Source organism: Bombyx mori, chromosome 9, assembly GCF_030269925.1.
Source record: "Bombyx mori chromosome 9, ASM3026992v2".
Classification (NCBI taxonomy): Eukaryota; Metazoa; Arthropoda; class Insecta; order Lepidoptera; family Bombycidae; genus Bombyx; species Bombyx mori.
In genome coordinates, this window is record NC_085115.1 from 4,273,405 (window position 1) to 4,561,762 (window position 288,358).

The 288,358-nt window shown below is 37.1% G+C and overlaps 2 protein-coding genes and 2 long non-coding RNA genes across 26 annotated transcripts; 2 read left to right on the forward strand and 2 right to left on the reverse strand.

Moving 5' to 3' along the window:
• Window positions 1-62,487: 62,487 nt before the first annotated feature.
• On the reverse strand, window positions 62,488-206,134 carry LOC101747205 (uncharacterized). 23 transcript variants are annotated; one of them, XM_021347658.3, is made up of 13 exons: window positions 205,613-206,122; window positions 93,528-93,779; window positions 89,577-89,737; window positions 78,562-78,620; window positions 77,852-77,994; window positions 70,656-70,814; window positions 69,649-69,705; window positions 68,231-68,297; window positions 66,905-67,428; window positions 66,583-66,775; window positions 66,109-66,230; window positions 65,420-65,789; window positions 62,488-65,329 (listed from the first exon to the last, which is right to left on the reverse strand). In XM_021347658.3, the coding sequence occupies exons 1-13, from the start codon at window positions 206,060-206,062 to the stop codon at window positions 64,869-64,871; spliced, it is 3,018 nt and encodes a 1,005-aa protein (XP_021203333.1). In that variant the 5' UTR covers window positions 206,063-206,122; the 3' UTR covers window positions 62,488-64,868. The 23 variants fall into 23 exon arrangements, with proteins under 23 accessions (XP_021203333.1, XP_021203330.1, XP_062526007.1 ...); XM_021347655.3 differs by having other exon boundaries at window positions 66,109-66,281; XM_062670023.1 differs by lacking the exon at window positions 70,656-70,814 and having other exon boundaries at window positions 205,613-206,134.
• On the forward strand, window positions 100,407-102,551 carry LOC134199428 (uncharacterized). The gene is made up of 2 exons (XR_009973919.1): window positions 100,407-100,810; window positions 101,537-102,551. It is a non-coding gene; the product is annotated as an uncharacterized LOC134199428 (long non-coding RNA).
• Window positions 188,400-190,427, forward strand: LOC134199320 (uncharacterized). Its single transcript, XR_009973763.1, has 2 exons — window positions 188,400-188,662; window positions 189,029-190,427. It is a non-coding gene; the product is annotated as an uncharacterized LOC134199320 (long non-coding RNA).
• A 30,566-nt stretch (window positions 206,135-236,700) lies between the features above and the next one.
• LOC101735416 (serine protease gd) lies at window positions 236,701-244,877 on the reverse strand. Its single transcript, XM_004925599.5, has 7 exons — window positions 244,508-244,877; window positions 243,007-243,192; window positions 242,038-242,272; window positions 241,328-241,440; window positions 239,627-239,788; window positions 238,279-238,441; window positions 236,701-237,107 (listed from the first exon to the last, which is right to left on the reverse strand). The coding sequence occupies exons 1-7, from the start codon at window positions 244,736-244,738 to the stop codon at window positions 236,878-236,880; spliced, it is 1,320 nt and encodes a 439-aa protein (XP_004925656.1). The 5' UTR covers window positions 244,739-244,877; the 3' UTR covers window positions 236,701-236,877.
• Between the last annotated feature and the right edge of the window lie 43,481 nt (window positions 244,878-288,358).

Here is a 288,358-nt window from a genome sequence, read left to right on the forward strand (position 1 = left end):
CGGTTAGTTGCCCTCAATTAATAAAAATAGTATTATTATTCGCCAATAGATGTCGGGAAGAGTTGATTATTGAAAACACGAATAAAACAACATTTTCTGAAAATAAATCGTAGCTAGATCGATTTATCGCCCCCGAAGTCCCCTGTATACTAAATTTTATGAAAATCGTTGGAGCCGTTTCCGAGATTCAGATTATATATATACAAAAATTGCTCGTTTAAAGGTATATAAGATAAGATTAAGATTGAGAATCCAATGGCAACAAGCTAGAGTTTTCTGTATGCTTGAAGGTCACCCATTTGCTATGAGAGCACATTGGAGACAAGTAAGCCTAGGTTTTCGAATATGAAATCTTAATAGCTCTGACTGCTGAAAGTGAATTCAGATGTAATTATCGTTTTATTTATATAGTGGTTTTTAATATCTCCTCTTCCTTCCTCACTGCTAGGGTCGTGCCCACAAATCGTCCAAGGTCGTTTCCAATGTAACTAAAGACTGAAATATGTCTGGGTATTGTGGGTCTCACTGATAGAAAATTAATCGTCGCTCACCTTAAACAAAAGAGGTCTAAATTTAAATCCGCCAATACTGCAATATTATATTCAATAAATAAAATATTGTCAATAAATTGAAACAAAGTAAACGAAAATTTCACGTCAAATATTGTTTACAGCTTAAGATTTACTGTATTGTAATAAATGTAATTTTTTGAAAGGACACACGCCGCCCTGTCGCCCCGGCCTGCTTATCAGTCTGTTTATACAAAACTCGAAACCCCACAATGTGTCTGTTTACGTAGTAAATAATAATACAGGCGTTGTTACCATCGGATAAAGGCTTGGCTTCACATACATTTCCAACGAAATATGTGGATAAAGTAAACAGAATAACATAAAATTCGGAATTGCTTCGACGACACGTTTTGTCGAATGCAAATACCGCTGAAACACTAAATTTTTCAATTTGGTTGTATAAGTGATTTTACTGTTTGTCCAACATTGTGCGGACAGTATCGAGTAGAATCGATTTTACGATCATACACGTCGTCGGTTACAAAAAAAATAAACCGATTCTTAATTATTTTGTGGTTAAGGTTAAAACATAATAATATGTTTTGAACGCATCCTTATAAAATGACAGATACACCTAAATAAGCGTTGACTTGCTGTCCGTTGATTTATTGATTAATGAAACGCACCATTTAATTCTATTAATACATGTATTATATCACATTCTTTTAGGATCGTGAATTGAGTATGTTTATTGAAAACACGATGCGCGCAATTTCAAGACTTAAAGATTTAAATCAGACTCATATAAATTATTGTACGTATCAAAAATCTTAGGATTTGTAAATTGTCTTACGTCTTAGCTTAAAAGATTTACACGCGTTTAATTTGGTATTCATCTTTTTTTTAAAACGGCATCAAATTTTATGAGTCCTCCGATCAATATATTACGATGTTTTTATTTTTTATTTTTTGGAACGAAGTTCCTTATCGCGCGCTGTGAAAGGGGGCTAGACGGAAAAAATTGTTACGAAAAGTTGTCACGACACTTTTTAGATCCGTCATTCTGACCAATCAACGTGTAGGCGCTTATCGCGTGACATTGCTCGTATCCGATTGGTCCGCGTAATGAGTACAGTTTCTCGAGATAGCGTTTCAACAATAGTAATTTAGTTCATAGTATTGTTTTTTTCTTCTTCATAATGCCGTAATTTATTATTATAACTTAAAAAAAAAAATACAATTTCTTCACTCACCCTTCAAACCGAAACACATTACTGCTTCACGGCAGAAATAGGCTGGGTGGTGGTACTTACTCGTGCGGACTCACAAGAGGTCCTACCACCAGTAAAAATGTCAATGATATTGTCGAATATATATCGTAGAGATGCTAAACATAGTGATTACATACTAAATCTTTGCCTTGCCAACACTCGACGTTGCTCCTGAATTTGTATTTATGTCAATGAAGTCGAATTTCGTCCCCTCCGCGTATATCAACACGTCAATATATCACATGCGGACTGCCATTTGTCAGGCCGCTCGTATTTGTGGAGGCCGGGCGATATCGTCGTTGCTGTACGCCGATGTACTGCAGAACTTGTATATTTTGTATATTGTAAAATTGGGCGATGACAGAGCAATTTATCGGGAGCTCGTTAATATGCATGTCGATTTTGCTTGTTAACATTTAAAGTAGGTACTAAATTGGATTTTTATATGTACACGAAAAATAAGGCCGAATCCCGATGGCTTAACTTCAAATTAAGTTTTTATTTTTTATTGCTTAGTTAGGTGGACGAGCTCACAGCCCACCTGGTGTTCAATGGTTACCGGAGCTCATAGATATATACAACGTAAATGCCGCCACCCCCCTTGAGATATGAGTTCTAAGGTCTCAAGTATAGTTACAACGGCTGCCCCACCCTTCAAGCCGAGACGCATTACTGCTTCACGGCAGAAATAGGTGGGGTGGTGGTACTTACCCGTGCGGACTCACAAGAGGTCCTACCACCACCAGTACGTTTAATCGATGAGCTTATGCTGTGAATTATGCAACCAAGACAAGTAATTGATTTGACTATAGCTCCTGTGAAGACAGCTTCAATACCCAAATTCCATTAATGTCATTAAAACTGCAGTTTCAATAGATTGACCATGCGAGTACTGAAGATGCAAATTTGGACGATCTACATGGTCTGACGCTAGCAGAATATCATAGCTGATCCAACTATCACGAACACGTACCGTTAATCCGATAACTCGAATTAGTCCGATAAGCTATAGATCGAGCCAGCAATTTAGGCCATTCAAGACGTGTCGATCGAGTAGGAGAACTGACTTCAGTTTGGCCGAAGGCTATAGCCAAATTAGACCAACATCCCTAATTCTATTTGCAGTCAATAAAGCAACTATCTAAGTTTGATCCGGTCGAGCAACAATACATGAATATACTCGTCGTTTGTTCAGCAATTTAACTTATTTTGAGTCATTAAAGTGGCAATAAATATTATATTAAACTGATATACTTCAATGACCCAGATCGGTTCTCAAGATAGTTAGTTTGCGGATTAAGGAATTACTGCTGGTCGTTAGTCACTTGTTTTTGGGTTCCATATTTATGAGATCGAGAATATGTAAACATGGTGCGGTCCGTACAAACCCTTAATAAATTTCAGAAGCCTGTAGAACCTCCTTCAGATGCGAAGACAATACAGTTCGGTGGTATAATAGGAGGGAAAGGATGGTTGATGACCTTTAGTTTAGTAGGTCAGGTCAATATTAGTTTGAAATTACTGAAAATGTTAAAAATTCATTGGTTATCAGTAAATTCATTAATTTAAAGCCAATTTTTAAAATGAACTTTTATTTAATGTTATCAATATCCGAACCAAATCGGTACGGACATTTTACACTCATATTTAGGGATTCTCCTGGGAATATACGATATTTACAGCAATAGCTTTTTCACTAACGCTTTTTCCCCCAGAATCAGTTTTGAATATTAGTGCCAGAGCACATTGCAAATTTAGAGTATATGTATATAATGTATTATTTTATTCACATAAAAATAAAGTTTACTAAGATAAAACTATAGTACAAATTGAGTTGCTCTATAAAGAGAAATTTAAAGCTATTGCTTCACCAGTTTTTATGTTTTTTTATATTTCACAATTCAAAATGTTTTTTTATTTATTTCTTATGTTCCTTCTTCTAATGCTTCAATATTCAAATTAACATTGATGTCACCTGTTTAACATATTAACATCTTTATGTCATAAATCATATGGAGGTTACATGTATTAACAAACTGCCCATTTGTGTCGCGAAGCAATTACGCTAGTTGGTTTGAAAGGCATAAAGGTTGTTATTTATAAGTTTCGGTTACGATTTAACATCAGGTTAACTTTTAGTCATTCTGTTACTATTGATTAAAACATATTATCCTATCCTATACCTATTATCCTCAAAAAAACAATAACACAAACCTCAGTCAATGATATTGGTGTCGAACACGAATCAATTATCTCAATCGATTATTAAGTGCCGAATTCTTGTCCGTATTTCGATAGTTGTTGCTTGGACCGCAGAAATCTCTGGATTCCATTCGCGTTCCGGCTTCAAACGGCTCTTTAATTGTCTTGGACTATATATTAATACGGTATTCGATTTGATCCATTTAGAGCTTAAATTAACAATGTTCCTATCATTAATTAAATATTTAACATTAAATTGAAGTTTTGAGAAAACAAGAACAATCATTGACAAGAAAATAAAATGCTTCTAGAACACATAGTTTGTTTCGTTTATATAAAGTCACTGAATGTGAAGTACTCTTCCCTTCTACATGTGTTATTTCCCAAAAAAAATCTCAACATCAACATGTTTGTTGATGCCGTTACCATCAGATTGTTTATTAGGAGACGGTAGCGGTGTCTGCCTTCAATTACTCTCAGCAAATTTTTGTTCAGACCAAACAACTGTAGGGGAGAGACTACAATAAACCATAACATTCATAAAAGGGAAAGTGTCGCAAAGTACACAGAGCTACATAGAAACGGTGCCAATAAAATTGCATTGCCGACGCCCCACGCAATAAGCCCAGGCGGAATAGCGCAGAAACATTGGGGGAAACAGTATTAATACTTATGGTTAATTGTACTGGGACCACGAGTACATAAAATGTTGCTTCAAGAATATGGGAAACTTTAAATTTAATAAAGCCTCGACGTTGTGATTTTGTCGCTAAAACAAGAAACATCTATATATTGGTGATCAATAACCGCGTTATACATATGATTAACTCTAGTAAAAAAAGCAGTCGTGAGTAGTGAATGCAATAGTGATTTTGTCTTACAAATTTCACCATGATGTTTAATTAAAAAATAATAAACTAAAGAAGTTTTAATATCTTCGAGCGTAGTTTTAGGGTCACTGCGTCGTAGGGTGACTCCTCTATCACTTCCCTAGCGGATACGCGTTCAGACTTCGCAATTATTCTCGGAGGTGAGAAGCAAGCAGTTCATTAGAATCAGTACGAGTGCAGACTAATATTGTACAATTGATCCCTATCTGTGACGTTATTAGCCGACTACAGCCAGTCACAGATTATTGGGATGACATGAGTCGGCGAAATATAGGGTGTTATGATTATTAAAATCTAATCTTGATTGGAATCTTATTGTGATCGCGAAAGGGATGGGATTGGCTAAATACATTAATTATAATAATTAACATTACGGTATAGTTAATAACAGATTTTAAAAATTAAGCAACTTTTCTGCGTGTTATTATTTGGTACTTATTAAAGTGATGTTAATGAATACTAACCCGAATATAGATCTGATCATTGACCTCTAACTTAAAATCGTAATTGTTAGTATATTTAATGTCTATTTTTTTGTGAAAGGGAAAAAAATGAAAATTTACATTTACTAGAGGTCCCGCAGTAGTCGAAATTCGACTATAATTAATTGGAATTGTAAGTTTGTACACTGTTATGATTGTATTTGATACTTCTATAATCACAAATTTCACCAAGGCTACACTATAAAAAAATATTAATAAAGACAAACAATATTTAATCTATTCTCAATTTGACAACAAACGTCCAGAACAAAAGTTTGACAATAAATAGTATGCATGCGTGTGTGCGTCAAATACATGGTGTGTAGTGTGTGTAATGTTTTCTTTATTGATTTCATGTATCTTTTATGCATTATTTTAAAAAAATATTAGCATTGTGCACTTCTTCTCTACATTCTCTATAAGTGTAGAAAATTTCATACTCCTCCGTCCGCACAATTTTCGTAAAAAGGGATACAAAGTTTTTGCTTCACGTATTAATATGTAGATGTCATATTTCAAACATCCACCAAATGCTACATGGAACGAGCTAAATATTATAAAAAAATTGCTTGTGTTCATAACAATCTCTTTGTAATTGGAACATAGGATTGTAAAAGAAAAAGAGTTAAAAATGCCAATTCGCGTGCTAATAAAACTATTTCCACTGTTTAGAAATGCTAAAAGACAGAAATAACAATTTTTATTATACTCAGTAAAGTTATTGAAATTCCGGACCATTAAAAAGTCCATTATTCAAATAGCAAATCTTTATTCCTAATAAATTATTCCAACCTCGTTCTGTGGACACAAAAATAATCTACTGAAAAGTCGTAATTTTAAATGGCCATCATTAAAAACAATGTAGCTGGCCTTTACTACTATGACAATCATACAAACTGCATTTTAAACTGTGGGACTACATTCTAGGAATACCTCCTACTTAGTTTCAAATGTTACAGAGAATTTTATTAGCTAACTAAGCAGTCGATTCCAAATTTAGGCAAATATATACCTGTATTTCTCAAATAAGTCGTACTTTTTTATTAATTTTTATTGCTTATGTTAGTGGTTAACCTGATGTTAAGTGGTTACCGGAGCCCATAGACATCTACAATGTAAATACCGCCACCCACCTTGGGACATGAGCTGTACTATCTCATTTTTAACAGTATTACAGGTCTTTTATTAAAACGGTCAAATATTAATTTTGGCAATTATTAAAGGTTCATGGTCATTCGTGGGCGGCACTATGCGTGCGAAGCTTCTTTAAAATAATTGCAAGTAATAACAGTCAAAGAAAGAATCGATCGATGTGAAAAATGAACTTGCAAATATTGCCGTACTCTTAATACAACTATTGGTATATTATTCGGCTTTTATATGTACTTTATCACCCTTTTTTTTTTTGATTGCCTTTGTAGTCAGACTTCTACATATTGAGTGATCTATCTATGACATAAGACTTCTTTGGTACAGTTTCATCTTTAGCAGTTTCACTTCTAATACGTAATATACCTTTTCTTTACATGAGTAATCGTTAATATTAATTCATCAATCTAGAGAAATGCAAAGTAACAAATTAAAGATACACTATAAACACTGTTTCGCTCAAAATAAATTTTGAAACAATAGCGGTCCATCTAGTTTTGTCTCCATAATACTATTCTCAAAAATGGCAATCCTAAATGTAGGGATGCACCATTCAATTTGGGAATGCCAATACAGCTGCAAAATAGCTGCTCTTTATAAGCGATAAAAGAAATACAATTCTGAATATCTCCGAAATCCAGATTCCGTACAAGAAATTCCGTCGCGCATTTGCTTTTATTAACGCAAAGAAAATATATACACGACACTACTGCGAGTACTCTTGACAATGTGTTAAATGAGCTGCATGCGTGAGACTCATTTATACTGTTTATATTAGAGGAGGGTACGTGAGACGCAAGCTATATCATGTACCGAATTTTTCTCAGCCGTTTCTATGGTTTTAATGGTCTTCATTTCTATCAGATGTTGATCATGCTTGTTTTTTTTTAGCGTAACCTGTCCAATAGCCGTCCTTTTTTTAGCTAGCTCTTTCATAAAATTAAACATATAAAGGACACGTACTGTCAAACTAGTTATCAAAAATACGACGTCATGGATTAAACCTATTTCTGTTAAATGGAGATTTAAAAAAACATCATGTGGGTTGCGATCTTATCCACGTTACATTGCGAAATCGTGATTGCTGCTAATTTGATAGTCAGTCCTAGCAGTCCAGCTAGTCCTTAGAAATGGGCAATAATAAGTAGGCGAAACTAGGCAGGGAGTTGCGTAAGAAAACAGTAGTAATATGAAGCTATAGGCTGGTGTCCTATTTTCTAACTAATGGTCAAATATAAGAAGTGAATTCGTTTGATTTCTTCTAGGAAAGCAAGTTGAACAAAGAGGATTGCTTGTATATTTTTAACCCTCTGAGGTCTAGAGTCCACACGTATTCGACATATATTTAGTTTAGTTTTACATTAGTCTTAAGACCGTAAAGGGTTTTTTTTTTTTATTTTTTTTTATGACCTATTGATGCTAAATCGTTGCTTTGAACTTTGTTGGTTGGTTGGAAAAGTACTCACTTTAAGTCTTGTTTAAAGAAGAACATGTCTTTTCTTCTGATTGAAGTATTTTTTAGATTCTTCTACTAAATGTTATACAAAGTTCCACCAAAAAATCTATTAACGTATGTACCAAAAGAACTAATTTAAAACATGATATTTATTTATTATAAAAAAAATAACACAATATTCCTAACCTAAAAGTACATGTTATTATCCGCAACATGCTTCGTCAGAACATGATATTTACTACGTGTGTATAACACGATCGATATACGTCACTGTTATTCCTATGCTACAAGCAAATAAGTACGTAAAGCTATAAAATAAACAAAACAAAATAACTTTTTTCATTTGGCAAAAATTGCAATTTCAAGCTACAAAACATAACGACGTGAAACTTTTCCACATCCCCGAAAACAAAGTAAAGATCACCCACGTCCCGTCATAGACATAAAATAGCCTCGTGAACAATATCCATTAGAGGGAATTTTATCATTGAAACTAATAAATTAAGGGACCCCCTCTTGTATTAGTAGTGCACGAAACGGGAACAAAAAGCTGTGTTTAAACAAACTACATTACTCTATAATGACCAATTCGGTCGACAATTTCATATGATAATTTGATCAGGTGATAATAAAAGACCCTCTGTAACTCCCCCGGTTGGCTATTAGACAAACTAATGTGAGGCTCAGCCAAAACAACTCCAATATCGCACCATAAAAAGGTCTATTGAAATTTGAGTACATATGCGACCGCCCCTTCGATTATTCTTAAATTTACATTGATATTGTTTAATAATTAGTAAGATGACGGAATACTTTGTTAGGTTTTTGTATGCGATTGGTCTGTTAGATCTTAAAAATGTAGTTTTTTCTCTCTCATATCGTCATTTACACACTTCATCCATGTCTTGTTCGGTCGACTTCTTAACCCTCTACCTTGCACTACCATTTCCATATATATTAGTATTTATAGTATTTTCTTAACGTTAAATTGTAAATATTTTGTACATCGCATTTCTCGAGTCGTAGACGTAATCCAACTTACATTTTATGAATGACTCAACATTTGTATATTGTATTATTTAATGTCTACGAAATATTACCTTAGCTATTCATGCCACAAAAATCATAAATGCATTCGAGACATTGGACATTTTAAAACCAAAACGTTAAACTCTATATTAAGACTTTTCAAAACTATCTTTCTGTAATATGTATTTTTTCTTTTCTTCTTTATTTGTTCTTTGCGCATTATTTTTTATTTTCCTTCTATACATTTATTTCTTCAAATCAGTCGTTGCGCGCGATTCCAAAAATTTTGCGAAAATATTGCGACCTTTCTAAAAACAGTGTTTGGGATGAAACTACAAATCGTATGTGCCAACCCTATTTGAGATCACAATGTGTCTTCATTTAATATACAACAAATACTGTACTTTCACTCCTATTCATATCTTCTTATTCAAGATAGGTTTTGTTGTTAACGACCTCGGCGGTTGGGGTATTTTTTTTTAAATGTGTCAAATGATCGCTGTTGTGGAATATCTGTTACCGGCATTTTTAGCACAGATAAAACTATAGACACAAATTAAAAATAAGAATTGTCCCAAAACTCAACTGATATTTCAATCAAACATTTTTTTTAATTGAAACATTCAAAAAACACAATTAAAACTCCACGAGTTATCTGTGTATTTCTTTCACGATAGAAGTGGTAAATATTGGGTAGTAAAAAATACTAAACAGTGTAAATCTTTCGCGTAGTTTGGTTCCTAGGCTCTACTGGTGTCTGTAATAATGGATTACGAGTCTAGACGCGAGACAAAGCCGCTTCGAGCCCTTCAAGATGCCGAGAGCTTAGTGTCTAAGATAGAGCGGGTATTAAAAAACATAAAAAAGTACTTATTAATTGATTTACGTGTAACAAACAAATAACAAAGAATACGTTAGGTTAAGTAATAACTGGAAATTATAGATACGGCTATGTACGGTTTTTTACTGGCGGTAGGACCTCTTGTGAGTCCGTGCGGGTAGGTATCACCACCCTGCTTATTTCCGCCGTGAAGCAGTAATGCGTTTCGGTTTGAAGGGTGGGGTAGCCGTTGTGACAATACTGAGACCTTAGAACTATATCTCAAGGTGTGTGGCGCATTTACGTTGTAGATGTCTATGGGCTCCAGTAACCACTTAACACCTCTGTAAGCTCGTCCACCCCTCTAAGCATTAAAAAAAATTAAAAAAATGTAATTGCCGCCACACTTGAGATATGTGGGGAAAATTGCAATTGCAATGTGTATCCATTGTTTCGCCCATCAAATAGAAAGGCATGAGTCTTTCACAATCATAAACAGGATCGTGACAATTTTTTTGCGGTTAATGATTTACAATAATACTACTACTATTCATATAGTGAGTGATCACTGTCGACATTCAAATCCAGCAATAGTAAAACAATCTAGCTTCAAACTTGGAGGGTGATGGGCGAGATGTGCTCCGCACTAAACGCTTCACTCTCTCCCCCCTTTGCCTTTTCATGAGTTCTGTCTCATGCGAGACTCGGACGTGGGTTGTTGAGCGACAGGAGGTTTTAGTCGGTTCGATTCGGACATACCCCACCCACCATCCCCAGTTTAGGGTGAAAGTCCGGCGATTTCCTCCTGACAAAAAAAACTTACATACGAATGCATTTTATATCGAAACCATTCAATTTAAATCAGTTTGAGTACCGTTACGAGTAAGATATCACTTGTTTACTTTATCTTTTTACATCATAATATATCAGTTGGTATATTATCAAGAAATAGTTTCTCTAGTTATCTGATTTTTAAATTATAACACTATCACAGAAATACGGCTATCCGTGTTTCTGTTTCTGTTCAGATAAAAACTATACGGTCTATACCGTATAGATTTATTGTTGTTTGATTTGAGTTTTGATAACATCGTTTGCATAATTGGTATTCGTGAGCATATATGCTATCACAAAAAACAATATAAAAAGTAAAACTTGGAAGTAATTGGCTCATTTTCATTTCAAGATGCTTTACTGGTGGTAGGGGTGTCTTGAGAGCCGCCACGGGTAGCTACTCTTCCAATTTCTGCCGTGAAGCAGTAGTGCATTTCGGTTTGAAGGATGTGGCACCTGTTGTACTATATAACAAAGAATTAGAACTCATGTTTCAAGGTTGGTGGAGGCATTTACATAGTTGATGTGTATGTTCTCCGGTAGCCACTTGACCCCAGATCAGCCGTGAAGCCGTCCAACCTTTTTTTTTTGTTGCGTATGTGGGTGGACGAGCTCACAATCCGATATAAGTTCTAAGGTCTCAAGTATATTTACAACGGCTGTCCCACCCTTCAAACCGCAACGCATTACTGCTTCATGGCAGAAATAGGCGGGGTGGTCGTACCTACCCGTGCGCTGAGAGCGCAAGAGTTCCTGCCACCAGTAAATAAATATAATCATTGAATCCCAACTCATCCAATAAAAATACCAATCCAAACCCATCATATAAAAATAAAAATAAAAGCTCCCGCTATTCTTATCTAATAAAGGCTAGACCAAAAGCTACACTGCGTGCGGCGCGCGGCCGACTCTAAGATTGATGGTAGGTTCACATGACACCGTCGCCCTGCAACGAAAGCTTGCCCTTTTGATGACTTCACTAACCGTTATTTATGGGCAGGATTTACTATAATTCCCCTGAATTCTCGAAAATTTTAAATCCATTTAAAAGATCATTTGAGATTTCAATGAGGTCGATTATTTGTCGTTCCCAAAACTGCATTAATTCCCTCAATTAAATGTTTTTTTTTATTGCCCTCGTAGGCAGTCGAGCATACGGCCCACCTGATGGTGAGTGGTTACTGTCGCTCATGGACTTCAGCAATGCCAGGGACAGAGCCAAGCCGCTGCCTACCGCTTAATACACTCCACAAGCCTCGTTTGAAGAAGAACATGTCATAGCGCTCGAGAAACACTGTGGAGGGAAGCTCATTCCAAAGCCGGATGTTACGTGGCAAAAAAGACCTCTGGAAACGCATTGTGGATGACCGCAGTGGCTCCAAGTAGTAGGTATGGAGTAAATGTTTTATTGAATTAATTTATTCATTTTTAATGTTAAATTTTGTAATAAAACTACCGTAGTGCAACCTTAATTTGTATTGGCGATGAAATGAGCCGACGAAATACTTGTTGATCCCAGATTAAATTAATTAATTTTCACGAAAACGGACTTGAAGGGGTCATCGTCCCGTGTGTTCCGTAATTATAATATAAGAAGATCATACTAATTATTAACCGTAAAAGGCTAATGTAAAAATGGGTTGACAAGGCTTTTTTTTATTGCTTAGAAGGGTGGACGAGCTTACAGCCCACCTGGTGTTAAGTGGTTACCGGAGCCCATGGACATCTACAACGTAAATGCGCCACCCACCTTGAGATATAAGTTCTAAGGTCTCAAGTGTAGTTATAACGGCTGCCCCACCCTTCAAACCGAAACGCATTACTGCTTCACGGCAGAAATAGACAGGGTGGTGGTACCTACCCACGCGGACTCACAAGAGGTCCTACCACCAATAGGCTCAACTGTTTTTAAGCGATTCTGAATTTCGTAGCAAGCTGAGTATGTACATTTAACCTTTGTAACCGGTGATAGAGTGTATTGTAAGCCTGCACGTGTAGATACCACCGCCCCGTCTATTTCTGCCGCGAAGTCGTTCGTTCCGGTATGTAGGTAGGGATATCCGTTATTAACAATACCATTGTGAGTTTAACGTCATAACTCAGGGCAGGTGGCGACAATCACATCGGGCTCTGGAAGCTTAACACCACCTGGCGAATGAACTCATTCACCCATTTATGCCATAAAAAAAAAGATGTGTGGTGTCATGGGACACCGCGTAGGAACGAAGTTCCTTATTATAAAAATATTAATTTTAAATTCTATTCGAAGTATAAAGAAAATAATTATTCGGGTATACATTTTTTATAATGATTTTTTTATTGATAAAAAAAACTACTTTACATAGTTATCAACTTTATTTTATTCACAATGATTTATAAAAAAAATATAATAATAATATACAAAGAAACAGCTATTTATATGAATAATAATAATAACCGTCATCACGTAGACTATACATTAGACACTGTATAGCCATCATACTAAGACTATACATGAATAATAAAAATCTTACGTTACGGACGTTTTTTCCCGGTTAGGGTACCCCTCCGCATCGTCCCATAAGGAACTTCGTTTCAAAAAGGTTTAAATTGCTAAATAAAATATTTCTACTCGTAAATATTTTCGTGCAAGTAAAATTTAGATACACAAATTCTTATTTAAACTAACAAAACTTACAAATATCAATTCCGACGGCACAGCAAATAAACTGCACAAGACTGTATGAGCTTAAACTATCTTGCACGTGCAATAGCAAAATTTTAAATTACAAAGAAAATAAGCAACAGAGTTGCATACAAAAGTTGTTGGCTTGTTATTAAGTTGAGTTTATGAAGCTGTGCCGTAAATTCCAGTTTAACTCGCATCGGATGAAGAATAATTGTCTTGCTTAAAATATAATGCGATTTTATTTTGTTGTCCATGTAACAAGATACACGATTTTGTTTTTTACTTAATATCGAAAAATAATTAATGAAAAAAAAAAAGTTTTTTTTTTTTTTATTGCTTGGATGGATGGACGAGCTCACAGCCCACCTGGTGTTAAGTGGTTACTGGAGCCCATAGACATCTACAACGTAATAATTATAGATTTGTACACCATATTGGTACTGTTTCACTCGGATTCCTTTCTATTCCCTGCAAATAATGAAATTCAAAGAGAGCGCTATAGAGTTAGCAGTGGTTTGGCGGTATATCGGATGGTTCTCATATTAAGGATCTTTTCTTTTAATATGTGGACGATATCACGGCCTCGCGTAGTGTTAAGTGGTTAACGAAGCTCATAGACATCAACAAACGTAAATGCCGCCATCTGCTTGGACTCAAGAGCATAAGTCCCAGTTATTACGGTACAACCGCTGCCTCGCCTTTCAAATAGAAACGCATTACTGTTTCACGGCAGAAAAAGGCAGGGCGGTGGTACTTACCTGTGCAGGCTCATCAGACATCCTACCCTACCCGTAATTATACAAATTATAATTATTCGCGGGTTTGATTTTATTTACACACCAGCTGACCTAGCAGACTTCGTAGTGCCTCAATCGATAAATAAAAGACCTACACTTTTGTATAAAATAAACTTAAAACAAACAAAAGGAATCCGTCAGACGGGGGACACATCAAAGGAAAAACAAAATTGTTATTTTTATTTAATTCCCAGCGTTTTCATATTTATCTAACCTTTTAAACCTTCTCTAGACTTCCACAAATAATTCTCGTTCCCCACTCCGTTCTCTCTCCCAACCGTTCTCGACTTTTAGCGAGACTAACGAACAGCAATTCATTTATAATATATAGGTTGTTATGCCTTCACGGTAGAGGTCAGTCATAAACATTTGTTAAGTACGCATTAAATTAGAATATATTTTTTTTTGTTTATGTTATTATAATTTAAAACAAATAAGAAATCTTGCTTGAACCATTTTACCATAGAAATACATTTTCTTTCCGTTTAAAACTGTAATGTAATAATACTTGTTACTAAAAGAATATTTGAGAACAAAGTTAATTTTTTTTATCAAAAATCTGACGTCTGAAAATTCAAAACTATATTACTGTTTCCACGTTCAAATCCGTTGCGAACGATCGCCGATGGCGAGGGGTTACTGTGACGGCCAGTGACAGGCGGGAGCTCGGTGTCGTAGGGCTACCACACAACGAAAGTGAAGTACAATAAAATTATTATTTATTGTATTCTCATAAATACAATTCTCATAAATACTACAATAATAATAAGCATTTATTCCAAACATAAATTAGGTACAAAAATTTAAAAATAAATAAAAGAAAAATAACGAGGCTTGGAAAGTGTTAACAATGCCTAATAGTAACGAAACAATCGGTACTGCGGCGCTGATCTTTCGCCGGCACCTGCGGAGTGACGTGCACACCAGCATCAGACCGACTAATCGTGATGCATTTGAGTTTAACAAATTATTATTATTTTATTAAGCTATTGCCTAGCTTCTATCGCGGGCCTTGAGCGCGGCGACTGAATCAAGAAATTCCGTAACGAAAATAACCTGAAACCGCCACTACACCTACTATGTAGCTCGCGTTCAACACATTCACACGTTGCGCTGGTGTAGTGTTTGTGAATAAGCGCGCGGCGTGACGTCGCACTGCATGAACATCATGAAAATTCTGCCCATCTCTCTCTCACGCGGTCTAGCTTATGAGTGTGAAGGGGACAGATAATGTTTTGCTTTTGTTAATGTTTATAAATATAGCGTGGTCTTATTTTTATTATTGTTTTAATATTAAATTATTATTGTCTAATTGTAATTGCATAAGTTGATAAAAAATGCTTTGCAATAGCTTCACCGCGGAAGTCCCCGAGTGCCACACGTCTTTTTTTTTAAATTAGAATATGTAATACTTTAATAAGAAAAGTAAATTTAAACAAACACGAGTACACAACAATGTAAAATATATAAAAAAACAAGAATTAAAAGAAAATATGTTACGAAAAGGACAACAAAATGAAATAGTATATATTAAATTAATAAAATAAAAAAAATGCTCAATGAAAAAGAGAAATTTCGAACGTTACTTTGAAACGATGGTTTTGGATTTACTTTTCACTCTACGTTTAGTGTAATTATAAATTTGTAAATTGGAATTTTAATACCTAATAAGTTACTTTGAAGTGTCTTACTAAAGATAAGCCCTGACTCACTGCTCTTTGAAATTTCATTCGATTTTCAGAAAATATTATAACCCAAAAGGCATTACAAGATAGATTCCACCACCGCCTTTGAAAACCAAGGTCAATTGCTTTGGAACCTCTATCTTTCTACGCTCCCAATCAGTAAGCCAGAGTCAGGAGGAAATCGCCAGACTTATCGCCAGGGATACACGGCTAGGTCAGAACCAGAGTTGTTTGGGAAGCACAGTCGTCCCGGTTGCTTTTTAGCAAGACGCATGAAAGGCAGCTTACACGTCGTCCTCTTGTGTCTTCCTTTTGGGTTCCATTTATATCTTGGTACATACTGGTGTAGATTATCTGGTAGTCCGCACGGGTAGGTACCACCGTTTCTGCCGTGAAGCAAGCAGTAATGCGTTTCGGTTTGAAGGGTGGGGCAGCCGCTGTAACTAATCTGAGACTTTAGAACTCATATCTCAAGAATTTACGTTGTATATGTCTATGGGCTCCAGTAACCACTTAGCACCAGGTAGGCTGTGAGCTCGTCCATCCATCTAAGCAATAAATGAAAAATGAAAAAAAATCACAATAAACGCTACCAACTTTCAAATTTTCAAAATAATTATCATGTCTATGTCACAACAATAAAAATTAATAACAAAAGAAATCTGAAAATAAACGCTACCACAAATTAATTGTAGTTTGGTTTCGAGTTGAAAACAAGGCGAATGGCAGCCCTGTGCACGCGATAAGTCCACGATGACACGGCACGCGCTCTTTCGTGGCCAGAAACATGTCGGTTACAGAAATAGTAAACTGAAATTTGAATTTTATAAAAAAATCCCTATAGGGTAAACCACACTATCTTTCACACCCTCTTTTTGATGATGCAAATTGGTCTTAAAGATCTAGAAAAGAAGAATTTGCGGCTGAGGCTATTATTATTTTACAAAGTTCTAACATTTATTTTTGGAGAAAATCTCAAGAGAATATTTTCATTACTTTTCACTGTGTTATTTAGTTTTTGGAGATATAATGAAGAACAAATAACAATTGAGGCAGAAGAAGACGAAATGGTCACCGACTTCAAATCAAGTAAAGTAAAAATAATAGAAGGTATTAAATAAAGAACTTCAAATTTAAAAGAGCGTGTAACCTAGTGAATAATTATAAAGCATTTTCACTACATTTACAGTGCTAGTAATTATGATTCAGTGCCAAAGATTATATCACAACGCTGGTGTCAATCATTGTATAGCTTACCTTAATTGTTGTATTTTAACAGGCACGATATGAACAATGCACGCTCTTCGAAGAGCTTCAAATTAAAATTACTTTATTTATAAGTTTGATATTTTAATTTTTATGACATGTTCTAATGTGTTCGTTAATGGAATCGTGGCTGTTTTTAAATGAACCTGTTTGTTGTTACTAGAGTTTGTGGAAAGCACAGAGGCCAATATGACCGTCACCCATTTTTATAAAATTTTCTATTCTGAAAATAGCATTTTCATGCAATCGAAATTACAATGCGTAGAATTCTGTATTCAGCTTAGAATTCAGTCTTAAACATAAACAGCTGAGTTAGCTATAATACCTAAAGGAACTTTGAAATTTTTAATATGGTAGGCAGCGGCTTGGCTCTGCCCCTGGCATTGCTGACGTCCATGAGCGACGGTGACCACTTACCATCAGGTGGGCCGTAGGCTCGTCTGCCTACAAAGGCAATAAAAAAAAAAAAAAAAAAAAAAAAAAAATAATAACAGCTGACTCGATCACTTTTACATTCAGAGCCGGGATGCATAAAAAAACTTTGTTTTAAATTACCGTCGTAATTCAAAATCGGAATGCGACCACAGACTACAGTCGCGTCTAGACCACGCTCCGTGTCGGACGTGCGTACGTGAACAGAATCTCTTTGTAGCTCGTTTGCCCCACAGAATCGACATTATATCAAAGAAGAGCGCTGGAGATTGGGCACGTTCGTTGGTACACACAGCACGAGTCTTATATCATGGATCGTTTCACTTTTCATAAAAAAAATATCATCGAAGGCAAACGAGTCTACATAATCGTCATCTTTACACATGATTGTAATGTGGATGCCAACAATTCTAGGGGCCTAGTCACATCGCTAGAACTAGTCAATGAACTATTTTAATACTCTTTTGAAGCAGAATGTTGTGGCTCTTCAAAAATACCGAAGAAAGAAATTTTGTCCACAGCTTGATGTCACGTACATAATAATTTCTGAAAGAATATCGATCCAAGAACCAAAGATTCACTAGAAGCTAGGATTTTTCATAAGACACTAAATCGTGTTAGCCTTAACCTTTTTTATTAATATTTTGGATCTAGTCATTTTTAAGATCGTATTTTTTATTTATTTATTTATTTGGGAAACAAACAGTACAATACGAACATATAATATTTTTAAAAAATAGCTAAAACAGTAACCAAATATGTTTCCATAATCAACATCACATATGCAGAAAATGAACAGAGAAGAGAAATTTAGAAATTTAAGTTACAAAAAAACAAAAGCAACACAATACCCACATATTATTTTGTACATCAACTTACACTATAAGACTAGATTAATCATCGGACTAAATCACCTTATAAACATTTTAAAATACCTTTTCTATATGCTACTAGTGACAAGCAAAAGATGTCAGCATTGGAGAACTTAGCATCATACAACCTACATGCTCTAAAATCAGTGAAGTCCAAAAAATGGTATAAAAGGGATTAAAAAAAATATATATTTTATATAAGTATTATACAACATATCACGCAAATTCACGATTTGTTTATCAAAAATAATCACCAAAAAAAAAAAACACGTGAAATAAGAACGGGTATAGTGAACGCATTTCACGTCACTAAAAAAAAGAAAACGAAATCGAAGCAAATCAAGCGGGTAGTTCATTCGGATCGGTCCCTAAAAATGAAAAGATCGAAACCCTCGTCGTCTGCAATAAACTAGGATCGCACGTTGTATAGCGACGGGCACCGTAGCATGAAATGTCGGGTGCGAAACACCCTCCTCGAACTGAGGTGAAGTGATCCCGTTGAAGGGAAAATTTTGAAGTTTTTAATTTCAATGTTTTCACGGTTGCATTTGGAAACGAATTCCTGACTTAATTGGCAGACTTACAGCTTCCCATGGTGAACCAAACCAATCGTGTATTGCGAAAACGGATACATTATTTTTAAATGAAAGCAAAATGCAAAATAAAGAGCAAACTGCTTTAAAGCTATTATAAAATCTTGGATTATTATCATGATATGATTACGTATTTTAAATACTTTTTTTATTTTGGAAAATGAGAAATAATAGGTATCATTTATTATTTAATTCCTGGTATATAATCCTTCGTCGTCTGTGACCACGAAAACCCTAATTTTTTTATTGCCCTTGCAGGTGGAAGTAGCATATGGCTCAAGCCGCTACCGATCGCGAATTCTCCGTAATAATAAAATGAAAAAATAAACGCGATATTAAACCCAAATAATTTAAATATTATATGTACTGTCTATTACTCGCGAAATCCTAAATACAATATAATAATTATTCATAAGAAAAAAGGTTTTGATATTTGCGTGTGTAATAAAAAACCACATAATTATAGTATAGTTTGCTATTGAAAATATGAAAATATATGTACAAATTACTTATCTCTATATATAAAAATGAATTGCTGTTCGTTAGTCTCGCTAAAACTCGAGAATGGCTGGACTGATTTGGCTAATTTTGGTCTTGAATTATTTGTCAAAGTCCAGAGAAGGTTTAAAAGGTAGATAAATATGAAAATGCTCGGAATTAAATAAAAATAACAATTTTGTTTTTCCTTTGATGTGTCCCCCGTCGGACGGATTCCTTTTGTTTGTTTTAAGTTTATTCTAGACAAAAGCTTAGGTCATTTATTTATCGATTAAGGCACTACGAAGTCTGCCGGGTCAGTTAGTTTAAGATAAAAAGGTCCATTGCTTTGTTTTTAATTCGGATTTTAAAAAAAAAAAATATTATATGAGACTATAAACAAACGATCTTCCGACCTAGCTGGTGTGTTCAGTAGTTTCCGAAACCTTTATTCTATAGTTAGAATATGAATTTAATGTATCAACTTTTAAACTAATGTTCCTCCCTCCAAGGCAGAATGCACTGGCTACTTCGTGGCAAATATAGACTGGTTGCTGTTTGGCAAGATCACAATACGACTTACAATCATATTATAATTATCGACGTTTACAACAGAATAGAAAACAGAACAGAATAAAAAATACGGAGTGTTTACATTATTGTTTACAAGAATAAAATCATTATTTGCATACATTTCTACGCTAAACACACATACAATCGTGAACTATTTTTTTATATGTTTTTTGCTCTGACACGAACCACACACGAAGTAGGAAGAAGAGTATTTTGATCTCGAATAAAAATAATCCCCTCTTATTTGCTTTAGTTTAGCTTAAAAACAAATATTGCGTTTCGTTCTATTTTAAAACGAACGTATACGGGTATAAATCTACGTAACGAATCTAATGGATTATTTAAAGATTAGTATGTCAAATGTATCTTAGATTAAGTTTTATTTGGCTTAAGGTGAGGCGATTGAGGAATGGACTGTATCCGGTAAAGTAGAAAGTTTTGTTTTTTGAGTCATGAGAGTTTGTTGGGCATCATTTAATTTTCATTTAATTTTCATCAATAGTATTAGAACTTGGATCGTATTTTATGATTATAAATAGAAGTATTTCAGCTTAAAATATTGTTTACACAAGATGTCGGATACGAGCTGGAGTTTTTGTATAGCTTTAGTCTGGAGTCAAGTTCAATATCCGGAACTGGTTTGTAATTCACGTTTCCATCAAAAATTTAGGAACATGCTGAATACGTATTTATTTATAAAATACGTAGGTATTCGAACACGGAATTACTGGTACGGATGTCTGAGTAGGATAATAGAGAATTTGTATGACAGAGCTTAGACAGAGCTCACTCAAGAAATTAAATTCTACAATTTTATCGGAAACATAGTTCGTTAATTTTTTTAAGACAATACTAATAATTTTAAAATATAGTTATATATATATGTATATAAACAAACCACAAATCTATACTCAAGCGCAAAATACATTCCGACGCATATCGGAGCGAGGTAACAGAGAAAATTGACCTTAATTCGAAAAAGTATTATCTTTTTTACAAGCCTTGCTAACCATGTACAATCATTTTATAAAAGTCTCAAAGAGTTTATTTCTAAATAAACACCGTCAACTAAAATTGAGACATGAATAAATTGAGTTAAACTTCAAAATGACATCCATTTTAACAATATACCTGTGAGCTGCACGGAATTAGATATGTATGGTGTAAACTAGTGGAAAATTGAACCACGAAAGATATGCTTTATTCATGGCAGTTGCACGGAACTATCGTTCTATACAATTGTATTTTGTACGTTTTGTGCAGTGGAATCGGAATTTTGATGTGGAATTTACTTGACACTGTGAATATTGCATGAATACGTTTTCGTTTCTTATTTTAGATGACAGCAAAACGGGTCGTGTTTTTTATATTTGAGACTAGAAGCGTTCAAGCAACCAAATGTGAACAGAAATACTGAGTCAAGCGATCCGATTTTTTAAATTAAAGACGTAATCTGGACTTTTTTTTAATATTTTCACTTGCTTATATCTCACTAGTTTAACAATATTTGGTTTGTGTATGTGCATTACTATAATTCTCATGTTGTATTTGTTATTTTAGCTGTTCTACACACACTCATCACTTTCAAAGAAAAAAAAAAAAAAAAAAAAAGATTTCTTAAAGAAATAAGCAGTGCCTTTGTACATAGTTTTCCTATTACTCTGTACTATGTCTTCTTTTTTGTGTGTACATAAATAAATAGTTTTAAGTGATTATCGAAGATCATATCGTAAAAATCACCCGCTTTAACAGGTAAATGTAAAATTGGGAAACTCTGGGTCTACGGAAGTAGTTTGGTTATCCCTGTATTTTATATCCAATGGTCCATCTGCCTCAAGAGGATATTTGAGTTCTTCGCTCATATTGCTGGAAAAAGCGGTGCAAATCTTGAAAAATTGGTAGTAACTGACAAGATTGCATTTCGTGATCGCAATCCTATGCGCTGTTCCGATCCAATCTGCACCATTCTGGATACCTCAGTCTACTATGCCATACACACCGCAGAGAACAGAAACATCATCCAGAGAAGGATAATGGGAGGAGATGGTTACGACCCTCAAACATGAGGAATGCGAGTCACGAAGGAGGTCTATGGACACTGCTCTGGAGAATAATTGGAGATTATTTCATCATCGCCATTTAATTTATTCACAGTCCATTTCTAAAGATTATTAATGTCACGTACCATCCGATAAAGAACTCGATTCAAAATTGTTTCCAAAACCCTAAAACATATTATTATCTTTTCTCAAACGAGACCTAAAGCTGTAGTGATCCGGATGTACCTCCGAAATTACTGAAATCTGACTGGAGGCCTATTTACTTTCGATAGCTTTATGAAGTCTATCCGCTTTCTGTTTAATAAATTGTAAATATTGACGTAATTGTGCTGATATAAAAAAGGAAAACACTTATAAATCGCTTAGCTAACATATCTACGTAAATGAAAAAACATTTAAACTAATACAGCGCAAAAAATACAGAGGCTACATAAAATGTTACCTCAAAAAATGTCAAAGCGCCGCTACTTCGGGCCATACATCACAAGGATTTATTTTCCACCTTAGCTCCTTTCTCGATTTCCACATAACACCTTAATTTAATATTAAATTTTGCTCTTTCCCTCGTTCTCGTACACAAGCAGATGTCTTCACACATTTTGTTATTCATATTTTACTTCCAAACGCAACATTTGGTGCGAAATGTTGGGGAGAGGTATCTTTCAAATATTCAACGGCAAAGGCATATTAATCAAATACGTTCTCTCTCATTTATATTTAAACAGTTAGCACTAATCGTGATTTCAGCGGGGCTCAACCGGAGAGTTGCTAACACTGACCCTAGCAAGAGCAGTGCTTCGCAAGAGCAGTGCTTCGCAGGTCCTCCCTCTTGCTAGGGTCAGTGTTAGCAACTCTCCGGTTGAGCCCCGCGAGCTCACCTACTAACATTAGGGTGAAGCTGAAATAGCCTCTCAAGGCTATCAGCATAGGTAGGGGAAAAAAAAAGTGATTTCAAAATTTAAATTGATGTCCACTGTCTTCAATCCAAGTTTCTCATGTCTGATGAGAAGTCTCAGGTCTGAGGGCCGTGACCCACGTGATCTGCCACGAGTTACTTTATCGAATGCCGGAGGCACTTATAATTTTTTCCTAAATGCGTAAGTAGTACGTTACGTCATGTAATGAAAGTCAAACTTGCAAAATTTATAAATCTGTATTATCCATTTTTAAAGCTCAATCGCCTGCACGGAATGTCACAACAACCAGGGTGTGGATTTCTGTCGCGTACGGTTAGATGGGTGGGACAACCGTTATACAGTCAAATTGTGACATCGCTCCTAATCTGTCAAGGTGGGTACCGGCATTCTCGTTATGACCCCAATGGACTGGCCAGCTATTCAAAAACAAATCAACAATGGCAATATAATTTTTGGATATTTTCTTTGTAAAAAAACAATTACAATAATTATGTACCTAAATAATAGAATTATAATTGAAAACAAACTTCAACGTAACAATGTAAATCATCAAAAGAATCATGTCATTGATTACATCGGGACTGTAGGAGGGCCACGCCACTCGTTATAATGTTCTGGTTGAATAATTTTAGGCTGTTATCACACGGACGATTATCGATTCGATAACTTGCGACTGATTCGGAGTTGTTAGTCAGTTAGCAATTCTTCTAGATAATGTTGGTGAGCAGTATAAGAAGCCTATAAATATTTCAAAGTTTTGCTGTCCGTACTATAATAACACATTCGCTTATTAAGAAATAAAGGATAAACCGCGTTTTCGCGAGTCGTAAACATGGATCATGAAATATTTTATTTATTGAAAAAAGGGCGGTATTTTTTTTTATTACTTAGATGGGTGGACGAGCTCACAGCCCACCTGGTGTTAAGCGGTTACTGGAGCCCATAGACATCTACAACGTAAATGCGCCACCCACCTTGAGATATAAGTTCTAAGGTCTCAGTATAGTTACAACGGCTGCACGACTCTTCAAACCGAAACGCATTACTGCTTCACGTCAGAAATAAGCAAGGCGGTGGTACCTACCCGTGCGGACTCACAAGAGGTCCTACCACCAGTAAAAAGCGGTAGTTAGTGCAGTATTCAAATGTCGAGGAATAAAACCTTGGCTGTTAGAGACTACGAAAGCTGTAAAGTATTGGATATTTCAAATAAAATAAAAAAATTGTAAACGCGATTAAGCCTTGAAAGTTGGTACAGTTGAAATTGGTATTTCAAGGAAGGTTTCTTTCAGAGTACCATCAAAATACTACGAGTATAAGTAGCGTGTGGTTTCAACAAAAACCATTTAATGGTTAATTTCATATATATAAAGCAATAGCCAGTAGAGCTTGGAGCAAGCTTCGCTGTTAAGTTTAACTGTTAAATAAATAATGATCTATAGAATTTTAGCTAGGAGTTAAACTAAATGATCTATAATCCATTATGATATTTTTTTGAAAAAAAATCTAAGCCTACATAAAAATTACATTGACAGAATTGGTTGATAGAATAAAAATACGTCTCTGTTAAAATTGCATGCGCATTTATCGCTCGTGTGGGACTTTCCTAACTGACACTACAACAGTACACTCCCAATCTAAACAATCAAAGCGTTACGACGCGAAAAATCAATAAAAACACGTATTTTTCCCGGATCGGGGCCATGAGCCTTTGGGAACCATTTCTATAAGGGGTCATCGTGCAAGCTATAACTTCGACCGAACAAACTTTGTGCCGAACTCTCGAGATTTGAATAATTATAAGGCAAGGCCCCCGAGTTCAACTTTAACTGTGTTGGTGTTGTTTTAAGATTGCTCATAAATTTTAGAGCGTTTCGGTTTTCATTTTGGTAAATGGTACATGTGATCTATGACGGACATTTAGAACCTTAGAACCAAGTACTTTAGGCTATTAATGTAGTAGTTATGACATAAAATTTAATAATTCCAATAATTAAGTCTTATTTGGTCAAGATGTAACCCAGTAACTATTACTGTATAGATCTGTATTGCTTATCGATGTATTAAGTATGTAGATAATGGAATCCCTGAAAATGGAGAATGGACTTTGAAATAGTTATAATTAAAATATTTAGAAGTGTTTGTGGACGTATAGACAATTGGTACTCGTATCGAAAGTTTTACGATTTAAATAAGGTACCTAACTGTCCAGACTATCTCCAAGCAATCCCATTCATAAGTTTGAAGTCTTCTATCTATCTTCTAAGTTCGTCTATCTATATTTCAGCCCACCGACGTTCACTGCTGGACATAAGCCTCCACCAAGCCTGGCCACAACCCCTCATTACCTACTAAATTATAAAATTTATGCATTTAAGAATATGTTTACCTAAAAAAATTTGATAAATGTAATTTATCGTCATTCATCAAAGTTTTTATTCAATAGCAAGTGGTTGCATTAAATTTTTTTAATGGTAGTTTTACGAATTCACTATTCATTCTTATAATACAAGTAAATTTAAAATGTAATTTCTTCTCTGAAAACCAACAGGGGTCTCTTATAATTAGCTGCATTTAACAGAGACTAGAATCAAAGTTATTTTAGAATTCTCTGTACTAATTAACAGTAATGGCAAAAGAAATCCATTTATTTCCCGGTGTCAAAGGATTTAAAGGCATTGAGGCATGAAATTCTATATTGAAAAGGCAGTGCATTTTAATCAAAATGGCATTAGTATAATCGCATAGGAATGTGCGTGGCTCTTTAACATACGAACGTTTAGATGAAGCAATCCTTATTATTATTATTTTTAAATCTGTTTTTTGGGATAGACAAAGTATATCTCAGCTTGTATTAAATGGTTATTAAGAACCCACGATACAACACCAATGCTACTTACCCTAAGATAGATCAGCGGGTGGGTACCACCACCCTGCCTATTTCTGCCGTGAAGCAGTAATGCGTTTCGGTTTGAAGGGTGGGGCAGCCGTTGTGGATGTCTATGGGCTCCAGTAACCACTTAACACCAGGTGGGCTGTGAGCTCGTCCACCCATGTAAGCAATAAAAAAAAAACATTTTAATTGTATTGTATATCAATTCGCTTTTCTGTCTGTCTATTTGGTGTAATTTTTTCTATTTAATTTAACCCTACTTACTACCTACAACTACTACAGTCGGTTACGTTTCTATGAGTACGTACGTACGCTCTGACTCTAGAAGGAATTTCTCTTCATGGTGCGTCCTTGGCGCTTTGAAATGGTCTTTTTTAAAAGTGGCTGAATAGGAACTTGAACTTTAGCTTGCCCCAACAGCTACCTTATGCCCCTAATATTGCGTATGCAGGGCGTATTTTAAAGGAAAAAATATGAGTCGATATCTACGAAAAATAAAATTTCGGTTGAATTAGCATTTAAAACACTACTCTTTGTGAAGTTATTATCAAAAAAAAAGATTGAAGAAAATTAAAACTAACACCAGCTTTGCTTTAACATAAAATCAGTGACGTAACGTTATGTTTCCGTTCGCTGTATTTAGAAGCAGTGAGTATCAGATGTGGGGTGGAACGATGACCATTCTCACTAACACAAGCTCGCGAGGGGTGGTAATCCAAAATCTAAATTTAAGAAGCGCACATTAAATAGAATTCGCGACCAAAATACTTTTCTTTGTCTTATTAGCTGACAAAATTAAATTTAATTAATTCCACATTCTGAAGGTAGTTGGAAATAGCTCATAAATTTCGCTGGCTTCCGAGTGGATTTAACTACTATTCGTTTGATGCATTATATTCTCGTTTACAAATGACTTTTCACAAGTAAGTTTGAATTTAAATCAAAGTGATTAAATATCTTTCATTGTATCTTCATTAATTTTTTTTTGTTACACATTTATATAAATAATTCTGATATGACAATGGAAACTAGCAAACGGTAAACCGGAAAAAAACATTCAATGTCTGACGGCGTGCGATTGTCCAATTCGGAATATCAAAAAGGGTTTTATTTAATCAATGTTACAAATTAAATTTTGGGGCAGCGTAGTCCGATTGGTTGCGATATCGGAATAATTTGCATAGTTATTATAAACACGGGTGAACTGTGCATAAACCCTTGCCGTTGACAGTCCTGTCGCATGAGTGTACACAGGATTAGAAAAAAAACATGTAAAGGACGTCGAAATATATGGAATAAAATAACATTTGAATCTAACTTGAACATTTAAAAGACTAACACAAATTAATTCCATGCTGGAGTCATGGTCCAGACGGTTGGCCGATCCTTCGGCTGGTCGTAGGACCGTCGAGGCGATTCACCCGGTTCCTGTGAATTGGGTGAATCGTGACAGAGGACGCCTCACTTTCCGGCTCACGCAGGTGCTCACTGGGCATGGTTGCTTCGGTGAGTTCCTGCACCGGATCGGAGCCGAGCCGACGGCAGAGTGCCACCATTGTGATTGCGACTTGGACACGGCGGATATAATAATGTTTAATCATTTATTTGGTGCTATAGATCAGAATATTATGATAGGCCTGGTATAATATTAAGTAGAGCGTCACCGAGGGGACATATTTAAAAAGGGAATAACGTCAATTTTCAGTTGTAAAAACAAACATGGAAATTTCGCGTATACTCAATAACGGCTGTTCCTATTATTAAACCCGAAGACATCGCACATGCCTGCTTCATGACACGACAACCCGCGTGGGGCCACTATACGCACAACCATCATGACATCAATATATTGGAATACCAATTTTGTATATATGAATTGATCTTTAACTTTCTTACTGGTGGTAGGACCTCTTGTGAGTCCGCGCGGGTAGGTACCACCGCCCTGCCTATTTCTGCCGTGAAGCAGTAATGCGTTTCGGTTTGAAGGGTGGGGCAGCCGTTGTAACTATGATCTTAGAACTTATATCTCAAGGTGGGTGGCGCATTTACGTTATAGATGTCCATGGGCACCAGTAACCAATTAACATCAGGTGGGCTGTGAGCTCGTCCACCCATCTAAGCAATAAATAAAATAAATCGCAATAAAAATCGGGTGACTGTGATTAATTTTCTAATTTATTAAAGCGTAATTTTAATTTTCTAATTTATTAACTTAAGAAAGCGTAATTCACATAAGCATCGCTTTTATCTGTTTCAGCTTTGCAATAAAAAAAAGTATCAGTTTAATTGCCAGACCATTCGAAATTCAAAATGTAAATATAAATCCATGTCAAATAAAATGTAGAACAGTCAAGCACAGATTATTTGGAATCTTGAAACAGAATTAGGTAAAGTCACTGTCAAACAATCTTTAGAAAACTTAACACGACCTCACACACATAGGCAACTAAGTAAAGTGCCACAGACTGGTCGATGAGGATTAAAGCCGAAAGGTTCGAACTGAATAAACAATGTGACGACCAAACCCTGAACACACCGTGTTAATGTAAAAACAGACTTTGCGATCATTTATTTATACGTTGGCAGACGTGTTTTGTACAGCACGACTGAAGGCTTTCTGATTACGAGAACTAGATTTGTTATTAGCTCTTAATCTGATTACAGTCTGTTTGATTTTTTTGTCGCTCGAGATATCGGTTCCAACGAAAAGCGATAAATAAACTAGAGTAGTTCTTTCGTAATTCCATTAAGACTGTATTTGTTAGTCTTTACGCCAAAACGATATGGTATTACGATTTATGTGAACGCTAATTTTTCGACTTTCTATTTCGACATTTTGTTCATTATGTCATTATTATTATTATGTATTGTAATGTGAGCTTTTTGCAGTGTCACTTAAAAGAAACACTGTTTGCAATTTATAAATTCCACATACTTCCGATATAAGCTTGTACATGTCTATATTTACAAGGTTAGTAGGTTAGCAAGGATACTATTGGCTCGCAAAGGCTCTCTCGAATTCGACTTAATTTATCCTTGACGTTAACACTTATTTCAATACGATGACCTTGTCAATTACTTTCGGCAATGATCTAGTTTCGTTAGTTTTTACTTAGCGTTCAAACTGCACTATCAAATTGGTTTGCAGCCGCACTATTTACTTTGTCGTTCCTGCATAAAGCGGTATCTACCAAAACATATCTGAATGACCGATTTTTGTTGTTTTTGTTCTTGTTGCACATGAATTTCATGTAATTTACTAAATTAATTTCGCTTTGAATATTCGTCATTCATCAAGATTACGGTAAACACAAGCATTGTGCGTATTTACGAATAAAAATTCGTCGTCCGCGCACGCAAGACAGCCCGTCAAAAGACACGTCAGTCGGTTCAAATAAATCCGCATCTTATCACCGATTAGATCGTCCATGCACGAACAAGTATACGTAGACACATTGTCGTGTAAATTGGAGATTTACGCATGCCGTAAATCAGTCAGGATCGAGGTAAGCCAACCAATACGTTAGGGTCCGACCGTTGTCGAGATCAACTACTTTTGCGTAAAAATAACTACTATATTATATCGTACGTGACTTATTGTTCCTGAGAGACCTTGGAGTCTGGGTGGTCGATTTGGAATTGTTTTTGATACCGAGTATTGAGTAGGTAAGTTATTTTGTTGGAGATGAAATAGATATTTAATAGCAGGCTAAAAATTTATTAAATTAAATATTTGTATACAACTGTCGTTTAGATGAGCTTTTTATGACAAACTTAAAAATGTACATAATGAAATTTCTGTAATGTGAACTTCAAATAGCGTTTATCCAACTTTATCGGAGTAGGAACAAGTATCATAAGCTCAAACTTGAAGCCGCGCTAGATTTGAAGAATCGTTACCATATTTATTATTATTAAGATCCACCTCGCTGACTTTGTTCGTAAATATTTACAATGCTGCATGACTCCGACGGAATACATTTTGGTAACAGCTTTCGCTACTTTTTCCTTTGCATATTCTGAATGTTAGTGGTTGATGTTGTAAGTTCGCACGGGTAGGTACCACGACCCTGCCTATTTCTGCCGTGAAGCAGTAAATGCTTTTTGGTGTGAAGGGCGGGGCAGCCGTTGTAACTATACTGAGACCTTGGAACTTATATCTAAGTCCCACATACCACGTGAGCCCCCTAGGCTTGGAGACCTCGTAAGAAGTTCGAACCCTGCCCGAAAAAAAAACATACTTTAACTCTGCATTTGCAGAACAGTTCTAAAAATACATTTGTTTTTAATTATACGGGTGTAAGACAAATCTATTTTCATCACCTAATAACAGTTGGTGTTTTGTTCTTTCTTCTTCTTCTCAATAGTTTGCAGTCTTGGCAGAGTGGTCGTGGTCATCATTTCGGGTGGTGGTGTACTTCACCAAATGCTGCCATTGCTCCTTTATTCCTTCCAGTGCGTTAGATAAAAAAAGGATTCTTTTGTAGAAAACACTAAAACACTTAAATTACCCAAAAAATATATTGTCATAAACAATTTTACATGTAAATCATTTTTTCGAAAGCCTACTGAGGACTAAATTAATTTATCGATGTCATTGCAAAATACATTCTGATAATATTTATTCACTACTTTTTTATTGGTATCCATAAATTCAGTATCATAACTGTCCTGTGGAGAGCAAGAATTATTGAAGGCTACAAATTGCAGTCGCTTAGATTGATGGCAGTAGATATTACTTGCCGTCAACTATCGATTACGGAAATATTTCCAGCATACACGTCTACGTCAGTTTAAACTGAAGCCGTAATATGACTGAGGTAGTCAATGTACTTAAAAAAATAGTAGTTTCAGAAAAACTAACAGAATACGCTTTTATAGAAAATCCAACAAAAAAATTGAAAATAAATTTTAATAAATTTGAATTAAAAATGGTGTAAGATAAAATGAATTTATTGTAAAAAAAGCGTGGAGTGCTTTTCAGGACATTATCAAAATAACCATATCTGTTCTATCTATCAATCTACTCATATCTGTTCATAAAATATTTATAGCTACTGATACTATGCAATCCACGCTTTTTTTACAATAAATTCATTTTATCTTACACTATTTTTAATTCAAATTTATTAAAATTTATTTTCAGTTTTTTTGTTGGATTTTCTATAAAAGCGTATTTCGTTAGTTTTTTTTAAACTATTATTTATTTCTCATTTTTTTTATTTGAATTTCAATTTTTCCAACTTTTTTTTTAATATTGAATTGTCATCGGTCCTTAATAAGTATACCAAATTTCGAGTTAATCCGACGTTTTGAAGGGGGTCAAAATCATGTTCAAAGATTCCGTTACATACTAACATACATATGGCTGAAGCTAATAAAAGCGTATCAAAAAGGATGTTTTTCATTGCGGCTACCAGGAACAATAAGTAATAACGAGAACATAAAATTTTATCGCATTTTAATCGGAAATACACGTATGTTTTTATTGCTGCTGTAAATATATACTGATGGCAAGAGATCATTGTTTCAGTTCCGTAGCAGACCTAACGAATGGTTTGCGACAGATACATATACTCGCGGTACCTATTATTATTTTATACACTAATACGTGATCAACATAAATTTTTTTTATTGCCAACGGGCAGACTAGCGTACTGCCCACCTGATCGTGAGTGGTTACCGTCGCCCATGGACGTCAGCAATACCAGGGACAAAGCCAAGCCGCTGCATTTTTTTTTTTTTTTTTTGGTCAGGAGGAAATCGCCGGACTTCCGCCCTTTTCTGGGGATACTGGGCGGGGTATGTCAGAGTCGAACTGACTAAAACCTCCTGTCGCTCAACAACCAACGTCCAAACCTCGCATGAGACAGAACTCATGACAAGGCAAAGGGGGGAAAGTGAAGCGTTTAGTGCGGAGCACATCTCTCCCATCACCCTCCCCCTCGGGACGCCGGACTGGCGGTCGTCGGCGCCACGACCACCAGCCCTCTCGGTCGGCAGACTGTCCGAAGCCCGCCTAGATGGCGCCGGTTAGAGTGGGTTACCCTACGGAATACCCCGCTGGGCCAGAACCAGCGTGGGTCGAGGATAGCCGGCCTTCCATCACCCGGATGCTCTTGCGTAAAACGCGTGCAGAGCAGCTTGCACGTCGTCTTTGTAGGCCCCCCTCGCCGGGCCCCAGACCGACATGTGAGGGGGACCCGAAACACTTAGAGGGCCAGGGCTTGGGCGAGATCCGCCTCCCTGGCCCCCGCTCGACGGCGGCGGGATTGTGCGTCTCTCACGCGCCCCGCCGCCTCCTTCTGCGAGATGGTGCACTCGCAGAAGTCGAGCATCTCCTTCCACGACTCGTCGTCGCCGAGCATCGATGCCACAACACTCGGCAACGACAAGTCGGTTCCTATTTTTGCGACGAGGACACGGCGCCACCCCTCCCATGCGGGGCAGGCGACGAGCGTATGCTCTGCCGTGTCCAAGTCGCAACCACAATGGTGGCACTCTGCCGTCGGCTCGGCTGTGATCCGGTGCAGGAACTCACCGAAACAACCATGCCCAGTGAGCACCTGCGTGAGCCGGAAAGTGAGGCGTCCCCTGTCACGATTCACCCAATCCACAAGGACCGGGCGAATCGCCTCGACGGTCCTACGACCAGCCGAAGGATCAGCCAGCCGTCTGGACCATGACTCCAGCACGGACCGCCGAGATTGGGCCCTCCGTGCTCTGACCACACTGGGGCTGGGACGCGCCACGCCCCGGGCACGAAGTTCAGCCCGCTACCTATAGTCAGCGGCGAGCGCCTCCGCTTCCAGAACCCAAGGCGGCGTCCCAGCCAGTACACACGCCGCCTCAAAGGAGATGGTGCGATAACCACGGATGACCCTGACCGCGATGGTGCGTTGCGGCCGTTGCAGCAGCTTCGCCATCCCCACGGCCAGGGACTGGCCCCACACGGGCGCCCCGTATAGGGCCATTGATCGCACCACCCCCGTATAGAGACGGCGCGTCACCTGGTCAGGCCCCCGACGTTGGGCAGAAGCCGGCTTAGCGCGCCGGCCACCCCCAACAAACGAGGGACCAGGCTCTGAAAGTGAGCACGGAAGGTCCAACGACTATCCAGAATGAGGCCGAGGTACTTCAACTGCACCCCGACCCCGATACGGACGCCTCCAACCACGATATGGGCATCGACAGGTGGCACTCTCCGGGGCCTGTGGAAGCACATGGCCTCGGATTTACTGAGCGCCACGTCGAGGCCCAATCTCTTAATTTTGCCGACGACATGCGCCACCCCAGCCGTAGCAAGACGGGCAGACTCAGCAAAACTCCCCCCCCGGGCCACGACCAACGTGTCGTCCGCGTAACATATTACGCTCAGGCCCGGGAGGAGGGCACCTCTCAGCACCCAGTCATACCCGATATTCCACAAAAGGGGGCCGAGCACCGACCCCTGTGGAACACCGCGCACGACCGGGAACCGGTGCAGGATCCCACCGTGTCCGGTACACGTGACCGATCTGTCCTCTAAGTAGGAACCCACCAGCCGGCGAAGGTAGGGGGGCACTCTATGTCGTTCCAGCGCCCCCCCTATCACGGACCAGGGCAGGGTGTTAAACGCATTGGCGATATCGAGCGACACCGCCAAAGCCACCCCACCCCTGGAGACGGCCGCCTCCGAGAGGGCCCGCACGCGAAGGATCGCGTCTACCGTTGAGCGGCCCTCTCGGAAGCCATACTGCTCCGCCGACAGATCGGGTCCCACCCCGACCAGATGCTGGATGATGCGGGCTGCCAGAATGCGTTCCAGCAGCTTGCCCACCTCATCCAGCAACACGATGGGACGGTACCCGGCGGCAGTATCCGCCGGGCGCCCCTCCTTTCTCAACAGCACGAGTCTGCCCGTCCTCCACGATGAAGGAAACCGTCCCGACTCGAGGCAGGAGTTGTAAAGTCTCAAGAGTCGGTCCCCTAGGGCACCAAGAGCCAAGGCCCAAACCCGGCCATGGACACCATCCGGGCCGGGTGCAGTGTCCTTCGCGCACATTTTGCGAACGGCCACACGGAGCTCCGCCCCCGTTATATGGGGCACCTCAGCAGGGGCTTCGCCGTCGTAGTCCGGCGGCGCGTCCATAGCGGGAGCGACAAATCCCTCCCGCTCCTGCGGGAACAGCGCCGAGACGATGTCCCGCAGCTGCTGAGGCTGGAGACGCTCCGTGATCGGGGGGGCCCATGGGCGCATTTTATTGCGCACCATATGATAGGGCCGCCCCCACGGATCCTCATCCAGCGTCTCCAAGAGACCCTCCATGTGTTGGTTCTTGGCTCTTCTGATGGCCAGCTGCAATGCCTTCTGCGCGACGCGGAATGCGCCGTGCAGCCGGGCCTCTGCTGCCGCGAACGCAATCGGATCGTTGCGCCGCGGCAGGCGGCGGCGGCGATGCCTGGCGCACTCGCGCCTCGCCCGAACGCACTCCACGCGGAGTTGCGCAATTTCGGGCGACCACCAGTACGCCTGGCGATTAGGAAGTCGAGGGCCGATCCGGGGCATCGACGCATCACAGATGCGACGCATCGTGTCCCGGAACCACCCTGCCTCTCCCTCGACCTCGACCGGGTGTGGACGCATGGGCGCCCACGCCGCCACCGTAGAGGCTTCCATCAGGAGCTCCTTATTCAGGCGCTTCAGTGCCCACTTGGGGAATGACCGGGACGCACCACGGGGGTGGTCCCCGTGGACGTCCGCGACTGTGGAGCAGGCGGAGAGATCAAACCGAATATATCGGTGATCTGACAGTGTCTCCGCCCCCTCCAAAACTCTCCAGTCGCGGATACGGCGTGCGATGGCCGGGCTTGCGAACGTAACGTCCACAATAGACTCGCCCTGCCACCGCACGCACGTCGCAACCGAACCTCTATTCAACAAACAGAGGCCGGCCGCGTTCGCCCACCTCTCCAGTAGCCTACCACGAGCGTCCGAGCGGGGGGAGCCCCATGCGACAGACTTCGCATTGAGATCCCCCGCGAGAATCACTGGACGGGGAGCGAGGCGGCGAGCAATCGCCCCGATCCTGCCCAGGAAATGCCCGAACTCGACAGTAGGCCTGTTCGGAGAGAAGTACGCCCCGATCACGACGGTCCCTTCCAACTGCACCGCGACGAACCCTTGGCCCCTGGTCACCATCGCCAGGGGGGGGGAAGCCGCTGCCTAATTTAAATCTCTAGATCTCATAAGCGAATACATTTTTCCGTATCAACATTATTGAAATAGAATTTCAAAGTAATCTCTTAAGAAGTATAACTTTTAGTTTACCGTGGCTCGGCGTATTCAAGGTAAGTAGTAGACCAATGGCGTCCAATTATAATTACTTCGTAATGAGTGGCACAATAATTATTTATTATTCTGTGTGTGCGTTCGCGTTGTTCGTGCAGTGCGTGATGCGTGTTCATATTTTAAAATTTACGACATACTGATTTATCGTTTGTCCAACATTCACCTGCAATTCTTGTTATAAATTTATGTGAAGTTTCGTCAATTTTCTTAATTTTTACATAAATTAATTTCTTAATTAAAAATTTGGTCATATAAAAAAAAAAACATGTGGGCAGAATAATTAGCAAAGTGTTTTACAAAATCTTTCTGTTCTGCAAATTCTTCTTTTTCGTCTAAATCGCCGACAATATGTGCATTTAAAGTCAATAAAAGTTTTACTCTCTTATTATACGCAAAATTCACATATACCACAACAGGCTCATAATTTTTATTAATTTTGACACGAATTTGAAATGTTATTTAAAATTTGGTCATATCAAAAAAAAAACATCAAGGCGTTAGTTAGTTAGTTAGCGAAGTGTTATTACAAAATCATCCTGTTCTGCAAATTCTTCTTTTTCTTCTAGATCGCCGACAATATATATATTTGAAGTCAATAAAAGTTTTATTCCCTTAATAAACACAAAATTCACATACATTATACCACACAGGCGTGTCACCCTTTTCGTAATTCGATGTCGGTAGTGTTATTACTAAACTAATTCAAAGATATAACTGATTTTTTTGTCTTATTTTCTCATTTTTATGTGACAGTACTATAACAGAGATAATGATTACGTCAAAAGCTCTTTAGTCAGCTTTAATGTGATGTGAAAACGTAACAAGTGCTTATTTTGTCAAAATTCAAGAAAGTTCTGATATTATTTTCATTTCTATTCCTTGTACATTTCAAGTATAAAACGTAGACAAAGAGCCATATTCGCTACGTTTATGTTCTTTGTTTCTTATATTATCATGCACGGTGAATGTGCTTAGTGCACTAGAAGCTTGTGAAGTGTACGTGAATTTTCTCAATTAGGTACGTTTCTATGCTTGCTTTCATAATTAAACTTTTGATAATTATACTACTGCATTTGATGCTATGCTAGGCCAAAATAGACATAATAGATATAACAGTATTTAAATGGTTTCTTTTTTATTTATTTATTTATTTAGACATACCAACAGCAATACACACAAAACATTCAAGCTTAAAATTAACAAGTATATAATTAAGTACTGGTATGTAAGCCAGTTACAGGCATGTACAGCAATCTCTTATAACAAACTATGACATGTTACAGCAATTTTACAAACAGCGGAAAAATAGGCTAAATTTATATGTTAACAGTACGACAAAAAAAGTATACTTGAAAGTAACATGAAAACAAGAGTTAATTATTTTTCAATGAAAATGCTTTTACTGTCGTTACCGTTATGGTAAAGCAAATTCTTCTTAGAATTTGTTCAATAGAATCTTTCGTCAGTGATTCATTTAAAACTCAATAATACATAAAAAATATGTTCAATTAATTAAAACTATCCCCCATGTCCTTGCAGGTAAGCCGCTTGGTATAGTTAAGTCAAATGTTATACCAAGTACCAAGGTTAATGAAGAAATGCGAGCTTTGAACGCTTTTCCTATAAAGGAGTAATATGGTAATACATACTGGGTGAGAGAGAAATTGAAGTGAACAATGTAGAAAGTCTTGAAACTTACTGGATAAAATAAATTTAATATTTACCAAAGTGCTGTTCGATTTTTAATATACTTCAAGAGAAAGTCTGAAGTCGTCGTGGCCTAAAGGATAAGACGTCCAGTGCATTCGTATCTAGCGATGCAACGGTTTTCGAATCCCGCAGGCGGGTACCAATATTTCTAATGAAATACGTACTTAACAAATGTTCACGCTTGACTTCCATGGTGAAGGAATAACATTCTGTAATAAAAGTCAAACTCGAAACAAAAGTGTGTGTGTCCGCTCCGACGCACGACTGGAGTAAATTAGCAAAGCCGTGAACGCGTCGCGCCCCCGCCCTCAGACTCCCGTTGCGCCCCCAGCCCGTGCCACTCCGTCGCCGCGTCCGGTGGCACAAAATAAAACCCAGACCCCTCCCCCGGTTATCCTTCAGGAGAAGGCAGCTTGGGATCGAGTTTGCCTGGCCCTTAAGGCCAAAAATATAAATTTCACGAATGCCCGTAACCTCGCGAACGGCATTCAAATTAAGGTTCAAACACCCGACGACCATAGGGCCCTCTCTTCTTACCTCCGTAAGGAGCGTATAAGTTTCCATACGTATACGCTCCAGGAGGAGCGCGAACTCCGCGTTGTAATACGCGGAATCCCTAAAGAGTTAGATGTAGAGCTCGTAAAAGCCGACCTGTTAGAACAAGGCCTACCAGTGAATTCTGTGCACCGTATGCACACCGGTCGCGGTAGGGAGCCATATAATATGGTTCTAGTCGCTCTCCAGCCTACCCCCGAGGGTAAGAAAATCTTTAACACACAGACCGTCTGTAGGCTCTCTGGTATCGCTGTCGAAGCCCCCCATAAAAAAGGCACTCCTAGCCAGTGCCATAACTGTCAATTGTACGGGCACTCTTCCCGTAACTGTCACGCGCGCCCCCGATGTGTTAAGTGTTTGGGCGATCACGCCACGGCCCTCTGCGCTCGCGACCAAAAAACCGCGACGGAACCGCCTAGCTGCGTCCTGTGTCGAACACAGGGTCACCCCGCGAATTACCGTGGTTGCCCCCGAGCCCCTAAAATAAATCGCCGCGTCGCCCGCCAAAACCGCCTCCGAGCTTCCGGCCCAGACATCAAAGCCTCGGCACCCTCTGCGTCGCAGGCTAAGCCAGCGTTCGTTCCGGCGGCGGTGCCCAGTGTCTCGGCCTGGGCAAAACCGCTGCCGTACACGAACACGGCTACAACTCCCTCCTCCGCGATTCGTCCCGCCCCCGCGACTCGTCCCTCTCCCGCGACTTGCCCTCCGACCGCGTCCGACAATCTCGCTTTAGCGATCGACTTCTTTCAGTCGATCAACTTTGAGCGCGTTAACGCTTTGGGCGACGCCATTCGCGCTGCCTCCACTGCACAACACTTTATCGCCGTTGTGCAGGAATACGCCGACGTATACGCGTCATTAAATACGTACGTCCTCCCCTCACTCCGCCGGTAATCAATGGCGTATATAAGTAGAATAAAGCCCCTATCCGTAACGATAGGATTTTTTAACGCTTACGGTCTCGCAAATCAACGTGATCAGGTTTCTGACTTTTTGCGTGACCACCAAATTGATATCTTTTTAGTGCAGGAGACCCTACTTAAGCCCGCGCGCCGTGACCCTAAAATCGCGAACTATAACATGGTCAGGAACGACAGGCTCTCTGCCCGTGGTGGTGGTACCGTCATTTACTATAGAAGAGCCCTGCATTGCGTCCCGCTCGATCCTCCCGCGCTCGCTAATATCGAAGCATCAGTGTGCCGAATCTCACTGACGGGACACGCGCCGATCGTTATCGCGTCCGTTTATCTTCCACCGGATAAGATCGTTCTAAGCAGTGATATCGAGGCGCTGCTCGGTATGGGGAGCTCTGTCATTCTGGCGGGCGACCTAAATTGTAAACACATCAGGTGGAACTCACACACCACAACCCCGAATGGCAGGCGGCTTGACGCGTTAGTCGATGATCTCGCCTTCGATATCGTCGCTCCGCTAACCCCGACTCACTACCCGCTAAATATCGCGCATCGCCCGGATATACTCGACATAGCGTTATTAAAAAACGTAACTCTGCGCTTACACTCGATCGAAGTAGTTTCAGAGTTAGATTCAGACCACCGTCCCGTCGTTATGAAGCTCGGTCGCGCTCCCGATTCCGTTCCCGTCACGAGGACTGTGGTGGATTGGCACACGCTGGGCATCAGCCTGGCTGAATCTGATCCACCATCGCTTCCGTTTAGTCCGGACTCTATCCCGTCTCCTCAGGATACCGCTGAAGCCATAGACATCGTAACGTCACACATCACCTCGACATTAGATAGGTCATCGAAGCAAGTTGTAGCGGAGGACTTCCTTCACCGCTTCAAATTGCCCGACGATATTAGGGAACTCCTTAGAGCTAAGAACGCCTCGATCCGTGCGTACGATAGGTATCCTACCGCGGAAAATCGTATTCGAATGCGTGCCCTACAACGCGACGTAAAGTCTCGCATCACCGAAGTCCGAGATGCCAGATGGTCTGATTTCTTAGAAGGACTCGCGCCCTCTCAAAGGTCTTACTACCGCTTAGCTCGTACTCTCAAATCGGATACGGTAGTAACTATGCCCCCCCTCGTAGGCCCCTCAGGCCGACTCGCGGCGTTCGATGATGACGAAAAAGCAGAGCTGCTGGCCGATACATTGCAAACCCAGTGCACGCCCAGCACTCAATCCGTGGACCCTGTTCATGTAGAATTAGTAGACAGTGAGGTAGAACGCAGAGCCTCCTTGCCACCCTCTGATGCGTTACCACCCGTCACCCCGATGGAAGTTAAAGACTTGATCAAAGACCTACGTCCTCGCAAGGCTCCCGGTTCCGACGGTATATCCAACCGCGTTATTAAACTTCTACCCGTCCAACTCATCGTGATGTTGGCATCTATTTTCAATGCCGCTATGGCGAACTGTATCTTTCCCGCGGTGTGGAAAGAAGCGGACGTTATCGGCATACATAAACCCGGTAAACCAAAAAATCATCCGACGAGCTACCGCCCGATTAGCCTCCTCATGTCTCTAGGCAAACTGTATGAGCGTCTGCTCTACAAACGCCTCAGAGACTTCGTCTCATCCAAGGGCATTCTTATCGATGAACAATTCGGATTCCGTACAAATCACTCATGCGTTCAACAGGTGCACCGCCTCACGGAGCACATTCTTGTGGGGCTTAATCGACCAAAACCGTTATACACGGGAGCTCTCTTCTTCGACGTCGCAAAAGCGTTCGACAAAGTCTGGCACAATGGTTTGATTTTCAAACTATTCAACATGGGCGTGCCGGATAGTCTCGTGCTCATCATACGGGACTTCTTGTCGAACCGCTCTTTTCGATATCGAGTCGAGGGAACCCGCTCCTCCCCACGACCTCTCACAGCTGGAGTCCCGCAAGGCTCTGTCCTCTCACCCCTCCTATTTAGCTTATTCGTCAACGATATTCCCCGGTCGCCGCCGACCCATTTAGCTTTATTCGCCGACGACACGACTGTTTACTATTCTAGTAGAAATAAGTCCCTAATCGCGAAGAAGCTTCAGAGCGCAGCCCTAGCCCTAGGACAGTGGTTCCGAAAATTGCGCATAGACATCAACCCAGCGAAAAGTACTGCGGTGCTATTTCAGAGGGGAAGCTCCACACGGATTTCCTCCCGGATTAGGAGGAGGAATCTCACACCCCCGATTACTCTCTTTAGACAACCCATACCCTGGGCCAGGAAGGTCAAGTACCTGGGCGTTACCCTGGATGCATCGATGACATTCCGCCCGCATATAAAATCAGTCCGTGACCGTGCCGCGTTTATTCTCGGTAGACTCTACCCCATGATCTGTAAGCGGAGTAAAATGTCCCTTCGGAACAAGGTGACACTTTACAAAACTTGCATAAGGCCCGTCATGACTTACGCGAGTGTGGTGTTCGCTCACGCGGCCCGCACACACATAGACACCCTCCAATCTCTACAATCCCGCTTTTGCAGGTTAGCCGTCGGAGCTCCGTGGTTCGTGAGGAACGTTGACCTACACGACGACCTGGGCCTCGAATCAATTCGGAAATACATGAAGTCAGCGTCGGAACGATACTTCGATAAGGCTATGCGTCATGATAATCGCCTTATCGTTGCCGCCGCTGACTACTCCCCGAATCCTGATCATGCAGGAGCCAGTCACCGTCGACGCCCTAGACACGTCCTTACGGATCCATCAGATCCAATAACCTTTGCATTAGATGCGTTCAGCTCTAATACTAGGGGCAGGCTTAGGGACCCCGGTAACCGTACTCGTCGAACTCGACAAAGAGGTCGACGTGCAACCTAACCCATGCATCAGCCCGCTGAGTTTCTCGCCGGATCTTCTCAGCGGGTCGCGATTCCGATCCGGTAGTAGATTCATTCGCGAAACAATTGCTCTTGAGTTGTTAGGTCTTCTAGTGAGAATGATCCGGGAGTTGCGGAACACGTGGATGCGGTAATTAAGTAAGTCTATATAATTCACTTTTACAATTAATATATAAGTTGTCCATTCACTGATAGAAGGAATTGTTTATATTTAATAAGCTTTATTAATAAATGATTTGTAGCGGGTTATATTCGGGTATCAACCCACTAACAGTTGATACGTTCAGGAATCGAACCCGAACGGCGTCCGGCCACAAGCAAAACGATGTCGGTAAATTAAACGAAACAATACGAGAAATAGTTCTATATTACGACAACACGATACACTACAGATTATTAACAAATTAACGAGACACAAAACAAACGACTAACAAATATATGAAAATACAATAATGAGAGAAACGCGCGATCAGTACGAGGCTTTGTGGCGGACTGCCGGCGCAGCAGCCCGGCGTCACCTGCGATAACGCGGCCGCGCGTTGGCTCCTGATTGGCGCGCGCACGCATCACCATGGCCAATCAGGCGCATAACGCATTTCGTGTGACATGCTATACTCTCTAGTACGATTTTGGTCCCCATAATTTTCATACCCCGGGCCTATATATGTAAATCGATTCTTAAGGAGTAAACTCCAATTATAATTTGCGTAATTAATGGTGGTAGGACCTCTTGTGAGTCTGCACGGGTAGGTACCCTGCCTATTTCTGCCGTGAAGCAGTAATGCGTTTCGATTACTGTGGGGGGAGGGGGCAGCCGTTGTAACTATACTGAGACCTTAGAACTTATATCTCAAGATGGGTGGCGCATTTACGTTGTAGATGTCTATTGGCTCCAGTAAGCACTTAACAACTAGGTGGGCTGTGAGCTCGTCCACTCATCTAAGCAATAAAGAATTTCTCAATTGTACGAGTAAAGGTAGGTATACTTTTTATTATTGACGAACGTTTCAGATCCACATTTGCTCCGCTTTTAGTGGACATTTTAGTTTTTTTTTTTTTTGAGGATACAGTCCTTGTGACTTCATATCAAAATTTCAGTTCTTTTCATCCACATCAAAACAATCAAAGCTCCTCCTACATTTTAAAATTTCACGATCGATGCATAACGATTAATATTTTATCATATCATCATTTTAATCATCGCAAACTACTTAAGTGCGGCAAAAATCTGATATTTTTAATTTATTTAGATATTTTATGAATCATATGTTGGCTAAATACAGCGACTGTGTGTATCGAACAATCGAGGTGTCAGTGCAGGGTTCGCCTGACGGCCATCTTTTTTGTCAGTCCTTTTTTGACGTAAAGACACTTTAGAATTTTAAAGGTTCAGATAAAATGATTGCAACTGTGTCGTGTTTGATTTTTAAATAAAATTAATGGTCCGACTTTCTCGTATCTCACGGACGCTAAACTGGAAATGATATTGATAAATGATACTTGTAACAGGTTTGAAGAAGAAGTTACTTATAAAATATAATTTGCAGTTGTCGTGTTTTTTCTTAATTTAGCAGCTACATTTAAATTGAGACTTGACCAGTGTGTAAAATTTAATATGCATAAGTATTATAGAGTTGATGATTCGTTGATCAACCTCCCATAGACAGTCCACTGAGTTTCTCATTAGATCTTCTTAGTGGGTCGCGATTGCGATCTGCTGATAGATTCTGCTAAGTACTGCTCTTCCTAGAACCAGTGTTAGCATACTCTCTCAGGTTGAATCCTGTGAGCTCGTCTATCAGTCGTAGCTGGAATAGCCCCTTAGGCTGCCAGCAAATAGGTAGGGAAGCAAATACTAAACAGACATTTGCCGAATAAGCACCAATACGAGAAGGCACCAAGTTAATACTGAATTCAGGATTCAAATGCACGGTACTTAAATGCTAATATCGGTGACATTTAGATTTTCCGAACATATTCTCTCGAAGATTTTGCCGAGCTGTATCGACCGTGATCAATTGACTAACCACTAGTTTGCAATCCAAAGTCGAGACCATCCATACAAATCATTGCCGTTATAATTGTGAACTATATTTCCAATTCAATAGGAGGTGAGTTGAGATATGAATTGCGGAAGATGGACGCTACGCCAAGTCTCAACTGGATCAATTAGCCAACGGAGCTATTTTATGTAAAGGGAAATAAAAGTTAGCGTTAAGCTATAACTGTTCATGATGACATAAACTATGAAGTATTCCTAACGATGGAAATAATAAACGCGATAAAAAAAACCGTTAAAACAGCTTTAACTGTGTTAACGTGGAGTGCGTATTTTCATTTTCAGGTGAATTAATTATAAACACTAATATTAAATGGGTTTTAGCGTGATTTTTACATTTAATGATTTAAATATACTTCGGTGCTGTTGCAAACCTATTTAATTATAATGTTTGTACTGTAGATTATAATGTCTATTTATAATGTACACATTTATAATGTCTAATGTAAATAGCCAGGAAAGCTTAAAATAATTCAGTTGATCCTTTGTGGTAGTTAGTGATCATAGTCACCTATGTTTCTGGTAATTCCAGGAAAATGCCTACTAACATTTTTTTGAAAATTAAATTAGCAACCTCGTTTCCTATTTGAACAAAATCTGCGGTGGTTTCTAAATTGGAACAGAATTCTGCATGCTACAATTTTATGCTAATGTCTTTTCTACCTGTCAGTGTATACTGCTTGAAGCGTTTTGTTTAAAATTCCTTGCATATTCCGCGAAGCCAATTTAAAGAATGAATTATGTGCTCCGAAAGAGGAAAATTGGTAGTTGCGCTGAATTTTTTAACGAGTCTCTCTGCATCCGTTGTTCTATGCGAAATTTCCTTTTAATTTTTATATAGGAATGCTCATATACAAATTTACCAAAATTTGCTATTTTTTTATTTGTTTATTTTGGTCAACCAGAAAGTATAACTTGTGTCGCACTATTGTGCAAATACCTGCAGTGGAAATAGACTGCGTATCGGAATAGTCACACTCCATAATGTGTGTAAAAATTTAAATTCCAATAGGTACCCTGTTGATTACCTGTGATCACTTTCATAAAGATTTACTCGCTAGCGTTGAGCCACATAATAGGTTTTTTTTTTATTTATTGCTTAGATGGTTGGACGAGCTCACAGCCCACCTGATGTTAAGTGGTTACTGGAGCCCATAGACATCTACAACGTAGACGCGCCACCCACCTTGAGATACAAGTTCTAAAGTCTCAGTATAGTTACAACGGCTACCCCACCCTTGAAACCGAAACGCATTACTGCTTCACGGCAGAAATAAGTAGGGCGGTGGTACCTATCCGCGCGGACTCACAAGTGGTCCTACCACCAGTAATTACGCAAATTATAATTTTGCGGGTTTGATTTTTATTACACGATGTTATTCCTTCACCGTGGAAGTCAATCGTGAATATTTGTTGAGTACATATTTCATTAGAAAAATTGGTACCCGCCTGCGGGATTCGAACACCGGTGCATCGCTTCAACACGAATGCACTGGACGTCTTATCCTTTAGGCCACGACGACTTCGAGAAATACTGAGAAATACTAAAAAGGAGAAATACTTCTCATTGTGATACTTTGTTGGCAATTAAATATGAATGTAAAGTGTTTATATTAATAGATGAGTGCTTTAATATTAGTAGTTACCCGTGACTAATGGACAAAGTATGGATCCCACCATCCACCCAAAGAAATGAGATTGAAGCCTCAATCGTATTAGAACCTCTGACTGCTTCATTGTAGAATTAGATAGCGTTACCTACCGATACTGGCTCAAAATTCTCCCTACCACCGCTACGCCTGATGTATTTATTTATTAATTAACCAATTGATCCAGTAGATTCTGCCTCAGTATTTTGAAATGTATCGACGCCAGTATCCTGTGGTCTTGAATCAAGAATAAAAGTAACAAAATCTTACCTTTCGTTTTAAGAGTAGAACACATTCAGAGGCTTGAAATCACCCACACGTTTTTAAGTGCCTTTTAAAATTTGTCATAGAATTTTAAGCTTTAGTCTTAGTGTGTTAAGACCTGTTTTCCTTTGCTTGCACAGAATTGTAAGGTACAATATGCTTGTCAAGCAACTTCTTAAATTTGCATAAAAATTACGACCATCAGGAATGAGCTTGGACAAACTAACAAGGGTCAATGAATAAATGAATTCGCCCACACTTTATAAACGACCAAACATTGGGATTCTTACAGGTTTGCGTCCGGTTTGCGAAATTTATAGTTCAACCATATAATTTATTTTTAAAGGACGAATACTAAATGGAATGTTTAAATGCACGCGCGGTACGGTTAAAGAGATCGGATTCGAGAATAATCAGTATTACACATAATGCATATACCTACATACTTTTTTGTTTTACTATTCCATATCTTATGTGATGTACTATTTAGCAACTCTAGAGGTTAAGAGCTTACCGACAGCCTAGACATAGGGCTGGACATAGGAACAGCCAAGATTCGTAGTTACTAGTCCAGCGCCACTCTCTATAATCAATATCCTTAGTTAATATATGGGACCACTTAATATCTGGTGGACGATAAATTCAACTGCCGATCGACAGCAATAAAAATAGACACTCCTAATTATATTCGTAAACTATAGCAGCTATTTACAACTATATAAAGGAATTACATGACTCAAAGTGACTTCATCTATGCCACGACTTTATTTCTAAAGTTGAAGTTAAGTTGGGAAAATCAACAGCGGATTTTTGTCCAACAGCTGTTGTTCCAATTAACGAAGTTGGAGACGTGGTACAACAAAGAAGCTTTACAGGACAAACCGCGCTCTGTAACAAACTGTTTTGTTTGTGCTTCCACTTAATCAGGATAAACTTAATTGATAAGTTCTCTTCAAAGCGAATCGTGGAGTTTTCAAAGCGAATTTCGATTGTTAGTCTTCATTTATTTCGATTTGATCAAATATAATAAATAGCCAAAGATAATGTGATACATATTCAATTGAATAGCACTACGTTGAACTTATGTAGTTGTAGAGTTTCGAATTAAACAAATAAAATGACAACCCAAAATCGGAGTAAATGATTGAATTTTGTCAAATCTCATTTGTTTTTAAGATTTAAAAACAATATGTCTTTCTTTGTATTTCTGATAATACAAAAAAGATATGTGGTGTCGTGGGACACCGGATAGGAACGAAGTTCTTTATTATAAAAATATTAATTTGAAGTTCTATTCGAGGTATAAAGAAAATAATTTTCGGGTATACATTTTTATTATGATTTTTTTATTGATAAAAATAAAAATAATTGCAAGAGTCAACCAATCCTCAGTGCAATAGAGCAGCCTCGCCCTGGGGGAACCGCCTGCATGATCACGGTTTCCCTTACGCCAGGTAAGTATGATTTAGCAAGAGAAATTCGAGAACGTCTGTAGGCAGGTAGTGATTTTCACAATGAAATATGCATTCAAGATTTTTATTAGTGTTCGATAGCTCAATAAAATAAAGGTTTTGTTCTTGAGGTTTTATTGTTAAGTGGACTGTATATAAAGTTTTAATGCAAAATATAAGCCGCGAGTCGCGCGTGCGATTCTATATCGTTCCAGTAGTGTTCTGTGTTGCTGTGTGTGTTCGGTCCTCGCCGCTCGAGTCGTCGATGCCGTGGTGGTGGTTGGACCCCCCCGCAGACCTCGTAGTCCCCGCTTGTACGTGAAGTACTGGCGCGGACATCCTCCCCGGCGTTGAAGAGTCGTCTTCTTCAATATGGATCTCCGAGGAGTCCACAGGAAGCGGGCATATGTTGTTGTATGCCCGGCGTAGTATGCCTTTCGTGGTTGCAATGTCAGCAACCCTCGCGATGCCGTCGTTGCCATGTACGAGACGAACTATTCGTCCCAAAAGCCACATCATTGGCGGCAATGTCTTGTCCTTGATAATGACCATTGCACCGATCCGCAGTTGACCTGAAGATTTTTTCCATTTGTATCTCTGTTGTAAGAGAGAAACATATTCATTAGAGTATCGCCTCCAAAAATGTTGCTTTAAGCTTTCAACTCGTTGGAAACGTTGAAGACGAGTGATGTTGACTTCCGTGATGTCGGGATATGGTACCGAAGTGAGTGGCCGACCAATAAGGAAATGGGCGGGCGTAAGGAAGGTTAAGTCAGATGGATCTGATGACATCGGTGTAAGAGGTCTAGAATTTAAAATAGACTCAATCTGTGCCAGACAAGTTGTCATCTCTTCATAAGTTAAGTGTGATTGACCCAATATTCTTACCAAATGAAATTTAACAGACTTAACGGCAGCCTCCCACAGTCCACCGAAATGAGGTGAGTAAGCGGGAATAAATTTAAACCTTATACCTAGACTGTTGATGTCATCAACACAATTATGAATTAAATAGTTGGAGGCTCCAACGAACGAAGTTCCATTATCACAGTAAATATTCTGCGGTTTCCCTCGACGGGCAATGAAGCGATCGAGTGCGCTAAGGAAGCCTCCTTGGTAAGATCCGAGACGATCTCCAAATGCAACGCTTTCACTGCAAAGCAAATAAAAACACAAATATATGATTTTATCAGTTTACCACCACGCCCCTTTCGATTGAGAATCATCACCGGCCCGGCGTAATCAATTCCAGTATTCAGAAACGGAAATTCTAACTGCAGCCTATCGCTCGGTAAGTCGCTCATAACGGGCTGTGTAGTTTTAGCCTTCTGCCTAACACAGCGAATGCATAGGCCTACTACACGCTTCGCTAAATTTCTCCCACCAAGCGGCCAGTATTTCTGTCTTATTTGTGAAAGTAGAAGTAAAGGGCTAGCGTGAAGGGAATCTTTGTGTTGTTTAACAAAAATAAGTTTTGTAAGAATGTGTTTACTGCACAAGAGTATTGGGTGTTTAACATCGTAACTGTAGAAAGAATTATTGAGTCGACCTCCAACACGAATAATGTCGTCGGAGTCGAGAAAAGGAGAAAGAGATAATAGTCTATTTTTCGAGGGCAAAATTTGGTTTGATTTGAGAATATGATATTCCTCCGGAAACGTATCCTGCTGTGCAAGACGAATTAAGGTATTGTGAGCTGAAGATATTTCCGTAAATAGTAAATTATTATCTGTATTCCGTGAGTTTTTATTTTTTAAATTATAAATAAATCTTTTGATGTATGCTGTAATTCTTAATAATTTCGAAAAGTCTGATATTTTATTCATTAACATGACAATTGAATTTTCTGTAGTGTTAACAACAAAAGACATCTCCGGAAGGTTTTTTAGTGTTTGTGCGTTAGGATTGACTGGAAATTGTGTATGTGTTGAATGTAAAAAAGATGGACCAATCCACCACAGACTGGATGCGCTGAGTACATCAGCCCTCGCCCCCCGAGAAACTAGGTCTGCTGGGTTATCTTTAGACGGTACGTAGCTCCAGCTGTGACCATTCGTACTTTCATGTATTTCATTAATTCTATTTCGAACGAACGATTTTAAGCGATTAGAAGGTGCGGTTAGCCATCCTAGCACAATAGTAGAATCTGTCCAGAAGAAAGAAGGATCAAACTGAATAGTGAGTGACTTGATAATTTTTATATATAGTCTAGTACCTAATAAGGCCGCGCATAATTCAAGACGAGGTATTGTACTTGACTTAATGGGTGCAATCTTATTCTTAGAAGCTAAAAGGCGAACGCGAATATTGCCATTACTTGTAATAGTTTTAATATAAAAACTCGCTCCGTAAGCGCGTTCTGATGCGTCTGAGAACGTATGAATTTCGATGGTAACAGTGTCATCGTTAAAGGACCATCGAGGAATATTTATATTATTAAGTGATGGAAGTGATTGCATTAAACTCAAATATGATGTTTTTAAGTTGATTGGAACTTCTTCATCCCAGTCTGACTTGGTTTTCCATAACTGTTGTATTATTAATTTGACTTCAACAATGCATGGTCCGACGAGCCCCAAAGGATCGAAAACCTGACTAATTTCTGACAAGATTGTGCGTTTAGTGACTTTAAAGGTCTGATGTGAATTTAACAAAAAGAAGAAGTTATCTGATTCAGAGTTCCAGTGAAGACCAAGAGTTTTGCTCGGTGCAGAGTTATTTAAATTTAACGTCTTATCTTTATCTGCCTTAATATCAGAAATAGTTTGCAATATTTTTGTACTATTAGATCGCCATTTACGTAAGTTAAATTTTGCTGAGTCTAGTGTATTGATAATATTACGACAAAGTTTTGTTACCATTTCAATTGAGTTACCCCCTCCCAAATAGTCATCCATATAAAAGTCATGTGCTATTGCCCGTTTAGTCTCTGGATCTGTGCATTGCTCAGCAAGAGCAATTAAACATCGAGTAGCTAAGAAGGGAGCGGATGCCGTTCCGTATGTTACAGTGTTCGTATGCAACGGTTCTGACGGATCAAATCTAAATAATATTTGCTGTAAACTACGTTGAGAAGGTTCTACTTGTATGGCCCGATACATTTTCTCCACGTCGCTGGTAACCACATATTTATGTTGCCTGAATCGCAGCAGGATGGAAAGAAGATCGTCCTGTACTGTAGGGCCAATGTGCTGTATGTCATTAAACGACTTACCGGAGGACGTCGCTGCTGATGCATCAAACACTACTCGTAGTTTAGTGGTTGTGCTGGATTCCCGTATCACTCCATGATGAGGTAAGTAATTATTTATGTTTTTATTAAATGCGTGCAGATTCTCAGATGTAGATTTCTGTATTATGTTTGAAGTGTTGTATGCTTCGGATTGTTGTATGGATGTGTTTAATGTTGTGTTATGTGATTGTATGTTTGATGTAATGCTAGAAGGATTTTTATTTGATGTGTTGTCCGATGCATGAACGTTTTTTGTTATGTACGATGAATGAGTGTCCGATGTTATGTTAGAAGAGTGATTGTTTGATGTTGATTTATGTGTATGAGGTGTAATTTGTATCATATGCCCAAGATTTATATACTCACGCATAAAATTATGATAATCATTCTTCAGTTTCTCATCGCGCTGTAATTTCCTCTCTACAGAAAGAAATCTTAATTTTGCTTTTGTGTATGAATATCCCAGAACGTCAGGTGACTGTTTAAGAGGAATAGTAACTATAAACTCACCTTTTTTATTTCGTCTTGTTGTCTCTCTAAAGATTGCCTCGCATTCTCGTTCTTCCTTAGACAAAGAATGACTAGAAGAGACTGAGTCTAACTCCCAGAACCGACTAAGCTGAGATTCAAGAGATTGAGTGAAGTGGCAATGCGTGTGAGTATTTTTATAAGAGGAATGTTGAAGAACACTGCCAGACACAATCCAGTTCCAGTAGTTTGGATTCACGTAAAGTGGGTTGATGTTTACCTAGGCTTATTGTGTTTGATCCTAAAATGTTCCAAAAGATGCTAGCCCCGACTAGTATATCAATAGCCGAAGGAACGTTAAAAGAGGGGTCGGCTAGTTCGATTCCGGTAGGTATGGGTATGTGTTCTTTGTATATAAATGTTGAAGGCAATGATGTAGTGATATTTGGCAATATATAGCAATCGACGCTCGCCTTATAGCTGCCATTACAAGCTTGTAGTGACAATGTACACATTTTAGTACTAGATGAAAGTTTACTGTTGATTCCGATGACAGTTGAGTTTGTGTTATGACGCGGCAGACCTAGTTTCTCGCAGAGGTCGGAGGTCACGAAGTTAGAAGTACTGCCGTTGTCCAGCAGAGCCCGGGCGTTGTGACAACGTCCATTCTTGTCCTTTACTTTAACCATCGCTGTGGAAAGTAATACATTGGTTTGATGATTGGGTGCAATAGATGAATGGATGTTTGATGACGAATTTGTGTGTACAGACAATACTATGTTTTCTGTGTTTATGTTCGAAGTTGTATTTTTGTCGACTTCTCGGTGAAGGAGAGTGTTGTGACGTGAGTTACAATACTTACAGTGAGTAAGTCTACAATTTTTGTCTTGATGACCTGTGCGTAAACAATTTTTACAAAGATTATGGTAGGTGGAAACTTTATTAATACGTGAGTTAACGTCTAAAGCTCTAAATGCATCGCAACTGAATAGATAATGATTTTGTTTACACAGTGGACAGATAGGGTGTTTTATTTGATTTGTATTGTTTGTAACTATAGCGAATGATTTTGATTTATGAACTTGTGTGTCAGTTTGAGGATTTTTGTGTAGTTGTTTGTTGCTACTAAGTGTTTCTAATAATTCTGCTCTGTTATTTAAAAATGTGATAAATTGTTTTAAAGTTGGTTGCTCACTTAATGAACTTTTAAACTCTTCCCACTGCCTGTTTGAAATAAAATCTAGTTTTTTACTCATCATGAATATAATCAAGACATCCCATTGGTCTGTGGGCTGATCCAAGATGTTTAGTGATCTTAAATTTTTATTTATAATATCTATTAAAAATCTTAATGATTTTGATGAATCTTTTTGCACTTGTTCAACGTTGAATAAAGCCTGAATATGATTATTAATAAGAATTTTTTTATTGTTGTATCTTTCCGTTAATAATTCCCATGCAATTTTGTAATTATTAGCTGTAAATTCTAGGCTTTGAATCACTGATGACGCATTTCCCTTCAGGGACGTTCGCAAATAATGGAATTTACTAATTTCATTAATACGTGTGTTGTCGTGTATAAGAGAAATATACATATCTCGGAACTCGAGCCAGTGATGCAAATCTCCATCGAAAGAGGGTAGGTTGATGTCCGGAAGACGAAAAAAATCTTTCTTTTCATTTGAGATCGTCCCGGCTCCACCGTAATTGGTTTGCCCACTACTGGGTGTTGGTTCCAGCATACTATGCGCAAGCGCAGTGACGGTAAAGTAAACAGTCTCAAACTGCTCCCGTTCTGCGTACTCTTTCTCTTCATCTTCTGAAATAGTTTCGATTTCAGTCTGTAATTTATTAAAATCTATGTAAGCTTCATCGATAGCCTTAAGTCTATTTTGTAGTTCTATTCGGTGCGGATTGCTTAATGATGAATATGACTTCGCGATGTTTATATAATTTGAAAAATGCGTTAACTTCGCTTTCTGACTGCTACGTAGTTTTAACAGCTTTTTAATTCTTTCGTCGGACATTATGTTTTCAAGCAAGCCAATAAGATAATAAGCAATAAGCTAAAGGAAATAAATTTAAAAAATAAAAGTAAGCAGGTAGAAATCAAAAAAATAAGTTAAGCAAAAAAGCAATTAATTTAATAACATCAACGTAGCAATAGGTATAAGGAAATAGATATTCAGGAATGCGGTCCGGTCGGGTGATCGATCTAGAACAATGGGACGCTGCAGGTCATATGAAGGTCAAGCGAAAAAAAAATTACACACAAGTTAGCAGAAAAAAATTACGTGTATGGTACAAAATAAGTCTATATAAATTTCTAGGGAATAAGAGGACATATAAAGATGGGATATGGAACGGACTCACTCGGTTTTAATCTCGATCCTCGAAGACGACACTTTTTTACGTTGTAATGTCGGGCGGGTCGGGTAGAAAGTCCGAATGATTGAATCTTGTTGGTAAAATTCTTCACGGCGACTTATAAGACGGCTCTTCTTCCACTTGGGACCATTATGTTCGATAGCTCAATAAAATAAAGGTTTTGTTCTTGAGGTTTTATTGTTAAGTGGACTGTATATAAAGTTTTAATGCAAAATATAAGCCGCGAGTCGCGCGTGCGATTCTATATCGTTCCAGTAGTGTTCTGTGTCGCTGTGTGTGTTCGGTCCTCGCCGCTCGAGTCGTCGATGCCGTGGTGGTGGTTGGACCCCCCCGCAGACCTCGTAGTCCCCGCTTGTACGTGAAGTACTGGCGCGGACAATTAGTGACTTTTAGCATGAAGAAATAATCACATCGTGTAATAAAAACTGAGCTCGCAAATTTTTTATTCACATTAACACTGGTAGTGGGACGTTTTGTGAGACAATAACCTACAAAATAAAGACTTCGATTTGATGTCTCAGGATGAGCGACTGTTACCACTTAACACCAGATGGAACTTTCACCCGTCTACGTAGTAACAAATAAATAAATAACGAAGACGAACGAAATATATTTTTATTTATTACTGGTGGTAGGACCTCTTGTGAGTCCGCACGGGTAGGTACCACTGCCCCGCCTATTTCTGCCGTGAAACAGTAATGCGTTTCGGTTTGAAGGGTGGGGCAGCCGTTGTATCTATACTGAGATCTTAGAACTTATATCTCAAGGTGGGTGGCGCATTTACGTTGTAGATGTCCATGGGCTCCAGTAACCACTTAACACCAGGTGGGCTGTGAGCTCGTCCATCCATCTAAGCAATATTTTTTTTTATCTAAAAACATTATAAATTAAAATTGTAGCTTGTTGAAAGGGAAATTTAAAAAGAATGTACCGATTATTAATTGGCGCTTGTATCGTCACAGAACAGTCCTAAACTCTGATGAATATTCGAAACATTTTTAATCAGGCTCAGACGGCCAGCAGCCACCACACCAGTCGTTTCATTGTTAATCGAATCGCTCGCTAAACTTGTTTCAGGATGACATCGAGTTCAAATATCCGTGGCGTTGTCACTATACGATCGGTTCTCTGGCCGACGAACACTCGGCGATGTTGAGTGTTAATCGATTCTAGTGTGTCACGTAAGCGATGAGCTACCTGTCTTTTGGTTTTCGTAATTAACTACCCTCACAGTTACAAAGCATTGAAAAATTTTTCTGTAGTTCTGATACAACTTAATGTGCAACAGAAGATAAATGAAAATGGTCTGTATAAGGGCTTCGTGAAAAGAAATATCAATATGCAATTTCGAAAAGGGCACATCTCTGAAAATGTAAAATGTTCAGGAAATTAAAAATAAAACTGATTATTTTCTAAAGCAGTGTAAAATTTAAAATATTAACTTTTGATATATATTTATGTGTTAATTAGCAATTGAAAATTACTGGAATTATTATAAAATTGGTGTAGGTAAACCTCAAAACTACATGTATAAAATATGAAAAAACGTATTTGACAAAATATGCGACATGTGCCCTTTTATTTTTTTTTATTTTATTGCCTTTGTAGGCAGACGGGCATACGGCCCACCTGATGGTGAGTGGTTACCGTCGCCCATGGACTTCAGCAATGCCAGGGGCAGAGCCAAGCCGCTGCCTACCGAAATTCGAAATTGCATATTCAAATATAGTCGTGATTTTTTATATATCTCCATTAAAACTATTTCTACGGTTTCATCTTGCTTTTAATGTCTTATGTTTATTATTTCCAATATCTTGAATACCACAGTTCTCTTGGTCGCTAATAATAGTAAAAGTTGTAAAAACAGTTTAATTATTTATATCGTCTCAAAGTTTTGATTTCCGAATTAAAAAATATCCTACAATTGGCTATCTAATAAAAAAGGTTCCTACAAATGCCAATGCAAAATTTGCGGTTACATAAAAAAAAACGAATCATATGAAGTAATTAGCTATGGAACAAATCTTATTAAGTGAAGTCTATAAAAACTAAAGTTGAAAGTTATCTCGGTTTGAGATCAAACTTTAGCTATTTTTCATAAGCGAAACTTACTATAACTTTGCAGAGACCCACTAGAAACTCTCACGTACGAGGCATTTGTAAAAGCCTTTTCGGATCGCACGATTTTTGTATGCTGATGTTTTGTTTTGCTTAAATCGTGTTTGTTTGTTTTATTAAATTGCGGGTAAAACTTATTATGTATGAAGACGAATTTTATTATCATCATCATCAATTAATTAGTATTCAAATTCATGGTTCTGACATCTATAGGTATATATTAATACGTGAAGCCAAAATTTGTATCCCTTTTTACGAAAATTGCGCGGACGCAGGGTTATGAAATTTTCCACACTTATAGAGAATATAGAGAAGAAGTGCACAATACAATTTTTTTTTAAAAATAATGCATAAAATATACATTAAATCAATGAGGAATACATTACACACACTACACACCATGTATTTGACGCACACACGCATGCATACTATTTATTGTCAAACTTTTGTTCTTGACATCTCTGGTCAAACTGAGAATAGATTAAATATTGTTTGTCTTTATTAATATTTTTCTATAGTGTAGCCTTGGCGAAATTTGTGATTATAGAAGTATAAAATACAATCATAGCAGTGTACCAACTTATTATACAATTCTAATTAGGTAATTATAGTCGAATGTGTTATCTCTTGTTATCTTTTTAACGATTTTTCGGAACGTTACAGTTAGTATATTTGGTATAATGTATAGTTCAATCATAAGTATAATGTATAGTTCAATCATATAGTTCATTATAATGGTACAGTTCAATCAATATTAAAAATCACATTTAAATTCCTTAATTTTTTGTAGATGAGATCTTGATCTTTGATTCATTTAGATTTTTCAGATCACTGGAATTTTGTTGTTTCTAGTTAATTACGGTGATATTTACATATTATTATATTATGTTCTAAAGCTTTGACTATAATAATAGTTAATATTGTGTTGAAAGATGATTTTTAGCATATTTAACGCAATGAATTGTAGGTAACAAGTTGCTTCTACTGAAGCAAACGTACCGGACGTTAGCAATGAATAGTCACTTCTTTTTTTACATGCCCGTTGAATACCGCCGAGTGGCGAAAAAATACAAACAATAAAAGACTAGGAGAGGATGCGAGAGACGAGTTTTCGTGACGCCCTTACCATAAAATTAAATGGAAAAGGGCTTTTTGCTAACGCTCGCCAGAGTGCGACTTTGGTCACTGTTCCTGTAAAATGTGTGGCTGCAACTTATTTCGTAAAAGGATTTTTATTATGTTTCATTGGTCATTGAGCGATTCTTTTTTTTATTGCTAGATGGGTGGACGAGCTCACAGCCCACCTGGTGTTAAGTGGTTACTGGAGTCCATAGGCATCTACGACGTAAATGCGCCGCCCACCTTGAGATATTCTAAGGTCTCAAGTAAAGTTACAACGGCTACCCCGCCCTTTAAACCGAAACTCATTACTGCTTCACGGCAGAAATAGGCAGGACGGTGGTACCTACCCGCGCGGACTCACAACTCACGAGAGCTCCTACCACCAGTAATGTAAATTCCAAAGTAAAAAGTAATTAAAAGTTTAGTTCACGAATTACATTTAACGGCGTTTTGATATTAATAACAATACTTTGGTTTCTTTATAGTGAAAAAATTTATAGTATTCTCGGTCATCATCATCTCCTGTCCTTCTCCTATTCACGTGGGGTCGGCGCAAGAGGTTTTCTCCTTCCATACTCCTCTAACATTTCTTCGCTCACTCCCCTCTTACCCATATCGTCTTTCACGCAATACATTCATTTTTTCTTAGGTGTACCTCTTCCTCTATAGTATTCTTATATAGTTAAAGTATTATCGGTCATGCAAAATAAACGGGCAATCGATAATTATCAGAAATTGTCAGTTACAACGCGACTTATCGGAGTAAACATCGATCAGGGTGAACGACAAGCTAACCCGAGATTACAGCTGCGCGACCACCTGCAAAGGATGTGGGCGATATACATGCACCAATGATATAAAATATCTCGACATCGACGTCCTAATTTACGAGCTAAAATGCCGCTTTATATGTCCAAAGTAAGATAATACTGTGACAATGAGAACGACATTTCACTTAATAACGAGTTACTCGTTTGTAAATCGATGCCTCCAATGAACACTACGTTTTTCACGCAAATCGCTTCACTATTTTAAAAGTATTACAATTAATCATTATTGATGGGGTTCGAAGCAAGAGTAAATCAGCTAGTTACACAAAAAAACCATAAACATATCTGCAATAATAAAGATTTATCAACTTTTTTCGTTTAAGCGCTCCTCCTGTAAATCTACGAATTTAGAGTTAGCATAGTGTTCATTGGAGGCATCGAAATGGTATCTTTCAGATATATTTTTTAAATTAGTATTAAAATATTTTGAAATCCGTATGTATGTTTTCTTAAAAGCTTATTTTGGTAATTATCAAAGTGGATTAAATGCTTGTATTCCACCGTCTTATTGGATGTAAAAGTTTGTGTACAAATTATGGCACTTTGAATACATTAACATTCCGTTTAGACCACCTGCGGGAGCGGAGCGAGCAATATGCAATTACCGAGCCATTGCCAATGACTTTCCGAACAACACACGGACAGGAAGATTAGTCAACAATTGAACCAACCGACATTTAGACTTGTTCGTTCTGTAGACAATCACAATTCCTTAACCTTCGATTCGGGCACAATACCTAGAGCTTTATGTGTATTGTCGAGGGAATGCCCATAATCTTCACACTGATCGTGACACACAGTTCTTTCAACTTTTTTTTGCAACACTAACACTGCTTTCTGTCAATGATCAGATTATTTAGCTGTACCAAGCTTAGACTGCGCCATACCGTTATAAGACGGTCACAGAACCTTTTTCATCATTCAGCATGATTACCGCGGGCAGGTGAGGTTGACTTGCAGTGAATAGATGGTGTGTCATTTCCAAACTTCCCATTAATGTAAAATTTCCTAATACTCGGATTCTAAGGATGTAAGAACAGGGTAAACAATACAACATTAATGCTGTCCATCATCTGAAGACTCCAGTGACGGCCTAACGTGAGTGATAAGAGCGGTTCAAAATTGTAATTAAATAAAGATAATTAAAGAAAACAGTAAGAAAGAGAGAGAGAGAGAGAGAGAGAGAAACGAAAAGAAAAATGATTAGGAAACACATGTATACTTCTTCATTACACGTAAGCTTTGATTTTAATGTTAGACGAACGGTTTGGTTGTATGTAGCATCCTGGTTCTGTGGATGTTCTTTTACATTCAACGACTAAAGTAATCGTAACTTCCATGAACATTTATGTTTTAAGTATTAAACTATATTTGGAGAATTTTTTTTACGTAGCAGGTTTCATGTTATTTTATTATGTTTTTATTTTGAAAAATCCTTTTTTTTTAAAGATAATTATGATTATTTACACGGCTTCCCACTAACATTTTTAATAATAATTCAAATCTTATTATCACTTTACACTAATTTAACAATACCGTAAATTTATAGTCTGTGAAATGCAAGAATAAAAATAGTACTTTGGCCACTTAAATACATATTCAACTTGAGTAGGTTAAGTGATCTCAATACAAACCCCATTAACTTATTTGCCCTAGAAGCAATCTGTTGATAGTGTTCCCTAAATGAAAGTTTTTCATCGAAGTAGATACCCAATTCTCAACCACATAGAAAAGACCAAAGAACTAAATATGGTTCTCAACATTTTTCCTTTCACTATTTATTGAATCAGAGTATTGAGATCTATACTAATATTATAAAGAGGAAAGATTTGTTTGTTTGTTTGTTTCGAATAGGCTCCGAAACTACTGGACCGATTTGAAAAATTCTTTTTCCATTAGAAGCCGACATTGTCCCTGATGAACATAGGCTACTTTTTTATTTTATTTTTTATTTTATTTTTTGTTTTCATGTGTGTTTTAATGTTTCCGAAGCGAAGCGAGGGCGGGTCGCTAGTATTGTATAAATACAGAGAAAAACTGGGAGTTTTCTTTGCGTCTAATATGAGAAACTTAATTTCGTCCACTGAGTTTCTCGCCGGGGTTGCGATTCTGATCCGGTGGTAGATCGTTGGAGCATTGTTCTTGCTAAGGCTGCTGTTAGCAAATCCTCTCAGGTTGAGCTCGTGAGATCAACTAGCCGTCCGGCTGTAGCTGGAATAATCCCTTAGGCTACCACTGAACACGAAGGAGAAAAAAAAAACAATTTCTTGCGTGGACGACTAACCCATAAGAAGAGGTGCGGTAATGTCTTGATTACAATGTCATCTAACATAACTTATTATTGATATGGGATTTTTAATATCTGTTATTCTAACCAGATGATCCTAATAATCGAAGTGATCGAAATAATGCTTTACTTATCACTCCAAACTAACAATATCCGTACTGATTGTGCGACTTACCTTTTTAGTTCCACATTTAGGTGTTGTTGGATAGATCGTGGTTGGTTGTGGTGTAAAATTGTCAGTCCTGTTTCTATTGAATTATGGCTGAATCATTGGCTCAAATAGTATATAGTGCTTGCGCAATCCGATAACCGCTAAACATAATCATAAATCAAACATCTCAACTGGTAAAAATGGCAGAACTCGTGACTCAGTAAAAACAAATACAAACCAGAATCGCTAGAATAATTTTCGTTTACAAATTGATGATTATAGGTATTATTGCAATTAGTTTTAATTCCAGGGTCTTAATGCATGTTTCATATGACTTTCTAGACGTTGCTACTATCCTGTACAAGTTATGATCGTAATATTACGTAATTACTGACTCGATGGTACAGTGGTTAGTGCACATCGGGCAAACGTTCGTGTGATGAACAGATTTGTTTGCTATTTGCCTGGGCGGTTATTATCTATAAATAAAAGTATGTCAACAGAGGCAATCCTAATTTGGGGCGGAAAACTGTGCGTGATTTATTCCCAGTTATTTATTCAATATGTAGTAAAATCCGTCTCTGGCATATGCGAAAATGCCGCCGACTAATTAATTAAACTTAATTACTTTATTTTCTTATTTAAACTCTTTTTTGTCATACCTTACGACCTGAATTCTCAGTCCGATTTAACTAATATCTGTAATCGTGACTTCGTGCGGCGAATTCGAGCAATCAACGTAAAATAACAACTATTTTAATTGCATTACCTACATTTCGCCGCTGGACATTGATCAAGTGTACAAACGAAAACCTGTAATTTTGTGCAGTAAACGTCCGACTGTATTATCTTAAATTACACTTGCCATTTTTGTTAAGTAGACATGCTGGTGAACTTTACTGGTGGTAGGAACTCTTGTGAGTTTGCACGGGTCGGTACTACCACCCTGCCTCTGCCGTGCAGCAGTACTGAGTTTCTGTTCGAAGGCCGGGGCAGCCGTTGTAACTATACTGAGACCTTAGAACTTATATCTCAAGGTGGGTGGCGCAATTACGCTGTAGACGTCTATGGGCTTCAGTAACCACTTAACACCAGATGGACTGTGACCTCGTCCACACATCTAAGCAATAAAAAAATGAAAATAAAAATTCTTTGTTGGTTTCTTAATTTGCAATTCATTCATGTAGTTTCACTGTCAATTTATTTTCGCTACTGCATAGATGAGCTAATTAATGGCAGTTCTGGTATCAAGCGATCATTGGAGCTCGTTGACATGAATACACCACTGAGGCATGAGGTCTAAGTCACAATTGTAAAATATAACAATTGTTCAACCGATGGTAGGATCTCTTGTGAGTCCGCACGGGTAGGTACCACCACCCTGGCTATTTTTGCCGCGAAGCAGTAATGCGTTTCGGTTTGAAAGGTGGGGCAGCGGTTGTAACTATACTGAGACCTTAGAACTTATATCTCAAGGTGGTTGGAGCATTTACGTTGTTGATGTCTATGGGCTCCAGGTGGGCTGTGGGCTCGTCCACACATCTAAGCTATAAAAAAAAAAAAAAAAAACTGGAACCGAAACTCAATACTGCATCGTGGTAGAAATCGGGCGTGTGTTAGTTGATCTGTACTCACAAAACCCTTTACCATCATTAATTACGCAAATTAGAGTTTGTGTTTTTCTCTAAGAGTAGAATGTACTTTATTTCAAGCCGGAAATTGAAATAAAAAACATTTTTTATAGACGCCTATGTTTTTCCCCATTTAACTTTTCTCATACCTCGTCCTCGTACCTACCGATATTCAGACATTTATGACACTCGTAAAGAAGATTGTCAGTCGTAAATTAAGTCCTTTAAAATCTACTTCAAAAATTCCCAACGCTATCTCGGCCTGAGCACTTGTTTATTAGCAATTCCTTTTTCGGAAAATGTTTCTTCAGCACAAAATAAAAATACAAGAGCTGTAGAGATAATTCATTAAAATTGCTATTGTTGTACTGGATACATAGTTTTTTAATATTTTTTTATTGCCCTTGTAGGCAGACGAGCATACGGCCCACCTGATGGTGAGTGGTTACCGTCGCCCATAGACTTCAGCAGTGCTAGGGGCAGAACGAAGCCGCTGTCTACCGCTTAATACTCTCCACAAGCCTCGTTTGAAGAAGGACATGTCATAGCGCTCTGGAAACACCGTGGAGGGGAGCTCATTCCATAGCCGAATGGTACGTGGCAAAAAAGACCTCTGGAAACGCACTGTGGATGACCGCAGTGGCTCCAGGTAGTATGGATGAACTCTACTCCGGTGGCGGGCGGTGCGATGGTAAAAACGAGATACCGGTATCATCTCGAACAAATCCTCAGAGCACTCAACATAGTTGGGTGAATAGTCTAATTGATAATTGGAGACTAAACATTGTTAGCTACCTACCTTGAAACGCGAAGCAGAATTTGTAATTACAGCTCCACCAAGCTTCAGATCGGGAGATATGACTATCAGGTTAGAAATAAGCAAGACGATTTCCATCAGTCGTATGCAATAAAAATAGAAAAAAAATTGAGTCCAAAAATTCACATTACAAATTCTATGGACTTCTAGTACTATGTATGTACTCGTTATGTAAAATATATAATATTCCGAGAGTTCATCTCAAATCGGTTATAATATAAAAAAATGTTTTTCTGTTATTATTATGCCTACAGTACGTACGTTAGTATTGTTACTGCCTGCCTATTTCTGCCGTGAAGCAGTAATGTGTTTCGATTTGAAGGATGGGGCAGCCGTTGTACTGTACTGAGACCTTAGAACTCATGTCTCAAGATGGGTGGCAGCGTTTACGTTGTAGATGTCTATGGGCTCCGGTAACCACATAACACCAAGTGAGCCGTAAGCTCGTCTACCTATCGAAGCAATAAAAAAATAAAAAATAAACTTAATGTGTATCGATGTACAAGCACTGCGATGTCTATAGGATATGATAACCACCATCCGTGAACACACTAAACTTCGTTTACCCGTCTTTAATCTAACGATATAATTGTGTTGCAATACCCACGTTACCATAAAGGGTCTCATAAATTAATTGAAAAAATAAAGACAGCGTCAAACGCTTGCTCATCAACTGAAAAGAACATTAATCTTAACAATCTTAGAATAAGCAGCCGATCTTTTATTACAATAAAATAAAAACCTCGTTTATTAATTTTCGGATTTATTTATTTAGGATCCATAGTTCATAAACAGATTTGTAAACTTACGATTAAGGTTTGTTTAAAAAAATATATATAATATATAAATATGGCTACGAAATGATATTATTTATTTTAAATGCAAAATATTCCGCTACAAATAATTCGCGAGAATCAATAAAAGCATCCCGGATCACATAATAATATCATTATTATTAAAAAAAAAGAATGATTAAAAAATAGGTAAACTGTATGGACAAGTCGAACTAACTGAGCTTTCGTTTTAAATAAGTTATAAATTTCTTGTAAATTTTAAATAAGAAATCGAATAAAATTCCAAATGAAAATGTAATATTATGTTCTATCTACAATATACAAGTAACAAACATTTATCTATATACATTTAATAGTTCGGACTAGTTTACGATCGTAGTTGAAAAGGGAAGATTAACATAATGTATACAGGATCTACACGAGAGCAACCACGGGCAATGCTAAATATTCAACTAGTTACTTTTGCACTTGTGCTGGTCCGATCTTGTTAATACGCCATAAACCCAACCGTTCTCAAATAGAATATTAATAGAATTAATAGAAACACAAACAGTTTTTCGCAAAAAAAACAAAAATTACAATTCTTTTAAGAAAAAAAAAAACTTAAAAGTGCCCTAGAAGACGGCACACGAATGGTGATATGAAATTTAAATACTGTAATAAATAAATGTGATCAAGTAAATATCGTTTTTAATTTAATTGGGAAAATATATTTCAATATTAATTTAATTACAAAATTAAAATCGACTAGTAAGATCTTGGAAACAATATATTTAAAAAATTTGTAGATATAAAAATTCACTGTTAAACAAATGTATGTACATTATGAAGAGAAAAAAAAACAGTAGAAAAACGATTTATCACAAGACGCATCGCATTTTCCATGCCACAAAAGAACCACGCAAAAAAAAAAAAAAAACTAATATTAGTTACAGCCCAGTCACTATGTTTGACAGGCCACTTGGAATTTTACGAGTGAACCCACTCACAAGTGCAGAAGTCGTAAAACTGAGTCAAACAAACAATGACTCGGAAGATCTTGGCGAAATTCTGAATTTCACACTCGAACTAACCTAAGCCTAACCTGTATAGGCTACAAAACCACAAAGCTTTCTTTAAAACAACAAAAGAATCTCAAATGTACCAATCATTAGTCTAACTACTAAGTTATTTACAATTATTGCTATCGAATGCGCTTTGAACGCGTCAGTTGTTTAAACCGAATTATTGCCTTCGCTACGAAATCATAAATGCATTTACTTCTACTCTTTTATACTCTGTTCAAAGTTTCCTAAACATTCTAAATCATTATCTTACATTTTTACAACATCTGTCGATCTCTCCGATTCATTCCTGTGAAAACCTGAACAGTGTACACGGTACATAGTTTATAAATGAAAACTAAAGCTAAATGAATTTTAGATGTTTTTGCAGTTTTGATATGCCTATTAATATTAACAAGGAATGAAAAAATAATATAAAAAATCACCTATAAATTTATAAAAGCAACTTATTTTTAATAATATATTTACACTAATTTTTGCACTAACTAATTAGTGATTGTCGTAATTTGTTAACAGTTTAAAAAATCTACACTCATTACATTATTTGATTTTTACTACTGTTGATGATCAAGATAATAATTAACTATTACAATGTATTTTTTTTAATTTAACAGCCTTCAAATGATTATTACTTCAACTTAGGTCAGTCTTTAAGTAATACAAAAAGGTCTTCTTAGAGGCTACTTAAGCATAAACGTTACGGAGAAGATATAAGTGGACATAAATCCAAATTAATGATTTTAAACACCATTAAATTGGATGGTCAAGTTTTATTTAAATTTTGTAAACATATTTCAGTCTTGTGCAAAGTTAGATCATTAATAAAACACGGAAAAAAACGCTTGTTAACTGAAGCCAAAGGTATTGAATGTTACTCGTCGCTTTTTTTTATTGCTTAGATGGGTGGACGAGCTCACAGCCCAACTGGTGTTAAGTGGTCACTGGAGCTCATAGACATCTACAACGTAAATGCGCCACCCACCTTGAGATACACGTTCTAAGGTCTCACTATAGTTACAACGGCTGCCCCACCCTTCAAACCGAAACGCATTGCTGTTTCACGGTAAAAATAGGCGGGGTGGTGGAACCTAGCCGTGCGGACTCACAAGAGGTCCTACCACCAGTAAATCTGAATCTTCTGGAGCTTCTGAATCATTATTCACATTCGAGTATAGTGGAGGGTTTTTTGTCAGCGGGGATATAGGGTGGCGCGACCTGCGCACGCACCCGCGCCAGTGCCTATAAAAGCGCGGATGCGGCAGGCCGCGCTCATGGACGATGAGGATGAGCCGAACTCAACGAAGAACTACTCACTCCCGAATCGCTGCTCTTCTCTGAAGCGCAGGGCTCACCGCCGGCCACAAACTTAACGACATTCAGCCGGTGGTCAGATTCGCAGGTGTCGTCTCTAGCCCCGCCAGGCAACCCACCCGTGCGTACAGCCGTTCGCTCAGCTCCTGTACCGGGATAACGTTCTATTCTGTCGCATTCGGCGTCATCAGGCTGTCGCCGTCTGATTGAGCGTTTGGCTTGCGGTGCGGGCTCGGGGGGCCGTTGATTGGGTTCGTCTGTGCGGTGTACTAGTGGTGATGTTCTGACGCGGACGCCGCCCACGCCTACTCCTCCTTCGTAGCAACCGGAATCACGAGGGAACTGTCGTCGACCAAACGGCGAGTCTCCTCCTTCGGAACTGGAACCGCCACCGTCAATTTCACCGTCAGCTTCTCCACCTGTGCACGTGCGAATACACATCATTATGTTTTGGTATATGATGTTGCTGATGATGATTATTAGAAAAAAATAAAAGAATACCAACTCACTTTCCAGCTGATGCAACAATTGGACTGCAGCAAGAATACGTGTCCGATGCTCTGGTGTCATTATACCTAAGTAATCTAGATCAGATGGTTCGATTTCTTTGAACAGCTCAATGTCTTCATAACCGTTACGAGAAAACGCCAGTGTATATTCCGGTAGGTCTATTCTTCGTAACAATTCTTCAACAGTCCGCGGTCGCGTCTCCCAGAGTCTTTCGCGACTTTTACACCATTTTGACGATCTAGAGCGAACGGTGTCTCTTTCAGATAAAACCTCCACGTTTGCGAATTTAAAGTTTCCAACTTTGTTGTTTAAAACACCGCGCCAGATTCCCGATGCGTTCATGTTAATTACTTCAATGATGTCTCCTTTCTGAGAACAAAATATGAGTTTATTCGTAGTAACTAGGTCAATGGTATCTATAATGATCTATACTAATATATACATCTACAGTGGTTTTTACGGATGTTCCGTTATACCTACTGAACCATGCTTCCGATTGACTTGAAACTTGGTATCCATGTAGAAAATACATGTACTTAATGGATAGGCTAATATTTATTTGAGTGTTGGACTCCCTAATAATAATGACAATAAATAATAATGTTAATTTTAAATGCCCAGCGAAGCGGACGAGTACGGCTAGTTCTAGTTAAACATGACCTTAACGTCCAATATTAAAACATCTTACCTTGTATCTGAGAGCATCTTTCTCATAAATATTGGGTAGGTAATCGACGAGCGCTCGAGCACGGCACAGCATTTGCGGCACTAGTAAACTCCGCCCGGCCGGACTTAATTCTATGTTTTCTTCTGCCGAGAGAGATGAATGATTACTACCGGCGCGAACCAGTGCCTGTGTGCCTGTACATAAATATTTAAGGGCTAAACAATTTTTTTTTTATACAATTTTGTTTTTTATGAAATCTAAAGTTGGAATACCTGTTTGTGCATCTTTCGTCTGCCCTCAGATGGGTACGTTGTGTTTGTTAATTTTTTAACTTGTTATACTATTATTAATTGGACCAAAAATTCTGTTACAGCTATCATTTAGTACAGGGGTTTAAGCAACGTTGGGGTGTTATGGTTTAAATAAAGGAAAGACAAACTTATTTACAAAAACGCATATATTAACACAAACGGATAACTCAATAAATCCACTCACTACTGCCAGATCCGCTGGGAAGACTTTCAAAAGAACTATTAGAACAAGGAAATGCTTGATCTGCACTTGTTCTCCTATCATTTCCTTCGGGACCTCTTTCCTGACGTAACCGAGAGATTTTTCTCTGAACATCTTGTCTAAGTCCCCTAACTTTCCCCGCCAAGTTAGAAACTCCTTCGCAATCTTCAGCAGACTGTAAATACAATAATATAATATATCCGGATGAAGGTTAAATAAATCGAATGCAATTTGTATCAGCTACTTTATTGCATAAATAAATTAACAAATTTAAATCAAGCATGTTCACTTTGTTATTAGTTACCTTATGTACGGTAGCTATATGTTGAGAGTCCGTTTCGCTTTCTTGGTCTTCATAATCTGATGAAGCCGGGGATAATGGGTCTGTTCCTATCCGATAGCCAGACATTTGGCGGTAGCCCCGCCTGGAATCCCGTTCGGACCTGTTTGATTCTAACGAGATGCCAGATAGCCTCGATCCTATAGATTGGATGTCAGACGCCGCGTAATCCCCGCTTTCTCGATCTCTCGCTGTTCGCAAGGGGATCACGGTTGTGGGGTAGGGGCCGCTTTGCGGAATTATTAATCCCCTCCGAGGGGTTCTCGCTAAACTTATATCTCCGGCACTTCTCAGAGATATCACGCCTTCACCTCTTGCGTCATTGCGAAGATTGAGAGTGAAGCATACTCGTCCGTTTTGAAAAGTTGCTGCTGGAGCACCTCCGCCCATTAGGAAATCTTCAGGGTCGCTTTCGTAGGGCGGTTCGTCATACCAATGTCCTCTGCCTGATAGACCTCTAGCTTCGTCGTCGTACATGTACGTGTCGTCTGTAAACGAGTCCAAATTAATCCTCTGCGGATTTCGCTTCCAGTATTCAAACCAAAAAAGCTCGTGCTAACAAAATTGCGAACAAATTTTACCGTAAAAAATGCCTTCGAAATATTGCGAATCCAAATCACTGCATAAAGCTGTGTACGTATATCGGAAGCCGTGCGTTTTTGCAAAAATATTCTTTAAAACATGCATTCAGCATTTCGTCGCTAAATAACGGGTTGATGAATGGCCGTGAATTGTAATGATTTTTCAATTGATCACTGGATTTTTCATATGCACATATATAGTTCTTAATTTAATGACGATGAATGTAAAATGCACATCGAAAGCTCACAATATAAAGACGATAACAAAACCGTACGCTATTCAACATTTGACAAAAAGCGTTGAATCAAAATTATACGTCAAAAACTGTACAAAGCCACATGCGACAAAATTTGATTACTTAATCTGCTAATTATGAATATTTTTAGTTTCGAGTAATATTAATTAAAATTGACAGCAAATAATATCATTGAGGAGGTTTCTTCTAACATTTCTTGCTGTGGTAAAATGGTATGATGGTTGAAATCGTTGAAAACGTTTTTGAAACCCATTTTAATTTATATTACAAAAAACAAATGTGTCTAGTTTCGTTTTCAACCAGGATTGCTTTCTTAACCCTTTCACAAAAAAATTTAATGTCGGGTAGCTCATTACTCAAATGAAAGCGCGTTGTACTGCAGAATGTTCAAAAAGTCACATACGAATGTGTCAAGAAACACAAGTGTGCCGGGACGATTCCTAAACACATACCTCCAAAAGGACCCCGGACGCCGTCTCTTCCCATATTCATAAGACCGTGTCGTATGTCTCTCAGAATCTGAAACAAAGGACACATGAAACGAAAATTCGAGCTACTACTACACGGCGAAACGATAAATTCGAGGAAAACCCGCTGGCACCCCAAAAGATTATTTTAATTTTGCAAGAAAACCGTTTGCAAGGGAGTGAAGAAACAAGATAGGAGAATTTAAATCATAAAAATAATAAGCTATTCCGTTGAAATTGCTTCATTGTGCGTATAACTTTTCATAAATATTTTTAGTCCAATTTTAGTGTGAGAGTGTACCTACAAAAGTTGCTGCCGAAAACACTGACGTCTTAAAAGTAAGGCATAAAAACTTTATGGTTTTTATAAGGAAATAAGAACCAGGTTTTATTCGCCATAATCTTGCCGCATGCGAACAAATATTACATAAGATAGACCAGCATACATCCATCGAAGCTGTAAATGGTAAACGTCAAAAAACGAATGTATTTTTGAGCAGTATTTTTTGCGGATACAAAAACTATAGAGTATACCATATTATTATATTAGTATGGTATGACGAAAGATCATAAAAAGCCTACTTACGTGTAAGTAGAAAAGTATTGAACGTTAAGCTAATTTATGCACACTTTGTTACCCAAACGGTGTACTTAATACGGGAAAGGGATTTACGTGTCGTTCTATTATACTAAATGGGATTTGAGCCTTAGTACGAAGAAAGGCGTTCAGAAATTAAAAGAAGCACTTTAAATTTACTAGCCACTGTATTAGGTGATTAGATACATTGAACTGGGGGATTTCAATGCTATCAATATATAGGGTCTAACAGGCGATCAAAGGCGTTAAATTGATTAATTTAATTATTATCAAGATAAGTCAGAATATTTGTTCTGAAAAAAAAAAACACAATATTCAGTACAAATATAAAACTGTAACAGAATAATATAAAGTTTTATTAAATCAACAGGGCACATTTATTACGGTGACATGTCACCGCAATTCGTGCGGTAACAGTTTATAGTAGTAATAAAGAATTCAATGTCCAATATTCGAAAGTATCAACGTCCCATAGTTTTACGAGCTAAATGTGCTGGCCAAGGGGCTTCCGAAGTTTCGTAGGGAAGCAATACAACTGCCTATAATAGGCTTAGCTCGAGATTAGGGCGCGATTAGCCTGCGCCTCGATGCGTCGAATGCGCGGCAGTCGTAAGATTACAAGTTGCTGCGACTCTCACATCAGATTATCCACGTATGTGTGAGTTACATCGTTAGGGCCTTTTCGTGTAATAAAGCCCGTTGAAGGAGATTTTGTGTATGCGGAAACATCAGTACGTGAATCGTATATGTTGTAATTAATTTTTTTGCAATATATTTGTATCGCAAAGAATACTTTTAGACTTACCTCTTCTTGTTCCCTTGCAATTTTATCTTTCTTTTTCATTGCTTCTTGTACTTTCAACTGTAACAAATTATGAACTTTATTAATATGTTAGTTAAGTTTTTTTTCTTCAAACTTTTTACGTAAACTGAAAGAATACATTTTACTTATTCCATGCTTCATGCATTTTCAAAATAGTAGATCGTGCAAACGGTGCATTTTATAGGAAGTGATTACGTGCCATTCTAAACTTATTATCTATTTTGAAATAAAAGGAAAAAATCAATGATCCACCTCCAATTCTTTGAACATGCCGATGAAAATTTAAGCCAAAAATTTAGCATGAAATTTTGAATTTTGTAATAATCTGTTACACTTTAGTTGGCAAAATATAACTATAAATAATAAATTGAATAAATAGCAAAGAGATTTGACTAACTAATTATAAATATGCTAATAGTATATTGATATAAAATATAAATATTTACCAAATCAAGGCTGTGATAAAAGAACGTAAAAAAAAAATATGGTGTCGTGGGACACCGGATAGGAACGAAGTTCCTTATTATAAAAATATTATATTTAAGTTCTATTCGAGGTATAAAGAAAATTATTAAAAATTATTCGGGTATACATTTTTTATTAAGATTTTATTGTAAAAAAAAAAATTATTTCTTGTACGTTATTACAAAGTTAAGTCGTACACATTTTGCATTACAATAAAAATCTTAAGTTACGGACGTGTTTTCCCGGCTAGGGCACCACTTTGCATCGTCCCATAAAGAACTTCGTTCCAAAAACTATTGTAAACACTCTAGTAGGGATATGACAGTACCCGTAAACACATAAATAAGATAAGACTATCAGTTGCCAGTCAAAGTATAACAGATTAGATCTCACCCACAACAACTTTGACTATAACCGTATTTAACTACACTTTTAACCGAGCCGGTTAACGATGATTCGAACCGAAGTCTGTTAGTTGTTAAAAAGTTTACGTCTTTCATTGTTGCGGGGAGTAAACGCCTCACCCTATGTATAGTTTCCTCAAACGTGTTTGGTTGGGTGGAAGTCATTTGTAAGAAGCGGAGGCGATCATAATCTCTCGGGTCAACCATGGACCTCAGGGCTGTGTCCGGCCCTGGCCCCAGGCCTAACCCACTTTGTAGCACGCTGTCCGGGGTGTCGACCTGGAGAAATTTGCGGGATTTATAGACTTTGAGAAGGCTATTATTAAACGATTTTTATTTATCACGTAGTTCTTAGACCAAGTTTATTTTATTTATTTTTTTGTTTAGATGGATGGATGAGCTCACAGCCCACCTGATGTTAAGTGGTTACTGGAACACATAGACAACTTAAATGCGCCACCCATTTTAAGATATAAGTTTTAAGGTCTCTGTATAGTTACAACGGCTGCCCCACCCTTCAAACCGAAACGCATTACTGCTTCACGGCAGAAATAGGCAGGGTGGTGGTACCTACCCGTGCGGACTCACAAGAGGTCCTACCACCAGTAATGATAATATTATATACAACGTGCATTATATTATTTAATGTATATCATTCCAAATAGTGCTAATATCATATTGGCAAATGATTAAATTCAGTATATTAATTTAAATCTGTCAGAACATCTGACTAATCTTTAATGAGAATAATTACACAAAAAGTTTTGAAAAAAATTGTTAAAGTCAAACGAAATTTTCATCATTTATCACTTAATCGACAAGTCATTTTTCTCTTGAAGATTACTCGCAAATACACCAACTAAAATAGCTGCTTTCTTGAAAACTCCAAGTTTTTCGCGAATCACTGTATTCGAATATAACGGCCGTATGATAAATTATCATGAACCCAAGATGATGCGGGACTTTTTGAACTTTGTTATATTTAGTTTCCTCCGTAAAAATGTCAGTTGGGAATGCAAATATTGTGGATCGCAACTTTATTTCATTCTAACAATCTGTGCATTCTGAGCGAATTTTTAAGCATTACGTGTTTCTAAAACAAAGAATCAAACGATTTTCGTTAATGTTTGCGAACTATAAGTTAATTCTACTATAAAACATTTCAATGCTAAAACAAATAAGATCAAACTACACTTGTTAATTGATCGCATTAAAACTTTAAAAGTGCATTTTGCTAAACACATAGATTAACTCTGTTAAAAGCCGATGTATTCTGCAACACAACAAAGGCATGCAAGTTAAAATCAATTAATCATAGCACACACAAAGGTTGCCCATTAACTTGGTGGTTGATAAGAGAATAATGCGAATGGCTCTACATTGGACGTTTTAGACTCGAAAGCGCTGTCCCGCGCTTAAGCGATTAATTGGTCTCTTATCAAATTCACACACATTTTCTTTCAATCTATAATGAAGTCTTTATAGTAAAAGAACTTGAATAACGCGTAGAAGAACGCGTAAAAGTTTCAAATTCAAATATAATATTGGCATAGAATCTTAATATTGAATTACCAGTATTCTTTGAAATGATATTTCCTAAAACATTCGAATAAGCTAAAGTATAAATAATTAAGAAAGAAAAACATCTATATTATTATAGTCAATTCATGAAATTTAAATGTTTTATTCCAGGCAATATAATAAGCAATTGGGACATCGTTAAACATTTCCATCTCGACAACTAGCACGGTACTGTAACCTAATTCACTAATCATCTGCTTTCATAAAGCATTCTAAGACAAGGTGAAATTGTTTTCGGTAATGATTGCCGAATTTTATTCTTTTGCTAATGACTGATGTGCTGATATCCCGTAAAGTAGATAGACTAAATAAAGACTGCAACGAATTGCCCCCTGCACGTAAGCATCAGACGCGCAGACAGAAAAGAAAAGTGACGCCGGGTAGTAAAACTCACCACTAAACACACAACGGTCACGACCACTCTTTCAAAAGAATAGCGACAAAGAAAAAATATTCGTAGCAGTTTTTTTTTTTGCTTAGATGGGTGGACGAGCTTACAGCGCACTTGGTGTTAAGTGGTTACTGGAGCCCATAGAAATCTACAACGTAAATGCGCCACCCACCTCGTTATGATATAAGTTCTAAGGTCTCAGTATGGTTACAACGGCTACCCCGCCCTTCAAACCGAAAAGCATTACTGCTTCACGGCAGAAATAGGCAGGGTGGTGGTACCTACCCGTGCGGACTCACAAGAGGTCCTACCACCAGTAAAGAAATGCAGATACGCCGGATATTTTAAATTTGAAACGCACAAAACTATTTTAATAAATATGTTTACGCATCAACTCCTCCTTCGCAAAATCGGGAAAGACGGAAGTAGCGCGGCGCGGGAGGGGGCGGCAAACCGGTGGACCGGCGAGCAACGCGTAGAAAACACACAACCACCATCACTTCTGAACGGGACTCAACAGCTACAAGACGCGCAATATTATTACATACTTTCACAATATTACTTTCAAATTAAACCAAAAGAATTTAATAGTATTTGTAATTTAACGGCATACTTCAAAACCCACATAAGAGAAATCACAAAGGAAATACAGTCTGAGGAATTCACAATCAACAACAAAATCTGTCATAGAAATGAACAAATTACGCGGTGGTTTAATTGACAGGAAAACAATTAGTTGACACGCGTATGTTCATCTGATGAAGCACCGGTTCGCATTTATTTGCTACGTTCATTTGTGGTTTTTAATTTAATGAACGTTGTTCAAATAATTTTATTTATTTTGTTTTATAGGGACATTGCTATTGTATTATCTTAATTATATAATTAATTGTGCTGCATTATTTGCTTTAAATAATTTCGAGTTTTAATGCCTTTTCTGTTGTAAGTATTCGTTATGTTTTTTTTTTGGAGCACAGATAATATTTTAAAAGCTTTCCAGCTATATCTCTGGGCAACTTTAATCTACTACACTGGAACTTGTAATGAAAATGCATTTATGGTAGAATTAGGATGAAATTAAGGGCAGTGAATGCAAAAGAAATATCATTAAACACATTGAAATACAAAGCTGACGCTTATTAATAATTTTCACTATACAAACGTCAACTGGGTTTTGGAAAATCTTCTACACTACATGATGCTCCAGAATTAAAAAAAATTAGTAATAGTAATACCTGATATCGTAAAACTTAAATATTTTCTCTTTGTTTTAAATATTCTTCTCTTTATGCCAAAGTAATTTAACCAAAAATCAAGATTTTTAATGAACAAATAAACCACCTGTTATCTAAATAAAGAGTTGTCCGTGAACTGGCCTTAGTTGCACACCTGATATTGAAGTATTACTAGAACTTAGAGACACCACAATATGGATTCCGTAACTTGAGTGATGAAATTAAACTTATATGAAAGTAACGACCTGAACTGGAATGCGTGATTATTTTGCTTTAGAAATAAAAACAAAATATAAAAAGTTTCATACGCAGCGTCTCCAATCTAAGATTCTTCGCAGTACTGTGGATGCTAATACACATTAAACAAGTATAACCAAACCTCGAGTACGAATATCTCAAACAAACTAACCCCAACCGGGAATCCGAAGAATCGAAAAATAATACACCAACCCTATCACCATTACTTAAGGTAAGAATTAGAGTGACAGATAAGATAATTAAGGAAGGACATTGCTATTGCTACTGAATAATGATTGGAAGCAGTCTTAAGCTTATCGGTTATCTTTGCATACCCCTTCAAAACCTAATAGAGCCAGACAATTTATCCTGTAGAATCATTTATGCTAGTTCTCTATTAAAAATATGCACAAATAAATCCAATTATCTAACTAGCATTATTAAATGCGAATTCAAAGCTACTGACAAAGAAAACTATTCTAATGTAGTTGAATAACAATGCAACAAGCATAAACATATTTATCGATACACGATGTTCCATGTTTACGATCTACAAAATACTACACCAACCACAGAGGCAAGACTATAACGTTTTATTGCGCAGTATCGCGAGTCTGCGAGGCTATAATGCACGAATAGTAGTAGCCCAATAATACGGCCCGCAAGAAGCCGTTTCGAAGGCAGCTCCGAATTACTCAAACGCAACATGTAAACTTAAAATCGGACTTTGGAATGATTTGTAAAAAAAACATTACGGTTTCTCGTAACAAACGGGCATCGATAAACCCACAAACATTGTGTTCAGTGAAATAAAAGGGAACTTGTAAAACGCAACCCGCGTTTACCGTTTAAGAGGATCAGCGTGTCCAAGAACTGATCCTCTAATCACGGCCGGGCGTGGTTGGTCAATAACCGGAAAAAAGCAACTTTTGACAGGACTAATCCTAAGTGCAAGTTGCCCGATAAGGATTATGCTCGGCGCCCTAATGGCCTTTATCCGTTGGCTCAACAAACGCTCATAACTCAGACCCGTCGCCTTGGCTCAACCGACTTAACTTTGGCAGGCGTCATTTCTCAAAAGGCATGCGGTGACGTACCCCACCTTCCCCCCAGAAGATTAATAATTATAGGTGGACGTGGAAAAATGTTGCACTTAATTTAGTAGAAATGAGTTGCGTATCTAATGCGATCACGAGGCGAGTTAACATAGCTCTTCTTGATAAGGCGGGTTCTTAATAGAACGACAGAAGCTATTTATATTAAGTTAAATGCTTTTGTTGTTTGAAACTTTAAAAATGCTTCAGTATTTTAGACTTATTGGAACGGTAAAAATGTAGTGTACGTACATAAAATATACATTATTAACTAGTCAAAGCAACAACTAAAAAAAGCAACTTTAACTTTTTATACCCTTAAAGAAAATTCTTGAATTTCATAATCATTATTAACCAATTGGACAATAATAAGAATTTAAAGATAATTCTTGATTTTTATAACAATTGTTAACCAATTAGACAATAATAAGAAATCAGTAAATGCTTATTTTAGTTCTTATACGTAATGTTCTAAACAGGATTATCATCAGCGATTTTAATATTTAGTCATTAAAACAATATGAAAAATGAGTCGAGCCTGTATGAGAATACGCATTGTGTTCACATTTGCCCCGGCCTCCGTACTACCAGACGCGTCGTACTAATTGCTTGGAGTGCATGTCAAAGGCTTACCGGCGTCGCGCCCGTTCACGGATGGGGGACAGCAAAAGGGAATATATGAAAAAAAAAACGTGAGACCGACGCCGCCGGAGGCGAGTGCATTGCGCCGAACTAAGATTCGTTTACAAACCGTCGTGGTTGCTAACGAAAAACCATTTCTTACATCGAAAATTTAGGCAACACTTTTTTTTTTAAATTACTGACATAGGTACCTTTGTTCCGTTGGGGTAAGCAAACGATTCAAAAATATTTTCTTAAGAGATAAAATTTAAGCTACTTGTAGTAGTTTTGCTTTACGAAGAAGGGTTTTAGGATCACACTAAATGTATACTTATTTTATGGCTACGTAATAGCTATATTAATTTTTTATGGAATTTTATAGAATAAAAAGAAAAATAACATATATTTCGTACTCATGAACAAGGAAGGATTATAATATTAAGCTGGACCAATTTATTGACTTGTTACCCTTTGGAAATAGCAGATAATTATTAATTGGACGATTCTTTATCTTGGAAGATCTCATATTTATACCTACGTTAATTTAATCGAATTTCAGACTACATAGTTACATACATAGACTACGTAGTTTTGCAGGATAGAAGAGAACCATTTTTGAAGACGAGAACATAATATTCGAATTCTTAATTTCAGATTTTTGTTATTTTTCCACTGCAGTATATGCTATATATTAAGAACCAGCTGTCGTATGCAATATACGATCTTAATTTTTCAAGAGTTAAGCAACTTTTGAAACGAGATAAAAATGACTATAGTTATTTTTTATTACTAAAGATTGTGTTCCTCAAAGGCCTTGATAGCTTCATCTGAGATATTTTCGGTTTCTCTAAGAACAGTTGTTACAGAGAGTCCTGCTAAGGAAGTTACTTGAGCCGACCCTCGATTAGACGATCAGCCGTAAGGCCTTTTCTCTACGACTTCCCTCACCACAAACAACTTATCAAGGTTGACTAATTTCCAATGAGATGAGCTTACAAATGAGTATTGTATTCTGTGTTAAAATAAAATAATTATCCCTTTTTAACTTTTGAAAGAATTGCATTATTCTAAATTGCGTTTGAGTATCCAAGGTTTTTTATTTTTTATTTTTACTGCCCTTGTAGGCAGACGTGCATGCGGCCCACCTTACCATGGACTTCAATAATGCCAAGGGCAAAGCCAGGCCGCTGCCTACCGCTTAGTACTCTCCACAAGTCTCGTTTGAAGAAGGATATGTCGTAGGGCTCGGGAAGCACCGTGGATGGGAGCCCATTCCATAGTCGGATGGTACATGACAAAAAAGATCTCTGGAAACGCACTATGGAGGATCGCAGTGGCTCTAGGTAGTATGAATGAAACCTACTTCGGTGGCGGGCGGTGCGATGGTAAAAACGAGATGCCGGTATCATCTCGAACAATTTCTCAGAACACTCCCCATGGAACATACGGTACAAAATACAGAGGGAACTGAAGTCCCTCCGCAGACCCAGAGGTTCTATAGCGGTCCCCTTCTATAGAGGACTTATAGCAGTACTAAACATAAATGGTCAACAAATCAGTTCGATCGAATCTAATTTTGTTCAACGGAACGGGAAACGAAATTTTTAAACATTCCGTAATTATATTTCCTATTAGCTCCATTAACTAATAAAAAATGTGCCTCCTCCACAACATCGCTGTATTATCTTGTACGGTTAAGAAATTCCGAGTCTTTAATTTTTAATTCAAATGATGCAACCGCGGCGTTGGTATTCGAATTGCGTTGTTGTTTGAAAGTTTCATTAGCGTCTTACTAAAACATGTATTGGTTAATAACTTTAACCACGATATCCGCTAGATGAAAAAACCTTATTTTACGACGTACACCATTAATTCGGTCGTAAATTAAGATTTAATTTTTAATTATAAGTAAAGTTACTATTTTCTTAAGAGTATGTAATTTTTTACCTCTACGTTTTGGATAATTTGTTGCAAGATAATGTTAGATCGCACAAATCATTGGTTCTATTGTCACTTAGTAAATAAACTAATAGACTAAATATTTTTAGAACGTATATTTTAAATTAGACATGCCGATACATCTACTTCAATCGATATTTTCACGTCAGGAAATAAATTTAGCCAATACTCGTAGTGTTCAAACGATTTCTTACTTACCCTCTGAGGAGGCAAAATCTGCCGCGGGCTATGCGTATGCTTCGGCGAACAGGATCCGTGTTTTTCTTTCCTGTGCGATTTAAGTCCACGAAGCAGTCTCGAGAACGTCGTCACCTTCTTCTTAGCTGTCCCCAGACAATTATCTAGTAGGAAAATGTTGGAATATCTCAAATATCTCAACGATCCTCTCATCTTATTAAAAAATTCAAGATATTACAATATGTACGGAACCGAGAATGTTTAATATTCTAAAACGTAATAGAGTAAGTACCTCTCGGAAAGTTAAAACATTATAAAATCTTAAAAGTGTGAAGGAAAGTAATAAATTATAACTAAACGTTCTCTCCGTTTATGTTATTTTTCGTAGGTAAAAATTGCGTGCCGCAAAATGTTTCTAATGGGTCCCTTAATAGCTTACTATAAGTGCCTTAATGAAATGAAAATATCGAGCCTAACAATATCGGTACATATTATACCTACGTTCGTTTATTCTACAGGTACTTTATAATTTTAATACAGCAATTATGTCATATTAACAAATGTCCATTTGGTATCTTTTGTAGAATAACAGAGATATAAGATGTCTTTCTGGAAAGTTCTGATAAGGTTGAAAGCACTTTTTTTTAAAGATGTGTTTAAGATTGGTGACTATTTAGCGTGAGCGTATTAACTAATGTTATATTGATGTTAAATATCACAAATATACCTACTGTGAAACTCACCGCTTGGCGGAAACTCGTAGAAGTAGGCCGAACGCGGGCTTAGACAACTGCAACAAAAATATATTAATAATAAAATGACGAACATTCATAACTGAAACTCAATAAATTCGCGAACAATTAATAAAGTATTTGATCATATCGAAAATGCAGACGGCGCAAAAAAGGAATTGTTTTCGAGTACACGGAATTCAGTAAATGAGATATTAATCGCCAGTAACATTAACAATACCGGTCCTAATGATGATTGTGGATGAGCCGCGGTTAATGAAAATGTTAATTCGTAAAGGGTTCGTTTGGTTGATCGGTAATAGCAGTTGATGATTTAAAATGTATTATTCAATGGTATAGTCAAACGGGACACCTATAACAAAACACTATAATAAGTGAGAAATAAATCAAATAATCAAATAGGATTCTTTGTAATATGAGACCAAAGAAATAAATACATATGTACATATTTAGATATTAATCACCTACACAAAAAGAAAATAGTGATGTTAGTTAAATTAATATTGTTATCAATTTACTATTTTTGGGAAATGGTTATTATTTTAAAATATTTAATAAAGTCTAATAATTAGTTTAACATTATTGCGAGATATGGGCAGAAGAGCATCCATCTTATGTTAATTGGTATAGAAATTACAATGTACATACAATGTATATGTCTAACTTTATGCTTAACTTTGAAACATTAGGTGAAATTCGATTAATAATTCTTATTCGACTACACTTTGAGGATACTACTATTGAGGTAGGGAGGTACCTCTTCGTGTAGACTCATAATACGCCATACCCTCATATAATTGTTATAAATATATGTAAATGGGTCTATTCCGTAGTCTAAGTTGGTCTGGAATAGCTTTTCAAATCGGAATATATCTAGACTTATATGTGTGTCAATCTGTGGTTCCCCTAGCTTGGAGACAGAAGACCACGTGTGAGTTTTAGAAAAAAAACCAGAGTCCCAAAAAAACTTCGTAAGAACCCGCCAAATAAAAGTACTTAAACAATAGATTAATTCATTGATTTATGTACTAGAAATTTATTTATTTAGAATTAGCCGATCGCGAAAGTTTGAACAAAGCAAAACAGTTGTAGACCACACAATATTTTTTAATAATTGTCAAACTATATTATTATACATTAGTATTCTCAAGCAAATGTCATAAACATAATATGGCTCGTTAAGTTCGGCGGCCATTGCAGATGTAATGTTACAGAACGGACGATGTCCCATGTTATCTTTATGAGAACATCCACAAGACTACTAATGACTCTCTGTAGTTATTAATACGACGATAAAAAAATATTTTAGCGATACTTGTTGTTAATGTGAATGCACTTTGGATAACCTGAACTTTAGGTTCCGAAAAAATAAATATAACTAGATGTATTAAAACGTTATCTATAGCGATATATGGTAGAGCATATTGGTCACTAACTACGATATAATTAAAAACATACTTGAAAAGTTATCTTTTATCATCATCGTCATCATCAGCCCACTGACGTCTACTGCTAGAGATAGGCCTCCTCCAAGGGTTTCCCGATACCTTTTGCAGTTCATAAGCCCACCTCGTGGGAAGTCTACCCGCGCTGCTTTTAAAAATCTTCTTTAAGATACATCTTTGTTGCACGAATTTGTAAATTATCTAAAACACCTTCCAATTAGTGTAAAGTTATCGGAGTTCCTAGATATCACAACGCGAATGCCGCCATACACCGTAAGATATAAGGTCGAAACCAGAAGTGTTTTGTGTAATGGCTGGTCCGCCCATCTAATCGGAACGAATGACCGATACGCATCAAAAGTAGTTAGAATGACGGGCAATATGCACACGGGCTATCTATACTCCCTACCACAATTAAAATTTTACACATTTGATTTTTGTTGTATGGTGTGATTCCTTCATCGTGAAAGTGAGTCGTGGGCACGTGTTTAGTATAAATAAAATTAGTTTAACAGTTTTCATCTCACGATTTTTAACTTTGAATAGATAACTTCCGCTAAATAGCGCTTGTCATCTGTGACCACGAAAACTGTAAACTTTTTTTTTATTGCTTAGATGGGTGTACGAGCTCACAGCCCACCTGGTGTTAAGTGGTTACTGGAGCCCATAGACATCTACAACGTAAATGCGCCACCCATCTCGAGATATAAGTTCTAAGGTCTCAAGTATAGTTACAATGCCTGCCCCACCCTTCAAACCGAAACGCATTACTGCTTCACGACTGAAATAGGCAGGGTGGTGGTACCTACCCGTACGACGTCGTAAATAATATAAAGACAGATAAAAAATCTCACATTAAACCGTTATTAAATTTATGAATCGCGAAAACCGAGAAAAAAACAAGTGTTAAGTATGTATTTTGTTAGTAAAATTGGTGTCTGTTTGCGAGATTTGAATACCGGCACAGTTGCATCGCTTGCTACACAAGGCGTCTTATCTTTTAGGCCAAGACGTCTTCGCAATGTAATGTTATCAAGAATCAACAGACGCGTTGAGTCTACGGTCCCAAGGGAACACGGGTCGCGTCTACCATTAACCTTAAATTGCGGGCTAGCAAAATTGGAACTAGTAAAACAACAAGCCATAAATATGTTATATTGGAAAGTCACTAATATTAGGATATTAGTTTACTGCGGATTCTGTTTCGATGGCGATTTCTGAACACCCTGTATACAATGTACAAGTTTCCTTTAACTAGAGGTCCCACAGTAGTTGAAATTCGACTATAATTAATTGGAATTTTAAGTTTGTACACATAATCACAAATTTCGCCAAGGCTACACTATAAAAAAATATTAATAAAGACAAACAATATTTAATCTATTCTCAATTTGACCACAGACGTCAAGAACAAAAGTTTGACAATAAATAGTATGCATGCGTGTGTGCGTCAAATACATGGTATGTGGTGTGTGTAATGTTTTCTTTATTGATTTAATGTATCTTTTATGCATTATTTAAAAAAAACATTAGCATTGTGCACTTCTTCTCTATATTCTCTATAAGTGTGGAAAATTTCATACTCCTCCGTCCGCGCAATTTTCGTAAAAAGGGATACAAAGTTTTTGCTTCACGTATTAATATATAGATATTTTGTGTAACAAAAACGTTTCGGCAGTTTTCGCGAGTCGTTAACATTATGAAAATTATTTTAAGGTTTAGCCTCGTGTTTTTTGTCATTAATTCCTTCCGATTAAAATAGCACTTTAGTTTTCCGTGACCACGAAACCTGTGAAGCATTCAAATAATGAAATAAAAAAATCAAACAATCGAGATTAAATCTATATATATAAAAATGAATTGCTGTTCGTTAGTCTCGCTAAAACTCGAGAGCAGCTGGACCGATTTGGCTAATTTTGGTCTTAAATTATTTGTGGAAGTCCAGAGAAGGTTTAAAAGGTAGATAAATATGAAAATGCTCGAAATTAAATAAAAATAACAACTTTGTTTTTCCTTTGATGTGTCCCCCGTCCGTCGGATTCCTTTTGTTTGTTTCAAGTTTATTTTATAAAAAAATTTAGGTCTTTTATTTATCGATTGAGGCACTACGAAGTCTGCCAGGTCAGCTAGTTGTGAATATATCTTTTAATTATAAAGATATTGCTTTTACAAGACAGTTTCATGAAAAGCAAACATCGACTATACAGCGTGTTTTTATTTAAAAAAAAATCGCATTCAACTGTGTGATTTTGAATACAATTCGAGAACGGAACATAAATCAGTGGTTTCGGCGGTATGATATCGATGCGGTGCAACGCCGCAGACGCAATGAATATTGATTATCCTTTAGATTTATATGCTCTGGTATAACGAATGGCTTTATTAAGGGCTTAACATATTATTAGATGTAAAATTTTGATTTTTGAAAATAGATTTATTCCATATATGAACTCATTTATAGATAAGTATTTTTATAAAAATGTTAGGCTTCAGCATTATTTTGATAAATAAGATTGTTTTTTTAATAGCCTGATTCATTTTTTTTTTATTGCTTATGTAGGTGAACGAGCTCACAGCCCGCCTGGTGTTAAGTGGTTACTGGAGCCCATAGACATCTACAACGTAAATGCGCCACCCACCTTGAGATATAAGTTCTAAGGTCTCAAGTATAGTTACAACAGCTGCCCTACCCTTCAAACTGAAACGCATTGCTGCTTCACGGCAGAAATAGGCAGGGTGGTGGTACCTACCCGCGCGGACTCACAAGAGGTCCTACCACCAGTGTAGTCATGTTTAGTAGTTTTAGTTATGTTTATTAGTCGAAATTCAACAATGGTTAATATCGTGATTAAGATAATATATACTAAAGTTTCTTTAAAATATTCTCATAGAATCGTTGCAATAATAATATATTATAATATTATATTAGACAAATCAAATGCTGTGAATTTGCATTACATTCACACGTTACCGTCTGAATCAACTCACTAATTGAATTCAGCGAAACGCGCTCGAGTCTCGAAATGGTGACATTAAATACGAGATACACCGGTCTTTACTCAATTAACACTACGCAGTTACCGAGATCCGGCTAACAAGGCAGCAGAGATTACAAGCGAGAAAACCTTCGAGATACGAGATACGTAGTCGAGTTACGGGATACACAGTTCGACTAGTCTGGATTAATCCGATTCCCTACATAAATGCGCGTTCTTGTGTTCCGTAATATAAATGTCTTATTTCGCTCGAGCTCGCGGAATTGGATTGCTGGCATATTTTTTTGTTGTTTTTATATGAAATTCGATTACTTAGTGCACGTTTTATTGTAGCCTAGGACAATGTAATTTAAAATTTTAAGATTAAAACATAATAGTTTCAATTTTAATTGAGCGTTTACTGGTTGCCATAGATACTCGTTTACGATCGCACCGCCCGCCACCGGAGTAGAGTTCATCCATACTACCTGGAGCCACTGCGGTCATCTACAGTGCGTTTCCAGAGGTATTTTTGCCACGTACCATCCGGCTATGGAATGAGCTTCCCTCCACGGTGTTTCCCGAGTGCTATGACATGTCCTTCTTCAAACGAGGCTTGTGGAGAGTATTAAGCGGTAGGCAGCGGCTTGGTTCTGCCCCTGGCATTGCTGAAGTCCATGGGCGACGGTAACCACTCACTATCAGTTGGGCCGTATGCTTGTCTGCCTACAAGGGCAATAAAAAAAAATACTAGTAACGCCAGGAGTACTATAAAGGCGTTTCCTACCGTGTAAGTTAGGGCGATTTATGAGACTGCAAATGCAGGTTCATCACAATCCTGCTTAATAAAGCTGTCAAGCAGAGCGTCCCAAATTGAAGAATGAGATAGGTGCTATGCAACACAATAACATAAAACATATTTTTAGTTTCGTTTAAAATTAAATCGCATTTTGTTAGTAATCAAACAACAAAACACTTCCGTTACGCTTTCAAGACAACTATATTACAAACGTTTAAGTCATCTAGCGTGCCTACGTTTGTTTGAAATAGCTTCAAAAGCGTTTGTTAGTCAATGTTTATCCCTATTAATTCAGTGGAACAATTTGTATAATTCACATGTGCTACATTTACATAACGCGTACGTTCGTTAGGAAACATCCGTCCCTTATGATGTTTAAAACATGTAACTCAATATGTGGGTGTAGGTTTATTAGTAATTTACGAGATTATCCGACCTATACGAGATATTATTTAAACTGTGAGCTTATTCGGGAATCATTATTGAATACATTGTGCGTTAAGAGAAATGAAAAAATTGCTGTTTGTTTTTTCTTTCGGATTTCCAATGTAATATATAATTGAAATAATTTTACTTAATTTTTTTTTCTTTTTCTGCTTCTGTAGGCCGACGAGCATATGGCACATCTGATGGTGAGCGGTTACTTTCGTTTATACAGGCACAGCCAAGTTTCTGACTACCGTTAAGTACTCTCCACAAGGCTCATTCGAGGAAGGATATGTCATAGCGCTGGGACACCGTGGATGGGAGCTCATTCCGCCGGATGGTACGTGGCAAAAAATATTTCTGGATACGCACTGTGGATGAACGCAGCGGTTCGCGGAACGCAGAGGTGTGGTGGTAAAAGGAGATGCAGGGAGATGAGGAGGAGATGGAGATCTAGGCTTATTCAGTGCAAGAAGTTATTTGAACTTAACTGAAACTGATGAACCAACCCGGTCGTCTTTGACCACGAAAACTGTATAGTATTTGAAAAGTCCGAAACGACAATAAAAAACGTGAAATTTAACTGTTATGAAATTAATTATTTGAGTAATACTAAAAATGTGCCCTTGGGTAGTTTTCTTATTAATGCGAAGACTCTTTCACGTGTTATTGGTTATTGGCATACAATAAATTTGACTGATATCTCAAAGTCATTATCATCATTACATCATGGAACTTACGTTGTCGTCTACATAAAGCTTAAGCTCGTTAACTTACGTCGCCTAAAAAGAAACTGTGATCACAAAACCAAATTAGTATAGTATCTATATAGTTATATTAATACGTGAAGCAAAAACTTTGTATCCCTTTTTACGAAAATTGCGCGGACGGAGGAGTATGAAATTTTCCACACTTATAAAGAATATAGAGAAGAAGTGCCCAATGTTAATATTTTTTTAAATAATGCATAAAAGATACTTTAAATCAATAAAGAAAACATTACACACACTACATACCATGTATTTGACGCACACACGCATGCATATTATTTATTGTCAAACTTTTGTTCTTGACGTCTGTGGTCAAATTGAGAATAGATTAAATATTGTTTGTCTTTAGTAACATTTTTTTATAGTGTAGCCTTGGTGAAATTTGTGATTATAGAATTATAAATTACAATCATAATAGTGTACAAACTTACAATTCCAATTAATTTTAGTCGAATTTCGACTACTGCGGGACCTCTAGTCCAAATAAATATAACAACTCGCCAAAGCCAAGGAACACAGGAAACTATTAACTAACAAAGAAAACAAGTCTACAGCAGTTATTAAACTATCTGTGTTTTCGATCGAATGCCAATTTTACTGGGCAAATCATTAGTTGGACCAGTGTTCTGTATATAATTAGCGTTGGACATCTAGCGATACGGCGCGTAGGTGTGTTTCCGAGTAAATTGTGGGTTTTCTCGCAATTTACGCGACGTTTGTATAGGTCTCGATGTCAGAGTGTTAGTTTTGTAATACGAATGTAACATTGGATTGTGTTTATTTAAATACAAAAAAAGTGAATGTAAAATTTTTGAATGTAATTTTTGTAAAGAACAACTCTTCCCTCAATATATTTACGAGCGATGCTCTAAAGTTTATCTCTGTCGTGTTCTCGCCATAGATTACTAAACTTCATAATTGATATTTAAAATTTCAAAAAAGAAATGATTGTTACCAATGATACTTCATTATTAAAGACATAGATATTAATATACTGTTATATACAAATAAATAAAACATACAATAAAATTAAGGCTTAAGTGGTGTTTCTAGTATTATTCATAAGTATTATTCACAGGTAAGTGAATCGTTTATCATAGTGTATACATCATCACGCAGGCAGCCATTCGTAAAATCCATTCCAAATACCTATGCAGACTGATAAGTGAATATTCTGAAGCAACCCCGTACGCGCAAGAAGACGAAAAAAAAAGAATTTAGTTCGAGTAAATGCCTAGAACTCATCGTCTTGAAATTACAATGCTTTCATTACACTACAATGTAACATTAAAATAATTAAAAAGTAAAATGAACTAAAGAAACAGGTTGAAATTCTACTCTTAGATAATTAAGTGTAACGATCAAACCAAAGCTTTCGTGGATTCTGCAACTGCAAATCCTTAAGATGTTTGGACATGTCATCCGTAACATTAAAACGATTAATGGTTCAAAGAATGGTAGACCGTCAACGTTCATGCAGTCGATAACCCGCAATATGGAGAGACTTTATTAAGTCATCTGCGAAATGTTCTCCTCTTATTGAATGTACACGCACCGCCACAAATAAAGAGAGGTGGAGAAGCCTCGCTAAAGCTGCAACCAACCAATAGCACCATACATAAATAACCACGAACATTACGCCAGGAGTGTACGACTGAGGAGAAAAAGAATTACACATACACCACACAAAAAGGTGTGTACTATGAAGACGATAATCGGAGAACGATATCTTGCATAATTAATAAACAAACAATCGAAGACAAATCGTACACTTGCACCTGGCCTCAAGCTAGGCAGGAGACACTAGTTTGCAGCCAGATTGACCTATCAGCATAGGTGGGAATTAAAAAAAAAACAGTACTTCGAACGGATGGTTTGTTGGTTATCAAATTTTAAGTAACGATAGAGATGTTGATTGTTGAAGATGCTGTGTATCGGTGAATGACGGGTTTAAAATAAAAACATTATTATAGCTGTACCAGCGGAACACACCTAACTAACTACGAAGATTATTGTTTATAGTTTGTTTTTCCTTTCTATAATGGTTGTCCGTGAGAAACGTATTCATATCCAGATTTATCTCATAGAGAAATCTTATGTACACACCTTATCAATCAGTGTAACAACTAGAATTTATTGTACAGCAACTAGATAGAAATAATGAGAACTACTCTTCAATACGCACTCCAGTGGCACACGGTTCTATTGGTATTAAAACTTCCAAGTAATTTCAACGCTACAATTTAAACTATCTTGAATTATCAGCAATGATTCGTAATGTTCGTTGTATAAAAAAACAACAACACAGTTTTTTGGTGGTTTGACTACGAAGTCAGCTGTTTCAGTCAATTTTTTTTTTTTTTTTTTTTTCGTGTAGAGGGCCGAACCTCTTACGAGGTCCCCGCGCAAAAGGGGCGCGCGGGGTATGTGAGACTCAACGATCTGCATGGTGTTGTGAGCAGATCGCAGGCCCAAGGATTTTAGGACCCACCCACTAAACGACTCCCCTGCACTCTTACACCCGACGTCCGATCCCCTCCGAGGTCAGAACCCGGATAAGGTAGGGGGGCTACCACGGTCAACACTACAACCAGACGGCGCGGCTCACCCCAAGGACGCCCAGCCGACGGAGCCTTCGACCCGAATCGGAGGCTCTGAAACGTCGGCCGTCTCGGTACGGCAGCCCGTCGGGCCGCCCAGACGGTGCCGCTGGTGTCCCGGAATACCCCGCTGGACCAGAACCAGCCTGCCGGGTCGGGACGCGATACACCGTCGACCGGTCGCTCTATTCACTCCACGGCAGCGCGCTAGAGTGCTGGTAGCGCGCCGCGCGGCCTCACCCCCTCAGGTCGCCCCTTGACCTTCACCGGGGGGAGGCCGCTACCTACAGAGCTGTTTCAGTCCAAATCTAACATTTATTTATTTCTTTATCATTATTACTAATACTTTTATTGCTTAGTCTAAAGTGTATAGCAGTCTCTGTCACTATGGCAGTCAAGGAAATTCTAATTTTATACATTTTAAAGGATAGTCTAATTATAAAACTGAGTGAGAAGCATAAATAAAAGGCCACTCGTAATGCTTTTTTTTTTGGTCAGGAGGAAATCGCCGGACTTCCGCCCTCCACTGGGGATAGAAGGCGGGGCATGTCGGAGTTGAACAGACTAAAAACCTCCTGTCGATCAACAACCCACGTCCGAACCTCGCATGAGTCAGAACTCATGAAAGGGCAAAGGGGGGAAAGTAAAGTGTTTAGTGCGGAGCACATCTCTCCCATCACCCTCCCCCTCGGAACACCGGACCGGCACTTTGAATGGTAGAATTGTTTGGTGATAGTCAAACGCAATATAACCTCGTCACGCCAAAAACATTTGTTTTAAGCACAAAAATGTTGCACAAATTTAATATCTGTGTGTAGTGTACCTATTTTCACCGCAAAGGCTTCTGTCGCCAATCGAATGTCTGATTTCAATTAAGATTAGACTCTAAACATGCAGCAAAGCTTATCTAACGAATACACCTTTAAGTCTAAATAATTTATGAGTTCCGAACCTTGTTCACTTTTGTCAGATGCGGTTTTTCACCACACATTAGTGCGGAATGCTGCTGATGTGAAGACTTAGAATTAAGCCCTTAGTCTTATCACTAATGTACACACGAATAGGATTAAGCGTTATAAAATATTGGGAGAAAGAATAATCTATGTTATGTGAAAGATGAAAGGCGATTGCAAGCAGCAGAGACGCGAATGTTGCGATGGATGTGTGGTGTAACGAGAATGGATAGAATACGGAATGAATATGTTAGAGGAAGTCTGAAAGTGGCACCTGTGACAGAGAAGTTGAGAAGTGCGCGTTTGGGATGGTTTGGATATGTGATGAGACGAAATGAAAATGAGGTTGGTAAGAGAGTGTTAGCTATGAATGTGGAAGGATATAGAGGAAGAGGTAGACCTAAGAAAAAATGGATGGATTGCGTGAAAGACGATATGGGTAAGAGGGGAGTGAGCGAAGGAGTGGTATATGATAGAAGAGTATGGAAGGAGAAAACATGTTGCGCCGACTCCAGGTATCTGGGATAAGGGCAGGGGAATAATGTGAATTTTGTAACATCAACAACATCGTACTGGAAATTTTTATCAATTCATCGTTCAAGGCTGCCTGTCCACCGGAGCGGAGCGAGACAGCGGAGGGGAGCAACAGAGTAAGGCGGAGCGGAGTTGGGTACTGTGTCTGTCCACCGGAGCAGAGCAAGGCTGCGAAGCGGAGCGAAAAAGTAATGCGGAGCAGAGTTTAGTACCTACGCAACTAGTCATATCACACTACGGGCGCGTCTTACTTGCGCCCGCGCCCGCACTCGTTTCCCTGCTCCTCTGCCTCGCTCCGTTATCCCGCTCCGCGATCCCGCTCCACTTACGGATTTTGTATGAATTTTTAAACTAGTTCGCAACTCCCTGTCCACTAAAGAGGAGCGGAGATTTTGTTCAATCTTATTGGTAAATATTTCTCCGTTTCTCCGCTCCACTGCTACGCTCCGCTCCGGTGGACAGGCAGCCCAATTCGCCTATTTGTTAACATACCTTTGATAATTGTGTTGCTGATTATGAATCAAGGGCTGGGACGGTTGAGCTAGCAACAATTGTTTTTGTTGCTGTTGACGTTGCAACATCTGTTTCCCGAACACGCCGTACCCGAAACCGTAGATCTCATCTTCTTCTTTATCCGTTAGGCAGCTTGATGGCTAAACAAAAAAAAAGTATCTTTCAAATTTCGTCGTCAGCTCCTAAACGATAATTTTAACTCAACCTACTGGTGGTAGGACCTCTTGTGAGTCCTTGCAGGTATCACCACCCCGCCTATTTCCGCCGTGAAGCAGTAATGCGTTTCGGTTTGAAGGGTGGTGCAGCCGTTGTAAATGTAACTATACTGAGACCTTAGAACTTATATCTCAAGGTGGGTGGCGCATTTACGCTGTAGATATCTATGGGCTCCAGTAACCACTTAACACCAGGTGGGCTGTGAGCTCATCCTACCATCTAAGCAATGAAAAAAATAAAAAAACAGTATATTATTTTATGTAATAACGAACTAAATTTTATGCGCTTTTGATTTTGTCGAATCATTACGAAACTAGGAAAGTTATAATAGTTCAGATCTGCTACTGCTATAATAAAACGCTATCGAGCTGATCTAATTAGGTGGGAGGGTGTAACGGAATTCTTGAATAGCCAATAGAGCCATTGAGTTTGGGCTCATGATAATGCCGTTCAATTCAAAGGACAATCAAAGCACACCTCCCAAAGTTAAATCGTAATAAATGTAAATTTAAAACTTCAAAACAATATAGTTACACAGTTATAAAATTTCAATAAAATTTTTGAATGTACTGTAGGTACTATGAACAAACATTACTAACAAATATATCATTTTATCTACTCGATTTTACAACTTGTGTTTGGATATGCCATTTTTATAACGTATTAGCTGACCCGGCAGACTTCGTAATGCCTCAATTGATAAATAAAAGGCCTAAACTTTCGTATAAAATAAACTTAAAACAAACAAAAGGAATCCGTCCGACGGAGGACACATCAAAGGAAAAACAAAATTGAAATTTTTATTTAATTCCAACCATTTTCATATTTATCTACCTTTTAAACCTTCTCTGGACTTCCATAAATAATTCAAGACCAAAATTAGCCAAATCGGTCCAGCCGTTCTCGAGTTTTAGCGAGCCTAATGAACAGTATTTCATTTTTATATATAATTGTTGGAGATTATTTAGGTAGTGAAATAAACTTGTACTGACAGGTAGTTTAGTATATATAAATGTTCAATGCTTATCTCGCAAAAATTACCAGTATATTTATTATATAGCTTGCAGAAAGACCCTAAAGGGGCCGACATAAAGAACAGAGTATCGAATTACCTACAGCAATAAGGTGCAACATCTACTATTTGAACTTTAAAATGTTTTAGTTTCATTAAAATTTCCGTTTATTAATTAAAGTTACTGGTGGTAGGACCTCTTGTGAGTCCGCGCGGGTAGATACCACCACCCCGCCTATTTCTGCCGTGAAGCAGTAATGCGTTTCGGTTTAAAGGGAGGGGCAGCCGTTGTAACTTACTTGAGACCTTAGAACTTATATCTCAAGGTGGGTGGCGCATTTACGTTGTGGATGTCTATGGGCTCCAGTAACCACTTAACACCAGGTGGGCTGTGAGCTCGTCCACCCATCTAGGCAATTAAAAAAAAAGTGCAAAGACACGTAATTATTAATTAATATTAAAGAAACTGACGGCAGTTAGCACAATCCTCACATGACAATCACCTTGTCCGCTGTGACCACGAAAAATACGAAATACGAAAAACGTCGTAAATTTCAAATTGCGAGTCATAAACGCGAATTACACCGTAAAAGTATTCTTTTTTGTCTCAATTACACGGAAATTCGACGAAGATAAACAATAGAATGATTTCGATAGTCATTCTATCACTGAACCGTTGATATATTTCCGGGAATTTTAATAGGAAATGGATATGGAAGTCTATCGGATGTGTTTCACTATTGCCGGAAATTACGAGACGATGGGACGTCAAAAGTATGTAGTTTACCTATTTGCTGTTTTATTTCTTGAGGGCTTGCGTAGATGTCGAAGTTACTAGAATGTGATTTATAATTTTATAGTTAAACTAGCGACCCGCCCTCGCTTCGCTTCGGAAACATTAAAACACACATGAAACCAAAAAAATAAAATAAAATAAAAATTAAAAAAAGTAGCCTATGTTCATCAGGGACAATGTCGGCTTCTAATGGAAAAAGAATTTTTCAAATCGGTCCAGTAGTTTCGGAGCCTATTCGAAACAAACAAACAAACTCTTCTTCAAAATCTTTCCTCTTTATAATATTAGTATAGACAAGTAGTTTTTAAAAGCGTAAAATCGTCATCTATGAGCTACAAAAGAAAACCTTTGTTTTTGAATTCTTTCATTTTTATGTAGGCAAGCTTGTGGTTAGTTAGTGGTCGAAGTTTGCTCATTGACATCAGTAGTGCCAGGCTCACAGTCAAGCCACTGTCTTATTGCTAAAGCTGACTGCAATATTAATATATTTATTTATTATGTTCTTTCTATTTAAAAAAAATATAGGTTTTTTTGCCGTTCATTCGATCTTAACAAAAATTAACTTATATTTTTATTATTAAAATTTTAATTCGAAATAGCTTAAAGATGATTTTTTTCGATTATCTGGCCTCATTTATCACTACATAGTATAAAACAAAGTCGCTTTCTCTATCCCTATATCCCTATGTATGCTTAAATCTTTGAAACTACGCAACGGATTTTGATGCGGTTTTTTTTAATAGATAGTGATTGAAGAGGAAGGTTTATATGTATAACAACATCCATTAAATAGGGGAGAAATCACTAATAAATTACAGTTTCCGAAGCGAAGCGAGGGCGGGTCGTTAGTTACTATTATTTTAAACAATTAAGTTAAAAGAATATCGAAATCAAAATAATTCCGGTCGAAATAATCTCGTATCTGACCTACAGTATACTTGTAGTCCTCTCAATATTCATATTTCAAGTTAATTTACCAGCGAGACCAGATTCGGTCCGGCCCGATTACCCCGGTCGTTCTTATCATATATTCATGAAGCTTAGTCAGTCTGCGAGATCGAGTTTATCAACCCTCCCTCATTTGTACGGTCAATGGAAATTAATATACTTGAATTATAAATGTGTGATCCGTATTTAAAATTTAAAATTCATTTGTATCGTATTAGCTAATTGTTTAATTTATCTTGTGCTTAATCTGGGTCATACATTTTGTCAGCGCATGAATAGTTATCTCAAACGTATAATATCGACGCTTGAAAGGCAAACGTGACTAAGCGACAATAACTGCTTTGTACATAAATAATAGGCAATAACCGTATTCGATGCGCAAAAAAAATTTATTTCTAGGTCTATTACAATAATTTCAATCCTACAGCTAGATTCGTTAAAATAGAAATTTTTTTCAGGTATTTCAACTTTAAATTAGTCTACTGTAAAGTTCACGCATTGTCGCTTAGTCACGTTTGCCTTTCAAGTGTCGATATATAATACTAACTTTAAAAAAAAAAAGTAGATTGTATAAATTATATTAATGTAATATATTATATTAATGTAATCGAAGTCAATGAAATATGCATTAACAAGGACAACCCAAAAACTGTTGGTCATATTTTGATAAGATTTAAATGCGACTATGGGATATGAGAAGCAGCCGGCTTCAAATAAAATAAAAGCTATCAAATTGGTTCACATAGAAATAGTACTGAGGTAACAAACATAAAAAAATATAGTTGAATTAATAGCTTACTTCTTGTTTTTGAAGTTAATTAATTTTTATTTATTGAAATTTCATATAAAATGGTAAAATGAAAAAAAAAATGCTTTATATTTTACAAAAGAAATCTTGGGCCAACACAAAAATCAGTTCGCAATATTCAGAAGCAATCGGCGTAAACGTTTTACGTACCGAATATTTTCCTGGCACGTAAATGGGCTGGGAATGCGACGTGGTCAGATTATTTAGGGCCAAGGAGCCTGGGCTGGCTGAAGGTGGAGTTTGGGGGGTACCAGGGCCCCCCAAGACTCTCATCCTAGGAGACATCTCATCCCATTCGTGCCTGCGAAGTTCTTCGAGATGGTCCAGGACGTCGCCGTAGTGAGTGGAGAATAGGTCTGCGTAACGAGAAGCCAAACCTTCCAAATAGCCTCGATCCCCATCCTAAAAAGAAAAAAAAAAGCATTGTGATATTGTCTGATTATTTTGTCTCTAGGAAATTTTGATGTCGCATACGTTAACTGATCGACTGTTTTATAACAATAAAACGCGCGCAATGTGAGCTTAAAGCCCGTAATGTAAAGCAAAAATAGGAAGAAGGAATTCTTAAAGAATGTACCAACAAAACACGTCGGCGCTAATTGCTCGGCAGTAATTGGCATTGACACGGAAAAAATAACAAAACAAAAAAAGTTATACTGTAATTATGCTGCGTATAGTCCTGTTCGGTTGAAGTGATCCTTTCCTTCCACGTAATTTCCGTTGGCTCTCAAAAAGGGGGAAAATAGACTAAAAAAGGAGGCAATTAAGATCAGCAAGTTAGAATTATGGCCGGATTAAATCGGGGGTATTCGTTGTCGTAATTAGCGTTGCGTGTTTGTTAAAGTCGTTTTACTGAAAATCTTTAGCTATTTTTTGTTTATCAACTTCCTACGTATTATGTGTTATTTAGTCTAGGTGTTATTTATCACTAAAAACTATTCGTTTTGTTGCTATAGTTGCATAAAGGAGAATACGTCCTAAATAATTTTTAGTGTTTATCGGAGTACATAAACGCCTGAACAGAGCGCTGTTGTCATCCTGAGATGGAAATCACAATTATACGGGGTAGACTTTTTGGCGGGAACGCGAGGAGTGAAGTAGTTGTGATTTGTTTTATTTTGTCTATTTAGTGTTTCTTCCGGTTTAAATGTGTAATAACAGTGGTTTATGAACAGTTTAATATCTGTGAAAGTCCACAAATGTGGCAAAATGAAACAAAGCCGCTGGACGTAACTTCTAGGGATCCTCCAAAAAGTCCACTGAAAAAATCTTAGTAAATCACCACCATTTTACTGAGATTACATTTCATCCAATACCATCTCATTTCATTTGATTTCATCCCAGTTGATTAAGGCCTCAAATTAATCATCTTCGTCTTTTTTAATTTCATTTCATCATTTTTAATAAAAATAAGATTAAAAATTAAAATAAGACATGACTTAAAGGTCTTAGTTACCAGGTCATAAAATCCCTTATAAAAAAACACAATTCAAATGATTTTTTTAAGAATATTTCAATTATTCTATGTACATACATATTATGGATTGGTTACTGAAATAAATGGTTTTTATTTAATTGTTGCGGGTTTAGTTTCAATTAAAATACTTAAAATCAATTTGAAGTAACCGATAGTAACACTTTTGAGACGAATTGAAGTAGCGTTTGTAAAACAAAAACTTTATTAAAAACAGAAGAGAAATCCATACGGTAGTTAGTAAGTAAAACAACTTCATAATACGTTTAACGTATAAACAAAACGAATGCAGGCGTTCAACATGAAAATCATCACAGAGATAGTTACAGAAAGATACTGCGGCCAGAAAGTAGACAAGAAAATAAACAAACTGGAAATAATCGCGGTGCAAACGAACTCTTTCATTGAGAGAACCGAAGACGCGATCCGCGCCGCGTAACGCCACGACTACTTTGATAAGCACGCGGTTTACTATCCTATGTCGAAATATTATTGGAGATAATGAAATATATGTACGTACAAGTACTGTATTTTGCTAACCATAAAAATGTCTTTGTAAATGTGTTAACATTAATAACCAAAACCGTATTGTTGAGGAAAAATAATACTTACTATATTTTCTTTACTGATTTCATTTTTAATACTACAATTGTGTAGACAACACACACGGTGTTAAATTAATATTGCACGTAAAGACTTTAATACTATTGAATATACAATTTTGAAAAGGGCACATGTGGCATATTTTGTCAAATACGTTTTTTCATATACATGTAGTTTTGAGGCTTACCTACACCCATTTTATAATAAGTCCAGTAATTTTTAATTGCTAATTAGCACTAAAATATATCTCAAAATATTTTAAATTTTACACTGCTTTAGAAAATAAACAGTCTTTTTTTCATTTCCTGAACATTTAACGTTTTCAGAGATGTGCCCTTTTCGAAATTGCATATTCTATTGTAAAAATGGGTAGGATTTCGGTATCTACCCATTAAGTCTCACACCGATTACTACGTAAGAATGCAGCCCCAATTTTTTAAATGATATTATTATTACTAAAATCATATTCACTTAGATAGACTTTTGCCCGACTGGGGTTTGGATCTCACTCATAATCCATACTATCACATAGTTCACTTCATTAAATCAAGAACGATTTTTTACAAACCTTTTTACTGTGTTATTACATTGTTTGTAAACGTTATTAAAAGGTTAATCAATTTGATAGCTTAAAAAGATTCAGCGAACGAGAATCGAAGCAACATCAGCGGAGTACCACACTTAGAATTCAACCGGCGGTCGCGCGTCGAGTCAAAGATGGTAGAGGGTTTATTTCCATTTTTAAATGAGAGCGGCTGAGAGCTTTGTCGGCTACGAGTTGTGCTCTGGGTTTTAAGTGGATTAAATCGCTCTACGCTCGTAAAACCGACAAGTGCTTCAGCCAAGAATTAAAGTAACCGTTCGACTTTTGCATGAGAAATTGCTAGTGGGGCATTGCTCTGTAGTCCGGCCGATTTGACGCCGCAATGTGCTCTATCTATTTTCTTCATTAGTTTAATCAGCTTTCAGACGAAAGTAGCTGCCGTGCGAATGCATTAAGGCGGAATCCATTGGCGTTATCTGTTGTTGCATTACAAAAGTTCTAGAATTTAGATTTGAAAACGGCGACAGTACGTTCTTGTGAAATTTGAGAAAAAACTGAACTCGAAGGAACTCTATAAGACGATAAATAGCTCGCGATTCTTCAACAGATGGCGAAGTATTGCCCTTGAATTTAAATGGTACATTAAGACTACGTTCGGTCGCTTAGAGCATTGGAACGAGTTCATTGAATGGTTTGCCAACGGCGGACGGAATGTTTACGAAAAACGACCAATTTGAAAGACAGGTAATAGAAACAAAACAATGGAATCTTGGACGTTCGTAGCTCTCATTTTAGATTGAATCTAAAATAGTGTGTACGGTATTCGAGTGTTTTGTGTGCTACTCAAATGTCATCTATTTTATGCTATAATCACATTAATAATATTATATATACGAAAGTTTTTTAAATTATAAGATACGTATATAGTATGTAGGAAAACATATGTTTGAAAAGTTTTGTAAATTATCGCTTCATGATATTAAGAATTAAATAGATATTTCACTGAACAATCTATATATTAATACGTGAAGCAAAAACTTTGTACCCCTTTTTACGAAAATTGCGCGGACGGAGGAGTATGAAATTTCCCACACTTATAGACAATACAGAGACGGAGTGCACAACGCTAATATTTTTTTAAAATAATGCATAAAAGATACATTAAATAGATAAAGAAAACATTACACACACTACGTACCATGTATTTGACGCACACACGCATGCATACAATTTATTTTCAAGCTTTTGTTCTTGACGTCTGTTGTCAAATTGAGAATAGATTAAATATTATTTGTCTTTGTTAATATTTTTTATAGTGTAGTCTTGGCGAAATTTGTGATTACAGAAGTACAAAATACAATCATAATAGTGTACAAACTTACAATTCCAATTAATTATAGTCGAATTTCGACTACTACGGGACCTCTAGTAAGAATAAATACAGTATATTATTATATACTATATGCTACGTGCTCACGTCACTCTTGTCCAAAGTAAAAGGTTCCTACTCCGGCAGACATCTTGATGTGCATTTACTCAATTCATCATCATTTACGTACATTTTCTCAGATCAATTTTTAATGCTTACTCCGTCTCTTTCTAAAAATATTACAGTCTCATTTCGAAAGTAGTTTAAATTTATCAAAACGAAGTTATCTTCTACGTGAACTGAATACAGATTAAATTTAGAATGAATTGCAAAACTTTAGCGTTTATTTTGGTCTCCAGCAAATCGGTTCAGCTTTTCCACTTAAATGTAGATAGTTTGTCAGACTACAAACAATAGACAGCTCTGATTCGAATACACGACAACATATTATTGTTTGTTTTATTTTTAATTTTCGTAATATAAATCAAGCTTATTTAATTAAGGATTGTTAGATACAAGCTTGCGGCCCATCTAGTGCAATATTATCACCACCGCATGCTGTAGGCATTGGCATTATAAGTTGTGTAATTAATAAGAGAATTTTATACGTGAGTACCTATTATGCTCGAGAGATTTCACTGTACTTAAGACAGAGTTGAATGAAGTTTGGAAAGGTATTGGGAAGACGGTGATAAATATGGTAATAAGGTACTTCCTGCACAAATCTAAATATACATATTAACGAAACATTTTATCGAAAAGGTATAGTCTGCTTGCTGTACAGTGGGTACAGCGGCAAGAACAAGCGCTAAAAGCTCCAAGATACAAATCTGGAATCGAGCCTAGGTCTCGGGATATAATAATATTCAAGAATTCTAACCACTTGACTTCGGTACCAATAATCTACCTAATAATTATACAGGAAGCAGTCTGCATTACCTACCTGCTGGTCTGATCTGGTAAAGACGCTCACCGACCTGCCAATAACCGAGGCTATAAAGACCGCCGAGGACAGGAAGACGTGGGGAAGCATTGTGCATCGAGTGGTCCACATTTCAAATTAGACACGACCTTCAGCAATGAAAAGACCGACTCAGAAGAAGTCGTGCACTCAGATTACGCTGAAGCTTATAAATTTTTTAAATAAATTTTAAATTTTGTTCTTGTATCATTTTATCACCGTTGTGATATCCGTGAGCTGGGTTAGTTTTTTTTGTTTATGAATGAAGAATTACTTGTGGCTTGGAGGCCTTTCCAGTTTCACAAGGAAAGGTGGGCGAGCACGGACTCAGCCAGGAGGGGTGGGATTTGTTTTGAACTCCCATTGCAGCTGATACTATATTAGTTTTTTTTGACTGGTGGTAAGACCTCTTGTGAGTCCGCGTGGGTAGGTACCACACCCCTGCCTGTTTCGATTTGAAGGGTGGGGCAGCCGTTGTAACTATACTGAGATCTTAGAACTTATATCTCAAGGTGGGTGGCATATTTACGTCGTAGATGTCTATGGGCTCCAGTAACCCCTTCACACCAGGTAGGCTGTGTGTTCGTCCACCCATGTAAGCCATAAAAAAATTTAGTAAAACTCACAATACATTTTCAATACATTCCGTATTTTGCTATTTCTTATTTCCCTATTTTGTGTGGCTTTTTAAACGGCTTCAGATCACGGTTCATGTGGTTAGTGCGGTTATCCGAAGTCTTTCACAGTGTTTTTACTGAAGGGGTTGACCCCTTTCATTACAAATTTTACGAATATTCAAACCTTTCACGGAAAATTTTTGGTGTTTTTGAAAATGTTGTCTGAACATAAGTCTAAAGCTTGTAATGTGAAATTACATGCACATAAAATGAATATTATTTTAAGAATGTAACAGCTACCCGAAGTGAAAAGTAGCAAAGCGTATCATACAGCATTTGTTAAGTACAAAATACATATAATGAGTTCTCTAGGAACGGGTTTAATCGGTAATTTATGCTCATCAAGCAGACAGACGCGGACAGGCTCGGAGTCACCATTAAGGGTCTGTCATAAAACTGGTCCCTAGTTGCGCGGAGGTAAGTAGAGGCTGAATTAATTCAATTAAATTTCATTAAAATTTAAGTATATTTAACTAAGCTATACACTATTGATGTTGATAGCTTTTGCTTCAAAGTTATGGTTTTAATTAACCTAATAGGTATCATCCTATTAGGCGATAACTTGATACCGAGTCTATGGACAGGGGATATCTTTAAGTCCATGGGAGTCGCATATTTGACGGGGAGTGCTCTGAGGAATCCTTCGTCATTATAATATCATGGTGAAAACACCACCGCATGATTCAGTTACGGAACAAAATTTAATATCTCTTTAATTTGACTAAATGCCGCAGAGACTAAAGTTGACTTGATTTCAAATGACGTACTCATTTTCAGCATTGACAGTATCAAATATTATGAGTATATATTATATTATTACAGTATCAAATATTATCAGTATATATTATCAGTAGTATTGACAGTATCATGTTCAGTATCAAAAAATCATCAGAAAACAGCATCATATGTACCTAATCGTGTGACTACGTTAACTTAGCCCATTTCAATAGTAAACCAAAAGACTTTCTGGCTCCATAGACATCCTTGGGCCCGCGGTCCGATCCTAATATCTGCGGACTTTCAAGGCCCACATACCTCGCGTGCCTCTAGGTGGGGAAACCTCATGAACGAGGTTCGGACACGTGTCCCAAAAAAAAGGTCATTTTGGCGTTACATTAACAATGGCATGGGTAGGCTTTTCTACTAAATCAAATCCTGACTAAAATAATATACTATAATAATAACATATTTTGACAGTCACCTACCTTCCGGTGAAATGTCATTTCAGACCAAGGCATTGTGTAAGAGACGTATGTCCCGCGACTGTGCCGCCATTATTTCTATTGTGGCAGTTCAACGAACCAAAGGTCTATCTTACACTAATTTGATTTGTACATGACGCAGTGTCATGTGACAGAAATTCATGTGGACATGACTCTAATCATTACGGTTGGATTATATTAAATCTTGTCACGTTTTCAGTTCTTACAACTTTACGTTTATCACCGGAATCTAAAAGTGACAAATTTTGTTTGCCGAGAATGAAATGGTTGTACAGGGATATTTAAAAAGTGAATTGATTAAGCCAATGAAAAGAATATCAAGGTTTTAAGGGACACACAATGAGTGTCTAATAAAAAGAAACATTCTTTCTCACCTGACGACCAGAAAATTGTCATGTGCTAGTCGAGTTCACAGTAAAGACCTACAGGGTTTTTATTCTTCGGGATGCGAATATTGCGCAAGCAAATAATGTTAATGAATTTGAGAGTGGATTGGTTGGTCACTACATCTAATATAAATATAAAATATATAAATAATGAGATGGTAAAAATAGGAAATCTATAACATTGACTCATTTATCGGTTAGTATTAGATTTAAAGAATCAACATTGATTTACTAGCCATCACTGTTCTCGTAAGAAAAATTAGATAAGTTTCGTAAGTTATATTAAAAATCTCAATCAAAACTTAATTGAGCAGAGCGTCGAAGGTAGGATTAGTAGTTTAGATCAGTAATTAAATTAAAATTAACAATTTGCAGTTACGTTAAAATAAAAAGGTGATCCAAACGATAGAATAATTTAGCGTCGCACTCTATAATTAAGATCAATGTTAACGAAATGAAGCTGTAAAACTGTATATTTGAGAGATCGACAAATTAATTGCTTAATTTAATGATAATTGTACCCTACTGGCTCTACAATTTAACGTTTTCTTTAAGTCAAGTTTATTTTTTTATGAACATTTAATCTATATATATATAAAAATGAATTGCTGTTCGTTAGTCTCGCTAAAACTCGAGAACGGCTGGACCGATTTGGCTAATTTTGGTCTTAAAGAATTTGTGAAAGTCCAAAGAAGGTTTAAAAGGTAGATAAATATGAAAATTCCTGGATTTATTTTTGTTTTTCCTTTGATGTGTCCCCCGTCGGTATTTTATTTATCGATTGAGGCACTACGAAGTCTGCCGGGTCAGCTAGTGAGCAATATAATTGTATGCAACATACGCGCGGTATATGTACTATTCATAGATTAATATCTCGTACAATATATTGACATAAATTTAATGTAATATTTGTCACTTCCAGAATAAATACGAGTTTCATAGCACCTCAAACACGTAAATTCAACAAGTCGCTTAAGATGTTTGCTCTGGAAAAATATAACATTCCTTCTTCAGCTGAAAATGTAGTCACAATATTTTCAGTGCCGAAAACTTGAATAATCTATTCATTTTCACACTGATTATTTATAAATATATTTTTGTTTGTTATAAATTCTGGTAAAAGGTGTTTGTAGTAGATAAGGAACTACGAAACATATTTGTAACTACAAGTGCAACTATAATTTATAATTTTTAATCTTATAATTTACTTTTCAAACAGAAACTTATCTGTTATATTATGTATTAGTGTTTTTATTATTTTATTATTATTATTATTATTATTATTGTTATTTTGTATTGTATCAATAAGTAAATTGATTGGATTGTACTCTTCTACCCATTTATGTAAAGCTCTCCCTCTTTAAGAACGGTTAACGGGTAGGCAACTCAATTGTTGAGTTAAGCTCGTCATTTTATAACTTTTCGCAATTATTGTATTGTATTAACTGTGTGTACAATAAAGAGTAAAGAAGAACATAATATGTTGCTTTGCGGAAGGAATAATCATGACGACGACGAATACGATAAAAACATCCTACCGTAAAAACATCTAAAACCAAAATCAAATGTGAAAACATTTATGACTAAAACAAAAGACGATAAACTTCGCAGAATGAATCTATTCTTGCCCGCATCTCTAGACAATACTATTCCAATTCAACAGATCCATTTATCTCGGGAGGAAGAATTCCTCGCCATTACATTCAGTAGCCTTTACCGCCGATACTATTAAGAGATCACGAATCTAAAATAGCATTGCACGGTAAATACGCGAACAAAACGAATAAACAGAGACAATAGCTAATGCGAGTGAATTTAACTTGCGTCAGGAACTTGGAATCTGGACGCTGTTCAATTCAGTGGTGAATCAAATTGTTGTATCGTTGTTTTTATTTTCTTTTTTTATTAACTTAAAATAAATATTGACACTCTACAAAGTCATTTTCATTAAGAAAATTTTTGCTCTCGACTTTATAATTTATTTAAAAAGTAATCTAATACTTAAAGAAGATATGAAATAGTAGCATTAATATCAGCGTTTATGAATATTCGTATAATGTGTCCGCTTCTTAATATTTTCGTTGAGGTTGAGGTTGCGAGTTACTTGTGAGTTGGGAGTTTTGCCACAGTAAATAATTTGTTGGAACACATTTTCGTATTATATAAAGATATATGTATAAAACATGATTTGCTAATTTAAAAGAAATTAGACTCTGGCCTAAATGTTAGAAATCATCGAAAGTATGATATATTTTAAATAAAATACGGCACATTGAAGAACTACCCTTGGTTGACAGGTTTTTGTTCTTTTTCTACCTATGCTGATAACCTTGAGAGGCTATATCAGCTTCGCCCTAACGAGTAGGGTAGCTCACGGGGCTCAAACCAGATTGTTGCTAATACTGGCCCTAGCAAGAGCAGTGCTTCGCAGAATCTACCACCGGATCGGAAACGCGATCCACTGAGAAGATCCGGCGAGAAACTCAATGGGATTATTTTTTATTATGCACTGCTTTACAGGTTTTTAAAATCATTGTCTGTAGGTTAATTCGCTTGTCGAGCCCTTCGTCGCAAGCGACGGGTTCGACGAGGACGGTGACCGGTGCTTGTGGTACCTAAAAGCACCGTTAATGGATCGGGAGGATCCGTAATGACGTGCTTTGGGCGACGTCGACTATTTACCATTTGGTCTACAGGATCGGGTATGTAGTTTCCAGCTGCCACGACAACAGGATTTTCATGTCGTGCCGCCTTCTCAAAGTGGCGCAATGATGCCGACTGTAGATACTTACTGACTGAATCAAGCTACAGGTCATCGTGGATATCCACGTTCCGTTGACTGACTGGTAGAGAATGTCTCAGGCATTATGTCCGCCATTGTGCTTTTGTGCATGAAGTTGAATAAATAATTAAATAAATATTATATAAAACAAATATGTATATACTAAAATAAATAGCTATTGAATGAGTTTTACTAGGAATTCAACTTACTGCGATTCCCCCCGAAGAAGTCGACACATCAGGATTTACAACATACATTTAACGTTGTGTTTAAAATGCGGCTGTTTATTCCAGCTTCAATAAAAACTTTTGGTAAATAAACAATCAATCACGGAATCCCGGTGGTTTCCATGAATACGAGACAATTTAGTGCTTGCTTGCACTAACAAAATTTATGTCTGACACTACGTCCCAATTGCATCCGACTTTTAACTGATTTTGAGGAAGAAACATTTTATCGTATCAAACAAATATCTTATCGAATCGAAAATTCATTCGCTATCTGACGACGAAGAAGTCGGGATACATCTAAAGACATTTAAGGGACTACAAGAATAATAGCAACAATATTTCTGGACGAAGTACAGAGTAGATATAGCTATCCAATAGCTAAGCCAATAGATACCCGAGGGAAATAAAAGGAAACTGCTAAACTCTAAACCTCCGATACACGCAACTATAAATGAGATGATATAGAAAATATCGTTAAACAACAAATACTAAAACAACAGCCCAGGGAATACATCAAAATCGTAAAAATTTAATACCGAACAAATGTTGGACAGACAATTTAAATGGTATTATCCATATAAAATCGCTTGAAGGAGCACTTTCAGAGAAGGAAATGTGAAGTATACGAGAAATGTATTGGACAGATATTGAGTTTTGATGTCTCTTCATGATGCGTGTCTAGAGTGTTTTCAAGATAATAAAATAGATATAATACAAGCGTATCGTGTACTATTACAAGTTATAAGTTCACAGTTTTGGATTCAAAGAATCGTGATACATTATTAAAATTCGGAGCACATTAAATTTCAAAGTAATAAATCGAGAAATATAACAATACATACATGCATACATATGATCTAGACGTTTTACGTTAAAATCTCAAGTTACTGGTTAATGGTAGGCAGCGGTTTGCTGACGTCCATGAGCGGCAGTGACCACTTACCATCAGATGGGCCGTATGCTCGTCTGCCTACAAAGGCAATAATTTTTTTTATCATATTTTTCAGTCAATAATTGCAATTTTTTTTAACTTCACTGACTAAACTTAATTCAATTGAATAATATAGTATGAGAATGATGTATTGTTTCCTGGATCATCGAAGCCCAGACATAAAGCACGGTACATTTGAATAAGACGTGGGTGCCCAGGCGCGACCTGTGATAAAATCGTACCGCAATGTAATAATAGCTTGGCGATACAGAAATGCAAGTTATGAGTCACGGAGAAATTGACAAATACCCTACTACATTAATACACAAAGATAAATGTCATTATAATAACTGTTCCGAAAACAATATTACTTCTGAGAAAAATATCACGATAACAGTAATCTAACCGCTCAAAGAATTTCATAATTGGATATTCATTACGTAAAATGACGCTTCCATTAGGTTTCTTTATCTACCGGCATGACTTTAAATGCAATTTATCTTGAACTTTATGGCTCAAGGTATAGGTTCGAGCGGAATAATGCTGTTTTTTTTATTGCTAACATGAGTGGACGAGCTCACAGCCCACCTGGTGTTGAGTGGTTACTGGAGCCCATAGACATCTACAACGTAAATGCGCCACCCACCTTGTGATATAAGTTCTTAGGTCTCAAGTATAGTTACAACGGCTGCTTCACCCTTCAAACCGAAACGCATTACTGCTTCACGGCAGAAATAGGCAGGGTGGTGGTACCTACCCGCACGGGCTCTCAAGAGGTCCTACCACTAGTAATAGTGTTTATTTGATAAAGAGTACATTTTGCAAAGACATTATTACAATGGTAGCTTTATCGAAATCATTGGCTTATACTTGTAGTCATAAACCACGAAATGCATCGACAAAGCATTTGGTTTTGCACGTGGGTGAGTTCTGACAGCCGTGTGCTGCTACAACTATACCCTTTCTCAACCAGTAAAACTATAACTGCTTCTCATACGTTTTCATTCAAAACCAAATCTGCCAAAAGCGAAATTAAATTCGAAAAACAAAGTACCTCACAAAGTCGATGAGATTGATTACGTTAATCCAGAAACATACAAATTAGAATAACTTTATTTCTCATTAGATACAAACTAAATTTCTTCAATCGCGGCCCTTAATATAATTCTAAATCAGTCCAAGCATGCAGCCACCTAAATCAAACGAAAGATAGAAATCGACGGGGCAATATTTCATGCACGTACCAAAATAAAAGGACAAATATTCTAAATTTAAAACGTCCAATCTGTCAACGGTCGAGCGAGCGTGTTGTGCGACGACGAATGGTTGCAAACGATACCTACATCTGTTTTCTATTTTCAGATTTGTCAGTGTTGAGACCACTGTCGGCACCGGAACTGGAAAGACAACTCTTTTTAAAAGACAAGAAGTTGACGACGAAAGGAAATCGCGCAATCGACACGATCAAACTTTCGTCAGGAATTCGAGATATTTGTGATTGGATTTCGAAATGTTTTCGTCGATCCGTAGCGATTGTTCGGAGCGAGCAGATTCCCGCCTCCGTCGCTTATCGCAAAGCTTTGTACTCAACGCATTAAGCTAATTTGAATGGTGAAGGGCCCGCTCAAAAAGCCGTTGTTCGAATTCTTCTCTTTGGGCAAGCGGCTGCCGGCTTGATTGTGGGAGCCGACGTTGCATGGATTGCATTCTGTTCATCGCACAAGAAGACAGGGAACATTGATGGCGGCTTTTTCATTTAGACGATTGTGCGCACTGGGAGCTCTGAATTTGCGTTGTTTTAATACGCTCATTACTTTCGCTTATTTTATTAAAGAGCTGTAAGCAGATTATTACTTACTAGCTTTTGCCCACGCTCCGTCCGCGTGGAATAGTTACTTTGGCATAACGCTAAATTTTACCTCCACTTCATTTACGTAGAAAGTGAAAATATTTTTGAATTATAGATTGTTAAGGAGCTATTTAAACCCCTATTTTGAAACATTCGTTATTGGTGCTCCACTTGTATTGGATTTATCGTGATGTTATATAGCCTATAGCCTTCCCCAAAAAATGGGCTATGTAACACTGAAAGAATTTTTCAAATCAGATCAGTAGTTCCTGAGATTAGCGCGTTCAAACAAACAAACTCTTCGGCTTTATAATATTAGTATAGATGTTAGAATTAAAATTGTTATAGAGAGAAACTGAAAACATTTATCATCTGTTTGGTCGAATGAATCTAATTAATTTATCTCAAACCTTCGGTCGGAGTCTAGGGTCTTTATTTCCGCATTATCAGCAAATTTGTGTGTTACTATTGTTATTAACATACGAGAAATTAATAGCATGGAGTCCTTTCAATTTATCCGAATGCGTAATTCGAAGTAAATTTGACAGGCAGAGAACAGTATATTATTGCAAACATTTGATCATTCTGAACAATTGAAAATTAAGAATATAGGTGATAAACAGTAAATCAATGCTTAAGTTTTAAATTGTGCGGAAGTATCTTGTCCGGCATAAAATTATCCAAGCCGACACGTCCAAATAAAGCTGTTGACAAATGAGTTGTTTTGTTAAGTAAGTTAAAAACAGTTGGGATTCAATTTGGCATCATAATTGAGTGACGATCGTTACGTACTAATTGTTGATCTAATGGTGAGTTGTTGCCATTGCTTGTGCATATCAGCAAAGTAAGAAGCACAACTTAGCCACTGTCTTCCTCAGAGTACTACTTTCAAAGCACTTTGAGGCAGAAATTGTTATAGGTGATAACCGAATCAATTCCAACTATTCATCAGGCTATTTCCACATAATATACCTACAAAAATTTTAGAGATTTGTAACGACATGCCGACTTTCAGGCCATTAGCTTACTTACTTTATACAATTCCAAAATTAAAATCAGACAGGTAATTTCAACTTAAACAGATACTTCGTATTTCATTTAAACTTTTTATTTACTCATTGTGATACGTGGTATTTGAGGTGGAAAAAGCCTGTTGTTTTTGCGGTTCGTATACCCAACAGGTTATAAATTCTGAGGGCTTCGAATGAACACATGCCTCGAGCAAAAGTTGCTGCTACATTAAGATACGTGGGTATCATTTGTTATTGCCCAAGCTTTGTGTGCTTCTTAGCCGTTAATAAACATTGATTAATGGCCATAAATGAGCCACGATTAGATTCAACAAACGGTGTGATTAAACAAATATATATATTTCTCTTTGATGTAACAATACCAATTCGTGCATTCCGATTCGTTTTGTTTTTGTTTACTAAAAAAGAAGCGTGTAAACATATGAAAATAACGAGTGAAATGATCGCTCGACCAAAAATAGTGGGCATTTATTCTTGTGCCAGTCGTCTGGTAGTTAATTGCAGCGTTTTTTCCTCGCTCGACTGCCACGGATTCCGTAATTTGTCTTCCCAGAAATGAGTCGCGTCGTCGAATGCAAGCGACATGTAGATACGACTCGAGCTTTTTTTTTTGTGGAATACCCCTCGGATTTCGGGCAGCGTAAATTACGTTTTAGTAGAATACCCGGGGGTAACGTTAGACGGGCTCCGTTCGTAATTACTGTTTTAACTGCAACGACAGAAATGTCAAACGTAACTTATTCCCGAGACTGATATTTCCGTTCGTATTCGAATATCTCGTATTCTTTATTATTCAAGTCGAACGATAAATTACGGTGCAGTAGTAAAACGTGGAACAGGTTCAGATGTTTTTTTAAATTAATTTTACTGTTGACAACCATGCCAAAAACGTGTAGTATCTTTTGAAAAGAAAAGTATCATTTCAAAAAAAAAATAAACAAAATGTCATTGATTTTAATTCACTGCGTCAATGCACAATCATGCATGCTAACCAGTCACCGTCCTCGCCGAACCCGTCGCTTTTTTTTATGATTGAAGGATTGATTACTGGTGGCCCGGAGGTCTTTCCAGTTTCACCAGGACAGGTGGGCGAGCAAAGGCTCAGACAAGAGGGATGGGATTTGTTAGCAGTTGCCCGAGCGCCTCCGAAGGAGACGTAATAACTCAAGAGCAACTGCTTTGCGAATGAATCTACTACCGGATCGGAATCGCGACCCGCTGAGAAGATCCGGTGAGAAACTCAGCGGGCTGATGCATGGGTTAGGTTGCACGTCGACCTCTTTGTCGAGTTCGACGCGGAACCCGTCGCTTGCGACGAAGGTCTCGACGAGTAAATTAACCCTCAGACACAGCCCACTGAGTTTCTCGCCGCATCTTCACAGTGGGTCGCGTTTCCGATCCGGTGGTAGATTCTGCGAAGCACTGCTCTTGCTAGGGCCAGTGTTAGAAACACTTCCGGTTTGAGCCCCGGGAGCTCACCTACTAGATTAGGTAAGAAAAAAAATCCATTCTAAATGTAGAGTATCTATCTGTATCGATTTATTCATATCGAGTAGTAGTGATATGTAAACTCGTTTTTGCATTTCAAATTTCAACCTGTAAGCAAAAGGAATCGATTACAGTTACGCTGCGGTCAATTTCAAAGACATCGCAGAATCAATACCTCGATACACAATGCGGTTGTGTTTTACGATCGCTCGAAAGATTTACACTCAGAGCTTGTGCTATTTACGCTAACCGCTTTTCATATTTATGATTACGCTCACGCACATTACAGTGGGGTATTACGTTGGCCGTGACCCCGCGGTCTCGGAATACGACGATCCGACCTAACCATTGTGACTGAGTTACGATTATTTGGCGAAGCGTTAAAGCCTCATCTGATTATAATTTTGTTTACGGTTCTAATAAAATTCGATGCCCGATTGTCTTTTTCCCTCAACGGAGCTGCGAATTTTCAGTAAGATGATATTTGCGTTTTTTTTTATTCGTTAAGAGGGCGGGTCGAAATCACGCGCTTATGACTTCTACGCGAATAGTGCCACTCACCCTGATACATATATAGATAAAAACTTCAGAGGTGTCAAGGGACACCCGGATGGAACGAAGTTCCTTTCGATTAATTAGTGAAGGAATTGTAATTTTTTTTTTAAGTTATAATAATAAATTACGGCATTATGAAGAAGAAAAAAACAATACTATGAACTAAATTACTATTGTTGAAACGCTATCTCGAGAAACTGTACTCATTACGCGGACCAATCGGATACGAGCAATGTCACGCGATAAGCGCCTACACGTTGATTGGTCAGAATGACGGATCTAAAAAGTGTCGTGACAACTTTTCGTAAGATTTTTTTCCGTCTAGCCCCCTTTCACAACGCGCGATAAGGAACTTCGTTCCAATAAATATATAATAATCTAATAGATATTTAGTATTTAGTTCATTTATGAATTAATCGAAAAACATGCAAGCTACGCAACACCTACCGCACGGGCTACCTGTGTTAGTACCATTAGTAACGCCATTTTGTTTAGCGCTATTTTGATTACATAATACCATGAAAGTTTTTCTTCCTTATTATTACTGATTCTACGTTACATAACTGACTAAAATGGTAAATTCCCAACCATTTATGCCACGATTCAGTAGGTCAATCGCCTACATGGGAAGTCGTATGTATTCAGCAATGACCAATATAACAATCCATTCAATACCTAATAAGAATAGAATTCAGTTTACTTTGGCCACAAAGCCGCGCACTAATTGTAGAATACAATTTTAAATATAGCATATCCTGTCGCAAACCCACATGGGAGCATTGCAATAAAAATATTTACGAGTAAGTACCTCGAAGTTCGCCTATGCTTTGTTTAGAAGCGGCACTTGAAAATGATAAATTGTTACATTTATTTCAAGAGGCACCTTAATGCTTAATAGTTATTTCTTATCTCAGAACGCATTACACTTAAATAAAAAGCCATTAGTATGAGGAAGTTCGTATTTATATTTAGTTTTTTAATACGTAAATTATAGTTCTGATTCAGTAGGTAATGCTTTATTGTTGTGTGTGATCTTCTAACGTTTTTTTATTAAGAGAACGTTCTATAGATTTACGTTATAAGAATGATTAGTTGGTGACACCATCGTTTTATTTCTTACTACCATGATATAGTTATGTATTTCGATTTAGAGGGTAAGGCAGCGGCTATACGATAGTACTGAGATTAAGGCCTCTAGTCTTAAACACGAGCGTCGAAATTCACTTGGTAGTTGTCCATGGGCCCTGGTATGACTCCTGACAGAGGACAGTCAAGTTGTCCAAACGTTTATCATAACACTAACCTTGAAATTAACGAATCTCTATATATAAAAATGAATTGCTGTTCGTTAGTCTCGCTAAAACTCGAGAACGGCTGGACCGATTTGGCTAATTTTGGTCTTGAATTATTTGTGGGAGTCTAGAGAAGGTTTAAAAGGTAGATAAATATGAAAATACTCGGAATTAAATAAAAATAACAATTTTGTTTTTCCTTTGATGTGTCCCCCGTCGGTATTTTATTTATCGATTGAGGCACTACGAAGTCTGCCGGATCAGCTAGTATTTAATAATTTTCAGGGTTGTAATTAGCCCGTGTGATTTGATTCTTCTGCAGGCGGATGTTGACAGTCTCCTTTCATGGTGCTTACGCAACTGTATGGGGCTCGATCCGGCCAAATGTTACTCAATTCATTTTTCCAGAAGAAAAACTTGAACTCGCTACAACTACATTATAAACCATAGTAAGTTAAAAGAAATTTATAGTATTAAGAATCTCCGAGTGAAAGTCTACAGAGAATTAAGATTTCACGTTCGCATTAAGAAAATCTCCTCGAAGGCTTTTAAGTCTCTGGACCTTATATTGCGGAACTGCAGAAACTTTTGTAGACCGGAAACAAAAATTTTACGTTACATTTTTCTAAAATTAAAAAATTTACCGCTTGTTTCACCAAGAACGCAGTCGGCCCTTGTAATAGTGTTAGCGTTTAGTCTGAGATAAATAAATGTATGTATATGCTACTTGTAATGTTTGTGCTGATCTATAAAGTATTCATACCGAATAAATTAAATAAAAAAAAGAATAATAATCTAAGTCATTTTTCCTAAATAACCCAATACATTTAGAAAAATAAACCAAGACAGTTCTATTTTAGCCTGCATTTTAGTACCCATAAAAATATGTCGCGCAGTCAATTAATTATGGTAGTTAATTAAGCATAGAAGCTAGTTAGCTAGTAATCTTAAAAATAATGGGGTTTCTGCATTCTGCTTCTTGATTTGTGCTTTTTATAAAATAACATGATCTTAAAATGTAAGTGTCGATACCGAATGAGTGGTGATAAACATGATCTCTTGAATAGCAAAATTGCAGCGGTCCAAACATGAGTGGAACATCATAGATGCATCCAGGATGATTCCCAGATACTTGACCATCCTGGCTTAGGGTATCGATTGGCTGAGGAAGCTCAACACATGTACTGGACTTGACTGTTTATTTATTCTTACAAATCGGGTTGTTGGGAAGAAATAGATCGCTACTCGCAACCAATGTGAGTCGGGTAGATTTTTTTGTAATCGTTTCGGGGATTCTATTAAATACATATCACATATATTATTGATGCATATTCTAGCAATTACTGTCACTTTATATTACCTAGTGGTTAATATATTTGATGTCCGCACCAATAAACTGTTAAATATATGGTATTTTATTTGAATAAATTAATCATAATCAAAATGGATGCTTAAATCGATATGCATATTATAAGATATCGATAAGTTAATTGTGAGGATTATTGACAAATTTCATTTAATACACACGTTTGCAGTTCCTATATATATATATATCACTTAAATTATTCTTTATTGTTAAATAAAGTAAATGTCTTTAAAGACTTTAAATTTAAACAGTGCCAAATGTGCTTAACGACCTTATCGAACCAACTTATCTGACAAACGTCTTATTCACGAATTTAAAATTGATTTTACATACCTTTTTTTTTAAACACATCATTAAAACGATTTTCGTGTTGATTTACGATTTAAATAATTTGTAGATTGCTTGTTCGTTCAGTTTTTATTCGCTTTGGCTGTCAAACGAGTAATTTGCTTAGACCGAGCCGTGGGCACTGAAGTCATTGACACTTTCTTATATAAGCTGTCAATCATAAGCACTCGTGACCATACTTTATGGTATGCGCATGGCTACTTTATTTACATATCAATACAACACATGAAGACATCGACGACATTGAGGTCGTCGTGGCCTAAAGGATAAGATGTCCGGTGCATTGGTATGTAGCGATGCAATGGTGTTCAAATCCCGTAGCGTGTACTAATTATTCTAATGAAATACGTACTTAAGGTATCTTCACGATGGACTTCCACGGTGAAGGAATAAAATCGTGTAATAAAAATCAAACTCGCAAAATTATAAGTTGCATAATTACTGGTGGTAGGAGTCTTGTGAGTCCGCATGGGTAGGTAATGCCTTTCGGTTAGAAGCCGAAGAGAGACTGAGACCTTAGAACTTATATCTCAAGGTGAGTGGCGGTGTTTACGTTGTAGATATCTGTGGGCTCCAGTAACCACTTAACAACAGGTGGGCTGTGAGCTCGTCCACACATCTAAACAATAAAAAAAACATAATCCACCTAGGATATTAGATATTCGTGGGGCACGCCTCCGCGTCGCCCCAGCGTTCCCGCTGCCGAGGAGCCCCCTCCCCCTATCACGGGGGCGGAGATCCATGCGGCCGTGTCCAGAATGAGAGCGAAGGACGCGGCCCCCGGCCCTGACGGCGTTCACGGCCGGGTCTGGAGCTTGGCCTTCGAGGCCCTAGGGGACCGGCTCGGGGGGCTTTTCGAAGCGTGCCTCGAGTCGGGACGGTTCCCGTCGAAATGGAAGACGGGCAGACTGGTCCTTCTGCGGAAGGACGGGCGCCCCGCGGACTCACCCGCGGGCTATCGCCCCATCGTGTTGCTGGACGAAGCGGGCAAGATGCTCGAGAGAATCGTCGCGGCCCGCATCGTCCGGCACCTGACCGAGACGGGTCCCGATCTTTCGGCGGAGCAATACGGCTTCAGGGAGGGCCGCTCTACGATCGACGCGATTCTGCGCGTGAGGGCCCTCTCCGACGAAGCCGTATCCCGGGGCGGGGTGGCGATGGCGTTATCCTTAGATGTAAGGAACGCCTTCAACACCCTGCCCTGGTCGGTGATCGCGGGGGCGCTGGAGTATCACGGCGTCCCCGCATACCTCCGCCGACTGATCGGCTCCTACCTCGAGGGCAGGTCGATCCAGTGCATCGGACACGGTGGGGCGATGTACCGCTTCCCCGTCGAGCGCGGTGTTCCGCAGGGGTCCGTCCTGGGCCCCCTGCTGTGGAACATCGGCTACGACTGGGTCCTGCGGGGCGTCATACGGGGTCCCCTCCCCGGACTGAGCGTCATTTGCTACGCTGACGACACTCTGGTCGTGGCTCCGGGGAGGGACTACCGGGAGTCTGCCCGTCTGGCGTGCGCAGGCGTGGCACACGTCGTCACTAGGATCCGACGGTTGGGGCTCGAGGTGGCGCTCGACAAAACCCAGGCCCTGTTATTTCACGGGCCGGGACGAGCGCCGCCTCTGGGTGCCCACCTCGTGATCGGAGGCGTCCGCGTCGGGGTCGGGGTGACTGGTCTTCGGTACCTCGGCCTCGAACTGGACGGTCGGTGGAACTTCCGCGCTCACTTTGCGAAGTTGGGCCCTCGATTGATGGCGACGGCCGGCTCTTTGAGCCGGCTGCTTCCAAACGTCGGGGGTCCCGATCAGGTGGCGCGCCGCCTCTACATGGGGGTGGTGCGGTCGATGGCACTATACGGCGCGCCCGTATGGTGCCACGCCCTGACCCGCCAGAACGTCGCCGCGCTGCGACGTCCGCAGCGCGCGATCGCGGTCAGGGCGATCCGAGGATACCGCACCGTCTCCTTCGAGGCGGCGTGCTTGCTCGCCGGGGCGCCACCCTGGGACCTGGAGGCGGAGGCGCTCGCTGCCGATTACCGGTGGCGTAGCGACCTCCGCTCTAGGGGGGAAGGGCGCCCCAGCGAAGGTGTAGTTCGAGCGCGGAGGCTCCACTCTCGGCGGTCCGTGCTGGAGGCGTGGTCTCGCCGCTTGGCGGACCCGTCGGCCGGCCTCCGAACCGTCGAGGCGGTCCGCCCGGTTCTCGCGGACTGGGTGGGCCGCGACCGCGGATGCCTCACCTTCCGGCTGACGCAGATGTTGACCGGCCATGGGTGTTTTGGCCGGTACCTATTTAAGATAGCCGGAAGGGAACCGACGGCGCAGTGCCATCACTGCGCGGACCGCGACGAGGATGACACAGCGGAACACACGCTGGCGCGTTGCTCTGGATTCGACGAGCAACGCGCCGCCCTCGTCGCGGTCATTGGAGAGGACCTCTCGCTGCCGTGCGTCGTGGCTACGATGCTCGGCAGCGACGCGTCCTGGAAGGCGATGCTCGACTTCTGCGAGGCCACCATCTCGCAGAAGGAGGCGGCGGAGCGAGAGAGGGAGAGCTCTTCCCTTTCCGCACCGATCCGTCGCCGTCGAGCCGGGGGCCGGAGGCGGGAATACGCCCGTACGTCCCGGCCCCTGTAGGTGGCGGCCTCCCCCCGATGAAGGTCAAGGGGCGACCTGAGGGGGTGAGGCCGCGCGGCGCGCTACCAGCACTCTAGCGCGCTGCCGTGGAGTGAATAGAGCGACCGGTCGACGGTGTATCGCGTCCCGACCCGGCAGGCTGGTTCTGGTCCAGCGGGGTATTCCGGGACACCAGCGGCACCGTCTGGGCGGCCCGACGGGCTGCCGTACCGAGACGGCCGACGTTTCAGAGCCTTCGATTCGCCTCGAAGGCTCCGTCGGCTGGGCGTCCTTGGGGTGAGCCGCGCCGTCTGGTTGTAGTGTTGACCGCGGTAGCCCCCCTACCTCATCCGGGTTCTGACCTCGGAGGGGATCGGACGTCGGGTGTAAGAGTGCAGAGGAGTCGTTTAGTGGGTGGGCTCTAAAATCCTTGGGCCCGCGGTCTGCTCACAACACCATGCAGATCGTTGAGTCTCACATACCCCGCGCGCCCCTTTTGCGCGGGGACCTCGTAGGAGGTTCGGCCCTCTACCCGAAAAAAAAAAAAAAAAAAAAAAAAAAAAAAAAAAAAAAAAAAAAAAAAAAAAAAAAGGATATTAGATATTATCACAGATTATATTCCGCTGCTAAATATAAGATTTTAAAACTACACTTTCAAATCGAAGCTTATGACTGCCTCATTGCAGATGATGGTACAAACCCGTTCTGGCTCATAAATATGCTAAGTCATTAGTATACTATATCAAATTATTACATAAGATCTATCTAATAATAATATATAATAACAATAATAAGAAAGAAGATGAGTTAAGTTGGAAAATAAAACTAGTTGTAGCAGGAGCTCTTGTGCGTCCGCACGGGTAGGTACCACCACCCTGCCTATTTCTGCCGTAATGCAGTAATGCGTTTTGGTTTGACGGGTGGGGCAGCCGCTGTAACTATACTTGAGACCTTAGAAATTATATCTCAAGGTGGGTCGCGCATTTACGTTGTAGACGTCTATGGGCTCCAGTAACCACTTAACACAATGTGGGCTGTGGGCTCGTCGACCCATCTAATCAATAAAAAAAACTGCTATCGAGAGTAAACATGAAGAAGCAGTAGCAATATGATGGAGTTAGTACAACATACCCGTGTCTCTTTTAGTGCTAGAGCACTTGAGGGCTTATTTTTGACCTGCCCATCTCTAGATGGATCTATCTCTAGAGATGGGCAGGTCAAGCCCACGGCACACTGAAGCTGACTGGTAATTTAAGGCCACAGAAACCACACAGTGAATGAAAATACTGTAAATATTCGATCAACCGTCTGACAATGATGTTTCATATCTCATAGATGGAATATAAAATTTTCATTTCATAAAAGGTAGATATTTCAATACTCATTTAAAACTTGACTATCATATTTGAGACTAGGAGCTGTAGAATCGAATCTTTTGTTTGTAATATTATATAGAATCTATTGAGGATATACATCCACCGGAGATACCTAAGTTTGTAAATTTGAAAACATAAGTAAGTGTCTACAACCTGTTCTTCGTTACGAATTGAAAGTTTAATGTGCTTACTTTATCAGAACAGGTTTTATGCATAATTTGCAATGACTACTTACTAAAACCGCTTTGCTTACCGTGATAACCTAGACCGATTTTTTTATAATTGGTAATAAGTAATAAATACATTATGCAATAACATTGTTTCTCTCAAACAAATTCACAATATGTTTTTAATAGGCAGCATGTTTAATGTTATGTTTTTAATAGGTTGTAAGCAGCGGCTTGGCTCTGTATCTGGCACTGCTGACGTCCATGAGCGACGGTAACCACTTACCATCAGGTGGGCCGTATGCTCGTCTGTCTAGAAAGGCAATAAAAAAAATACAAAAAATATTACTACAACTTTTTAGCTCTAGTGTGTTAAGAGTCGTCAGCTTTGAATAATTTCCTTTCTGAATTCGAAAAATGACATATTGGCTGAGTAAGTTACTGGAGCTTCGTCGGATGCCATTTGGATACGCAACCCTAAAAAATAAAATCCCTTTTATAGATCTTCCGGAAAAACTTGGACCATAACCATAACAATATCCTATTGGATTCATTTATTGACGTACCTTTGAAATGTACGTCTGCGGAACTCAGTTACTTGGCACCGTTCAAGACCGTCTCATCCACTTCGGTAACCATTATACGAACTCAGCGAAATCTCTGCCAAATCCTTTTGAATTGTTTTGCAGGAGCACATAACATAAGAATCCTGGTCGGGACCGTAAAACCATAAAGATATTGAACGAAAATAATGGACTTAGTTCCATGAGTTGACACAATCTCCATAACAGACTTTTAGTTCTCAAGGGTGCTCTAAAATTATTATTTCGATATTTATTTGGCTGTAATATTACTTTGGCATCCTTACATAATTGAAACCTCAAACGATTCTCGATGTTTCTGGAAATGACTCCTAATAATTTGTCTGAATACGTCCTGGCGCCTGAAAGCCCATCTAAATTGACTACCATAAGTTACAAATTAACAATCGACTTTAAAACTGTATAAAATAAGAGCTATATTAACAATAGCGTTCAAAAAGGTAAACGCGTAACACTGTGGCACACAACACGAAGCTCCGTATTCTATTGATCTATTTAAGAATCAGTAACAAATTGTGATTTATTTTCCATATACATAATTCAAACAGTAGAACATATTTTCTAAATTTTAACGCCTCTATGAAGTTATCGCTGGGCCTCACAGCGGGATGTTCTTTAATATCGCAAAAATGTGCGACGACTCAAACAAAAAATGACGATTCTCATTTTGTTTATTTATTTATTTTCATATCAAACTAGCGGACCCGGCAAACTTTGTTCCGCCACACGGTTTGTTTCAAACACACCAACCGGTCAACTTCAAAACTCTACTATAATTAACCAAAGAGTATATTACGTTTATCTGTCAGTTGCGTTTTGTTACACCACGTTTAATGTCACGTCCCACGGGAATGTGATAAAAAGTATCCTATGTCCTTCTCCTGGTTCTAAACTACCTCCACACCAATTTTCAGTCAAATCAGCTCAGCCGTTCTTGAGTTATAAATAGTGTAACTAACGCGACTTTCTTTTATATATATAGATATCATCACCCACGCGACTATATTATGTGGAAGTATATATATAACGAATATTTTCAATAGCAGTGTCTCGTTGAGAAAATCATTGAAAGAAAATTGACATCATATTTGATACATCACTTTCTATGGTGGTTATTTTTTTATATATACTAATTCGGTATAGGACTTACATAATTATTTAAATAGCTCGATCATTGACATTGTTGAAGAGAAAAATATATAATACTGTAGGCAATTTAAATAAACAAAACTTCACCTAAAAATAATAATTCTAAATGTGTTCAACACATTTTGGTAACGATTTAAAGTTACAAATTAACGTTAGATTCCCTAGACTGCTATATCAAAGATGAGTACTTTAGAAAACGAGAAATTAATTTTATTCTAACTTGGTCATGAATTGGTTGGCCATTGCTATATTATTTAGTGCAAATAAGACAGTACAGAGCAAGGATCGCAGCAGGGAAAAACAGGATAAATTCTCAGTGAAGTGAAAAAAAATAGATGAAAGAAGTGTACTATAACAATGAATTGAGCAAAAATTTACCAAAGTATGTCCAAATACCAAAATCACAAAAAATTTCAAACATTCAGCATGCTAGTTTATATTTTTAGTGCGAATAATTAAACGAGAACACAACAGTGCTTATCGTTGTCTAACATCCCGAGCTTAACTTAAAAAAGCTAACTAAAAATTAAACTATCAGATAAATGTAGTATTGAACAGTCAACGCTCTGTTCAGAATATCGCATTAAAAAAGTAGGACACAATAAGAATTTTAAACATTTAGCCAACTTGCAAACATTACAATAGTAATAACAGCATCAATCCTTTCTGATATTTTCATCGGAGCAACCTTACCGTCTCTCACAAAGTACGGGAATCGCTGCCAAATTGCTTTGAGTTGCTTTCCACGCGTCATTTACTGAACCGCTGTATGACTTGGCGGTTCAAGTTAAGAACGCTTAGCGAGTTTTGTTGTTATGAAAATATTGAAATATTTTATTATTACGTAAAACTTTAATTTTTCTTTGAGCAGATTTTTCTTATCCTCTTTGTGTGAAGCGTTTAAATTTGGATAATATTATAAGATTAATAGCTATGGCGTAAATTTAATAAAGCACTTGAGCAATTATGTCAAAGTTGAGGCTTTTGTTCGAATGAAATGATGACGACTTCAAACTACAATCGCACAATTACCTTCGCGCAGATTAGTCCATTTACACAATAACACAATTCTGATGTTGGCAATTCATTAGTGTCCTAACAACAAAAAGTCCGCCGAATAAGTTCATCTAAAGAATAAAAGCGACAGAACTGGCGTCACACTAATTGTTTACGCCCCTAACCCAAAAACGTTCAGGGGCAAATTACCAACAATAGCTCCGGATGTACGCTCTGGCACCGCTTCCTATCACCACTTCTGAGAAGCAGATTATCGACCTCTTTGTCATTCTTTACTTTAGAAAAAAGGACAAACGAAAAGCTGTGTCATGCACCTGCCTAATTAAATTTTAATGCTTTAACACAATTGTATAAATTGAATCGATTTGATGCGGACGTCTGTGAAAGTGTTCGATGTTGTACATACATTTAATTAAAGGGGCTTTTCCCTATCGGCTAACGTGCTAAGCGTGTTTATTAATTCACGATTCCCTTTGATGGCAAAATGGATACACTTGTAACAATGCTTTTGAATGAAATGCATTTTCCTTAAAAAAATTTAATAAATTATTCCTTTTAGTGCTCACCGAGAGTATGACGCTTTCACAAAAATAATAAGCCCTCGGATTAATTTTATGTTATTGAGTGAATTAAAAGTATTTATTGGTATTATTATTATTAATTAATTTCAGTCAAAGAAGTTTTAAAATAATTAAGTTGAAATTTGTTACAATAAAATAATTAATTTAATTATTTTTACTAATCATAACTGTCAATTTATATGTAAGTATATACACTTCCTTAAGCCTTTACGAATTTTAAAAGGACTGCTTCACATAAGACTAAAATAAAATAACTCGTTTATAATAAGAATAAGTTTCATTATAACATTGATCTATACACGATCAAATGAAACGTAATGAGACCAACAAACCCGTTAAGCAAGCGACGTTTATTTAATAATGCATAAAAGATATCATCAATTATCGGGCCCTTAAGTACGGGGATCTCTTTGATCTCAACAAAAGGGATAGTTCTGCGTGTTCTTGTGAACTGAATAAGGTTGTGTGGCGTAAGTTTAAAATTAAATTAAAATTAAAATTTACTATAATATTAGCGATAAAAATAACAGATGCCATCTTAACTTAAATGTATTTTTTTTGGTGCCGTTGCGAAAAATAATTTGAAACTTTGATACATCAAGCATAATATGCCTTCTTTATTGTCTTTGTCGGTACACGGGCATACGGCGAATAATAATGAATGGCCACTTAAATAATATCAGGGACATAGCCCCGTCGCTGCCTGATGCTTTTCCACAAATACTCCGTATTTGAATATTTTTGTTAGGATAGCAAATTAGTTGTCTGTTATAAAAAATCTAATATTCACTGTTTTAATAATTCATAAAGCAAAATTAACGTGTTTCTAATTAACGACCAATGAATCAATTTTTCGCCTATATTGCCGCAACTACTCGTAACTTGCACCACACACAAGCATGGCTTGTACGTGACTACACAGGGATCATCAATACAGCATCAAAGTAAATGACAATGAATGGACCGGTTCCCAGCACGTTTCGTGTTACGCATTATGTTAGCTAGTTACAGTGCGTGTTACTAGGTGTTCGATCGAAAACTCTGCTCGACTTGCAAATGAGTACGCCAATCTCACGGAATCATCTTGATCCTTTATTTTGCGCGGTAGCATTTTCAGGGGTAGACTGATTTTAGACCTAAACTTCATGGAAATAGAGTTAAAAGTGTCAATGATTAATTTCGATAGCACTCTCGTGATGCTTCAATGGCTAAGTATGGAAAGCTATTTTTATAAGTATTTTTTGTTTTATAGAACCAAAAGAATGCTTCAGTATAATTTACTTAATTGTAAAAGTCGAGTGTTCCATCGGCGTTTGTAAGAAATAAAATATCAATATTTTTAGTTAGCACGCCCCTAATGTCTACATAAATATTATCACTTACGTTACTTACGTTATAAGATATACACGAGGTCCCGCAGTAGTCGAAATTCGACTATAATTAATTGGAATTGTAAGTTAGTACACTATTATGATTGTATTTTATACTTCTATAATCACAAATTTCGCCAAGACTACACTATAAAAAAATATTAATAAAAACAAACAATGTTTAATCTATTCTCAATTTGACCACAGACATCAAGAACAAACGTTTGACGATAAATAGTATGCATGCGTGTGTGCGTCAAATACATGGTATGTAGTGTGTGTAATGTTTTCTTTATTGATTTAATGTATCTTTTATGCATTATTTTAAAAAAATATTAGCATTGTGCACTTCTTCTCTATGTTCTCTATAAGTTTGGAAAATTTCATACGCGCAATTTTCGTAAAAAGGGATACAAAGTTTTTGCTTCACGTATTAATATATAGATTAAGTATTTCAAGCCTTCAAAGTTAACATTACAGGTATCACTAACGGGTTGCCAGCTGCGATCTTACTCACGGACTCGCATATTCATTATGTATGCATTTTATGTTGGAAACATGAAAAGCTTGGTATTTGCCAAAAACCAAACATCGGTTTGTTGTGTTTGCGAAATGCATTTTAATTTTAATACGCGAACAACGCCAAACTCTATCAGTGTGTGCTGAGCGTTAGATAATATTTCGCGGTGAATAACATAAATTGCATATTTGCATGCAAATTGGATTCTCGCTAAATTATTTTGACGACATTAACATTTAATTTCGACAACCAATAATAGTGATAATTTTAGATTTATGTACATTACAATAAAGAAAACAAAGATTCACCGACTTTTTAGAGTAGAGTAGTGCCTTTAAAGCATATCGACGCTTGAAAGGCAAACATGACTAAGCGACAATGCGTGAACTTTACAGTAGACTAATTTAAAGTTGAAATACCTGAAAACAAATGATTTTAATAGACCTAGAAATTTTTTTTTTTTGCGCATCGTATATGGTTATTGCCTATCATTTATGTACAAAGCAGTTATTGTCGCTTAGTCACGTTTGCCTTTCAAGCGTCGATATAAGCAGTAAATAACTACTGAAAATATTTACATAATATCAGTGTAGTGTAAACAAGCTTGTTCATATAATACATAGCTCGAATCCACTGCCAATATTACAAGGGAATATTGGCAGAATTAACACGCGAGGCACCCGCGAAATCTCATAGTGCGGTAACATCGATACGCAATTTACTATCGGATGTGGCGTAATCGCGTACTTAGCGATACGCGTCGTACCGCGAATACGTAAACTTCGGATATTTTGACGGCATCACCGAATATATTCAATTTACATAATAATATCAAGGCATATGCGAAGGATATTTATGGTTTAACATTATTATACTGAACTAGAAACATTGTTGGGCCGAGTCAGTAACTGATTAAGTTTAAATGTAGAGTGACTTTTATTATTTACACAAAATAAAATACTGGTCATTAAATAATCTAATGAAATACGTACTTAACAAATATTCACGATTGACTTCCACGTTGAAAGAATAACATCGGGTAGTAAAAATTGAATCCGCAAAATTATAATTTGCGTAATTACTGGTGGTAGGACCTCTTGTGCGTCCGCACGGGTAGGTACCACTACCCCGCCTATTTCTGTCGTAAAGCAGTAATGCGTTTCGGTTTGAAGGGTGGGGCAGCCGTTGTAACTATACTGAGACCTTAGAACTCATATCTCAAGATGTGTAGCGGCATTTACGTTGTAGATGTATATGGGCTCCGGTAACCACTTAACAACAGGTCGGCCGTGATAACTGAAATACATCACCCCCCTTGAGATATAAGTTCTAAGGTCTCAAGTATAGTTACAACGGCTGCCCCGCCCTTCGAACAGAAACGCATTACTGCTTCAAGGCAGAAATAGGCAGGGCGGTGGTACCTACCCGTACGGACTCACAAGAGGTCCTACCACCAGTTATTTTCTGGCAAAACGATAAAAACTTCATATTTATTTTTAAAATTATGAAGCGTCTACATCTTGAAACATGGGAAACCGCCTCCTCATCCACGATACGCATAAATTTTATGTCCTAACGAGGACAAATTTATTGAAACGTCCAATTCAAACTGACATTCTGAAGCGACATTCTTGTGGGCGTATAACAGCTCCCACCACATAAAACAATCATTATAATTACTGTCGGTCTTAAGTTTCCACTAATCGCCGGTACATAAAATATTTTGACGTCGCGATAAGAACAAACACGCCGGTGCGAGTTTATCTTATCAGCTCTGAGTGTCGGTTCCTAATGACCTCTAAGGTCTGCCGCCATTACTTATATACTTCCGAACTCAGTGACAACTTCATTATGAAAGGAAATGCTTTAAATCCTTTTAGTGTGCGTTGAAATTAAGAGGCTTTCGTTGCAATGCGGGAATGGTGATGTTTAGAAGCGGCTTATGTGCCGTCGAGGACTGGTCTTAGAGCTTTCAAAGGACGCATACGTTAAAAGGCGATATGAGTCGAAAGGACTTTTTTAAACTAATGCGCATTCAGTCATTTTCTAAATTGTATTTCAATGATCGTGCTAATGGTAATGATTTTAAAATCACGATTTTTTGTTTGCATAGTTTATGGTCAGTACTTTAGGAGTGTTACGTCATTTCGGATCCTCCTGATCCACTAACGGTGCTTTTAGGTATCTCAAGCACCGGTCATCGTTCACGTCGAACCCGTCGCTAGCGACGAAGGGCTTTTCGAGTAAATTAACTTACAGACACAGCCCACTGAGTTTCTCGCCGGATCTTCTCAGTGGGTCGCGTTTCCGATCCGGTGGTAGATTTTGCGAAGCACGGCTCTTGCTAGGGTTCGTATTAGCAACGTCGTCAGATTTGAGCCCCGTGAGCTCACCTACAAGCTCGGCGAATCTAGAATAACCCCTTAAATTTACCAGAATAGGAAGGGAAAAAAAACAATAAAAAAAATTAGAAGTGTTTGCGAATAAATCACATCGTAATTTAATTGACAAAACAAGGAAATAAATCGGCTTACGTCCGAAACGAAGACAAAGTTTGCGCAGCCCGCGGGATATCCTTCAAGGGAGAGTGCTGTGATTTATACGGTTTTTATCTCGGCAACAGTAGACTTCTCGTCCCAGATAGGACCGCGTGAGCATAAATCATGTCGTGACGATTGTCAACCAAAATTAAACGCCACTTAGTAATTGTTTCCTAAGGTTAAAAGAGAATATTGGACTGAAATTAAATTTGATTACTAGACAGAATTTTTATTTTATTTTTAATTTATATTTAAGATGCAGTTAATGAGACAACACCTTTTTAATTTTTGCATTGACGTGACAGCTATGCTAGCGTTCAAATCAAAATGCATAATTACTCAGCCCAAGGCATAATAGATGTGAGCTAATATTTATCAGTTCTTAAGGCGTAAATTCGGGGGCTTTAACTTAACAGGTTTTAATGAACTTTCACAAATACTTAATGTTCAAACAAAAATAGCGCGGAAACATCCATCAACATTGCAAAGTAAGCAAAAAATGGTGTTCCATGGTATCTATCATAGAACAAGACAAATGACAGATGCCTGAAACACGCCAACGACATTTTCAAGATGAGTTTGCATACATATACACAAGTATCGAACCTTGACATACGACCGAGTGATGATAGCACCTGCTTGAAGATCTTCCTCACATTTTAATTAATGTTACTGTGGTAAATTTGACAGACGTCTGAATCTCGCTTACGCCATTTTCATGATAAGATACATATACATGTTCCGAACAACTACATTCGGACCCAAAGAAGTCGACGTGCTACCTAACTCATGCATCAGCTCGCTGAGTTTCTCGCCGGATCTTCTCAGCAGGTCGCGATTCCGATCCGGTAATAGATTCATTCGCGAAGCAATTGCTCTTGAGTTGTTAGGTCTCCTTCGGAGGCGCTCGGGCAGTTGTTAGCAAATCCCACCTCTCTTAGCTGAGCCTTTGCTCACCCACCTGTCCTGGTGTAACTGGAAAGGCCTCCGGGCCACCAGTGATCATACAATCATAAAAAAAACATTCGGACCGTCGCTGCGTCGGTCTACCGGGCAATAACATTCGCTCGGTGGAAGATCTTCCCCTTGTAGTATACCTACATTGCCAAACATTACGGTTGACATTTTCAAAATTATTTTCTTACGATACAAGCATATTATGCAAGTTCTCTTTCTTCCAAAACACTTCGACGCGAAAGAAATAAACAAAACCCACTCGTGTTTCAAGTATTTTTAAAATTGACATTCCCACGGGAATTTCTGAACATTTAAAGATACGGTACTACTAGCCTATGCCCTTTTATTTGACATGTAGTTGTTGAAATAAATGTTTCTATTTGAGTAGATTAGTAGAGTTCATGAGCCACAGTGCACTCTTACGGCATGCTGTATAACCACTAATTACACTTAATTTTTCGGGTTTGTTTGCTTGATCTCACTCACTGGTTAACAATTGAGACAGAAATAACATTATATTATACAATGGCAGTGCCTTAAAATTGGAACGAATTGTTATTTTTTGGCAAACATAAGTAAAAAAAATTTTTTTTAATTGCTTAAATGGATGTACGAGCTCACAGCCCACCCGGTGTTAAGTGGTTACTGGAGCCCATAGACATCTACAACGTAAATGCGCCACCCACCTTGAGATATGAGTTTGAAGGTCTCAGTACAGTTACAACGGCTGCCCCGCCCTTCAAACCGAAACGCATTACTGCTTAACGGCAGAAGTAGGCAGAGTGGTGGTATCTACCCTTGCGGACTCACAAGAGGTCCTACCATCAGTAAAGTGATGATAGCTACCACCAGTAATTACGTAAATGTATACTTTTTTATGGGATTCGTTTTTATAACGAGCTTATTTCTTTAGGGCAAAGATTTTTTAATATGCATTCCTCAATATTTAAGGGAAGCGACAACCAACTTTTTTAATCAACTTCATTATAATGTTGCCGCATCGCACTCTATCTTCGGGGCATTCGATACGAATACAGCTGCACTCGAACAAGACTAAGTGCTCCGGACGTCTTGCACGCAAGGCAACGAACGCTTAAAGATTAAAAAAGGGTGCGTGTACTTATGTACGCGCGTAAGAAGTCATACTTTATTTCCTTATTTTTTATTTAAATTTTTATCAATTTGAAAAAATATTGATTAAACAATATCCTCAAACACGCATATTGGACATCCCTTTTCTTGACATCGTATAAATTCGGTAATTCTCGGTACAGTTCGGAAAGTTCACCTGCGGCTATATTCAAACTCGCCAAGTTACGTCGGTCGTATTGTAATGAGCGATTTAGTGGGCAACTTCATTCTGTTAATTTTGTGTCACGTTGCGCGCGCATCGTTAAATTTCACTCTCATCAATTTTTCATAACGCGCCTAAAGAAGTATAACTTTAAAACCAGAAAAACATACTCTCTAAAACGATACGTTAATAGTTTCCGGTCGAAGGCTCATCGATTTAAAAGCATCATAAATAAAATGTAATTTTAATAAGTGTATCGAAATACAAACAATAACGGAGCACATTGTGATGACTGTTATAAAAAGCCAATTAGTACACAGCACGGCCTTCATAATAAAAGCCGTAATCTGAACACGTTATCACAAAAGCGCCGAAAGGCTTCACTTGGAGCTTTTAATTTATTGTATCAATTAAGGAATTCTTCACACTGACGTTACAATTACTGGAAAGTTCGAAGGTTGGTCACTCCATGTTGCTGGGCTCTTTGTGCTCGATTTGTGTCGGAAATTCAGTAATTGACAATCAAACGATCTTCAATTGGAAGTTTGTGGCAAATTTAAAGACATTTCCGATTCAAAATGTCTGTTTGATTTTGAGAAAATTTAACAAAATATATTTATAGTCAGCATAAACCAAGTTTTGGTATTTCATATGCGCTGATGATGTTTAAGAGGAAATAAACGAATAACATGAGATGAAACGCTGTAATTAAATAAAAAGGTTTCAGGTTTTTAGTATTGGTTAAATACAGTTTGCTATTCTTTGTTTTCCTTCCGTAATGTATATTATATAAAACTAGCCGTACTCGCCCGCTTCGCTGCGCATTTAAAATTAACATTATTATTTATTGTCATTATTATTAGGGAGTCCAACACTCATATAAATATTAGCCTATCCATTAAGTACGTGTATTAGTTACATGGATACCAAGTTTGAAGTCAATCGGATGCATGGTTCAGTAGTTATAACGGAACATCCGTAAAACACTGTAGGTTTATAAATTAGTTTTGAGTTACTATGGAAACTAATGATGAATTAAAAATAATAATATTAAATCTACGTTTAAACAAATAAAAACGGGCAAATTCGAAAATAATTTATTAATATAGTTTACGGTACAACTCTTCCTTCGTAAATCATTGGGAGCTAGCCAATCACTCAACCGGTGTCTTATTCTGCAATCCATTATGTTCGTTAGTCGTTTAACGATATTAATAAACTTTGGTTGCAAATAACTCAAATATAATTGAGTAATATGATAATGCAATTTATACAGGGGATTAGGGGCAGTCTGATCTTGATTCATGAACGCGGCTATCATGTTATTTTAGCTGTTGTTGTAAAATTGTAAAAGGATAGTTATACTTCTGAAGTTAATCTCTCGGCTACTTTTGCATATTAAAATTTAATCACTAAATTATAAATTGTGTACATTGTGTGAACACAATTATGTATTAATTGTGTATTTATTCTGAGCAGCGAGAATAGCAAAAAGTATAAATAAACGCAACTATAAATTATTACTTTTTAATGTTTAATGTTACATAGATAGAGGCAAATGGCGTGGATGGTCCGTAATAAACTCCAGTTGCGAGGAGGTAGTCACGACCCTCAGTATTGAGGAAACCGAAGCAAGAAGAAGAAGAAGAAGAAGAAGACGTATAATACGATAAAAATTCGAACAATCACCAAATATAAAATACTTATGCTTTCACTTCAGAAAATATTATATTTGATTTTTGTCACCAAACAAGGCTTTGAAATATAATAAAAAAAGGGTGTGTGTACGCGCATAAGAAGTTATACTTTATTTTTATTAAATTTATTTCTTTTTTTTAATTTAAATTTTAATCAATTTGAAAAAAAATCGATTAAACAACATCCTCAAACACGCATATTGGACATCTCTTTTCTTGACATCGTATAAATTCGGTAATTTTCGGTACGGTTCGGAAAGTTCACCTGCGGCTACATTCAGACTCGCCAAGTTACGTCGGTCGTATTGTAATCAGCGATTTAGGCAACTTCATTTCTGTTAATTTTGTGTCACGGTGCGCGCGCATCGTAAAATTTCACTCTCATCAATTTTCCATAACGCGCCTAAAGAAGTATAACTTCAAAAACATCAAGCACTTCTTATGAGTTCTAGCTATGATTATATCAATATTCAATCAATAAACTTATGAAGATTAATATGTAGAAATCTTTCACTGACCCAATCAAACAAATGTTAATAATTTGTTCCATGACATTCCCAACGCATCTTACAGTTTGTTTATTAGAAGTTTAAGAGGGCCTAATTCGATGTCACATTAACTTGCTCCAACTTAACAACTGTATACAATTCACTTTTTACGAGCTCTTCGTGGACTATTTATTACATTTGTCACTTGTTTAGAGAGGAGTTATAAAACCGGGTTTTATTTTATTTCATTCGGCTATTGGATACGAATATGTTTACGATATCGTTTTAGATTATTTATTAAGTTGTATTGAGTGAGTTGAATTTTTAATATTAAATGGGTATTGGCGATAAATTTACAGTTAAAAACATCTAGTTGTCAGATATTCACCATCACTCTAAACAAATTGAATGAATAAGATATTCCGCAAATAAAGCAAACCATTTTGGTAAATTTCAATTATAAACGAGCAACGAGGCATAATATAAAATTTATCCCTTTCCACGATATTTGCTGACGCCTTTATTAAACAATACTAATTTCACGGACCCAGTGATGCGCGTTTCAGAATATCGATGATTTATCGGTAAAGTTCCTTTGATGTTCTTCGCTATATTGTAATCTGTTTCTTCCTTAAGTGGATACACTAAAAGAAGAAAAAGAATTTGTCAATACAAATACACTTTGCGAGGAAAGGTCTCGTAAGTGATATCATGTTGACTCGAATATAGGAGGGCCTACGCCTGTTTGCTCTCGCCACAATCTCGGATTGGTAATAAGATGCGACACATGTATTATCCCGATTAAATCCCCTTCGGGAAAGGGGCTTAGTTATAGTGATGTCTTTACTTTAAATGTCCTTCATCGTCGAACCGGATTCTCTTTAAGAACATTGTTTATATATTCAGAGTGATTTTATGTATCCAAACAATTTTGTTTAAGTGTGTTTTATGCTATTGATACTAAACTAATCGAAACATAATTTTATAGCCATTATTGTCACAACCACAAAATGATACAAAGCTTGAAAGGTGTCGTTAATATTTTACTTATAAAGTATTGTTTTGATAACATTTGCTTGTTGAGGGATTTTTTTTAATTACAACTTTTTTTTTTTTTCTGTTACAAATATTTATCGATACCTCAAAAGCCAGTTTCATGGATATTATCGATGCCAAAAACGTAGAAGTCACCTCACTAGTCTATGATTGATCACCGCAGCTTCTCGCTCGTGGGCTTGTCAAGACGACGAATAACATTGTTAGGGTTCTTGTAAACGTCTCAATGCTGTTGAAATCCTTTTGACGTTCTTTGATACATACTCCTTATTGATACATCCCAATTATAAAGATACAAAACGAGCTGTATTTATACTGAATATTAAGTTCACTTTTAAAAACACATCTTTCACTTTTATCCTTTGTTTTTAAACATCTATACTTTTAGCATGGTGTAGTGCTTTTGCTGTGGACCAACCAAATCAAGAATACAGAAGGAATTCCCTTCAATGAGTGCAATAGAATGACCGCGGACACGGACTTCGTAAGACGCATAATATCTACTTCCTTCTATAGTAGATAAAAGTGACTCTGTCCACATTGAAACGTCTAAGAAGATGAATAAGAAACAAAAAATCATGTTTTAAGGGAAAAAACGTTATATTTCTACTCTGATCAAATCGTTTAAATAGTACATATATGTAATGTCTGCAAGCGTTATGATCCAGTAATGGACGCCAAAATAGGACGGAAGCTTAAAGAGAAATAAAAGGAATAGTCGGTGGGACCACCGACCAAGACGGCGAACTTCAAAGCAACTCATGCTTTAATCCGTACACAGTGTAATCATCGTGACAAACATGGAAATATAGATGATGGAACGGCTAAGTTTTATACGGATCATAAACCTATTATCTCACTTTAAATTCTTAAGACTTTAGTTTTTAGTTGGGTAAAAATGTAGGGGTTAGTTCGGAAATTTACTGAAACTTAGAAAAATGAAGTAAGAACGATTATATATTCAAACCGAAGGTCTTTGACCTATTCAGGATACAGAAAAACAAACACATAACCCGTAAAGTTTTACCATCGCTTAAAAATGAAAATTTATATAAAAACATAAATTTCGTGTTTTAAAACAATCGTCAACATAGATTTTTTCGGAACAGAATGTTTTATTGTTCACGATTTAATGTGAATATATATATGAGTTTATCGTTTTATCGTAAAATGTAAAACACGGCTACACATTCTGTGAGAACTGCCACTAAAATGAAGCAATAAAATAAATTACTGCTACTGAATAGTTCTACTATAAAGCGATCTTGAAATACAACCTAAATATGGATATGGTATTTGATACTACTATCTTCATTTTGAATAATGCTGTACGATGGACAAACGACACGGTCCCGAGTCGTTAATTACAGCTAAAGCTGTTAAAAAACGTAAGACATTTTAAAGAAATAGCATCAAAGGTTTTAGTAAGGTTCATTTTTTTTTTATTGCTTAGATGTGTGGACGAGCTCACAGTCTACCTGGTATTAAGTGGTTACTGGAGCCCATAGACATTTACAACGTAAATGCGCCACCCACCTTGAGATATAAGTGCTCCGCGCGGACTCACAAGAGGTCCTACCACCAGTAAAAACATTTTCAAAAACAATAGGAAATACATAGTTTGATGTTTATTTCCATTCGAAATTCTCGCAAAAATGTGTGATCAGTAGTTAATAGAAATATATAATATTCAAACCAAACCATTAACACGAGTGAAGACGTTTGCAATGATAAATATGTAAATAATAATAATAAATAACTGGGAAAAAATCACGCACGGTCATTCGGCCCCAATTTAGGATTCCCTGTGTTACCTTTACCAGAAACTGATAAACATACCTATATAAGTTTAAATATACCCTTATATAGATAATTAGCATCCAAACAAAGAACAAACAAACCTGTCCATCACACGAACACTTGCCCGATGTGGGAATCGAACCCACGACCCTCGGCACAACAGTTAGGGCCACTAAGTACAGCACTACTCAGTCAAATAATACAAAACAAGCCAATACCTATTATTTAAAAGCAACACTATAACAAGAATTGCTAAAAACATATCTAGTTATCTCACATCTGTGTGATATTATTACTAAATGTATTTCCAGGTATATTATAGTTAAGCTTGCATCAAAGGAAAGTGATATTCAGTTAACATTCCAGGAGATTGTGTTTGAATCTGTAATTAAAGTAGCTCACAATAACATACGCGATTCCTGGGTCGTCGCTCTTACCTGGAAATAGAGAAAAGATAGTATTAGAATAATTTGTCTACATTTTTATACGTTGTTGTTAACAATAGACAGTGCTCTGGACCGACAATTTTGAGGCTCGCGCATTGATGTTGTTAATAGGCAATTTCTGTTCAAAAATCTTTAGTGCACTACATTTCATCTCGAATCACTGAGGATCTCGCATCGCATCATCAACATCCGTAAGGCGTTAAGAGTTTTACCACCCATTGCATAGGAACGCATGTTTGCCTCAATCGGAGGTCACGGCGCATATAAGGGGTTAGTGATTACCAGGGCCCATAGACATAACAAATACCACCATTCGCCTTGTGAAATGAGGTCTAAGCCGCAACTTTATAGTATATCAGCTGTTTCACAGCGGTCAAATCAGAAAGTAGAAATTGGTAACATAGAGGTGTGCCTGGCCGCAGATGCCACCTGTGTGGCTTCACCACCGTGAAGACGTAATCATCTAAATAGTATATGTTCCAGTTTTAATTTTAACCTATTGCATAGCTTTTATCGCGGGCTTTGAGCGTGGCGACCGAATCAAGAAATTCCGTAACGAAAATAAAACCTAACACCCCCCACTCCGCCTGTCATGGAGCTCGCGTTCAACACATTCACACGTTGCGCTTGTGTAGTGTTTGTGAATAAGCGCGCGGCGTGACGTCGCACTCCATGCGCATCATGAAAAGTCTGCCCATCTCTCTCTCGCGCGGTCTAGCTTACGAGTGTGAAGGGGAAAGTTAATGTTTTGCTTTTGTTAATGTTTATAAATATAGCGTGGTCTTATTTTATTATGGTTTTAATATTAAATTATTATTGTCTAATTAAAATTGCATAAGTTTTTATTACTCGACGATGCGATCGCCTAGATCGTGTATAGAACTCGTGAATACGTTAACACTAAGTACGTAGTTTATTAGAAAAATAGGTACCTGTCAACGGGATTTGAGCACCTGCATAGTCGTATCACTTGATACGAGTACACCGTACACCGAGTACATCGCGAGTATAACAAACGCCTTATTTTTTAGGCCACGATGCCTTTTTTACCTCATCAATACGGCTTGCAGTATCACGGACATCAGTAATACCAAAGGAAAAACCAAGCAGTTGTGTATCGCTAAGGACTCTTTCAAACCTCTTTTAAATGAGATGTCTTAGCGCTTAGAAAATATGGACGGAATCTCCATACCCGATCCTGTGGACCGCATGCTAAACAGTCGACGTCGCCCTAAGCACGTCATTACGGATCCTCCCAATCCAGTAAAGGTGCTTTTAGGTACCTCAAGCACCAGTCACGGTCTTTGCCGAACCCTTCGCTTGCGACATAGGGCTCGACGAGTAAATTAATCCATAGACACAGCCCACTGAATTTCTCGCCGGGTCTTCTCAGTGGGTTGGGTTTTGGATCCGGCGGTAGATTCTGCGAAGCACTGCTCTTGCTAGGGCCAGCGTTAACAATACTTCCGGTTTGAGCCCCGTGAGCTCACCTGCACGTCAAGCTGAAATAGCCTCTCAAGGCTATCAGCATAGGTAGATATAAGATTCGGTAATATTTAAACAAGTTCTTTCGTTAGCTACAGAGAAATAGATATATTAGTAATATTTTATGTTCTACAATTTCATTACTAAAAGAATTCTTAAAATCGTTTCGCGCATCGACAATTTTGCTCAATTTTATTGTAACATTAATTTCTTATCGGGAGCTCTTCGGATCTCGAATTCAGCTTACTTCCAATTTATTTTAACTGCCCATTTCTTGGTATTGAATTAAATTTATTGTTGCAGTTAACCCTTTTGAAATGCGTATAGCGAGAGGTATTTAGTTACTGAATCACATAAACTCAAAACAATTAACAGTTTTAAATATGAAAATAAATGTACTTCCTGTGTACTCAAAAAATATTCGATCTGAAAAAAAAAACCTAGCCTGACTAAACGATTTTAATTACATAAATAAACGAATGAACAAGGGAAATATTAAAAAAAGTACGTATTTTACGATTCCCATTCGACTTTTTCCAACTGGAATAAAACATTCCCAGTCCGCTTTAAAAATTTTATTATTTATTTTATCCAATCCGTTTATTCCGATATAGTACACGATAGTTGTACGAACAATAGGAAAGTAAAAATAAAAGATCCGTTCATACCGAATGATAATCTTAGGCCTTTATTGCCGAGGAGGCGACAAGGCCAATAAAACATTTTCTCAGTACAACGCCATTATGGAACCTGATATTCGTGATACCGAATAAACAAGAAAACGATTCGGTTTGTTCGATTTTTGAAATTAAATATTTGGGGACAGTTGAACACAATTTTCTGAAGTCTCTTCGTAATTATTTTTCGAATTTATAATAAAAATACACGTATTATTCAAATAAGGAAATAACTGTCACTTAAGAAGCTAAAATGAATTGTGCGTATTTGAAAATGGAATTTAATCAGCAGTTGAATGTGACTTATGAAATACATTTAAACTCTTTTAACAACACAAAAAGCTTACGTACGTTTACTGGTGGTAGGACTTCTTGTGAGTCCGCACGGGTAGGTACCACCACCCTGCCTATTTCTGCCGTGAAACAGTAATAATGAGTTTCGGTTTGAAGGGTGGGGCAGCCGTCGTAACTATACTTGAGACCTTAGAACTTATATCTCAAAGTGGGTGGCGCATTTACGTTGTAGATGTCAATGGGCTCCAGTAAGAACTTAACACCAGTTGGGCTGTGAGCTCGTCCAGCCTACTAAGCAATAAAAAAAAATTTACACGTAAGATAGTTCTCAGAAATATTTAATTTTCAGATTTGCATTATTATTTTTATATCACTGAATACGTAATGAAACCGATAAGCACGGTAACCGAGTTAATTGGCAACCGGAAACCAGTACGAGTTGACGTTTTAATTCAGAAAATTCTTTATGCGGCGGCTTGAATGGGTAATAAAATCATTAGCATGCAATCCGGGCCTAACTAATTTATTTCTTTCTTTTTCACAAACACGATTCCACTTGAAAGGAGAAAAAAGCTATTTTTATTGTCTGTCAATGTAGAGGAATGTTATTTTGACATCATGATTTATGGATGCTATATTATTATACTAGCTGACCCGGCAGACTTTGTAGTGCCTCAATCGATAAATAAAAGACCTAAACTTTTGTATAAAATAAACTTGAAACAAACAAAAGGAATCCGTCCGACGAGGTATATATCAAAGGAAAAGCAAAATTGTTTATTTTTATTTAATTCCGAGCATTTTCATATTTATCTACCTTTTAAACCTTCTCTGGACTTCCACAAATAATTCAAGATCAAAATTAGCCAAATCGGTCCAGATATTATCGATTTTTAGCGAGACTAACGAACAGCAATTCATTTTTATCTATACCTATATATTAATACGTGAAGCAAAAACTTTGTATCCCTTTTTACGAAAATTGCGCGGAATTACGAAAATTTTCCACACTTTTAGAGAATGTAGGGAAGAAGTGCACAATGCTAATTTTTTTTTCAAAATAATGCATAAAATACTCATTAAATCAATAAAGAAAACATTACACACACTATCATGTATTTGACACACACACATATACTCTTTATTTATTGTCAAACTTTTGTTTTTGCTTAAAGTCTGTACTCAAATTGAGAATAGGTTAGTATTGTTTATCTTTAATATTACGAGTATTTGTCTATAGTGTGTAGTCTTGGCAAAATCTGTAACAATAGGACCATAATAATGTTGAAACTTATAATTTCAATTAATTATAGTCGAATTTCGACTACTGCGGGACCACTAGTATATACAGATTGCTGTATTGGGTGAAGGAGCTACCCTACCGCTTTGCCTAGTTGAAAGTCATCCCAAAACTTATGTCGAAATCCTGATTGGGAATTACAACCACGTTCTGAACAACGAGCCCTTCAGACTGGAATGCATTATTGATCCGTAGCGGAAATAGCCAGAATTGACACTGCCCGTGCAGACTAGTCAACTATTATTTTATCAATATTACACATCATTCAACCATTCATTATCCTGCCCTTCTCCCAGTCACCTGGGGTCGGCGCAACATGTTTGCTCCCTCCATACTCTTCTATCATATACCATTTCTTCGCTCACTCCCCTCCTACCCATATCGTCTTTCACACAATCCATCCATTTCTTCTTAGGTCTACCTCTTCCTCTAAATCCTTCCACATTCATAGTTAACACTCTGTTAACAACTTTATTTTCATTTCGTCTCATCACATGTCCATACCATCCCAAACGCGCACTCCTCAGCTTCTCTGTCACAGGTGCCACTTTCAGACTTCCTCTAACGATATTACACACAATATTATCGATATTACACATTGTACGGAAAGTATTTAACGGTAGACAGAGGTTTGGCTGTGCCATTTGCATTGCTGACGTTAACCTCCCATTATCAGAAGATACGGTCACTGGTCTAACATGGAAATAAAATGAAATATGAAAATATAGAATGTTGTCTTCTAAATTTATGCGTTCAACGATAATTATGATGACTCCGGTCAACCGCTGACTATACTTCTTTTTAAGGTTCTAATAAGCACCCTTTTTCAGGTCTGGTGCCTAGTTACGAAAATTAAATTGAATAACAAATAACCCACAGTGAGAAAACTACTGGTAGTAGCACGTCTTGTCAGTCCGCAGGGGTTGGTATCACCGCCCTGCCTATTTTTTTCTTTTTTTTCTTAAATTTGTGGACCAGCTCATGGCCCACCTGGTGCTAAGTGAGTGGTCACCCGGGCCCATATACATCTACAACGTAAATGCCGCCATCCACCTTGAGATATGAGTTCCAAGGTCTCAGTATAGTTACAACGGCTGCCCCACCCTTCTAACCGAAACGCATTACTGCTTCACGGGGCAGCCGTTGTACTGTTAAAACTCAGACCTTACAGCTGATATCTCAAGGTACGTGGCGGCATTTACATATGCTCCGGTAACCACTTAACACCAGGTCGTTCACCTATCTAAGCAATAAAAAAAGAAGAAGAAGAAAAAACCGTTTTCGTCTGTTCATCCGTGTACAGTTTAGTGTATTGCCGACATCGCGCCCCCGCGTCGGACTGATTGGATTCCGGGAGCGTCAACGTTCCTTTTCTATCGCGCGAAAATAACACGTCAGTCAAACAGAACGATAATAAATTCAATTTTCTCTCGAACCGTCGAAATGGCGGCCGGAACCGGACCGGATTAAACGCGTCCCGCTCGTCTTTTGTTCCTCGGAACGTTCCGGATTCGGTTTTTTGTCTCCCCGTTCGCTTTCCACAGTTTTTCGGGCGGTAAAAATAAGCTCACAGCTAATGAAACAACAATGAGCCTTTGTCAGGAATTAGTCTTTTAAGTTTATCTCGTTTGGATATAGATAGGAATCATATTTTTTTCGAATGATACGTTAATTAATTTTATCCTTGTTCTATATGCGTAGGTATTGGTGAATAATAAGATACTTCTAAAATTGACATTTTTTTTTTTTTTTTATGATTGAAGGATTACTGGTGGCCCGGAGGCCTTTCCAGTTTCACCAGGACAGGTGGGCGAACAAAGGCTCAGCCAGGAGGGGTGGGATTTGCTAACAGCTACTCGAGCGCCTCCGAAGGAGACCTAACAACTCAAGAGTAGCTGCTTCGCGAATGAATCTACTACCGGATCGGAATCGCGACCCGCTGAGAAGATCCGGCGAGAAACTCAGCGAGCTGATTCATGGGTTAGGTTGCACGGCGAACTCTTTGTCGAGTTCGACGAGTACGGTTACCGAGGTCCCTAAGCCTGCTCCTAGAGCTGAAGGCGTCTAGTGCAAAGGTTATTGGATCTGATGGATCCGTAAGGACGTGTCTAGGGCGTCGACGGTGACTGGCTCCTGCATGATCAGGATTCGGGGAGTAGTCAGCGGCGGCTACGATAAGGCGATTATCATGACGCATAGCCTTATCGAAGTATCGTTCCGACGCTGACTTCATGTATTTCTGTATAGATTCGAGGCCCAGGTCGTCGTGTAGGTCAACGTTCCTCACGAACCACGGAGCTCCGACGGCTAACCTGCAAAAGCGGGATTGTAGAGATTGAAGGGTGTCTATGTGTGTGCGGGCCGCGTGAGCGAACACCACACTCGCGTAAGTCATGACGGGCCTTATGCAAGTTTTGTAAAGTGTCACCTTGTTCCGAAGGGACATTTTACTCCGCTTACCTAAAATTGACATAGATTTCTAAGTACGTAAACGACTTTCATAGATAATTAGGCATTCTAATTCTACGAGGAAAATAACTAAAAGTTAAGACATTGACGTCACATGACTCTTACCCCCTTTATTACTTGGGCTTACGTATTTCTCAGCCAATTAAATTAAAACTAAGCATCGCCCCTTCGCATGCAACTCCGCCCTCATTGAACATTACTTTAATTTTAAAATAATGGTGGGCACACAACTATTGTTATCCCATATGTGAAATCCCTTTGATTGGCATTCTTATTGTTTTAATACATAAATGCATATTATATTATTTATTAATTCTTCTTCTTATATCGCGATATTTACGTTCAAGATTACAAAGAACTATTGATTATGGTGGATTTATATAACCCTTTAAATACCGATATATCCTGAGACATGCTTTATTTGGTTTGTTTTGTTTTATACAAAACCGAGGTTAGATCTAGACTTTAAATGATAAATCAAGATCAGTCGTATCTTATAAGGCATATTTAAAAATTCGAACATTGAAAACTAAACAAGCCCTTTAAATAAGTCATAAAGTTTCAGAGGTCGTATAATGTCAATGAATATTTGAATCCGAGTTAGGCAAACGTGATTACTGAAAATATCAAGCAAGTTAGTAATAAAAACACTCCCAATATAATAAGAATAATTTAAGTCAGCTCACGTTTCTCAAGTTTTATTTAAAATTCTCGCAAAATTTAAAACAGCCGTATTTATTGCTCGGCCCCATTCCTAAAGTTTGTCTATAAACAAAAATTCATGGTCAGATCACGTATTCTCCAGAAACTTGGATCCTTTGGGTACAATTCACACGTGTCGCCATGTCGTGGACTACTAATTTATAGTTCTCGTCCAAGGACAGGTGAAATAGGTACGCTTTTACCAGTTGATATACCGAACATGTTTTGCTAAAGTTCAGGTTAGGCATATACGACTTTTTGCAATGAAGGAATGCTGCAAGTTTTGGGTCAGCTATTGACTTGTTAATTAATTATAAAATCCCGTTATTTTCAGCTACGGAGCAACCTTACGTCACAACTATAATGGTAAGATACTCTTTTTTACAATGCAATTGAAATTTAAACTGTTGTGTCAAGCTAACGACATTCATATTCCGGTGTATATGAACTACGGTAGGCATTCAATTTTGTACAGGCAGTGGTTTTTGCCACGGTTCAAAAATATCAATTTCATGAAAATAAATATCCATAAGCTGAAAGTAGTTACATTTCAAAAAAAACTAAGGCGTAGCCACAGCATGTTTCCGAGCGAGTGATCACAAAAATGAATTCAGTTTTATCCAGTGTGATTTACATAAAACTTGTTTAAATGTTAATCTGTGAGCTTGGGTTGGATTATGACGTGCCCTCTGACATGCGGTGTGCTGGGGTTGCCAGGTGAATTTTATTTTATTCGGTCTCAAAAGTTTCAGCAAGACCGCGGCTAATTAAATTCTTGAAAGTCATGCAAGTTTTCAAGGAATTTAAAGGTTGAAGAAGTCGACCGTTATTTAAATATTCATTTGTATTAAATGTAGAAAAATATATCCTCCATTTGGTACCAAAAGGTTGTATGTGTTAAAAGCATTCATATCATGAATGCAATTCCTTACCATTACAGAATACAGCGGTCTTTCATTAAGCTTCCTAGTCTGCGATACGAACTTTAGTGGGCGTATTACTTTAATAATTTATATCTCCATACATGGGATACCAAGTTTCGTAATAGTTAAAGGGTGTAAGGCACTTACTCCGGTCCGTATGGGGTTACTCAGAAATTCGTAACGACTGTAAACTCTTTAAGGGCTCATTATGTAAACCTTAATAAAACCGTAACTGTGCAAGTGACGTGATGTAGATGGATGATTTTGGGTTGAATTTTGCATATTAACAAGAAACCCAAGGTTTCGCAATGTTTCGCTTCTGCGTTACTTTAGTGCCACCCCCACCATAATTTATTATTACGAGTATATTCCATTTTGCGTAACTCTCAATGGTAATTATGTTTCTATAATTTTTTTTGTCCATCATTTGTCAGGGATGCATCATAATATGACGTTTTTGTTAGTCGACAAAGTAAGACCAAAAATAGATAAAGGGAAGGTAAAGCAAATGCTAAGCTAATATCATTTTGTAGAAAAACATGAAAAATATTAAAATACCAAATTAAACCATTGATATTTAAATTCAAATAAATATTTAAATTCAATTTCGACATTTATTTTGTCTATTGTTTAAAGCTTGTTTAAAGGCAATGGAACCTATTGATGAAAATGAAATTACGCATTACAACGTTTGTTTTCTAGTGTCACCAGAATGTTTTCATTTGTGTACTATTGTATTTGCTCCATCTAAATATGTCATTTAACAAACTTAACACAGCTTTTATTGTTTGTAAAGTCAAACGATTATTTACGTAAGTCAATAAATAGTAATTCAAAATATCGATTCACACATAATTGGTGACCACGAAAAGTAATCCGAGAAACGAAAATCATGAAATATATTTTTAATAAAGGATGAAACAATAAAAATTATTTTACTTAACGCGAAAACCTCATAATGTTCCAGATAGTATGATGCTTAATACCGAATGATTCTGGCGAATTATTCATGACAGTTGAATTAAATGAAACAATACAGTATCTCCATTAATTTGCAATATACATTTTTGTTTTTTTCCTACCTAAGCTGGTAGCCTAGAGAGGCTATTCCAGCGTAACCGTAACAAGTAGGTGAGCTCACGGGGCTCAAACCTGACGACGATGCTAACACGAACCCTAACAAGAGTTGTGCTTCGCAGAATCTACCACCGGATCGGAATCGCGACCCACTGAGAAGATCCGGCGAGAAACTCAGTGGGCTGTGTCTGAGAGTTAAATTACTCGTCAAGCCCTTCGTCGCAAGCGACGGGTTCGACGAGAACGGTGACCGGTGCTTGGAGTACCTAGAAGCACCGTTAGTGGATCGGGAGGATCCGAGATGACGTGGCAATATACAGTTGGAGCATTGCCGTTGTGCAAATTCAGAAAAAGTACAGATTGCTTTGTTAACGATCAAAAAAGCAATTTAAGTCATCTTTTACTTATCGAGCACGGCCAAAAATGAGTACAAGTATAATTAATTTACAAAGTATGCAAAGCAAATCAACGGAACGTGTTTTAAATTCATCTCAGGTAGTGTTGAATTTTTTCTCGATTTTAATTTAACCGTCAGATACGACCTTAATTTATGTATCAGTGACTCATACGGATGCCGTTTCTATATGAGAAATGGGCTATAATAAATGAACGCTATTCAATCCGAAGCAAAATACGTGGCTACTGTTGTCTTCATTTTAATATATTTTGATTTTTATCAGACCATAAAAATCCATTATATTCCTCGATTTCATCTAATTTATGCTAATTGTCATTCTTGAGGCGCGTAACTCATAAAACATATATTCCATCTGTGTTCTAACAAAATCGTGATGAAATTTCAATAACGGGTTTTCAATCACTTACACCATTGATTTTTTTAATGATACCTCAATGAATTATTATGCAATGAAATTATAAAACGTAATTTATCTAAAGTCTGTATTTTGAACTTATATTGAAAAGTCGTGGCCACAAAGCTACTCAGCATAATATATCTTAATTATATTGTGAGATATTTTTATGTATGCAAACGGAAAATTACCCCGATCTTGGTTATTTTAAATTAGACACGTTTCAATGTAATTGCATTTACTTGAATTTCGGTAGACGTCACATTGTTTTATGACCGGAAATTGGATTCTGAACAATCAACTTGAAATCATTCTGTTCTTTGTTGATTTCTATTCCTCTATAATTTTCGGTAACGGTGTTGAATGTAAACTTTCTGTTATATTATATGATTATCGAAAATAAGTTTATGAGATTATTAAAATGAAGTCGTCGTGGCCTAAAGAATAAGACGTCCATTGCATTCGTATGTAGCGGTGCACCGATGCTCGAACTCCGCTGGCGGGTACCATTTTTTCTAATGAAATACGTACTTGACAAATATTCACGATTGACTTCCACGGTGAAGGAATAACATCGTGTAGTATAAAAATCAAACACGCAAAATGACAATTTGCGTAATAACTGTTGGTAGAACCTCTTGTGAGTCCGCACGGGTAGGTACCACCACCCTGCCTATTTATGCCGTGAAGCATCAATGCGTTTCGGTTGAAAGGGTGGAGCAGCCGTTGTAACTATACTGAGACCTTGGAACTCATATCTCAAGGTGTGTGGCGGCATTTACGTTGTAGATATCTATAGGCTCGTCCACAAATCTAAACAATAAAAAAAACAGTAGATTGTAGTACATTTCCAATGTAAAAAAATGAGGGTATTTATCATTATATCAAAATTTAGGTAAGTGCACTTAATTTAACTAAACATCTTTAATTACATTCCAAGAATGAATATTTCTACTACAAAGTACATAATTTCCATTTTACATTTCAAACTTATACGATGAATAATCACCTAGCGAGGAATTCAAAAGATATATTCAGAATGATAGATACGAAACACGACACGTACTCTAACTGAATAATGGATGTTTTCGGATTAATATTTTAACTTTATAAGGTTGTTTCTAGTCTATGAAATACATTTTTTCTGTTTTGTTCCATTACACTGGGATCTAGTTACAACCTTTCCGCTCCAAAAAATTGACAATTGTTATATTGCATGTCACGATGAAAGTAAATAAGCATCTGAATCTAATCAGACTAGTGGTCCCGCAGTAGTCGAAATTCGACTATTATTAATTGAAATTGTATGTTTGTATACTATTATGATTGTATTTTATACTTCTATAATCACAAATTTCGCCAAGACTACACTATAAAAAATATTAACAAAGACAAACAATATTTAAACTCAATTTGACAACAGACGTCAAGAAGAAAAGTTTGACAATAAATAGTATGCATGCGTGTGTGGTTTAAATACATGGTATGTAGTGTGGGTAATGTTTTCTTTATCGATTTAATCTATCTTTTAGGCATTATTTTTAAAAAATATTAACATTGTGCACTGCTTCTCTATATTATTTATAAGTGTGGGAAATTTCATACTCCTCTGGCGGCGCAATTTTCGTAAAAAGGGATACAAAGTTTTTGCTTTACGTATTAATATATAGATTTAGAATCAATCCCCTGTTGGTTTCTATTTGACTTGACATGACTAGAAAACGTGGATCACGGTAAACACATGTGATCGATAGCAATAACAATAATAATTTTAAATCAATAAAACAATAAATGATAATCGTAAATTATCAACGAAATTTGTAAGGAAATGTAAGACTAGAGTTTAGATAAAAGACTCATATTTCTTACATAATAATATTCTAACATTGCTTTTCTTAAAATAAAACTCTTCTGTACAAAAAATATTTCTGAAATCACTTTGACGTACAGAATTCTTGATATCGAAGAACATACTTCTTAGTCAACAAACACATTCCAAGTGTCAGAGCTACGAATAAAATACCGATGGGCCATACTCGATGGCCTTTTGACCTATTTGGTAGCCGATACACTATCGATAGATCTACACTACGCTCGAGGTATTTGAATTACATACAGAAAATGTTGCAGAGTTAAATTGAACACACGAAGTGACTTTAACTAGCCATCATTTTGTAGATATAGAAAAAATACTAACTGCTTTATTGTATTAAATAACATTATATTTTTTAAATTATTATCAAATCATCAAAATTTTAAAATACATGAATTAATTGGCTTTTAATTATAGCCCTACTAAAACGACAAACTTTTTTATATAGATATGAGATTTTGAATTATGTAATGAACTTAATCAATTCCACAATTAAAAAGCCAGCCACTGATGGTAGGACCTCTTGTGAGTCCGCACGGATAGGTATCACCACCCTGCCTATTTCTGCCGTGAAGCAGCAATGCGTTTCGGTTTGAAGGGCGGGGTAGCCGCTGTAACTATACTGAGACTTTAGAACTTATATCTCAAGTGTAGCGCATTTACGTTGTAGATGTCTATGGGCTCCAGTGACCACTTAACACCAGGTGGGCTGTGAGCTCGTCCACCCACCTAAGCAATAAAAAAATATCTAAATTTTTAATACACGAATTAATTGGCTTTTAATTATAAATTTTTTTTTTATTACAACCCTACTAAATCGACAAACTCTCTTGTTTAGAGATGAGATCATAAATTATGTAATGCACTTAATCAATTCCACAGTTAAAATGCCAATTCAATTTCTTGTTATAGCCCATTTTGCGCTTACCTCTGACCACAAACAATAAATTGAATTGGAAAGCACCATTCCTGGGCATAGTGAATCAATCAGCTCGCCATGAAATATGATAGTTTGTAATATCAATATCTGGCGATGTACCTATTGGAAACATTGATTGTTTTCTTTTGTTTCGCCGCTGTCTTCGTTGAGGCTAAACTAGCGAGACCCGTTATTTCCGGTCTCGGCATGGCATAAAATGGATTAAATCTGCTTACAATTATAACTAGGATAAATTACGTGATAGGAAAACGCTATTTATTATTGTAGGAGAAAATAGAAACGCTTGATTTGATGTTAAGACACCCGCTTTTGTGTTACGCTCTTGACTTATTGCTAGTAATTTATCTATTTCTTTTTCCAATAAATTTTTCATGTTTAATATGTAATTTAAATTTAGTTTATTTATTTTTTAATGATTGTAGTGGTTCAGCTTAAGAGTGACAATATAATGTTTTGTTTTTTCCAATGACAGTTAACTTCAAATAAATTAAATTTCCTCACTTTTGTCCATTAAAATTCCTTTTCCTACTTCAATTTCTATCCTTTTATCTAATATCAATATTGATGTATATATAATTTTAGCTAGTTTCATTTTTCATAATAATATAAAATTGTAACCATTTATGTACTTAGTTTATAATATATATATACCTGATCCCTTTTCCAAATTCCGTTCCAATTTCCAATCGAAAAACTAAATCCATTAACACACTTCCTAACCTTTTTGCATGGCTGACGCACAAACCGTGCAGGCCAAGAAATGGGAGAAAAAAAATTAATAATAATAAAACGATACAACAACGTTACTTTTATATAGTTACTAGACTGTGTTGTTGAATAAATTGTGGTATTACTGATCATTCAATTGCACTTTTCGTTTAAATTCACGGATGTGCATATTTGTGTGCAGACTGTTTTTTTTATTATTATTAAGAAGAAACGTGTCATTAATAAGTTTAGAATGCAACTGGAAATGACGATCGACTTTTATATCCCATCTCATATTGTATAGGAGATTAACTCTTAGATGAACTGACGGAGATTGATTTGTCTTCAGAGCAAGAACACAATTTTCTCTCCTCCCACGTGCTATGGTAATAATATATAGCAAAATCTTTTGATTGTGGATTGAACTTTTACTTAATTTTAACATAGATGAGTGAACGAACTAAAGGCCGTCAGTTGCTAAGTGGTTTTATTTATTTATTGCATAGATGGGTGTACGACCTCACAGCCCACCTGGTGCTAAGTGGTTACTGGAGCCTATAGACATTTACAACGCAAATGCGCCACCCACCTAGAGATATAAGTTGTCACTTGAGGTCCTACAACCAGTAATTACGCAAACTATAATTTTGCGGGTTTGATTTTTATTACACGATGTTATTCCTTCACCGTGGGAGCCGATCATGAACATTTGTTAAGTACACATTTCATTACAAAAATTTGTACCCGCCTGCGGGATTCGAACACTGGTGCATCGCTATATACGAATGCACCGGACGTCTTATCCTTTAGGCCACGACGACTTCAAATAGTTAAATATAATATCTCAATATAGTATAATATCTCAATATAGTTACAACAGCTCATACCCGTGCGGATTCCCAAGAGGTCCTACCACCAGTAAACATAACACCAGTAACACCATAACACACGGTTGAAGCCTTGATTGCATTATATAACGGGTCCGCCAAATTTGAATGTTTTTTTGAAGTAATGTTTTTTTTGTGCGATAATTGATTTCTTTTCTTTAAGTTAAGATGATAGCTGAGCCGAAGGTCGCATATTTGATTTCCATATCAGGCAAACATTTCTGTTGCGACCTAGTTTGTTTGTCTATACTAATATTATAAAGAGGAAAGATTTGTTTGTTTGTTTGTTTCGAATAGGCTCCGAAACTACTGGACCGATTTGAAAAATTCTTTTTCCATTAGAAGCCGACATTGTCCCTGATGAACATAGGCTACTTTTTTTTATTATTTTTTTATTTTTATTTTTTTGGTTTCATGTGTGTTTTAATGTTTCCGAAGCGAAGCGAGGGCGGGTCGCTAGTTCTTTATAGTATTTGGTATCTATCTATTTAAACAAACGTTTGCACATCGGTATCTAGTTCCTATATAATTCATATGTTCCTTCATAATCAATAATAATAATAAAATTTATCCATGTTTTTTTTTTTTTACTGATGCCTGTGAGATCATCGCAAGAAGTTTTACTCATTGTCTAATTTTATTGTTTAAGTCGTAAGCAACGAACCGCCCGACAATAATTAAAATGGGTGAGTTTTTGTTTTTATAACATTCCTACAGCGCTAATTTGCCAGTCGAGATAAAGTTATTTATCCACTAGGTATAATAAACGGTCGGCTTATCTCATACTACGAAAGTTTTGACGGCGGCACAAAGTTTTGATTTATTTACTTTGCGAGTCACAGTTCGTGTTCTGTTTTGTGTATTATGTAGTTAGTGGTGTTAAACATTAATTAGGCTAGCTACACTATTGAATTCAATAGTGAATGCGTTACTTGTGTTATTTCAATACCCATACAGCTGCCCATACAGCTTAAAAATTCAATGCCCATACAGCTTAACAGATCTTTTTTAATCTACCTAAGCTGTTAGCATTGAGAGGCTATGCCAGCGTAACCTAACGAGTAGGTGAGCTCTCCGGGCTCAAACCTGGGGGTGTTGCTAACACTAACCCTAGCAAGAGCAGTGCTTCGAAGAATCTACCACCGGATCGGAAACGCGACCCACTGAGAAGATCCGGCGAGAAACTCAGTGGACAGATATCAATCTAAATCAGTTACCATGACAACCGTGACGCGAAACAGTCTTCAGCATATGTTTTTTTAAACGTATAATTAGAATTCAGTATTTAATTTTAAGCTTACTTCACAATGAACCAGGGACTTGAAATTTTGAGCATAGTTCAGAATATGAAAATTGGATTTAGAATGTGTTTTTTTTTTTAATCAGACACTCAGATTAAACTAGACGATACATTGATCTAGAATTTCTTCGATTATCGCCAGCCGTAAACTTAATTAAATTAGTTTTCTAAAAGTATGTATGTAACATAATTTTAGAAAACTGTCATCTCAATTGTCATTACAGAAATAAAGTCAATGGAAGTTATGACTGGTGGTTAAGGTGGTTTTTATAAGACTAGTGGTCCTGTAGTAGTCGAAATTCGACCATAATTAATTTGATTGGTAAGTTTGAACATTATTATCGTTCTATTGTCAAAGACTTATACTTTTTTTATTCACAGATTTCGCCAAGACTACACTATGAACAATTAATATTAAAAACAAATAATCTATTCTCATTTTGACCACTTAAATTATAAAAGTTTGACAATAAACAAAGTATACATGTTGTTAACGCCTACGAAATTTTACTGAGCAATGTTAAATTTTTATTTATGTTCACCGACACAATTTTTAAACACTTCAATTAATGGCCGTGCCAAGCTAACTTGTACGCAACGTAAAAAAAAATATCAAAAACCTGTATAAAGAGAATACAAGCACAAAATCGATTGTGGAAGTTTTATTGAAGAAACCCAAGCATCCAACATCTGGCGACCGTCAAAAGAACCTTCAAAATTCTTCGGAAAAGAACATTTTTTCAATCGGATGGTCAAGTCATAGTATCGGTCAGAAACGTATTCGCCGAAACCAGCTGCCGTCCTCAACTGTATCCACGGGATCTTGGAGCTCAAGCCATTGCAGCCCTCGCCGGTCATCGATCAGCAATCAGCATCGAGCCGCAGCCCAGGCCAATGCAGCTAAGTGCCCTTCCCATACTTTCCCGTCTATATAATCACACCAACCTAAATTCCAATAACATTTTTTCCTATTTACCCAAATCGATTAGTCTGTACTTGTGCTGGTTGTCTTTATACAGTGTTTTTTTATCTTTTCAATATAATTTCAATTCATTTTAGTTTTTATCATAGTGAGTCTTACCCACATCATAAAAATATCCAAACCAAAAAAGTGTTTCTTAATTTTCGTTATTATTTTCTACATTGAGTAATTATATTTATATTATTAACAAAGGAAGACAAGCGGACGGCCACCCAACAATAAGCGGGTACTGTCGCTAGGTACAAATTTTGCTAGATAGTTCTTTAAATGACTGAATACCCACTGTGCCTAATTATTATTTTTTATCCTTTCTTGCATTGTTGTTTTTGCAATCAATTCACACAATTTAGCCGAACATTCCAGACAAACGGTGCGCCTTCGCACGTTACCGACTGGCTGCGATAAACAAGTTCAGCCCCGCTGTGTCCCAGGGTTCCGGGTGAGAGTGCAGCAGGGCCGGACTCCAGTGCAGGTCACGTCTAGTCGAGGAGCGTGAGATAACTTTAATATTTTTAATTTATTAATTAACTAAACAGATTTTATCCTATTTTTGCATTCATTTCATTATCTAGACTAGACTTTGCTTTTCTTATTGCTTCTTTACATATAATAATTATATTAAATTAATTTACAAACTTTTTACTTAATATATTAGAAACTTATAATTTTTATTTATCATGGGAGGTGAAACTAGTGCAAAAGACTCTCAAGATTTGCTGGATCTTTTTGTTAAACGTAGCTCCATAAAGGGGCAAATAACTAAATTTCGGAACTATTTAACTCAGACAAGCTCAAAAGAAACACTAACTTCTCTTGAACTTGCTGAATTGACACTTAAGCTTAGCAAATTTGAGTCACTGTCAAATCGATTTGACGACTTGCAGACTCAGATAGAGGTTTTGAATCGTAGTGATTTGACAAACGAGGTTGATGAGCGAGATGACATTGAGCAGTTATTTATTACAAACATCGTTTCCGCTCAAAGCATTATTAAACAACATAATGCAAGTAAACATGACGAAAGTAATTACAAAGATCTTAACTCTAGTCAGTCATCAGCTCAGTGTAATATCGATCATCATGATGTTTTGGGATTTAAATTGCCCCAAATACAGATTGCTAAGTTTGACGGATCATATTTCCGTTGGCTTGAGTTCCGTGACACGTTTCTGAGTTTAATTCATAACAATGAGCGAATTGCTCCAATTCATAAGTTTCATTATTTACTTTCATACTTAACGGGTGATGCAGCACGCATTATTACTAACTTCGAAGTTTCTAGTTCCAACTATAAAAGTGCTTGGCAGTTATTATGCAGTCGTTATGATAATAAGCGTCAATTGATAAATCATCATTTAAATTCATTATTAAATATTCAACAGACAATTCGTGAGTCTGATAGATCTTTAAGATTTATGGTAGATCACATCACTAAGAATTTAAGGGCATTGTCTAGCCTAGGTCAACCTACCGACAAATGGGATGTCCTCATAATTCACATAATGAGCTCAAAGCTAGACAGCCACACTCTTTTGAAATGGGAGGAGTGTCGTGGCGCGTTGGATGATGTACCGAATTTGGAACAATTTTATAAATTTTTAATTAATCGTGCTGACGTCCTTGAGTCTATAAATCGTAATTCGTATAAATCAATGCATTCTAAATTCACTACTTCTAATATTAATAATAAGCAAGATAAGCCATATACAAAATCTTTTGCTTGCACTAGCAATGAAACCACTACTCCTGCAGATCTTATATCGTGTGTAGTGTGTCAACAAGGTCATCGAATCTACGACTGCCCTACTTTCATTAGGAAGAGCGTAGAAGAGCGTATAGCCGAAGTACACAAATTAAAACTATGCACTAATTGTTTGAGGCCAGGTCACAAGGTACAAACTTGTCGTCTCGGTCCGTGTCTTAAGTGCAAAGGAAGACACAATACTCTCATACATAAACCAGTAGATACTGTACCTAACAATAGACTCACTTCCAGTGCCTTGTCCGTGCCACACAGCACTGACGATACTATTGTAAATTTTTCTAAACAAAATACAAATCAAGTTTTGTTAACTACAGCCTTAATCGAGGTGGCTAATCCACGGACGAACCAAACAGAAAGAGTTCGGGCCCTATTAGATTGTGGAAGCCAGTCTTCATTCATAACGGAGACACTTAAACAGAAGCTGTGTTTACCGTCAAACTCAAACTGCCATGTCAACCTTATGGGCATAGGCAATAATCATACCGGTAAGGTCACAGAGACCTGTGTGGCGCAATTGAGGTCATTAGTCAACCAGTTCAACGTCACATCAGGCTTTTTAGTATTACCACAAATAACAGGTCACATACCTAAATTACCTATTAATACTACACAAATACAAATACCTAAAGGCATCCAATTAGCAGATCCTAACTATCACCAACCAGCACCGATTGAAATACTCATCGGTGCCGATCTTTTCTGGGAGATTCTTGGCCGCGAGACTCACTCTCTCGGTCCTAATAATCCAAAGTTAAGAAGCTCTCAGTTTGGTTGGATTATTTCGGGTCCTATGACTACAATCACTACATCACACAAAAACAAAACAGTACAATGTAACCATTTCATAATATCAAACAGACTTAATGATGACAATACTAAAATTCACAATGACCTAACTAAATTCTGGGAACTTGAAGAAGTTCCACTAAGATCCAAATTGAGTGAAAGTGAGAAGGCATGTGAATCTCATTTTCTATCCCACACTTTCCGCTTAGAGTCCGGTAGATTCGCAGTGAGTTAACCTGTAAAGGAATCACCCGACTGTCTTGGACAGTCATACAACTTAGCCAAATTACGATTATTGAATTTAGAAAGACGCTTTCCTCATGACATTTGGCAGATTCGTGTCACGCCGGAGCAGGCCAACTGAGGTGTTCTGTAATAACGGACGCAATTTTGTAGCAGGTTCTAAATAAATCAATTTTTTTTTCAAAATAAACTCTAAATCTTTATCTGATTCTGCAAGTGAGGATGGAATAAAATTTGTATTTTTACCAACTTACGCTCCTCACTTTGGCGGAACCTTTGAGGCCGGAATAAAATCCGCAAAATTTCACATTAAGCGCGTTATGGGTAATTCACACTTAACATTCGAAGAAATATCTACTCTTTTCGCACAAGTAGAGGCTATATTGAATAGCCGTCCATTATGTCCTATGTCACCCTCTCCTGATGACCTCCTTTGCCTGACTCTCGGGAGCTTTCTCATTGGCCGGGCTCTCACTGCTCTTCCTTCGCCTGTGCTGGAAAACTCCAACTACAATAATTTGCAACGCTACGCTCGATTACAGCAAATATATCAACATTTTTGGCAGCGCTGGCAGCGTGAATATATTGCTGAGCTTCAACAACGCCACAAGTGGAAGACCAATTCTTCAAAACCAAATGTAGGAGATTTGGTACTGTTGCAAGAAGATGATGTTCCTCCCCTCTGCTGGAGACTTGGACGCATATCCAGAGTATTTTATGGTCCAAATGATGGAGTACCTCGAGTCGCTGACGTCAATACTTCTAGAGGCTGCGTGCGCCGCCCGTTGGTTCGTCTGTGTGCTTTGCCTACCGCAGAAGAACTAGAGGGTTGAAACCCGAAGAATCGACTTTCAACGGGGGGAGGATGTTAACGCCTACGAAATTTTACTGAGCAATGTTAAATTTTTATTTATGTTCACCGACACAATTTTTACACACTTCAATTAATGGCCGTGCCAAGCTAACTCGTTCGCAATGTAAAAATCAAGAAAAACACTGTATAAAGGAAATACAAGCACAAAATCGATTGTGGGAGTTTTATTCAAGAAACCCAAGCATCCAACACATGTATATAAGTATATGCTGTGTGTGTCAAATAGATGGTAGTGTATAATGTTTTTTTTATTGATTTAATGTGTTTTTATGCATAATTAAAAAAAGATTAACAATCTGCACTCTTTCTCTATATTCTCTATAAGTGTGGGAAATTTCATTCTTCTCTGTCCGCGCAATTTTCGTAAAAAGGGGTGCAGAGTTTTTGCTTCACGTATTAATATATAGATATTTCAACAGCAACCACTGCCGGTGTCGGACTGAGTGGATTAACGTTCTCTAAGGCTTATAAAATAATTCAAGTATGTCTACTAGTGTCAATAAAAGCCTCATTCGGTTAAACTGGCACAAATATCTATATATTAATACGTGAAGAAAAAACTTTGTACCCGTTTTTACGAAAATTGCGTGGACGGAGTTGTATGAAATTTCCCACACTTATAGAGAATATAGAGAATGAGAGCAGAATTCTAATATTTTAAAAAAAATATACATTAACAATACATCAAATAAATAAAAAAAACATTACACGCACTACTACGTATTTAACACACACACGCATACACTATTTTGTTTATTGTTAAACTCTGTGGTTATATTCAGAATAGATTAATATTGTTTGTCTTCAATATTATTTACCTTTAGTGTAGCCTTGGCGAAATTTATTATTATAGAGGTCTATGATAGTCTTTGACAATAGACCCTTAATAATGTTCAAACTTATAATTTAAACTATCACTATTCATTAAAAATTCCTCTAAATTATAAAAGTATGTCGCTCTGTAGTGGTCTCTTTGTAATTCACTGACAAATGTTTCAAAGGCAGTTTAACCGAACGCTAACGTCAGGGTCTGCAAGCCCGCCGTGAATTCCCACACCAACATAATTAGTTGCCACTAAGTTTTTCAACAAAGGGCCGTACGTGAGCTTTAGATGGAAAGAAACTGACCTGTTACCATGACAACGCATAAACAAAGAATTCGCTGACCACGCCATGTTATTAACAAAGAAATACCCACTCGTAATCGATGTAATGCGATAATTTATTAATTGTACTATTTTTAACAATCTATATATTAATACGTGAAGCAAAAACTTTGTATCCCTTTTTACGAGAATTGCGCGGACGAAGGAGTATGAAATTTTCCACACTTATAGAGAATATAGAGAAGAAGTGCACAATGCTAATATTTTTTTTAAATAATGCATAAAAGATACATTAAATCAATAAAGAAAACATTACACACACTACACTACATACCATGTATTTGACGCACACACGCATGCATACTATTAATTGTCAAACTTTTGTTCTTGACGTCTGTTGTCAAATTGAGATTAAATATTGTTTGTCTTTGTTAATATTTTTTATAGTGTAGTCTTGGCGAAATTTGTGATTATCGAAGTATAAAATACAATCATAATAGTGTACAAACTTACAATTCCAGTTAATTATTTTCAATACTGATTGATAATAATATAGGTCTACTGATAAAGATGATTAAAGTGATTTTAAAGACAATACGTTTTTTTTTTTTTCTATATTGTTTTGTTGTTTTAGCTAACAAAAGATTAAATATTTTGAACGGTATTGGAATCTAGACATTCTTCTTGCACAAACACACCAGACCAACAAGATTTTCAGTGAGCAATAAAGCGAAATAACTCATTCTTTTCAAATTCAATACACTGAAAAACAAAAACAAAAAGAAACGATTGTAATTTAATTATGTAATCCATTGTTTTATTAGTGAAATTGTTTTTATTATTTAATGATCCAAAACGAACTGCTTAATCGGACTGTAACAGTTTTATTTTAATTCAGTGAATGAATAAGTTTTTAATATATGTTAATTGCATAGAATACGACATCAGTGAACGTTTTAATTGAATTAATAAATTCAACTTTACGTTGCATATTAACTGGTTTTATGGCGTTAATTATAACGTTTAAAGCCGAATTTTGGTAACACATTAATTCGCCGGAATTCTTTGATAAATTAACAATTATATTGTTAATCATTTTGAATGACTTCAGTTTTAATAATTGGTTTATTTTTGAAAAAAAAACGTAGATAATTGTTATGTTTCATTTTTCTAGGAATCGTTTTGAACTAGTTACTTTGTAAGATAGTCTGGTGATTCCAGTCACTGATAATTGCAATTGTGGCTCGCGTTACATACAATGTTACTAGAGTGCATAGACGAAGCAAACATTGAACTTCCGTGCACCACGAATTGGAGATACAATTGTGACATAACTAAAAATAATTTCGTAAAATTATTTTCGTGGTCGCAGACGATTGTAAACAGAAACGTCGGATGCTATAGACAAATAATAAAACCACACTCCCGAAGACAGAAGAAAATATTAAAGCTATTTTTAGTGTTCACCAAAGGTATTAATTACCATTTCGAAGCAAAAATAAGAATAATACCGATACCTACTGTGAAAGCTGTACGTTCTAGTGAAAACTACAGTAGATGAATTCCAATGGAATGATCCATTGAAGACAACAAACTCTGACTCATCTGCTCATTTATTAATAACGCTATAATAATTGAAAATCTTTTGAAGATTTTTTGTTTTTTTTGGTAATTTAATACATAAGAAGAATATTGTACTGATATCTGAGTTGAAATAAGTTTCATTTCGTTGATCATTGCTTGTAAATGAAATTCTAAGCAAAAAACATAACAAAATAATTTCAAAACTAAAACCATTTATATTCGTAAAATGTATTATTTTATTCACATAAAAATAAAGTTTACTAGGGTAAAACTATAGCATAAATTGAGTTGCTCTATAAAGAGAAACAACATTTAAAGCTATTTCTTCACCAGTTTTTATGTTTTTTTTATATTATACAATTCAAAAGGTTTTTATATTTCATAAGTTCCTTATTCTAATGTTTCAATATTCAAATTAACATTTATGTCACCTGTATAACATATTAAACTCTTTATGTCATAAATCACATGGATGTTATATTCGCATAGATACTTCTTGCGTTCCTGGTGTATTTTTTATCCAAAAATCACTGCTCCGAGTAAGAGCAAACATAATTTTGGATCAGCATTTCCGAACAGACAATAACTTCTCATTTCGGCCCTGTACCGCATACGTGCCCTGCAAATCAAGTAGTTTCAAGAGCGGATGGGAGAGATGTATGAAAAATCGTGTAGGGAGTGACACAATAAGCGAGGAAAGGTAGGGGGGTCCACAAGGTGCTTTAATCGGAAACTCACCCTTCTTTCGCGACGCGGCGCGCACCATAATTCAATGTCAAACGAATGTTTACTCTGACAAACTTATTATATTTCTTACAGCGAGCTTCATGCCTAATACTACCTTAATGATCGTAAACTTATTATTAAAATTTATAGTAAGCCTTTTACAATAAGGTTTAAAATCGTCTATTTAAATAACATTTCTAAATTTGTTGACATAGGGACCTGCCCCTACTAACTGCTGATGAATTAGCCCGTCAATAATATCAAAGCAAAACGCCAGCTGTCAATTTTAGAGTGACGCCTTCAGAAGGGTTGGTCTCAAAAACTGGCAATTTGAGCTTTACGTGTCCAATTTTAAAGTTAAAAGCTCACAAGCAGATAGCGTCGGTGTTCTAAATTTAGTCGCACAGATTTTTGTGTGATTGATTAGGAGTGTAATGTGTCAATTGCGTGCGTATATGAATTATGAGTTTAGATTATGTCAATCTGATAATGGCGGTGTTTGGAAATAAAAATAATGATTTTATATAATCTAGAGTTAATTTAGTAAGGTGATTCGAATTAAAGTTGTGAAGTATTTGTTCATCTAGAGTGCTTGTGTTTTTAGACTACTAAGAAAAAGGTTCGTGAACTGGTCAGCCCATTTAATACAATCAAATATAACGCGATCAACAACTATAGTATATCAAGTCAATAGGATCAATTATATATTAAAAACAAATGAACAAATCAGCGCGAATCTGTGATTCATAATCCTTTCCAGTTTCTGACCGAGCTGTTTAAAGACCTCGGAATCCCATAGACACAGCCCACTGAGTTTTCCTCGGATCTTCTCGGTGGGTCACGATTCCGATCCGGCGGTAGATTCTGTGAAGCACTGCTGTTGTTAGAGCTTGTGTTAGCAAATTTTCTCAGGTTGAGCCCGTGAGCTCACCTACCCGTCGGCGTGTAGCTGAGTAATAATAACCTCTTAGGCTACCAGGGAATAGGTAGGGAGAAAAACATGGAATCTTTGCAAGTGCAACCGAAGCTGAATCTGACTTTATTTTATTTATTGGTTAGATGGGTGGAAGAGCCCACAGTAGTGTTAGGTTCTTATTGGAGCCTATACACCTCCACAACGTAAATGCCGCCACCCACCTTGGGATATGAGTTCTAAGATCTCAGTATAGTACAACGGCTGCCCCACCCATAAAATTGCGGAACGCGTTACTGCTTCACGGCAGAAATAGGCAGGGCGGTTGTACCTACCTATGCGTACTCACAAAACGTCCTACCATCAGTACATAATCCAGCCAAATAACCAACGAAACTTATAGGTGGATTACAAACAATGTATTTTCATATTTTTTTTCTTTTTTAAGTTCTCTTCAATCTTTTGAATCATATTTTATATCCGCTTTATCACGTAATAAAAAATAACGTTTAGTATTCTCTTCGGCATTCGCGAGTCGCAGACATAATTAAAACTATTTTAACGGCTTTATCTGGAGTTTTATGGTCATTATATTATTACGAATGTCTTTCGATACAGTTTTCGCGGTCACAAATGACTACAACATCAACATGTGTGTGTGTGTGTGTGAGAGTGAGTGCGTGTGTGTTTTTTTTTAAATGTTTATTAAGATTACGTTTTCAACTAAACACACAGTTCCAAATGTAGCAATATAAGATCACAGAATACAAATTATCATAATAGGAAATTTCACAGCTCTTGAGCTGACGGACTAAGCTAACAGCACGTGTTGCTTGACCGCGGATATTTGCATGTCAAAGCTGTACGCCAATTACAACCACATAACTGGCCGTATATTGCTTTTGATCAGCATTCCTTTATTATACATCAACTAGTCAGGTAAAACTGTTTTGATGTCAGAAAATGACGATTGCTTATTTACCTCATCAAAAATGAATATGACTCGTGTGGTATAGGTTTTGTAGGTCAAATGTTGGTTGGGTAAAAACTGAAATAATAAAGTGTTTTTATAATTACGTAATTAATTCTGGATTTAGATGTAAGAAGTGTAATAGTGATATTGTTTTACATTAGAACTAGTGAGATCAATAAATATTTCTGTACTGGTGGTACCTCTTGTGAGACCGCGCGGGTGGGTACCACCACCCTGCCTATTTCTGCCGTGAAGCAGTAATGCGTTTCGGTTTGAAGGGTGGGGCAGCCGTTGTAACTATACTCGAGACCTTAGAGCTTGTATCTCAAGGTGCGTGGCGCATTTACGTTGCGGATGTCTATGGGCTCCAGTAACCACTTAACACCAGGTGGGCTGTGAGCTCGTCCACCCATCTAAGCAATAAAAAAAAAATTTTTAATGTGAATTCCAATTTATTTATTTCATACATGGTTGAACGAGCTCACGGCTCACCTCGTATTAAGTAGTTACAGGAGCCCATAGACATCAACAAGGTAAATCGTGATTTCCACTTTAAGATATAAGCTCGCGTGCGTGATGCATACACAACTGCAGACCTCGTACCGTTTTACCTATTTAATAAATTTGCCAAATTTTCATACTTAGTTTAGTCTTCAAAAATTAAACTTGTAGTAGGTATGTGCCATTTTGTTTAACGTTATCTTTTAAATTTAGCTTATGCAAACGCAAGTGTACTTTCTAAATATTTATTCTTCACACGAGAATGATTTGTTTGACTGCAATTTAATGTTTTATGAAGAAATACGATTTGAAGATCGTAACATTAACAGAGAACTTGATAAAACCCAAATGATTGTATTGTGAGGTAAGTTGATATGCACTGGTTAATGTTTCTTCTTTTCGTGTATATTATAGATAGACGATGAGTTCACGTATCATTTGGTATTAATAATAATAAATTAATTAATTAATAAATAAATAAATAAACTTTTATTTCATGACATCATAGTCTCATAGTGTATTAGTATCACAAATAACTTAAGAACTATATTAGTATTTAAATAAATCTATCAACTCTATCTATAAAGCGTTTTATTAAGTGATTATCAATTTATTTAGCGATCACCGGACACGTAAACACTTTAGCGTGAAAGCCGCCTCAACCTTGTCTATACCCGCATCGAAGTTTCACTTCGTAGCGGAAATAGACAAAATCTTGATGTGGATTAATTCGTGCACATTGTATATTTTTTGATGTGAAACATCTATAGCCGCACGTAAAACCGATTTCTGGCGTGGCGACGCATGCCGTGGCGACGCATGCCGTGGCGACGCCTCGCCGTGCGCAATCGACTGTGCGATTCTCTCCCACTCGATCCGGCGTTAAGCCATCTCTCTCGCTACACTGAGCTCGGATACCTATAGTATATACTCCGTAGTGTATACAGTGTTGTTTACTACAGTACACATAGCCTGTGTTTTACTTGAAAACAAATTATTTGTTCGTAATATTTTATGTTATCATTATGACATATTTAGTTCCTATCACGATCTGTTCTTTTCTGCATATTACTTTTACAAAATAATGTCGATGTTTCACATCTGCCAGGAGTCCCTTGACGGCTCACATTTTTTTTATTATTTCATTACCTAATAAATTAAAAGAAAAACGAATAATTTTTTTTTAAACAACACTAACCTTACATTACTTTAAAAGTTATTTGGCAAACCTCCCTATCATAGTGTATAGTTCCGTTTAAGTATAAAGCTATCTATATATTAATACGTGAAGCAAAAACTTTGTATCCCTTTTTACGAAAATTGCGCGGACGGAGGAGTATGACATTTTCCACACTTATAGAGAATATAGAGAAGAAGTGCACAATGCTAATATTTTTTTAAAATAATGCAAAAAAGATACATTAAATCAATAAATAAAACATTACACTCACTACATACCAGGTATTTGATGCACACACGCATGCATACTATTTATTGTCAAACTTTTGTTCTTGACGTCTGTTGTCAAATTGAGAATAGATTAAATATTGTTTGTCTTTGTTAATATTTTTTATAGTGTAGCCTTGGCGAAATTTGTGATTATAGAAGTATAAAATACAATCATAATAGTGTACAAACTTACAATTCCAATTAATTATAGTCGAATTTCGACTACTGCGGGACCTCTAGTAGAATATAAATTCGTCACTTGCATAAGGTACCGACAGTCAATGAAATCGATAACTCTCAACCGATACGTTCGCGAGGGAGTGATAAGCGAAATTAGCGGTTATTCGAAGGCGCGGTCAACGCGCAGGGAAAACCAATTTACAGCGCGTTCAAACTATACATATCGCACATACGGCGCGATAACGTCACTTATGAAAGCTATGGAATTTTTCAAAAAATTCAACATCATATTATATCACTACATAGTATAAAACAAAGTCGCTTTCTCTGTCCCTATATCTGTCTGTCCCTATGTATGCTTAAATCTTTAAAACTAGGCAACGGATTTTGATGAGTTTTTTTTTAGATAGAGTGATTAAAGACGAAGGTCTATATGTATAATAACATCCATTAAATAGTGGAGAAATCAATAATAAATTACAGTATCGCTAGTATTATATAAACCTTATATAGTTCTGCTATACTATAGAAATAAAATGAACTACAAACTTCATCAGTAAAACTAAACATCTTTCTCGTCTCACTAATAACTATTAAAGAATGTATTTTCTCATAATCAGTTCAGTTTTAACAAAAATAAAATTTATTATAAAAAAAAAATAACATAATATTCCTAACCTAAAAGTACATGTTATTATCCGCAACATGCTTCGTCAGATTACAGAAATGGAGTTATCAGCAACATGCTTCGTCAAAAAGTACAATACCTACTTTCAGCTGCAAGCGTCGTCATAACAAAAATTGCATAAGTGACTTTATAGCACCATACATTGTGCGATATGTAAATATGGACGTCTATTAATTTAGTGAATTACTAGTGACCCGCCCTCGCTTCGCTTCGGAAACATTAAAACACACATGAAACCAAAAAATAAAAAATAAAAAATAAAATAAAAAAGTAGCCTATGTTCATCAGGGACAATGTCGGCTTCTAATGGAAAAAGAATTTTTCAAATCGGTCCAGTAGTTCCGGAGCCTATTCGAAACAAACAAACAAACAAATCTTTCCTCTTTATAATATTAGTATAGATATTTATTAAATTGTAATCGGAAGTCGTAGCGTGGTTAGGCCTCCCACAAGATGGACCGACGATCTATTGAGGTTCGCGGGGATCCGCTGGATGTAGGCAGCGCAGGACCGGTCTTTGTGGCGAGGCTTGGGGGAGGCCTATGTCCAGCAGTGGACGTCTGTGGGCTGATAAGAAGAAGAAGAAGAGCATTCGTTTAAAGAACACAAGGATCGTTCACCGAATGCTGTACGAAGATGATCTTCAACGAAATCTGACTTTTATTTATGGATGTGCGTTTTCTTTAGTCGTGGACCCAATTTTTTTTTATTGCCCTTGTAGGCAGACGAGCATACAGCCCACCTGATGATGAGTGGTTACCGTCGCCCATGGATTTCAGCAATGCCAGGGGAAGAGCCAAGCCGCTGCCTACCGCAAATTAAAATTACTTTATTAATAAATTAAAATTTATTAAATAACAATTAAAATTACTTTTGCAGTTTCGTTCGTTTGTGATTGACCTAACTGTAATCATGATGTAATTTAAAGTAAAATAAACTGTAAAAACTCTTAATAATACCATAATATTATTACTAAAAAAAAAACAACAGTTTGCTAGTAAAATACAAAAAAATTAACGCGAGCCCGATAGGGTATAAACAATCTGAATCAGACATTATGTCGTTAGAAAGAGAAATCTTTTCAGTTCAACATATTATAGCAGCGAACATAATGTGTTTTATTGTAAATAAATCAAAATTACCGCCCGAATATTTAAGTGAATTCGCGGAGTAGAACGAGCAACACAGAACCGCAGAAACAACAGCGCCCTTGTGTCTTAGCCCGCTAAAGTTGTCGGCAACCAATAAATCAAAGAGCACACTACGCATGCAGTCAACACCCAAACAGTCCCAGTGCAAATAAAATATCAAAATATTATTATAACAACGATTATTTAATTTATTAATATATTCCTTTGAATACTGTATAAACTATTATTTGTATGTATTTATGAATGTATGTATATGTGATTGTGTATACATATTTTTTTTTTAAATAAATTTCATTGCACCTACCGCTATTTACTCTGCACTACCTTTGGTCGACTGGTAGAGAATGCCTTTGGCATTAAGTCCGCCAATGTAAATTTTACATGAAGTGTAATAAATCATCATCATCATGCTTTCCTATTACCCTCTGCTGGGGTGTAGGGTTCGAATCAAATTTTTCCATTTGTATCGGTCTTGGGCAGTCTGTTCTAGCTCCTCCCACGTCATGCCCAAGACCCCTAGCTCCTGCTCCACCGAGCGACGCCAAGTTGTTCTGGGGCGGCCTCTCTTCCTTTTACCAGACACTTTCCAGGTCAGTGCTCTCTTTGATAAGTGTGTATCGGGCTTTCTCAGAGTGTGACCAATCCAATGCCACTTCCGCATAAGGATGGAGAAGGTCCATTGGTGTCTGCTTAGTGATCCTCATGAAGTGTAATAAATAAATAATTTATTATTATGTTCATATCTGTCAATCAGTGTAACACATAAGTTATTAAAAAAAAAGAACACAATATTCCTAACCTAAAAGTACATGTTATTATCCGCAACATGCTTCGTCAGATTACAGAAATAAAGTTATCAGCAACATGCTTCGTCAAAAAGTACAATACTTACTTTCAGCTGCAAGCGTCGTCATAAGTAACATAAAGGTCAACGCTAATAGCAATGCGCGCGTAGGCATCGGCTAGTCAAACAAGCCACTCTGGATCGCACCCGGCCCGAAAGTACCCATTACGCTAGCAGCATTGCCACGCTGTATGGCGATGGATAATCTCTGAATCAGGTACGACCCAGACCGAGGATCGTGGCCCTGCCCTCTGAGGCGGTGGCCAATTGCGGCAATAAACTTTTTGGCCTCCGAACTCCACACACCCGTCGTTTCCACTGCCACTGGAACAAACAGGTATGTAGTATTATAGAGCATCGTACTTAGCATGCTTCGTTTTAGCCGACGCCTCAGCAGCAAAGCCCGCACATTGTCGGGTCCCAGATAAATGACACGCCGCGTACGTACAGCTACAGGTTGCGTCCCATAACAAGCAGCGTCCCTTTTCCCAAGGAATCAGAGTCAAACCATCCGGCCTCTTACCATCCGACCTGCTGAGGCCTGGTGGTTCCAACACACACGGGATATTTGCGGAGACCAAAGCACGTCGAATAATATCATTAAGTGCATGGTGTCTCGGGAAGCGGCCAGCCGATCTAACACAACTCAGTCCATGCAGCCCGGCGGCATCATAACACATAAGTTCAGTCTAACACATAAAAATATATTATTATTGGTTTCTGTTTCATATCATGCCTGAATTGCAATCATCATCACATTTTCTACATATACCATTAATATTGTTGTCTGTCAAGTGAACAATAAACATCAATAGAAATGAGTTTGTTTTTTTTTGTTAAGTGGTTACTGGAGCCCATAGACATCCACAACGTAAATGCGCCACCCATCTTATATATGTCGTGAATAACGACTTTTAGTTGTCGTGGATAACGACTTTTAGTAATATTAAGACGGTGGTTTTGATTATTATTTTAAATGATGAAATGTTGTTTTGATAAATATCACAAAATGAAGGGTAGACTCCGTAACGCCACAGTATAAAATGGCGGTACGTGGACAGAGTCGTGGCATTCCGTGTCAGACAGTGATTCCGTCCGTCTCATCAGTGAGTCTCTGACAGTCAGTCAGTCGGTCTGTCGGTATGTGCAACGAAACTGTCGGTTTATCCTGTCATTGTGAAAGTTGTGTGTGTTGAGTTTCAATAATTATTATTGAAAAGTTTTATTGACTAAACTGAGTTCAATCGAATACGAGTGATGACGAAACTACCGCTCAGCCATCTCTGATGTGTGCTGACATATATATATAATACATATAAAAATATATAAAAATAAATATCAATCATATGACTCTGCTAACTCTCTGAGAAACAGTTCTCGAACCCTTGTCTTAAACGCTTCACGTGTAAATTATATTCAATTTAACAACAGAAATTCAGCAACTTTGGCGACTGGGTAACGCGTGCACTGCGCTTGGCATAAAGCCACGCACGTTCGCGGTCGAATTATCCAACTCTGGAGTTAAAATAAAGCGGTGACTGTACACAGGACACAGTTAAAGCAGTTAGAGCGACACTAAGTAAGCTACGTTGCAGGCTTCGCAATGAGACTAACATTGTGTCACTTATACATACGTATGCTTTTTAAGAATTGTGAATTTAATAAACCTCCTAAATAATTGAAACGGTTAATAATAACTGGTGGTAGGACCTCTTGTGAGTCCGCGCGGGTGGGTACCACCACCCTGCCTATTTCTGCCGTGAAACAGTAATGCGTTTCGGTTTGAAGGGTGGGGCAGCCGTTGTAACTATACTTGAGACCTTAGAACTTGTATCTCAAGGTGGGTGGCGCATTTACGTTGTGGATGTCTATGGGCTCCAGTAACCACTTAACACCAGGTGGGCTGTGAGGTCGTCCACCCATCTAAGCAATAAAAAAGAAAAAAAAAATTAACAAAGAAAAACTGAGAGCGGTCTTCATATCAGAAATAGAGTTTCAGTTAGGGACAGTTAATGTTTTGCTAGTGTTAATGTTTATAAATATAGCGTGGTCTTATTTTATTATTGTTTTAATATTAAATTATTATTGTCTAATTATAATTGCATAAGTTGATAAAAAATGCTATGCAATAGCGTTACCGCGGCAGTCTCCGAGTGCCACACATGTTTTTAATGTCTTAATTTCAAGCTTCCTGCAAGCAAAATGACTGAAAATTAAATCGTATTCATCAGAAAATAGTATATTATCAGAAATTTAGTTAATTGATTTAGCGACAACTAAATGTCTTTAATTCACTGTTGTTGCTTTTTGGCATATAATTTACCCAACAACAATAGCTCTTCTCGCTGCTGGAGATAAAGGTAAAAGTTGCAACTTCAACTACTTAAAGTTCCATTAAGCGAAATAAAGATCTGAAACTACAACGGACCAACGAAACGTATCAATTCAATTTATCTGGCCGAAGTTTCATGCAAAAACAATGTAACAAAAAACTCGCATAGCGGTCTGAGGCGAAGCCCTACCAGGGAGTCGACAGTGTTCGACTTGGCGAAAGTAATTAATCGTTGAGGTACTCGCTGGCTGTCGGCACGTCACACCACATCAGCTGCTTGCCACGACTCGCTCTCGTGGAAAATTGGACCCGCTACGACGATTCGACCGCGGAATAAAATCGTCCGACCGAATGGCTTAAAAGCGAATTCTTTGCGACTTTCCATCAGCGCCCGTCGGCTCTTTCAACAGTTTGTTTTCACGGAACTTCGGACTCGTCGCTTTCGATTTGATAGCCGTGCGTGCGGTGTACTTATTAATACGCTTTTATTAGCTTCAGACGTATGTATGTTAGTATGTAATGGAATCTTTGAACATGATTTTGACCCCCTTCAAAATGTCGGATTAACTCGAAATTTGGTATACTTATTAAGGACCGATGACAATACAACATTAAAAATTAATCGAAAAAAATATTGAAAAAATTAAAATTCAACTAAAAAATGAAATATAAATAAGTTTAAAAAAACTAACAAAATATGCTTTTATTGAAAATCCAACTAAAAAATAGAATATTTTTTTAATAAATTTGTATTAAAAATAGTATAAGAATAAAATTATTTTATTGTAAAAAAAGCGTGGGGGCGCTTTTCAGGATATTATCAAAATGACCCTTCTACTCATATCTAATCATAAAATATTTATAACTACTGATACCATGCATATTTTGGTAGTTAGCAATAAAGTTTAATATCAACATACAACTTTCGTTGAAACTTTGAATAAAAAAAAACAACAACAAAAAATATCCCGGCACAAGAAAACGTTCTAAAAATATTTATTATTTTATAGTTAATGATTTAAATTACAGAACATTTTATCATTCAAATGGAATTGACGTTGAATTCGATCATCGTACCGTTTCAAAATTAAAGACATTATAAATTAGCCGGCGTAAGTTTAAAAATTCTATTTTTGGACGCAAGCACGAAGAATTAAATAAGAATATGTCTTTGTCGTTTTGTTATTCATATTACATTACCGTATCTTCCTTTTCCAGACGTTTTAAGCGTTGATTATTCAGCGCTATCGCTTCGTAGCATCTGGACAAAGTTCTCAAACGATTTTAGCGTTTGTTCCTTTACGATACGGTATTTTTCCGTATGTGCTTTCGATAGAGGAAGGTTATATAGAAAGGAGACATTATTTTGTCACAATGGTCGGTACCGCCCACGCTTCAGGTAGCAGAAGCGTCTTCGGTGATGCACTGCTTTGGGTAACGAATAAATTACCCTGACGGTCTGTTCAAGACTTATACCGCGAAGTTTCACAATATCTCCGGAATAATATTCCTCCGGACATCACGAAAAGTGTCTCAAAATTTGGAATGCGTTAAACGAGTTTTATTCAACAACGATTTTCTTTGATATAAGTAAGCGCATAGTGAGCACTGACATTCGTTTGAAGCATTTTAAGATAGGTTTTTTGGAGTTTACTCCTTTAGAATCGATTTACATATATAGGCCCGGGGTATGAAAATTATGGGGACCAAAATCGTACTAGCATGTCACACGAAATGCGTTATGCGCCTGATTGGCTCCTGATTGCGTGATGCGTGCGCGCGCCAATCAGGAGCCAACGCGCGGCCGCGTTATCGCAGGTGACGCCGGGCTGCTGCGCCGGCAGTCCGCCACAAAGCCTCGTACTGATCGCGCGTTTCTCTCATTATTGTATTTTCATATATTTGTTAGTCGTTTGTTTTGTGTCTCGTTAATTTGTTAATAATCTGTAGTGTATCGTGTTGTCGTAATATAGAACTATTTCTCGTATTGTTTCGTTTAATTTTTTATATCCAGTAAACTCCAGTCGTGCGTCGGAGCGGACACACACACTTTTTTTCTCTTCGAAATCAATAACAGGAACTTGCATATTTTAAGGTGTATTCAATAAATTTTATAGCAGTTTTGAAAACAAAACACTGGTTAAAAAAATTTTAGAACTTTGCAGTTTTATTTTAGTAGAAATATTATATTAAATAAATCATAACGGGGAACTGAGAATAGAATAATAGGTGGCACCGTGAGAAGCGTCGTAACCACAATGCTCATGGCGTCTCAACAAACCGCAAAGAGTTGGTAATCTAATACACGAAGCTCAGTCACACCGGCTTTCGAGGCATCACATCTCATATTACAAAACATACAGGTTCTGCGATTAGCACGAAAAACAATTATACAAGCGAATCTAAGCCTTAAGTAGGTGGGGTTAGTGCTTTAGTGAGTGCACTTATGACGTCGGAGACGGCGGTCGATTCATAGATTGCTTTTTTGTTTCAACACGAGTGAATAAAAAATAGTAACAATCCGCCTGCGTCGTTGGTGACTGCCGTGTGGTCGTGTACTGCGAAATCAAGTGGAATATTCACAGCCGAGTCACTGAATATTATCCGCCTTTTTATCTAAGGTTGAATGATTTTTAACGTACACGTTGATTTATTGATGTGAACTTTAAGGTTGTCGGAGTTTATTGCGTGACTTGATTTTTAAAACTCATCATCATTATCCTGCCCTTCTCCCAGTCACCTGGGTACGACGCAACATATTTTCTGCTTCCATATACTTCTCTCATATACCATTTTTTCGCTCACTCCCCTCTTACCCATATCGTCTTTCACGCAATCCATCCATTTCTTCTTAGGTCTACCTCTTCCTCTACATCCTTCCACATTCATAATTAACATTCTCTTACCAACCTCATTTTCATTTCGTCTCATCACATGTCCATACCATCCCAAACGCGCACTTCTCAGCTTCTCTGTCACAGATGCCACTTTCAGACTTCCTCTAATATATTTATTCCGTATTCTATCCATTCTCGTTACTTCACACATCCATCGCAACATTCGCATCTCTGCTGCATGCAATCGCCTTTCATCCTTGGTTTTTATATAATTAATGTGTTTATTCGCTCTCACATATTCTATTTCATACTTTAACTTGTTTGAGATCAGAAGGATCTTGCATTAAGTTAGTCTTTCCTACGTTACTGTTCTACTGTTTCTTATATTATACGTCGGAGAAGTCACTGTTATTAACACCATCGTCAGACATCGTAAGGGTGACTAGGGTGATCGAGCTAAGAGAAATATTGAGTACACCAATCACGTTTGTTGTCTTAGAACAATTTAGAAATCTTCTCTTGACGTTAGCGAACGAAAACGAGTGACAGTTCTTAGGACGGAGGCAGCGGTCTTCAAGAAGGCTGGTTGGTAAGTATGATGGCGTCTACGCGCCTCCATCGGCTAGGCTCTGTCGTAGTACGAAGTTAACCGAGTTCCGACGATCGTGCTGCCATCTCTCGGGAATAGTGCTGTTTCGTTTAGCTACCAAACTAATGACCGTCTCCGACATATATAATTACTATATTATCTATTTCCTTATTGTTGTTGAAGAACTAATAACTAATAAAAAGCCTAATAAATATAAAAATAAACTACGAACTAATAAAAAGCCGGACAATTAACTGGTTTTCAATCCTTTAATTATAAAAGGAGCTAATTACAAGTAAACAAGATCTTTAATGCAAAGCGAAGAATTAGTCAAAATTATTTAACCCATGAATTGGCTTTCAACTTAGGCCTTCAATCAAGGAGAGAATTCACAAGAAAGGCCCGGGGCCCTTTAATATGCACCTCACAATAGCAAGGGTTTGAGTTTTGAAGAGGTAAGTCCTTGTGAGTGAGGTACTTTATCTCGCCGCAAACCCCTTACACAGGGACCAGGCCGCCCGAGTTTACGATTAGATGTCTTAATCTTGGAATAAAAAGGTTCGTTTGTTGTAATTTATCTCTGATTTCTTAAAGACTAGAAGAACGTTAAAAAAATTAAGATTCATTATTGAAGGAAGAACTGAAATTATTGAAATGTAACGTATATCTAATCTGATCTAAAGAAGAGAAGAGAACAGAGAAATTAATTTTACCGTCAATCGATTTGTTTTACCCTAGTCGTCGTGGCCTAAAGGATAATACGTCCGGTGCATTCGTATCGAGCGATGCACCGGTGCTCGAATCCCGCAGGCGTGTACCAATTTTTCTAATGAAATACGTACTTAACAAATGTTCACGATTGACTTCCACGGTGAAGGAATAACATTGTGCAATAAAAATCAAACCCGCAAAATTATAATTTGCGTAATTACTGGTGGTAGGACCTCTTGTGAGTCCGCACGGGTAGGTACCACCGCCCCGCCTATTTCTGCCTGAAGCAGTAATGCGTTTCGGTTTGAAGGGTGGGGCAGCCGTTGTGACTATAGTGAGACCTTAGAACTATATCTCAAGGTGTGTGGCGCATTTTACGTTGTAGATGTCGATGGGCTCCAGTAACTACTTAACACCAGGTGGGCTGTGAGCTCGTCCACACATATAAGCAATAAAAAAAACCCTCCAACTAACATACATAACATATTGAATATAGATTCTGTTACAGATTCGAATTCGAATCACCTAAATATTTGAATATCAAATTCAGTGACCTTTTTTTTCTTCATTTTTACGTGTTCTTGATGTGTTTGATTTTTAAATTTTCGTTAACTAAATACTTAACTACATTATCTTTGAAATTAAATCATTGACAATTTTATTTCACAACGATACAACATAAAACAAACTATTAATACGAAAATAAATCTATTAAAACTTAACGTAGCTCAACATGAAAACCGTGTTTTGAACACAGGGCAGTAATAAATTCTCACAACCACATTATCTGCTATCTTCACAAAACAATATTTGTTTACAAACTTTTTTGAAAAGTAGGTGGCCTCTTTAAGCGAAAGTCTTATCTCCATCGTAATAACTTCCCTGAAGCCACCAACGTTGTAGCCAGAAGCTAAATAATATTTTGCACATGTTTTATGAATTTATTCTCTCTGCTGGTCCTACACATACGCGTTATTATAAAAAACGTTAGGATTTTTTTTATTGCCGTTTAGATTTAGATGACGTTAGTTACTGCCTACTCTTGAATAGTTACCAAAGCCTATCGAGACCATCATATAAATACTGCTACCCATCTATGAGATCAACTCATCTATCTTCAATTCAGATGAGTGACATGGCAACGTAACCAAGACAATAAAGAAAGACAAATACGAAGAAAGAAAGAATGAAGGTCGTTTAAATATCTTCTGAGTTAAATTGATTACAGTTTCAGAAGCTTCGGACCGTAATTTCAACCTTTGAAGCTTGGAACGTTTTATTAACATAACAGCCGCAAAATTAAAAATCCTGTCTCAGTGTTCAAAGAGAAATTCATTTAAGTACCATGCGATTTTTTTATTTTTTTTATTCCTTAGATGGGTGGACGAGCTCTCAGCCCACCTGGTGTCAAGTGGTTACTGGAGCCCATAGACATCCACAACGTAAATACGCCACCCACATTGAGATATAAGTTCTAAGGTCTCAAGTATAGTTACAACGGCTGCCTCACCCTTCAAACCGAAAGGCATTACTGCTTCACGGCAGAAATAGGCAGGGTGGTGGTACCCACCCGCGCGGACTCACAAGAGGTCCTACCACCAGTAATTACGCAAATTATAATTTTGCGGGTTTCATATTTATTACACGATGTTATTTCTTCATCGTGGAAATAAATCGTGAACATAATATGTTGAGTACGTATTTCATTAGAAAAATTGGTACCCGCCTGCGGGATTCGAGCACCGGTGCATTGCTCAACACGAATGCACTGGACGTCTTATCCGTTAGGCCACGAAGACTTCAAAACTTCATTCTTTTCATTCACTTCATTTTCAAACTCCAATCTCAAATGATAATGAATGTTCGTTGGTTCGTTCGTCAGTTAGCATATGTGTAGTAACGGCTCGAGCGAGCTATGTATACACGTGACACTCGTTGACAGATTTGCAAATGCGTTTATTTTCAATGGCACTTGTGGCTCGCAGCCTCAATGTTTTCCATCTGTCTGGTGCTGCACTTGATTTTATGATTGCTTAAAACTTCCCTGTCTGCATAATAGCAAAATTCATAAATTTAAACATTTCACTTTATACCTAGCTTTATATTTAAAATTTTAGATATTTTTGTTGTTTGTTAATATTTTCAGAAACAAATATATTCCGTCGTAATTTTATTTGTAATTTTAGTATGTCCCAGGTAGTTGTGAAAGTAACATCACAAAGTAGCACAAAATATATTCCGAACAAAATAGGGGTGAAGTGGACATGTGTTATTGTAACGAGATGCTAATGTAATCATGCCTTTAAATTAGATAGGGTAGACTCCTTTCTTGTACTAATATAATTTGCTGTTAAAATGTGAAGCGAAAGGGCATTTTATATTAAAGTAGATTTTCTATATTTTGAATACGTTTTAATGCCAAATAAACGAACAAATTACTATAAGTGTGTTTAGGTGTTTAGGTGTTTGATAAGTAGCGACCATACTTTTTCTCTGGTATCGCTATATAAATGAAAATACTAAGCTACGATACAAGATTGTAAACTGAATTTTCTTTGATAGGCACTATAAATTAACAAAATTCTCTATGTAGTGTTGCGCCGAGATTCGTGGGTTCGTGGGTTCAATTCCCACATCGGGCAAACATTCGTGTGATGAATTGTTTTTTTTTTTTTTGCCTTGATACATGGACGATCTCACGGTCCACCTGGTGTTAAGTGATTACCGGAGCCCATAGACATCTAGAACGTAAATGCCGCCACCCACCTTGAGATGAGTTCTAAGGTATCAGTATAGTTACAACGGCTGCCCCATGCTTCAAACAGAAACGGATTAACGCTTCACGGTAAACGTAGGCAGAGTGGTGGTACCTACCCGTGCGGACTCACAAGAGATCCTACCACCAGTGTTTGCTCATTTTCTGTGTGTTTATAATCTACATACCTATGTATATATGTATATTTCTCAGTTTCGTGTACCCATAACACAGGGAAACCTAACAAAAACAAGGAAGCATGCAACTTTAAGTAAACATTCTAATTAATCTGATCTCTAATCTAAGCAATATACCGACGTTCATGGAAGTTCTTAATGCTATGTAAATTCAGCATAACTCAAACAAATATCAGACTCTTTGGCAAATATAAATTACGTTCAGAGAATTTACGATCAGTTAGCCCGACAAATATTTAATCATTGTATGCACAACATTATAAGACAGGCTGCCTGTTTTGTCTCTGAAATGTTTCAAGCAATTATCAAAAGGAAGTGTGCTAATGCTGCAACTCCAACCGGTTTACGGCGCATATCGCTTTTGTATTAGTAATAATAAGTAGCCCTATAAAATAGACTCTAACACAGAATCGATATAAACGTAGTATTGAAACCTAATAGCATTATCGGAATGGACCCAGGTAATAATTTAACCAATCTAGGGCCTGTATCGACTGGGCTTATTATCAGTAATTCTACAGATTGATTGCGTTGCGAAGCGAAAGCAGGGGTAATTGGAGACGTTATAGAAATTGATAAGTGAAGTTAGTTGCTATTATATCTATAACAGAAAATTGCTGTACTAAAATACTTTTTCCTTCGTGACAAACTAGTCGATTTACTTTAGTAAGGTTATACCTTTGTTGATTAGATTTATACGTTTTTATAATTGTTAATTGTTATGTATTTACTTTTACGAACTTGAAATTTTTTAAGCTTCAGATTAGTTCGCTTATGATTTAGGCTTCCTCATACTTATATTATGTTCAACTAATAATCATAAAAATACGATTAAGCAATATCGGTTGCCTTGAGCTACTGTTTCCCTTTCAATCTTCTAGAATACCTGCTTTTTTATACTATCTTATTTTTCATATTTTACTTTATCCTCCCTATACTACTATTACATACGATCACCTCTCTAATTCCTAACACTACCTAGTTTTTATTTCAAGAACTATTGATAGCAAATAATACAGGCCCATTTGCGTGGCTACCAACATTCTGTTTATTTAGACCTTAAAACAGACATGCGACTGATTTGAAGAGTAGATAAGCCATTAAAGACGCTATACTCTATGAGTGAGTTACATATTTGTTCGAATTCTTAACTTATACGAAAAGGCAAATCTAAATTTAAAATTCTCGTATATTTAGCACACAAAAAACGAATGTTATAAAATACACAGTTGATGACAGAAAAGTGTATATGACTGCGTCCAATTTAATATGACCCCATTTCCTGTTTTTTGCGAGCCGTTAATTATAAACGGTGCAGTCAACAGTAATATCATTTTGAACTTGCTGCACGATCACGATTTAGTGCTAAGAATGTGTACGATAATCGTGTTACTGAACCACAGGCTGAGAATTAAGGATTTATAGACTACAAAAACATCATTAAGATTTTCGAAATTAGAAGCAACTAGTACGCTTTTATCGGTTCTGTCTCGAAAAAATAAAAAAAATTCTTAAGAAATACGTACTGCGGTGAGATTTGAGGCGGTAATCACGTTATAATGTATTTAGGGTCCAGTAACCATACAAAACTTGGTGGGCCGCGAGATATTTCACGTACCAAAGGATAAAATCGACAAATCTGCAAATTTTGCGTTCCTAGTATAAGTAAGTACTGAATTCTTTCAGCATATCAAAGGTACAGAGAAAGGTAAAAATATACTTCAATTACAGTTCAATATTTACTGGTACTTACTGTTGTAAGCCCGCATGAGTTTTTCGGATAGCACTTGACACCACCCTGTATCTAAACTAAACTGACCATTGGATGTTAAATTTGTGTATATGAAATGAAGTCTAAATGAAAAGGTATTTCCTTGCGAAAGGGTCACCAGAGAGTACCCAATTTGCAATAAACAAGTCAAAGGATTTACATAACCAAATTGACGGGCATACAAACAAATATAACAAAACCATATGGAAGCCTTGCAATCCCTTGATCGTTCAAAAACGTATCTTCAAATACGCTGGTGAAAAGTACCATATCACAATTTATATTGAAATTATTTTGCTGCACCAAATTTGATTGTAGTTGTAAGCCACAATTCCAAAAGGGGTATTGATTACAGTTACGGGGTATTGGTTATGTGTTACATTACCATGAGAGTCTACATTTAATCTTCTCTTTTCAGATCAATGAATTAAGTCTAGTCTATTGCAATATTACCGGAATGAAATCTCAACCCCCTTGAGCTACAATTTCCCTGTCATTAGTCCAGAAAATCTGTATACTTGCTTTTTTAATTTATAGTTAGTTTAGTTCCCAAATACTATGAGTGTCACAGTCCTGCTAAATTTGGCTGGACGTAACCATATGTTACAATTTGAGGATTTACTTTTTATAGTGTACATTGAGAGACCTTAGCTTCCCGTTTCGATGTGGGCGCGAAAATTCAATTTACCGAACTAGTTAACATGACGTAGATAGACCGTGAGATTGTTCACTCGAAGAAAAGTTGTATCGTAATATCCAAAACAAAAGGACGTCACGTTTGTGGTGCGGCGGCGGCACCTAAACGACGAGCATTCCCGCGATCGATCCGGATTAGGCCCCTAGCAGACCGACGGCCGGACTGAATAAACAATGTGACGAACTCGATTCACCCTTTTAACGAATCCCTGTGCAGTGCGCGTAAACTCGGTAAGTGTTATTTGTTTCTTTTTCCGCCTCGTGTGTTACGTCTGTAACGTTCCCGGAATGTGGTAAAGGAGTTCTATGTAGCTTAGTGTTTTTTTTTTTTTTTTTTGTTTTTTTTTTTTCGTTTTGTACGAACGATAAGTAGAATTCGGCTGACTTTACGCACTTCTAATTCTTCAGAGGTTTAATTGTTTATTGGTTTTTCGGAAAGTTCGAAGCGAGCTTAGTGAAGTCTCTTAGGTTATTTAAAATCTTAATTATAGAGATGTTTGGTCGAAATTTCTTGCTTTTGAAATTGATGACTTCGCCGATTCTTACCTGAAACAAGACAATATAATTGAGAATAACATGAATAAGATTAAAAGAGGGGTGTACGTGCACACGCTCCAGCCGGTGATAAGTAGTTATAGGAGCCCATAGACATCACAACGCGAATATTACACCTACGTTGGTACTTGAAGTCTATGTCATGGAAGACATTCGTGAACTATGTTATGAGTAAAGTAGTTAGCTCATTAGAAAAAATAGTGGCTGTCCGCGGCATTTGAATACTGACTAGTCAATCATTAAAACCACATGGATAGAAGCTGTTATAGACACCAACAATGCCAAGCAACGCTGCTGTGATGGTAAAATAAAATGATGAAACTAAATTTAATAATTCAATACCTTAGAAATGAGAACTGTCCACAAAACACGTTATTACCACAAATAGACAGACAAGATAAGTTTAAAGCTTTGCAGAAAGAAGAGAGAAGCCTTCAATACAAGTATGGGAAACAATTTACTTCAGCAAAGAAAAAAGAAAATAATATAGGTTTCTTTCAAACGACAGTTACATAAATTTGTATTGGTATTTAAGATGTACAACTTCCTATGCGTCTAATAATTGAATTCTTTGTAAAGATAAACACAGATAGTACAATAAAGTAGCTTAGAAATAAATTAATTTAGTAAGGAACAAAATGATGTACTTTCCAATTCAATTTCCAGTCTCCAAAAATTAAACCATTCACACCAGAAGTTCTTTTCGTCTATCCGATCGTAGTGATACGAAATAAATGTGAAAATACGCCGTCCAAAACGAAAACCCCAGAGATTTTGGTCCCAGGGAAACTATTTAAATGTGTGAGATATCCTAATAGATGCATCTTAGGAGTATGAGCATAGTTATTATTATGCATTTTTTTTTATTGCTTAGATGGGTGGACGAGCTCACAGCCCACCTGGTGTTAAGTGGTTACTGGAGCCCATAGACATCTACAACGTAAATGCGCCACCCACCTTGAGATACAAGTTCTAAGGTCTCAGTATAGTTACAACGGCTGCCCCATCCTTCAAATCGAAACACATTACTGCTTCACGGCGGAAATAAGCGGGGTGGTGGTACCTACCCGGGCGGACTCCCAAGAGGTCCTACCACCAGTGATTACGCAAATTATAATTTTGAATTTGAACGAGGGTGTATTGTAAAGACAGCTATGAAACGTAATAAATAATAGTTTTATTTCCCACTATTCGCTGCTAACCTAAGGGACTATTTCAGTTACTCAAGAACCTGAGCTCACAGCCTCAATTAGAGAGGATTTGCTAACACTAGCCCTAGCAAAACCACCCACTGAGAACAACCGCAGAGTAACTAAGTGGGTTTAATAATACTGTGTAAATGTAACTGTATAAAAAAAGTAAGAAAAAAAGTATTATAGATTTAAGAAATGGCAACTGCATTGTTTTGTAATGATAATATTTGTACATAGCAGTAGTACCAACGATCCTATGAAAAATAGAAATATATTTGTGATTGTGTTGTATGGTTTTGTTACTGAACCGGCAGTGGAAGCCTTATCAGTAGTCAAACAAAACTATTTTATCATCGACTATTGTTATAAATAATGCATCGTTGGAAATAAAGGTGAAATCCCAACAGGCATTTACTTTCTTTCCTATCTCTTCACGGATTACAAGATCGACTGTACGTTTGCTTTGTGAATATACCGTAAAGTGTATCTGATGAAATATTCGTACGCGTTTTAGGATACCAAATTCAGACATTGTCAAAAATGAAATAGAATTGTTAACAAATTCTTTATTTGGAAAGACTATGTAAGTAGGTACGGCCATTCAATGCATTATATTTCCGTAAAGCAATAATGACTAGGACTATTAGAAAATATGGTACTTAATTGCTTTTAAACTTTCATGTTGATGAGTAGTGACTTATGCGCTTTGGTCTCTATGGCCCCCGATAACTATTTGATAGCAAGTGGCTCTTGAGATCATCTCCTAAAAATAAATAATGAATTATTTATATATTATTTATACATAGATGATACGATGACGCCATGCTATGTTAGTAGTGGTAATTGCTACAGTGTACACTGTACAGTATGTACAACAGAAAACTATTTGCCAACTGAATTTTACACGGAATATTAAAAAAATATGCAAAAACATTAATCATTTCAAAAGATGTTCATTTCCTAGGAAACATTAATAAGCCATAAACAGAAAGCATATTTTAAAAGTAACAAAATCTAAAAGTTTTCACACGAGTGTAGCTGCAAAAGTTTGACCATTACCAAGAAATATGCGTTCTTCTATTAGAAAATATGCCTATAGTTTCCGAGCCTCCTTCCCTCGGTGGCATGTTTATATTCGCTTCGCGTGAGTGTGATGTTACCAGTCTGAAACAACTTCGCTGTTGTATAAACAAAAACAAACCGTAAGTGAATGGTAACATGTATCAAATTCGACCTAGGAAACAGTTATTCGGTAACGCAAAGTTCCGGTAACCGTTATACCTGTCATAGAAATGAAATAGTGACTTCGGTGTATTTTTTTTATATTTTGATAAAAAGGCAATCAGTGCGCCGTCGGCTGTTGAATTAGTTAGTTAATGAATTTAATGAAGCTTCTCGATGTCATATAATAAAACTTAGTAGCATTGATTAAAATAATTGGATGGATACTGTGCGGTCTATTCTGTTCTCCATTAAACAGTTCACTTGTTTCCGAATTATTTTTTGGTGTATTCTACATATCTGAATTATCCTTGATCTTGTTTTTTGTATGGAACCCAAAAATACCTCAATCTATCAGTCTATTCAAATAACTAAGACCTACCTTTCGGAGTCTGAATACAGGAATACCTGAATCGTAATTGAGTTGAACTTTTTGGGAATGGCAGTTCTGATATACACGCAGATTTAACGACTGCCCATAAAAAACCAGAGGTTGGATTTAAAAAAAAAAACGTGGCTTTCAGATCGGTTTTTCCAATGGCAACGTTGAGCACTATTTTTTAATTTTTCCATTCACGATACCGCCATCAATTTTTTTTTAAAATCCGTTAGCTTTTATGAAAGATATCGATAGCATAAATGCCACTAACTGAATTTTATAATTGAAAATAGTTTGGCTGAAACCGTATTCCATAATGCAATTAACACTCTTATAATTTGCGTTAGTAAACAAAATATTCTAAAGGTTCCGTTTTCGTTTTTCAAAACGTATTAGATTTAATAGCAATGGCAACGTTGAGCGCTATTTTTTAAATTTTTCCATTCACGATACCGCTATCAATTTTTTTTTTTAATCCTTTTGCTTTTATGAAGGATATCAATAGCATAAACGCCACTAACTGAATTTTATAATTGAAAATAGTTTGGCTGAAACCATATTCCATAATGAAATTAGCACTCTTGTTATTTGCGTTAGTGAACAAAATATTCTAAAGGTTCCGTTTTCATTTTTTAAAACGTATTAGATTTAATAGCTATGGCAACGTTGAGCGCTATTTTTTAAATTTTTCCATTCACGATACCGCCATCAATTTTTTTTTTAAATCCCTTTGCTTTTATGAAAGATATCGATAGCATAAATGGCACTAACTGAATTTTATAATTGAAAATAGTTTGGCTGAAACCGTATTCCATAATGCAATTAACACTCTTGTTATTTGCGTTAGTGAACAAAATATTCTAAAGGTTCCGTTTTCATTTTTTAAAACGTATTAGATTTAATAGCAACCAATATATGGTGTAGGTACAGCATGATTCGATTACTAATTTTTTTTTTAAATATACGAGTATCAACTATGTTCTTGTACAGATAAAATGCATGTTTATACTACACTTACTAATATCAAAGTTTATGAAAGTTTGAAAGCCACTTAGAATCCAAGACAGTCGTCCACTCAATACATTTCACCTGAGCTGCCTTGATACGTCGGGGTCGACGCCCCTATCGAGGTTCAAAGCGATGCCGACACACGCTACTACCTGAGCGGTACCTACTTACCGCATTGACAATTACGTTAAGTACTAAAAAATTGATTTCTATATTTCTATTTTTATCTTATATCTATACTAATATTATAAAGAGGAAACATTTGTTTGTTTGTTTGTATTGAATAGGCTCCGAAACTACTGAACCGATTTTAAAAATTCTTTCACTGTTTGGAAGCTACACTATTCCCGAGTGACATAGGCTATAATTGTTTTTTTAATTTGGGATCCTTACTAAAACTCCAATGATGTAACGCAAGGTGTACAAAAATTACCTAAAATATTCTTTACATCGCGTGCCCTGCGAAAACTATTGATGATAGAATAAAAAAATGTACTATGACTTTGTAAAACACATTATTATTTACAAAAAGTGTAGCGGCAGCACATGTCTGACTATTATAGTGATGCCACAATAAGTGTTCATTTATTTAAAAAAAAGAAAACATCGTCAAATATCGTTTTTTATAATTTATAATTGCAAGCTTTTTTATAATTGTGGGCTTACTGGTGGCCCGGAGGCCTTTCCAGTTTCACAAGGACAGGTGGGCGAGCAAGGGCTCAACCAGTACAAGGAAGCTCTAACTCAATAAACTCAATGGCTTTTGTTTTGTATGTATGATCTTTTTACGATAATTAGAAAAATAATAATATAAAAAAAATAGATAAAAACAATTTTCTACTTTTAGAGATCTGAGGCAAATATAAGGGTTAATGTGTGCGTATTATAATTTTTTATTTTTAAATTTTTGTTAAAGACCCGAGCGAAGCCGAAACGGGCCGCTAGTATGTATATAAAAATGAATTGCTGTTGGTTAGCTGGAGCGATTTGGCTAATTTTTGTCTTCAATTATTTGTGGAAGTCCAGAGAAGGTTTAAAAGGTAGATTTAAGTTCTATTCGAGGTATAAAGAAAATAAAACTGGAGGTTTCGCAACAACCCACGGTCATTCGGTAACGTGCAAACTTATTGTGGTACACTTCATTCACGGTTGTTTGCATAAGAGTTAGTGCATTGGGTAAACGAACGCTCTGAGATCGTGGTCAATGAATGATAAAAAAAAAAAAATTGTACGCTATTACAAAGTTAAGTCGTACACTGTGTGCATTACTAATTTGTACGTTATTACAAAGTTAAGTCGTATACTGTGTGCATTACTAATAAAAATCTTACGTTACGGACTTTTTTCCCGGTTAGGGTACCCCTCCGCATCGTCCCATAAGGAACTTCGTTCCAAAACAATAATGTTTCTTTATAGTTCTTATCCAAGTAATTTGAATTTAAATACCTTTTTAATGCAACTTTATGCAATTCATCGAATGGAATGCCATCACGAAAAACTGTTTTTCAAATTCCCAAGGATTCGCGAACGAAAACATTTAGAAAATGATCTTACAAGTCCGTACGTTACTTAACGCGACTTACAAAACTTTGAATCGTTACTTCGAGTCGGATACCTAAAAGTTGGAAACTTGAAACGCGCAATGTACTACCGAAGCTCGTTACAAGTTCATCAAAGAGCCCGAACGGTCGGCTCGCGAACCTTCAGATAAGAAAACACATTCCTCATTGAGTATTCGAATTATCTCGACAGTGTTGACACAGTTGCGCTTCGATGCTTGGCCCAAGACGCGAGATGCTATATTAATAATCTTTGGTTAGAATTTGAGAGTATTTGATGAGTATATATCGACGCTTGAAAGGCAAACGTGACTAAGCGACATTGCGTGAACTTTACAGTAGACTAATTTAAAATTGAAATACCTGAAAAAAAATCTATTTAAACGAAGCCTAGCTATAGGGTTGAAATGATTTTAATAGAACTAGAAATATATTTTTTTGCGCAACGATTATGATTAGTGCCTATCATTTATGTACACAAAGCAGTTATTGTTGCTTAGTCACGTTTTCCTTTCAAGCGTCGATATATATATATACAATACAATAAAATAGTTAAATCTTCTATACTAATATTATAAAGCAGAAGAGTTTGTTTGTTTGAACGCGCTAATCTCAGGAACTACTGGTTCGATTTGAAAAATTATTTCAGTGTTAGATAGCCCATTTATTGAGGAAGGCTGTGGGCTAAGGCAAGAGCACCAATAAAAATATTTCAAAATCGGGGTTAAGCAGTTCCTTAGCATTTTATAATTCAAAAATATTTTCTTTCTACGTAAAGGGGGGGGGGGGGGTAAAATTTAGCGTTATGCCAAAGTAACTATTCCACGTGGACGGAGTCGCGGGCAAAAGCTAGGGCACAAATTAAGTTGTTGTGAAGTACTAAGTAGTAGTAAGATGAACTCTCACCTTGATATATTTGGTCAATTCTTAATTGTCAATACACTTGTTTTTAAAAAGTGTTTGCTTAAATTTAATTAGAACATAATATGTACGTCCGTAATTATTGTTTTGGTTTCAACGCAACAGGTTAAGGAAAACGCTTTGCATGGCTTTTTTTTGCGACAAAACAATTAAGATGCGTGCGTTGTACCCATCATGATCTCATTCAGTCTGGAATCGGACGCTTGGGTATCGTACGACCACAGATCATAGAACGACTGATAAACTCTAGATAGTTCCTCTGTCACATTGTCACCCAATCGGCTCAAAAGCAGCGGTTGCATTTAAAGGTTTCTTCACGCCCAAAAAAAAGAAACACTTCTTGATGTTCTGTGTTTCACAATTGTTTGATACGGCAACATTAATTATGTTTTAAAGTCAAGATGAAGCTCTCTCGTTTTATTGGTTTTTATGTGGCTCGAAAATACTAATTCTATCTATCTTCTTCAAGCTTCTGACAGACATGACATTTGGTAGGCAGCGGCTTGGCTCTGCCCCTGGCATTGCTGAAGTCCATGGGCGACGGTAACCACTCACCACCAGGTGGGCCGTATGCTAGTCTGCCTACAAGGGCAATAAAAAAAAACATTCCGAACGATAGCGAAAATACATCCGCTTTACCTTCAAAGGTGTAGAAGAGATACGCTGTGAAAAACGCTGACGCTTTTGAATCAATTATCAAAATGAGTCCACGGAAATCTGGCATATCGGAGCCGCTGTAGTATTTATTCAACGTTGATTTGTACCGACAATGCTGTGTAAACCGGAGGGGAATCACGATAACCTACGACCGTAAAGCTATTTGTTTGTCAACTAATTGTTAACCGTGTTCGGGAGATTATTTTTGTGAACGAATGTTTGTTCTGTTTATATTTATGTTGTTTGGTGACGAAGCCGTGGTCGGGTTGAAGATAAGATTCGAGTTTGCAATTTATTTTCGGTTCTATTTTGGCACAACGCAAGAGTAATAAATTTTAAATATATATTAATGTAGGATTGGTAAGAACGGAACGTATGAAAATAGTGTGGAACGGAGCGTTAAGATGTGAGGGAGAGAAAACGGAAAGAAAGGGAGAAGAGAATGACAGATAGAATGACAGAGAATTGGTAGATGGCGAAGACGGTTGAAAAATGAGCAAGACGTGTGTAATAAAAGTGTTAATTATTTTATTTTGGAACATTTTAACTTTTATTTTATGCGCTGCGATACGTATTCTACATTTATATGTATTACAATAATAGCAGCGGCTGAAGATGCATGAAGAACTCATAAAATAGAGCGAAAATATATAAAATCTAAAGTCCAAATAGAATTTCTTATAAATGTATTACATTTGCAATTCACTTACGCTTACTTACATTAATGTACGATTTATAAAAAAAAGCAATATATTTTACAAAACAGCGTTCATGACAATTTTAAATGTTCGTGTTGACCGTTTACTGTCTGTCTACTGCTGTGTATATCACGTTATAACTCTAGATGGGTCTACGAGCTCACAGCCCACCTGGTGTTAAGTGGTTACTGGAACCCATAGACATCTACGACGTAAATGCGCCACCCATCTTGAGATATAAGTTCTAAGGTCTCAAGTATAGTTACAACGGCTGCCCCACCCTTCAAACCGAAACGCATTACTGCTCCACGGTAGGAATGGGCAGGGCGGTGGTACCTACTCGCACGGACTCACAAGAGGTCCTTTACGCAAATTATAATTAGTGTTCATCAAAATTCAAAATTCTTCCAACGAGTTAAAAAAATATTACGAAACGGCAGCCACATTTCCTAACTCCGGCACACAAGTGACTTTCAAATTAATCGCATTAGCGAACGATTAACAAATCTCATATATAAATCTTGGTAATGGTCCGCCACGGGCATGCGATACTCGGAAACATTTTCATACATAACAATAAGTTTTAATAAGGAGGTTTCGAACGTTAGGCACGCTATTGCGAGCTTGACTTCGGAATTATTGCAGCTTTGAGCATTTTCCCGTGTTTACTTATTATATTAAATTATATTGTATATTTGGAGATTAGTTTCACGCCGAGGGCTTAATGAATAAGACACTCGATGAACTCGTAGTCTTGCGACAAAACCATGGTTTCATGATGTGATTACCAGATATTCTTGAACGCCTTCCATTATGGATGAATAACATAATTACTGTGTTAAGGCCTTTTGTGAGCACGCATGAATAGATACCCCAATTTTATATATGTATATAATTTAACATTTTTTTGTGAAAAAAAAAGTAAATAAAAAAGATAAATTATTAATAAATTAAAAAACTGCCTCTTTTTGTTTTGAAGCTCAGCCTTAAGATTTTGGCATCCGAAGTAGATTATGGTAAGTAATCAGATATTCTTGAACGCCTTCCATTATGGATGAATAACATAATTACTGTGTTAAGGCCTTTTGTGAGCACGCATGAATGGATACCTCAATTTTATATATGTATATAATTTAACAATTTTTTGTGAAAAAAAAGTAAATAAAAAAGATAAATTATTAATAAATTAAAAAACCTAACTAAAAATTGATTTTACAAAAATACACCGTAGTTAGCATAATATTCAAATGTGGACGAACAAACAACATCATAGTCGTCAGTGACTACGAAAATTTTAAAGTATTTTAGACACGACAGAAATTATATTATTTAACAACAATAAAAGCGTAAAAGCCGTAATAGTAGTTTAAATTATTTGTAAGACTCTCGAAAACCGGTTGATAACACTAAGATTAAACTAAAATTAAAAATATGAAGTAGAAAACACCCTGTACTAAAGAAATTTTCGGGATACAATACCTATTGTAAAGTGAACTATGGAAGCAGTATATCAATTCTTCAGTCACCGCAATATAAAAGCTATCGATACCGCAGGCCTCAGAAAACTAGTTTGACGGCTCTATCAATGGTGACAAGTACAAGAAAGATTCATGTAATACTACAATAATAGCGAGGTATGAACTTTAAGCATGTGTGCGTGGCCGAATGAACCAATGAAAGAGTAGATAGCAATACCTGTAGTGCCTTCGATACGACTAGATTTTTTTAAATTGGTTGTTAGCATTTCACACACAGACAAAGATCATATTTCGTCGCTCTTATTATCTATAGAAAATGAGTGGCCGTCGCAAAGACTGGAATCAGGCAAGGTATATTATAAGCTATTAATTTCATTACTTGCCTGACAGTATATTGTAAATATTTTGGTTTAATTAGTCTTAGTATTGAGAAGAAATACCAAGCTTTAGAATGTTTTTTATTGATTTTTATTAAATCTGAAAATTTATCTGAATGTAGCTTCTTAAAATACCAGAGTATTGGTTTAAAAGACCCATTAAAGTTTTTTTTATTAGCAGTTATTTTTTTGTTGTTAATATTTATATTGACGATCTGAATAAAACTTTCGATAATGTCTACAATATTAAAGATTCTGTATTATATATCGCAATGGCTACCGCCCTTCTGCAAATATGTTAATCACGAGTCTCTCGAGGAATCTTTAACATGAAATTAAAAGATAAATACCGGGAGAGGAAAAAATCATTTACTCACTGCCCGCTTAAATCTCTTTTCCCTTTTGTTTTCCCATGAAAACAATTCGTCAAGAACAGGCCCCACTTTCGGCATTCAAAAGGAAAAATGGTAGGCCAAACAAGCGAGCAACGAGTTAGGTCGTAACAAAATTCCAACAAAGGATGATTAACGATTTTTTTCCACCCTCGAGCTCATTCAAGCCGCGTCGATATTGAATCCGTTAGGCGGCGTAAAAATGAAAGTTTTCCTCTTTTCTTTTCCAAACACGTGCGACACATGGGCGTCGAGAACGATGAGCTAGTTACCCGATGAATTGTCGATGTCAATCGAACTTTAAAATATTTTTTATGATAGCCGAATTATTTTAATAATTTCCGTTGTATGTATTTTATAATGTTTCGGTTATAAAAATTATTAAGATTAAAGAATAAATGAAATTAATTACGACAATAATAATTTACACACTGCTAAAATAAATTAAAAAACGATTTAAGCGTACATTTAACACCTTAGTTACATTAAAAATGCAAACCGTAAAACTATACCAAAAGCAATTTAAACTAATTTAGAATAACCACGTCATAAAAATCGTTTATCAATAATCGTAACATCAATATCTGCTATGTTAAATCAGCATGACTACTTTTTTTCTTTTAATACCAAAATTTTATTAGTAAAATAGCCTTATTAGTCGAAATGTCCAAAAATTGCGTATTATTACGTAGACATTAGTACAACAAGAACTAAAATACTGACAATTAAAAAAAAAAACAATTTACTTTGTACACAATACGGAAGTGACATATGTCTCATTTAACACAAATTGTAACTTGGATCTGTAATGTAGCACTTATTTCTCTCTACTTAGTTCTGGACTTGTTCAAAACGAACGACTGCCATTTTCGATGGACTAAAACAACTAACCGAAAGTCGTTAAAAATTTGGGAAGGTGACGCGCAGAAACAATGTTTTAATAACGCTCGACAACAACAACTTTTATTTAGCGGAAGAATGTTCTGGAAAAATATAATTGTTTCCTTATAAGTTGTATACTCGTAGAATATCCAATACAACTTTTTTTTTAATTATTGCTTTGGTGGGTGGACGAGCTCACAGTCCACCTGGTGTTAAGTGGTTACTGGAGCCCATAGACATCTACAACGTAAATGTGCCACTCACCTTGAGATAAGTTCTAAGGTCTCAGTATAGTTACACAAATGGTTTTGTTCGTGCCCGTTTGTTTTCTTTTATCGAATAGGTAGGTACGGGTTAAATTGTAATCCTATAGGCTGCGAGTAGCTCATCTGTCGTGTCGTGGTCACATGAGTTATCGGGTTGCGAATTTTATAAAAAGAACCGAGTGGCAGTATTGAGTTTCGCGTACCAATGAAATTACGACAGGTGGTTTCCCATCACCTGCACAGCATATGCTTTGAGGATTTTAAGCTAATTACAGCTGGAATGCAACGCCCTTACAATACAATATCTCCTTGCTGTTGTAAAATGTTATTACAATGCGTTGTATGTACAAAGTCTTTTTAAAAAGTGATTCAAAATCAAAAATCGAATTTAGACAACCTACTCGGGAAGTCATTTATCCAATTGAAAAAGATAAATTTCTTAAAAAAAGAAACCGCGTAAAATGACAGAAGATTTACGATATTTAGTTTGTATTATTGTACCTACATTTGTTAACTGATATGTACTTATTTTATTATTCTTGGTTAGCAGTATGTAAAAAAATGTAATGCTTAACAGTACGAAGAGAAATGAAATTGTAAACGAGATTGAAAAAAAAAACTATTTTTTAATTACCTTTTTTTTTTATTGCGTTGATGGGTGGACGAGCTCACAGCCCACCTGGTGTTAAGTGGTTACTGGAGCCCATAGACATCTACGACGTAAATGCGCCACCCACCTTGAGATATAAGTTCTAAGGTCTCAGTAGAGTTACGACGGCTGCTCCACCCTTCAAACCGAAACGCATTACTGCTTCACGGTAGAAATGAGCAGGGTGATGGTACCTACCCGTGCGGACTCACTAGAGGTCCTACCACCAGTAAACAAGCTGTACCCTATTCAGTATACAAACTAATGTTGTAGCTGACTGTAAATAGATTCAAAACTTTAGCTAATTTACGGAATAAATTAAGGACTATTAAAAGAGTTTTCGTAAAAAAAATCATTTTATAATGACGCTCTTGAAGAGAAAATTTCGCTTTTGAACCGCTAAATGGAGCTAAATTACCCAAGTTTCGAAATAATTGAAGTTATTTATAACTTTCCTTGTTTATATTATTATAGACATTAATGTTTTTATTTGACATAAAAGTCCAAGATTTATTGTTTATCGCCATCTCGTACTGATAATGTCTAGATTGCGTATGTTTATTAACTGAAACTTAACTCTACTCGTCTTTTTATTCAGTACTAGCTGACCCGGCAGACTTCGTACTGCCTCAATCGATAAATAAAAGACCTAAGCTTTTGTATAAAATAAACTTAAAACAAAAGGAATCCGTCCGACCGGGGACACATCAAAGGAAAAACAAAATTGTTATTTTTATTTTATTCCGAGCATTTTCATATTTATCTACCTTTCAAACCTTCTCTGGACTCCCACAAGTAATTTAAGATCAAAATTAGTCAAATCGATCCTGCCGTTCTCGAGTTTTATCGAGACTAACGAACAGCAATTTATTTTTATATATATAGATGTGTGATTAAATGTTGGTCAGAATGTTGACAAAGCTGTTCATTTCCAAACAATCACACAATAATATACATCAGATTTTTAAAATCAAAAGATATTTGTGATAAGTGTCTGTCTGGGTATTGATCAAAAGGTATGCTGGGGACTTAGCGACGTACAGTTTGCTATTCCGTTCCAAGATATCGTAGGCCATGACACTCAAATTTTTTCAGATAGCCTCTAACATAATCTTCCAACTGGTTTTAAATTAACTTATTTTAAATTTCGAATACAGCCCAAAATCGTGTCGTCCAATCCAATTCAAGAAAACTCGAACATTGAAGAAGCGAAAAAAAATTAATTCAACTTATAATTTAAACAAAAATGTAGCAGATTATTGTCTTTCAATTTCAGCCATTTTATACCTATAGTGTTAGGTACTAGTAGTCATGCATATTGCGAGTCTGCTAAAGTGTACTACTATCCTGATTGTTATGCCACTCAGCAATAATGGGATTTGTTGGGTCGGGCAGCTGTCGTCTCCAATCAATTGAGAGTTCGATATGATGCCTCAAGGTATGGGGGTATTTACGTTAACGTTAAATATCAGCCACACGCTTAGCATCGGGTGAGCTTTTCTACCTATATTAACCATCAAAACAGGACTTTCAAATTCTATCAGACGCTCACACGATAAAATTTCACTGCTGGTAGGACCTCTTGTAGTAAGCAATAATGCGTTTCGGTTTGAAGGGTGGGGCAGCCGTTGTAACTATGTTGTAGATGTCTATGGGCTCCAGTAACCACTTAACACCAGGTGGGCTGTGAGCTCGTCATGCCTCGTGACCTCTCATAAAAGCAATAAAAAAAAGACCTTATTTGCTCGTATACCGAATAATAATATTTGTGTTTATCGAATTAATAATATTGTGGATTACTAATAAAACAAAATAATATTTGTGTTTATCGAATTAATAATATTGTGGATTACTAATAAAACAAAATAATATTTGTGTTTATCGAATTAATAATATTGTGAATTACTAAGGTAAAAGCACTAATGCTGGACATTGAACTAAAAGATGACACTTTAAAAAAATATATATTCTAATAAGGAAACTAAACACTTAAATAACATTGCTATTGATGTTAAAGACACCTAGTACCATCTATGATACATTCTCAAAAGCTTGCGTACAGTGTTAGAAGCAAATTTCAAAATGGCATCAGTTGACAACAAACAATGTGAGCAGGTTGACGTTTTGCGCGTAATTCTTAGCGTTTTCCTTAAGCCATCTGACTTTTAACAGGTGTGATTTTGTCTTATATTTTTATAATTATTGGCTACTGTTGGTTTCGATATTATAAATGTATGAAATTATTGATTTATTAGGACCATTTCCTTGTTATTTTGGTTTGTTTTTGTACAAATTTTAAGTGGTGTTTACTATTAGTACCAAAAATGAATCAAAACCTAAAAGATGACACGTGTGTCTTCTACTAGGGTTACATCGAACTGAATTTGTTAGCTTAATTTTCTTCAAATTCAGCCTTTATGTTGTAAAACAAAAGTTTCAATCTGAGTTTCGTTCATTTTGCACGAGTCTAACTAAACGAAGACAGTGTCAACTATTAGGGTATACCAGATGTCAACTATTAGTATCAACTAATTTCAGCTTAAGTTTCGAGCACGATGCCGCCAGTAAAGGGTCAGATGTTTCAATACTCTGAAGCCAATATTGAAGAAGCCATAAAAGAATGTATATGTTTGAGGGTTTACTGGTGGCCCTGAGGCCTTTCCAGTTTCATAAGGACAGAAGGGGCGGAATTTGCTAACAGCTACCCGAGCGCCTCCAAGGGAGACCTAACAACTCAAGAGTAGCTGCTTCGCGAATGAATCTACTACCGGATCGGGATCGCGACCCGCTGAGAAGATCCGGCGAGAAACTCAACGGGCTGATGCTTAGGTTAGGTTGCACGTCGAACTCTTTGCCGAGTTCGACGAGTACGATTACCGGGATCTCTACTCCTAGTGTTAAAGCGGAAGGCGTCTAATGCAAGGGTTATTGGATCTGATGGATCCGTAAGGAGGTGTCTAGGGCGACGACGGTGACTGGCTCCTGCGTGGTCAGGATTCGGGGAGTAGTCAGCGGCGGCAACGATAAGGCGATTACCATGACGCATTGCCTTATCGAAGTAACGTTCCGACGCGGACTTCATGTATTTTCTGATCGGTTCGAGGTCCAAGTCGTCTTGTAAGTCGACGCTCCTCACGAACCACGGGGCTCCGACTGCTAACATGCAAAAACAAGATTGTAGGGATTGGAGGGTGTCTATGTGTGTGCGGGCCGCGTGAGCAAACACCACACTCGCGTAAGTCATGACCGGCCTTATGTAAGCTTTGTAAAGTGTCACCTTGTTCCGAAGGGACATTTTACTCCGCTTACAGATCATGGGGTAGAGTCTGCCGAGAATAAAAGCGGCACGGTCGCGGACTGATTTTATATGTGGGCGGAATGTCATGGATGCATCCAGGGTGACTCCCAAGTACTTGACCTTCCTGGTCCAGGGTATGAGGCGGGGCGTTCCGACAGCTACTGCGGCAAAGAAATTTGGAGTTCCACGAGTAACTTTATTAAATAAAGTCAAGGGAAAGACACCTACTATGCGTAAAATAGGAAGAAGTTGTTATTTAACCGAATATATAGAAAAAATACTCGTAACATGGGTAAAAGCTATGGTCAAACAAGGGTTTCCAATAGGAAAAGATAATTTACAAGATAGCGTTAAGAAAATAGTTGATGATCTTAAGATTGATTATAATTGTTTATAATAAAACTAACGTTAAAGTCGTGTCTATTATTAGTGCCAACTGATGTCAATTTTTGGTGGATTTGATTTTCGATGCTGTCATCTTTTAGTGTCTATGGCAAAACTAACAAGTTTGTAATTTTTTGTAGAAACTACAACAGTATTGAAATATTTTATATGAAAAAATTTATCTCTAAATGTTGCTCTAACAGTAAAAAAAAAGATTTAATATAATATTTGATAAATACATTTCATAACTGAGAATGAAGTTTGATTTGTCCTTAAAGTGTCTAGCATTAGTGCTTTTACCTTAATAAAACAAAATAATATTTGTGTTTATCGAATTAATAATATTGTGAATTACTAATAAAACAATACGACTTGTTAATGTATAAGTTAACGTACCGATTTAAAAATGCTGCCTCTTTTTGTTTTGAAGCTCAGCCTTAAGATTTTGGCATCCGAAGTAGATTACGGTAAGTAATCCGATTATTACGTAGCGATTTTGGTAATCGAAATTCGTAGAGCGGCGTACTGGGAAACGATAAATTAGAATATCTCGAGAAATTGTCTGTTTGAATTTGATATTTCGTACAAGCTCTTCAGGTCAAAAGGAAATTAGACATGTAAAACTTTTTTGTTACAGCAAACTCCTTACGCGTTCTCCAGACATTAAAGAGATAAAAAATATATTTACGTGTCCTAAATTAAGCAAATTCTCAGTACAATCAAATTCTAAAACATGTGATCATTAAAAAAAACTTGATGAAATAAGTAATTCAAAAAATGAAAATAAATTCTGGTGTTTAATTACCTAAGTCAATATACATCGCAATGTTAATGCCGCCACCCATCTTGAGACTTGAGGTCTGAGTTACAATTTTACTGTACAAAAGAAGCCCTTCCACCAATAACTAAAAAAAAACAACTCTATTTTATACCATGCAGTGATAGAGCTTATACTAATTATTCTAAACTGGTAATTTTGAAACGTATTTCTTGTTCTGACTCTGAACTGAAACAATTCATTATTAATTCAAAACCATCAGAGATGTGTATTTCTGCGAATTCATTTAATTTTGTTCCTTTTCAAATGTCAAAAATGTCATTCAAGATTGTAAACGAGTATTAAATATGTATGTCTCAGAATTCTCGGACTAGTCATTTCCATTGCAATTCTACTTAAGTGAACGGTTTACAACAGAAAACTGACTAATAAGTCGTAGTATGTGACAGTTTAATGGTAATATTAAAAGCTCGTTAACTCCACCGGATAGAGTTGTTATATTTATTCTTCTTTTGAAAATGTTTTTTTTTTTATTCCACAATATTAAGTACACTATCTTATAGTCTTTACTATGTATTGAATTTTCAATAATATGAAACCGTGAGTATTGAAATCGAAGATTCATTAATTTTCATAAATAATAAAAAGATGTGTGGTGTCGTGGGACATCGGATAGGAACGAAGTTCCTTAATATAAAAATATTAATTTTAAGTTCTATTCGAGATATAAAGAAAATAATTATTCGGGTATACATTTTTAATAATAAAAAAAAAAAAAAATTTGTACGTTATTACAAAGTTAAGTCGTACACTGTGTGCATTACTAATAAAAATCTTACGTTACGGACGTTTTTTCCCGGTTAGGGTACCCCTCTGCATCGTCGCATAAGGAACTTCGTTCCAAAAACTCCACAAAAGGGTTCCACAGTCTTCAGTCTCACGGTGATCATGGCGCTTATATGTAATATTGCTGATATATCTGAGATTAACAAAATTACAGCAATAACCCGTCACATAAACTTAATTATTCAATTACGATCGTTCTGGATTTAGGAGTCAAATATGCCAATTAATTTATTGATGCAACAGTAATTTTAGTTTTTGTTGTTTCTGTCATTTGAATAACTTCTACTTTCGGATTAAAAAATGATCTCTAACAATTTCTCTAAAACTGCTTGCACAGAATCGAACTCCTGGTCTGATAGACGTTAAACAGCTAAACCATAAATCTTCTACTACGACTTAAATCACGTTAACATTTACAATGATCAGAACTATACAGATAAACACATATCCTCAGTTACAAAATTCTACGCCAAAATCCCTTAATAAGAGCCAACTCTTAATTATACTTTACAAAGTACTTAGTTAGGGTACATAAGAAATAGAGTTTAGTGGCCTAGCTTATCCTAGTGTACTGAGCAAGTTGGCCCCGTTTGCTAATCTCCTAAGGCCAGTAACGAGGGGGTGCAAGTGATAAACTTTTGAAAATTAGACTAAAGGAATGAAAATATTGATAATACTAGCCAAGTGGCTTAGTCTTCAATAGTGTAACCAAATTCCTCTTATGCCGTTTGCCAGTATATGGGTTTCCTTATTAAAATATTTATATCCTGGTTATGTAAATAATGGTCCGGTTTTTTTTAACTGATTTTGCGAGTCGCTGACAATTAACACTACTTTCACGGTTTAATATCGCTTCGTATTTTCCTCTTATTATTTCCAAGCTTTGGAATACTTACACAGTTACAGTTACAGTTTTAGTGGCCATGGATGACTGAGGCGTTATTCATCGACATTTGAATGTTGTGGTAGCTAACGCCTACTTTGGAATAAAAAAAAAATTTTTTATTTCAAAGACATAGATTTTATATTTATTACCTTGTGGTCTAGCAGTTTGTTGATAAAGGTCTGATCTGGAGAATTTTATCATCGAATTAGGCCATTTTATTAAATTGCCAAGAATGTTTAGCAGTCTCTGATCTCTCTTTTGTAGGGATTTTGTTTATTTACTTCAATTCTATTGGCTTAGTAACTAAAGCAGTTATTTATAAACAATCATTATTTTATTAGTCATTATTGATTAGTGAATAAAATGCATTATAGAATATTTTAATATAAACGCCTAACGGGCCGCATGCTCGTCTGCCTACAAGGGCAATAAAAAAAATATAGTTACATGTTTTTTATATTATTTCATTTTGCTTTTAACTACAGAATATATACTACACAATCGTTCTTATATCAGTAATAATTGATTTTTGGTATGCGAACAATTTAAAAATCGCTTTCTCTTGTGGATAACGTCAAGCACGAATGCGAGTTAACCCGAGTTACCTGGTGCTACGCCCACGAATGTCGCCAAGTAATGAGTTTTGTTGTACAACAGCTACCTCTGGTTTAAAGGACATAACAATATACGAGACCCCGGCACAGGGCTGAAGGCACGTTTGCTTTCCGTAAATACTTTTACAGACCATCTAGACTACCTAACTACTTTGTTACATTCCGTTTGAAGAAAGGTTGGTACTTGAAATTTTACACTATATTTTATTTTACAAGCCCTCTTAAATATTAACAGAAAGTTACACGTTCTTAAACGTTTTAAAGTTGAGCTTTTCTACTCGCAGTCGGACGTGTTGTGAGCCCTTATACGTATTTATCACCAACTTGCCTATTTCTGCTGTGAATTCTTGTTGGAAGGATGGGATAGCCAGTAACCACTTAATACCATGTGGGTCGTAAGGTCGTTCTCCCATGTAGCGTGTGGCGGTAGCTATCAAAGAAGAAATATTGCAATTTTTTTTTGCATCTCATGTACTTATATATTTTAAAAGCAGTTGCATTACGAGAGTAAAACTGACGAAAAGAACTTATTTTTACTTATTGGTACCCCATACCCGTTACTAAGGTTTTAAAATTTATGTAGAGTATTAATTATAAGCAATGGTTACAATATTGCAATTAAAAACATATTTTTCAAGTTATAATGTTACCACTTCGACGTATCCTAGTCTTTAAACGAGATATCTTCGTTTATTTCTAAGTTATGATCAGAACGAGATTTGCGCGGCGTTTGATAATTCGATTCGAATTAAAACTCACAAAAATACATAGTAATCTAATTGCACCGTAAAAATTTAGTGCATTGTTAAATTCAATTCTCAGTTGTTGTCGCTCGCAAAGAATATTAATATTACAAAATGTTGGCCTTCCCGTGCCGGTTTCGAATCGTAAAATTAATCGTAAATGCTTATTTCAGTCTGCCTACCGAAATCATTCCGCACGCGACAAAATATTTAGTCAACTTACTTAGTACCGATTACGAACATGCGAAACCCGGTAAGTCACATTTCTTGCTTTTAACATTCAAACGATATTCAAATAAAAACTTTACAGCCTTTATCGTAAATTCAGTGGACGCGCAACGGCTAAATAAACATTCGACTCTTTCATTCCCGGTACGTCTACGAACGCAATCTCTTGGAATACTTCACACGTTTTTTTTTTTGTTCAACAAATTTTTACAACGGCCTTGTTTGCAGTAACAATAAACGTTGTCGCTTTATTCTCGACATCGACTCTCGTGTTTCACTATGAAACAGAACTGACACTGGAAAAAAAAACAACAACAGAATCAGCTTCCCTGTTTAATTTAGCGGGAGTTGTCGGCAAAAACGCTTGGTCTTGTTTAGCTTTTTTTGTTGACCGAAGGCCGGAATGCATTGTTCCCGTTACACAGTCCCTGAATACCGGTTAGCTGTAAAAGAATAGACAGTATTTTCCCTCCGCCACTGACACAGTTTATCGGAGAATGCGTCATTTAAGTGAAAGAATTTCGGTGACTCACAACGCCCGTGTATTATTTGTGGGCGCACTGTGAGCCCGCACGGATAGGTACCGCCATCCTATTTCTGTCGAAAATCACTCATGCCATTTGATTTATAAGATACGATAGCCGTCATATAATATTATTGAGCTGAGCCGTTGGAAAATCCGACATAGAGTCACAGACCCAACGAGAATCGGTAAATCCTTGTGCAACTTCTAAATTCATTTCTTTTCAAAGAATTATGTCTATATAAGTTAGAGTATAACTGTCGTGCGTGCGTGCCCTGTGTTTAATTTCTTCAAAGGAGGCTTGTGGAGAGTATTAAGCGGTAGGCAGCGACTTGGCTCTGCCCCTGGCAATGCTGACGTCCATGAGTGACGGTAACCACTCACCATCAGGTGGGCCGTATGCTCGTCAGCCTACAAGGGCAATAAAAAAAAAATTTTAAAGTTTGCAGAATGTAAAAAGAAATTCGAAACAGATTATTTGAGAAAAACCATTACAAACGAAACGCATTAAAGGAAGCGGCATTTAAATTTTTGATGAGGTGCCTTCTGTCGATAAAATCTGGAGACGCCGTACGTAAAACGCTTCACGATACGAAATTCGATAAGGAAAATAATTTCAATTCGCCTAATGAAATTTGAGAACGCGATAATACTTTTTTTGTTACAAAAATCGCTCAGAGGATTTACAAATGTACGTTAAATGATACAAATCATATGCAGTCATGGGCGCGCTTGGATACCTGCTGGGAGGCATCGTGCCAGAGGCGCCTTGCTTGATGAATATAAACATAAAAAACCTGTCCATACGTGCGCGGTCTGCCCACGTCGGGCCCTATTAACTGCTGAGTTTTATCGTCCCATTCATGACGGTAACATAAGCTTCGAACAGCTTGACCTGTGGAGGTAAATCTGATAGTTCACGATGGCTTTTATCTTCAAATTAAAATGATCGAAGAGTTGTTTTGATGGTTTATTGATAATTCGAGTTCAATTTTGACTCGATTTATTTGCATACCTATTTCGAATTGGCTGTTTTAAAAACACAGCTATTTGAGTGAGTTTTAAATTTTAGAATGTAAAGCTGCTAGCATCCGCATCAATTCATAGGAATGCATTAATGTGGATAATTAAATAAGTACGAGAATAAAATAAAATAATTTACTATTTTATTTTCAGATGAAATTTAAATTAATAGCATAAGAAAAATCTCATTGAGGAGCAACCTTATTATGAGATAGCGACCATAAAGTAATTTCGGACGGACCATAATTTTCAAAGATCACGTGCACCCATCCCGATTCGGTGGTTAAAACCGATCAAAGCTTAATACGAAAATAATAGCATTCGATTGTCGCTCATTATAAATGGCCCTATAATTTACTACATTGGTTGTTTTAAATTGATGAAGGTCAGACGTATTAGGAAGGTGTAATGATGTTTTTTGAAAAGGGAGCCAAATCAATCAAATTTACAAAAACGAAATAATGTACACTAGGAATAAACTGTATAAAAATATATAGCGTTAAGCTTATAATAGGTCTCATTTAGAATTTACTGAAATGAAACTATCCCCATAAGGGATAATGTTCCACTCTGAAAACTGATTGTAGTAGATTTGTTCAACTCCATTTCGACAAAGCGGCACAACACGAGAACCTTCTCATCGTGGCCGCCGATAACTACATAGCCGATCCTGCGGACCAAATGGTAAACAGTCGACGTCACCCAAAACACGTCATCTCGGATCCTCCCGATACACTAACGGTGCTTTTAGGTACCTCAAGCACCGGTCATCGTTCTCGTCGAACCCGTCGCTTGCGACGAAGGGCTCGACGAGCAAATGAACCCACAGACAGAGCCCACTGAGTTTCTCGCCGGATCTTTTTAGTGGGTCGCGTTTCTGATGCGGTGGTAGATTCTGCGAAGCACGGCTCTTGCTAGGGTTCGTGTTAGTAACGTCATCAGGTTTGAGCTCCGTGAGCTCACCTACTAATTCGGCGAATCTAGAATAACCCCTCAAGGCTACCAGAATAGGTTGGAAAAAAAATGTTGTTCAACTAACATTGACCATAACCACCTATATCACACGTGTCATCAGAACAACCAATACAGTTTTAATTAAACACCAAGTAAACCAGCCACTTAGACAGTAGAATAATACTTATGATTACTGTAATACTTATTATAATATACTTATTATTTTATACCAAAACATAATTTACTTTAAAATTAGTCAATTAGGCAATAGGTTTATAAATCAGAGCGGGATCGAATGTATTTGATTGAATATTTTATCTCGGAATATTCAAAGACAAATATATAAGTATTCTCATAATGTCATCTCGTGATCCGTTGTGTTCTATATCTACTGTCGTATGTAAGCAATTCAAGATACTGTGTGTATTGCTATTTTCGAAATACCTACACGATAGGCGATGACATTATTGCTCAAAGAATATTAACTTAATTAAACCGTATTTATACATAATTTATTAGTGTTGTTTCAGTTTACGTAATTTTTAATATACACATATTAAATGATATGGAGTACAGTTTAACAACATCGAAGTGATCAAGACCATAAATCGCAATACCGTATTTATATTTATAACAATAACAATTCCATTTATTAATATGACACCTAGAGCGTTGATAGTATCGATTTCAATGCACTCGGCTGCTATATTTCACGGAATTTATATTGTTTGTTTTAAAGTTTACCACGAAGCGGCACGATTGTGTCATAGACGGTTTTTTTTTTTTCTAAGAAAATCATCGATACCCTTTTAATCTTATCAAATTGAATCAACTGGAAATTTGTTTTTTTACGTAAGTAGTACTATAGTAATAAAAATAGCTTTGGTACGTGAGTATTGTGGTACGAACTATTTGCCGTTTTTTAGAGAGTTGCAGCCCAAGAGCATCAGTAATACCAAGCGATGCAACAATAGCCTGTAATGGAATCAAATATTATTAATTAATTCTTTTATTAAATATTAATAAAAACAAAAAAACATTGCTTAGATCGCTGGACGAGCTCACAGCCCACCTGGTGTTAAGTGGTTACTGGAGCCCATAGACATCTAAAACGTAAATGCGCCACCCGCCTCGAGATGTAAGTGCTAAGGTCTCAAGTAAAGTTACAACGGCTGCGCCACCCTTCAAACCGAAACGCATTACTGCTTCACTACAGAAACAGGCAGGGCGGTGGTACCTATCCGTGCGGACTCACAAGAGATCCTACCACTAGTAATATATTAAATAAATAAAATTAAGGAATGCTAATCTTGTTTCTTATAACTAAAGGCAAACTGAACTGTACAAATCCTACATGGAGAGCACATTTAAAACAATAATTACAATTACAACAGCCATTCTTCGGTCGTTTGATCGCAGCATCGCCGGCCGCATCAGAAACGTTAAAATTTAAAGCCCAACACGAAAGTGTGAAGCGGTGTGCAAATGAAAAATTTCCGCAACGCTTATTTCGCTATTGTTACCAATTTGAGTGCTCCCTGAAGCGTGTTATTCGAACTTTTTTTTTTCTGGATAAGTAGAAAATATGTTTTATGTATTATAACATAAATAGTTCTCCGGTCGCATTGTCTGGTATTAAAACGCTTTTCGAAGGTAGGCAGCGGTTTGGCTCTGCCCCTGGCATTGCTGAAGTCCATGGGCGACGGTAACCACTCACCATCAGGTGGGCCGTATGATCGTCTGCCTACAAGGGCAATAAAATAAAAAATAAAAAAGATTTTTTTTATAAAGTATCAAGTTGTTTGGATAATTTTTTTATCTTATTTTTATACATTACTAACCAAGAAATATATTTAAATAATTGAACTCTTCTAATAAATTTGATACCTAAATATGTTTACCAAACGTGTTCTATGCACACGCAAGAGACGAATTGTAAAATGAATATAAAAAACTCTATGCATAATCCAGCCAGTCCGTCAATAGTAAGTACATTAAAATCTATTGACTTAAAAGTACTCAAACACACCTATAGAAAACTCGAAGAGAAAACAAAGCCAACAAGCCACCTAAGAAGACAAAACAAAGAACTTAACAACAATATTCAAAGCCACCTTCTTGGAAGGCTATATTGATTAAGAACTTACAAATAAATCTCTCCGACAAGTTACAGCTAAAAAACGTTCATGCACCCTCATTATAATATGACAGTTATGAAGACTGGAGTTTATATTAAACCATCCTCGATTTGTTGAAGTGCTCTTAATACACCGTTATATTTAGTGTGTCGTTGATGCCGTGAAGGGTTTTAACGATTTCTCTGTATTGATTTAATTAAATGATACAAGTTTTATTGGCGAATAAACAACTGAACGGGGCAGTGATCTCAACACGAAAATTTTCGTGCAGATATTGACAGTAAGGAAATTCCCAATTTCTCCACAAAGCGATTTTGCGATTTTTCTGCAAGCAAATTGAAATCTTGCGTTTTTTTTTGTCAATAAACGTAAAAATTAAACTTCCATATTTTTTTTCAGTTTTGAACCGAATTTTTGTGACAGAAATATAAATAGGCATGGAATGGTACCTAGCGTTGTGGTCTTACAATTATACCATACTCATACGATGTAACCACATCTGTTTTTTAAATGTGGCTGTAATGGGAGCTAAACTAATATCTTCCTGCAGCAAAGGATCTTGCCACATACCTGCGTGTTGTCTGAGCCCAATCAGTACGTGCTACCACCCTGCCCATTTATGCCGCGAAGCCGTAATGCTTTACTTAAGAATGTAATTTTGAGGAGAACTCAAAAATAGCAGTTGCGTTGGGTGTACATTTCTTTTTGATGGCTTTAAAATCATTCTTGTAGCATCTATATATGTATAATTAATTAGTATTTTAGATGAAAATATATAAAAACTTTTTAACACGTTGACTTGAAGGATTTTTAGCCAGTGCGTATGAGGTCTTTCCAAGGAAAGATTGGACTTGTTTACACTATGAGACATTCATAGGCCTCAAAAATGTTTTCGGCATATACCCATATTTATAGAAATGTGGACTTGTCGCCTTACGCACCAAGCAAAAAGTTTTGACTGCGGCATCAAGGAATAGTCGTGAGTGGGGCTTTTAAGTCGCATAACCCAGTCAACGTATTAAACAAATATAATAGATACTTTATGAGCCGGAGAATGAAATTGGTTACTATTTTTATTTGTATACCATTAACCGGTTATAGTTAGTATACCATTAAGGCGGGTGGCGCATTTACGTTGTAGATGTCTATGGGCTCCAGTAACCACTTAATACCAGGTGGACTGTGAGCTCGTCCACCCATATAAGCAATTAAAAAAAATCTAATTCAAAATACGAATGCCTATATTCGTGATAACGGATCACACCTCGTGGGCCGTAATTAAATTTAAGCTGTTCAATATTCAAACTATTGTAGTACTCGATGCTTGAGAAAACGCGTAGGCAGGCATTCATAGATTAAGCTTCTTACTGGCATCGAGTGCGCGTGTAAATACATGCTAGGAATATTGACGACAACTTGCCTACAGCTTCTGCCTACGTCGAATCAAACGAAAATAAATATCCAACACTTGAACACGTATTTATCGATGAATTCACGTAAGTGGCTTTTGACATCGAAACGCTTATTGATATAACCAAGGAAATAGGATGAAAGGAATTATTAAGTACGATAAAATAGCAAAGGTTCCCAATATTGCGGTAGGCAGCGGCTTGGCTCTGCCCCTGGCATTGCTGAAGTCCATGGGTGACGGTAACCACTCACCATCAGGTGGGCCGTATGCCCGTCTGCCTACAAAGGCAATAAAAAAATAAAAAAAATATTATACATTATTATCGTCAACATTTTCATATTCATTGCATTTGAAGACATTTTTCAAGGTGGGTGGCGCATTTACGTTATACATGTCTATGGGCTCCAGTAACCACTTAACACCAGGTGAGCGTTGAGCTCGTCCACACATCTAAGCAATAAAAAAAATATTAAAAAAATTTGAATACATAATTAAATTTTATTGTCAGTTTCTAGTTAGTAATTTTCAGATGACGTTAATAAGTCTGGAGTTATTACAAAATTACAAAACAAAACAAAAAACGTTATGCGTAGGTACTATTGTTTTATTTAATTTATTTATATATTATTAATTTAAACAAACTTTTAATAGCACTACAGCATATGTAAAAACCTTTAAAGAACATTTTGTCTATTTAGAATTCTAAGGAGTTTAGTATATATTCCAAATAATTATGATTTGTAATATATGTAATAGAATAATAGAATTTCTCTTAGCAAAATTAAGACCGGTCGTATTGTACCTTAACTGATGAAAATCACCATCGAAAATTCGATCAACAATAGTTATTGATCGAAGTATCGAATAAAGACAGCTTAATGTGTGATTGTGACTTTTTTACTGTCACAATGTAACGCTATTAAGAACAGCTAGAACATGGTATCCACGTCTTTTACGAGAAATGGGTTCAGAATTTCACATACGGTCGTGTGAGTGCTTTTGCAGACACGTGAGTTTTGTACACGTTCATAGTAAGGCTAGGTAATGTGAAATTATTGGCACAAAAATTCATATACCTATACTTAAAGCAAAAATATGAATTATCATAATATCCCGTAAGGTTTTTGGCAAACGAAACTATTCCTCAAACAGATCTCTCGTGAAATGCAAGCTTGCAAGAAACAGACGTTTCAAACTTCGCTGACCTTACAATCACCAATGCTAATAACCAGACACGACGGAGCTAAGTTTGACTTAGGGAAACAAGACAAGGCAAACACCCGAAAGCGATAAGCAAACTGACTGATCCCATCTTACACCTGCCAAACTTTTGTTTTGTCATTAAAATTTCAAGATTCAACAACGCCAATCAATACTTTAAATTAATTTCTTCCAGCTACATATTTTAGAACGATAACTTTTTTTAAAGGGTTGTATAATGTAAATAACAAACATGTATGGTATTGTGGGATTGCTGGAGCTGATGGACATCACAGCACGATCCCACAGCGCCATTTACCCTGAGACTCGATATTGAATTAGGAAACTGGAGTGATTACAGGCAGTACGGTAGCTGATCAGTGTTGCACTCAGACATACTGAAGTAACTGACTGATTTTAGGTTGGTATTTCTCTACGAGACCGAATCAGAAATGAGGAGATCCGTAGAAGAACCAAAGTTGCTGACATAGCCCGTAGGATTAGCACGATGAAGTGGCAGTGGGCAGGCCACATAGCGCGAAAATCGGACGGCCGATGGGGCAGAAGGATCCTCGAGTGGAGACCACGTACTGTCAAGCGCAGTGTGGGACGGCCACCTACGAGATGGACCGACGACCTGGTAAGAACCGCTGGGTCACGTTGGATGCAGGTGGCAACAGACCGGCCGCACTGGAGATCACTTGGAGAGGCCTATGTTCAGCATTGGACAATGGACAGGCTGAGATGATGATGATGATGAAATTCAAAGCACATGGAAGCGAATGAGAAATATAAAAATTCTAAAACAAAAGCAGTCATAAAATAAATATTTGCGTATGTACTTCTCGTATGAGTAAAATACGAGGCAAACATAAAACGCTAAGCCGCCGAAGAATACCAAGGAGGCTGGGACACTGCGTGACTTTGCACACATTCACCGCTAACAAAGCGACGAAACAGGTAGAAAAACCCGCTCCGGCTAATATTGAGCCCTCTTTTAAAGCAAACAACGCTTTTATGTTGAAGCACAATTTTAATTAAAACAAATATTAGTGGTATGTAAACGTAACGCTCGAACGCAAATTAGACATCGTTGCGTAACGGAAATTGAAGGCTTCCCAGAAAACATCTAATCACGGATATAAACAAAAGCACTTACAAACGAAGTCGTGTATGATTAACAAAAGCTGTTTGAATAGTCAAATAAAAATCCGAAGAATGAACAACGCCGCTTTCGTTTACAGTGTGATTCGAACATCGTTCATAGCCCACGCTTTTTAAAAGTCAGATAAAATTGTGACTGGTCTCCAATTGAATTCGTTTATAAACAGTGTTTGACCTTTATAGCGGTCTTTCCATTAACATACATAAACTAATTATTATGAGAACCGATCCAATGTTTTTTTTTTTTTAAATTCTTTTATTTTACGTACTGCCAACAATTTGGACTGCATTCAGTGATATATATTTTTTATTGTTTTTTTTTTATTGCTCTTGTGTGCAGACGAGCATACGGCCCACCTGATGGTGAGTGGTTACCGTCGCCCATGGACTTCAGCAATGCCAGGGGCAGAGCCAAGCCGCTGCCTACCGGGCAGAGCCAAGCCACTGCCTACCGTTGTAAGCCTAAGTTGTAGCTTTTAATTGGTTTACTTTATATATAGTTTTAGCTATTGATTCTATTAGACATAGAATCGAGTTTAAGTTTTCTACAATTCTGTCGACGAGTCTGTAAATACTCAAAATTATTGGACCGTCAACCACCCCTCTAATAAAATTAGCAACGTAAAGGAAGCAATGTATTATATACGGCACCACAAAAGATGCATGCGGAAGGTAGAATCCATTACCCCGACCTCAGTTTTACGGTACATTTTTGATTGAATGCGATGTTCCGATAGCGGATGCTGTAACACAATGAAAGGCAACAAAACATAAATATCGGCCTATTAAATCGGAACTGCGATATTGATAGCCCGACAAAATATGTCAGTGCCTTTGTGCATGGCTCCAGAGGTAATCGTTTTACAAATGGTCGGTAGAAAAAAATGCCCATGGCATTGTCTGTCCCGTGAGCGGATGAAAGGGATCATCCCAGGTAGATACGGGGGTGGAATTCAACAATGCAGAAGTTAAAGTTAGAGATAATTTGACTCCGATAGTAATAAAATTGACGCTAATGGTCACATTAACAGGATAACAGCTTGTGCCGCTGCGTAATTGAATTTACTGTATTGCTCGTATATTAATCAATTACCTTAACCAATGAGCATCGTTGTTGTTTTATAATTTATATACGGCGAATAACTATTCTGGCTCTATCAAAACGATCGCTCGAAGACGGAGATGCTTTTTAGATTTTTTGTTAGCGATCCAATGCCTGTTCGTTTTAGATTCTTGGCCAATGTCGACGAACTGGTTTCAACATGTGAACGGGAAGCCGGTAAAAAACATTATAGGAACATAATTACCGGAGGCTCATCGCTATACAATACCAACGGTGCAGTGAGGAAGCAACAAAACGGCTAGTAAAGCAGCAATATTATTATATTCTTCCAAGCGTTTAAGTACTGAGCACTAAACTCGTTTCTGGCTGTTAGAAATGTTTTCTTGTCAAAACTACGCTAGCTTTTACATTGTACTAGTGTTCATTGTGCTATTTCTAAACTATTGTTTGCAACACTATAAGAAACGGTGTATTGTATGTGACATTGAAAACAAAGGTTTTTTGTAAACAGTAAGAAATGAAGAACGTAAAAAACTTGAAGAATATTAAAATTCTTCGAGGTATTATGAATTATATCTGCCTAGCAAGTTATTATGGCGGAATTGCGAAACATACAATTTCAAGTCGGGACGTTGTATTAACTAGACTGCTATTATGATAAGTATAGTTTTATCAAAATGCATTTGTTTGTACTATGATAACAGGATACAATGAACGATAACTGATCGTTATATTGTACATAAAAGATTAATTTTCTTGTGTATATTATTTTGAAGCGTTTAAATGCGAAACTACTTGTATTTCCGTTCAATTTTAGTTAGGAAATTTATCTAACTAAAAGTTGAGTTTCTCTTTCAAATGTCACCTGTTTAATTTTTTTAATTCAGTGCCCAACACTATTCGGTACACACATGCTGACAAATGATTAATACGATACGAAAAGGCGTACCCTTCAAAAAATATTCCGCCCCCTTAATTACAGTCCGGCGCAATAATTAACAACACCTCAATTAAAATATCAACGAAATATTTTCGTACGCGTGTTAATGGCAAGGTTTACTTGGAAAGTTACGAAAAACGTGATATTTTTCATCGAAGATGCATCAAAATTCCAGCTCTTAAACTGATATTTTTAGTGTTCCTTTAACGCTTAAAGAACAAATCATCATGCTTTTTATGTGCTATTTCGATTATTAATTGACTACAATCTATACTAAATAGTTCTGTTCGACGTAAAAATGTATTAAGACTAAATTAGCATTAGTTATAGACTAATGAGTTTATGTGAAGCCATATAACAAATTTGAAAATCCTATAGTAGTTTCCCTAGTTTAAAGTGAATAACCATGCTAGAATGTAAACCAAATTAACTTTTAATTTAAGCAAGAGCAGTTTACATCATGTTATTATTTTTCACAAGCCCCTCATTTACTTTCTTGATAAACTTCAGATTATTCGCGAATCCCCGGGTCCATGTCAGTACAAGTCGTATTGCTAATTAACGCCTCAGGGAACTGAAACAGGTTTAGCGATTTATCGTAAAACCCAATTTAGCGCCAAGAGGCACGCGATTACAATCTTCTCACGACAGGAAGGCGCGCAAACTCCTCATCTCGAGGGAAATCACGCACGCAACAAACTTTATAGCAACACGTCTCGCGTAGCGACCCGCTCGGGGCGGTCGAAGACGCTCCGTATCACACATAAACAAGGAAATGCAAAAAAAATAAGAAAACATGGGCAGTGTCTCCTCACGTGTCATGTGATCACACACTATGCCACTTTACATTTAATAAACAATAACACTTCCTATACGAGATCACTTCGACCGTGAGAAGCACTGCCCAAAACATAGGGCTACACACTGACCGTAGTTGAATAGGGCTGCAGACTCAGGCGTATGCCATCTTGAGCGAGACGTTCTCGAAGAAGTCGCTTCAGTTGCATTCGTGGAATTTTGACAAGTTCAGCTTTTCCCTCCTCATACTCGTCAGCATACTTTGCTGGTTCGATTGAAACGGTTGCCTGCTCTTTACGAGACTCTTCCTCGCATCTGCACGAGTCCCTGGCAGCTGTTGCTTCTTCGAGGGTGAAGTAAACAGCGGCTGCACCTTCCTCCCGTAAACTTCTTACTGAGTGCAACAACCGTTGACGGTGTGCAGGATTGAGTACACCGATCGCATCGAGATCTGGCTCTCCGACCTGTTTACAGATCTCCAAATCATCGTAACCATTATCAATAAAACTTTCCGCATATTGGCCCAAGTGGAGCGAACGCAACCACTCTGTGACGATGTTGCCGGTCGTAGACGAGGCCATCTCGCGTCAAAGCGCGGAGCGCATCACAAGGCGTGCACGCGGCGCGGCGGACGACGAGAAACTGTCGGCCAGGCTCCCCTTCGCCCCCTGCCCCTACCCTACATAAGCCGCGGTCGCCGCCCCGACCATTCGTGCTTTTGCTTTTTGACATTTTGTAGCTTAATCGTTTCATAGAGGTGCGACAACCACATGATCCGCCGGTTCAAGTGAAAGAAATTCATCGCTTCGTTCTTGTTTATATTACATAACTAACTGACCCGGCAGACTTCGTAGTTCCTCAATCGATAAATAAAAGATCTAAACTTTTGTATAAAATAAACTTAAAACAAACAAAAGGAATCCGTCCGATGCGATGGGAGATACATCGAAGGAAAAACAAAATTGTTATTTTTATTAAATTCCGAGCATTTTCATACTTATCTACCTTTTAAACCTTCTCTGAACTTCCACAAATAATTCAAGATAAAAATTAGCCAAATCGATCCAGGAGTTCTCGAGCTTTACCGAGACTAACGAACAGCAATTCATTTTTATATATAGAGATATGTATATTTGATTTATTTGCGGAAGTTTCTCAATAATTTTGAACTGTTGATCAATGTGACAAAATAAATCCAAAGTCAATATTAAATGTATTAAACGGTGGGTGGTTGATGCGTGAAATGATTAATGCTTCACTTTATAAAAAATTCTGAGTTAAGCATCGACGTGCGACGTGCAGTAAGCCAGTTCTCTTTTTTTTTGTCTTTGTTTGAATTTTAAACTCTAACCTCTGTTTGTTTTTTAAAGTAGAAAGTTCTAATTTTTAGGCGATTTCCTAAAAATGAATTCTTTCAGGGTCCATGTGAGCTTGAGGTATCGTTAGAATATTTAGGCGGTGTTTTGGCTATAGTCTTGGCATTGTTAACTTTTATAAGCGACTGTACTCACCTACCACCATGCTACCAATGCGGATCTCATACTTGTCTGCTTACAGCGTCAATAAAAGACAACATCCCTAGAGTCACCAAACATTTTTACTATCGGCAGTACAGTCGTCTTAATTGCGGAACGAAATAATTTTCGAGAAAGAAAATAGCTATATACCATTACTTGAAACACCTTTATGAGAATGTAATGGTGATGCTGCAAGTTTTATTTACTATTTCATGGCAGATTCCGCTTTCACTCTTCCATTTAACTTGATACTATGAAAATATAATGTATGTGGTGTTTAACATGTTAACTTTATGTGTCGAATATCTGGTTCACAGCTTTACTTCAACTAGAGGTCCCGCGTTAGTCGAAATTCGACTATAATTAATTGGAATTGTAAGTTTGTACACTATTATGATTGTATTTTATACTTCTATAAGACTACACTATAAAAAATATTAACAAAAACAAACAATATTTAAACTATTCTCAATTTGACAACAGACGTCAAGAACAAAAGCTTAACAATAAATAGTATGCATGCGTGTGTGCGTCAAATACATGGTATGTAGTGTGTGTAATGTTTTCTTTATTGATTTAATGTATCTTTTATGCATTATTTAAAAAAAAATATTAGCATTGTGCACTTCTTATTTATATTCTCTAAAAGTGTGGAAAATTTCATACTCCTCCGTCCGCGCAATTTTCGTAAAAAGGGATACAAAGTTTTTGGTTCACTTATTAATATATAGATAAGCTACTCGAAACCTAAATTTCGCTCCACAACAGAGAAGTTAATAACATTAATTCATTTCAGCGTAGAATGTAATTTAATACATCTATACGTTTATATCTGTAGGCTTGACTAAAGATAATGTGTGTGTTGGTTCAATATATAAGATACAGTTATAATATATGTAATATATATAATACAATACATAATATACATACATTTACTGTATTTTTGGTCGCTGTGAGCGGGTAGAGTTGGCGGTCCAGTCGATGTTAATTGTGTTATACCGGTATCTTCTCGGTTTTTCTTTTTAACTAAAAGAAATTTTTTGGTATTAGAAATATTTTTGTATAAATCTTCTTATATATGTATATGAAACATTTAGCTAACATTTTTAATGTCAAATCGAATAATTTTTATTGTATTCGATGAATTCAAATGTTCCGTTGTTATAAAAAATACAAGAGTTTTTTTTATAATATTTTTTGTATTTATTATTACCACTATAAAAAACTATTAAGTTATATTACAACAACTGTATACTACTCATATACAAAAATAACTACGACTGTTCTACTGCAAGTAAGTTTTAATATTGGGATTAAGCAATAATTAAATGGTGTAACTGAGCTTCCTATGAATACCTAATCATTTGCTCTGTACGTGTGACTGAAAAAAATAAAAAAAGCAAACATTATAAGTATTAGGCAGCTTTTTACTTCCAAGCTACCTACGGACAACAATTTGCCCCCTTACGACAGGTACTTTAAGCTCTCAGTTCCAAGTTAGTTATTTACATGTAATCTGTTGTATAAACGTCTTAAGCATCTATTCTAAGAGGTATTAGCCACAAAGGAGAAAACTGGGGCGAACTTTACTAAAGCTGTTGCTCATTAAAGTTCTTGAACCTGTTTTATCTCATTTCGGGGGCTGCAACAGACGAAGTTCGGGTTTATTTAAGTTTGCATGAGGCAACTCGGCCCGCTATAGTTTCCCAGATTTTGTTTATTCAATAAAGTAATGAATGCTCTACTGGGATATTCAGTTCATTCAATGTGAGAATCTTTGAACGTCGAATGCATCGTTGCTTTTGTTTTTAAATCAGTTATTTTAGAATATTCTAAAGCACGATCGATTTGCTGGTCGGGAGTGTTGATAAGACATGATTTCGTAATGTCAGGGAGCAGCAACCTGTTCTAATCCATTACTAAGTAATAATAATCTGTTACTAAGTAATAATAATAACAATAAGCAGCTACTAAGTAATAATAATAATCTGCCGCTAAGACCGTAACCGTAACGGTGTAACCAGACAAAGTGCAAAATGAGTACGCACATACGAAGTTATAATGTCACCCCCAATTTTTGAAAACACACTCTTAGATGTTACGGACATATAATGCGGAGAGGCAATTACTACGCCTTTTGCCGGGACTTGGACCTGCCTGGAAAAAAGGCGGAAAGGGCGCCCCCGGACACACGTTGGATAAATTTGACCCTATTAAACAGGCCCAACTTGACATTGTGATAACTCAGGGTAAAAATTCTTGTCGCGGACGAATTAGGAGAGTCGATCCCGAAGAATAAAAGACGAATTTCTTACTTAAGTAATATAAATAATAACTAGATGATGACCGAGCTTTGCTCGTTTTTTTTTTTTGATAACGCCATCTTGTTGTGTCTTTAAAGCGATTAGTTGCCCTCAATTAAGAAAAATAGTATTATTATTAGCCAAAAGATATCGAGAAAAGTTGATTATTGAAAACACGAATAAAACAAAATTTTCTGAAAATAAATCGTAGCTAGATAGATTTATCGCCCCCGAAATCCCCTGTATATTAAATTTTATGAAAATCGTTGGAGCCGTTTCCGAGATTCAGATTATAGACATATATATTAATATACAAGAATTGCTCGTTTAAAGGTATAAGATTCATGTCGGTTCACAGGGTATAAAGGTTTTAAATCAAGATGCGGTGTTGATACACTCATATGCTGTGCCGGATCCACTGTCAGCACTTGAAAATACCTTTTCGTAACGTAGCAATATGAACAACAAATATTTTCCTTGGAACGAATTCAGAAAAATGATTTAGCGTCTTGCTGATGATATCACGTATATTTTATTAACATAAGTTCGTTATCTATAGGCGTATCATCCATCATTCTGTAATGGAATTTTTTATTTTATTTTGAAATATTAACCTCACTAATGAGTGCAAGCTAATAAATATATAGTTTAAGGTTTTGAATAGATTGTTAACTTCTGATTAGCAAAAAATATGTGGACAGACTCTGCAATAAGCCCTTTGGTATTTTTGGGATTTTCGGGACATGTCCTTGTTTAACCGAGGCTTGAGAAGGTCTACCACCGCGGTTTCACCTTACTCTTTACATTACTGATGCTACCACTCACCATTACGGGCCATATGAGCATATGAGCCTTCCAGAAATGCCCATGCATCAGTTACCCGCTGAGTTACTCGCCGGATCTTCTCAGCGGGCCGGAATTCCGATCCGGTTGTAAATTCATTCGCGAAGCAGCTCCTCTTGAGATGTTAGGTCTCCTTCAGATGCGCTCGGGTAGCTGTTAGCAAATCCCACCCCTCCTGGCTGAGCCTTTGCTCACCCACCTGTCCTGGTGAAACTGGAAAGGCCTCCGAGCCACCAGTAATCCTTCAATCATAAAAAAGTAAAAACGATCTAATGGAATTTAAACTGTATTTTGTATTACACAAATTCCACATAGTAGTTATGAACAAAATGCCTTCGTTTGAATTTTATTCAGACGAAATGAAAATTGATAATCCAGCCAACTTATCATGATATTCGCAAGCCTGACAGAACTAGATTATGCCAACCTAGTTTTCCGCGCACTAACCATCGTTGATATACAATTCAATGGAAGTGTCTTGAGCGTAATCAATCTATCTGCTTATTTGTCTATCTGCTAATTTTACTGGTTCGGTTCGTATACAGCCATAACTTTATCACTTTTTAAACAGAGGAGCCCATAATCTACCTTAGCTGAATACTAGGGTCAATGGTAATCACAACATAATCCCAGTGGGAACCTTGAACCCCCCTTGAAACATGAGATGAATCTCAACTGTTTCAGATTGGCAGAAATAGGCATTATATTTCGAAATCAAATAATACTTGCTAGCAGTAAATTTGTTAAAAAAAAATTTCATTGCATTAGTCGATTTTATGCTATCACCGTTAAAGATGTTTACAAATTCGTGCTCTGTATATGATTTTATGTCTGATGAAATGTACGTGATTGTTACTTTTAAAATTCGAGGCTCATTACACCATGAATCGTAAATATTTCATTTATAGGCTAACTATAGACATAAAATATCAAAACGCAATGTACTCTTACTTGTATAACGCTTTAAAACTGTTATTTTTTATTTGATCAGTAGGATAATGAATGTGTCGCTTCTAGTCTCTCTATGACTGATATGATTTAACAGAGGTGAAGTGGTCCGTGAAATTATGTTAGAATCTGCATTGCGATATTGCAATGTAGGGCGATTCGTAAAATCACATAGTTAATTGATATTTCAATGATTATACTTTTTAATAACAACTCGTTTGGTATGTATTAAATATATTTCGTAAAATTAAACACATCAATTATAATGTTGCATGTACTTTTTTTTTGTTACGATAGCAATAATAAAATATAATTGTGTTTTCTTATTGGATACTAGCCGTACTCGCCCGCTTCGCTGGGCATTTAAAATTAGCATTATTATTTATTGTCATTATTATTAGGGAGTCCAACACTTAGCCTATTCATTAAGTATATGTATTTTCTACATGGATACCAAGTTTCAAGTCAATCGGGTGCATGGTTCAGTAGTTATAACGGAACATCCGTAAAAACCACTGCAGATTTATATATTAGTATAGATATTTAGACCAGTATTAATATTTATTATGTGAAGGTGATTTCACACCGTAAACATTCCAAATCAGTAAAAAGGTTGCACTTTTTTTTACAGCCTCAGTTACGAAGCAATTGATTTTGAAAAAAATAATTCGAATTTATTAAAAATCTATTTCGGTGTCACAACAACTGGATTAGACACAATATGCACATTAATGTTCCCCATTTTATCATGAATGTTACAAATTGTATCATTACAAGCTACGCACTGCTGTAATGATTGGCTTACCTCACTCACCGATGTAATGCTCGAATCTGAACTGTTAAATTACGGGCTAATGCTCTCGGTGCGTGATCGCCTTAACAAAATCAGCTTCTAAAAATAATCGCCTACGTTTATATATTGTAGGTAATAAAAATTCAGTTTGAAGTGTTGAAATCCCGGGAGCCAACACTATGACCTTAAGGTAAAAAAAAACTGACGATAATAGCAAAACTTATAGTATCTTAACTTAACGTATAGTATCTTACTGGACCTCTTGTGAGCCGGAAAGGCTAGGTACGACCACCCCGCCTATTTTTCCGTGAAGCAGTAACGCGTTTCGGTTTGAAGGATAGAGTAGTCGTTGTACTGTAAAAGCTGATACTTAGAATCCTGTCTCAAGGTGGGTGATGGCATTTACTATCAATGGGCTCCGGTGACCACTTAACACCAGGTTCGCCGAAGTCATCCAAGCAACTAAAAAATATAAATATACACAATTTTAGCACCAACATCGTGTAAGTCTGCGTTTTGTTACTTGGCAAGATAAGTTATTGATTTATCGGAACAGCTGATGAAAGGTACGTACACATGGGCAGGAGGCTGTCAATAGGTTGGATCTTGAGAGATTTTTTCATCAAAGTGTAACTTGTTGATGTTAATAGTAACTTGCATTAATACTTCAAACGGAACCTGACTTTGTTTTAATGTTTAAAGTTAAATGTATTCTTTGTATATTGTAGGCTTATAATATTTATTGTAAAAAAATGTTTTTTTTTTCAATGTTCAATAATATGCGTAAAGGCTTGATATCTTTTTGATAAATAACCCTGATCATTGTTAATAATACTCGTAGTACACTGCAACACACCTGCTGTATCTTTTACAAATTCTCTAGATAGAAATGGTTATCTGGAATGGATTTTAGCGAATACCGCCTATTCTACAATATTACCTGCCTATTGACTGTTTTTCAATTTCAATTGTGTTATTGTGTACAGTAAAATTTTCTCTCCTTCGTCTTCTCTCTATCTCCTCCCCCCCCTCCTTCTCTCTATTTCCCTTCCTCTCTCTCTAAATGCTTACGGTCCTGGTGTTAAGTAGTTAACCCATTGATATAACAACGTGGATACTGCCGGTCACATTAATAAATAAGGTCAAAATCTCAGTGTAGTTATACGAGATATGTAGTAAATGAGCCCACTGAGTTTCTCGCCAGAACTTCTCAGTGAGTCGCGACTCCGATCCGGTAGTAAATTCTACGTGGTGCTCCTCTTGCTAGGGCTGGTGTTTAAAAATTCTCTTAGGTTGAGCCCGTGAGCTCACCTACCCGTCCGGACGTAGCTGGAATAGCCTCTTAGGCTACCACCGAATAGGTAGGGGGTAAAAAAGTAGTACCTATATATACACGACTGTCTCACTCTTGACTGCTTCGCGACAGAAATGAAACGGCTTTTCCTATCGAAGCCGGCTCATAATGTGCTCGAGCACCACTGATACAACGTTTTGATCTCTACACTTACTTCAATATAAATAAACAAAAACATCTGATCCATGTGTTAGTGCTAGTTGCGATATAACGGCACCACCTTTTATGCGTTCCAGTATAAACATAATTACGATGCAATCAAGGCTTTTAGCTAATATCTGAAAGTGATTAGCGGTATTCACATGTTTAACGACAACATTGACCTTTGCTAAGTTGAAACGTTAACTGGCTTGTACAGTTAGCTGTTTGTTTTGCCTACCTATCTGCCAATAGCCGCGAGGATCTATTCTGGCTTCGCATTGCTTGATGTATCAGCGCACGGGACTCAGTTTGAGTATATTTACTAAATTCTGCCCTTTTCGGAATATAATAGCGCAGGGTTCCAAACTTATTTGTCTACTGCCCATTTTGAGAATAAATTATTTTTAGCGCCCCCACTTTTTCACCTAAAAACCACTATAGCGAGAGCTCAGTTGGTGTCTTAGAGTCCTCCTAAATTAACTTAGAAATCGCCTCTCAAGCCTCTACACAACACCCCCACTTTCTTTCTGGGTCCCTTACCGCTTCCCTTCAGGCCCGAAGCACCCAAAATGGGCGATAACGCCCTCCATCGCCCATTTTGGGAAAGGCCGTATTAGCGGATGGTAGTGCACGCGTAGTTAGAATAGCCCCTTAGGCTACCAACTATTAGTTAGGAAATTACTATCTACTGCTACTTACTACTGAGAAGATCCGGCGAGAAACTTAGCGGGCTATGTCTGTTGACTAAGCTGCACGTCGAACTCTTCCTACTTCCTGACATTAGGCGAGTTCGACGAGAACGGTGACCAGTGTTTAGAATTCCCAAAAGTACCGGTAGTGGATTGGGAGGATCCGAAATGACATCATAATATCTAGGGCAACGACTGCTGTTGCTCCGTTATCTGGGTGGCTTTAATAAAACATGTAAAAAAAACCCATGAAAAATAGATAAAGAAATATATGAAGTCGTCGTGGCCTAAACGATAAGACGTCCGGTGCATTCGTATCTAGCGATGCACCGGTGTTCGAATCTCGCAGTCGGGTACCAATTTTTCTAATGAAATACGTACTTGACAAATGTTCACGATTGACTTCCACGGTGAAGGAATAACATCGTGTAATAAAAATGAAACTCGCAAAATTACAAGTTGCGTAATTACTTGTGGTAGGACCTTTTGAGTCCGCACGGGTAGGTACCCCCTGCCTATTTCTGCCGTGAAGCAGTAATGCGTTTCGGTTTCAAGGGTGGGGCAGCCGTTGTAACCATACTGAGACCTTAGAACTTATATTTCACGGTGGATGGCGCATTTACGTTGTAAGCGTCTATGGGCTGCAGTAATCACTTAACACCAGATGAGCTGTGAGCAGGTCCACGCATCTAAGCAATAAAAAAAAACAAAATTATTAAAAGAAATAAATTATATACCTTTATAGTCATGATGTCCGCAGAATCTTTAATACGTTCTGGCATTATAAAAATTAGGCTAACATCATATTCTTCATTAGCGTAAAAAAGCGCAAATTTATTTATTGAAATATTCGTGTTTTAAATAAATATACTTACGAAATGTCAAAAACTCTACCACCTGCTCTATGTTAAATAGCCAGTGAAATAAACTGGGTTGACCTGTTTCTTTTAATTCATGTAAGTAAAAAGATATCGAGATAGAGAGAGCTTTTATTGTCAATTATCGGAAGCTCGTGTAGACTGTAATTTATAAATTGACTCTTCTAACTGGAACATGTGAGTGCTTTACGGCAGAAATTGGCATCAAGCTATTACCAGCATTACAATGCGCTCTGCTACCTCAAATATAATTTACGGGAAATTAAGGTGAGCTTAATACTATTACTGGGAGAAAATGGGGAAATAGTATTTATAACTTGAGGAAAGCATATTATGTACTCAATATCTTTTTACGAGTTCGGACTTTTATCCGGTAAGATCCTCTGACAATGTAACAATTGAAAGGCTTATGATAAATATTTCTTAATCTATACTGATACAAAAAATATTCAAAGCTTGTTTATTTGGTTGTTCGTTACCCAATTACGGGAAAAGGGTTGAAAGAATTTAAACGCTCATCGATCCTAAACTATCTTTACCTTCGGATAATGCCGAACATAATTTCTATAATAAATACGATTGTGTTTTCGCTGATTCGTGATTTATGTACCAACGGCTTATGTTTACAAATCGCTTGATAAGAATGACTTAAGCTAATGCTTATCTAAAGAAAACACAACGTATTTTATAACTCCTGTTTTTTTTATTGCTTAGATGAGTGGACGAGCTCACAGCCCACCTGGTATAAAGTGGTTACTGGAGCCCATAGACATCTACGATGTAAATGCGCCGCCTACCTTGAGATATAAGTTCTAAGGTCTCAAGTATAGTTACAACGGCTGCCCCACCCTTCAAACCGAAACGCATTACTGCTTCACGGCAGAAAAAGGTTGGGTGGTGGTACCTACCCGTGCGGACTCAGAAGAGGTCCTACCACCAGTAGTTACGCAAATTAAATTTTGCGGGTTTGATTTTTATTCCTTCACCGTGGAAGTCAATCGAGAACATTTGTTGAGTACGTATTTCATTAGAAAAATTGGTACCCGCCTGGGATTCAAACATCGGTGCATCGCTCAACACGAATGCACCGGACGTCTTATCCTTTAGGCCACGACGACTTCAAATTACACTACATACATATTAAAAGCGCGTAGAGCCGGGGAGACGTCTAGTTATTTTATATAACAAAGTCTATTTAAATATCAATGGGCTATTAAGAGACCGACAGTTGGATTAAGAAACCAGTTTGGCAATAATAAAATATATGATCTTGATTTATGTAAATGTATCTAGTTTTATTTTTACTCCATTAAATTATTCATTGCTTTTTAAAACACAAATATTTTTGCTGGGGAGGTGTATTTTCGTAACCGAACTCAGAATTCTCGACCCTTTGGCGAGATAGGAAAGACAAAGGAGAAAAAGTAGGGAGATTCTGTCTACGTTTATCTCGTTTTAGCATCTTGCCCTGCGGTCGCGAGACGCCGCTCTTCGATTCCAATAACGTTGAGGCTATGCGGCCTCTTCTTGCACTATGGTACCCCGTACTTTCACGGCGATATGCTTTTAATTCAAAAATAATACCGAGATTCTCCCGAATTCAAAATTGATTTATAATAATCTCTGATGTTTGTCTGTATTTAACTACCTGTCGATTTATAGATCTGTTCTTACGGAGAATCACGAGATAGATAGATATAGTATCGTATTTATTTACCACCTACAAGGTCTTTCTTGTTTAAATTATTAGTAAATAGTCGTGTAGCGTCGAATTAGAAAAGCAATGACCATATCTTATCATGGACTGCTAGAACATTCAAGCATTTAAGGTAACAAGAATTTAAATATAATCATACAGGTAAATTCAGGGTAAAAGAGTGATGTTTGTGTAACTTCAGCCGTGAAGCAGTAATGCGTTTCGATTTGAAGGGTAGGGCAGCCGTTGTAACTATACTGAGACCTTAGAACTTATATCTCAAGGTGCGTGGCGCATTTACGTTGTAGATGTCTATGGGCTCCAGTAACCACTTAACTCCAGGTGGGCTGTGAGCTCGTCCACTCATCAAAGCAATACAAAAAAAAACACTTCTTTCTATCTTTTTAGTAGTAACACAAATCTGTATATTCTTACCTAGAATCAGTAGTGTGTTTTGATTTGAAGAGGTTGTCATGATCAATAGGACAGACTTCAAATCCGATTCTATCCATTGGAAACGACATTCGCCTTGTTATGCATATAGATTCCGAAAGCTTCTTAGCGTCAGTGGAATCATGACCTCGAACATCCAATAAAAATATCATAATTGATTTTAGATTAAATCATTATCCGACGGACGTAGTTGCGCCTTTATTAAGATCACTTGTCGTAGAAATTTTATAATATTCATTAATCGTTGTAATGTTAAATCTGACGAACGCTAATCCGTGACTTTTTCATTAGACCTTTGCTATATCATTGGCGTTTTTAGATCAAGGAGTTAACTTCAAATACTTTACCTCTAAGTACCTTACCAAGGTCCGCACTGATATCACCATTGTGCGTACTTCTAGCAGTTCTGCTAAAGGTAGCCAACCGTATTTGTTTGCAACAGCGTAGTTAGGTATAACTTGATGTACCTTGCCAGAAATTGTTTTAAACTGTCGCGGCTTTACACTTACTATGTGACCGGCTATTACAGTGATTTTCACATTTAACGAATAGTGTGTTACAAACTCGATACCGTGAGTTTATATTGTCGAGTCATCGAGTTCCGGTAGTAGCTTCAAAAAAACGGACTAGAAGGAATGTAGATAGATTTGTCTGGTCTTAACACCCTATCCGCAAACTGCCCATAGTTCCGACGCCGAACAACCGCGCACTCGTTAATGTGTGAATATCGCTGTAAAAACCCATTTAATAATAGTGTGTGTAATCACTACATAGTATAAAACAAAGTGGCTTTCTCTGTCCCTATATCTGTCTGTCTCTATGTATGCTTAAATCTTTAAAACTACGCAACGGATTTTGATGCGGTTTCTTTTAATAAATAGAGCGATTGAAGAGGAAGGTTTATATGTATAATAACATCCATTAAATAGTGAAGAAACCAATAATAAATTACAGTTTCCGAAGCGAAGCGAGGGCGGGTCGCTAGTTGACTATAGTTTAAATTCCGCTCTACAGTACATACAATGAAATCGAAGACGATTAAATTTTATAATAAGCCCGTAATGTGCAGTTTGTGTCTTGTAGCGCGAAACATAACATTGCAACTACGAATCGTTCGAATTTTAACTGCCGCGTATAATAAATATAATAGCTCACTTAAACTGAACGACAACAGTAACTTTGTCTTGTAACGATGCTACAAATCTCAAAGAACCATTTCCTTACTACACATTATTTCGTTGAACGTCCAATTTCCATATTCGGCGAGCGTGAAAGGCTTAATGGTCCAAAAGATTGCGACGGCTCGGCCTACGAAAATATTTTTGAGTTTTGTGTATTCACATGCTACTATTCACAAAAGCAGCTCCGATTTCTCTACAGTAATCACAATAGTTGTTATGTTGATGCAAGAAAAAAATTGAACTTCTGTTATAATAATCTGATATATACTAACTGTCTATCTGATACATAATAACACATTGATTTGTGGCTAAACAATTAAATGCTGCCCTTAAATGGAAATCCACACATGCTAAAATGATTGCATTCATTTCATTTTAAGACCAATGTCAAGAATGGGTCGCTCGGCCCATTTAGTTGTTAAATGGTCATCATAGCCTATAGATATATCAACGTATGTATCGCCACCAATCTACCACCCGAGAGGTCGAATTCCAAATTTGTTTAATAACGACTGATCCACCTTTTAACGAACGCATTTCAAACACAAAGAAGGTGTAATATCGCAGCGTCCTACCGATTATTTATCAACTTCTTCTCATGCGCTTCTGCGAATTTCCATATTATTCTCGACCTCATCTCTTTCACTTCTATTCACTTATAAAACGGTATGACAATGCGAATGGAAATATATCTAGAACAAAAAAACATAAGCATCGTAAATCTTTATTCTGCTGAATCTGAACGAATCTCTGTGAATCGAAATCAAGCGGTAATTTAGTCACTAAACTACTAAACCACCCAACAATGGGAACTGAGACGATAAAAATGACGTCATACCAACCCAAGGCGCTGGGCAAAAAAGCTTTCAAGCGTATGTCAGTGTGCTAGGGCTGCGTGTTGTGAAATAAATTTCAATAAAAAAATTCATAGCGCTAAATACTTTTTGTCAATTTTATACCATTAAGGCTATATTAGTGGAATATAGATCTATGTTGTAATTTGAATAATTACAACCATACACTTATTTTTGCATGAAATAATCGTGTATTCTAGATTAAAGGATAGATCAGGCGTTATTAAATTAAAGTCAAGCTGTGATACTGTGATTGAATTTTTTTTCTCTTGCAGCTCTCTACACGCGAGTAGTAAGCATCACACTCGTGTAGTATAGAGAGCTGCAAGAGCTTTTTTTTTACATCAAATCGTGATTAATATCTTGTTACAAAATAAAAATAAAAATCAAATATATTTTACAATGTACATTACTAGTGTATATGAGACGATGAGTTCATAAACGTAGCAATTAGGAAAAAAAACTAGGAAAATAAGTCAAGGATACAAGTGCATACATTGCGATTTATTTCCAGTTATTTATTAACCATAATATGTAAGCTATTGCTACGACAATTTTGTGACAGCGAGCGCCATTCTTTTCATTTTATTGTACGTAGTATAATTGTCATTCTGCAGCACGGTTTTATTGTAGTGTACCTAATAGTTTGGTAAATTTTAAAATAATTAACGTCTAAAAAAAACTAGACAAGCACGTTAATTTTGTTTGTTCGGGTCTTCGCAGGTCTGTGAATCTTCTGGAAACCTATAGATTTTATTTTACTCTCAAACGGAGTGTGGCGCATCACTATGTTAAATAATCAAAAAATTTCCGTAATTTATTTTAAATTTGAATTTTTCTCACCTTATTTACAATTTCATTACAAAAAAGACATACATTTCATCTTAACCTTCACAAATTGCCTCAAGGTAAATAAGATACGTGTATTTTTCAATATATAACTGCAATGGTTTTTCTTACACAAAACATGTTTTTATATTTCTTTTATTTTTTTACTTAAACATATCAATAGAATTAAGTTTGGATCCGTCACATCCCTATTTGATAGTGGAGAAATATGCACAAAGCCGCCGAAGGCCCAATTGACCCAAATGGACACACAAATAGTTGAAAGGGAGGCCCGCACAAAGTCATTATTCGCTCTGTAACCCGGAGAAAGTGTCAGCCCGAAGGAAGACCGGCATTTATTCACATCCTAAGGGCACCACTGATTTTCGAAAGGACGTATTGGAGTCAAATGGGATTTTTCATGTAAACATTTTAATTCAGTCGTCGTGGCCTAAAGGATAAGACGTCCGGTGCATTCGTATCGAGCGATGCAACGGTGTTCGAATCCCGCAGGCGGGTACCAATTTTTCTAATGAAATACGTACTTAACAAATGTTCACGATTGAGTTCCACGATGAAGGAATGACATTGTGTAATAAAAATCAAACCCGAAAAATTATAATTTGCGTAATTACTTGTGGTAGGACGTCTATTTCTGCCTTGAAGCAGTAATACGTTTCGGTTTGAAGAGTGAGGCAGCCGTGGCACTTATACTAAGACCTTATAACTCATATCTCAAGATGGATGGCGCATTTACGTTGTAGATGTCTATGGGCTCCAGTAACCACTTAACACTAGGTGGGCTGTGAGTTCGTCCGTTTACATAAACAATAAAAAAAACGGCTAGGTGGTGATATATTTCGAAAACAAACTTGACAAAGATAAAACCATACATACATATTATTTAAGAGCTCCCTGCTATGCTCCGATAAAATTTATCACTTTTTGTAACATCTTAATTTATTTAACCCAACGTGAAAAACGTTTAGTTTTATGGTTTTTAAGAATTAAATATAAAATCCGGTTTTACGAGAGAAATTTACGAATTATGACGAGCTTCTGCATCAAGACAGCTTGTTGCTTCAAACGAAATCAGTTTGTTTATAATTAAATGTTTATTGAAATGGCACAGCTTATTAACAAACCCTTTTCTTGTTACGTGTAGAGCCATGAAAATAACAATTATTGTATGTTTTAAGAATAACAAGCGATAACGTTGTATTGTTACTAAAACCCGTTAATCTATCATGAGGTTCGATATGAGAGCCTCCTTTCTCTTATTATTTGAAGTGAGTCAGTAAAAGGGGAATTGTTCAACAGTAATCTATACTAATATATAAATCTACAGTGGTCTTTATGGATGTTCCGTTATAACTACTGAACCATGCATCCGATTGACTTGAAACTTGGTATCCATGTAGAAAATACATGTACTTAATGGATAGGCTAATATTTATATGAGTGTTGGACTCCTTAATAATAATGACAGTAAATAATAATATTAATTCTAAATGCCCAGCGAAGCGGACGAGTACAGCTAGTTAATTATAAATTTCCTGAGAGTTTCAATGGACACAAAACTTACACAATTGAATGACGGTCAAATATGAACAGTATTGTGTCGCTGATCACTTGTTTTATGCTAGATGTATTTAAAGCTTAGCTAGTCGTAGTCATGGGTGCAAGAACCGATAAAAACAAGCAGCTACTTACGTTGAAAAAAATAGCATTCGAGTTCATCTCTTAAATAGTATTGAAAACTTTTAAAGTAATTTTATTTTTGCTGTCTTAATTTATTTGAATTAGTTTATTTTTTTGTGAGTTATTTTTAATTGTCTCTTCTTTTTACGAGGTATATACTTTTTAGTTTATAAGCATGTTTGACTGAAATAAAATGATTTTTTATTTTGCATTGCGTTCAGCTGTTGTATTATATTATTTTTATCCATAAAGAAAGAGCCAAAAAAAACGTGGTACCCTTTGTAATGGAATTTTAAACAATTACTGAAAACGAAACTGACTCTTCATGCATACATTTTATGCCGGTAAATGACAGTACGCCGTGTCATAGACAGGAGAGCTCAGATCGCTCCCGCTGATGACCCGACGTCCGATCCCTGGGGCAAGTTTAGTGATGTGATATCCGTGTGAGATCATAGCATCGGTACTATGAAATTCGCTGTACCAATATCGACGTAACGCAACTATCTGGTGAAATAATTCGAGACTAGCATTAATTTGTGTTTAGCTTATGCACTGTAATACGTAGCTAATGTGGCTATAAAACAATGGAACTTACATAGTTTGAAGGATCACAACCGTTTAGAAATTGTTTGTCTTTCTAGCATAACTTTTACTTTCATATGCCAGAGTGAATCAGTAATATTATTTAGTCTTAAAGGTATTCTCAATAATAGGTATACTAATTTTAAAGAGATTTATATTTATGGTATTCATTAAAGGGATTTTAAGCCTCATTTCATTGAGATTATGAGACAGTTTCTTCTATACAAAAACTTTGAATACGTACATTTTAAATTCTATCGACATCTTCCCACATTAGGGTACGGCAATGCGGAAAATTGGGGACGTGGACAAATGTGCCCAGCGACGCGCCGTGACACGTTCATTGAGCTTTCATTTGGGCAATTTTCGACTAAATCCCGGCCAATCGGACGCTCGTCCGGATAGTTTGGACTCCAGTAGCAAATGCACTCGGATTGCGGACTTTTCAAATGATCATATCGAAAGCAATACCAGACTCTAGATTTGTTTTATTACATGTAAAGTAAGGCGAAGTTATAGCCAATTTAATAGTGACTGATCACTATTAGAAATAAGGTATAACCCCGGTCGCCGTCCTCGTCGAACCCGTCGCTTGCGACGAAGGGCTCCACGAGCGAATTAACCCACAGACACAGCCCACTGAGTTTCTCGCCGGAACTTCTCAGTGGGTCGCGTTTCCGATCCGGTGGTAGATTCTGCGAAGCAGTGCTTTTACTAGGGTCAATGTTAGCATCACTCCGGTTTGAGCCCCATGAGCTCACCCACTAGTTAAGGTTACGCTGAAATAGCCTCTCAAGGCTATCAGCTTAGGTAAGGGAAAAAAAAAATTATAACCATAATATCACCCGTAAAAGTCAGTAATGCCAGGAGTACAGCCAAACTGCTGCCTATGGCCTATTGCTGAGATTGCTGCTATTGATGAGAATCATTTGAGAGTCGGATGGTATATAGCAAAAATGATATCTGAAACACAGTGTGCGCAGCAGTTCCAGAAATAGGGGTGATAGAGATGATTTGGTTGCATCTTAAAAAATTCCTCAGAGCACGTAATGTAATGTGAACATAATTTAAAAAAAAAAAGGTCAACTGATGAACACATTATGAGCAATTGCAAAGAAAATGAATGATCAAAGACACAATATTTATGCTATAGATAAAATTGATATAAATTTCAGAGCAAAAAAATATAACTTTATTAGTAATGTATTGTATTAATTTATAATCGTTCGACATAATGGCGATATTTTAAGTAACAAACACAAAAGCTCTATATTATTTTTCCAAACCAAACAGGATACCGTAACCTTCAGAAAATATGTTACTGCGGCCAAGTCTACTGTACCAACAGTGTAGGCTGGGGCTAAGCTGGATCAAATAAAAAAAATCGTTCTTAACAAATTTCATATTCATCTTGAGTAAATTGCAAACGATTTTTTCGTACGACGCACAGACTTTATCAAACACACGAGATGTCGAACACGATTATAAGTGTACGTGAAAAGAATATGACTCTATGTGAAGGAACAGAGGTACATCAAAGCCAAAACGAGCGACGCTTTGATTTATATAAAAAAGTGTTCCTATTATCGCAAAAGGATATATTGCCTTTGTAACGCATCGCATCGTCTTTGATATACAGGCAATTGTTATTTTTTTACTGTCACTTATACTTCTTTAATTATAGTATAAATTCTCAGTAGCGGATCGTGTTCCGTATTTATATAGTACCATTTTATGGTGATAAGGTGTTTTTTTATTTTTTATTGCTTAGATGGATGGACGAGCTTCACAGCCCACCTGGTGTTAAGTGGTCACTGGAGCCCATAGATATCTACAACATAAATGCCGCTACCCACGTTGAGATAAAGTTCTAAGGTCTCAGTATAGTTACAACGGCTACCCCAACCTTCAAACCATTGCTGCTTCACGGTAGAAATAGGCGGGGCGGAGGTACCTACCCGTGCGGACTCACAAGAGGTCCACCACCAGTTGTTATCTCGATGGGATAGGTCCCATGGCCACATTCATTTCCACGATGCAACATTAATGTGTTCCAGTTTTCTCTTATTAAAATAAATTGCGCATTTTTTGCGCAAGTCTAGTAGGCGAATTACCTGAAATTAAATGGTTAGGAGAAACCATAAACATGAAAATGTCATTGTTTAATATCAGATTTGGGGTCATCTTTATTCCACTCTAGAAAGATCACTACAGTATTGTCTCCTTTTATTTATTTTAAATTTTTACCCAGTGCTTAGTGGTTATTACAAAATTAATGCAGTCATACATACTGATGCACGAGGTCGAAATTTGAATTAGGTCAGTATAATAGCAGTCGCACTCTTCAAAGTAGAACAGTTAATTGCTTCACCGCATAAATAGGAAAGATGGTATTACCAACCGACGTCCTAACGCCAGTAGATATACAAATTATTCGTTAACAGATTAAATGAATAAGGTGCTATTTAAAGAACTTTTAAATCAACTTGTTGGCTAAGTATACTGTATGTATATTGGAATCTATATATTAATACGTGAAGCAAAAACTTTGTGCCCCTTTTTACGAAAATTGCGCGATCGGAGGAGTATAAAATTTCCCACACTTATAGAGAATATAGAGAAAAAGTGCAGAATGCTAACATTTTTTAAAAATTACGCATTAAAAATACATTAAATCAATAAAGAAAACATTACACACTACCATGTATTTGACACAACACATACACATACTCTTTGTTTTTTGTCAAACTTTTGTCATTGCTTAAAGTCTGTAGTCAAATTGAGAATAGATTAATATTGTTTATCTTTAATATTACGAGTATTTGTCTATAGTGTAGTCTTTGCGAAATCGGTGACTATAGAAATACAAGTCTTTGACAATATAAGCATAATAATGTTAAAACTTATAATTTCAATTAATTAGAGTCGAATTTCGACCATTGCGGGACCACTAGTACTGATAAGTTTATCAATCGAGTTCGATTTTCAATCAAAATATTCAGAATCAAAGAACGTATTAGAAGTTTCGGTGAACATACTCTTTTGCCCTTAAACACTGGTTAGGTTAGACTATGCTCAGCGGGGTATCCTGGAACACCAGCGGCATTGCCTGGTAGGGCCGCCGTACCGCGGAGTCCGGCGTCGTTGGTCGTCGACTATCGCCTCGACGACCCGTCGGTCGGGTATCAGCGGTGTGGCGCCGCGAGTCTGGTTGTAGTGTTAACTGCAGGAACCCCCCTATTCTGATCAGTCGGACGTCGGGTGTAAGAGTGCAGGGGAGTCGCTTAGTGAGAAAATTCCTTGGACCTGCGGTCTGCTCCCTACGTCAGCAGATCGTCAAGTCCCACATACCCCGCGCGCCCCCTAGGCGCGGGAACCTCGTAGGAGGTTCGGCCACCGGCCCATAACAAAAGGATATGCTTATTATTTTTATTTTTATATAAGTGACACGATATATCTATAGTATAAAATAGACAGGCTAGAGATTTCTCTAGATTGGGGCCGTTTATATCTAAAATATTTAGGTTGGACTGATTACTGGGGGCCCGATGGCCTTTCCAACTTCACCAAAACTCGTGATTGAAGATACAAAATAAAAGGTTTAAGTATATACAAACATCGAGTTGTAATAATAGCTTAGATAATATCCAAATTCTGATTCTCGAAGAATTTATCTGGATATTAAACCAAGTATAATATAAACTATGAAGTTACCTTAAGCGCAATGAGCAATCAAAGTATCTTAAACTTCTTATACGAATAAGAAATATTTCATTATTAAAATATTGATAGCATCGTCACCGAACCCACCAATGATAATATCAACATTTTGATACTTAACCATTTTATTCGGAGGAATGAAACCATCCAATTTTTTGCATTTCTTTTCCCACAGATGCCATACAAGATTTAATAAGCATAAATTTAAAGAACCCTCAAACTAAAGACGTTTATGTGTTTAACAACGTTCACTGTTGGCTGGAAAGATATCATCAATCGTTATTGTAATGAAAAACATAAAATACATCTTTTAGATTGTCATTTATATACATTTACCCGTGCCGCCATAAAATATTTTTTCTTAAGAAGTGATGTTTTCGGTTACGTGAGACCATATAGCAGTTACGCATCTTTTAATGCCCTTATAGGCAGACGAGCATATGGGCCACCTGATAGTAAGTAGTTGATGTCGCCCATGGAAGTCAGCAATGCCAAGGGCACAGCCAAGCTGCTGCCTACCGTTAAATAATATTAGTTATTGTAGAGTTCAATTGATCTTTCGATCTTAATTCTAAAAGAAGCTATCGAGTCTGTCAAATCTATTAGTTCCAGTAACAAAATGAATATTTAATTCCTAAGCGTGTCTTTTTTCCCTCGTGTGCAGAAATACACTAATTTAGTTAAAATGCAAACGATTATTGAATAAAGATAATTATTATTTTATGCATATTTTGTTTATTGCTTAGATGGGTGGACGAGCTCACAGCCCACCTGGTGTTAAGTAGTTACCGGAGCCCATAGACATCTACAACGTAAATGCGCCACCCATCTTGAGATATAAGTTCTAAGGTCTCAGTATAGTTACAACGGCTACCCCACCCTTCAAACCGCAACGCATTACTGCTTCACGGCAGAAAATTATTTTTCAACAGCGACTGATAACTAATATGCTTTCGTCTGAAAACAAGCTCTATATTTTTATTTTATTTATTATTTTAAGCTTTATTTAGGACATACTGTATGCTTTTAATATTTCTTGTGACTTAATTAACGTCAAACCTAAATTGTAAAACCTTTTGTATTGGTGGTAGGACCTCTTGTGATTCCGCACGAGTAGTTACCGTCACTCTGCCTATTTCTGCCGTGAAGCAGTAATGCGTTTCGGCTTGAAGGGTGGGGTAGCCGTTGTAACTATACTGAGACTTTAGAACTCATATCTCAAGGTGGGTGTTGGCATTTACGTTATTGATATCTATAGGCTCCGGTAACCACTTAACACAAAAAAATTAGAATAATGGCAGTTGATACATCAATGTTAAAAGCAGAAGCTACTAAACAGAATTTTTGTAAATATCAACCCTAGGGGGAAATCCGTCATTTTTAAAATAAGAAGAGCGAAATTTAATGTTCCCGCATTGGATAGAAATAAATGTACAGCATATATCGGGCGTTGAGTGTGAATTAGGGGCCATAAATGTTTACGGGATAGTCGTCGCTTCTGAAGCACAAAATTCAGTATTAAAGTTTCTTAAATACAGTTTATGTAAAACTTGTGTCCATATCTATACGAATAAATAAAATTGGAGGGTCTGTTGGTAATAATAAAATAATCACTTTTTGTAAACGCGTCAGTATCTATACCACAGTACTTATACCAAAACGTTTTTTTTTGTCTGTCTGTCTGTTTGTTCCGGCTAATATCTGGAACGGCTGGACCGATTTTGACGAGACTTTCACTGATAGGTAGCTGATGATATAAGGAGTAACATAGGTTACTACTACTAGTACTATTTTTAGACTAGCTTAGTCACCCGCGGTACGAAAATAACCGCGGGTAGAATCGCGGGACTCAGATAGTATGTATATATAACTCTTCTTCTTTTTCTCCAACTTATCCCACTAGGTGAGGTCGGCACAGAGATTTTTTCTATTCTTCTTTCTCTCTCTCTCTCTCATATCGTCATTCACACACTCCATCCATGTCTTCTTCGGTCGACCTCTTCCCCCTCTACCTTGCACTACCATTTCCATACATCTCCCAGTAACATGCATCTTCTCTCTACGCATCACATGTCCACACCACGCTAACCGTCCGCTCTTTAATTTGTTAATTACCGGGGTTACTTTAACACTTCCTGTGATATATAACTACTGCAATTATCTCAATACGCCCCTGCATGCCGTAAAATGCATAACAGTTAAAGAGTTGTACTTATGTATGTATAAAATATTATATAATCTCAGTGGACGGCTAATAGTGCTTGCACTATGCCCTAGTAACACGCACTTGCGTGTCAACATTTCTTTCATTGGTATCCATGCTCTGACTCTCGTTCTACTAACCTTGTTTCTAAACAAGGACCATAGTTAGCGAAACATTCAAAGTTGGCTCCTGTAACGTTCTGAATAAGGTTTAATTAAAAGCACTACAATGTTTGCGATGTAAAACCCTTTATTGCTCAGTGTCACGAAGGATCCCAGGTGTGGAATGCTTTTACATGGAAAACATAGGATTACTTGACGCTTGTTTTAATGCCTGAAAGAGGAAGCATTATTAACCAGCTATAATATGTAGAGGTTATTTTTTTCTTTTTTGTTTCACAATTGTAGTTCTTGTGCGCTACGAAATAAAGTTTTTTTCTGTTTAATCCCACTTGAATTCGTCCTTTAGGAATGTGACGTGTTTAAGAATTTTCATAAAAAACGTAGTGAATGTCAGTTTTACACGCGATTAGAGCAAGCTGGGTATAATTACTTAATCAAATTACTTCCTCGTTACATAATTTTTCATATTTGATACAATTGTTACTTCTGTTTTTTGAGATGCATATGTTTTTTCAGACTGCAGATAATACGTGACCTAAAACAGTGAAAATCATCTTAGATGCTGTTTGTTTAACTTTAGCTTTGTTGTCTCTATTGCATTTTTGCCATCAGGACGCATTCTTGCTGTGCCATATTATTAATGCGAATATTTGTTAATCTTTCAAGCAAAACTTACTTAAGGATTATGCTGCTTCACAAAGCGATACATCAGAATATCACATAAACTATAATATAATATGTTCAACGTACAATAAATAGGTGGTACGTATAACTAACTTTGATAAGTTTTTTATAGTTTGAAGTGTTATTAGATCGATTTCAATAAAAAAAATTTTTCAAATTCAAAAAGTTAAAGAAAGGCTTAGGCAAAGGTTAGTCTTTAGTGCTCAGATGCTCCAAAATTCTTTTTATGATTCTGATTACATTATTTTTTTGTTCTTTTCGTGAAGTTGATTTCTAATTACCGAATCCGTTTTGGGCAATAAATCACTTGTGGAGTCTTCGATGAGATGTAGCAAATAAAAACGGTGTTCGCTTTTCGACTTTTTGTGCTCGTCTGGTTGAAATTTTGATGGTTTATTTCTCGGCGCAGACGAGATCGGTCCCGACCCGACTCCTCGGTCACATGATTGAGTTATCTCTGAACTCATACTCAACGCAACTTCAATGCTGCAGCCAACCACGCGAGGTTGAAGTTTTAACTACGCTAGTATCGCCTATATACGTATACTCGTAGGTTGGTAGTCCGTATGGAGGAATATATTTTAGGAACGAAGTTCTTTATGGGACGATGCGGTGGGGACCCTAACCGGGAAAAAACGTCCGTAACGTAAGATTTTTATTAGTAATGCACACAGTGTACGACTTAAATTTATAATAACGTACAAAAAATAATATATTTTTTTATCATTCATTGACCACGATCTCAGAGCGTTCGTTTGCGCAATACACTAACTCTTATGCAAGCAACCGTGAATGAAGTGTACCACAATAAGTTCGCACGTTACCGAATGACCGTGGGTTGTTGCGAAACCTCCAGTTAAATTCTTTTATACCTCGAATAGAACTTAAAATTAATATTTTTATAATAAGGAACTTCGTTCCTCTCCGGTGTCCCACGACACCACACGTCTTTTTTTATTTTATTGCTTAGATGGGTGGACGAGCTCACAGCCCACCTGGTGTTAAGTGGTTATTGGAGCCCATAGGCATCTACAGCGTAAATCCACCACCCACCTTGAGATATTACTTCTAAGGTCTCAGTATAGCTACAACGGCTGCCCCACCCTTCAAACCGAAATGCATTACTGCTTCACGTCAGAAATAGGCAGGGTGGTGATAACTACACGTGCAAACTCACAAGAAGTCCTACCACCAGTAACATATTTATTAAATACATAGAATACGTCGTCAGAACCAGAGCCAGCATGTTGATTGAATAAAGTAGCTGAAGCTACTTTAACAAATTAAGAAATATTGTTCGAAATTCATATTTTTTTCATTGTCACATAATTGTAGACGGTGATTAAATTATATCATTTTACCGGGTACTATTATCTATATATATAAAAAAGAATTGCTGTTCGTTAGTCTCGCTAAAACTCGAGAACGACTGGACCGATTTGGCTAATTTTGGTCTTGAATTGTTTGTAGAAGTCCAGAGAAGGTTTAAAAGGTAGATAAATATGAAAATGCTCAGAATTAAATAAAAATAACAATTTTGTTTTTCCTTTGATGTATCCCCCGTCGGACGGATTCCTTTTGTTTGTTTTAAGTTTATTTTATACAAAAGTTTAGGTCTTTTATTTATCGATTGAGACACTACGAAGTCTGCCGGATCAGCTAGTTGTTTATAAATATATACAATTTAAATTTTGTTTTGATAGTGAATAAAAAACACCTCACCTACCTGTGATAACTAAACGCATTAAAGTAAGACGTAAGATAATAATCAAATTGACTGTTTTATTAATTACTGTGAGATCAAGGTGGGTGCCGGACTTCTGCTGGCCCTAGTAACATTTTTACACTAGGTGAGCCCTCAGCTCGTTTATCCTTCTTCGCAATAAATAAATATCATCAGTTGGGCCATTTATTTACCAGGTCTTTCGTGTCTTTCGACCGTATTCACGAAAGACGATTAATTTAACGTCCGTCTGGTGTAGTGGTAAGTGACATTGTCACTACACTGGGGGGTCGCGGATTCGAATCCCGCCAAGGGAAGATATTTGTATGATAAATATAAATGTCTTTTCCAGGGTTATGGATGTATATTAAATATATGTATGTGTATACTAAAAATCTTACATTTATTTCCGATATCTGGTACCTGTAACACAAGTCTTTACGAACTTATCACGGGACCAGTTAACGTGGCGTGATTGTTAATAAAATATTTATATATTTAAAAAAAATAAAATAAAAATTATAACTTGATAGGGTTAACTACGTTTAATGATAGATACACAGAAGGACCCAACTATTGAAATACAGGATTGTTTGTTCAGCTCTGAAACCTTATGAAATCCCAATAACATCGGTTTCAAAATTCAAATACTATTTTCGGAAAGTATCAAAATTCGTATACCCCTTCGCTTTATTTCTGAACCTCGTCGCGTTCAATAGAACGCTAACAGTAAATTAATAAGCCAGTATGTCATCGACGTTTCCTCCCGGAAGCTTTTCAGCGCTCTCAGGCATACATTTAATCTAATCAAGCAAAAATAGAAATTCACAAAGACTTTCAGTGTGTTATGTGCAGTATACTGTTATATAATTAATAGTTTATTTAAAATATATAGTTTATTGGTGTACTTTGCAGAAAATCGAACGCTGATAGGCCAGTAGAAACTGGTGAAAGTTGAAAGGTCTCCGGGCCACCAGTAATCCTTCAATCATAAAAAAAGCAATGTGGGTCTTTTAGGTCGAGGCTACGTAAGTGATAACTTGAATCACTTTTATGTCACAAAGATTAATGTCCATTAACCAAGTTCAATGCAAGAAAGATTACAAGCTATTGTAAAAATTCCAACAATCCGGTTAGCTTAATCGAGCCAGCCAGTCCTCCAAACTCAAAATAGTGCACATGTTGTCGATTGCTGGAAATTCATAAACAATCCTCTGGCGCCACTAGTCCTCCGCTCCCATCTTGTCGGCATATTAAACGGCTTCTTTTGTATATATGTATATCGTATATATCGTAATATTGTTAGAGTATACATTTGCAGAAGTTTTTGAGCCATATGTACATAGTAATATGCATTTTTATCATATTCATTGCTTGAAATGAGTTAAGCAAATTTGTTATTATCTATCTCGTTTGACATGCTTAACCAAATAAACTGCCTAATGGCACTGCTAAGTCGGTAAGAGCAACGCCATCTATCGTCGAATAGCAGAAACGAATATCAAAAGAACTAGTAAAATCGAGAACGCTCGAGAAGTACAACGCTATCTTTTGTAAAATGTCGGAAACGCTTATCGAAGATACTCGACTTATCAGGAATGTTCTCAATGATTCTAGGGATGTCGTATCGACTACAAAAGCGTTGCAGGGATGTCACGAAGGCAGTTAGTAATCGGAACGACTCGAAACGAAACAGCGAACGGATCACCTGAAGCGAAGCGGAAGAAGCGAAATACGAATTGTTAAGTGCTTTAAGTGCTAGAATAGAATTTGATTTGTACTTCGGTAGAAGTTTTGTTTATCAACCAAGCAAGCATAAGAACAAAGCCAGCAATGATTCACAAAACTTTACTGTGACATCACTAAGCATAATAATATGATTATAAGTCTTTCGTGTTTTCAGATTAATTATTTATTTACTTAAATAAACATTGCAATCTATTTCAGAATAAAACAGTTTCCACTATCATTCGTCTATACTAATACTAATACTAATACTAATACTAATACTAATACTAATACTAATAATATTATAAAGAGGAAAGATTTGTTTGTTTGTTTGTTTCGAATAGGCTCCGAAACTACTGGACCGATTTGAAAAATTCTTTTTCCATTAGAAGCCGACATTGTCCCTGATGAACATAGGCTACTTTTTTTTAATTTTTTTTTATTTTATTTTTTTGGTTTCATGTGTGTTTTAATGTTTCCGAAGCGAAGCGAGGGCGGGTCGCTAGTCTACAATAAAATCGAAGTAATAAATGTCGGGAGCATATAATTCAACGTCTGAACTACTTAGAACCAGGTGCTAGGTATCGGAGCGTGAAGTTTGTTAACATTTTCAAATGTCACATTGTAAGTTTTATCGTCGAAGCGAATGCGAAAGAAGTCTTAATTTTAATTCAAAGTTCAAATAAATTTCGATTGTAAAAGCATCGTAAAATGACGTTAATGAATTATAGAACAAACCTACAAACCGAGTTTTAGTTAAATCACAAAACTGTTACAAAATCAACAATTGGGTTCCACCAAAATTTTAGTTCCAAAACCTTCTTCAAATGAGTAATGCATTATGACAAAAGTTGATAGATTTACAGCTGATTTAAGCCGATAATCATGGTGACGGCTACTAACAGGCATACATTCATGACCACTCATGACCACACTTTAAGTTTGCTCATTAAAACTCAAAAAAAGGCTCATAATCGGTACATGTACTTTTTTGGATTATCGTTGAAGGGATTACGAATTTATTTGATGTTAGATGGTCAGACAAGATACATTACAAATTGATTACCTTGACAATTGTGTTGGATGCATTTTGTTAGTTTTTATTTGCAGTTGATGTCTTATTTTTTTTTTATGGCTTAGTTGGGTGGACGGGCTCACAGCCCACCTGGTGCTAAGTGGTTACTGGAGCCCATTAACATCTACAGCGTAAATGCGCCACCCACCTTGAGATATAAGTTCTAAAGTCTCGGTAGTTACAACGATTGCCCCACCCTTCAAACCGAAACACATTACTGCTTCACGGCAGAAATAAGCCAGGTAGTGGTACCTACCCGCCCGAACTCACAAGAGGTCCTTCCACCAGTAACTACGCAAATTATAATTTTGCGGGTTTGATTTTTATTACACGATGTTATTCCTTCACCGTGGAAGTCAATCATGAAGATTTTGTTGAGTACGTATTTCATTAGAAAAATTGGCACCCGCCTGAGATTCGAACACCCGGTGCATCGCTCAACACGAATGCACCGGACGTCTTATCCGTTAGGCCACGACGACTTAAAGTGTTAAATGGTTACCGGAGCCCATAGACATCTACAACGTAAATGCGCCACCCAGCTTGAGATATGAGTTCTAAGGTCTCAAATCAATCACATTACTGATTCACGGTAGAAATAGGCAGGACGGTGATACCTACCCGTGCGGACTCACAAGAGGTCCTACCACCAGTAATTACGCAAACCATGATTTTGCGAGTTTGATTTTTATTACACGATGTTATTCATTCACCGTGGAAATCAATCGTGAACATTTGTGAAGTATTTCATCACAAAAATTGGTACCCGTCCGCGAGATTCGAACACCGTTGCACCGCTCGACACGAGTGCACCGGAGGACGGCTTGTCCTTTTATCCTTTGAATTAAAATTAAGGCCACGACGACTTCAAATTATTATCTCACATTATCACAGTAACAGTTTTCAGTTCGGCCTTTCATGGAATTTTCTCGACCGGGTCTTTAACATTATTATCGCCCTCTTCTGCGGATCACTGACTGTCTGAAAAATTCTAACAAAAAAGAAAAAGAAACGAAAAGATTGTAAAAAGTAAATTAAATGGCAATTTAAAAACAATGAAAAATGAATGCCACGTACAACAATGTTATTCATTATTTCGATCCCTTAACATGCCCTAGGACATTTTGCGTAATGGAAAGGGGAACAAATATGCTCGCATAAAAGTGGATAGAACCCCAAGTAAGAGAAAGTATTGATTCACATGCCCATAATAAATTTAAAACATATTTACATATACAGCCATGGCTTCGGCTGACGCTATTCTTTATATTTAACTCGTTATTAAAAAATATAAACATACACATGAACTTTTCGTAACTTTTTCATGAAAACGTGTTAATACCGATGGTATTAGATTTTTTTGGTATTTGGGATTTTGAAGAAGCAATTTCTCTTACATGTCAGTGCATCGTTCAGTAGGTAAGTGAATTAATAAAGGCTCTACGTAAATGAAGCTTCACCCTGTCCTGGTGAAACTGGAGAGGTCTTCCGGCCAACACACACAGTAATCCTTCCTTCATAAAAAACGGATCTTGCCGTCAAGTTGCCGAGAGCAACAGCACCAATAGCAGACGCAACAGTAGCTCGAGGTGATTCAGGTTATGATATATAAGAAAGATTATTTGATCTCAAATAAAAGCTTACCACACTTTTGTGCGATTCCGATCTGTAACCTTGTGATATTTAAAACATTGAATATTGTAAAATTAAATGTAAACCTGAAAATCAGTTTAATTATTATCCGTTAGGATGTTAGTTAGTTTATCGAAGATCATATAGTGAGTGAATACCACCGACCGCCCTAAAATATGATGCAGAACTCGCAATAGTATTATAATACGGCTTGTGTTAGTTGTAATGCCCAATTGGTGGAACCAGCTCGTGCGAGTTTGCAACACGCCATACCATCATTTAAAAATCTAAAACTATTACGGACACAATGTAACTGACAGCTTTTAAATATAAATAAAATAATTTAAAAAAACAACAAGAAAAACAGACGTGAAAAAATAATATCCAACGGCTCATTTAACATACTATATTTGACGTCTTTGCTATTGTAACCAATATAATCTACCTTATAGCGATTTATTTAATAATAAATTCAGAAAATAACAGAAGATACTTTTTGGAACTATACATTTAATATTCTGAATAAGCTAGGTGACTTACACATTCCTAAAACAAAATTGTGTAGATTCAAAGTAACGAGCGTAGCGCAGGACGTTTCTAGAGAATTCTACAACCGTGTAATTGAATTTCTGAAGCGCAACACGCTTCTGTCTTTATGAGGGTCGTCACTTTAATAATAAATTGCTTTTTATAAAACATGATTTTATTCTTTGCAATCCGAGAAAAGGAATTCAATTCAAATTGTAGAAACAACGTGGGTATTCAAAAGGGATACTAAACACTTTCAAAGTTTGGTGTAATTTCAATTATTTTTATTATAAAACTGACGAAATTAATTTATTTTTGAATGATTCTCACTAGTATATTAGTTAAAAATACCCGTGTTTTACTATTGAATTTACTACTTTCATTTTTTGTCATTGTGTGTCATAATAGTACATTAGCCTTCGGCTCGAGTGGCAATTTTACACGCGGAAGGAAATGTCCTACTTTTCTCCCTTGGTGCACATACTGTTTTTTCTCCTACCAGGCCGAAAGTTCGTGGAGTACCGAGCCGGGGTCCAGGGGCGAAGCCCTGGCTAGGGGTAGGGGGGCGGAGCCCCCCCATACTCATAGAACAACAATTTAACTGTTTTTTAATTTTTAAATAAACTACTGCTAATTGAATAAGAACTGTCTGATGAACTCATCTTTGTTTAATACTTCACTATAAAATTTTATTGCCTTTTGTTTATTTCACTTTTACACTAAACACAATATTGCAAATTACCCGAGCACAACAATGGCTGAGAATTTTAGGTGCGTGAGAGCAGACGTAGACACTAACGCGCATGCGCACTTGTCATTACCCAGGGAGGAAAAGCTACACTTTCTTCCCTGTACAGCGGGAGGTAAAGTTAGACTTTCTTCCCTGTACAGCGGGAGGAAAACCGAACTTTTGGCGTAGGTAGGAGAAAAATTTATAAGTCTTATAGTCTTAGAGCATTCGAAGCTACAATCTATAGTGATTGCTTTATATGTATTTTCATTTAGAAAAAAATGTATGTACTAATTTAAAAAAAACACAGTTTACAAGTTCATTAAACACATTTTTTAAATATATTTTCCATTAACTTATGCATATGAGTTTTGTTACAATATTATCATAATCTTAAAAATATGTATTGGGTAATATCACAATTTTTTGTTTACACTTATATCAACATGTTGTTCATAACATTTTTTCGCTTATGTCTCCTTACATTTTATTCCACGACATTCATTAAATAGTGCAAGCCGGAATGATGGTATATCCAACCATAGTGTGGACCCACATCGGTGTAAACCATGTAGTAGGTAGGATCACATTCGGTATGTCCAGGTGAGATTCCACATTTAGAAAGGACTCCTCTTAGATACCAAGTTACTTTGTGATCTGTCTGTATTGCCCTCACTATGAGTCCTCCTCCACTGTCTCCATTACGAGGATTGACAGCTGAAATAAAATATTTACCGATTTATTTTTCTTGCTCATGCAAATTATTAATTACAAGCGGTCCGATCCGGCTCCGCTCGGGTCTTTAAGAAAAATTTCAACGATATTTGACGTTGTTTTATTGCGGCATAACTATAATAGTTAGACATATACTGTCGCGACATTTTTTGTAAATAATAATGTGTTCTACAAAGTCGTAGTACATTATTTTATTCTATCATCAATAGTTTTCGCAGGGCACGCGATGTAAATAATAGTTTAGGTAATTTTTTTACGCCTTGGGTTTTAGTGGAGTTTATTGGAGTTTTAGGAAGGTTCCCTAATTTTTTTTTCAAAAAATATTATAGCCTATGTCACTTGGGAATACTTATAGTGTAGCTTCCAAACAGTGAAAGTATTTTTCAAATCGGTTCAGTAGTTTTGGAGCCTATTCAATACAAACAAACAAACAAATCTTTCCTCTTTATAATATTAGTATAGACTACGCATTGATCCTAAAAATCCATTCAAAAACATTTCAGTCTTATTTTAATAGATCAACTGTGGTTGAAAATATTCCAGACCTATAATGTTTTTATTATCAATTTACATATCAGCATGGTTATTGGAGCATATATTATAGAAAATGTATATTTGTCAATCAAAAAATCTCTAAAATTTCGTATACAATTTTACATAGGATACCTTCACAAAATCTAATACTACGGATAAATTTAAGTTATGCTTTTTAATTATTAAACAATGAAGGAAAGTAACTATACTGAGACCTTAGAACTTATATCTCAAGATGGGTGGCGCATTTACGTTATAGATATCTATGAGCTTCCAGTAAACACTTAACACCATGAACGAATGAACTCCCCTCCACGGTGTTTTCCGAGCGCTATGACATGTCCTTCTTCAAACGAGGCTTGCGGAGAGTTCTTTATGGTAGGCAGCGGCTTGGCTGTGCCCCAGGCATTGCTGACGTCCATGAGCGACGGTGACCACTTACCATCAGGTGGGCCGTATGCTCGTCTGCCTACATAGGCAAACCAGGCGGGCTGTTATCTCGTCCACTCACCTAAGCAATAAAATAAAAAAAAGTATTTGACAAATGTCTCTTGGTATATATTTAGGCGTCTACCAACAGCGTATCGCTAACGGTAATTACATAAAACACTTTAATTACCAGATTCAGGACCGTAGCCGGTGCAAAACGTGAATTCATTCAACAGCGGCCGGTAAACGTCCGCGTCAAAATTTATACATGTCGTGTCATTCTGTACTATAGTGTTCGCTGCTCTCAGGATATCTGACTGCACGTTCTTTTCTGTAGCTCCAAAGCCTACCATCTAGAAAATTGTATTAAATTATTCAAAGGTTTAGTTAAAAAAAAAAATTGTTTAAAAAAACTAACAAAATACGCTTTTATAGAAAAAAGCGTGGGGTGCTTTTCAGGATATTATCAAAGTAACCCTTCTACTCATATCTGTTCATAAAATATTTATAACTACTGATACCATGCACCGCACGGTTTTTTTTACAATAAAATCATTTTTTCTTACACTATTTTTAATTCAAATTTATTATCTATTTTTTAGTTGGATATTCTATAAAAGCGTAGTTCTTAGTTTTTTTAAACTATTATTTATTTTTAATTTTTTAGTTGAATTTCAATTTTTTCAATATTTTTTGTTTCAATTTTTTTTTTAAATATAATTTGCGTAATTACTGTCGGTAGAGTGTATTTTGAGCCCGCAAAGATAGTACCACCACCATGATATTTTTTACCAGCCTGCTTGTGTGCCTGTTTGTATTATTTTTACTGTAAAATCTGAAGAAATCATGTCTCAAGATGGGCGGCGCAATTGTCATGGTTGATGTCTATGAGCTCCCTTATGGTAGCTATAAGAGTTATTATTATGCTGTACGAGTTTCACAAGGTTTCATGAAAAATACAATCTAAATGACTTCTATAACTGGCTAATAGCTTAAATAACACAGGTAATGAAATTTATTAAGCTATTTATCTACTACCTTCTGGTAAATTAACAACGCGAGCTTTATACTTAGCCCTTTATTAATATATTATATACTAGACCTTGTGGTTTTATTTTATTTAATCGCCTATCAGATTTTTGCTGAAGCTGATAGCCTTAAGAGGCTATATTAGTGTCGCCTTAACTAGTAAGTGAGCTCACGGGGCCCAAACCTGATGACGTTGCTAACACGAATCCTAGCAAGAGCCGTGCTTTGCAGAATCTGCCACCGGATCGGAAACGCGACCCACTGAGAAGATCCGGCGAGAAACTCAGTGGGCTGTGTCTGAGAGTTAATTTACTCGTCGAGCCCTTCGTCGCAAGCGACGGGTTCGACGAGAACGATGACCGGTGCTTGAGGTACCTAGAAGCACCCTTAGTGGATCTGGAGGACCCGATATGACGTGTAAAACGCCTATCAGAACTGGAGTAGAGCTCCAGCGAAACCTGGTACTTGATATTTAACTTATTGTAAAACCACGTACATTAGATACTCACTATTGCTTCTTTTCCGAATAATTTCGTTTTTTCGTACACAGGTCCCCAAATGCAAAGTGGCTGAACATAATCAGTGAATGTCCAAGTGAAAACTTTTAATATCGCTAGATCAGACGTTGAGTATGTGTAGGTGTAGCTGGGATGTAATATAATTTTTTGGACCTAAAAACATTAAAAGTGCACTTTATATCGAGGGGTGAAAGGTTATTTGTTTTTTTTTTATTGCTTAGATGGGTGGACGAGCTCACAGCCCACCTGGTGTTAAGTAGTTACTGGAGCCCATAGACATTTACAACGTAAATGCACCGCCCACCTTGAGATATAAGTTCCAAGGTCTAAAGTATAGTTACAACGTCTGCCCCACCTTTCAAAGCGAAACGCATTACTGCTCTGCGGCAGAAATAGACAGGGTGGTTGGTACCTACCCGTGCAGACTCGCAAGAGGTCCTACCACCAGTAATTACACAAATTATAAGTTTGCGGGTTTGATTTTTTATTACACGATGTTATTCCTTCACCGTGGAAGTCAATCGTGAGCATTTGTTGAGTTTTTTTTTTTTTTTTTGTTGCCCTTGTTTTACCGTCGCCCATGGACTTCAGCAATGCTAGGGGCAGAGCCAAGCCGCTGCCTACGGCTTAATACTCTCCACAAGCCTCGTTTGAAGAAGGACATGTCATAGCGCTCGGGAAACACCGTGGAGGGGAGCTCATTCCATAGCCGGATGGTACGTGACAAAAAAGATCTCTGGAAACGCATTGTGGATGACCGCAGTGGCTCCAGGTAGTATTGATGAACGGTTTAAACGACATTTCGCTTAATACGCGAAATTCATCTTTGTAATTAATGGTTCTTTTTATTTGGTATTAGTATCACCAGTTCGATGTTTTTAATTGAACAACAATTACTATTTATTCCATTAAAATAGCTGAAGAAGTTTTTTGTCATGATATTTTTTCCAAGTTTTATAGATTAAATGGCTCTCCTGTAAAGTTGCAAAAATGTCACTTAAACTAAACAGAGTTCATTGGCAACAGGGATTTAAAAATTTTTTAGTGTGCTTTTGTGTATATTTTACCATTTTAACATAAAAATTTTCACATCACATTTAAATCTTATTACTGGTGGTAGGACCTCTTGTGAGTCCGGACGGGTAGGTACCACCGCCTTTCTTATTTCTGCCATGAAGCAGTAATGCGTTTCGGTTTGAAAGGTGGGGCAGCCGTTGTAATTATACTTGAGACCTTAGAACTTATATCTCAAGGTGGGTGGCGCATTTACGTTGTAGATGTATATGAGCTCCAGTAACCACTTAACATCAGGTGGGCTATGAGCTCGTCCACCCATCTAAGCAATAAAAATAAAAAACGAATAAAATATTTAATTCACGAATTAAGTTTATTGAAGAAGTTATCGAATACTTTTTTTATTTTATTTTTATTGCCCTTGTAGGCAGACGAGCATACGGCCCACCTGATTGTGAGTGGTTACCGTCGCCCATGGACCTCAGCAATGCCAGGAGCATATAATAAAAGTTAATGTTTGTTAAGCAGCGAGCATACATCACATATATGGAGTATCAGCGAAAATATAGGGATTAATAATGAATATGTATTTATAAATAAGTTGAATAAGTGCAGTTAATACTATGAAAATATGTAAATAGTTAGAAGCAGGTAAACAGTGAATTCATGGGAACATACCAATCTTTCTTGTCTACCAATTTGAGTTAAATCTTTGTGATTATTTACTCCAGCGATTACTACAATATTGTTTGCTTCAACTAAGCTACCATTCATAAATAGACAATGACCGGCTGGAACCAAAGTCAGGTTAGAATCATTAATATATTTTAATTAACAAATTTAAGCCTTAGTAGGGAATAGCTGAATGTCGTCCGCCTGGATCGACGTCGCCCAAAACACGTATTTACGGATCCTCCCGATCCATTAACGGTGCGGTTAGGTACCTCAAGCACCAGTCACCGTCCTAGTCGAACCCGTCGCTTGCGACGAAGGGCTCGACGAGCGAATTAACTCATAGACACAGCCCACTGTGTTTCTCGTCGGATCTTCTCAGTAGGTCGCGTTTCCGATCTGGTGGTAGATTCTGCGAAGCATTGCTCTTGCTAGGGCCAGTGTTAGCAACACTCCCGTGAGCTCACCTACACGTTAGGGCGAAGCTGAAATAGCCTCTCAAGGCTATCAGCATAGGTAGGAAGAAAAAAAAAACACGGCTTCTCTTTATAATCACGTATGTAGAATATTTTATGCGTCGTCATCTTGGGCCTCTCTCGCCGACTTTTAAACCGGCGCACGAAATATTCACGGGGTGCTACCAAGGTCACGGGGACAACGGCTTAATGCCGCCAGATGATGTGCGTTGATTACAATTAAATCAGTAAATCAAATACCTGTCAAAACTGCTCTCCTAGAAATGATGGTTCCACCACAATTGTAAACACCTACAACAGATTTTGGTTGTCTTATGAGTATAGCAACGTGCCACGGCCAATCCCCTGCCTTTGCTTCAGTCCTTACAGAAGTCAATTCGGTATTTTCCAAGGATCTTCGGCCACATACATGAGCATATTTTTTTCCACCATTATATTTATGTGTTATGTCGTAGGAGCTTGTTTTTTGTCTGGCCTGCAACACATGTTTGAATTGTAGTGAACAGATGCATGTTCAATTTAATAAAATCATAGATGCTCTAATTAGAAATTCTAAATGGCTAAAAGGATTAGTTTACTTTGAGATTACTGGTGGTAGGACCTCTTGTGAGTCCGCTTGGTTAGGTACCACCGCCCTGCCAATTTCTGCCGTAAAGCAGTAATGCGTTTCGGTTTGAAGGGTGGGGCAGCCGTTGTAACTATACTGAGAACTTAGAACTCATATCTCAAGGCGGGTGGCGGCATTTATCTTGTAGATGTCTGTGAGCTCGTCCACCCATCTATGCAATAAAAATAAAGGTTTTTCGTGTCTATTACATTGTGTATTTGTTCAGTTCATTATTCGTTCATTTGGATGTCGTATAGTATTAAGCTATTTTAAACTACCCTTTAAAAATATTTAGGTATTTATCGGCTTTCTTCGTCTTCTAAGTCGATCTCTTCATTACTGAAGGTCGTGTGTAATCTAAAATGTGGACCACTCGATGCACAATGCTTCCCCACGTCTTCCTGTCCTCGGCGGTCTTTATAGCCTCGGTTATTGGCAGGCCGGTGAGCGTCTTAACCAGATCAGACTAGCGGGTATCGCTTATCGGCTTCATTATTTTCAAAAGGATCAATGAGAGAATTAACTATTTAAATTACATAAAAAATTTTGGTCGTAATCTTTGAGATTAATTTTTCGGGATAATAATAATAGATGTTATTTACCTTGATTTCATCATTACAAAGAATCACTTTGTTGATGGAGAACATCGTTACGACGGGTACATCGTTTCCACTCGAATTTCGTATATTCAGATCAAACGTGAAACGTTCTTGTAAAGGGCCGATCGGACGAATTATTATATGATGCCAATTATTTCTTACAACAACGAAGGTTGTATTTTGCGATGCCTAAACAAAAACATTATTGTACTAGGAATGTGAAACATTATCTTTTCCATATAAAGGTTTGACGGACACTAATAATACTCAGTCATCTCACTACCCGCTTATTACAAATCGTAAGCATCGGCAGTCACGTCTCTTTTTAATAGGCTTATATTAAATTACATAGTTCATATTATAATTAAACACCTAATTTTATAGAAGCAATATTGCAATTGAAAGATGCGCTTGGTACTATAAGGTCTATTGTTTTTGTAGTCAACTGTACACAGCGTTAATACTAACTGCAGGTTGATGACTTTTTGAAAAAACATGTAACTTCATGTATGTAACTTCACATGTGTTTTTTAGTATTCAGAATTAGCATCCTTCTAGTAGTCAAACAAAAGTTGTTAATATTAAATAATAACAATCATACTATTTGAATTAAATTGTTTCGCATCATAAATATGTATCGATTGCAACTATTTATTACATTGTTTAAATTTAATTTTATGAAAACTAAGAAAATCACAGAATCAACATAAAGTTTGATACCGTAAATTAAAAACTAAATTATCCAGCAGTATTTTAAGATGCGCCCAAACTGAAGACTTTTAAAATTATTATTGTAAAACTTAGTAATATCTATTTAGCAGATTGGCCATTGGCCATTGGCCACATAAATAAATATATTTTCAATGAACTGCGAAAGAGCAGTCATTCTGAATGAGCTAGTTTAATGTGTATTGATGATATCAAAATGCATACAATTTTTTTAAACAATTCAAAAACAACCAATGCTTCCCTACATATGACGATCTTGAATTAAATTTACCTTGAACAACGACCGAAAGGTCTAGTTCACAAATTAAATATTATCTATATATTAATACGTGAAGCAAAAACTTTGTATCCCTTTTTACGAAAATTGCGCGGACCGAGGAGTATGAAATTTTCCACACTTATAGAGAATATAGAGAAGAAGTGCACAATGCTAATATATTTTTAAAATAATGCATAAAAGATACATTAAATCAATAAAAAAAACAGTACACACCCTACATACCATGTATTTGACGCACACACGCATGCATACTATTTATTGTCAAACTTTTGTTCTTGACGTCTGTTGTCAAATTGAGATTAAATATTGTTTGTCTTTGTTAATATTTTTTATAGTGTAGTCTTGGCGAAATTTGTGATTATAGAAGTATAAAATACAATCATAATAGTGTACAAACTTACAATTCGAATTAACTATAGTCGAATTTCGAATACTCCGGGACCTCTAGTAATAAATAAATTCTGTTAAAATTTTAATCTAAACACAATTACTCACCTTATTTATTTTTATTTCCTTTTCGAAATAAACTTCCATTTCAACTTTTTCTAAATTATTGTATAGTCCGAAATCCACTACTGCTCGCCAGTCAAATCCCTTTACATTGTCGAAATATATTATACCCAAACCGCAAGGATTATACCTTGTCAAAGCTGGTCCGTATAAGGACATGGTATTCACATTTCCTATTAAATACAAGAAAAATACGTAATATAAATAAATACACATTTTTAACAATTCTTCCTTCACAGCTTTATCTTAACAAAGACTGAGTTATAATAGCAATTTATATAAAGATATTTAACATTAATATAATAAAGTTATCGTGGCTATTAAATACAGCGTGTGCGATATTACTCTAAAGACTGATTAGTTTTTATATAGTTTATCTTTTTAAGCCTTCACTTACAATTACACATTACAATTTGTCAGTGAATCACACTGCAACCCACTTTGTCAGTTGCAGGAACTCTTTGTTATAAGGTTTAGCTTTGTTGGCACATTGTATATAAACTCAGGGGTCATTTGAAAAAATAAGCTTAAACTTGAGACAGAAAATCGTATTCTTCTTAGTCGAGTAATCTTTGAATAAGTTTGAAGTGATGTCGCGGTCAATAATGATGATCAGTTGCAACCGCTTTATTCTCCTGCTGTGCCATCTGATTCACATACTCTCACTCTCACAAGCTTATTGGGTAGGCGAGATCTTTACCTAGTCAGTCTGTGGGTACGGGATATCGTTTTCAAAACTTACAATGGAGTTTTCCCATGATGACTTCCGCAAATTATTTTTTCTCTAATTATTATCCGCTAAGCAGTCAAGCATTTGCTAATCCTTATTACAAAGTCAATAAGACTTCAGATTCACTTCTAAGCGTAGATGATAGCATTTATTTAACTGTAGCAATAGTTAGTGCTCCAACAAAAAATCAAATTTTATTATGGTTATCTCTCCAAATTACAAAATAAACTGTTTAAATTGATATCCACCTATTTACTGGGAACCTTTAACCACGAAATTATAACTATTAAAAACAAATAATTTTATGTACGGAACCAAAAGTGTAAGCATAACTCCAATACAAATTAAATCGAATATCCTAATTAATTGGCCTAGTATTCAGTTAGTCACACAGACGGACAATAATGCGTTTGTAGACAGTAAGTCATGAACAGCTGTAATTGTTAACCTAGTAACCTAAACGAATACAATTGTAACGTTGATACAATTTTTGTTCCCATTCATCTGGTTTTTAATGAGACTGCTGTGCAATCAAGTTTTTCTCTAATTACCAATATTAGTGTTATGATTGCTTTGGATGTGTTTCTTTGCTATGGGTTGCAAGAAATTTAGGACTTAGTGTATATTCCCGTCAATTAAAAAGCGGACAGTTAGCATGGTATGGACATGTGATGCGTATAGAGAAGATGCATGTGACTAGGAGATGTATGGAAATGGTAGTGCAAGGTAGAGGGGGAAGAGGTCGATCGAAGAAGACACGGATGATGTGTGTGCATGACGATATGAGAGAGAGAGAGAGGAGTGAGTGTTGATCTGACGGTTCATAGAAGAAAATGGAAGAGAAAAATTAGCTTCCTATTCCTAACTTTATTGTATTCACGTAACCACGCGAATACAGTTGTTAATATAAAATGAATTGTTATTAAATTATTTTCTGCATTTAAAGTCTTTTCTGCGTCTGACGGCTAATTCATATAACGAACGCCCTGTAGACATGAAGATATCTTCGAAAGTCGTTGCCCACTGTATTCTGACCTTAAATTCTTTGAAAATATTGTATCTTCTCTGGGAATTGTTATTTGTTTTGAAACGAGCAAATCTGTAGTAATGTCTGAAGTATTTTAGTTTATAGATAATGATGTATTGTATTTTTCAAAGATAACAAACATATAGCTGAGAAATATAGAAATAAGGTCTCGATTTTTTTTTAAATAATTAATTACAATATGCGTAATATAAATTTAGTCGATCAATTTTGACGCCATTTAAAGGTCAGAGTAATCATAGCCGTATCGTCGCGACACAGCGAGTTTGTTTTAGTTACGAAATTAAATGATAAGATATAAAAAATAGACAGTTATTTACTCTGCATAGTGTTAAATATTATAGTAGTCCTCCAGTAGTCGAAATTCGACTATAATTAATTGAAATTACAAGCTTGAACGTTATTCCGGTTCTATTGTCAAATACTATTATACCTATACTTCTATAATCATAGATTTCGCCAAGACTACATTATAGACAAATAATATTTAAGATAAACAATATTAACCTATTCTCAATTTGACCACAGACTTTAAGCAATAACTTAATAATAATAATGTCTTACTGGTGGTAGGACCTCTTGTGAGTCCACACGGGTAGGTACCACCACCCCGCCTATTTCTACCGTGAAGCAGTTATGCGTTTCGGTTTGAAGGGCGGGGCAGCCGTTGAAACTATATTGAGACCTTAGAACTTATATCTCAAGGGGGGTGGCGCATTTACGTTGTAGATGTCTATACGCTCCAGTAACCACTTAAAACCAGGTGGGCTGTGAGCTCGTCCACCCATCCAAGTAATAAAAAAAAGCTAAAGTTTGACAATAAATAAAGAGTATATTATTATACATGTGTGTGTGTCAAATACATAGTAGTATGTGTAATGTTTTTTTTATTGATGTAATGTATTATTAATGCATAATAAATAAATAATATTAGCATTCTGCACTCCTTCTATACATTCTCTATAAGTGTGGGAAATTTCATACTCCTCCGTCGGCGCAATTTTCATAAAAAGGGATACAAAGTTTTTGCTATATACTTATATAAATTCTTAATAAACAAAATATTAAATTTTGTTTTTAATCAAACATTCTCTGTTTTATTTACGTTAGGAATGTGAACGTCAACATGAATATCCCCGAACATCAATCGTAAAATTTAAATCAAACTTGGAATGCTATGAACGTTGTTGCATTTTATACACAAAAACAACTTTCAAATACAAATAGAAGCATCCCATAGGGGTCGAGAGTCAAAGCATTCCCTTCGTTCCAATCCAAGGGCGAAATTAACACAGTATTTAAGGCATTACGAAAATGAAATACTCAAAAATGTTCACTTCCCGACACTTTGAGGGCCGAGCTGAAATTAAAATTATAAAGACTATCCACGTAGTTTTCTAACCCTTGAATAATAATTTATCAGGTTTGTTTTGCTTGTTAGTGTTTTCTGATTGAGTAAAACGTCCTACAGATTTTGTAGTTCAAGCATTTCTATAATAGTATCAACACACGATAGGCTATAAGCGAACTCTTCAAGTTTTTCGTATATTAGGCTAGTTATATCATGGCAAGGCGTGGTCGTCATTGAACGAATTATAAGGAAATCATTATCTATATATATAAAAATTAATTGCTGTTCGTTAGTCTCGCTAAAACTCGAGAACGGCTGGATCGATTTGGCTAATTTTGGTCTTGAATTATTTGTGAAAGTCCAGAGAAGGTTTAAATGGTAGATAAATATGAAAATGCTCGGAATTATTATAAATAAAAATAACAATTTTGTTTTCCCTTTGATGTGTCCTCCGTCTGACGGATTCCTTTTGTTTGTTTTAAGTTTATTTTATACAAAAGTTTAGGTCTTTTATTTATCGATTGAGGCACTACGAAGTCTGCCGGGCTAGTTTTAAATATTTACTCATAATTATATGTATTTTTAACCAATTTACGAACTCGTAATTTCTCATATATATCTGTCGCTTGGATTGTCAGTGCGACGGCATAATATGTGGCCGGCCCACTTCCACTTTTTCCGAGAAATCACTTTGACTATGTCAGTCAAACCAGTTCTTCTACGGATTTCGGTATTGCGCATTCTATCCCGTAGAGAAATGGCTAACATAGCCCGTTCCATGGCTCTTTGCGTGACTTGCATTTTGATTATAATTACATACATAATAACATATAAAATAATATAACTTATATCCCCGTAGTTCCCAATATAGTTAAATTCAAATTACGAAGGCTCGAAATCAAAAAGCAAACTGGTGATAACGATTTTGTTATTTTGTGTTCAATAAAGTTTGCTTCACTGATAACTAAGGTTTGCATTTTGGATATTAAATAAATAAGATAATTATTTAATTATGGTATTACGTGAATTTTTCAACAAACAAAACATTTGGATGGACGCGTCCAGTACATTTTTAGCAGAATACTTTTAGAATTAGAATCTTCTGTATTTGATCAAGGCTTCGCTTAAGCTAAATCTTGCTTTGCTAGCTCCCGTTTGTTTTACCATAACAATGGTTATTCAAGCTATAATTCAGTAGTTCATAGTAATTGTATGTTAAACGGGGTGTGAAGAGCACTCGGCTTTGCCTCTAACATGCGCGCCTATTCATAGGTGCTCTTAATCCAGAATCCTTGAATTAATAGCAGCAATAAGCGGCGATATATATTCTGATATAACCCAACGCTTGTGTACGAAATTATTGTATGGTAAATAAAACATCTCGACTTATAAAATCTTAGGCGTTCTTGAGTTTTTTGAAACTTGAAATGTTTTCTAAAATTAACAGCAATCTATATATTAATACGTGAAGCAAAAACTTTGTATCCCTTTTTACGAAAATTGCGCGGACGGAGGAGTACGAAATTTTCCACATTTATAGAGAATATAGAGAAGAAGTGCACAATGCTAATATTTTTTAAATAATGTATAAAATATACATTAAATCAATAAATAAAACATTACACACACTACATACCATGTATTTGACGCACACACGTATGCATACTATTTATTGTCAAACTTTTGTTCTTGACGTCTGTTGTCAAATTGAGATTAAATATTGTTTGTCTTTGTTAATATTTTTTATAGTGTAGTCTTGGCGAAATTTGTGATTATAGAAGTATAAAATACAATCATAATAGTGTACCAACTTACAATTCCAATTAATTATAGTCGAATTTCGACTATTGCGGGACCTCTAGTCGATTTAAAAACTCTAATGAAATTGAAATGTAAATTACAAAAATTTCAACAGCTAGAGCTGTTACTTTATTTTCTCCAGATGTAGAGCCCCTCATAAAAATATTAACATTGTTAAATAGAATGCAATTGTTTACCATCAAAACCTTATGGTCGTCTCTAAAAAACTCATTACGCAATTCTACAAAAAAGTCTGCATCTTTGGAAAGCTATCTGAATTGGACGGCAATCTTCTTGCAAACTTGTTGCTCCTTACGTAATTCTTATAGCAAAACACATTAAAATCTATTTTCGACGCGAAGTTAATTTTTATATCAGTGCTGTTTTAATAAAGAATAGTCTAGGAATCTAGGTCATAGCCTATTGAAAGCAAGAGCTCTGAAATATCGAGCATACACTAAATTTAAAAAGGCAGTGACCACGAAATATTTGTAGGCAGCCTTGCAGGTTCTTAATACGTTCTACCACGAGTAAAAGTTAGTTGGCATTACCATCATGCTGGCATAATACTTGGGGAGATACTGCCCATTCTCTGCTGAGTTCATTTGTCATCGTTTAGGACACCTAAGCGAAAAGTTAGAGAGGTGCTAATCTAGTCCAATACCTGTGTTGCGCCACCCTAAAATTTGTGAATTCTTTGTAATTAATTGCAGTGGTACATGTCGTTTCTATTTAGTAAATACTGGTGGTAGGACCTCTTGTGAGTCCGCGCGGGTAGGTACCACCGCCCTGCCTATTACTGGCGTGAGGCAGTAATGCGTTTCGGTTTCGGGGTGGGCAGCCGTTGTAATTACACTTGAGACCTTAGAACTTATATCTCAAAGTGGGTGGCGCATTTACGTTGTAGATGTCCATGGGCTTCAGTAACCACTTAACACTAATCGAAATAAATATTTTATCGTTTTAATGGCCAACCAAGAATTTCCATTACATAAGAAAATTTATCGCCATTTTAATTCAAGATTGTACATTTCTGTTTTCAGTTATTTACTACCCGAAATGCAAAGAGGGCCTTCCCGAAGACAAACGGTCCTCTGTTCCTTCTTACTTTCTTACATGACAAAGACGAAAGTTTTGCAACGACGACGACTTGGGAATATTCGTCGTGTATAAACTTTAATCCAGCCGGCGTCAGACGTGAGTAATCTGCCGTGCCATTTTATGCGCGTTTGAACAAATTCGCGTTATTTAAAAATAGTAGTAGGTCTCGAGTTTCATAATGATAACGAGGACATACCGTTTGTGGAGTGTACCATTATTATTATTTTCGTAAACAAACAGAGCTCGCAGTTCGTCTGAAGTTACATAGTTACCGAAGTTTTATATACTAAAATGTTCCTACTTACAAACATATTGGACAACAAACGCCGAATTACAGTATGTCATGCCCAAACGTAAATGCATGACTGGTGGTAGGACCTCTTGTGAGTCCGCGCGGGTAGGTACCACCACCCTGCCTATTTCTGCCGTGAAGCAGTAATGCGTTTCGGTTTGAAGGGCGGGACAGCCGTTGTAACTATACTTGAGACCTTAGCACTTATATCTCAAGGTGGGTCGCGCATTTACGTCGTAGATGACTATGGGCTCCAGTAACCACATAACACCAGGTGGACTGTGAGCTTGTCCACCCATCTAAGCAATAAAACCATGCAGTGTTATCTGATCTATTCGTATGTATAGACATTGAAATCGTCCGTGTTGCAGGCACAGATTAATCAATCGCGTTAGATTAATGCTAACTCAACTGACTCGCGGGATCAACGGTCTTCAAATACTAACAGCTCCCTTTGCGTTACATTGCGTGCTATTTTATTTTTGCTACCTTTCTGCCAAGCTCTAACAGGTTCGCGCACGTGGAATATACTTTATATGAAATGTAGCCAATATTATTTACCAAGGTTCAAATTATTTTCATGCTGTAGACTCGGTTAGTTTCATATTTATAAAAATAGTCTCCAAAAATGTTTATCTGATTATAACTTTGTCAGGTTCAATTGAATCCAACTAGTGAAACAAAGTTTAAATTCTCTAGTTAATAAATACCGTTTTCTATTTTTATTCGTTTCTACAATGTACACACCGGACTCTACTTTTCTATTTTGCCCTCTTTTATTATAACTATTGACTTTATACTGTCGAAGTTCGATTGTATTGTATCGCGACTGACTCACCCTCTAAACCGGAATGCAAGGCTGCTTCACGGTTTTTTTTTATTGCTTAGGTGTGTGGACGAGCTCACAGCCCGCCTGGTGTTAAGTGATTACTGGAGCCCATAGACATCTACAACGTTAATGCGCCACCCACCTTGACATATAAGTTCTAAGGTCTCAAGTATAGTTACAACGGCTGCCCCACCCTTCAAACCGAAACGCATTACTGCTTCACGACAGAAATAGGCAGGGTGGTGGTACCTACCCGCGAGGACTCACAAGAGGTCCTACCACCAGGACTTACGCCAATTATAATTTTGCTGATTTGATTTTTATTACACGATACATAATACGGTTTATTACACGGTATATAGGCGGGATCGCGGTACCTACCCGTGCGGGCTTACAATACATGTTACTACTAACGATGGTGGTGGTAGAGTCCTTTTTACAAGCATATATAATATGTTATTAGGCTTTATAGCCCTGGATCCAGTTTTTGGTAAACGGTATTTTTATATTCTGTATATTTAAAATCAGAACTTTAATTGGAGAGTGCTCGTACCGGACCTAAGCATAAAAGTGAAGTACGTCACATTACTATTGTATACATCACATTACTGGTGGTAGGACCTACTTGTGAGTCCGGACGAGTAGATATCTATACTCTGCTTATTTCTGCCGTGAAGCAGTAATGGGTTTCATATTGAAGGATAAGGCAGCTGTTGTTCTGTAAAAACTGAGACCATAGAACGCAAGTTTTGAGAGGGATGGCGGCCTTTACGCTGTAGATGTCTATGGGCTCCGGTATCTATTTAACACCAAGTGGGCCGTGACCTCGTCTACCCATCCAAGCAATAAAAAAAACACAAAAGCGAAATATATTCGTATTAGTACATATTGGTACGTAACACAACAAATTGCAAAGCTTCAGCGTTTAATTAAGCAACTTTTACTTCAATGAAATAATAAACTCCCAATCGTGAACCCTTCCCGCAAGGATATAATTCTCAATAAGGAGTCCGCGATACGACTTTACGGATGTACGATTGAACTGGATGAGAATGTATACTAGCAAAATTCTTCTGTTAATCCTGTCTGATTTACGATTCTGAATTCAATCTCATTGCAAAGAACGAAATATTAAAACTAAAATCACTATGCTCTGGTTAGTAAATACGAAATTAAATTTTTCTTTCTAAGCTGCGGAGTATTTCAAATCGCAAATTGGTAAAGTAAAATCAAAGCGAAAGAGAAAAAAGCAATTTTAACATAAAACTTTGATAATCAATGAAAAATTTAATGCCGATGAAGTGGTTATTGTTTTAACAAAATGTAAACTAATATTGTAAAAACGAAAGTATCTCTATATGTTTTTTTAATTTTTCACATCCAAATTTATGAGCCAATTTCGATAAAACTCTAATGTATTGAGCGCTATTAAATACTATATGCTACTTTTCATCCCACTGTTGAGAGCATATCTCCACCTATCCAATATAAAGTTTAGTCCACTTGCGCGAAACTACGGCCGGAAAGCTATTAATGAAATTGAAGTTAACTTCGGACAATTACTAGACAATCGGAACAACAATTCTCGATTTTCCCTTAATAACATTATACTTATGCTTGTATTGAAAGCATCAGCATTTTGTTTTACGACATACAGCCTAGTGTTACCATGTAAAGACGATAATACGGTGTAACTAGATTTTTATGTTAATTTCCTCAAATTGTGAGTCCGAAGTAAATCATTTTGGAAAATAGCTGTTAATAACCTGTAGTATAATAGAAAATAAAATCGATTTTGTATTCTATTGTATTCTAAAAAAAACATGAATCATCTATTTATATCTGTAAAGCTAATAAAAAATATTATATCCTTTAGAAGTGCAATCTAAGAACTGCAGATATGGATTTCTCTACATCCAATGCACTAATTTAATCTTTATAAAACAAAGTCAATTCCAGAAGAACATACAACACGATACCCCTCAATTAACGAGGCGTTGAGAAAGCCCTTAATAGGTACTTTATGGATTCTAATACGTTGTAACAGGCGGCAAACAGTTGGTACAATGGTTAATAGATCTTAATTGGTGCGGTTGACAAGCACAAATATACGCGAGTGGTCGATAGCTGAGTCTAATTGGCCCCAAACGTGTTGGCTGTTATATCTGTTGTTTTACAAACATGTTGTACAAAAACATTTGGTTAATTGTTTTATTTTTAGAGAATTTAACAGTCATATGTTTAGGCAATGCTGTTAATGACGTGCCTAATCGACAGTATCTATATATTAATACGTGAAGTAAAAACTTTGTACCCCTATTTACGAAAATTGCGCTGGCGGAGGAGTATGAAATTTCCCACACTTATAGAGAATATACAGAAGGAATGCACAATGCTAATATTTTTTTAAATAATGCATAAATCAATAAAGACAACATTACACACACTGCTATTTGACAGACACTCATATGTAGATATACTCTTTGTTTATTGTCAGACTTTAGTTAATGTTTAAGCATCTGTGGTCAAATTGAAAATAGGTTAATATTGTTTATCCTTAATATTATTTGTCTATAGTGTAGTCTTGGTGAAATCTGTGATTATAGAAGTATGATAGTCTTTGACAATAAAACCATAATAATGTTTAAGCTTATAATTTCAATTAATTATAGTCGAATCTCGACTACTGCGGGGCCACTAGTTAGTATGACAGCCTGTGTTATTATACCATTTATTTTAAAGACAATTCATTAAGAATACATTTTCAGTTTTGACATATAAAAGTAAGGTTAAAACACATAATAGATTCATAATTTACGATAAATTATCCGTAATTCTTTAAGACGATAGACATCGCTTAAGCGAATGCCAAAGAAAGCAAATACAATAACTTCAATAGACGTTACATGCTTAGACGGAGCCCGACAAAGGAAAACTTTTGAGCTCAAGCGTCTGAAAAATATTACCCAACTTAAGTTTAATCTCTTGAAAACGCTCAAGGAAACAATTGTAAATAGGAACTCGACTTTAAACAACGCCAATGTTTGCTTGGATGGAATGAAGTTACGGATATAGTGACATCAAAATAAATATATCTTGAAAATTCTTTGGAACTTGTTCGACGAGGCTATTTGAAAATTGAGTTGTAACAGTAAGTATATTTTGTTGCAAAACAAACTAACGTAGACTTAGTTTTTACAAAAAGAAAACCAGTTTTAATTATATATTTATTAATACGTGAAACAAAAACTTTGTACCCCTTTTTATGAAAATTGCGCGCACGGAGGAGTATGAAATTTCTCACACGTATAGAGAATATAGAAAAGAAGTGCAGAATGCTAATTTTTTTTTTAAATTATGCTTAAAAGCACATTATATCAATAAAAAAAGCATTACACAGTACCATGTATTTGACACAACACATACATAAAAATACATTCTTTGTTATGCTGTCAATTGTGAAGCTTTTGTTGATGCTTAAAGTCTGTGGTCGAATTGAGAATAGATTAATATTGTTTGTCTTTAATATTATTTGTCTATAGTGCAGTTTTGGCGAACACTGTGATTATATTATTGAATTATAATCGTATTTGACAATAGAATCATAATAATGTTTAAACTTATAATTTCAATGAATTATAGTCGAATTTCGACTACTGCGGGGCCACTAGTATTTATTATAGCTTCACATGGTTGGGTAGAACAGGAATTCGTTTAAATGGCATTTAATACGTAGATTGAACATTAAAAATCATATAATCTAATTGATAAGAATAGAAAAAAAAAGTTCTGATAAGTGATTCTATTCGGTTTGATCGTATTCCTGGCATTACCGATGTATTTAGGTGGCTGTATGCCGTAAATATCACACAGTACATAAATTTGGATGCTTTCGTTGACAACGTTAAAACCAAAAGTTTAACACTACCGTCATGACGGCTGAATGTATAGTATAGCATTTTGAATGAGTTTATCGGGAGGCCACCACTAACGAACAGGCCCCGTCTGGGTCGCAAATTGACAATAAATAACAAATTGCCGGCCAAAGGGCTGCCCTTTGACTGTTATGCATCCCATGTTTATTACTTCCACGGAGAGATTTACTATTATGTCGAAGAGATACAACAATAAAATTGAATACTATGAATTAATTAAATCATTTTACGTGTTTTTGAAGTTATTTGAAGGATTTATTAATCTTTCGATGATCAATATTTATTCATTTGGATTTTTATTTTAGTGTATCTATTAGCCTTTCTTAAGTTTATTTTCCAGGTTTTTTTTTATTTTAATTTTTTTATTGTTTGGATGGGTGGACGAGGTCACAGCCCACCTGGTGTTAAGTGGTTACTGGAGCCCATAGATCCAGAACGTAAATGCGCCACCCACTTTGAGATATAAGTTCTCAAGGTCTAAGGTTTCAAGTATAGTTACAACGGCTGCCCCACCCTTCAAACCGAAACGCATTAATTCTTCACGGCAGAAATAGGCAGGGTGGTGATACCCACCCGCGCAGACTCACAAGAGGTCCTACCACCAGTAAAATTAAGAATCGTAAGGGAGTTCTTATACTTTTTCCGATGTAACTAAATTATATAACAAAATAAATTGTTTTTTTTAACACGGTTTTACTAGCTGAACCCTCATATTTCTATAGATATATAATCAAGTACATCAAATTTATTTTCATCAACTTTAAGAGCTCATTCATTTGTAAAATTGTTCACTTATCAAAGACAAATATAAAACTTCATTATATAATCTAACTCGAATATCCTGACCAGAATTTGCGGATAACAAAAGTTTATTTTCAATGTTTTCGCTTGCTATAGCAAATTAAACTGAATATAAATTAACTTAAAGCCTATTTTATTTCGTTTTTAAGCTTTTTGTTCATCATTAAGCAGATATAGATAACGCGTTATCAACAATTTACCAATAGTGTTAGTTGATTAAACTTAATACTTTCTCCTAGGAAGCGTTTTACTATTAATAATTGGTAATGAATTTCCCATAAAACTTCCTATTAGCAATCGCTATTAAATATAACTGTTTCTGTTCTATGAAATTTGTTAATTAATCATCATTTGATTCTTATTTGAAAGTTTACTTAACGAGACTTTAAAATTGTGTATCTTATCTATACTAATATTATAAGGCTGAAGAGTGTGTTTGTTCGAACGCGCTAATCTCAGGAACTATTGGTCCGATTTAAAAAAATATTTTAATGTTAGATAGCCCATTTATTGGGGAAGGCTATAGGCTAAATAACATCACGGTAAAACCAATACAATTGGAGCACCAATAGTGTTTCAAAATAGGGGTTTAAATAGCTCCTTAACATTCTATTATTCAAAAATATTTTCACTTTCTACGTAAATGAAGTGGGAAGGTAAAATTTAGCGTTATGCCAAAGTAACCATTCCACGCGGACGGAGTCGCGGGCAAAAGCTAGTTACAGTAATAAACCGAATAAGCACATTAAAATATAAAATTGTTTTTATATTATTTATTTCCATGCAAGCCGCACGGATGGTTTGACAATTTTCCCAATAAATCCGTCGTGCGGTCAAATCTGGTACATTAATCAGCCTCGGTCTGGCGTATCGAGCAATCCCGCAATACCAAGTAGCTCTGTGATTTATTGGCTGTGTGCCGGAAAGGTGCCGTCTGCCACCTGTCTACCGGTGGAACTTGCCAAAATTTCTCAAGATACAGAGATAGAGCGTGGAATAGGCGTGATTTCGGAAAACTTTGGTAATGATAAATCTTTGATAATTCTATCGCCATTGTTGTATTTAGATATAAAGAACTTTTTTTTTTTTGCTTAGGTAGATGGACGAGCTCACAACCCACCTGGTGTTAAGTGGTTACTGGAGCCCATAGACAATGTGCCACCCACCTAGAGATATAAGTTCTAAAGTTTCAAGTATAGTTACGGCTACCCCACCCTTCGAACCGAAACGCATTGCTGCTTCACGGCGGAAATACGCGAGGTGGAGGTACCTACCCGTGCGGACTCTCAAGAGGTCCTACCACCAGTGCAGAAAACTTGATCTTAGTCAGATTATTCCGCTATTTAATTTCAGTATCTTGCCCCTACTATTAACCGGTTGGGTAGGTAGAGTAGCCAACATTTAATTCAATAGATACTTTGACCTCATGTTTCCAGGTGGGTGTCTGATTTTACCTTTTTTGTCAACAGCCCCCAGTACCACTTCACATCAAGTTGGCGGAAAGCTATTACTATCTAAGGCAATAAAAAAATAGCATAGCAAGTTTACACAAACTTCAGTATTTGCGATTGACAAGAACTAATTAATACCAAGACGTAGTCGGGCCCCATTAATTAAATCTATACTATACTGTTTGACGATCTCTATTTGCTTGAGACTTAATTAACATCTATATATAACAAACACAATGTAATTTTGATAACCACGTATTTGCTCATAAGCCTTAAATGGTTTAATTAAAGGAACGGAGTCTAGAACTGAATTGTTTGCGAATTACGAGTATATCATTATTATATGACAAGAAGCTTTATTTTACCAAATGATTTTATTAAGTATATGTATTAACATTCAAATAAATTAATTAAATTAAAAAGAAATCTTCGAATTTAAAAATGAAAATAGTATTAGAGCATTTTGTATAGCTTTGCGTGAAACATAGCAAAGAAAAATAAATAAATTTAGTTTTTTTTTTTATTAAATGATTATTATTATATTTAACCTGAGCCTTAAGAAAATCGACAACCAAAGCATCGAAGCGTTTGAGTTGCCATAGATAATACACATAAATTAGTTATATATAAGCAACTCAAGCACTCAACAAAAATATTTACGGGCGTCGGCCACTAGATGGCTTCGCTTCGATTAATTTCTCACTGCTCCTGTAGAAACGACAAATTGATAAAATTTAATCAATTCTTCTATAACAAATAAAGACTTGTATGATTTATTAATTTTTTTTTCTGTGTTTGGTACAATAATTAAATGCCTTAACTTTAACAACATATAAGTTTAGGGGCATTTAGGTTAGGGGCTGCAAAATGTGGCTAGTTTCCATAAAAAAAAAGATTTGTCTTAAAGTATCGCAGTTTCAGGGCCCTGTGAGTTGCAGTAGTGGTGGGTACCTCTGGGGATTCATTGGAAGCAACACAACGGAACCAACGAATCCATTCTTACCGAGCTCGAGATTTCGACGCAGCTCAGTACCATATACATGTGAAGTTCCAAATTCTTGGGACAAATTACCAGAAAGAGAGGCGAAAAGTTAGAAAACATGTTGATAAGGCAAGATATGCTGAAGGATGCCAGAGGTAGAAGCCAAATGCCCTGGTCGGACCAAATACGCAAATCAAATTACTTTTAAAATCATAACGGGTGAAATATCTTTCCTTGTTAGTTTCCGTCAGACTAACTCGAAGCAAATGTCAAATGATGTGTCTAATTCACTCCATAAAGTTTCAACTGGTCTTGACTATACGAGTATTAACAGAAGATAGTGACCTATATACGGCAGCTCCAAGACGCGACTATAGTTCACTTTTTATGTAGAATTTCTGTTGAATGTACTCGCACAATCCAATAGATAGGGAGGGTAAATAAACACACCACAAACACATCTAATATAATACTAAAAGCATATTGCTTTTACTCACCTTTACTTAAATTGTTACATGAATAATATATTTTTACATACTTACGTAAATAATATATTCTGCCATTTATTGTAAGGTTATATTACTAAAGGTTATATTTATTTTTCAATATTCTGCTTAGAGACATAACTAAATTAATTAATGTCATCAATTGAATGAAAATAATATAAATATTAAGGAGACATTTTCATAATTTAGAGACATCTAGTGTGACATGAAATATTTTGTAACACAATCTAATAGAAGTGTTAGCAGAAAAAGCATTATTATTGCATTTAAAGGAAAAAATCAATGCCCTTTCGTCAACGCTCAATTTTATTGCCCATCAAATGGTCGTACCGGGGACTTTAAATGAAATCAATCCTCAAGGAGTCAACTCCAATGTACAGTTTAACATCTACTTATGAGCTACATATTAATTTTACCTAGTACCAACCGCCAGTCACACTATAGACAACTATATATATAACTATAGAGAAAAACTTAGGGCTAGTGTTAGCAACACTTCCGGTTTGAGCCCCTTGAGCTCATCTACAAGCTGAAATAGCCTCTCAAGGCTATCAGCATAGGTAAGAAAAAAAATAAACCATTAATAGTTTTTAAAAAATCTTATTAACATGTTCATTCTTCGGAACCGGATTTGTCTAATACACTAATAAAATAGTTATTTTATCCTTTATTCTTTATTGTACACACAGTTAATATTACAGTAATTGCGTAAGATATAAAAAATGGCGAGCTTAACTCAACAATTGAGTTTTCTATCAGCTAACCGGTCTTAACGAAGGAAAGCTTTAAATGAGTGGGTAGAAGAATACAATCTAATCAAGTTACAATAATAAAAATTAAAAAAAAACAAATAAAATAAAATATACAAATAAAAATAAAAAACATCTTACGTTAGCAGTATAAAAAAAATAGAATCGTTAAAGCGAAATCACGTATTGTTTACGTAGATTTGTAAGATTCAGTGCATCCATAAAAACAAAACTACGTAAACACTGAGTCATCGCAAGACCAGTAATTAATGACTACACCGCTAATTGAATCGAGACGACGGGACGGCGTCCACTCAAAAATACATTTCTTTCTTACGAGCATATTTTATTTGCATTTTGTTTTTTCTTAGATACTTCATTATCTTAAAACTCGTGTGCTTCAAGCGGGATAACATCCAGTGTCGTTCTCTTTATTTAATACTAGCGGCCTGCTCCGGCTCCGCTTGGGTCTTTAATAAAAATTTCAACGATATTTGACGTTGTTTTATTTTTTTAAATAAAAGAACACTAATTATTGCGGCATAACTATAATAGTTCGACATATGCTATCGCGATACTTTTTGTAAATAATAATGTGTTCTACAATTACATTATTATACATTATTTTATTACATGTTACACTTTATGTACATTATTTTTTCTCCTACCGACACCGAAGTTCGGTTTTCGTCCTGCTGTACAGGGAAGAAAGTCTAACTTTTTCTCCCTGGGGACTGACAAGTGCACATGAGCGTTAGTGTCTACGTCTGCGAGAACGATGACCGGATGGGTAGTAAAGCTAACAAGTATTAAGTTGTTATCGAAGTATGTAGATATCACAATGCCACTGCCCGCCTTAAAACAAATCACTTAGATAACCTAGGATCATCAAATTTGGCTTCTACTGCCCTTGCAGACAGACGAGCATACCGCTTACCTTATGGTGGGTGGTTACCGTCGCCCATGGACATCAGCAATCCCAGGGACAGAGATAAGCTGCTACCTACCGATAGGCAGCATGCTGGTGTAAATGAGAGAAAGCTGCTATCTATTCTTCAAAAAACCCCTGAGTCACCTTTTACGATGTCTGTGAAAGAAATGGGGTATGTTATAGAACTAGCTTTTCGGAATAAGATATTTAAAACCAAAATATAAAATAAATAAATATTTACTAACAATCACGTTAACTGGTCTCGTGCTAAATCGTAAAGAACTTGTGTTACATATACCAGATAACGGAAATAAATGTATGATTTTTATTATACACATACATATAATTAATATACATCCATAACCCTGGAAAAGACATTTTATATTTATCACACAAATATCTTCCCTTGGCGGGATTCGACCCCATGACCCCCTAGTGTAGTAACCATGTCACTTACCACTACACCAGACAGCCGTTTAAAATACATACAACAACAACAAATAAATACATTTATTTCACGCTCCAAACAGATTTAATGTCACGACTCTGCCCAATAACAATAGCGTCTTTGACAAAATTAATTCAAAAAGTAAACAGACCCAATTAGTGAGCTATTAAATAAAGAACTGAATGTATCCGCCGTCACTTACGAGTTTTGAATGAGCAGATTAATTAGTAGGCAACACTGCGACTTCGCACCGTCTTTATTCAAGTCCATTGTGCGTATTGTGTACCGAGCCTCTGCATAGCACTATTGTGTCGCTCGGAAAATCATTGTGACGCTCTCACCCTGGGCGAAACGGCGAAACCGCTCTGTGGTCGGAAATATGTCTTTAAACATTGATCAGAAACCTGCATTGTTTTTTTTTTATTGATTAGATGGGTGGACGAGCTCACAGCCCACCTGATGTTAAGTGGCTACTGGAGTCCATAGACATCTACGACGTAAATGCGCCACCCACCTTGAGATATAAGTTCTAAGGTCTCAAGTAAAGTTACAACGGCTGCCCACCCGTCAAACCGAAATTTCGGTTCAAGCCGAAAATTCGAGTTGTTATTTTGAATTTTTTTAGAGCTATCAGCGGAATAGGTCTATGCTCATGTTGAGGGATTAGCGAAGCGTTCTAATACTATTAAAATAGCAGCAGTCCTAAAATTACTGTAACGTCTATATTATGTTTGAAATTGAAATGCACGATAATGAATGACTTTTTTATTGCCTAGGGCCTAGACGGTTGGTCGAGTTCACTGCCCATCTGGTGTTAAGTGGTTACCGGAGACCATAGACATCTACTACGTTAATAACCGCTCACCTTGAGACATGAGTTCTATAAAGTGCACTCTAAAATCAAAATTAGTTTTACGGTTTAATATCGTGTTTTTTTTATTGTCATTACATAATTTCCGACGTTTCAAATACTTTACAGTTTTCGTAGTTACGGTTGGCTGTTTATTATAAAACTTAATTTAATACAAAGTAAAAATAGCTTTAATTATATTAGTTATAGCACAGACAAAGTACAGATGGTCAAGAATTAACGATTAATTTTTTGACGTGATAACGTGTTATGATTCGATGGAGCCGGCTGCACGCACGAAAAAACATGACTCATGAGGCGTTCCATTTAAGGCTTGAAGTGCAAGCGAGAGCGCGCAACGAGCGACAAAGAGGCACAATCGGCCTCCGCGCTCGGCAGCGTTCGACATCTGTCTCTCTCCTACTTGAGTAAGCGATGCATCCGCGTGGACAGCTGCTATACAATAATACATTTACATGTTTTCGTCAAGTATGAAGTTCAGTGAAAAGTGAATGTGGTGTCAATTGTCCGTACAAAATATCTATCAAACAAATAAAATTAAAATTTTCGTTTAAAAAATGAAACCATTCCATCAGTATTTTCGACGTTGTTACGTTCAACTATCGTCAATAAACCGACTTAACAGACAACCGATTTTTTTTTTAAAGTGAAAACGTTGTGATTTCAAACCGGATGCAACGGAAAAAACGACAGGTAAGAGACACAAATACAAAAATGTGTAGGATGAAGCCAACAAAGAATGAGACAGAAATATACATACTATTTAATACAGCGCCATCTGTGACATATTTTAATACTAACGTGTGTATGAAAGCTCTTGTAGTGAATTTTAATTTAGGATTATACGTGAAATTAAAATATCAATTCACAGAGGGCGCTACCTTACAATTATTTACTAATGACAAAATTTTACATATACTTAAGACGTTTAGGATAATTGTATTTTAATTTTGGAAGGTAGTTTCTACCACGTGTGAATTACACACATTTTGTTTTTTAATGTAAAAGTATTCGGGTTTGGGGTCTTCTTATTCTTTTTTGCCTTTCGCGGTTGAGACGATAGGCCCTTGGGGCCCTGAAGCAAAGAAATTTTTAACAGAAATCTCCAAACGCTTGAAGGAGGTTACAGATGATGCTAAGGCTGGCTGGTACTTTGCACTTAGAGTGAGTCTGGCTGTCCAACGAGGCAACGTAGCCAGTATCTTGGGGACTGTGCCTCCTTCAAGCGCGTTGGAAGATCTGTTCTACTGTGTGGGTTGAGTTATGTTAAATTATTTTGATTTGACTTTTTGTTAATAATAAAAAAATATATATACATATATAAAAAAAAAAATTGAACACAATTTTGTTTTAAATGTTAGGAGCATCTTGCGATCAACTCCGAGCCGTACATTATGTAGAGTTTTTTCTAAGGTATCGCTTAATCTCATGTCGTTACATTATTTCTATTATCGCTCTCCACGTCATTGAGGTCGCTTTTATCTCTACTAGCTCGACTAGTACGATTCCAAAGTCATATTTGTTGTGTCCTTATCATTATCAATATCCATGAGAGGACCATTTGGGAAAGAAAAGGCAGTTATTATTATACAATTTTTAATTACAATTAAATTCGATGAAAATAATGTCATCCGATCCGTTTAATTAATTTTTATTTGTCACATCCGCGAAACAATAGTTTATTAAAATATCTGTATTGTAATTATCTAGTTTACTGTCTGTAATAAACGTATGAATTATAAATGAGTGGTCTACACCCATTAATATATAAACACACTGAGCAGGTGACGTTGATTTATCTATACGGACATGAATACGAGCATGTTTCAAAGCAAACACGAAAACATTTAAAAAAAACAAATAGCGTTCTTTATTTGGGCTAGAATTTAAACTGTGACGCTTCGATTATTGGGGTCGCACTAAACTGTTTCACAGTTCGACACCGTAAACAAAGTCTTTCACGACGACTATTGATTCAGAATAGGGCCGTCGATCGTGTTGCGTTGTGGAGCGTAAAATGAGTTGTCCGCATCGGCGCTTCGGACGTCTGCCAGCACCGAGACGGACCGACAATAAACATCTATTGTCTTCCGGGTTCTGTACAATGCGAAAGAAAAAAATCGGTTCACCATAAACAAAATAAAAAGTAGTTTATCAAAAAGAATAATGAGTATAGTTGGTTAATGATATCCCATAAAGGCACCGACCGCATTAACGCTGTATTTCTCTAAAGTTAGAAACTGTAATTCTGTATACAAGTATACAGAATATCAATCATATCAATATCAATAATTAAAATTTTAATTTGTCAAACAATCTATAATTTTTTTTTTGCTTGGATGTGTGGTCGATCTCATAGCCCACCTGGTGTCAAGTGGTTACTGGAGGCCATAGACATCTACAACGTAAATGCGCCACCCACCTTGAGATATAAGTTCTAAGGTCTCAGTGTAGTAACAACGGCTGCCCCACCCTTCAAACCGAAACGCATTACTGCTTCACGGCAGATATAGGCAGGGTGGTGGTACCTACCCGTGCGGACTCACAAGAGGTCTTTTTTTTCTGGGAGAGGGCCGTACCTCCTACGAGGTCCCCGCACAAAAGGGGCGCGCGGGGTATGTGAGACTCAACGATCTGCATGGTGTTGTGAGCAGACCGCGGGCCCAAGGATTTTAGGGCCCACCCACTAAACGACTCCCCTGCACTCTTACACCCGACGTCCGATCCCCTCCGAGGTCAGAACCCGGATGAGGTAGGGGGGTTACCGCGGTCAACACTACAACCAGACGGCGCGGCTCACCCCAAGGACGCCCAGCCGAGGCGAATCGAAGGCTCTGAAACGTCGGCTGTCTCGGTACGGCAGCCCGTCAGGCCGCCCAGACGGTGCCGCTGGTGTCCCGGAATACCCCGCTGGACCAGAACCAGCCTGCCGGGTCGGGACGCGACACACCGTCGACCGGTCGCTCTATTACTCCACGGCAGCGCGCTAGAGTGCTAGTAGCGCGCCGCGCGGCCTGTACCCCCTCAGATCGCCCCTTGACCTTCACCGGGGGGAGGCCGCTACCTACAGGGGCCGGGACGTACGGGCGTATTCCCGCCTCCAGCCCCCGGCTCGACGGCGACGGATCGGTGCGGAAAGGGAAGAGCTCTCCTTCTCTAGCTCCGCCGCCTCCTTCTGCGAGATGGTGGACTCGCAGAAGTCGAGCATCGCCTTCCAGGACGCCTCGCTGCCGAGCATCGTAGGCACGACGGCTCCTTTCGTTAAAAGAATACTCATATATATTTCAAAATATTATTACCAATGTTCTCGAATTATTTACACTACTGTTAATTACGTAATTTGCAGCGTAGCTCTTTAATTGATTAAAAATACTATTTCGTTAGTTTTATGATTGGGGAGCTTTGAAATTCTGAGGAATATAAATTGTTCGATGTCGTATTAGCTTTTAATGTATCGAAAATGAACTTGACGTCGTCTCATTTATATTGGCTTCCAATTTCACAAAGTTTCCATTGAGAAAGCTTAAAGAACGATTATCGACATATTTATTTACACAGACGACACATTACGAGGGAGTGTTTCACCGCACGAGTTTAATTTATCAACAAGATTTAAGCTCATAGCAATTTACTTGAAACACAACTTACGTACTTAGTTAATGAGCTTCGATCGTAAAATAGAACAAAACCAATTGAAACTACATAAAAATTTAAGTCGTATAAAAGCGACGTTAATGCTATCATAATGACGTGAGGCTATATTCTTCGGGGCAAGATCTCTAAGCATTCATTGTCTTGCTCGTAAAACTTACAAAGATTTCGTTCGGAAATTGCGGACGTCTTCGTCCAAGCTGTAAACTTGTTTTCATTGCGGCTTCTAGTTGGATGGATTCCAATGTCTTCCGAATCGTTGCCTTCATTTATTTGGTAGATATGATTACGGTTGTTTATATCAGCTTCTCGTGTATCATGGGATTAATTTTCATTTTTTTCCGGGCATCGACCTTATTCGGTACAACACAAAGCAAATAACTTATCACGTATTTCCATAATAATAATAATAATAAAGCCATTTAATCCAATTCTCACTCTCGATTTATAACACAATAATTGTTAGTAAGTTGTAGTTTAAAATTAAAAGGTTACATACTTATAATTAATTAATTATTTAATCTTAGTACTATTTATGAGATTTGGACCCCTATTTGGGTAAAGGCCTCCTCCATCCTTTTCCATGACTCCTTGTCCTTGCCTGATTTTATCCAGTCGTTTCCTGCGACGTGTGTTATATCATCAGCCCATCGTCTTAATTGTCGACCAACATTCCTTTTCCCCATTGGTCCTTTCCATCATGTGGCTTCAATGGTCCATCTTTTGTCTGGGTATCGTAACATGTGTCCGGCCTATCTCCACTTAAGTGAGAGTTTCCATAATGGAATGCCAATTTTTTTATTCTTGACACGTCGTCATTTGCGGCAGAAGTTACTTCTACTTCAAGTTATTTTGTTATATACAAGATAGGTCGGGAGGGGACGAGTCTTCCTCGAGATAACTAAGTCCTCATCATTCATTATTACGTACCTTAGACTAAACCTTAAAATAGACTTAGGTATCGATAATCGATATTTACTGGTTGTAATACGTATTTTAAGCACGCAACGTAAGTACCACCATCCTATCTATATCTGCTGCAAATAAGTCATCTTGAATGATAGAAAAAGCGATAAAATTGAGACTTCGACATTCACGTTATGATCACGTTATGATATAGCGGTAGGCAGCGGCTTGGCTCTGCCCCTGGCAGTGCTGAAGTCCATGGGCGACGGTAACCACTCACCATCAGGTGGGCCGTATGCTCGTCTGCCTACAAAGGCAATAAAAAAAAAATCCTACCGACTTCTGTAACCACTTAATGACAGTTGAGCCACGAAATCACTCACACGCTTACGCAATAATATATAATATAAATATAAGTTGTACATAATTTAGGTATGTTTTCGTGTACGCGATAATGAGAATTGGTTACACAGATGATTTCTTTCATGGCGGGAAAACAGAATACATTATAAGATATTTATGATTCGTTGAAACGGAAATTGCAGTTTTGTAATATTCAAGAGAGATGGGGTATTAATATATTCGCAGCTTAAGCTATGAGCGAAACGATATATGACTGAGGTACCATTTATTTAAATTTACATTGGTATATTTTTTACTGGTGGTAGGACCTCTTGTGAGTCCGCACGGGTGGGTACCACCACCCTGCCTATTGTAGCCGTAAAGCAGTAATGCGTTTCGGTTTGAACGGTAGGGCAGCCGTTGTAACTATACTGAGACCTTAGAACTCATATATCAAGGTGGGTGGTGGCATTTACGTTGTAGGTGTATATGAGCTCCAGTTTTTTTTTTTTTTTTTATGATTGAAAGTTTACTGGTGGCCCGAAGGCCTTTCCAGTTTCACCAGGACAGGTGGGCGAGCAAAGGCTCAGCCAAGAGGGGCGGGATCTGCCAACAACTGCCCGAGCGCCTCCGAAGGAGACCTAACAATTCAAGAGCAATTGTTTCGCGAATGAATCTACTACCGGATCGGAATCGCGACCCGCTGAGAAGATCCGGCGAGAAACTCAGCGGGCCGATGCATGGGTTAGGTTGCACGTCGACCTCTTTGTCGAGTTCGACGAGTACGGTTACCGGGGTCCCTAAGCCTGCCCCTAGTATCAGAGCTGAAGGCATCCAATGCAACGGTCATTGGATCTGATGGATCCGTAAGAACGTGTCTAGGGCGTCGACGGTGACTGGCTCCTGCATGATCAGGATTCGGGGAGTAGTCAGCGGCGGCAACGATAAGGCGATTATCATGACGCATAGCCTTATCGAAGTATCGTTCCGACGCTGACTTCATGTATTTCCGAATTGATTCGAGGCCCAGGTCGTCGTGTAGGTCAACGTTCCTCACGAACCACGGGGCCCCGACAGCTAACCTGCAAAAGCGGGATTGTAGGGATTGGAGGGTGTCTATGTGTGTGCGGGCCGCGTGAGCGAACACCACACTCGCGTAAGTCATGACGGGCCTTATGCAAGTTTTGTAAAGTGTCACCTTGTTCCGAAGGGACATTTTACTCCGCTTACAGATCATGGGGTAGAGTCTACCGAGAATAAACGCGGCACGGTCACGGACTGATTTTATATGCGGGCGGAATGTCATCGATGCATCCAGGGTAACGCCCAGGTACTTGACCTTCCTAGCCCAGGGTATGGGTTGTCTAAAGAGAGTAATCGGGGGTGTGAGATTCCTCCTCCTAATCCGGGAGGAAATCCGTGTGGAGCTTCCCCTCTGAAATAGCACCGCAGTACTTTTCGCTGGGTTGATGTCTATGCGCCATTTTCGGAACCACTGTCCTAGGGCTAGGGCTGCGCTCTGAAGCTTCTTCCCGATTAGGGACTTATTTCTACTAGAATAGTAAACAGTCGTGTCGTCGGCGAATAAAGCTAAATGGGTCGGCGGCGACCGGGGAATATCGTTGACGAATAAGCTAAATAGGAGGGGTGAGAGGACAGAGCCTTGCGGGACTCCAGCTGTGAGAGGTCGTGGGGAGGAGCGGGTTCCCTCGACTCGATATCGAAAAGAGCGATGAGCTCCAGTAACCACTCAACACGACGTGGGCTGTAAGCTCGTCCACGCATCTATGTAATAAATAAAAAATCAAAAAAATACATTAAAAAGGGTATTCTAAAAATAATAATAATAATAACTGTGAACTGTGAACAAATCATGTACGATCATCCGGCCCCAATTTAAGATTCCCTGCGCTATAGGTACCAGAGACAGACAAACATACTTATATATATTTATATAGATGATAACCACCCAGAAACACCATCATCATACAATGTTTGCCCGATGTGGAAATCGAACCCGCGACTATCGGTGCAACAGTCAGGGCCGCTAACTACTGCACCACCGATTCAGTAAAACTCAAGCTTTTTCTGCTTAAAAGTTGTGCTTTTTTATCTATTGTTTATATGAGCAGACCGTTGAAGCCATCAAAGTAGCTTTAAACGTATCCGCAGCTCACGAATAAAAAAAAACTAAATATCCTAAACGGGAACTAAAAAAAGAATAATAATTTCGCTTTTGTAAATATACGAATCGGTTTTGATTCAATAAACGTGTGAAGATTTACCGACAAAGGGAAGATCTTCCACCGAGCGGGTGATATTGCTCGGTAGACCGATCCGACGGTCCGAATGTTGTTGTTCGGAACTTGTATACATATAATCAACTTTATCTTGCAACTAGCGATCCGCCCTCGCTTCGCTTCGGAAACTGTAATTTATTATTGATTTCTCCACTATTTAATGGATGTTATTATACATATAAACCTTCCTCTTTAATCACTCTATCTACTAAAAAAAACGCATCAAAATCTGTTGCGTAGTTTTAAAAATTTAAGCATACATAGGGACAGAGAAAGCGACTTTGTTTTATACTATGTAGTGATTATCGTAAGCGAGATTCAGGCATCTGTCACATATCTTGTGTTCTGTAATAGCTACCGCCACAAACGCATCCGAATTCACTCTCGCGATCATCTGTAATATGCAGACACCCAGAAAATTCCTACGGAACACAGTCTACATCGTCAATAGTTCCTGACTTGGGACGAACTAGTGCAGCGGGCCCAGGGGAGAGTGTTAGTGAGTTCGTTCGAATGATTCGACACCTCCCTTGAGGTTTCAACCCTTTTAGCATAACCGAGGGTGCATTATCACATAACTGAAGGTATGCTTGTACAGTTTGATTGTATATCGTGGCTTGGCAAGTTTAAAAGATTTCCAAACTTATTTGGGACTACAAAAACAAGTATCAGACGGTTCGCTCTAAGATATCGAAGTATTATTACCTCCTATATTTTGAGCATACACAATTAAGTACCACCTCCTAGTCTACTTTGGCTGCGAAGTACTCATATTCCTCGCTTAAATGAATCCTATCTACAGCAAAAATAATCTGAAGGGACAAACACTATTAATGAAAATCTGGCTGGTTTTTTAAATGGACCTCTTTATTTCTGGTTTTTTCTTTAAAACAATTATAATTAATTTTTATTTAAGTTTATGTTTTTAGATCTTAAAGTTCAACCAAGCATCCGGAACAGGAAGTGTAGACTATATAACCTTGTTCAGAGCGTTCACTCATGACTATGACAATGACATTTGCCACAACATTAACAGTGACATCTCATGTGATGTTCGACTGTCATTTCTTAACAACTTTTGAGATAAACAGGTGATTAATATAGCAGAGTTCCTTATTTGTCAATGAATGAAATAAATCCAGCACGGAAATCTTTTATAATTTCACAGTACTACCGATTCATAAAGAGTACCTTAACACGAAAAGCGGTGCCAAATTTTAATTTGTACTATAAAAATAGCTATTTATCTTTTCAGCAGAAACGAAGAAATACTCTGGCTCACAAAATGGATAGCTGTACATAAACTGAACTCTGAAATAAACAGTTGTTATTATAAGGCCAATGGCATACGGTTCAAAATAGTCAAAATATTCAGCTCAATCATAATGTTGAATATTATCGTTCCATAAGATTTAAGATACGCCAAAAAGTATCACAGACTGTCCCCTGAAAGGACTACAAGACATTAGTTTTGAGTCGGTGTCAAAGCGGCTCGCTTCAAGCTATGTCAGACACTTTCAAGCTTTCTCGATCAAAAAGCTACCTTAAATATTAAAAACTCGTTACGTTAATGAATCGTATCAGATTTTGCCGACGTCTGCACACTGAAGCCATTCAATGCGTCTTTTGGGATTCTTCGGAGCGGTTTCTTAGAGCGCTCTTTTATCTGAAGTTCAAGTTCTATATCTACCTACTTATAATGGAAATATATTCTCTATGGTCGAAAATAAATATTACATTTATTCTTCCAAAAATTTTTAAGCTGTTCATATTTACGATTTGTATAGAGTTACTCTGAGCTTCGGCAAAATTGTGGTAATTTGAATTTTAGCCTGATAACTAACCAGACTTTTACGCTGTCTTATAACTAGTAATGACAATAAAAAAATTATATTATAAGCTAATTTTTCTTCTAAAAGTAGGGTAGGAATCAGTGGATTGGCTCTATGTTTGAAAGTGGCCACTGCTAACGTAACGTAAGGAGGTAGTAGGAACAACTAGAGATGCTCGACTGTTTGATGTCGGAACTACACCTATCAAGTGGTAGGACTTCTTGTGAGTCCGCACGGGTAAGTACCACCACACTGCTTATCTCTGCCGTGAAACAGTAATGCGTTTCGGTTTGAAGGGTGGGGCAGATGTTGTAACTATACTGAGACTTTAGAACTTATATCTAAAGGTGAGTGGCGGCATTTACGTTGTAAATATCTATGGGCTCCAGTAACTACGCATTACTGCTTCACGGCAGAAATAGGCAGGGTGGTACCTACCCGCGCGGACTCAGAAGAGGTCCTGCCACCAGTAATAAATCAACGGACAGTCGTTCCGAAATAGTCACGTATCGAGAAAACGTTATGTTTTTTTCGGGGCAGCACTCGAGTGTGTTCTCTGCCGTGTCCTTGGTACATCTACTGCAGTGATGGCACTTTATCATCAGCTCTCTCCGAGCAAAGAGGTGCAGGGTGCGGCCAAAGTAGCCGTGTACCGTGAGCACCTGCGTCGCCCGGAAGGTGAGACGTCTTCGGTCGCGATTCACCCGGTCCGAAAGAATCAATGCCCTTAACTTAACCATAAACAAAGTGACCTTAAAATACAATTTCGTAAGCCACCGAAGCCCTTTTTAATGAGGCTTTTTTTTGGTCAGTAGGAAATCGCCTGACTTCCGCCCTCCACTGGGGTGGCGGACGGGGCACGTCGGAGTGGAACCGACTAAAAACCTCATGTCGTTCAACAACTCACGTCCGAACCTCGCATGGGACAGAACTCATGAAAAGGCAAAGGGGAAAAGAGAAGCTCTTAGTGCGTAGCACATCTCTCTCACCGCTCTCCCCCTCGAGACGCAGGACCGGCGGTCGTCTTTTATTAGGCTAACACATATTTTTAAATCTTGATCTTATATTAATTTATGTATTTCTTTATCGTAGTTTAAGTTAAGTAAGCTTTAGAAGATAACTTAATCATCTTAACTTATCCTCTAAGAGTTGCTTGAAAGCTACGATGCGCAAGGCGATACAATAAATAGTTTTTGGTGTTCTAGTACCGTAGGACATAAAAGTGCGCATACATTGCTCGCCGTGCTATTTGGGCTTACTACATACATATGTACATCAGAAATATACAATAGCAAAATCATATGCACAAATCAAAAAATAATTTCGGAATCTACTTCGTTCCCAAGATGATGCCCTGTAAAATTAAAAGGAAAACTAACAGTGGTAGTTAATTTATTTAGTAGTTCATTTTGGAGTGAATGATTAATTTAGCCTAAACTTTTCATGTAACAACGCAGGTTGTAGGTGAAACCGGACTAGGTGAGAAATTAATGGAACGTAAATTGGTACGCCCAGAGCAGTTTGCAAATAGGAAACATATGGTCCAATAGTCGAATCAAATCAAAAGGAAAAAGGTTCAGAGCTATATTTCATGATTAATTTTTGTAAGCTTTTGACAGACGAGCGTAGATTGAGCCCCGATACGTATCAGGCTTTCGTGTTCGTACTTCCAAAACAAATTTAAATTCAAGTTTCAATTTGGTAAATTTACAAATGTCCTAAATCAAAAATATAGATTTTTGTGACTTAGATCTTTGCAGTCAACACTTCGTATAATTAAGATTCCGGAAAGATCAAAACTCAAATTTTAGTTTTAATAATAATTCATTTTAATGAATTACTACTATACATTTTAATCAAGGAGCTCGCACAGTACTAACAGTAGATAAGTAAATGGCAAAAATAAAATGCCGATATAAATAATTCAAAATCCATTCTACTTTAACACCAAAACGCGCTTTCGCATTCAAAGCCCCATACCGTATACCGACATGGTATCAGTAGAAGCATAATTTCCTGTACTGAAATATTTATACTACCCGACCGTACGTAGACGCGCTACGTGGCTACGAGCGTAGCACAATCTACGACGCTGTGGCTCTTGTTGGACTTTATATGGAAATTATTGTTTTACTGAACGTCGGGTTATCGGGAAATACCTTGGTATCCAATTTCATTTCACTGTGGAAGAATTATCGACCATTACAACGTATGAAAGCTTTAACTGTAAAATCACTATTCATTGGATCCTCTGGTTTTAGGGATGAACTTTGGTTGTTTTATCCAACTCTGTTTTATCCATTCATGGAGTATGATCACAGTAACTGTTTGATCGTATCAACATCCGACACAAGAATTAATTACCTTCCATAGTATTCCACAATCTCTACGCTAAGTATTTCTTCAAATGAAATTAAAAGGTATAAGTGAAATAGAACAAGGTATTTTAAAAATATTATTTTCGATAGGCATTGTCAATGTCCATGAGCAACGTTGGCCGCTTGCCACTAGATGGATTGTACTCTGTTATTTTTGGATTTTTTTTAATTGCTTATATGTGGATGTGTGCACACGACCCACCTGGTATAAATGGTCACCGGAGCCCATAGGCATCAGCAACATGAATGCTGCCACCCATCTTCAGGAAAGGGTTCTAAATTTCAATTTTAAAGTACAACGGCTACCCCAAACCTTCTTCAAACGATCCTTGTGTAGAGCACTTAGCGGCAGGCATCGGCTTGGCTCTGCTCATGGCTTTACTGAAGTCTATCGGCGACAGTAACCCCTCACCATTAGGTGGACCGTATGCTCGTCTGCCTACAAGGACAAAAAAAAACCGAAACGCATTACTGCTTCCCGGCAGAAATATGAAGAGACGTAATACTACGGCTGAATATTAAATTGACGATCATGGACGATCATGGCCCACCTATTTAGTGGCACGATAGCTCATGGTCACCATAACGTCACCTATCACAAGGGGTCGAAAGCGATTGTATTAATGTCTATCCCAAGCCGTAGAGATGCTAGAGACAAGGTAGAGCTATCGAAGTGTCTTTTTTTATTGCTTAGGTGAGTGGACGAGCTCACAGCCCACCTGGTGTTAAGTGGTTACTGGAGCCCATAAACATCTACGACGTAAGTACGCCACCCACCTTGAGATATAAGGTCTAAGGTCTCAGTATAGTTACAACGGCTGCTCCACCCTTCAAGCCGAAATGCATTGCTGCGTCACTGCAGTGTTCGACTCACAACATAATTATAACCAGTAATTATGTTAACTTACAATTTCTGCAATATTTTTTTAATCACACAACGTTGCTTCTTCAATGTGCAAGTTCTTAAAGGCATATTACTTCTGCACATTGTTAGTAGAATACTGGTAGGTGAGTACTGAAAAATTGTAGGAGAGTAGATTGATATGATATGACTAAATAAAAAGAAGTATAACAGACTACGTCGGAAATTTGGCGCTGCAACTGGGTCTCTCCGGTTCGAAGCCCAGAGAAAGACCCAAGACAAGGTGGACAGATGTAATGCTGAAGAACAAGAGAGAATGCAATATTACTGACGATTATGTCAAAGATAAAGCGAAGTAGAGGAATCGAAGAAGAGGAGAAACGGAGAGAAAAGAGAGAGAGAGGGAGTACCTATTCAGTTACCCAATACGCATGGGCTCTTTTATTATAAAAGCCAATCCAAAGCTCATAGCTAAAGCGCACACACCAACAAATGCTAGCAAACAATTATCCAAAACATTTTACAATAATTTCCATCGATATAATATTTATCATCAATATTTCCAGACGGCATAAAACACGAAACATAAAACCATTCATAACGTTCGTTCGACACTTAGGTCGCGATCCACTGAAAGCTATTTATTTATTCATTGAATCGTAAACGGAAGGCGGCCAAGTGGAAATGTTGCCGTGTCTCGACGGAGTCTGCATTGTGACGCGCTCAATTAGCAACGATGGTTAACAGCTAAGAATGGATGACGCGCTTAATTGGAGGCATCGGAAGAGCTGTCGAGACTGCTTTCAATTACAATGCATTCTTTATAAACACTCAATGCAATTTAAGTTTATAACAATAACAAAAAAAGCAGAAATAGTTGTGAAAAATGTATGGTTAATTAACAATATTTCTATACGCGTAATTAAAACTAATTTTAAGGCTTAGTTTCACGTTTTTATTGTCAATGTATTCAGACATCAGATTCAGACCCAGACATCAGAAGAACGAATACTCGTTCTTCTTCTGTGAAATGTGTGGAATATTCTCGATAATCTAGGGATGTGGTATCGGCTATAAAAGCGTTGCAGAGATGGCACGCAGTCAGCTAGTAATCGGAACTACTCGAAGCGAAACAGCGAACGGATCACCTGAAGCGAAGCGGAAGAAGCGAATTGAGAGTTTTAAAGTGTTTGTGAAGTGTTTTAAGTGAAAATACAGTATCAACTTTACTTCGGTAGAATTTTTATTTATCCCAAAACCCAGCGCGTAACAATATGTACACTCAATATGTTCCATCTAAGATGGCTCTATGACATTATGAATATTAAGTGTACAGACCGTGACTGGAATACCGATTTACAGCAGCCAATACTAGTCTGCGGTTTCGAAACACATTTGATGCGTCACATTCTTCTGTGATGCTTATTGTAAATGCCAAATGCTTTTTACTTTTTGAACGAGGAGAAACATTAGAGTAAAAACCAGTCTACGCTACCAGAACATTTAGACCTAAGTTGCAAGCCGTTCTCTTTAACGGGATCTAGTTCAAGTTGGATTATAAATTTATAAAATAGAACCAATATGTGGTTCCGCATTTACGAAATTAAATAATTTGTAACTGAAACAAAACTAATAAGGAAATAAGACTCTTTGGGACAGAAATGAATGGCAGAAATAAGTAAGCTTGTGAAAAAATTTAATTCTACCTAATTATATTATATATATTCGGTCTAACTGTACAAACTCTACACAAAAGAGAATAAAGAAGTGCTCTTTTCTTCTTAAACGATCATGCATAATAATAACATGATTTTTCCGAAAGAAAATAGGGAAATCCCTGCCTTTGAAGACATCGTTACTTCATCGCACACCCTACGCCGCGTTAATTTCGGGCCCTCCGCCCTTTGAGCGGCTCAACTCAATCGAAAAGTCGATCCCTTAGTTAAACATCGCAAATGAAAAGTCTCCAATAAGGAATGTTTTAAGTAATTGAAGAAATTGAAAGTGTTTTTAAGATTCAAAAGGAATAAAGGGCCCGATACTGGGATTTTATTTATTTGGATAACTTTTATTCCGTTATAGACATTGAACGGTTTTCTGTGCTTATTCATTTGTATAGATGATGTATTTGTATCAATAGTCTTTCGTTCTGGAGTTTATTAGACACTTATAAAATACTAGCTGGCCCGGAAAACGTTGTTTTGCCATATAAATTATTTCTAGGAAAGATAAATAGCCTAGATACCGACTGCAGCACCATCTGCCAGGCTGATTTGTAAGTCTAAACCATTCTCGAATCCACGTGAAGGTACATAGAAAATTTCATTAAAATCGGTCCGGCAGCTTAAGAGGAGTTTAGTGACAAACACACGTACAGAAGAAATATTTAAATAAACATAAGTGTTTACGGATATCGAGAAAATGTTACGATGGCGCTTTTTACTTTACCATAATCTTACATGATTCTATTTGGCTTTGTAAATTCTAGTCAATTGTTTGTTTGTTTATCGCATAGATGGATGAATGAACCTACTCAAGTTGCGGGCCACGCGGAGTACGTTTTAAAAAATAGAAATTATATTTTATGAACGTTTATTCCGTACCAAATCTGACTTAAGAAAACTTATTACTAATCTTAATCTAACGGGAAGGGCATCGGATCACTGGTCCAGCGGATGCCGTCGTCTGCGAATTCCACAATTCAGCAGTTGAGTTTGCCGAAGATCTGCCTTTGCAGACATGCGTCAGCAGAGGTGCCCAATGTAACTACCTACGCCCAGCCCACTTAGTATTGACTGATGTTTGTCATTGATATAAGATCTAAGGCACCATAGTATAGTATAATAAAATCCTTGCTTAAGAATCCTTCAATTTGGAACGCATTATTACTACTTCCATTTCTAACTCTCTGTTTCGCGGCAGAAATAGATTGAATTTTACAAATTTCATCCATTGCAAAATAGTCCGCAAAAATTATGTATATTTTAAGTCAGATATAATGAAATGGACTGTATATATTAGCTGATGAAAAAAAAATCCACGTTTTAATAAAAATTTCAACAAAACCATAAAGCTCACATAAAATAAATTGCACCGAATATTTTTCACGCGAAAATTACACTTCACGCCATATTAAGTGATGCATAAATTTAAACACTTTTTCATTTGAATATTCAGTTATAAATCCACCTGTGACGTTGACCGCTTGTAAAAACGCTATATAATATTTGATACACTTGCGAGACTTAGTACCTAACATTAGTTGCACTGAGAACCCAACCTTGAAGCAGTCTAACACCCTAATTCGCAATGTACAATGAAGTGCACTGTACAATGAAGCCTCAAGGTTGGTAGCAACATTCTTTTTGGGATATATTTTGCGTATGGGCTGCATCCTCGATATCATATTCCCATATTGTAATTAGTTCTAATATGTCATATGAGTGTGGGGAGTGCTCTGAGAAATTGTTTGAGATGATACCATCATCTCGTTTTTACCATCTTACCGCCCGTCACCGAAGTAGGTTTCATACATACTGCCTAGAGCCATTGCGATCATCACACAGTGCGTTTCCAAAGATCCTTTTTGCCATGTACCATCCGACTATGGAATGGGCTCCCTTCCACGGTGCTTCCCGAGCCCTATGACATATCCTTCTTCAAACGAGACTTGTGGAGAGTATTAAGCGGTAGGCAGCGGCCTGGCTCTGTCCCTGGTATTGTTGTCCATGGGCCACGGTAACCACTCACCATAAGGTGGGTCGTGTGCTCGTCTGCCTGCAAAGGCAAATAAAATAGAATAAAGATGAGAAAGAAAACAAAATGATGAAGTCGAGTTTTTTTTTAATAAAATGAATAACCGATCTCCGTTCTGTGTAGTGTAAAGCTTTTGGGCGCATAAATCGCAAGTGCGCGTAACCCTCATTGCGTTAATGCCACGTCCTTTGATCACGCCAAGTCAATCGGAAAGTTATCCTTTTGTTAAACATCAGAATAAGTCCATGTACGATAGAATATTATTTTTCGCGGTTCGTTTGTTAAGAAAATTGAGCTCACATCTGCGATGCAAATCGTTTGGCATTGATGTTTGATCTTCGGTTATTGTGGCTTTATACGATCATCGTTCGATCGATCAGGGCGATTGGTTTAGTGGTTATTGTTCAAAAATTGTTGTTATTGCCTTTTTATTTTGCACGAACTAATTTGCCTTGAAACCGCTAACAAGAGCAGAAGTAGCACTTGGCTACCTGATACGTATTTCAACTCATACGCATTAGCCTAATTCCGATCTCAATTACCCTTTTCTTGCGGAATTCTTTGTGTTCTTCGTTACGTTGATTTCACTGGCTTAGGACATTTGATAAGCCCGCGTGGGAGTGTCACCACTTTGCCTATATCTCGGGAAAGCAATCATGTAGTCTCGTGTGAAGATAGAGCACTAATATTTATTTTATGAAACACCAATTTTCGTTGGTTACTTACTTTGGTACTTTTTTTTTTGTCAGGAGGAAATCACCGGACTTCCGCCCTCCACTGGGGATGGAGGGCGAGGCATGTCGGAGTTGAACCGACTAAAACCTCCTGTCGCTCAACAACCAGCATCCAAACCTCGCATGAGACAAAGCTCAGGAAAAGGCAAAGGGGGGAAAGTGAAGCGTTTAGTGCGGAGCACATCTCTCCCATCACCCTCCCCCTCGGGACGCCGGACTGGCGGTCGTCGGCGCCACGACCACCAGCCCTCTCGGTTACTTTGGTACTTAATCAACATTATCTTGTGTATTTCATTCTCGTTTAATAATACAATAGTTTTCTCGACAACCTTTTATATAATAATATGAATTTTAAAATTTGATTAATTTATGGTTTCGATTTAATTTAAAGTTAGAATTATTTCATTTTATTTATAAATTAATTTAGGGAATCTCTTCTTATAAACAAATGAATTTATTATGGTCTACGATATGATAGTTAAATTATAGCCATAATTAAGAATAACATCAAATAAGTTTTGAACCTGGTGTTGTGTCGTATTTGCAGTAGAACGATATGTATCAAGATAGATTTGTAAGTAGATTTGTAATGATAAAGCTCTATCTACTGTTGGTACTGTAAGCTTTGTACTTATGGTTCAAGATAGATAGCACTTAACCGTGATTGTAAAACACACACTAAGGATAGATATGCTCTCACTAATAATCGGGTATAGCAATCTATCCACATTCTCAGTTAGGTTATTGAAAACGGCCGCCGGTCACCGTCCTCGCCGAACCCGTTGCTTGCGACGAAGGGCTCCACGAGTAAATTAGCCCATAGACACAGCCCACTGAGTTTCTCACCAGATCTTCTGAGTGGGTCGCGTTTCCGATCCCGTAGTATATTCTGCGAAGCACTGCTCTTGCTAGGGCCAGTGTTAGCAACACCTCCGGTTTGAGCCCCGAGAGCTCACCTACACGCTACGGTAACGCTAATATAGCCTCTCAAGGCTATCAGCATTGGTAGAAAAAAAAGAAAACGGCTGTTAAAAGAAGGTGATAAACGACGCATCGACGCATTGGACATGTGGTGCTCGCGATGCGTGCTACGAATTCCATGGACGGTCTTCCGTGCAAACTCTTCCGTTTTTAACGACCTCAAAATTAAGCAAAGGCTATCCGCTATATGCCTAAATGGAGTGCTCCAGTATTTTGGTCAGTTAACAATAAGACCTGCTAACAGCCTACAGCAACTCACAGTGCTTGGTAAAGTAGATAGAAATTTATCCTTAGATCCGGTCCTTAGGTCGGAGCCTGAAAAGATGGATGATCAAGTGCCCGAGAATTTGGACACGAGAATAAGTGATGCACTTCACTGTGCGACTGACCGACATAAGTGGGCACAGATCACAAGAAAATGTCCCAGGCGGGTGCTTCACGATGCTCAGGAATAAGCGAACGATTAGAGGAGATGGAGGATAGAAAATTTAATAAAGAGCTTGTCTTTAAGTATTTTTTTACTATGAACCTATTTTTAGTTAATTTATTAGAATGGTAAAAATGTTCAATGTCCACCATAAGTATGAAAAAGTGAGTCCGTCTTAAGACGTAAAGTAAAAATCCTAATGCTAACGCTTTACTTCCAATAGGTTAAAATAATAAGTTACTATGATGTACATAAAGACGGAATGTTTAAAAAATGAAAATTGTACGGAAAAACAATATTTTGTAATAAAATATACTAAAGCATTTTTACATTACAATTACAACAGCAAATTAGTTTGAATCTCGGATTCGCGTTCCGAAAGCCACTCATTTTGAGGTAGCTACTGAAAAGTGAAAACACGCCTAAGTAACATAACATGTCAAAAGATAGTATATAAAGTTTGGCACAGATTATACCGGAGCCAATTTCCTGAGAACATTCGCCTACTTACGTATGTCATCACACAGTCTAAAAAGATTCAGTTTAAACTTATCGGGTTCTGTTTTCGTTCTTATTTCGAAGTGTGAAATTTATACAGAATAAAGATGAAATTTAAGCAAGTTTTTGGAACGAATTTCCTTATGAGATGATGCGGAGGGGTACCCTAACCGGGAAAAAACGTCCGTAACGTAAGATTTTTATTATTTATGTATAGTCTTAGTATAATGGATATACAGTGTCAAATGTATAGTCTACGTGATGACGGTTATTATTATTCATATACATAGCTGTTTCTTTGTATATTATTATTAAATATTTTTTATAAATCATTGTGAATAAAATAAAGTTGATAACTTTGTAAAATAGTTTTTCTTTTCAATAAAAAAATCACAATAAAAAATGTATACCCGAATAATTATTTTCTGTATACCCGAATAATTATTTTCTTTATACCTCGAATAGAACTTAAAATTAATATTTTTATAATAAGGAACTTCGTTCCTATCTGGTGTCCTACGACACCACACATTTTTTTTAATTGCTCTCCGCACCCTCTTACCACGATTTTGACATTGATCGTCGATCGATCGACGATTTTAATGCTACCACTGAAATTCGATAATTTGTTCGATACAATTCCAATCTCGTTTATCAATATTTATTATAGTATATTTTTTACCCATTCGCCGGTAGCCGCAAAGAGCTAATCCGACCTCAGCTAGCCTACTAGCCCAAAGTTTAAAATACTTGGCCAACATCTAGCAAGAGCAGTACCTCACTGAATCTACCACTAGATCGCAATCGCAACCCACCGAGAAGATCCGGTGAGAAACTCAGTAGAAGTCGTCGTGGCCTAAAGGATAAGACGTCCGGTGCATTCGTACCTAGCGATGCACCGGTGTTCGAATCCCGCAGGTGGATACCGAGAGTGAATCGGGGCCTCCGAAATGTTCTGTGATAGCATTCATCTCCTAGTATCTCTGAGTCTGATACTCTTAATAACGTAGAGACATCATCTACTCGTAAAAATAAAACGATTATCGACAAAGTAATTTACGAATCTAACTTACTTTAACATTATCTAAACTGTGACACTTATAAGGCGACAGTAAAATGTTATGACATGATATGAGACGAACTTCCATTTACAAAGTTCCATTTACACTTTCGAATCAAACGTGTTATTGAATAAACAGCTTTAGTAGCTTGTGAAAAGGGTGAACGGTTTTAAGAATTTTAAATGCTTCGCTGTGAGTATAAAGTGGGCGACGCAAGCAAATGTAAAGCAGAAAGGGTTAAACTTTTTACAACTTGAATACAGTACGTAAGCCGATAAGATCCTATAAACCTGATACAGGTGATCTAAGCTCCCAAGGTCTTCTTAATTTTTTTATTTTATTCACGTATTAAATATAATACTCAAAATACACATTCAGAATTCACAAAAATAATTTAAAATATATTTATACTAAGAATTGATGTGCTTTTTTCACAGATAGCCCCCATTAGGGGCTATCTGTGGCTTTTTTAATGATCCTCATATTTTTTTAAGGCAGATGAACTAGCTCGCAACCCATCTAATGTTAAGTGGTTACAGAAGCCCATAAACTTCTGATAAATAGGTTCTAAGTCTTAGTTCTTTAGTAAAACCATTCAAATCAGATTACATTGTTGCTACACGGTAAAAACAGGCAGTGTACTTACCACGTGGGCTCGCAAAACGCCCTACCACCAGGAAACCTCTTCCACAAGCTTATGGAGACACCCCCCCTGGGTATTTAGTGATTATCGAAACCCATAGACATCACGTACATACCACCACCCGCCTTAAGTTGAGAGGTTGAAAATACAATTAGAAAAATAGGGTGGTTGATAGCAATCAATGTTTTTAAGAAATTAACCAAAAATATGAATCGCGCTAACAACATTTTGAATCCTACACGTAAAAAAACCTTTATTATTTAAAACTTCAGTTTTTAAAAATGGTTTTTCTTCATTATCATTCAGTGTCATGTAGTGAAGTCTGTCATTCAATAAAAAGGGAGTTTAATTTTGTATAGTTTATTAATACTGTTTACTGTTTAATTTTTAATCTGAATTTTAAGAGATTAAAGGCTTTAAATGTTGTTTTCTTAATCTATACTAATATATAAATCTACAGTGGTTCATACGACTGTTCCGTTATAACTACTGAACCGTGCATCCGATTGACTTGAAAGTTGGTATCCATGTAGAAAATACATGTACTTAATGGATAGGCTAGTATTTATATGAGTGTTGGACTCCCTGATGACAATGACAATAAATAATAATGTTAATTTTAAATGCCCAGCGAAGCGGGCGAGTACGGCTAGTATATACATAAGTTCCGATCTACAACATTTGGACGGTCGGTCTATCAAGCAAAAACACCCGATCGGGGGAAGATCTTTGTCTTTATATAGGTATTTTGCTTAAGACAGATTTCAGGTGAAATATTAAAGTAGTCGGTTATTCTAATGCAACTGGGAGTTTGACGCGGTAATTTCTCTGTCAATATACGCTGAAACGTGTTTCATCTTCAATCGTTAAATCGATCGAAAGAACTGGTGGTACGACCTCTTGGGAGTCCGCACGGGTAGGTACCACCACCCCACCTATTTCCGTCGTGAAGCAGTAATGCGTTTCGGTTCGAAGGGTGGGGTAGCCATTGTAACTATACTGAGGCCTTAGAACTTATATCTCAAGGTGGGTGGCGCATTTACGTTGCAGATATCTATGGGTACCAGTAACCACTTAACACCAGGTGGGCTGTGAGCTCGTCCATCAATCGAAGCAATATAAAAAAAAAATCGCATCTGACCTCAACAGAAGTATCTCCGATGATCAACTAATTACTTTTGCACAATTTGTCACATTAATCTAAAGGATTCGAACACAAATACCCCGGCGGCTGAGGATAGTCACGTTCAATTTGCACTATCCTCTTCTCTTAAACCTATTTAATTCGCAGTAAAGAGCCCTCCGAAACTCCCTTGTTCATTTAAACGATTGTTGGTCGCCGTGTCGTCCGCGACTGCGATACACGAATTAAAATAGAAGTGGCACTGAGACCTTAGAACTTGTATCTCAGGGTGGGTGGCGCATTTGCGTTGTGGATGTCTATGGGCTCCAGTAACCACTTGACACCAGGTGGGCTGTGAGCTCGTCCACCCAACTAAGCAATAAAAAAATAATAAATAAAAGATTTATATAGAGATTTATATATTAAGATTTATATATAAAGATTCACAATTATTTATAAAAAAAAAAAGTGTGTGTGTCCGCTCCGACGCACGACTGGAGTTTACTGGATATAAAAAATTAAACGAAACAATACGAGAAATAGTTCTATATTACGACAACACGATACACTACAGATTATTAACAAATTAACGAGACACAAAACAAACGACTAACAAATATATGAAAATACAATAATGAGAGAAACGCGCGATCAGTACGAGGCTTTGTGGCGGACTGCCGGCGCAGCAGCCCGGCGTCACCTGCGATAACGCGGCCGCGCGTTGGCTCCTGATTGGCGCGCGCACGCATCACGCAATCAGGAGCCAATCAGGCGCATAACGCATTTCGTGTGACATGCTAGTACGATTTTGGTCCCCATAATTTTCATACCCCGGGCCTATATATGTAAATCGATTCTAAAGGAGTAAACTCCAAAAATATATAATAAAAATATGTTATTCTTGTAAGTTATTACAAAGTTACGTCGTACACTGTGTGCATTACTAATAAAACTCTTACGTTACGGACGTTTTTTCCCGGTTAGGGTACCCCTCCGCATCGTCCTTCGTTCCAAAAAAAAAACATATTTTTTTTGTGACTATAGTCACCGTCTCCCTTAGCCATCAGCAATTTTATAAGAATAGCCAACCAACTGAAAGTAATGACAGTAATTCGAATTTAGAACATTTCACGCCTGTGCATTATTTCTTTCTTCGTTTGTGTACATATTAAGTTTATGTATTTTTGGTGTATTATCGTTTCTAGTATCTGTAATTCTTCGCTATACACCGTATACTTGTCCTCATTGCGTGGTCTAGAGGACCCACGTTACGTCCCCGACTGCCCATGAATTACAAATAGCTACAGTAATTATACACGAGTTCGTCGTTTTATGTAGATTTATGATTTTAATTTCAACACCTGAGCTCCTTGTACTGCGAAACTTTTGGGAATAATGTTGATGTCTGCAACTAAAAACTAGTGTTGTACAGAATTTATCTAGCCAGTATTAAGCACTGGGTTTTTTACAGGACAATACGTTTAAGCATTCAAATAGTTTCATTAGGCGTTCGATTCAGAATTATTGATGCTCAATTTTTGAACATTTAAATATATTTTTTTATTGTTTAGATGGGTGGACGAGCTCACAGCCCACCTGGTGTTAAGTGGTTACTGGAGCCCATAGACATCCACAACGTAAATGCGCCACCCACCTTGAGAGTTCTAAGGTCTCACGTATAGTTACAACGGCTGCCCCATAAATATATTTTTTTATTGTTTAGATGGGTGGACGAGCTCACAGCCCACCTGGTGTTAAGTGGTTACTGGAGCCCATAGACATCCACAACGTAAATGCGCCACCCACCTTGAGAGTTCTAAGGTCTCACGTATAGTTACAACGGCTGCCCCAACCTTCAAACCGAAACGCATTACTGCTTCACGGCAGAAATAGGCAGGGTGGTGGTACCCACCCGCGCGGACTCACAAGAGGTCCTACCACCAGTAATTACGCAAATTATAATTTTGCGGCTTTCATTTTTATTACACGATGTTATTCCTTCACCGTGGAAATCAATCGTGAACATTTGTTGAGTACGTTTTTAAAATGTATATTCGTTTTTTATGTTTAAGTCGGGTTGAGCTCTTCCCAATCATCACCTGTGTCCTCGTGGTCAGTCATTTGACCCGAAATCAGAACACAATTAAATAATAGCAGACTATAAACGCGGTGATCTCAGAGATGTATGCGATTGCAATGGCGCCTCCAAATAGAATGTCTCATCTCTCAAATGACTGTCTAGTTATCCCACGATCATAGACTAACTCTTCAAATGTCACACGTCATCCACATTCCAATAACAAATTTTGAACAGAAAAGCTGTGAATTCATTTGTGTAGAACATTATCTATATATTAATACGTGAAGCAAAAACTTTGTATCCCTTTTTACGAAAATTGCGCGGACGGAGGAGTATGAAATTTTCCACACTTATAGAGAATATAGAGAAGAAGTGCACAATGCTAATATTTTTTTAAAATAATAAATAAAAGATACTTTAAATCAATAAATAAAACATTACACACACTACATACCATGTATTTGACACACACAAGCATGCATACTATTTATTCTCAAACTTTTGTTCTTGACGTCTGTGGTCAAATTCAGAATAGATTAAATATTGTTTGTCTTTGTTAATATTTTTTTATAGTATAGTCTTGGCGAAATTTGTGATTATAGAAGTATAACATACAATCATAATAGTGTACAAACTTACAATTCCAATTAATTATAGTCGAATTTCGACTACTGCGGGAGACCTCTAGTTAAAATAAAAGGTTTAATGGCGGTCAAAATTCAACAACATCTTATAATCGATTGAGTGAATTACAAATTACACGTTCTAATTTATTTAAGTAAAACCAAACAAAACAATTTAGGGGAAAATTAAACATACAATTACAATGAAAGAAACAAAAGTTTTTTTTTTTTTCATCCGTTGATTGTCGCCTCGTGTTCCAATTTAGCAGTTTGGTAAATGGATTAGAACAATTTGTTAACAGAAATTAGGCCGAGCTTAGGCCCTCCGTATACTCGCGTGCGTGTGTTCATTAAGAATTACTTTCCATAAAATCTACGACGTTTGATATGACTGTAGAAAAAAATATTGTTAAAGATAATTTCTGATAATTTTGATATAATGAATGATTCTGATAATTTCTGGTTGGCATCTTGGGCACGTAAACACCTTACGAGTGAACTCGTAATGGATAGTCAAGGACTAAAGGCGTATGAGACATGTGCCATGATAAGTTGTGACAGTCCGATAGATCCGGGTCCGTATACATGTGCTTTCTGGTTTAAAACCAGTCAGACTGTTATCATCTCGGCATGACGTGAGCTATAAACCGATCTACTTATATATAAACTATTTAAGCCGCTCTCAGGCTACGCTATAATATAATAACTTTAAGTAGCTCATAGCACAACAAGCTCATAGCACAACAATATCACACACCATACATTGTCATGGACACGTTCACACTGTATTGTACTATTTAATATTGGCTAAGTATAGGCTGCAAACTATATGGCACTATAGTATAGCGTAGTCTGAAAGCAACTTTAGGATTAGATTGGTGAACCTCTTCACGCGACATACGGTTAAAAGTGGATACCGAAGCTTATCGACTTCACAAAGGGTATACTGCCTTACCTTTAAACATGAGGTTGGAGTCTTAATTATATTGTATAATGACCCTTCAGACCAAAGCTCATGACTGTCACACAACAACAAGCAGAACAGTGGTAATTACCCGTGTAGGGGCTTTCAATATGCCCTACCTCCAGTATAAGTCTGGCGTCTGTGGGACGGCGGGATGGATGTAATGTGCTCTGCGTCAACCCTGTTCCGCCGTCTCAATAGCCCCGACTGGGCTCCGGCCCGGTCCGGGGTAGGGCGCCGGTTGTGAGCGGCAGGAGTTTTTAATGAGGTTCAACTCCCACATACCCCACCTGCCGCGCGGGTGGGGATCCGGCGATTTTCTCCTGTGGAAAAAAAACCTCCAGTATAAACGGTAGACAGTGGCTAGGCTCTGCCACTGGCATTTCTGACGTCATGAGCGACAATTACCACTCACCATCAGGTGGACCGTAAATGTAAGGCAATAAAGATAAAGTCCGTATTGTGAATACATTCTTTCGTATTTACTAGCTTTCTTGTTTGTAGCTTGTAACTTCGTCCGGGTGGATAACACTTTCACTTAAGATTCGTCTAGCGTTAGTCATGAATAATTTCATCGGAAATATTTACACATTCTATTCACAGACCATTCTCTTCTTTGTGGAAACATTTCTTCCAATTTCTTATTTTAAACTGGCTTTAGAATAATCATAAAAGCAAATGTAAGCGCTTAAGAAATCGCTCTTTAACAACAACATTAAAATTTATAAATATATGAACATGGTACTTATTGACAACAGATAAATTAGTATTTTAGAAAATAATGGATACTAAACTAGCTATTAGTGAAAATCTTATGAAAAACGACTGAATGGCTTAGAAGAGGTATGGAGAG

Bases quoted from the DNA above. Each gene is read 5' to 3' on its own strand.
- LOC101735416 (XM_004925599.5), bottom strand. From the start codon at position 244,738: ATGTGTATTTATTTATATTACGTATTTTTCTTGTATTTAATAGGAAAT. The intron at 239,789-241,327 runs GTATGTTCCCAT...TAATGTTTTTAG, and splicing joins TTGGTAGACAAGAAAGATTG to GTCCAAAAAATTATATTACA. The intron at 238,442-239,626 runs GTGAGTATCTAA...ACAATTTTCTAG, and splicing joins TATTCGGAAAAGAAGCAATA to ATGGTAGGCTTTGGAGCTAC.
- LOC101747205 (XM_062670015.1), bottom strand. From the start codon at position 206,062: ATGGCCTCGTCTACGACCGGCAACATCGTCACAGAGTGGTTGCGTTCG. The intron at 89,738-93,527 runs GTACGTAAAACG...TTTTTTGTTTAG, and splicing joins ACGTGCCAGGAAAATATTCG to CCATCAAGCTGCCTAACGGA. The intron at 77,995-78,561 runs GTAGGTATATTT...TTTTCCTACTAG, and splicing joins GCCAAGCGGTGAGTTTCACA to ATAATTGTCTGGGGACAGCT.